The sequence below is a fragment of the Salarias fasciatus genome, chromosome 9 (assembly GCF_902148845.1).
Source record: "Salarias fasciatus chromosome 9, fSalaFa1.1, whole genome shotgun sequence".
NCBI classification, from domain to species: domain Eukaryota; kingdom Metazoa; phylum Chordata; class Actinopteri; order Blenniiformes; family Blenniidae; genus Salarias; species Salarias fasciatus.
The window spans coordinates 18,724,577-18,990,207 of record NC_043753.1 but is presented as its reverse complement, the minus strand read 5'-3'; the positions used below and the strand labels follow the sequence as shown (position 1 = coordinate 18,990,207).

The 265,631-nt window shown below is 46.2% G+C and overlaps 9 protein-coding genes and 1 long non-coding RNA gene across 20 annotated transcripts; 5 read left to right on the top strand and 5 right to left on the bottom strand.

Moving 5' to 3' along the window:
- Positions 1-10,196: 10,196 nt before the first annotated feature.
- On the bottom strand, positions 10,197-33,604 carry slc4a2b (solute carrier family 4 member 2b). Of its 2 annotated transcripts, XM_030099684.1 has the most exons (24): positions 33,265-33,604; positions 28,176-28,352; positions 20,934-21,102; positions 20,630-20,856; positions 20,034-20,158; positions 19,077-19,282; positions 17,704-17,840; positions 16,655-16,744; positions 16,081-16,261; positions 15,845-15,980; positions 15,269-15,470; positions 15,073-15,181; positions 14,793-14,977; positions 14,490-14,706; positions 14,202-14,405; positions 13,981-14,129; positions 13,674-13,868; positions 13,088-13,324; positions 12,870-12,959; positions 12,624-12,790; positions 12,260-12,513; positions 12,009-12,178; positions 11,744-11,917; positions 10,197-11,147 (listed from the first exon to the last, which is right to left on the bottom strand). In XM_030099684.1, exons 2-24 carry the CDS (start codon positions 28,233-28,235, stop codon positions 11,067-11,069), a joined length of 3,765 nt encoding a protein of 1,254 aa, XP_029955544.1. In that variant the 5' UTR covers positions 28,236-28,352; positions 33,265-33,604; the 3' UTR covers positions 10,197-11,066. The 2 variants fall into 2 exon arrangements, with proteins under 2 accessions (XP_029955544.1, XP_029955545.1); XM_030099685.1 differs by lacking the exons at positions 20,630-20,856; positions 20,934-21,102; positions 28,176-28,352; positions 33,265-33,604 and having other exon boundaries at positions 14,202-14,706; positions 19,077-19,254; positions 20,034-20,115.
- Positions 33,605-45,250: 11,646 nt separating this feature from the next.
- LOC115394255 (uncharacterized) lies at positions 45,251-53,665 on the top strand. Its single transcript, XM_030099522.1, has 17 exons — positions 45,251-45,458; positions 46,347-46,453; positions 46,587-46,726; positions 46,841-47,001; positions 47,088-47,246; positions 47,332-47,776; positions 48,590-48,676; positions 49,324-49,414; positions 49,652-49,875; positions 49,974-50,216; positions 50,295-50,393; positions 50,541-50,734; positions 50,820-50,994; positions 51,114-51,270; positions 51,362-51,515; positions 51,619-51,730; positions 51,858-53,665. The coding sequence occupies exons 1-17, from the start codon at positions 45,438-45,440 to the stop codon at positions 52,031-52,033; spliced, it is 2,745 nt and encodes a 914-aa protein (XP_029955382.1). The 5' UTR covers positions 45,251-45,437; the 3' UTR covers positions 52,034-53,665.
- A 4-nt stretch (positions 53,666-53,669) lies between these two features.
- Positions 53,670-58,298, bottom strand: abcf2b (ATP-binding cassette, sub-family F (GCN20), member 2b). Of its 2 annotated transcripts, none has more exons than XM_030099524.1 (15): positions 58,203-58,298; positions 57,284-57,434; positions 56,921-57,133; positions 56,605-56,787; positions 56,318-56,489; positions 56,133-56,228; positions 55,950-56,052; positions 55,696-55,791; positions 55,473-55,592; positions 55,243-55,332; positions 55,048-55,158; positions 54,906-54,968; positions 54,671-54,799; positions 54,380-54,583; positions 53,670-54,298 (listed from the first exon to the last, which is right to left on the bottom strand). In XM_030099524.1, exons 2-15 carry the CDS (start codon positions 57,420-57,422, stop codon positions 54,179-54,181), a joined length of 1,839 nt encoding a protein of 612 aa, XP_029955384.1. In that variant the 5' UTR covers positions 57,423-57,434; positions 58,203-58,298; the 3' UTR covers positions 53,670-54,178. The 2 variants fall into 2 exon arrangements, with proteins under 2 accessions (XP_029955384.1, XP_029955385.1); XM_030099525.1 differs by having other exon boundaries at positions 57,284-57,437; positions 58,203-58,283.
- Positions 58,299-58,380: 82 nt separating this feature from the next.
- On the top strand, positions 58,381-59,535 carry LOC115394262 (uncharacterized). The gene is made up of 3 exons (XR_003932051.1): positions 58,381-58,435; positions 58,967-59,050; positions 59,234-59,535. It is a non-coding gene; the product is annotated as an uncharacterized LOC115394262 (long non-coding RNA).
- Positions 59,536-60,891: 1,356 nt separating this feature from the next.
- chpf2 (chondroitin polymerizing factor 2) lies at positions 60,892-65,109 on the top strand. Its single transcript, XM_030099523.1, has 4 exons — positions 60,892-61,968; positions 62,739-63,303; positions 63,402-63,584; positions 63,813-65,109. The coding sequence occupies exons 1-4, from the start codon at positions 61,697-61,699 to the stop codon at positions 65,085-65,087; spliced, it is 2,295 nt and encodes a 764-aa protein (XP_029955383.1). The 5' UTR covers positions 60,892-61,696; the 3' UTR covers positions 65,088-65,109.
- A 4,538-nt stretch (positions 65,110-69,647) lies between these two features.
- smarcd3b (SWI/SNF related BAF chromatin remodeling complex subunit D3b) lies at positions 69,648-106,122 on the bottom strand. 5 transcript variants are annotated; one of them, XM_030099528.1, is made up of 14 exons: positions 105,847-106,122; positions 86,329-86,549; positions 82,493-82,582; positions 79,428-79,470; positions 77,739-77,861; positions 77,490-77,615; positions 76,242-76,337; positions 72,872-72,973; positions 72,440-72,601; positions 72,167-72,264; positions 71,258-71,393; positions 70,157-70,279; positions 69,810-69,911; positions 69,648-69,712 (listed from the first exon to the last, which is right to left on the bottom strand). In XM_030099528.1, the coding sequence occupies exons 1-14, from the start codon at positions 105,856-105,858 to the stop codon at positions 69,659-69,661; spliced, it is 1,488 nt and encodes a 495-aa protein (XP_029955388.1). In that variant the 5' UTR covers positions 105,859-106,122; the 3' UTR covers positions 69,648-69,658. The 5 variants fall into 5 exon arrangements, with proteins under 5 accessions (XP_029955388.1, XP_029955387.1, XP_029955386.1 ...); XM_030099527.1 differs by lacking the exon at positions 105,847-106,122 and adding an exon at positions 94,183-94,580 and having other exon boundaries at positions 77,490-77,612; XM_030099526.1 differs by lacking the exon at positions 105,847-106,122 and adding an exon at positions 94,183-94,579.
- A 2,231-nt stretch (positions 106,123-108,353) lies between these two features.
- On the bottom strand, positions 108,354-117,289 carry nfx1 (nuclear transcription factor, X-box binding 1). The gene is made up of 23 exons (XM_030099521.1): positions 117,061-117,289; positions 115,518-116,429; positions 114,715-114,876; positions 114,427-114,504; positions 114,197-114,302; positions 113,994-114,065; positions 113,783-113,922; positions 113,596-113,695; positions 113,293-113,510; positions 113,073-113,170; positions 112,957-112,987; positions 112,787-112,869; positions 112,396-112,504; positions 112,108-112,227; positions 111,946-112,025; positions 111,627-111,857; positions 111,238-111,311; positions 111,057-111,158; positions 110,773-110,910; positions 110,619-110,685; positions 108,994-109,139; positions 108,806-108,910; positions 108,354-108,567 (listed from the first exon to the last, which is right to left on the bottom strand). The coding sequence occupies exons 1-23, from the start codon at positions 117,077-117,079 to the stop codon at positions 108,492-108,494; spliced, it is 3,267 nt and encodes a 1,088-aa protein (XP_029955381.1). The 5' UTR covers positions 117,080-117,289; the 3' UTR covers positions 108,354-108,491.
- Positions 117,290-121,057: 3,768 nt separating this feature from the next.
- Positions 121,058-167,202, top strand: asap1b (ArfGAP with SH3 domain, ankyrin repeat and PH domain 1b). Of its 5 annotated transcripts, none has more exons than XM_030099515.1 (29): positions 121,058-121,287; positions 137,155-137,227; positions 140,345-140,490; positions 142,207-142,281; positions 142,488-142,537; positions 142,711-142,840; positions 146,112-146,197; positions 146,796-146,871; positions 147,355-147,441; positions 148,079-148,087; positions 148,353-148,453; positions 148,587-148,656; positions 151,449-151,536; positions 151,701-151,749; positions 153,889-154,055; positions 155,807-155,940; positions 156,095-156,186; positions 156,267-156,453; positions 158,809-158,894; positions 159,546-159,661; positions 159,759-159,826; positions 160,399-160,506; positions 160,893-161,121; positions 163,198-163,368; positions 164,671-164,749; positions 164,874-164,938; positions 165,026-165,585; positions 165,719-165,841; positions 165,942-167,202. In XM_030099515.1, the coding sequence occupies exons 1-29, from the start codon at positions 121,162-121,164 to the stop codon at positions 166,014-166,016; spliced, it is 3,426 nt and encodes a 1,141-aa protein (XP_029955375.1). In that variant the 5' UTR covers positions 121,058-121,161; the 3' UTR covers positions 166,017-167,202. The 5 variants fall into 5 exon arrangements, with proteins under 5 accessions (XP_029955375.1, XP_029955376.1, XP_029955378.1 ...); XM_030099517.1 differs by lacking the exon at positions 163,198-163,368 and adding an exon at positions 162,576-162,644 and having other exon boundaries at positions 121,059-121,287; XM_030099516.1 differs by lacking the exon at positions 148,079-148,087.
- A 674-nt stretch (positions 167,203-167,876) lies between these two features.
- On the bottom strand, positions 167,877-169,814 carry eef1a1l3 (eukaryotic translation elongation factor 1 alpha 1, like 3). The gene is made up of 7 exons (XM_030099531.1): positions 169,671-169,814; positions 169,415-169,594; positions 169,048-169,344; positions 168,833-168,983; positions 168,487-168,743; positions 168,178-168,412; positions 167,877-168,106 (listed from the first exon to the last, which is right to left on the bottom strand). Exons 1-7 carry the CDS (start codon positions 169,812-169,814, stop codon positions 167,997-167,999), a joined length of 1,374 nt encoding a protein of 457 aa, XP_029955391.1. The 3' UTR covers positions 167,877-167,996.
- Positions 169,815-170,785: 971 nt separating this feature from the next.
- fam49bb (family with sequence similarity 49 member Bb) lies at positions 170,786-198,076 on the top strand. The gene is made up of 12 exons (XM_030099532.1): positions 170,786-170,956; positions 179,011-179,102; positions 187,253-187,335; positions 188,406-188,527; positions 189,015-189,120; positions 192,358-192,497; positions 193,559-193,636; positions 195,348-195,464; positions 195,540-195,619; positions 195,704-195,830; positions 195,910-195,980; positions 196,797-198,076. Exons 3-12 carry the CDS (start codon positions 187,263-187,265, stop codon positions 196,858-196,860), a joined length of 978 nt encoding a protein of 325 aa, XP_029955392.1. The 5' UTR covers positions 170,786-170,956; positions 179,011-179,102; positions 187,253-187,262; the 3' UTR covers positions 196,861-198,076.
- Positions 198,077-265,631: the final 67,555 nt, after the last annotated feature.

Below are 265,631 nucleotides of genomic sequence, written 5' to 3'. Positions count from 1 at the left end.
ACGTTATAATCCGCACATTCACTACGCTGTGAAATATTAATGCAAAATTACCAGATTGAGTTGTTTGTGCGAAGATTCGTAAAACGGAACTACTTACTAAACATGGCGTCTGGGCGTAGTGATTTCAAAAGAAAAAGTAGTTCCCAGTATTTGCTTAGGTGTCGTAACGCTACAATATTATTTGTTGGTGTTCCACAGCGTAGTGAATGTGCGGATTATAACGTGTCCACCAAAGTGTTTTGGGGTTGTTGGATTTTGTATTTCATGAGTTTGACGAGGGGGAACAAAAATACCATCCACTTCCATTGTGTCCGTCCCAAAAACCTTCCCCGACTCGCCTCTGAATAAACAATAGCTCGCCCTCACAAAAAAAGTAAGCATGCTGTTTATAATGACTAAGGAATTGCGCTAAATGGGCCAATTTGCCAAAATGTTGAAGTATCCCTTTAAGCTTTCCCAGTGTTTCTGCTGCTCAGAGAGGCAGCCCCTCCCGCACTGTGAAAACGCTCTGTTTTCTCACGTTCACGTCACATGGAGAAGATGGCTCCCCTGAGCCCCCCTCCCACAGGCCCTCAGCAATCAGCGTTGCCGCTTTTTTCTAACTCTGATTACGGAGATAAACTTTAACCATCGTCTGAAAGCAACAGTCAAGCAAGAGCAAGAGTCTGAAGGGTCTGAAGGGTCTGCGCTTGGTGAGTTTCTCACAGGAAAAGACGTTTTCACATGTATTTCCGTGTAGAGAAGCTTGAGCTAAAGAGCTAACGCTAACCCTTAGAGACGCTAACGAAGCGCTGATTGGTTGAAGTACGCTGTCAGTCAAAGTCCACAGGGGGAGAGGCGGGATTTTCAGTGAAACAGAGCGTTTTCTCTACCGGGTTTCAGAATTAGCCCCAGAAAATCTTTTATTTCACACAAAATTACTTTTCCTTTGCGCCAAAAATAAACTATTACCATGTTAATGCCATTTCTAGGGTTTGGACTAGCTAAAAAAGCATGACACAGCCCCTTTAATACCAAGCAATCAAAAAATATCAATTATAAAAATAACTTTTCCCTAATCTTCTCCAGACTCCAAAATCTCTGAAATTTGTTTGTATTTTTTCTTTAATTGACAAAAAAATCACTTCTAATGGGAAGCATACAAGACTTTTCCAACTGAAGGCCACATCCGGAAGCACACGTCTCAACATCATCTGACTCCAGAACCTCTGCTCTGCCGTTTTTGAGTTGCATCTTGATTCAGATGAACAAAGGATGTTACATAAGCTGGATGCAGTAACATCTGTGATAACAACCGGCTTCCTCTGCTTCTCCGTGACGAGTTTCATCATCTGTGAGTCGCTCGCCAACATCCACACCCATTTAACCCCGGGGAAACATAAGGAATGGAGGAAGGTTCATGTCGAAGCAGAAGCCTTCCTCCAAATCAGTGTCTCTGAAGCAAAGGAGGTTTGATTTCAGACGCTGATCCTCAGTTGCATTGAGTAACATTGAGTAATCAGTTAAAATGTGCCTGGACTGTGAGATGCTCTGTGAAAACGGCCAGCGACGCCTGTTCTGTCTGAGGAAGCTCGCCAGGCTCCAGGCAGGAGCCTGATGAAAATGTTCAGTATTCCCTTCCTTGAATCCGTTCTTTCTTTCTTTCTTCCCCTGCCTTTTGTTGGTATGGTAACCTCGCCAACGAAAACAAGAATTCCCTCGGGAGAACCATTCGGACAGCATCTAAAGTAGCTGGACCGAAATTCAGCAGTCTGGCACGAGAACTTTACAATTCAGTTCATTTGTATGGATAAATCACATCCCCTTAACCTAGGATATAAGATATTTCTTTACGTATTTTTTATTGAGCATATATTCCGGCCAGCTTCCTGTTTCCCCTGACGTTGCACCATGTTTATTGTGCACATTTTGTACTTGAACTAATTTACTGTTCACACTATGGTTCTTTGTCTTTGAATGTGACCTTTTATATGTTGTTTGCTGCAAACCAAGTTGTCCTGCAAGGGACAAATTGAGAAACTGAAGTGAAACAAAGGCATCCATGAAAAGAAATTTATTCTTTAAATTTATTCTTTAACAATCCTGCATGCAACACAGTTACTTATGCTTACTTGTGGAAATGTTGATTTAAAAAAAAAAGTGCTTCAGAAATGAAGTTGAATTGGAAGTGAATTGAACAGAATAATGGTCACATCATCACCAACATTTGATAAATCCACACTGCAGCAACTGAAGCTCACGTGAGAAAACAGGAAACATTACAGCAGAGAGAGGCTGAAAGGAGGACTGAATCAGGTTTTAACTGATGATTCTTGAACATTTTTCTGTATTCGTGAAGCTATAAAGCATAATGTCTTCTGGACTGTATTTCTATCCTGATCCAGTGGACACAGCCAGCAGCGTCGGCGCTCCACTGTTGTAACTCATTTTTCTGCAGTGCTCCAACCTCGTTGTGCTCATTTCCTGAAAATGAAATTTTTTTTAAAAAAAGAAGAAAGAACATAAGAACATACATCAAAATGTGCAGGAAGCCACATAAATATTGTGTTATTTTTGACTTTGGCATCATGCAAAGAATCCATTTTAAATCTTTTGCTTTAATTCAAAACAGATCATTTGATATAATTTGATGAACTTCCTGCATTCTCCACACTTGATGGTACCTGAGTGAGCCGGGGCTTCTGGATGCAGTGCACGTACGGCCTGGGGTTGGCTTCTATCTGGTCCGAGGACATTTTGTAGCAAACTGCACAATCCATCAGCGGCTGTGAGGAGATTCGGACAGAGAGAGGAAGCTGCTGATTGTGAGGGACGGACAGATGTGGGACGTCTCTGTGTGGACTCTGTGTGTTCTCACTCGGTCGTTCCTGAAGGGACAGCTCTGAGGGCTGGACGCCGTGGTTCCCTTCGCACACCTGGTGGGTTTCAGGTAGAAGTGGTGGTAGAGGTACCGAACACCGAAGCCGGACTGACGAGGGGCAGAGGGACAGAAAGGGTCGGTGTCAAACTCCAAGAAAAAACAACATGAGGACAAGAAACAAAAAAATAAATGCAGAACTCTGTTGTTCTTTAGTGGCAGAGTCGAGTTATCTGGCTTTTGTTTGGGTGAATTAGTTCTGGATGAATGTTGAAGCCCTGTCCTTCACAGTGCATCACAGTAATAGTGTCTAATCACTCTGCAGCAGTAGGTGGCGCTAAAGGCTTGTGATGGGCGTTGACAGCCACCTTTTTTCACACCGCAGAAGAAGAATCGGTTTGCTTGGAGAAATACAGGTAAGAGAAAAAGAGACATCATTTTTCACCTTAGAAATAAATGTAAACAAACATTTATAACCTCATCTCAGCAGAGATAAATTTAACTCTGAGTCTGTTTAAAAAAGACTTAAGTTACTGAAGTGAAGGGTTTCGATAAAAATGCAAGTAATTAACTTTAAAAGAAAATATTACTTCCTCGTTGCTAGTCATTTTTTCAATTATCACATCTTTAAAATTGTTTTACTTTGCATTTCCATTCATTGTCTTCACTGAAATCAGTTTCAGACATGACGTTATTATAATTGTGTGGCTTTTAGTTGTTAAAGATTTTTCTTGATCTGCATTGCAGCTGAAGTTGGACCCCTCGAGCTGAAAAGTTTCCTCAATACACCATCTTGTGGTGCAAACTGGTACTGCAAGACTAAAGAACCTGGGGTAAGTTAGAAAACCTGCAGACTTTTACAAGCAGCACGTCACCAAGCATTCGTGAGGACAGCATCCATCCTGGCGTTTTGTCTTTTTTCACTGATTGTTTGCAGTCGGTTCAGTGGTTGCTCAGAGGTTAAGGAAGCCAGTATGTAACCAGAGGTTTGAATCCCTCTAATGACACCTCACCCCCCTGAGCAAGGCTCTTCATCTGTAAATTAGAAGTTATGCTGATAAGCAGAAACTGAAATACTACATACTCTACCTTTAGAAGTCATATCAGAAAAAGCTTATCTGCAGTTACAGGATAGTGAGATACTGTCCATGGTTTGCACATTCCCAGCAAAGACACACCTTATAAGGGCTTTTTTTCCCCCAGCTAAACCAGCCCTCTAAAAGCATGTTCGTATTTGAGGATTCAAAGTGCATTTGATCCAAAGCAGATGGGAAAACAGATGTGAAGCAGAATGTCCTGAAGGGAAAAAGGAAGAAGAGAGCCAAGCTATTAATGTAAACAAAAAGAATCAATATGAACCAGAACTTCAATTTTTTTTTTCTTTGACTGTTTTATGTTAAAGAAAAGCTTTTTTTCCTTAAAGAACAAATCCAGGGGACTTTTTCTACTGCGTCATGCCGTCTCACGACTGCATGTAGAAGCTACCACATGTTTTAAATGTATCAATCTGATCATGTTTTCCCTTGCATCAAACAAACACCCACAGATTAGATCTTCACTCATCAGCTGAAAACCTTTACCTCGATCTCTGACTTCTCCAGACTCCTCAGGTAGCGGAAGTGGTGGGAGACTCCAGCGTGGGAGCTGAGCTGCTCTAACACCAGGTCCACTCCCTTCTTGTAGCTGTCGGGCAGCTCATCGGCAGTGTCCTGCGTCTGGACGAGGCAAAGCGCGGCGGCGGCACACACCAGAAACAGCGATCCGGCAGCCATCTTTCCTCCAAATGTGTGAGAAGAGCTGAGCTCAAAGGGTGAACTCTCCCCTCCTCCTCCTCTTCCTCCTCCTCACCGGATCAATACTCACTTCCAAAACAAGTCCTATTATGGGTGTACCACTCACAGCGAAACTAAACACACGCCGTCGTGGGCTGTTTTCTCTGTAGTGACCGGTTTCCAGTAAAACCCCCAGGAGCACAGATCACAACACGTCTTGAGAGAACATGTTTTTAAACCTGCGTGCCAAATGTGGATTTAAACTTATATCTCTACATCTTTTCTCAGTGGAGCGTCGGCTTAGTAATCCGAGTCCTGGAAGTGAGCCCGACGTGAGGAGCCGTCGGGCCCGGGATAAATATGAAGGTCAGAGGTGATGAGCGGGTGAATGAGCACTTTCTGCTCTGCTTCATCTCCTTTCTTGTTGGGGCAAGTACGGGAAGTGGGTCACTTATTGAAAATGTGGTTTTTTTCCCCCTCAGATGTAGTGAATGGGGAGTTAATGAAGCGTTGATGAAACAGTCTCTAAGCCGTGAGCACTCATGAGTCAGAGAAGTGAACCGCAGCAGCTCATGGGAGAGCTGAATGAAAAGCCATAAAAGTAGCAGAATGACAATAAAAATCTTAAATTGGAAGAAGTTTTACTTACATTGCAGTTTAGTTTTATGACAAAGGGCTAGGAATTTTTTGTCTGTTTGTTTTTTTCACTTTTGTGATGTATAATTTTATTCCAACATATGCATGAAATACAATATAGACTCCGAGCAACTGGATTCTTTATCAAACACCTTTGATTGAAATACAAATGCAGTCAGATAAAGAAAACGTGAACTTCTGCTTTGTTTTTAATGATAATTTCTTGCCACTGTAAGTCTTACGTCGTGTTTAATCCTGCTGATTTAATATCTTTTATGAATTTATAGGATGAATCATTCAATACAGAGAAGATTTCTACAAAATCTCACTTATAAACCTTCAGAGCAGGTAAATCCTCAGGCCCATCTATGACCTCTGACCCCTGACAGGGGTCCAAAACCTCAGATTGAGAACCGATCCTCTACAGCTGCTGATTTGAATTTGCCCTACAATCCAAATTCAGGATTATTTGACTCCTGTTGCACTGAGATTTGACCCAAAACACAAAATTGCCGTAAAACTGTCATTATTCAGGATTTTAGAAGTGAAACACGTAGCTTCAAGAAAATAAGGAGTTTAAATCAAACTAATTAAATAGAAGTGACGACTTACAGATTTAACAGACAAAATCGTGTGTTAAAAAATGTGCTTTATTTATGTTAGACAAATTTAAAGTAAGCGGCCCTTTTTTTCCTCTAGATGTGACACATACACCTTATTCAAAATGATACGACATTACGAACGAGACGTGATCGAACATTAACATTGTTTCATATCGTCTTACTGATGTGAGTCTAAAACCAGCTGGTTTTTCCAACAGCAAAGACTGAAAGACAAATGTTTCTTCAAAGTTTCACACGTCAGAGTTTCCTGTTGAGGCGAGAAGAGTTGGAGATCCGCTGCTGTATCCCAGAGTGTTGCAGTGGTTCACTCTGGTGGTCTTCATCTCCTGCCATTCACGAGAAAAACAAGTGAAGTCAGAAACGAAGCGTCTTCTGCGCAGATGAATTTATGATCTGGATAAAAGTGTCAGACTGACCTCTGTGAGAGCCGGCTTGTGCACGCAGTGGACGTACGGTTTGGGCTCTTGCTCGATTCCCCCTCCGAATGTCTTGTAACAGACTGCGCAGTCGATCATGGGCTGCAGGAGTTCAGACAAACAGCACAGCGGGGGACGTGTCAAGGCACGCAGTCGTCCTCGCATTCCACACCTCTGAGGGTCCTCCCTGAACTCACCCTGTCGTTCCTCAGCTGGCAGCCGGAGGGGTCGGCCGTCCCTTTTGGGCACTTGGTGGGTTTCAGGTAGAAGTGATGGTAGATGAAGACCACACCGAAACCGGCCTGCGGACAGAGAGGACGGTCGGAACAACCCGGGACCTGCGTCTAAATCTGATTAGTGAGTCCAGCCGTGCTGCACGGTACCTCGATGTCCGACTGAGTGACGCTCCTGGAGAAGACGAAGTGATGCTGGATGCCGGCGTGGGAGTCGAGCTTCTCCAGGGCCAGGTCCACCCCTCTCCTGAAGGTCTCCGGAAGGCTGTCGTAAGCCTCCTGAGCCTCGGAGGGGAGCAGCAGCGCTCCGAGGCCGAGCAGCCACAGCAGTGAGGCAGCCATCGTGTCTGGAGCAGTCAGAGTGAAGGGGGGGAGTGGAGAGCACCACCCACCCTGTGCTGTGAAGAGAGAAAGAACATCCAGCCCACTTTTTTTTCTTTCTAGATAAGATAAAGAAAAATATCCGTATTTATCCCATAACTTTATTTTCATGGCCACAGTGCAGCCAAGTGTGTTTAAAAACAAAAAGAAAGAAAATAAAAAGCCAATCTGGATGAATCTTCAACAACAGCAGCTCTATCTCATTTTGCAACAGATAAATAATGGAGAGATGTTTGATTCTTGAGTGTCCCAAAAAGTGCAAACAGCATGTGTCACCCCTACCAAGACAGGACGTGTGGAGATAACCACGTCATGGTCCCACAGGCACTTGAGATTCCGTGCAACTTTGTGACACCAAGCAGGCGTGGGTAGCATCATTTTAGTCCAGACCTGTTTCTCCCATCAATCTATTTATTAAACTTTTTACATTTTAGCAAACACGGGCTTCATATACGATACCACATGTGTAGAATATCGAAAGGAAAGTAGCGCTGCCCACAGAAAAAAAGAAAAAAGCCAGACAAGATCAAACAAAACCAGAACACCAAAATTATCCACATATACACCCGTAGATGCATATACCAAGTATGTATAAACGTATATATATATGTATTTCAACAAAACAAAACCAAAAACACACACAAAAACAAACAAAAAAAAGCGTTGGGAAAAACAAAAGCTGCAAGTGAGGTGATACAGGATCAGGAAGTTGTATCCTTAGTCAGGGTCAATAAGGAAGTTTAACTTCTTGGTATAACGAAAGAAGGGATCCCAAATCAAAGAGAACTTTTCACTAGGAGCCTTTAACAAATACCTGATCCTTTCCAGTTTGGCATAATGTATAACGTCTCTGACCCAATGAAGATGACTAGGTGGTGTAGCTGATTTCCATCCCAGGAGGATCAAGCGTCTGGCTAGTAGGCTAGTAAAAGCTATAAATGACCTTTCTGCAGGAGACAATGAAGGAGACACTCCGAATCCAGGCCTGTTTCATGAGTTTTTTTTTTTTTTTTTTAAATAACTCTTTTGAAGCATGGCTGAAAAGCAATGTCTGACTTTCATTGGTTAAATTTCATAGAGTTTTTATTTATTACTACTTTTGTCAGATTCTGACCACTAAACAAAGGGTACCAACAATTTTGTCCACGTCTGTACTTGGGCTGCAAATTTCTTCTTGCCCGCCATCTCTGAGGGCGGCAGCACGATGCCGCAGTCCAGGAAGCTGCTGATGGCGTTCAGCAGGTCCTGCCTGTCGTCTGCCAGGTAGGCTGCCTCGTGGAATTGCTGGATGTGAATTTGTAACGACTGGGTAGGTCCCTACGCCATGAGATCAGCGATAAAGGAGTGGCAAGTAATCCAGCCAAGGTGGCCGCCGTCAAAGACTGGTCACCTCCCGCCAATGTCAGCGAGCTGCAGAGCCTCCTGGGGCTGGCCTCATATTTCTGCCGCTTTATTAAAGGTTTCACCGTGCACCATCATCAGCTCGCTCCACCGTCTGACCGACAAGGGCCAGCAGTACCAGTGGGACAACATCTGCGCTGCTGCATTCAACCAGCTCAGAGCCCCAGTCCTGGCTTTTCTAGACCCGCACCGCCTCTTTATTGTGGACACGGCTGCCAACAACACCGGGGTCGGGGCAGTGTCGTCGCAGCAGGGAGAGGAAGGTGAGCGCGCAGTAGCCTACTTCAGTCGTGCCCTCAGCAGAGCCGCAAAGAATTACTGTGTAACACGGAGAGAGCTGTTGACCGTGGTTTCGGCTGTGCAGAATTTCCACCCGTTACCTGCAGGGCAGCCGCTTCACTCTCCGCGCTGATCACGCCTCATTTACCTGGCTGCTGAGTTTCAAACAGCCAGAGGGACAGGTGGCGCGGTGGCCGGAGACTCTGCAGAGCTACGACTTCAACCTCCGTCACCGGGCTGGGCTTCACTACGGCAACGCTGACGCCCTCGCCAGACGCTCCTGTGTCACTGCAGAGTGTCGCTACTGCCACCGCTTCACAGCTCACACACAGCTGTATGAACCACAGGACGAAAAGATAGATAGAAAATAACTTTATTTGTCATCAATATTTGAACCAATAATGTACAAGGGAACATCAGCAACACCCTCTCCGGGTTTTTTTTTTTATTTTATTGCTCTTGAAATGGATCCACATTAATATATATATATATATATATATATATATATATATCAGTATTTCATGACATTGACAGTTACTTTGACAAACAGACGGCGACCTTGTCTCCAATCACAGGCACAGGAAGCAGACGCTGGAACACTTCATATAAACATCGACTTCATTTTCACGGCCACAGTGCAGCCAAGTGTGTTTAAAAACAAAAAAGAAAGAAAGAAAGAAAAAGCCACTCTGGATGAATCTTCAACAACAGCAGTCCTATCTCATATTGCAACAGATAAATAATAGAGAGATGTTTGATTCTTGAGTGTCCCAAAAAGTGCAAACAGCATGTGTCACCCCTACCAAGACAGGACGTGTGGAGATAACCACGTCATGGTCCCACAGGCACTTGAGATTCCGTGCAGCTTTGTGACACCAAGCAGGCGCAAGATCGCAACTTAAGTCGGGCTTAAAAAAAAACAAAAAAAAAACAGGGGAACCCGGTAGTCTCAGACATAAACACTCCAGATTAACAGACCCAAAACCATTTGACACGGCAAAGCCACGTCACCCTGATGCAACAGAGCCGGCGTGACGCTTAAATACGAGTTTAGAGTTTTAAAAGCGTGAACATGTAGATTGTCTGCACAGCTCGGGTGAAGTTTGGTCAACCAAGTTTATGTGAGCGCAAAATAAATGTCACAGCAATGATTGAATGATGACAAAAAGAAAAAAGAACGAGATAATGAAAGAAGGAATGTGGCCTCATCCAGATGTGAGATGAAAAAAAACTGCAGCTTATCTTTTCAAACACAAAATTGTTTCCACAAGACATTTGGCACCTGGACAAACAGATCAAGAAAGTCAAAGTGGGGCTTTGTTAAGAGCCTCAAACAGGAGCCAGTCTGGGTTTGACTGTATTCATTCAATCACAGTTTCATGTTCTTTTGAATTAAAAAAAAAAAAAACAAAGTTATAATGGCATTAGTGTGATGAAAAATTGCATCATCAGGACTTGTTTTTTTTTGGTTGATTATTGTGAAGACAGTAGAGGCCGACCGCCCTCTGCTGGTGCACCTGATTTACTGCATGTAGAATGAAAATCTATAAACCCAGAGGTTCCCAAACCCCATTCAGCAGCGGACCCCCGAACCCCCCACCCCCTCGGATGAACACAGACGTTACAGTTTCTCTCAGGAGCATGACAAAAAAAAAATTAAAAAACAGCAGAATCCTTCAGGTCATTCTTGGGAAACTGTCTTAAAATGTGCTTCCAACATGCACAAACCTAAGGGTCAAGGGGTCAAGGAGTCCGGGGCCCAAGGTTGGGAACCACTGATCTAAACTTCTGCGTCAGAACATAAACAACAACAACAACAACAAATAAGGAAAAACGTGATAAAAACTACAATGAATCACAGATCACTTAGAGTTCACTACAGCAACATGAAACAGTGACGGGGTTTAATTTAAGGACACTACAGGGATAAGATGATTTCATAAAATACAGTCATTGTTCTGATTTGGTATCTTTAAAAAAGTGCTACGAGCTTCACGCTTCGGGTAAAGTGATCGGCTGTCTCCAACACAGACAGAATGAGAAACAAAAAACAAAAAACGCTGCGTACACCTCCTTATCTCATCGTAAGGCGCTTGGTGAGCTTAAAACGCGATTAAAGCGACAAATCTGTATAGCAACAACTCAGCAGGTTAATATAAAGGAATGTATCCTATATATCCTCCACATATTCAATGTGAATCAAAGCAACATTTCAGGGCTAAAATTAAATCAGTTGCACGTCTATCTACGGTTATCGAATTACACCGAGAGCTCGAGATCACGTCGTTTGATAAGGAGTCTCTTGTCCCCTGAAATACACGGTTTAGAACAAAAACTACATGAAAAGCTAACAAAGGGCCGATTACCACCAGTTCCTCTTCCTCCCAAAACACTGCTGTCGACGGGCACAACGGCTACTGACAGTGAAAGCTTTTGCCGGGGTAACGGGGTAACGGGGTAGTGGTGGTTTACACGGGCATGTGCATCTCCGAGTACTCGTCGTGACACTCGCGCTCGTCAAACTTGGGCTCTGCATCGTCTGCGTCAAGCTGGAGAGGAGAAAGAGAGAGAAAGATGCTGATCATCAACAATATTAGAAACACAAGATGTGTGCTGTTATAATACTGTAGCGGCGGCCTGGGGTGAGCGGCTGAAAGGCATTGTGGGACATGTTCTGTGGGGGGTGGGGGGTTGTTCTCTGATCATTACATCACCTGCACCAATATTACAATATTTAGATTAATCACCAGAGGTCCCAAAATGCTTTATATAACAACAAATTAAAGGCAAAGTTGTATGAATTTGATTCTTGAATTCAAAACCAAACTGACTGCAGTGAAAAAACCTCTGACAAACCAAACCTCAGGGTTTGATGCTTAAAAATAAAAACATCTGAAGTGAATTGGTGAGTCTGAAACCATCCCTCAGTGTGTTTGACTGCTGACCTTTCCAGGGAGGACTCCACTGCTCCTGGCTTGTGTCATTAAAGTTAAATATAACCAGGAAAGGTTGACTTACTGTCAAATCTCGAACCAAGAAATTCCAACAAACTTATCTCAACTTTGTTCAACAGAGTCAAGCATAAGTAATGTGAAGAAACAATCGATCCCCAGATCCACACAGCGCCCCCCGGTGGCGGACTTACACATGCCATCTCTCTGGCGTTGAAGATGCGCCGCAGCACGAACATCTTGACGGGGATGGTGAGGATGAGGACGAAGGGGAAGGCCAGAGACGCCTGTGTGGACATGACGGCCCACAGAGTGGCCAGACACACCACCTGGATGCAGGTGAAGAGATGCATCCGCAGCGTCCGGACCTGCGGGGAGGCGGAGCGCCGTCAGGGAGGGCGGGGTTTAGAAGATCCACGGATTTGTTGGTACAAAATCTCTTGACCGCTCTCCTCTCACCTTGCGGACGTAGGTGTGGTCAGGGTGGTACTTCGGAGGCATGAGAAGCAGCATCATCCGCTCCGTCAGCTGGATGCCATTAAGGGACATCACACCCATGTAGAGGAAGATGCCGAAGAGCACGGCGAGGGGGATCTGCCGCAGCAGGTCACCGATCACGATGGAGAGGCCTGAAGGGGAAGAGGAGCAGGTTCAAAAGGTCAAATAAAATTAACAAACAGAAAGGAAAACATTGAGCGTCTGACACTCACCAACCATGACGGCGACCAGCAGCCCGGTGACCCTCTGCTCCTTCACCTCCTGGATGCGAGGCTTGTCTCCGGGGGCGACCGCCTTGCTCATGACGGTGAGGGCGTTGACGTGGGTCACCGAGCGCACGGTGGCGGCCGCCATCCACGGCAGTCCGAACAGGGCCGAGGTGCCGCCCAGGACCACGATCAGCAGCAGGTCCAGGTGGAAACCGGAGCCTTTCACCAGCATGCGCTCCTTCTTACTGACGATCAGGCTGCAGAGAGTTGACAAACACACACACACACACACACACAGGATCTGTTCATCATCATTCACACTCTGTGGCTTTCTGTTCTTCAGACGTCTGCATCCAGCACAACCTACGTGGTGATCTGAGTTTCCATGAAGATGAGGATGAAAACCAGCAGAGCGGGCAGACAGCAGGCGAACATCATCCAGATGGGGAACTGGCCGTCTGAGCCCAGAGGGTTGATGATCCAGCCACGTTTGTCCGGCCTGGTCACAGAGAAGCCTCGGGGGACGCTCAGTTTCTGGACGGAGGACAGAGACAGCACTCAAAGTCTGAAGCAGATAGAAATGAAGAGGGGAAAAAAATGTAGAAATGCCCACCTGTGTGTAAGTGTCTTCAATGCCATAATCCACCAGGACCATGATGAGGATGGCAATGGGAACCCCGAAGTCTCCAATAACCCTGCGGAACTGGACAAGACAGGGAAAGACAATGAGGGCGGCCAGTTGATACAGTCACACACCAGTGGTGGGCTTTTTTAATATTCCCAGGGGAGTGAACGTTTCTCAGTGTTTTCGCTGTGACTTTCGCCGCTCACCCGTCCGGGGAAGAACGCGCTGTTCTTAAACTTCCGCAGGTAGAAAGCAATGAAGAAGGTTCCCGCCATGAGGACCAGAGACAGCAGCGCGGTGTTGGGCTCCCCCTGGACCTTCTCCACGGCGGGCGCCGTGCTGTTGCTCAGCGTGAGCGCCGTGCCGTTACTCAGCGCCAGCGTGACGTTCTCGTCCGTCCCGTTGCTGAGGTGGCAGCGTTTCAGCGGGTGCTCCTTGAAGATCTGCGGGGTAAAGCACTCCGGTGAGCGGCGCAGCTGAATTACACTCACAATTATCAGAACCCAACTGCGAAGAGATTACCGCAGGGCCAAAAGCCTTTCAAGTCGTATCCAGAATAAATGAACAAACAGCAAATCCTTCCAAATCATCATCATCATCAGGTCAGAGATGAAGTTTAAATCCATTCAACTTTCAGGGAAAATCAATCACTGCAGATTTCACTTTCTCTTCTTAGAAAAACATGCTGACTTTTGAATATGGGCCAAAGATCAGTCGGTTCAGGTTAGAGCTGCTCTGACTAATCCGCAGCAGTCTAACAAAAACTGTGTGGCAATCAGGAACGGTTCCTACCTTGACAAGCTTGATGAGGGTCTCGCAGATGAAGATGAGGGAGATGAGGAAGGAGAAGATCTCCTGGGTGAAGCGGGAGACAAAGCGCACCAGGAAGCTGCCTTCAAAGGCCACCGTCAGAATCACGATGATGATGAGCCAAAACCCGATCCAGACGCGCCCCGTCAGGTACTCAATGCCTTTCGCCTGGCAGAACTAAGGATGGAGGAATCTCAGGGTCACGTCAAGGAAGGCATGACTGTAGGTCAGAGGCCCAGGTTTAAAAGATATCAATCACAGAGAAAGATTTATCTGATCATGAACTCACAGTGTAAAAGGCTTCTTCAAAAACCAGCAGGGGTCCGGAGAATCCCACGACCAGCAGCGGCTGAGCCCCGAGCAGGCAGAAGATCACGCCCTGCACCGCCGTGGACACGATCAGCTCGGAAACGCCAATCAGACCATCCGTTTTCTCACCTACAAGCACAGTCGATTAACCCCCGCGGTGAACAGCGATTACGGATAAGCGTGGCTCCGGCACGCACTCACCCAGCAGACCGCCGAACGTGATGGCCGGAGAGAGCGCGGCGAAGTAGATGAAGATGACGGCCGCCATGCACTGGCTGTTCAGGGCGTCCTTGAAGTCGCTGATGTACCTGGGGTAGCGGCGCTGCACGTCTCGTATCAGTCCGCCGAAGGGCCGTCCGGTGCGCTCCAGCGGGTCGTCCGACTTCTTCAAAGTCGGGAGGGTCTCTGGGTGACGAGGGGTGAAGCAGGGCATGAATTGCGGTGACCAAACATCAAAGTGACGTCGCAGGTTAAGAAGGAAGCTCTTACCTTTCTCTTCGAAGCTCTTGGGCTCTTTGGCCAGCAGTTTGATGCCCTGCTCCTGCCTCTTACGCAGCATCTCCCTCTGGAAACGGGCCACGGAGCGCAGCAGCTCGTCGCCCGCCATCTCTGAGGGCGGCAGCACGATGCTGCAGTCCAGGAAGCTGTTGATGGCGTTCAGCAGGTCCTGCCTGTCGTCTGCCAGGTAGGCTGCCTCGTGGAATTGCTAGATGTGAATTCAGATAAAAAACCTCATTCAGCCAATGATTCTTCAAACAACGGGACAAACGGCTGCTGGTCTCGGCCGCTCACCTTGTCGGACATGAGGGTGGAGATGGAGCGTCCGATCTGGTGGTAGTCCATGCTTGTCGTTGGCGGTCCCAGCAAAACAAAGAGGAACCTGACGGGTACAGGGACCTCCAGGACGGACTCCAGCTCCACCGCCTCCTGGAGACGCACAAACGCCATGGTGGGCTGCTCCAGGAAATCCACGCAACCTGGCAGGACACCAGACCGGACGATTCAGCTCATTATTTTATGCGATTCCAGGCGTCCGGTCGAGAGTGGATCAGACGTTTCACCAGCGACTCACCAACAAGAACCACGGTGGCCTCGGCGTTCTCCGGAATCTTCTCCAGCAGTTTGAGCTCGTGTTTGGATTTGGACCGGTGCATGCCGAGCCCGGGGGTCGGCTCTTTCTGCTGGAAGCAGCAAACCACAGAGACACACACACATGAGCGAAATGAAGAGGAAAACTGTGTTTGGAAAGACTGTGGACCGCGGCTGACCTGGACGTCATTCTTCTCCAGGTCGATGCGGGTGTCTGCGTCCCCCGTGGAGAGCACCGTGCCCATGAGCGGGTCGGTCACCGACGGCTCCGGCTGGTGGGTGTGGTTGGCGTTGTGATGGTGTGAGATCAGGCTCCCGAGGCTGGCGGCGGAGATGTTCCTGGGGAAATGGCTAGTGTGCTCCTTCTCATCGCTCGGGTGACTAGGGGAGGTGGGGTGAGGCAGAGAGAGGGTGAGCAGGAGGAGGAGAGGCAGCGACCAAGCATGAAGCATTCTAACAGCGGCGACGGGAAACGAAAGACTTGAAACAGCTTCTGCCAGAAAAACCAAATGTGACTGTTCAGTCTGTTATGATGAGGTTTAATAACTTTTACAGTCATGACAGAACAGTATTGTTTACTTTCACGATGTGAAGTTCTCCATTAACTATATTTTTACATTATATTCTATTTTTTTTCCTGAGTCTATTCCATTATAAATATAGCTATATATGCTCAAAAATAATAATCCGCTCTCTGCTGTAGTGGATGGATGGATGGATGGATGGATGGATGGATGGATGGACGTTCCCGTCACCTGTGCTTCAGCAGCAGCGCCCTCAGGACGTTGGCTCGGTCCTCAGCTTTGATCTGGTCGGAGATGATCATCTTCTCCACCACCTGGTGGGCGATGCCTGGAAGAGTCTTCTGGTCCAGGTCCAGCAGCACCGCACCTACACACACACACACACACACATACACACACAAGCAGGAGTTCAGTCTTCTGTAGCACGAAAGCTGCACATACACGGATGTTCTTCATCCTCTCCTCACCGTGGGAGATGGTCCTCCGGAGCTCCAGCAGGCTGCGGAAGGACAGCGAGGCCACGTGAGGTTTGCCCCAGCGGTCCGTCTCCTCCTCCACGTCCTCTTCGAACTTGATCCAGCGAGCCGTCTCCTTCCACTGCATCTCCTGGTTCTTGTCCATGGTCAGCTCATTCAGCTCCACGAACACCTGGAGAGCGGCGTGCAGCGGGTGGAGGTGAGACACATCCGGAGAGGCTCCACTCGCCGGCATGCACGTTCAGTAAAAACACTCCGATCCAACCAAACTTCGTTAAGTAACTTAGTGAAGTTTTTACCCGTCAAATTCATGTTGACCAGAATATCAAGCACTATCTCACAACTCAATCTAGTTTTTCACTCCCTTCATCGTCCGGTGTCTGTTATAAGGAGATTAATTGAACACCATGCTGGTCAGTCGAGGTCCAAGTCGCCTATCTTGAAGAGACAAACCAGGCGGTTAAACGTCCCGTCCACTCTACCGTGTGGCGCCGCCGTACCGCATGCCCGTGAAAACACGCTTCACACAGGTCAAACCTGACGCCGGCTGGTCGCCCAGCCTCACCTTCTGGTACCGAGCCAAGCGACCCGAGTCCATGTCCAGCAGGAGGCCGTCCGGCCGCGAGGCGGAGCGGTACAGAACCACCGGTAACGGCTGCAGGAGCGAGACGGTGCAGGAGAGGACTCAAAACGCCAGTGGCAACAAAGAACGGGACCCTCACACACACCCTCAGGTGACTCGCCCACATCTACACACACACACACACACACACATCTGACAGGGACCTGTTGTTTACCGGGACTGCCGGGGACTCGGAGCCGCGTATCAGAATGTGTATGTGTGCTGATAAAACAAAGCTCCCCCTCTCTCTGGATCTCCCAGTGTTTGGTTACCTCGCCTCCCCTCTTTTTTCCTATCCGCGTGTGAAAGGAAAGAAGTCATTCATTCATTTTTAATCGTCTCCTTTCCTCCCTGGCCCATCCACAATAGAGACGGGGCAGGGCTGAATTCGAGAGGAAATAAGGGGGAATTATCTTGAATTTGCCAGAAGATACGGTAGAACGGAGAGAACCACACTGGAGAAAGAAAAAAAAAACTCAGGACTGAAAATAAAGATAGAAGATGAAATTTTATACTAGTCTAAATGATGAATTTATTGATTAAAATTATATTCTGGTTTCCAAAAATCTCTTTTACATTTTACTTCATCAGATATTCCAAAGGTGCATGGATCCACCTCAATTAATTTTAATGAACAGATTCCAATACTTGTTCAAATATTGTGATCAAATAGTATAGAGTATGTTTTTAATATTAATCAAAGCAAGCAAGCAATACATTTTCAAGATTTTTTTGGAAAATTGACAAATTTGTTTTATATCATTCATTGTATATTTATTAGAGTTACTACAAACTGAAAGATATATGAGGTCCAGTGGTTTTAAATAATAACTTTGGAAATGATTAATTAGCAGTGAAAATTTAAAATTAAGCTTGGTTTGTAAAAAACATCTTGTATTTTTTCTTTCTTTTTAAGGTCTTGATATTTTGCGGCCGACATAACGGCGACCGTCATGAAGCTACAGCTGCTGGTCGGTCCCGGCGTGCCTCACCTCATGCGGGGTGCGGTCCTGCTTCCGGGTGCGGGTGGTGGGCTCCTTGTGGTCCTTCCCAGTGTGGACCACCTGTCCCTTGGTGCTCTTCCTGACCAGGTGTCTGCGCATGCCGGGGACATCTTCAAATCGGTGGCCTGGGGAGGAAAAAGGGGGAAAAAAAGGCAGAATATGTCATGACGCTTTTAAATCTCATTGTTAGTTGTGCTTTTAGCAGTGAGGGGATTTTGACCTTTCACCCTGAGATCAAACCCCCCCCCCCAGTCACAGGCCTCTAATGTTTTTGTTGTGTTCGTTCGGTCCCAGAGCAGAGTAGAGTTACTTGAGGCTGGCAGAACACCAGGCACTGAAAAGGCTGTGGAGAAAGATACCCCGTGGCACAGGCTCAACACAGAGTGGAAACGGTCTGGATGCTGCAGATCAAAGATCGGGAAACCTGCTGCACCTTCCGACCCCTCCTCCAGCCAGGAGACCTTCAGTCTAACAGACCAGCCCGACCATTACCAGAGCTTGTGAGTGTTACAAACTGTGAAGCTTCTGAAGTTCTTCATCAAGGTTTCAGCCTGACTGGCGTTTTAAAGGAAGAGGAGGGTTTGTGGTGAACGAGACCAGAGGCTGTGTGAGCCTCCGTTCACCGCCGAAAACCGAGAGCGCGACTTTTCTTTCTGACAAATTGGACAAAGCTGTTGTCTCCTGGCCGGCGCCTGACCCCGCCGGGGCCGAAACCATCAGAATGCATCAGTGAGCGGAGGCGCCGTTTCCTTCAGGTCGAACTAAAGGGGAGGTGGAGTGATCTAATAATTCCGATTGTTGAATGGCAGCCAGATATCGAGACACTTTCCCAGGATGATTTACGGTGGCGGGAAGAAAATAACTGGTGGTGTGTGTGCGATCGTGGGCTTTTACGAAGTATCTGGGGAAAAAACAAGCCCACACGTCCATCCTCAGCCTCTGCATTCGGCCTTCAGGTCTACTTAATTCCTTCAGTCTCACTCTCCGGATGATTAAAGGCTGGAAACTGACGTGCGGGTTTAACAATTATCCACCGCGTCGGCTGGGGCCGGAGTCCAGGGGCCCCGGCTGACAGCGGGAACGGCTAATTTAATAACGCGGGCCTGTCTGCCACGCCGTCTGATAAGCTGCCGCTCTCGGCCGAGGGGTCAGCTCCCTGACGTAAATCACTTTGGCCCACGCTGGGCCCTGGAGTCCGGGGACGTCACATGGCGGCGGGGCGCTCGCTGCAGCCCCCGCGGTCGAGCAATCTTAACCGCCGCAACACCAAGACTGCTGCTGTCCGTTGAATTGTAGAAATTTTGGGGTGAAAGTGAGGAGGAAGCCTTTCTTGACAATCTCCCTGTCTGGTCTGCACTCACTCTTGATGCCGTCCAGGTCGGCGGAGGCCAGCGTCTGGGCCTCGCTCTCGTCGGTGGGGATGCGCTGGTACTTGGCCTGCTCCGCGCCCGTCATGTTGCCGGTGCGTCGGCGCTCCTGCAGGTCGTAGCTGCGGCTGGAGACCCGGGACAGGGGCGGGTGTTCGGGCGAGGCCGCTGCCTGGAGAGGGTCGGATGAGGCCGGTTTACTGGAGAGAGCCCGAAAAACGAGATAGAAGTGGGGCTTAAAAACAAACAACAGAGGAAAACATGTTTGTTCAAGAGACGATTTAAGATTTTACAACTGAAAAATCCAAGTATGGAAGCATTTATCTTCTTCTGTTCCCTCTTTCTGGTTATTTTAACTACAGAAGTAACATATAAGCACTTTATCCGGACATGAATCATAACTTAAAGTCATCTAAAACAAGACAAATCTTTCCAAAAACTAAATAACTTACCGTCAGTTACCGGCAATATTTCAAAACTCCGACTGGACTCAACTACCTTCCCCTCGTTAAAAGACGCTTCATTCAAACAAATCTGGGACTCTTCGGCGCCGCGTTCTACTGGAAGTCGGCTGCGCAGCCTTTATCCCGGCTCAGAATAAAAGCTCATCAAGGGGAAAAAGCAAATGTCATAGGTGGAGCCTGAGGCCGCGGAGGTGTGTTGTGTCGTCTATAGCGACAGGTGATATATGGGCCTCTGAGGAGAGGATTACTCTGGTCCAGTGGACCGGGCCCAGCAGGCCCACTGGATGCCTGAGACATGGTAACGTACTGTGTGTACCTCACTGTCCAATCAGACCCCAACCCGAGCCGTCCCGCCCAAACGAAACCACTGTGAGAACATCTCAGCATCATGGCAAAAACATGCTTTATGCAATCATCACAGCATGATTATGGAAAAAGAAAAAAAAAAAAAAAGGTCCCTAAAGCCAAATATGCGACCTGCACTCACTCTGTGGAAGTCGAATCCACGGCGTCGGCCCCCAGAGCAGAGTGTGGAACAATATGCAGCTCTCGGGCTGAGTGAGGACTCTCTTTACCGTGTTTACCAACTTGATCTTCATCTGAAACAAAGAACTGTGGAAGGGGTACAGAGGATGAGGACAGAACACACCATAAAAGAAGAGATCAAAAGACATGAACTGAATCAGAGAAAAAGTGAGAAAATGACTCTGCCAGTATTAATGGAGTACAGACAAACTTCAGTGCATATCTGAAATCCAAAAGCTCATTTTCAGTTGAGAATTATCATAAATGTGGTTCCTGTGTCTGTTTGCTTCCTTCCCGCTCAGCTTCAATCAGCGTTTCTTTTCTTTGGGATCATAAAATCAGCCAAACATGAATGATTAAGACCGTGCTGAAATATTCATAGAGGGAAATATGGTAATGCCACAGCAGTGAGTGAGCCGGCTGGAGCTTCAGATCCGTCCTCATCACATGAAAACAAGGACGCACGTGAAAAAGTCTCATTTAACCAGAACCTTTTTTAAAACCACAGATATCGCATAAATACTACAAAATGTGAATTCATGTAAAAATGAAATTAACCTCCACATCTTTGACCCTCTCCGAGTCAGATGGAGCAGAAGTGGCTTCGGTGCCCTCGTCCTCCTCCTCCTCTTCATCCTCTCCCTCCTCGATGGGCCCGCTGCTGGGAGCGGGGGCGCTCTTGTGATCTTTGTCCTTCTTCTTTTTCTTGCCGCTCTTCTTCCTGCGCCCCTCGGAGGGCAGCTTGGACAGAGGCCGGTGGATGTGGTGGGAGGAGTGACGGTGGTCTGCGGAGGAGACGGAAACGCCGATAAATCAGGGCTGCCGCGTTGAAATTCCCGCCCGGTATTCACGCCGCGCTTACACTCGATGTCCTCCTCATGGTAGATGTGGTGCTGGTCGTCAGGCACTGCGGCGGCGGGGCTGAGGATCTGCTGGAAGCGCTGGACACCCAAGGCTTTGTTCAGGTCCCCATCATCTTCCTCCTCTGGGCGAGAAGCCCCATGTAGCGACGGAGGAGAGGGAGCATCTGGCTACAGAAGCAAACAAAAATAAAACAAATAATGTGAGTAAAATGAATAATAACGCAAAGATATAATACAAATCTATGAAGATGTTCTCTGAGAAACCGTTTTTACATTTTCCAAACTGACTAGAGTGCACACTGGTTAACGTGTGTCTGCCGTTCACTGACTCCAACACTAGAGGGAGCTGCAATCCATGAATGCTCCACAGTCTGGCTGTCATATGAGGAGTCCCTCCACTAAATCACCCTTTAAATTGGAAACAATGGCCATGTGCTTTGATCAGTTCCACGTTTTCCAGGCTGCGGTGTGACACTGATCACATGTGTGAGAAAAGATCTGTTTTCATGCGGCGGGATGCGGCGGCCTGCTGCGCCCTGCGCCGCCCGTGAGATGTTGTGATAAGGATTGGGCTGCAGTGGAACAGCGGGAGGATGGACTCCGGCTAATGGGACAGGGGAGTCAATGTTGCAAGGGCTACTGCACAGGTGCACCCTGGTCCTGCAGTGCACCCTTCGCGTGGTGAAAGTCGGGGGCCAGAAGTCATCCGACGCTCCGATAAATGTTTCTCAGGACGCCCGACATGTCAGTCATGCATTAAGCTTCGGGTTTGTTGTGCAGGGAGCAACAGGAAGCACGTGAGGAGAAGCGATGGCTCCTCTATACCTGCTGCTCCTCCTTGTTTTTGTTTTCATACTGAGGTCTGTTTCCATTTTGCAGCATTATTAACAAAATAAATAAGAAGTAATTCATTGAGCTTTTTCCCTAATCTGGAGCATTTTGGCCTAGTTGAACCTGCTTTTTCACTTTCAGAGCTGAAACAGCGTTCAGACCCCGGACAGGTCGCCGCTTTATCACAAGACAAACACAGCACGTAAAGCACAATCAGCATGTAAACACACGCCACTATTTTAAAGTCGACGGTTAACCTGTCAAGTTTGGACTGTTGGGGGAAGACGGTGATTACCGTATCTCTGCACGCACAGGAAAACATGCAGATTCAAACCTAATAGAAAAACACCTCCAGCGTTGAATACAATAGACAAATAATGGAAGTGGAATTGAAAAAACAGCTGCATGAATCAAATTGATTGCTTCCATCCAGTCAAATTGCCGTCTATCGTGAGTATTTCAAAAACACACATTGCCTGAGTGACGCTCAAATGAGCTTGGATACACATTAGGCTCAACAAATCCACCGAGACTAGAAAACATGAGCAGGAAGCTGTAAAGTTCGCCGTGCACTCATGATGCTCTCAGCTCAGCAGATGGTCATAAATGCAGGCATGTGCACAAAAGTGTGAAAATCTGATTCCCATGAGCCATAAAGCTGCCCCGAGTGTCCCTGTGACCTGTTTTCAGCATGCCACACTGAGGTGACAGAAACAGAAAGCCCTGCCATGAACTGTGGACCAGCTGAGACATGAGGCCTTTTAGGCACACATTCAATATTGACCCAAGGTTCAATTCCCTATACAGTCTTTTCCTTTTTTTTGCCGACAAGGAGCTTAAAGGGGGCATGAACAATCTCTCCATTCACCTCCAAGACCTCCAGAACAAATCTCAAGGCAGTTCAGCACCTGTGATCAATAGGAATTATTCCTAAAATAGCAGCAAAGAGGTCTGTGGCTGTGTCCTTACAGAAGGAAACCCATCAATTTCTAATGAGAAATGCAAAAAATATCGAGTCGATTTCCATGCAAAACGTGCCAAAACATGTAAGACTGCAGATATGCTTCATCATGCACCACATCACCCGATAAATGGCTTCAAAATCAATTGAATGACTCGTCCAAAAATGTGGAGAACAGTGTATCCTGTAGGGATGACAGAGAGACTCCCGGCGCTGATACGCGATCCGGCAGTTTATTTTTACAGAGCCCTCATTCATATCATGGTTTCACAGTGAATCCCGAGAGGTGGGAGAGATGTGCGAGGGATTCTCAGAGAGGTGAGAGAATTTTCCACAACCAGCGCCGTGCAGCGAAAACAAGGCGCTGAGGGGAGCCCGGTAAAAACACAAAAGCCAAACCAGACAATAAAGACGACCTTCTCTGCTCGTGGTGAACGTGAGCTCAATCGATAGCTCTGATCTCAACGATCACGATCATCTGTGCTCTGGAGTCCTGACGCCCGACGCCACAAATCCCTCCACTCGTTCTTCGGTCAGGATGAACAAGACTCTCGTTTGAGTTCTGAGGACAAACGCAGCCCGGAGGGAGAAGCTGATCAGCCAAGGACAAAACGCCACGCTGACATTCACCTCCATAGTCTACCTCTGCTAAATGGAGCAGAAATATTGACCAAAGTGCTTTGAGCCAATGTGTCTCGAAAGGTCAAACTGGGACTAAACGTCTCATTCTTTTCTAAAGACGCCCCTTTTAAAGGGCGCGCGGTATTAAGTAACCGACTGGAATAAAAGTAGTGTTGGCAAAAAAAACCACAGGTGACCTGAATACATATCTGAAGCTGATTTTTTTCTTTTTTTTTTTTTTTTGATCCATGAGAAAAACCAAACTGGAGAAACCCAATGGGAGAGCTGTGTTTGGAAGAAGATTTAAAAATTACCCTCAAGCTCATGCAAACGTCTCATTTCATTCAGGCTGACTTTGTGATAACAGTAGTGTTTATTTTATGACCACTAATCTTTCAATATTGCAATAAATCTTTTAATTATGGCCACTTTTGAGCACTGGAAGCTAATCTAAATCTCCAATCCAACAGGCCCAGACAGTGAAAAGTGCGTTAGAAATCTGGATCTTTTCACCTAAAGATTTTTTTTTCTACTTTAAATTTCTGTTTCTGTCACAACCTGCGCCCAGAGAAAACCCATGCATGCACAGGGAGAACATGGCAGAACGTCTTCCCTGTTCAAGGATCTCCTTTAATTATCTTGGACAGCTGTAATCTGCAATAAAAAAAAAAAAAGCACCTTGCCAATTAAGTTTAACAGTCTGATAACCGGAGTGGAACAGTAACAAAACATCACACTGAAAACCTAATCCAAGTTTTCCATTTGGCAAGAAACGAGGTCGATCTTCGTGGCAACGGGGTCAAGTTCTATAAAGTGGCGTGCGCTGTGAGCCGGACACTCGACAGCGAGTGGAGGCTGCAGGGGATTATCTGTGTCGTGAGGTAGTCTCAAATCCCACACGGTCAGCACTTGGAGGGAAAAGAGGGGGATAGGCTGCGGATTTCCATGACTCTGCAAGGAAATCCCAGTGTACAGTATGCTCGGGGTTTCTCAGTATTCCAGGAGGGCGCTGAAGTTGTAACCCAGTTTTTGTTCCGGCCAATTCTGAATCCTGTATTATGCAAGCAGAGGTTTTCAAAAGCTTCCTAAATTAAACTGGCCAGGATTCAAGCGTTAAAATATGCCCAGATGCCTTATTAGCCTTTCATTTGTTCATTTTATAATAAAAAAGGCTGTCTGGGAGAGATAGTGTCTTCACTGTTTAAGTTGAAGGTGTCAGGTGTAATGAGTTCAGCCCATAGTGAAAGGTGGGGATTTCTGTGGTAGTGCAGTAAATGAACTTCACAGGAAAAATGGGGTAAGAAAGATAAAAAGTGATTGGAGCAGGTGTGGGCCGCGCAGCGCTGATCCTCGGATGTGTAATCGTTTACTATCGCAGACTGTCTCACTGACTGTCTCAGTCACCGGGAGCAATTTCAAAGGTCAAAACCGCGGCACACACTGATACATGGTGACACAGTTCGAGAGCAAAGTGTGCTCCGAGGCAGCAGCTCCTAACCTGGAGCGCCAAGACCCCCCCCTCCCCACGTTAGTCCAGCTTCAAAAGACTCTGAAAGTCATCCAACTTCAAACAAGAGGTTATTTTTTGGTTCAATGCTCAATATTGAAGTTTAATTTGGCCTCTATGGTGACAAAACAACAGAAGCAGTTTAGATATTAAGCCCCAATCAAGTTGTATTTCATTTGTTGTAACTGAGGACTTGTTGGGTTGTAGATTCATCATGTTTTATGCGATGCTAAAGCTAACTGGCTAATTTATCATTGAAAATGTGATATCAACAAAAAAAAAAAACTATCAAAACATTTCCTTAAAGTAGACCAATAACACTTTAGACTGTGTTTGATAAGAAATTGGGTCATAAGGATAAAGAGCCAAAAAATAATTCCGCTAACCAATTTTATTTTATTTTAAAAGAAAAGCTTAAGACTGAACCTTAATTTGAACCGTTTTACATGGTAATCTGTCCCAGACAGCATCAGAAGCCAAACCTCAAGGATCCTGGAGTCAAATTACAACCTCTAATTGCTGCAAGCCACCTGGTGGAGCACCGTGGTAAGGGACACTTCCCCTGATGATTCAATGGCCAATGCCAAACAACTCTTCCATGATAAATAAATGACAGTTTTTAAGTTTAACACCAAAAGTGGCGAGTCGTCTCTCTTCCTACAAGACCTACCTTTAATCTGTGACGTTTCATAAGTCTAATATCAATAGGCTGAATCACCTGCTGATATTAGAAGGGTGACTGTCTGGAACCAGTGATGTATTAAGCTAACATTAGGAAGTAATTATTACCTGAGATCTGCAACGCTTGAAGGAAGAAAATACAAAAGGTCTTTGAGCTGCTGACAGAGAGAAAGGTACGGGAACTAGACTGAACATTAACCAGCTTCAGAGATCGCGTTGGAGTTAAACACATCGCAGAGCGAATTGAGGCCACACACATGGAAATCAAACGTTTAAGCGACAGTGTGTGATCTCCGTGAGATGGTTAAAGCAAATATCGGACACTTTAAATAAAAAGAAAGCTTGTTTTGGACTCACATGCCACCTTGACTTTCGATGTTCAACAAACTCACCATATATGAATACAGATAGTCCATAAAATCACATGCACGTGTGTTATGGCCGCATAAACTGAAAGTAGACGGCTGAAAGCTCGACGCGCCGGCCACTTTTATGGGAGACCAGCCGTTTCCCTTTTCAGTTTGCCCCTGTCACATGACCAGGGGCAGCTCTTCGGGGCAGGAAGAAGACATTAGTCAAACGCTGGTTTCACAACGTTGGCCCTTAAAATCCAAACAGAATTATGTGAACGCTCGCTGACCACACATACACACATTGTTAAAAAGATAATAATTAACCCGGCCGGGTCGGAGCCAAGAGCACAGCCAATAACTGCAAAGGCACTGCCGAAGCGCAAACAGTTTTATCTGTGGAGAGCTTCTTGACGGCCAGAATACTTGACTGAAATTCTTATCGCCAAGACTGATTCTGATTTGGCTTTGTAGAAGCTGGCGGTCTTGAAAATGACACAGCGAGGAAGACGTGTTGATTCCTTTGAACTTTCTTTATCGTTTCTGTGTGTCAGCAGTTAAGATGTTTTCGTTTTGATTGTCACAATTTGGAGGAGAAAGTTTGTATTTCATGTAAAATCCTGAAATTGAGATGTACATCATGTCAAAAAAAGATTGATGCCGGGTCTGAACATTTTTAGGTGTCATGGATCCCCGCCTCCTGAATACCCTGAAGTGAAAGCCATGCCAGCCAATTCGGAGCATGTAAACAACACTAAAGTTATTTACACGTGAACAGGAGGTCCCCCGCTTGGGTTTCATACAGGTGATTGAAGCGGCTGTCAGCACAGTCGCAGTGTTGTGCAACTTTTGACAGGAAGCTGCTGAGGAAAAAAAAAAAATGCTAAGTAAGGGAAAGCAGGCATTTCCTAGATCTGTGCTGCTGTGACGGGCAGTTTACAGGATGAAGGCTGAGTTTAAATGGTAATAATCACTGTCAGGAATTTCATAACAAGAAAACCTTGACAGAAATCTGTCATAAGTAGCTTCTGCAGGTTCTCAGGGGGTGAAAACATCTGTTTTTATTTACTGCCGTTGTGTTAAACGTTATGATTTCTACCTAAGTAAGCAGTGGGCTTTTAGAAATATGAGTTACCCCTCAGGGGTTTAACTGAACCGAAGCTGCTGGGATAGGCAGGTAACTCAGTTCATAAAGGCACAATCCTTATAATTCCCGGGCATTTAATTGAAAATATTAATTCCTAGAAGTCACTGTCCATCTGAAAATCTAGCGAAATGAGACGATTCAGGAGTGGATTACTTCTTTAGGCCTGTGAAACCACCTTCAACATGCTGAGATGCTCTGGAGTTAAAGAAAACTGCTTTCTCTGGATAGTGACTTCCTGCCTTCGGGGCTTTGCCAGTCATACTTTATAATTCATTTTTTTCATTATGTTCCAATATGAATTTATTGTTTCTAACAGTGGCCGAAAAAAGGGAAGGAAACCCTTTCATTTGTGGAACTGTTGACATTTTCCAGTAGTTTAATAAGCAGCTCTGTGCGCAGATCTGTAAATCTTTGGAGTTATTCTGAACATTTCTACTGCGAGAGGACGAACTGCTGTATGTTTAAAGGCAACTGGTCATAACTACATACGAACGGCCGCAGCAGTGGACCGTCCAAAACACACACCGCAATGCCACGGAGGAGAGAGGAAGCTGATGCAGCAGAAATCCTGCACAGAGGGAATGCGAAGTGAAACAAGGGCAAGTGTTGAACTCCGGCTTCACACGCGGAGCCTCGTCTCCAACAAAGCGACCGCAGAGTTTCCTTTTTATCCACTCATTCAATTTTGAAGTATTTCTCTATCTGACTATGAGCGACTTCCACATAGTTTTGATAAAACGCCCGTTTACAAACGTCTGAGCGGAGGTTACAGCGACTTGTCCTGCATCGCCGATCAAGAACGGGCACCTTAACCTTCCAGCGCCGGAACAAAAAGAGCTGTACGCTTCTCAGAAATTCCTTCCTTTTGCACATCAAGATAGGACAGAACTGCAAGGAGAGCCTGCGCGTTCGCTTTGCTCAGATTTAAATCAGACGCTGATAGAACTGCACCAGAGCTGCATCACTCCAATGTGTCTGATTATTTCTGTCGAACGGAGATTTGTGACAAGCGAGTCCTTCTCACTGTGTGGAATGTTATTTAATATGATTTGCCACCAGGAGCCCCGACGGCCTCGTGTGTTTGATCATGCGGTTGACGACCTGACGCTGAAGACTGGAGGCCTTTATCTTGTGTGGACTTACGCTGTGGATAACCGATGCCACGGCATCCGTGACCTGGCTGGGTGCGCTGGGGTTGCTCATGGCTCTGCAGTGGAGTCGCTGCTGCTGTGGAGGCACTGGGGAAAACTGCTTTGCGCTCTGGTGGCTTTAGCCCTTCTCTTTCTCGCTGGGACTCAGACAGCTTTTGGGCAGCATAACCTGCAGACGAGAGAGAAATCCGGGGGTTAGTTTGGACCCAGTATGACAGCTGACTGCCAGCAGGAGTGAAGCTGGTGTGGGTGAATAATCAGGAGGGATGAGGACGGCGTCAGCACATCTAAGATCTGGAATTAAACACCTGGTCGATTTTTACATTAAACCTCGTAGTCCTTGAAGCCTAAACCTTTAGATTCAAGATCAGCGAAGAAGAAAGTAATACACAGACTTTGAAGGTCAGATCGCAAACAGTCAAATCACATGACTACAGTTCAAAGAATCATGTGATTTATTTTCTGAAGACGAGTCTAAAGGCAGACAGTGCTACAAACTGGATACATTCTGAGCCCGTTCGCTCCAAGGAATCGGAACAGAAAACATCAAAAAACGTTTATACAAATTTCAAGTTGTGTTACTTTCAGTGTTGTTGTTGCTGCTTATGCATCCTGTAAAGATTCAAGCTCTCTTTTGAGAAGCACTTGGCCCACAGACGGTGAAACACAACGGCCCGAGCCAAATGATACATCATACAAAATAACAAAACGAGAGAAACAATGGCAGAAATGGCACACAAAATAAACAACATTCTTTAAAACATTTTTCTATTTTAGTAAATGTTGATTTTAGGTCCCGCAGCTCTTCCCATCCAAGGTCATTAACCATAAGAGCCAGATAAGCGCTAGATAACAATGCTTCTGTGCAGAGGACCCTTTGATAAGCGGCGACATGTGCCCCAGTCGACCCCGAGTCTCCGCTATAGCGCATCCAGGAGGAAAGAAAGCGAGTCAACCCCTTTATTCATGAATTCATAAGCTATGACTGGATGTGACTCTTTAGCCACAAGTACAGAAACACAATGAAGTTCAGCCTGAAGTTCAATCGATAACGGGATCGGCACATTTTTCATTGGGTTTATTTTAGTGGCTTCACTGCAGATCAGATCACACTTTGTGACTCGTTCATGTGGAAAAATATTAAATAGGAATTCTGAGTTAGGAGGAGGGACTCGAAAACCTTTGGCCAGAGTGTAAAAGATAAACAAAGGCAGCATGAAATACTACAGCACACACGTACGCACGTATATGCACACACGTAGACACACACACGTCCTGAAACTTTTTATCTAATGATTGATCTGCCGACTGAGACAAAGTCATTCTCTCAGGATTGTTGAAATTTGTTACTGTAACTATTTGGAAGAGACAAAAACAACAGCTTCTGATTTCTTCTTTTTCTCTCTCATGATTGGTTTTGGCTTTCAAACAGGTTTAAAGAAAACCTTTTGGCATCAAATGGAGACAAGTTTGTAATTCTAAAACATTTTGATTAAAGCAAACAAACTTGGTTTTTTTTTTGTTTTTTTTTTTTTTTTTGGGGGGGGGGGGGGGGGGGGGGGGGGTGAGTAAATATCCTGAAATCCTGAAACATCTCAATAGCAATGACCAAACAGACGCTTGTTTTCAGCCAGAAACACATAAAGAGCGTCTCTTGGTTTATTCTCACTGTCACGGCTTGAAATCCTGTCGCGCCCGAGTCGTGCTGGCTTTCTGAAAACCGATATCAAAGAAACGATAAGGCTTCCCAAAGATCGGCCCAATCGTATCACTGACCTTGCTGCCAAACGGGGCTTTCATAGAGACTGGCAGAAACACAACCAACGACAGCAGATGAAACAAAAAGCAACTTTAGGGCTGGACGGCGAGGGCTCGTGTTCGGATGTGGATCAAATCCAGACTAAAAGGCCTGAAACCGAGACACCGAGCAGACAGCACGCCCATAAATTACCACAAAGGTAATCACCAGACTGAGCGGTAAATAAATACAAAGTTTGGGACATTTCAGTCCACGGAGTAACGGTAATTTTTTTTTTTCTTTTTAAATCTGAGGTAAGCTTAGGTGTGCTTAAAGATTACTTTCACAGGAAACTCAAACCCCACCTCTGTGGCAGGGACAGCTACACAGGGATAAAGTTACAGAACCCTGGGATCCCGGGCCAAAACGATGGGAACCGGCTTATCTACCTCAGGGCAAGTCTGTAATAATACCGCTAGGATAACAATAATGATCAGGAAAAGAAAACAATAACACTCACTTCAATTGTCTTTCTATACGAGGATGGAAAAAGAGACTTGGTCGTCAATGACTTGAAGGTTTTCAGTCTGACTGCAGGTTGAGTCGGTCGGTCTGAGCGCCGAATAAAAAGGAACTGCTCGTTCCTTGTGTAATAGCTAAAGTGACTAAGAAGGAGACTGATAAGTGCTGAGCGTGCACAAAAAAAAAAAAGCAGGGACAAGATACTCCATGTGTCTCCTGGAAGAAATTCATCACGTCTTTCCAGAGAGCCACTCACACACACTGCAACGAGTTCCTCAAATACAGTGATGGTGGGGTTTTTTTTCTTCTTTTTTTAACCAAACTCCACGACTTTTCCATGCTGGATTTAGTCAGAAATGTGGAACACACAAGACACTGGGAAAACTAGCCGTGGGGGAGGAAGTCAGCAAGTAAAACAGGAAGGTCAGTGCGGCATAGAAATGCCTCTGAGGAGGAGCTGAAAACTTATTACTTCGCACTGGATTTCATTTATTACTTCAAATCAGGAAGAACTGAGAGCGAGAGATGCAAACGCGCGACATCCAACACACACACATTCGTCTAAAAGAACCTGGTACGCATCTATTGAGAGAGTGGAAAGAACTCACACACGCCCACCGAGTCCAGAAGCAACCCTGGAACAATCTTACTGCGATCTTAAAACACCACTATCGAACCAGCAGTATACAAATGCTTTATTATTGTCTTTTAGATGAGTTTTTATGTATTTAAAGACGTCCGGGAAATAGAAAATGAAAAAAAAAAAAAAACAAACCTAAAAGAAACAAAGAAAACCAGAGTAAAAATTGAGATACACGCAGGAAGTTAACAAAACATCCCGTGTTTGTTTCCTTTTTAAATGCATTGTTTTTGTTGGCGACTGAGGGAATATAACATTGGTATGATGTGTTTGTGTGATTGGTGTGTAGTTAAATAGACATTTAAAAGAACAGAAATGTGTATATAAATGAAACAGAACCCGGAACAGAAACTAAAGGCGAGGTGAAACGACGCAAGATAAATAAACAGCTAAAACTATGATTCTTATGAATCCTATCTGGATGCTTTGAGTAGATTTTACAGCATTTCCTTTTCTATACTAGGATAAAGAAATTGCTTTTACTTTCCGTCCTCTACCGAGGACAGGAATTTACTTTTACCACTGATTTATTTCATTTTGGCTGTCTCTCTGCTGTTTACAGCTAAAATACTCTTAACAGACCAACATAAACCTCCTTTATTTACAGGCCCCATAACTTGCTTCATATTTGATGTTTCAGATGTAAAAAACTATTTCAAAAATGCAACTTTTTAGAGGAATTATTGCCTCTTTAAGCTTATCTCAAGCCCAGCCATAACTGGATTAGGTGGATCGATTAAATCTTATATTTGTCTGAGGTCATGTCTGTGGAAGAAGGTAAGTGCTTCCCCACATGACTGCAGTTAGTCTTAATGAAAAAGAGTAATGGTATCCATTCGGTGGTCATTTTTATCTCCAAAAGAGCACAAACACACCAGATGAAGTCTTCTCTGTGGTGGAGAGAGCCCTGCTCATGTCTAAAACTAATCTTTTTGCAGTGGGACATCTCACACAAACATTATTTGTGCAATTCAGCTTCACGTGTCTCTTTCTTGAAGATAACCACGATGACAGTGAAGGTTTTTTACAGCTTTACCGAGAGGTGATGACTGAATGCAGTGACTCCCACAAACATCAAGCAACCTCCAAAATAAGAGTCTCCCAAACCTCAAACATCCAGCTCTATGCTTGAACATCATTTAGTGTGATCTCCTATCAAAGGCTAAACATCAATAACATGTTTTCTCAGGACATAAAGGTGAAGCAGCGAGCGGGACAGGAGGCCACGAGCCGGACTTGAACTCATGACCCCGAGTCGACATACTTCAGCAACCCTTCAAGATGCTCCCATCATGCCCAGTCTCAAACCGGCTGCAGTGTTGACCGCAGGCGGCACGCTCATCTACAAATTTCTATCAGAAACGCATAATTAAAGACAGATTTGATCAAAAATGCAAAACCTGCCAAAATAAATGCTTCAGACCAGAAATAGAAGCTTGATCACAGCGTCTAAACCCCAGGAATCGAACCGGCCTGTACTTACATGTGCAGGACAATAACAGGGAAGAAGGATTAAGGCTTCAATAAAGAACAGAGTTTACCAAAAAAGACATGAAGAAGGGATCGTTTTCACTGACTGTGTTGCTGTCGCACATCCAAGTGATACAGAAATGATCAGCAGACTTAAAGATTTAAGAAAAAAAAATCCAAATAATCTTGACAACAGACAAAAGTTGGAGGAATTGCATAACTGTCACCTATTTAACAGATGAAGAAGAATGACTTCAAGAAAATCAGTCGACAAAGACACTGGTTAAAAGGGATACATTCAATAAAATGAAATTTGCTCTAATTTGACAAATAAAAAGGTCAATTCTGAAACAGCTGCAGCATTAAGAGTATTTAAAGCATCCAAATTTAGAATAAGAAAACAAGAAAAGTATATCATGCGATGGAAATAAACACAAATGGAAAGAAAGTATCTTTGAGATGAGAATTTGTACACGTGTACACTCTAACGTCAAATCAGCTGGAATACGATAAACAGGAGAATTAAAGCAAAGTATAAACAAAAGACACATCGAATGCAGCATCTCTCATCATCTGATTTACAGAGAGCGAATTGAAAAGATGGGAAAATTAATGGAAAAAAAAATCAATAGGCAAAAAAAAAAAAAAAAAAGTCAACTTCAAAGCGGAGCAGCAGGTCAAAGAGCACAAAAAGAGATCCATGTACTGTACCTTTGTGTGCTTACTGCAGAGAAGCCACCGCAGACATGGTAGTGCAATTCTGAACTCTGCCGTGAAGAGAGACCCGGAGCTGGTCAGAGTGCAGGGAGAGAGCAAACACAGAGGAGAAGGAAGAGGGAGACAGGGGGGACAAAAGCAGCCAGGGTTAGAGATGTGGAGCGTCTCGTTCTGGCCACTCGTCGAGGCCGAGTGCGCTCTCAGGCCAACGCCAGCAGCTGATAACAGCAGCCTTCCTCCGCCGGATTATGTTTCCTCCTCCTGCCTGCTGACAAGTGGCCATGTGACTCCAGGGCCCATTCAACACTGAGTCAGAGGCTGCTGCTGCTCACACACACACACACATGTTTATCTAGATCTGACACCCATGCCCACACACAAACCTCACCGTTAGAGTCTAAATTCAAACCTGCAGATCCATATCTGTCTTTACAAACCAACCACAGGGGGATGTACGCGAAATTGTCTTGGGGATTCTTGCAGATTTGACCTTTTCAGCTTAATTTAGAACTTTATCGTGATACTTCTGAGAGGTGTTCATCACCTCTACATCCACTACAGGGTTTCAGTCTGTCGGGAGCGTGCACACTTTCATTTTTGCGGTTAACACAGCCTACACTGTGCGTCAGTAATGTAGGAAAACACTAATAATGACATAAAGTGATGTGATGGCATCACTTCACATTACTATGAATAGATTTCCAGGTAAGAAGCGTTGGAAGTGTAGATAACACAGCTGGATTGATTCATAACGAAACGCGCAAACGGGAAAATTAATGAGTCAAGATAGGTAGAAATGGACGTTTACATGGGTTTTTCAATCACATGCAGTTTACACACAGCATTCCTCATGAGGAATCACTGGATCTGTTCTCAGAATATCTATGACGGTCTGCGGGGGTGACATGAAGTCATGTGGCTATACAAAGCCGAGAGGTGAGCAGCTGGGAGGAAAAAAAAAATAAGAGCTTCAGCAACTGAAGTCAAGGGCAACATGAAAGCAAAAACAACAACGGCGTGTAGAAGCCCAGCGTAGCATACAGGTGTAACATGAAGGGAAGTGAATTCAGAGCTGCTAGACAGGTGTTGAGTGTATCACTTTATTCTTGCTCTTCATCAGGTATGAATTTAAATAATGTGGAGTGTTAACTTGGTATTTTAGAGTGCTGTTTGGACCCTGTGGTTAGTTGGTTGTTCTGTGACTACTCCATAGTGACATTGATTTACCGAGTCGTATGTGACTGGACTTCTTTTTGGCCTGATTACACTGTAAATGTACATATTACACTGTGAAATATCTTTTTGTCATCTTGATGTGACTTCGGGAATACCGCCTGCCGACCCCTGAGCTGACAGCCTTACTGCTCTGTCACCAACTATATGTTAACCTGCAACTATCGCGTCACGATCAGTGCGTTATCCCAGCGTAACATGAAACTTCTGCATCATGACCCTTCAATCATTCATCATTGATCCACTTTCTCCGTGTTGTGTGGGGCTGGACTCGACCCCACTCATCTTTCCCCTTTAAATATGACATTCTTACTGCATACCTACCCACTAGTGTTAACTTTAACTTCTCAGTAACTACCCTTCACTTCCCCGCTATGAACCTGTTGTAAACCTATAATTACAGTCTAGCAGCCCAAATGGTCCCCAGTTGTTTTACAGCCTCGCTGTGACCTTTTCATTGCTCTGCTCTGGCCCAGATGTCACCCTAAAACTACTCTGTCTGACCTCCGTGTCACCCTGCAACCATTCAGCCACTGTTGTTTTAAGGCCCAGAGGTCGACCTGAGGGTATTTCATCATAACTACCCCGTTGTCATCAAGTTTATCCTTTGTAGCAAAATTACAACATTGCCGTGATCTTGTAACTACACTGCTGTAACTACCTCCTTCCTTTCATACATGTCAAATATTACCCTGCAACTGGATTTAATCACTTTTCAGGAGGTTCAGCACATCTGTATCCAGGTTAAAAAGTAAAATACTCAATATCAACAGAAGCTGCATACACTGCATGTCAACATGGCCTGTTTATGGAGCACATTTAAGCATTTTTATTGGGCTTTTATTAATTTATTAGTGTTAAGTGTTTTGAAATGACTGATAAAGAAACTGATAACGACAGTTTATTTTTTTTATTTTTTTTAAATCAAGTTTTATCCACTAATGGAGCTTTTTTTTTTCACATTTAGGATTAATTTTGGTGTGTTTGGCCGTCAACAGATACAAACTTGCCGTGTCACAAACGGATCAACACTATTACACAATTTATCCGAGCTAAAGTCATAAAAGCCGGCGGATTATTTGTGTTTTGCAGCTAACAAAGAACAATCCTGTGATCTAAACAAGTTGCTTTCCCATTCGCCAAATAATCAAGCACTGCATTCCACATCAGCTTATACGAGCCTAAGGGCTAAAGAAATACCCAACCCCAGGAGGAGTGAGTGTGTGTGCATGCATGCGTGTATGTGTGTGTGTGTGTATGAGATATAAATGTTTGTCTCCAGGGAGGTAGGTTCTCTGCAAAGTCACATGCATGTCTTGCATGGAAAAAAAAAAAAAAAAGAAAAAAAAACAACACATTTAAAGCCACAAGCGGCTCAAACTGAAGTCCACTTCAAAGTGTCGGGCTCTCTCCAAGCCCCACAGTGTGCTGATAATAGCATTAACCCGCCGCGGTCAGACACAGTGTACAAAGAAAAAGTGTGACTTCATACATGCAAGAACAATTAGCAACCTCTTTCTAACCACGACCACGAAATGATGTGCCGTTTCACCCTCCATTCACTCCAACCTGAGAGCTCAGTGGAATAGAAATGCTCAGTTTCTGCTTTAAAAGTTGACATGCTGACCCAGATTGAAGGTTTTCAGCTTAAATGTTTGTGTCTGACTTTTTCGGCCCATCTTGAGCAAACTTCCAAACATTTTTTTGAACATTCAGTAATATTCTTGATCCGCACCTGCTCTCTGTTTATTCGGCTTGTGTCGGAAGAGATCACACATTTTGCTCATTCTTCTTCCAACTTTCAATCATTCCATCAATTTCGAGACTGCCGGAGCATCATCCGAGGCATGAGAACAGCTTTAAAGTGGCACGGCTGAGGACTAATGCTCACTTGTGAGGGGCATGCCACAGCTGCCCATTAGCAGTAAAAACCAAGTGTGCAGCCTGAAATCAAGCCTCCGAGGCCACGCAAACAAGTCCGCCCGAACTGAGCCACACTCACCAGAACCCCGCTCGGTGCGCCCACTCGCTCAAATCTCCGTGGGATCTCGCAAACGCGAGAGACGGGAGGTCGACGTAGCCGTACGCCTCTTGACAGCTGCCCCGTCTCCGGATCTCTGAAGAGATTTGGCGTTATGTTGATAGCCGCGTCTCTGTTCCCTCTGAGCGTTTTGGCCTGAAATAGCTCGGCAGTTTAGAAGTCACCCAGTCGCCTCCGGAGCCGTTCCACACGCAGAGGTCCCTACCTTCTAATGCCACTCTTCACAGGCCAGTGGCCACGCTAACGTCGCTCAGGATTTGGCAGCACGCGGCGCTTTGGCATGACGCTGCTTTTTATGTGGACACAGTGGCTGGAAGAGGTCCAGTCTCACAGCCAACAGCTGCGCTCCGTCGGGCCGTGTCCATCTTTATCTCGCCCTTTGTCCCATCAGAGACTTCATGGAGCAGGAGGCTAAAGGCAGCACCTGTCTCTGGGGTGCAGAGGGATTTTCGGGGCACCCACCAGTGATATAACGCCTGCTTGCTTTCAGAGCGTTCGCCGCTCAGACATTTTCACACTTTGAAACGCTTCACGGAGAATGCGGACATTCTGTAACACCCTGAACTGGAAACGCACATTTTTCGAGGGCGATATAAAAGTGGCAAAGTGACACAGAGTAGTTAAAAAAGATGACACAATATTTCAGTTCAAAAGAGACGCTCGGCTTGTTTCATGTGTCAGCGGGAAATAATGAAACAATGTACAGTCAGTTGTCCTCTGTTGACTCCGGTAACTTTATCAGAGCTGTTTTTGCTGTTTTTGAAGGCAAAACAGATGAGTTGCAATGTGTCAACCAGAACAGGACAAACTGTAAAAAATAAGGACAGTCGCTGTGTGTTTACACAGACACAGATAATAATCTATCTTAATCACAATAAAAAAAATGCTTCAACACATCAATCAAACAAATTGTGATTAGATAGGGTCAAGTTGTAAAGTAACACTGAACAGGTTTACGTTTGAGGGTTGAACAGCCTCGCTCCGTTTTTGGTGGAATCGTCCCTGTGGTGCATGTCTGTTACTCAGCGTCAACACGTGGCGCTTCACACATGCTGTTTTGAGAAAAACGGTGATGGTAAAGCACATCTGGTCAATTCAGAAGAGAAGAAATGCATCCCAAACCGACAGCAGGACTGCAGTGGACAGAAGCAACGTAGGGAAGTGGCCGAAATAAAATCAATTTCCTGTTGCTATGCCTGAATGTTGGTATTGCACATTTTTCTCCTTTCCTTTTAATATTGTGACGTTTTCTCACCGCATTTATGGAATAATATTTCACCACTGTGTGTTGCCTTCATTTCAAATTGTCTCTTGTATGAAAAGTGCTACAAGTGCTTTTTAATGATCACATTTCAACTTTCCATAAAATTGCAGTCTCTGAGATTTGTTTTCTAAAATGATCAAGTTCTAAAGTTGATACGTATTAAACGCCCTGAACCGGCACTGAGACTACACTAATTTCACAGTAGTGTGAAATTACCATGACACCATGACACCGAAGGCATCATTTCGACGGAAAAGAGTACACAACAGTGCAGCATTACGAAACAGGAAGCGTTAGTCATTCATTATTCCATTTCCACTGCACAATCACACCTTTTCATGAGCATCAGACGCTGGTCCTCGTCCAGGTCCGGGCAGCGTGAGGGTGGGGCTGCTCTTGTGAAAACTGCATCCAGCTCTGCTCGGGTTGCACCAGCTGCACAAAAGGTGAAGCCATGTTCTCACAGGAAAAAAAAAAAGTGTAATTGCAAAGCTCTGACCACTTACAATAACTGTATTTACTTTCTAGAGACTTAGACGGGGGCAGGAAAAAAATATCCCCTGGCTCCCAGAACCAAAACAAAAGCTGAAAATCTCACACTACAGTAAAGTACAAATCAGCTATTTATTCATTTCCTGGGAAATGCTGTGGTGTGACACTCTGCCAGCAAAGAAAAGGGATAAAATCTAATTTTACATCTTGATGGAATTGGAATTATAAACAGCAGAGATTGCTCCAAAAGTTAGCAGAGAGGATGGCAAACCAGATCTCACACACTTCAGTGTATAATTAGATTATTCAGAGGTCTACAAACGGGAGACAGTGCACAAGGATGGCAGCACAAATGTACATTCCATGGTGCACTGCCAAAGCCTTTAATAGCAATTAAATTTAACTTAGTGGGATAGAGAATAAGAACAACATGGTCACAGATAGTAAACAAGGCTAAAATAATCATGTCAAGGTTAAGATGGAGGGTTTTCTTTAATGCTGTATGTGTTTATAGACAAAATAGCAACTCTGTTTATCTGCACAAGGGAAGGTAAAATCAACACAAAGAGCTTCCCCCAAAAAATGCTTATTATCTGCCTCTTTTCCTTCCTTCTCTTCTGCATGACCAAGCAATTCACTACAGGAATGTGGAGACTCTCTCTTCGACTGTTTGGGCTTTTTTTTTTTTTTTTTTTTTTTTGCCTGCAAAGCAAAACCAACTGCTCTTGTCACAAATCAGTTCACAATAAGTCTGTTTGACATATTTCACTGAGGCGAACGAAAACAAATAACAGCTGAGACCGTGATTACACAGATAAGACGGGGCTATCTGATGCATTCACGCGGAATTATACAACGAGAGGAAGGCGCACTGCTCTGGAAATCACAGACGTGTGAGATTTTTCTGCCCCAGCTCGGTGATTTTGCAGGGTAAAGAGACTTCACCAGGATTCAATCAGATCAAGAAAACGAAAATCATTCCATTCAGACTCTCAGGTTTACATCAAAGGCAGCTATCGCCTTCGAAACCTTGGAGATGATACTGGTGAGTCAGCAGACGAGACACATCCTTCCTGTACCCCGCCTCAAGGTCGTACCCTGACATCCATCGGCTATGTAAACTACAGTGGGTCTCAAACTAGGGGCTGGAGACCTGTGGAAGCATCACAGAGGGGCTTTCAAATCGTCCAGGGTAAAAACAATCTCTACTTATTTATATAAAACGCAGACAGTGATGTTCCATTTTCAAGCGCATTTTAGATATTTCAGATTTCCAATATTCTATTATAATTCACATTCAGGCTTTGCTGTAAGGAAAGCAGTCTGTTTCTGTTCGTCATCCTCAAATTACACTCATATTTAAACCGTGTGACAGTTTTAGAACGTGCGACAGTTTTAGAACGTCAGTCTATTTAGCAGCAGGTAATTTGATTTGACACTGCAGGAAATTTATCATAGGAACCAATGTAATTACCAATGCCACCATTGCAGTAATCAGCTGCATTTCAAGGCAGCAATCATGACATCATGTGACGAAAAAAGCTCCACTCAACACGATCATAGTTTTTTTCCCCCTGGTCATGTGAGCTCACCGCATCACACCGAAAACCTGAAATTGCAAAACACTGGCTGAATGCATTGCTGAATGCAATGTGGGAAGTTAAGATGAGGGATAAAAAAACAGTAATTGACAACAGCTGCTTTGGGTTGTTGCAACATATGTCATTTAAAAAAGAAAAAAACCTGCAAAATAGTATAATCTCTCATATCAATATAAGCATGCTGACTGTTTTATGTAAGAATAACATGAGGATTCATTATGTGGTGATGGAGAGCTCAAACATAAATGACTTAAGAAATTAACCACCTTTTGAGGTTTGGTAAAATTTCTGTTACTTATAATACAACATGTCTCCATTTCTCTTCATTAAAATAAATAGTTTCAAAGGCTGTCTTTCCTGTTCTAGGACCATGGGATGTAAACAAATATCCCTTTTTAAAAAAATAAAAAATAAATAAGGCATCCATCACAAATGGAGCAGAATTTTAAATTGATGTTGAAGTAAACAAACAATCCTGGCTGTCTCTTTTCATGTGGTGGCTATGAGAAAATGCTGGTCATGTTCTTGCTGAACTAATGAACTTACACACAGATCTGTGTAACCAAGTCACCCAATGACCCGAGGAACAAAAGACTCAATGCTGCTGTTGTATCCTGCCAGAGAGGAATGAATGATGAATGGATGAGTAAATGTGACCACATCCCCCTGCGCCTTCTACACTGTCTAACTCGGAGCCTCAAGAGGAAACCACCAGAAAAAAAGGAAATAAAAACAGAGACGTGGGCATCAAGAGGACCACCGTGGCTGCTGGCAGGAGGAGGAGGACCCGCTACAAATCCCACAATATCACTCCTGAATTCTGCATTTTCAATAAATGGGTTCAATTAATTGTTTAGAAACCAAATTAGACGGCTTTCCAGTGATTTTTCTCTTGTTTTAAAGTCACCTTGTGGAGGAGCGGAGGAACAAAGCCGGGTCATCCAGCGGCGGCGGCGGCAGCAGCGGCGGTCACTTGCATGCGTGTGCGGCAGTCCAGTGTGAGGACGCCGCCGCCGCGCCTCCTCCGAGGGGAGTCAACAGTCAGGTGCCGCCGGTCACCTTCAGAACGACGCCGCTACACAGCGACGGACGCCTTTTTCATACACACAAGCCCGTGTGAGGCTTACAGTCACACACAGATTAGGGCTTAATTACTCACCGGTGCCTGGTACTCGACTCAAAACTCTCTCTGAATGACTCGCGACCGCCGGCATCAAGCTCGCGACATTGAAATGACAGCAACATCCGGTGAGAAGGTTCACAATAAAACAGCAGCAGGCAAAATCAGCACCTGTAGCGAAAGCACACAACTCAAATAACTTGTTGTGAGAGTTTTTGAGATCAATAAATTACTGAAACATCCGGTTAATGCACGTAAGAAGTCAAAATATTCGCAAATCTTTGTAAGGCTCTTGTTTTGAAGTGAAATGTTGCGTTTCCATAAATAGTTTCCGGCAGCTTGTTGCAGCAGAAGTTTCTGCGCATGCGCATATTAATAACCATATTTCTAAAGGCCTGATGGTGTCGTACCGTTATGATGCACATGACCTCCCTGATTAGTGGGAAAACATACATAATCATTCTACTTCTGTTTTTTTTTTCTTTTCATCTACCATCACGTGACTTGCACATGAAAAAAACCTTCAAAAATGAAACAAAAACACCAACACATTATCATTTAATGTGTCAATTATTTACTCTTCAGTTTCATTGGATGTCAAATAATTGCCTACCAGACAATCCAAACACGTCCGTGGGATATTTTTGCAAGAAATAAAACTTTTAAAGAAGGCATTGACAGGAATTTTCCATAAAAGTAACAGTAATTAATAACTTATTTACCGGGGAATGAATTGTTTCAGTGGACAAAACACAAGACCCGAGCATAATACCACTGATTTTCCTGTATTTTGGACAAGTATTTTAGACAAGCAGTTTTTAAAATATACATATTTTTCTTTGTAATATTCACCTTGTTCTGCTTTTTAAATTATAAGTCAAATGAGAGCTTTAAATAATGCAATAACATCTTTACTCTAGCACAAAGGAAAATTTTGGAGTTGTCCAAAAATGTTTAAGTATTTGGTAAATCAGGAAAAGGTATTTAAATTGATGTGAACCTGAATTATTTGTATTTGTTGATGAGTTCTTTTATAAGTTATTTAATCAAAGCTGAATTCACATTTCTAAAAATAAAAATAAAAAAGCTTCCCTGGAAAGACACAGGTAGCTTTGTGTTCATTCAACTTTGTGTTCATTTGTTTTGTTTTTCCAAATTCCTACAGAGGCTGAGTTACATCCAAACCAAAGACACCATGGAAAAGGAAATAAAGTACACTGAAATTTTTGCAAAGTCAATTTTAAAAATCTGTATATATCATCCAAAGACTTTATGTGGTCTTATTTTTCTGCACAAGTCTTTATTCAAAAAGGCTTGATATGAGTTTATGTTAGTGTCCAAAATTGTGCGACATACATTCCCCATGGTTGTGTGAGATATTATTCAGTGGTTTTCTAGGTTTCAGTTTGACTATATTACCACAGCAGTCGGGTTTGGCCTTCACACACTGAGCAATAAAGTTTGATCTCTTTACATAAGTGCATTTGAATTTGAACTTTCGTGTAATCATAAATGATTTTTAATCTTTTACTCAGGTACTACTCCAATATTCATGCAGTGTTGTTGCTTCTGCCTTGGCCAGGCCTCCAGTGAACAAAAATCCTTGATCTCAGTGATGCTTAATTCACTGAACAAAATCTTGACAGAAAAATACTGTGCAATAAATTGACATTATGGTACACACTTCACAATCATTTGTGTAATATAAGTTTGCATGTGCTCATCAAACCATGTGACTCCAGTACAAGCCCTGGTGCAATAAAGAAACTACAGCACATGCATAAGACCTCTGAAGTTGAAAAATATCACAGTGCAACTACATTCTTGATTGTAAATTCACACAGCACAAGGGAGGTCGAACTAAACTTGTAAAATACACAGAAAGTACACACACACTGATGACAGAACCCCATAAATCTTCATCCTTTACATAATAGTAAAAAATAGCACTTTAAATTGACGAACGTACTGGTTTATGTAGCTATTCTGACGCGTTCCCCACTTTTATGCTTGTGATTGTGTCCATGTGTCCTTGTCTTGATCAGCAGCAAGTTTATGAAGATGTTATCGCACTTAATGGCATTTTTATCTTTCATTCTGTCATCTGCCTTCAGTGAGATAACTATGACTATTTTAACTGCATGTCTGCCAAAGCAACAAAAATATTTTACTTAAAATGATGTCACACCTTCAACAACTCCTACAACTTAAAAATAAAATCTTTGTGTGTGTCACAACAGTCACAAAAGCACAAAAGAACCATGATATTCTCTTTGTTTCTCCCTGTATAAAGTTGGATAAACAATCTAGCTAAACCCCTGAATATAATTTTCTGGAGTTGGCTTTGCTCATAAACATGGATTTATAGCATATAATTATCACCAAGCAGGCTGGAAATGCCACATTAACATAAGGTGTACGAGTGACCTCTACTGGTGATGATCTGCTACTACAAGGAGAGCAGTCCACTAACTATGACAAGCACCAACTCCCATGGTTATTGTTCTCAGCTAAATAATAATAATAATAATAATAATAATAATAATAATAATAATAATAATAATAATAATGTATTTAAAAAAACATTACTGAAACACAAAAAGGGTCCTGAAAGTGGTGTACATGCTGTTTACATTTCAGCTTCCTACCTAAATAAATGCTTTTGTAGTCTGTACATTACATGTTGCCCAAGATGCATTAATAGTGCTACCTGACAGTGTATTTTCCTCACTTTTCATTTAAAATAAAGTGTGTTGTGCAGCGATAAATCTACTACCCTTATGAAACAAAAACATGTTGCAGCAAATTGGAAAATACCATGCAATATTTTAGGTTGAGTATGAAGTGAAACACTACTATAACTGTAAGCGACCATGAGTTCTCTGAAAAAAACACAATATAGTAAACCCAATGCATTATTTGTATTATTATTAGGCATATTTATGAGATTTGACATTTATATTTTACAATATTTTACAATATACTGAAATTTGCAATTATTTGTCTACTTTGCAATGTAATGCAATGTTTTCCTTTCGTTTGAGTAACTAAACCTGTTGCATGATTAGAAATATCTGCAGAATAAACTGTGTCAGCACCTGAAAATAGGTAGAAATGTCACCCATATACAGGCAATCAAAGTATGACCATAAAAATCCACATTTTTTTATAATCTGAGCTGATATTGAAACAAGGACCAGTAGCTCTCCTCCACTTCCCCCACAAACACTTCTGTTTCGCTCTCTGTTCAATTATCAGTGTCTTCTCTGCCACGATTGATCGTAAAAGTCCATTGATCTGCAGGCAAAATATTCAGGACGTACTTTGTAGTTACTTTGGAGGTACTTAGGTAGAGAGTGGGCATGTCCAGGGCATGACATTAGGAGAATCCACCTGTGCAGGTGACCAAGCCAACTGTGATTTATAAAGGGAAAAGTGACCTTTTTTGGCTTTTTGGCTTTTGGACACAAGTACACTTGTAGTATGTATCCTATGCAGGGACAGTTTTTGCTCTGTGCAATGGGGCCAAGTGTTCAGGGCGCAATCGCTGAAGGGGTTGAACCCTCATACCAGTCATGGTATGTATATTGGGCCCCTTTCTATGAGGAGTTTGCATGTTCTCCCTGGGCTTCCTGAAACAGTCCAAAGACAATAACTTTATTTTTTTGGTGACAAAATTGCTCGTAAGTCTGTCAGTTTGTGGCTCGGGTGAGGTTACTTTTTTTTTTTTTTTTTTTTTTTATTTGACAGAAAACAGGATGGCACTAGATTAAAAACAGCCTGGGAATCAGTCATGCAAAATACTGAAATCCTATGTTTCACTTGAAAAAGAAAGCCTCTTAGGCCAAAAAGCAGGTTCCTCTTCACACACTTGACTCCACTCCAGCCAGAGGCCCAGGCCTACAAGGGGCCCTAAGAAAAAACATGACTTTTGGGGCCCTCCATTAAAGTTGATCATACTAATCAATAATCATTCACGTACCTGTTATCAACTTATTTTATTTTCTAGTTTGTTATTCAGAATACACTCTTAAAACTCCACGTGACACTTATTGTAGTTACACTAATCCACAGTGATGAAGGTCGAGGAAGAAGATTTTTAAACTAGCAGAAACAGTCCTCTCAGAAACATGGCGGCGGTTATCGATCAGGCAGCGGGGGATTGGGGTTTGCTGCTGTCAGTCACGGAGAACCAGCCGGGGTTAAAATCTGGGCTGTGAGCGCTGCTGATAGGCCGCTGCTGTGTGCTTGATGTCCCGTCCGTCTGCGGTCTGCAGGGGGAGAACTGAGCAGAGCTCACTCACTGGAGCTAGCTTTAGCAGGCTGCTGGCTACACGCGAGCAGGAAGTCAGTAAAGTTGCAGAATCATAGCGGGTTTCGCTTTGCTTTCTCTCACAGCGATCGTGAAGAGGGAGCATGAGCTCTGCCGCCTCTCCGGTAAGCTCCACGGCTTCTTTCAGAGTCGTTTTCTTCAGCCTCGGCAGCTCCTCGTTAGCTGTTATGCTAACGCCGTTTGTTGACAATCCTCCCTGTAATAACATTAGCATTAGCAGCATTAGCTTGGTCTGTTGTAGTCTTTATTCTGAGCCGCAACTCGGTGCGTTTGCTGCGAAAGAAGCTGAATAACTACCTAAACTTTCACTCATATTTAGAGAGTCTAACTATGAATGGAATTAAATAGATAAACGTGTCGAGATCCAGTTCAGACATTATGACAATAAGTCTGATAACACCATAGTCTCAAATTTAACTTGTCATTTTCCTTTGTACCCAGATTAATCCGTGGAAATTCCTTTGTAAATGTCTCTATTTGTTTCCTTCGCTGCTTATAAAAGCAGCAGTTGTGTTTGACACCAGTGAACAACACCAAAACAAAACATTATCCCTAAATCAGCTGAGTGAACCAGTAATGTGGGGAAATTTTAATGTGTGATGGGGTTATGTTAGGTAATGGCAAATGTGTTGGAAAAATTAACATTGCTATGTGTTTTATTTGTATTAATGATTCACTACAAGTTTGTTTTTCAACTTAGGCAGTTTTCTCTCACTCTTAATGCTTTTTGACTGTGATTGTGTGTATGCGATAGTGTATTGGATCATTTTTTTTAAACTTACATTAAAATTTTGAATTCCTTTCACTCCAATTATTGGATTTTGGTAGCAACACAAACAGAAAACAAACACAGGTATAACAAGTTATTATTAGACAGTCAGTGTGTGCGCGTGCGGCAGTTGTCTGTGTTATCAGTGATATGGGGAAGCACGGTCAGGATTTTTTGGCCTGTCATCAAAGCTGCTCTGTGACCTTTGGGTGTTGTTCTCCAGACTATCGGGGAGTTGTTCCTCATCCTCAGTGAGATGGGTTTCACAGAGGAGCAGATTCAGGCAGCTATGCAGGCTGGCCACTTTTCAGTGCCAGAGGCAGCTGAGTGGTGAGTTAGTCGCTCTTCTCTTCTGTCCATTTGATTAACATTCAGATTATCTCAGGTCTCGTTTTATTCACTGCTTAAAAAAACAAAGACGTCTCTCTCTAAACTGCTGTTGTCATCTGCTCCACTTTGACAGGCTCTTACAGGGTCAATATCCTCGGCACAAGCTGGTCAAGCAGCCGTCACAGCCAGCTGAGACGGCGTTTTCTGCTTTCAACCCTCCCAAAGAGACGGCAAACACGTCAGAGGCTCATACATCTCCTGCTGACAGCAGAGGTAAGTATGAAGAACTCTTCTCTTACGTCTCCCCTATCATTTGACCGCCTGCAAAATGCACCAATTTACATGCAAAATGATCTGATTATTAGATGTGTTTTCTGTCTTTACCAGCAAGTCCTTCATTGGTTCTGAGACCGTCTCAGTCCTGCTCCTTGTCCCCGGATCCCACACCAGTTGAATCCCGAATCAAACAAGACAAGAGCGACTTTGAAGAGAAGGAAAGACAGCGCGTTGCTCAAGAAGCTCGAGCGGAGAGGAGACAAAAGAAGCAGGTCAGCATAAATTATAACACCGTCAATTGTGATTCATTATTTAGTCAAGTGTCTGATTTGTGGTCTTGTGTGTTTGGCGCTGCTAGGAGCGGGAGTTGGTGTTGAAACGGATCGCCGAGGATCGGAGGAGCTTGCAGGAGAAGAGCCAGACTAGTGCTGCTCCTGAGTCGTCTCCTCCGAGCGGTCAAGGCCAGAAGCTCGGAGGAAAGGTTCAGACAAATGTGGACAACAACTGCATCCTTATGGTCAGCCATTAAAAAAAAATGAAAGATATTATCAGCCGACACCATCACGGATGTACCAGTGCGTAACGTTCGTGTTGTTTTCTAGATCCGACTGCCGTCTGGTGAGTCCATGCGTGAGCGCTTCTCGGCCGACGCCCCACTGCGGAGCGTCGTGGAGCACATCACCGGGCGTCACCCGTCCCTGCCCTCGTTCTCTCTCCTCCAGGGTTTCCCACGGAAACGCTTCGGGGAGGCGGAGCTCGCCTGCTCGCTGCGCTCTCTCGGCCTCACCCCTAATGCCGCTCTGTGTATTCAGACCACTCCCCCAGAGACCCCTCAGGACCCCCCAAGTCCTGCAGAATCGCCGTCAGCAGGCCAGGTCGAGCCCTCGCCGTGTGCCGTGCCTCCTCAGCCAGAAATCCCTGACCAGGACAATGCAGGAGAGCACATCATCCCTCCTCCGCTCCCGAACCAGCTGTGGGAGGAGGCGGTGAATTACGCTGGGATACCCGGAGCGGCTCCTGCTCTGTCCAGGCCGTCTCACTTCTGGGGTGAGCATGCTTTGTTTTTTTTTAGTTTTTACAGAAATGAAATGACTATGAAAAATGGATAAAGTAACAGAACCATACAGTGAAAAGAAAGGATCTGCTTGTTTAAGTTGTTTTTTTGTTGTTGTTTTTCACACAGGCCCCACATCACAGACATTTTCTTAGTGTTTACACAGAAGCACGATGAGCCATGTAGACGTCACGTCAATGTTAACCTGTAATCAGTCAATACTTTTTCTCATCTTCAAAGTAAAGTTCCATTTGCTGTAAATGTAACTAAACAATTTACCAGAAGCGCTGAAAACAGTGTATACCCACCTCAATAGAGTAGTATGGCACCTTAGGCAATCTCAGCTGATACAAACTATGCAGTAAGACCTTCTAGCTTGGAGAGAAATTCAGTTTTGAAGAGTGTCAAGGAATAGGCAGGTTCTCTGTAGAAAAAATCACATGTGAAAATGAGTGTGTGTGCAACAACTAGAACTTTTAGTGATTTAATGGTTGAGCCCAAACAACCACCAGATCAAAGGGAAATGTTCGGCTTTTTGTTTTGTGCAGCTCAACACTCACACCGGATTTAAGTAAATAATTGAAGGGGTGGATTACGATTTTTATTTAGTTTCTTCAAGGCTCATATTTAATTCAAAACACTCCAGACAAATGCCAGTCAGTTTTACATAGACAGAGTATATTTCACCGCACCATTCTCCACCAGCCACTTTAAATTCTATCATTCGGGAGTGTGGAATTTTCTATTAAATAAGAACGTTGTACTCAACAAAAGGTCTCTAAATGCCGGCGTCTTGTGTTTAACAGGGCGAGGCCAGAGGTTGGTGCCCGGGGAGGAGGCTGCCGTGGAGGCCGATGAGGAACGAGAAGAAGACCCAGCTGACGTGCTCAACGGTACCTCAGACGCTTCATTTCTACTTTGACCTACATTTTCTCCTCTTCTCTCCTCCCCTTTTTTCCCTTTCTTCCTGATTCCACGTCTCCCATGTTCATCCATGGAAAACTTTTTTTTTTTTTCCCCCCCGACACACACTGTGAGCTCATGGGAACGGTTTTTACTCGTCACAGTTCACACCGCACGTTGCATAAGCTCATTGTGTGCCAGAATGTTCGACCGCCTGCCCTTGTTTAGCGGCTGTCACATTTAAGGTAGATTAGGATTAGGAAATATGGAGGTGAATGGCCTGTTTCTGTCAGGCTTACGGGACACGGGGTCACTGATATACGGCCCCACCAGTGAGAACCGCGCTCAGTAAGTGCTTACAGATGGCGAGCCAATCGCATTCAGCATCTGAGAACATGTGGTTGTGATACAGAATTCTAAATGTATGTCAGCCCAGAGAAAAGAGCTGATTCACACTCCAGGCCGGTTCAAGGAGGAGCAGAGAGTGAGAAGCTGCGATGTTGATTCGAGGTGTGTGTTAGGAAGTAAAAATTCTAGATTGGAAGTTATTTGAAAACAACCTGTAAATGCTAGTGAAAAGTTTTTCTCAGAGTTTCAGACCCATGGATTACAGCTGCCTCCTGTGTGTTCTCTGCAGGAATGCCCCAGCTGCCTTTCTTCCCGGAGAACAGGATCCGTGGAGGATTTGAGCCCAGGCACCACTGGCCGGAGCAAGGCAATAGACTCAGGTAGGCGTCGGTATCAGAACTCTGTGTGGCAGCCTAATGTTAGAAATTGCTACCATGAACCTGCCTGTGGTTTTTTTTGGGGTTTTTTTTTGGAACATGTTAAGTCTGAACTTTTCACACAATGTTTTTTAGACTCTTTCTCTTTTACACATTATGCATGTAGACGTCTGCTTTCTGAAGGTTTGATTCATGTCTAAAAGCAGTATGAGTGAGTTAAAGTGTGTGTGTGTGCTGCAGAGAGGCCCCTGAGGAGGCCGCGGCGGACCCCGAGGATGCCGGAGGTCCGGTGGCCCCTGTGGCCGCCGGTCTGGCTGCAGTCGAGCGTCTCCAAAGAGCCGCGCAGCAGGACGAACCCCACTCCTCCCAGGGTCAACCGTCGCCGCCCAAAAGACCCTTCAGGACACCGAACGTGCCGTCTCTCTGTGCCTTGGCCACTCGAGCAGCTGTCCACCTCATGACCGGTGAGAGCCGTCTCCGCTCTCGGGTTGAGTTTTTCCTTCACGGCGTGTCCTGCTGTCTCACTGCGGCGATTTCTCCCGTCGCCTCTGAACCCCCGCAGCTCCCAGCATGCAGTACAGCAGCAGTCTGGCGGGCCTGACCGCCGAGCTGGCAGAGCTCCTCCTCAACCACATGTCTCGAGAGCGGCTGCTCCGTCCACGCACCCTGGAGCTCTTCTTCGGCTGCCCGATGCAGAAGTTCGTCCTCAACAACTACCCCTATTCTACCAATGAGCTCCTGCGGCAGTTACGGGCCTTCACGGCTCTGAAGCACCTCAGTCTGGTCAACTCGCCTCTCATAACAGGTATTCGGGCTGCAGATTTTTGTCGGTTTATTTACTTTTTTCGGCAGTCGTGATAATCCTTTTCTTTGTTTCGCCCAGACTCCGGCCTCTCCATCCTGTCCAGCTTGGTCAAGCTTCAGTACCTCAACCTGGCATCCTGTAGCAAACTGACAGACTCCTGCTTGCAGCACATCACAGGTGGGAATCCTGAGTCTTTTCAAAGAGGGTCAGTCTGTTATTAGAGGGGATAAGATTACATAACAACACTGAACATTCGGTTTAAGTTACTTTCAGAAACGCCAGATCTCAAAATAAGCTGCAGTTTGTTTCCCCCTTTCGTTTCAGGATTGAAAAGCTTGTGCTTCCTCTCGCTGGATCAGACCAAAGTGACGGACGCCGGGATGGTGAAGTATCTGCAGTCGGCCCCGTCCTGCCTCTCCCAGCTCAGCCTGAACCAGACGGCCGTGACCGAAGACACGCTGGCGGTTCTGCCGAGCTGCGTGCCGCAGCTGCGACTTCTCAGCATCAAGCAGACGAAGGTAGCTGAGCTCAACCAGCAGAGATCCAGAACAGGTTTTACAGTTGCATCGATATTTACCTTCCTCTGCTGTGGCGTTTTACCAGGTTAAGGACGTGACAGCCCTGGCGGAGATGTCCAATCTTCAGACTCTGAACTTGGATGGGACGGGTGTGACGGAGAGCTCACTGGAGCACATCGCCACCCTCCCCGCCCTGTCGTCTCTCAGCCTGGGAGGAATCGCTGTGCTCGATGGCAATCATACCCTCCAGATTATCTCAGGTCTGGAAACCCAAATGAGTTTAACAAGAAAAAAGGAAGTCTTGAAACACACTGCTAGGACCTGTTAGCCTTTAATTACAGCTATCATTGAATCAGTGAGGTTTTTCTGTGTTCTTCAGGTCTAAAGTTGACTCATCTCACCCTCCCTGGACGCCACTGCGTGACCGACGGCGGGCTTTCATTCCTCTCCAGCCTCTCACACCTCTTAGAGCTGGACCTGACGGACTACACCCAGGTTACAGACCGGGGCGTAAGCCAGCTCTCCACCCTGACCAGGTCACACACACACACACTTCATCAGGTTGTTGAGCTATAGTTTCAGCCTGACTCCCTCTAACGGCGGGGGCATCGTGTGTTCTCGGTGCAGGTTGAAAAAGCTGTCTCTCAGTAACACCCAGGTGACAGACGCGGGGCTTCCTTCCCTGCGGGGGCTGCAGGACCTACAGGAGCTGTGTCTGGACCGGACGGCGGTCACCAGCCGGGGGGTGTCTGAACTCATCACCTGCCTGCCGCACCTTCAGGTCTGTGGACCAGAGAGCGTTTTGCTCTTCTTTTTTTTTTTTAACATTGCATGTTGTTCTGTATTTAAAGAGTTTTATTTGGATTGTGTTTTACCGTGTGCAGGTGTTGGGCTTGGCCAGCACTCAGGTGGGAGACACGGTGGTGACAAGAGGCCTGATCCGCTGCAATCAGCTGGTTAAGCTGAACCTGAGCCGCACGCGGATCACAGATCGCAGTGAGTTTAAAAAACACACATGCAGGGGGGGGTGGGGTGGGGGGGGGGGGGGGGGGGGTGATGAGAGTCGTCAGCAGCACTGGCTTTAATAAGCGATGCTTTCGCGTTTTCATTCTCTCCCTCTCAGATCTGAAGTTCCTGAAACAGATGCACCTGACTCAGGTGAACCTGGACGGCACCGGCGTCAGCCTGATGGGGATCGTCAACCTCCTGTCTTTCACCAACATCAGCAGCATCCGGGCCAGCAACACCCGCACCATCCCCCGCGAGGACGTCTCCGACGAGGAGTGGGAGGCCGAGTGAGCTCCCCCCCCTTTCCCCAGCCGCTAGGCGTACCCGAAGCACTCCTATTGCACTGTTTCAACAGCAGCTAGTGCCACTAATCTGTCAATCGCGCACGCTAGGTTGGAACCTCAGATGGGAGCCTTGTGTCTGACAGGTGCTCCACGAGGAACGTTTACACACATAAATAAATATAAACGTAGTGAATCGAGTAGACTGCAGCCCCCCCTCTACCTGATGGACTTTAAAGCTTTACGTGCACTTCTGGAGCCTGCTGGCAGACGAGTCGGGAAAGTATAACACAGCATGTAGTTTCTATTAACAGTTCGGGCATATCTCGAAAGGAATTGAAAACCCTGGCATTTGCAGCCTGATTTATTTTCTCTTTTTTTTTTTTTTTCTGAAGGGATGTTTAGGTTAGAAAAACGTCTTCCATCCATTTCCTCATTTAATTCCAGATCTTGTTTTCATGCCATGTTGGATTTGTCAGATCACACTAAAAAAAAATCTCAACTTTTCTCTGTTCCTGGGTTGAAAGTGTTTTTTCCTGGTAGCCTGTACTAAAAGTGCAAAAAACAAACAAAAAAAGAAAAAAAAAACTGGTTTTGCCCTTTAAAGTTTGCTTTTAAGACCAGGGCCTTGAAACCTTTGATTTTTCCCATTTTCCACAGTATTTCATGTGGAATTGGACAGGCAAGAATGGTCTGCCTCTGATCCAACCTCACTAGAATTAAAACGCCTCGTGACGCCATGAGTCAGTTCTGTGCTTTGGGTTTGGAGCGATTGGTTTAGGTGTTAGAAATTAAAGCAAAATTTCTGTCATTAGTTTGCTTTATTCGTCTAATCAGTAGACCAAAAGCTGCCAAAATGGTGAGTTTTTCTTAAAACTCAGTTATTCCATGAAGTTTGGACATCATAAGGACCGTGTCTTTGGTCTGTCCCGGTCTGGAACTGAGGAAAATGTGCTTTCAACCAAGCAACAAAACGGTGTCATTGAGCACAGTTAAACAGAGCCTCTTGGATACATTTTAGTTTTCTTTCTCAGTTTTGTACTTAAAAGATTCAAATTTAAATTTTCAAAAACAGTAGCAGCCATTTCCCCCACCTTGCTTGAGTAGTATTCAAAGCGAACATTGAACGTGTATCTTCGTTTCTGTGTGTGTGGCCCCGTCACTCCATGAAGTCTTTTGTTTCCTCAGCCGTATTCGGGGCCCAGCTTCGTGTTAATCATACCGTTGTACAGCCACTGAATGTGACACTACAGCCTGACGCACACTTGATTTTTTTTGCCTGTTCCGAGTTAAACATGTTCAGTGTTTTAGATTCACATTCGAAGTTTCGGTGCACCTGATCGCAGCTTTTCCATGAAGTCTCAGATGAATTTTACTTTCAAACTGCATCCTGGCGATGCGTTGTCCTTACCGTTATGGAAGAATCCAGAATGTGGAGAGCCAGCGTTGTGTGCGGCGGCTCTGGTGTAATGTAGGATCTATGCAGCCGCAGGGCTCAGAAGGCAGAACCCAAAGCAGATTCAACCTTTATTTCCTTCTTTGTTTACAGAGATGTAAAATAGTTTATTTTCCCTAAAGCTTTTGATTTTTGGATACAAGCATTGTATTCATGGTGATTAACAATAAACTTCTCTGGAATCCCGCCGTGCTGTTTTTATGTGGAGTTTATTTCAGACAACCCTTTATTGCATTACATTGTTAAATAAGGCAGAACTGCTCTTTAACACAGAAAACAACTTTTAAATATCATAAAATATGACCTAAAAGCTGCTGCATACATGTTGGAGGAGGGGGGGGGAGTTAAAACAGAACATTGGGGGGGAAAAAAATAAAACTTATCTATGAAGACAGCACAATGGAATGCAATCCAAAATGCACCGAGATGCTTCAGGTGAATCAGCCAATCAGAGTGCAGCCTGAGGTGAGGGGGGGCGGGGGGCGAGCGGGGGTGGGGTGGGGTGCAGCACTGCCAAATCGAGATCGGAAATACAGTACAACATGTACAAGAGACGTGTCCAGTAAGATGCATAAGTTTGAGTTCTGGTTTCGAACATTTCCTGGTCTTCCCTTTGGGAGCTTGCAGGTCTGATGCATGATGGGAGTTTGCAGGTCTGATCCGTGATGCATGAAGGAGTGGCTTCGCTGCGGCGCAGCGTTAGATGTCATGCGCTTGCTGCTTTTCAATCTTTGACTTCAAATGCTCCTTGTACGCCAGGATGTCCCGGTTCCACTTGGTGATGGTTTGATTCTCACACACCCAGATCTCCTGGGCCACCTGGGAGACAGAACGATTATATCAAATTCTCAGATTTGTGACAGAATCTTGAAGAAACCCGTGAAAGCGTCGGTCACCAACCTGCTGGATGAGCCTGAAGTCGTGGCTGACGAGCATCATCCCGCCCTCGAACTCGTTGACCGCCTCCGCCAGCGCGTCGATGGTCTCGATGTCGAGGTGATTGGTGGGCTCGTCCAGGAACAGCATGTGAGGGTTCTGCCAGGCCAACCAAGCGAAGCACACCCGGCACTTCTGACCGTCGGACAAGTTCCTGATCGGACTGACCTGGAACAGGATTCAGGTGTGGAGTTAGAAGCAAACCCACTCATTTAAGCTGAAAAAGCGGTTCCAGAAGAAGAACGCGGCTCCTACCTGTTGTTTTCCTGTCAGGCCATAGCGACCGATGATCTTCCTCATCTCCTCCTTTTCTTTGATTTCAGGGAAACACTTCATCATGTACTCCAAAGGAGACAAGTCGAGCTCCAGCTGCTCAGTCAGATGCTGGAAGAGAAAGAAATTAAAGAGCTTAACCAAATGTCTTCAGATGGAGAATTTAGAAATAAGCTCATAAGACTAAACTCCTGTAGAGGAAGGGTTTGACTCTCACCTGGTGATATCTGCCGATCTTAACATGAGAATGTTTGCGGATCATGCCGTCGGTGGGGAGGAGCTGCAGAGAGAGAAAACATTAGTGAGCATGGATCCGTCTGGAAGCCGTCGATGGTTCTTGGGCGAGTGAATAAACTCACCTCGCCCATGAGCAGCTTCAGCAGCGTGGATTTTCCAGCTCCGTTGGGGCCCACCAGAGCCACGCGGGTATCCAGGTCGATACCAAACTCCAGGTTTTTGTATATGTGTGGCTGCAGGAAACAAAAGGGTCACTGAGAAACACGTTTCCTCCCCCTTCGTTTTAAAGACAAATCGTCCCGGTTGGCTGTACTCACTGTGTTGTCACTGTACTTGAAGCTCACATTCTGAACCATGATAACAGGAGGAGGAATCTTCCCACAGGGAGGAAAATAAAATGACAGAGTCTGTGGGGAACAGCAAAGGTGTTGAAACAATGGCAGAAAAGGCTCAAAATTCTTCACTATTCTCTTGTTTCAATTGCCTTTTGTCTTCTGTAAGACAAAGAAAAGCAACTACTCCAGTAATATCTTTAATGCTGCCGTACCTTGTCATTCACAACTTTTTCGGTCAGGCCAGACGCTACCATCTTCTGCAGAGTCTTCTCTTTGCTCTGGGCCTGTCGTGCCAGCTTCGCCGAGCCGTGGCCAAACCTGGCAATGTAATTCTGCAGGGACGAGACATTTCAAGTATGAGAGTGCACAAACGGGTGGATGTGAGGAACTATAACTGAAGTACAGTCGAAAGCTGCGCCAGATCGGATCGCTTACCTTCATGTGTGCGATCTGGTCCTGTTCCCAGTTGAAGCGCTTCATCTGGTTTTCTTCCAGCTCCTCTCTGGTTTTCACATACTGGTCGTAGTTACCCTGGGAACAGAAATAGATTCGCGCCGTCATCCAACAGGGTGGCAAAACATAATTAGCAACAGCCAACCTGAGCTTTCCTTATTTAGCTTTATGAAACGGCATACAGCCGAGTCCATTCATGATACCTGGAGACTCTCCAGACCGGGCTCTCTACTCACCGTGTAGTATTTGAGCTTTCGCTGGTGCAGGTGAATGATGTTGGTGCACACACCGTTCAGAAAGTCTTGAGAGTGAGAGATGAGCACGAGGATTCGCTTGAACCTAACGAGAAAAAGTTGATTAATGCACATTTCTGTGGCCCCATGACAGGAACGTAGCAGTTTTAACCCTTTGAAACTTACGACTTCAGCTCTTCCTCCAGCCACACGCAAGCATCCAGATCCAGATGGTTAGTGGGCTCATCCAACAACAGCATGAAGGGCTTAATGAACAGAGCTCTGCAAAAACAATTCAAGCACAGGAAATTCTCATTGTGAAACTCGGTGCGATAAAAATGAAGGAAACCAGATACTGGACAGAATATTACCTGGCCAGAGCAACGCGCATCCTCCAACCTCCACTGAAGTCCTTGAGTTTCTTCTGCTGCATGGCAGCGCTGAAGCCCAGGCCGTGGAGGATCCGAGATGCTCGCACCTCGGCTTTGTCGGCATCCAGCTCCTCCAGACGCTCGTACAGCTCCATCAGCTTCTCACATTCAGCTAGCCAGGAACAAATTAAAAACAGCAGTTATTATGTGCCAGCAAACAAAAACGGCAACAGCCGAGGTTCAGTTTGAGGCAGAGCTATTTTGGTTCAGTTGATAATATAACTTACAGTCTTCATGGGCCAGTCTCTCTGCCTCCTTCTCCAGCATTATCCTCTGCTCGTCCACCTCCATAACGCACTGCAGAGCAGACTTCTCGCTGGGGGCCATCTCCCGGGTCAAGTGGTAGATATCTATGTGCTCTGGAATGGGAATCTCACGATGCCCAATGGCTGACAACAGCATGGATTTTCCTGGTAGATAAAAGTAAACATCATAAAGTACATGACAAGAAAGAGTCGCTTACACATGAGAAATCAATACAAGAATAGATCAAAACGGATTGTGCGAATGAGGGCATAGACAGGGATTGCCAGAACCACTTACCTGTCCCGTTAAGCCCGATGAGGCCGTAGCGTCTGCCTGAGTTGAGCTCCAGACTGGTGTCAGCGAGCAATTCTTGACCATGAAAGGTCAGAGACAGGCTGCTAATGTGGACATCGGTGCTGTTGGGATGAGAGGCGAGAACGCCAGTCACTGCCCGTGCCTCGGTCTTTCGCAGTTCAAACTCATCCAGCTCTTTTGTCAAGCTGGCAATGCCTTAAAAATAAAAAGTTAAACAAAATAAAAAAGGCGAGTTATTACTTCACTCCCATCAAGCCATTTACAAACTGTCAGAACAGTACGGTAAACATTGCTAACAAAGGGTTTTACATAAGAACAATCAGTAGAAACCAATGTTCCTCTCACCATTACTCTCCGCTCCATTAGTTTGGGCCTCTGGTTGTTCGCCTTCACCATTGAGTTCGTCAGTTTTCTTGGTGCGCTGGCGCGCTTTGGCAGCCTCCTTCTTTTTGGCTGCCTTCTTCTTTGCCAAATCAGAGGGCATGGTTGATTACAGCTGTTTTAAGAAAAGAAAAAAAACAGGTTAGTCACGTCAAGGTCAATAAAACTAAATTATTTTAATTATTTCATAACATCGGGATGGGCCGAAGTACACTACACAAACATGTTGGCATGAATCAGAGTACAGTGGGTGACTGGGTTCATGAAGTGTCAGGAGAAGCCTTCCTGTACTTGCCGGGTTACTATTGTTAAGAATTTGCCGGCTCTTAACCTCACGATGTTTTGAATTACGTCCATTTAAAAGGAAACATTCGTGCTAACAGTACAGGCCCATAATAGTGAATGATCTGACCCCGAATCTAGTAGTTAAAGCAGTAAAGATCGCCACCAGGACCGTGCTTTAGGTCCTTATGTCCAATCCGCCGGCACGTTGGGCTCTGTACCGGAATATGCTAAGCTACCTTAATTGCTGGCTGCTAACTGTGAGACCTCCATCACCAACAGTAGACTTTGTCACTTCACTGTGAACTGCCGTAAAGGCAGCTCTCAGAGTGGAGTTTCAAAACACATTCCTTAGATGTCACAGTTAGGAAACAAATCGGAACAATTTTAGTCGTGGAGGCGCCTAGCCCGCCAGCCTTCAAGCTAAGCTAACAACTACCGGGCCTACGAGGCTAATGCTAACGTGACGCAAGGCCCGAAACGCTCCGGTACAGCGTGACGGCGGCTGGCAGCTCTCCGCTCCGGACATTGATTTAATATAACTCCATGTAATGTACTGATTAAAAAGACGACTGTCAGATATCGCTGGTGTCGACCTTACCTGAATTAGGAAATGTTGGTCTCCGGAGCACACCGACGTCTCGTGTCCACTTTTCGCCGGGTGGATGTACCGCTCGCCAAAGCCGCCAGACAAGCCATATATGGTCAAACGGGGCGGGGAGAGGAGAAAGCTCCTCCTCCTCCTTCTATCCCCTTCCTCTTCCTCTCCTCCTCCTCTCCTCCTTTCATGGGACTGCAGTAAAGAAGAGGAAGTAAAAAATAAGCAATAAAGAGGTAAACCTACAGAAGAACGAAGGAAGAAGTTGTTCTTGTAATTACGCTTTTGTCCAGCAGGTGGCAGTTGTCAACCATAGGCGTAACATACTTTATACTTTTTAATTTTTTTGAATTAAACATAAAACAAAAGCTTAACGTCACATAGAACGAACAATACACCACTTGTTAGTTTGTCTTCCTGTTAAAGGGACATAGATTCCACAAAACGGGTCATTTTTTTAATTTTTCCATTCTGACTGACGGATTTACTAATCCATTTCATTTTTTACTTATGGGCGGGGCTTAACACGACTCGCTTCTTAGTGGCTCCTCTTTACATCTGATTCATCAAAGTTCAGATTCATCAAATCTATCAAATCTAAGCTCAACAGAGTGGCACACATGCAGGGTTAAAAATTGGGAGACTCCTGCATCAGTCAGGAGTGTTTGCAGGTATGCAGTAATCTGTGAATACACAGATCATGCACTTTCATTACATTAATAATTTTCCCCTTTTGGTTTTTCATGTTTAACTGCTGCTCATCAAAGGGTGGATAATGTTCTCTTCTTGAGGGAAATATTGGTCAATCTGATAGTGATGGAATCAGTACCTATAACCCTGTTCCTCACCAGGTATGTTGTTACAATTCCATTCTGTATACTATGCAGTTTTGTTTTGCATTTATTGATGCACTGGGAAGTTGTGTCATTGTCTGTTAATATGGTTTGGGTATTTGTAACCTGGTTTGATTTTAAAAGGTTGCAAAGGTTGCACTCTAACCACTGGTTTTTTTTTCTTTTTTGAAAATTATACAGGTGGCAAAACCATCATAAGGCGAAGCTCAATGTGTCATCTGGTGGAGCACTACACAACAGATTGATTTGAGGAGTGTAGATTTAGAGGAATATTAATAACAAAGAGAGAGAAGGCTGGGAAAACGTCATGCTCACCTTTCAAAGAGAAAACACTGAGTAGTTAGTTATTCGGTATGGAAAAATAATAAAATGAGCTGAATTTCCATTTTTTTGTTCTTGGGCAAAAATAAAAATGACAAAAGGACTCATTTCTGGAATCTGATTATTTTAATATCAACAGAGAAACAAACTAACAAAACGTACCTTGTCCCACACTAACATCCAAATAGTTTAACAGTTCGCTGTGGTCTTCAGTGCTGTTCCATCTGATGTCTCCATGCTATTTATGACTGTATGTCTGCTTCTGTACTGATGCTTCTGAGTCACCAGTAGATAAAGCCTGCTTCAACTCGTCTGACTGTAAGAACAATAGCAGGATTTTTTTTCCCACCATACTGTAGTTTCTATTGCACATATGATATCTTTGAACTTACACTGTGAAATCTACTTTTTGACTTTGTGAAATGTGACACTTCAGTTGAAAAATAATGTACAAAATAATAATCATCATCATCCACCATGTAGTAAAGCCACCATTTTGATTGGTTCGTCTCACTCAGCTGCACAAGAACCAACCGGAGTCACAGATATTATATTCTTCAGAAAATGTGTTTTTAGTTAAAGAGCACATCGGAGAAACTTCATTTAAATTGAGACCCATCATGTCATATATTTCTCCTATATTATTTCTATGGGAGGGATGGACTTTGTTTCCAGAGGAAAATATTAGTTTGTATTTATAAATTGCATTAATGCACTACAAATTCACAATGGTTTTATTGAGCTATGGTCAAAATTTGTGGATTGAGTAGTCTTTGTTTTCATGAAGGTTTTTATGCAGATTCACACAGTAACAGTACTGTTGTGGGTTGGGACACATTTGGAACATTAGGGAGAGAGGAGCCTTGTCCGACTCCATATCTGGGTAGATTCCCTCGTTTGACCTGGAGATCCATGCACTATATACCCTTTATATACCTGTTTTTACTGGTTAATCAATAAATCCCAATGCTGAGCCTGAATGAGTGAGGAGGGTTTTCTGATACATCTCATTTTCTTGTGGCACAGCTTGAGTGCAGTTTCTGATTATTTCAGCTGGCGGGGTTCCAGCAGGCCACCTGCAGCTGCCTTCACCATAAAGGACCAAAATCCCCAAACTCAATTAATCACCGGTTTTCTCAGGTCGCTGTCACACTCCTACTTATACCCCCTCTATTACAAATTCTGTTATCACCGGGTTCCTCAGTAATAATCAGCACTTTATCAATTCTGTTTCTGAATTTATTCATCCTATTTGGACAGTTATTTGGTGCCCTGTGGAGATGATAGGGGTCAAAGGTCATGCTTTAATCAGTTTTTTTTTCCTCTATAAAATAACTCCATTTTGAGTCAGAGTCTTAAATCCGATGAAGACAGATTTGTTTTGTTTGTTTTTCTTCCTTATCGCGTCAGTCGTGTCAGAGTGTTCTGCTGCTCGTGCTTGTCCGCCGCCGCTGAGCTCTCGAGCTCTGCCGGCTGATGCTGCGGGGAGCAAACTCGCGCGCGCGCGCGCACACACACACACACACACACACACACACACACTGATGACCAGACTGGAAACCAGCTGCATCTGCTCTCCCTCTCACCGTGGCACGCGCATTCTCGAGGAAGTAGGCAAAGCGAGCGAACATGGAGGACTGGCGTTTCTTATTTTTCGCCGCGCTGGGCTGTTTTTCGCCGGAGAGGCGGGTGTCTGCGGAGGAGGGTCGTCGCTCGTCGGCTCCGCTCTGAGCCAGCGGACGGCCGTTAGCCTGCTAGCTTGCTCTTTGATGTTCATTCCTCCGTCCGACACGTAGCGTTTATGTCTCCGCTATTTAAGCCTAATTAAAGCTTCCAGGATGATACCGACCGACTAGATTAACGCGAGCGACGAACTTTACCTGTCGACGTTTCGCGCTCGGCTGTGTGAGTTAGCTGATTTTGGGAATAGCTGTTAGCGCTAAGCTAGGAAGGAAGAAAAAAAACAACAACTATTAATGCGATTTAAGGAAACATCCGAACTACAGCGGTGATGAAGATAACCAGCTGGAGCGGTTTGTGTCAATGACTGAGGAGCTGTTGTTTCTAGAGGACAAAGAGGCTGCACTCTGACAATGAGTGCACGATCTGTCGTGCTGGTAATTTATAAAACTATTTATTATGATTAACACGCACTTGCTGGGTAGATCATCAGACACTTCATAGGCTGGGACTCATGGCTTCTGTTATGATCATCGGTTACATTTTCTCCAATCCGTGCTGCTCGTTTCGTGGTTAAAAAGTGATCTGGAGTGTTGGCATGTCAAACGGCGTGTAGAGTGGCTCGGATCGGAACTACCAACCATGCGCGTGTCTTCGCTGTTGGCCCTGTTCAGGCCTGCTCTGCCCCTGATCCTCGGACTGTCTCTGGGCTGCAGTCTGAGCCTTTTGATGGTGTCCTGGACGCAGGGGGACACTGACGACCCCTGCAGAGACGAGCTGAGCAATGGCCGGCTCTTCATGGGGATAGGAGACACCCAGAGGGACCCCCGGGATGCAGCAGGGGAGGAAGACTTTGAGCCACGTATCGTGCCCTACCATAAAGACCCCAACAAGCCACACAAGAAAGTCCTCAGGTGAGACCAGTGCTGCAGATCTTCTACAAGCTCCCAAACTAACCTGCTGTCTGATCTGTCAAAACCAGGTTTTGTTTATATGTAGATTAAAATTAGTTTAGTTAATGAAGATAGTTGAATAGAAAAAAGAATCAACTGAAAAAATAGGACGATTTCACAAAGCTGCGAACTTCCTCATCTCTGGTGTGTTTCCTTTTTGTCTTTTTTGTACCACAGGGAGGCAATAAGTCTCACTGAGCATCGCTGAGCATTAAACACACCCTGAAGAAAACATCACACATACATATCTTATTCAATCAGTAGTTGCCGTTCTTTAAACCCTGACCTGACTGCACTTTGAATGCTTTGAATGTAACCAGATTTGCTTTAAGAAGCTACGCACAATTTGAACACACTGTATTTAGGCTTCCAGCATCCCTGTTTAATAGGATTACATGTAAGTCTCTTCTACGATAATCTAAACAAACTGAGTTGTGTAAAGAGAGTAGGTGGTCGGCTCCTCTCATTAGAGATGATAACAGACAAATCTGTTAATTAGCTCTGATGAGATTTATTCAGTGTTATCTGTTTCACTGTCTCATTGTTGACTGTGAAAATGTTATCGTTTGGATATTTACATGCTTCTTACATAGTGTAAGTTTCCACAAGAGTCGATTAGATATGTAATTTTCCGTCAAGGAAGCAGATTAATTCTCAAGGTAGTCTGCCGCGTTCATCCTGCCTGTGCTTCATTGTTTTACATAGTTTTCCGTTTCTGTCCTTCACTCCAGAACGCGATACATTCACACTGAGCTGGGCATCAGAGAGCGGCTGCTGGTGGGCGTGCTGACCTCCAGGGCCACCCTCAACACCCTGGCCGTGGCGGTCAACCGCACAGTCGCCCACCACTTCCATCGCACCTTTTTCTTCACGGGCCTGCGCAGCCCCAAGGTGCCTCACGGCATGACGGTGGTCGCCCATGGCGACGACCGGCCCGTGTGGCTGATGTACGAGACGGTGCGCCACCTCCACCAGCACTACGGCTCGGAGTACGACTGGTTCCTGTTGGCCCAGGACGACACCTACATGCAGGCGGACCGCCTGTCCGAGCTGGTGGGCCACCTGAGCGCCGGTCAGGACCTGTACATGGGCCGGGCGGAGGAGTTCATCGGCGGGGAGGAGAAGGCGCGCTACTGCCACGGCGGGTACGGCTACCTGCTGTCACGCAGCCTCCTGGCCCGCCTGCAGCCCCACCTGGACACCTGCCGCAACGACATCCTCAGTGTGAGGCCCGACGAGTGGCTGGGCCGCTGCATCATCGACTACCTGGGTCTCAGCTGTGTGGAGGTGCACCAGGTACGGGAATGAGCACTTTGTGACAAACCTGTTAAAGATAAAAGTCAAAACTGTGTGATATATTTGTTTCTTATGTCAACGTTGGTGTTGCCTCACAGGAGATGACTTATCGCTACTTCGAACTCGGGAAAAACGCAGACCCGGAGCGCGAAGACAGCGCTCAGTTTAAAAACGCCTTCACCGTCCACCCCGTGTCCGAACCCAACGTCATGTACCGCCTCCACAAGCGCTTCAGCCAGATCGAGCTGGACTGGACCTACACGCAGATCCAGCAGCTGCAGGTTTGTGCTTCTGAGCATCTGCACACAGCAGAACGGCTCATTCCGTCCCAGTGGGTGGTTTTCCTCCTCACTGCACCCAGTTTTCAAGTCTGAGCAGAAATGTGATTAGTCTGAGATGTTTCAGCAAGTTCCTGAGAAGAACCTGAAGAACTGGTTTTGACTTATTGGAATATCACTTCGTCCAGGCAGCAGTTTGTTCCTGACTTTGATTTTCGTTCCACTCATCAGATGCAGATCAACAACCTGAGCGACCTGACGCCGGAGGGGAAGGCCGGAGTCACCTGGCCGATTGGGATCAACCCTCCCTTCAAGCCCAGGACGCGATTCGAGGTGATAAACTGGGAGTACTTCACCGAGGAGCACATCTACTCCTGCGTGGACAGCTCCCCCAAGTGCGAGATGAGAGGAGCCGACCGCGCCGACGTGAGCGCCGTCCTGGAGATCGCGGTGGAGCGGCTGAACGAGCGCTACCAGCCGCAGCTGCGCTTCCGCAAGCGGCGGCTCCTCAACGGCTACCGCCGCTTCGACCCCACGCGCGGGATGGAGTACATGCTGGACCTCGCCCTGGAGGCCTACACCCAGAAAGGTCACAGCCAGGTCATCGCCAAGCGGGTCAACCTGCTGCGGCCCCTGAGCGCGGTGGAAATCATCCCCATGCCGTACGTGACGGAGGCGACGCGGGTGCAGGTCATCCTCCCCGTCACCGCCCAGGACCAGGACTTCGTGGGGAACTTCCTGGACATGTACGTGATGAACACCCTGGACACCCACGACAACGTCCTGCTGACCTTCCTGTTCATCTACGACCCGTTCGACGCGCAGCGGGTCAGCCAGACCGACGTGTTCGCCGGCATCAAGGCCATGATCGGCGAGGTGGAGAAGCGCTACGGCGACGTGAAGATCCCCTGGATCAGCGTGAAGACCGAGGTCCCCTCGCAGGTCAAGCTGATGGACATCATCTCCAAGAAGCACCCGGTGGACACGCTGTTCTTCCTGGCCAGCGTTTGGACCGAGGTCAACGCCGACTTCCTGAACCGCTGCCGCATGAACGCCATCAGCAACTGGCAGGTGTTCTTCCCCATCCACTTCCAGGAGTTCAACCCGGCCGTCATGTACCGCGACCAGCAGCCCTCCGCCGCCTCCTCCTCCTTCGCCTCCGACTCGCTGCGGGACGGGCACTTCGACCGCCACGTCTTCGACGAGGCCTGCTTCTACAACGCCGACTACATGACGGCCCGCACCAAGATGGCGGCCGACATCCTGGACAACGAGGAGCTGCTAGAGAGCATGGACGTGTACGACATCTTCGTGCGCTACTCGGGCCTGCACGTGTTCCGGGCCGTGGAGCCCGCGCTCATCCAGAAGTACGTGCGGCGGGCGTGCAACCCGCGCTTCAGCGAGGACATCTACCACCGCTGCGTCCTCAGCAACCTGGAGGGGCTGGGCTCGCGCTCGCATCTGGCCATGGCGCTGTTCGAGCAGGAGCAGGCCAACAGCACGTAGAGGCAGGAGGTGGAGGACGCTCGCCAAAACGCAACACGTCCGCCGCCATCCTCACTGCTGCACAGGGTCGAGACAGGTCGGGCCGGCCGGAGAGCGCCACGGTCTCACATCAGATGAGCTGCGCGCCCGGCTCGGAACCCAGACTCTAAAATGCGTCACGAATCGAGTCGGGGAGGCGTCGGTTCAGCTCCCTGAACAGACTGACGCTGGAGCTCTCACCTCGATTCATTCTGTTCACTCATTCGTACAGGAGACGAAGATCCATATTTATATCTATTTTCTCGTGTGGAGATGTGATGGAGTCATGATCAACATAAAGCCTTCACTGTTAATAAATGAGAAAGATAAACTTGAGCCGTAAGTCTTCATGAAGATGTCTGAAATGACGATGGAGACATGCTGGAGTTGTTGGCTGCCTTGAAAATATTATTTTTGTTTTTGTTTTTATAAGTATTAAAGAGTGATATTTGCACACTGAGTGGCTGTCTTCATTCCGGGTGTGTGAACCTGCTCATTTCAGTCTCATTAGAAGGTAAAGGCAGTGTGTGGAGGTTGTGTGTGTGTGTGTGTGTGTGTGTGTGGAGCTGGATCCGTCACCGACGTGTTGGTTTTCTGCTCGGCGGAGCCGAAAGGAAAACCGAGCGGCTCTTATTCAGGGTGATGTGTCTTGTAGACGGCAAGGCCTTGCTGCAGGGCCCGCAGGCAGCGAACAGTTTGTTCTGGAGCAGTCCGCCCCGCCTCGTCTCCCCGCATTAAGCCAGTAAATCTCCACCCCTGCCCCGGGGGCCTCCCTGGGTTTTGGGCGAGAATTCTGGATGAATGTGTGTTTTAGGGAGAGCCGTGTCTACCGGCGGTTAGCCCTCCTGAATGGCTCGCTTCTTGCGGCCTCCTCCTCCTCCTCCTCCTCCTCCTCTTCCTCCACCCACGAGGCGAAAGGGGCTCATTCTCAGTCGGCTCGCCAAGGGAAAGACCTCCACCTGCTTCCAGCGAACAATACAATGTCTGTCTGCCACCTCTGAAGAAACGCTCCCGAGTGGAAAGTCAACGCTGGAGCGCAGAAATGAGAGCAGCCATCTCTTCATGTGATCAGAAAGTTACTATTGATTCGCGCGACTGATGCAGAATAAAGTTTGACTCCTGCAGTTCACCGCTGTGACCTTATTCAAGACAATCTGAAGTCTGGTAAGGACTTAGCGGCAGGCCATATACCGGAGCAATGTGGCATATCGCATTACATTAAAGCGCTAAACACAGTTTTTTTATGGCTGGATGAGTGAGAAGAGGGCGGCTCTGCCTTTTCTCATTTTCATAATGATCTCGAGACCGCGGGTTTGACCCTCAGCCATCGGATCCGACTCACTGGCTCTGGGCCAGCCGATACATGATGACGACCATAAAGCTGTTTAACTGTGACTCAGGTGTCTGAAGGTGAATGGAAAAAACAAAAAAAAAAGAGCAAGACGTGGAGAAAGAGAGTAAAACATGAGATGAAATAAGTAGCAGTTGGTAAAGTCAAAGCTATTACCTCAATTATTAAAATTAATGAATGCATCTAACTTCACATTGACGCTATCAAGAGTGAATTTGTACAGAAAAACAGGAAATGTTTAAAAAGTTGCTTTTCATGATTGCAGGGCAGCATGGTTCCATGGTGGTTTGCACGCTCACTTCCTGGTAAAAAAAAGAGCCAAGTTCAGCTTTCTGCTGGTGCTGTAAAACCATCACAACCCTCTGAAATGTGATTTTCATAGTTTGTAACCTAAAATGATGAAGAATAATAAAGAATGAACATATTCCCTGTGATATGTAATATTAACAAAAAGAAAGAATTCCGGTAGAAATCTTACTTTTCCAAACTAGTATAACTTTTTCATATCTATAAGTAGAAATTCAGATATATATGTTAAAAGAAGCAGGTTATCTTGAATTTTAGTGCATGAACCTGTGATGCTGTTGAGTTTTAGCCCTTCTGCCCTGACTCATTTCCTCTGAACCTCCTAAAGATGTGAAAAAATAAAGCAAGACACTTGAGATATCATGGCATTTACAAACTTTGGCAAGCGCTTCTTTATTTACATCCAGGCTGTCTCGCAGTGTCATCGCTGTTTTCCCTTTTTCTTCTTCTTCTTCTTCTTCTTCTCCTTCTTTGTGTCTTGTAGAATGAAATCACCAAACGAGTGTTGCTGTTTACAGATATACAGAACGGTATCTGCTATGGTTCTTCCTGCAGGCGGCCCTCTGGCAGCGGCGGCGTGAGCCGAGGGGAAGAGCGGCTCCCAACTCTTCACAAACACATGCAGGGATTGAGACAAACATGGCAGCAGTCTGCCAGAGGGTCGGCCAACAGGACACAGTAGTTTGTTCAAACATTGTCACACACACATGACTCATAAAAAGTGAGGAATATTTGGCTTTTGGGTGAAATTTCACCAGAAAGCCAGATATACCCGACTCTTGTCGAGAAGTGCATTCCGAGGAGCCGCAGCTTGTAGTTTCCTCCACTAGAGAGCGCTAGTGAATCAGTGACAACCATGTGAATGCCCTGCTCGTACAGAGAGAGAGAGAAAAAAAAAACATCACTCCAGGTCAGACTCAGGACCAAGATCTCTACCTACGACTACCTCTACAGAGTGCAGTTAATATAACTTAGTCCTAGTAACAAAAACACAACTCAGGAAAGCAAAACAAAACAAAATCAAACCACACCTACAGTTAGTTGCTGGTAGGGCATGTCATTTTTGGCAAAAAAGTTTCCAGAAGGCATTTCGTCGAATGCGGCGAGCGTCCCCGGCTCATCTCGTCACACTGGGCCGCTTAATGCCAGCGTCTCGTATTTACACATCCCGTCCCATCAGATGAATGGATTAATGTCCGTGGAGCATGCATAGGTCGTCGTGAAATCATCCAATCACTTAGTTTTTTTTGTTTGTTTTTGTTTTCTCTCAGTATGCTGGGATAGTACAGGAGGGGCGTCACCCTTGACCCAGAGAGTCCCGACGAAAGAGTCGCAGCACAGTGCAAAAGAAACCTCCCAGAGAAAAGGCTTCGTCCAGATGGAAGCAACAAAAAGAGCCTCCATCTGACATGACAACATATACATACAGTCAAATTCTGCTAAAAAAAAAAACATTTTCAGAACTGAGACCGGGGTGGATTATACTGTGTTGAAGCTACTGAGACTCAGAAGTGAGAGAGTTCCGTCTTCCAGCTCCCACGATACGACACGGCGTGAACCCAAAATAAACCCCCCCTCCCCGCCTCCCACCCAAGACAGTCCGCAGAGGAACGCTAACATTCCTGCCCCACTAATCCAGAACTCATGGAGCCCCCCCCTCTCCCCTCCCCCCACCAAAACAAACACACACAGATAGTCTGTCATATACTGTACAGCTGGCCCTCTCCAGGGGAAGAACGTATTTACATTCACATCTCTAGAAATAAAACAAAATCATTTTTTTCTTCTTTTTTTAACATAAAACAAATCAGAAGTGGACAAAAACTCTTGGACCTGGGTTTAAATCAGGGGGGAGGCTTTTTAATTTTTTTAAAAAAAGCTCATCTGAAGACTTGAATTTGTTGAAATTGACAAATCAAAATCAAAAAAGCTCTAGTGCAAAAACCATGAGTGACAATAGTAACGATCTTTACATAAAGAACACAGAGTTCATCAGCTTCACGTTGCCAGTGCATCTTAACAGCTTCAAAGTTTTTGGTTTAAGTTCGTTTTCGGCTTCAGGAGGGAATTTATTGACCCATCTGAACAAATGACGCTCCTCTCATCGCCCTCAAACCCAGGTCTGGACTTCTGCCCACTTCTATTTCAGTCTTCATGTTCTCTTCTTCTCGTTGCAGCCTTTGGTAACACTTTCAGAACATTAAACTGGAAAAAACACAACATGAAAAACAGGCAGCGAGCCGACGGGGATTGGGATTATTTGTGGTTTTGCTATGACTGAGGATCAATACTTGTTTTTCTCCTTCATTGAAACACTTAGTATGAACAGACGGAGCTAATAATACTTCAGTTCTGGAAACACTTTTTTTTTTTTCCTTCGCTCCTTCGCTCCAACCTGAAAGTGAATGAAATCCACACCTCAGGGTTTAAAGATAGCGCGTCGTCTCCACTTTGCTGGTGTAATTAATTAACCCTACAAAAAAGCTCTCTCCTAGTGAGAACAAATGGAAACACACACAGTCACACTTAAAAAAAACAAAAACAAAAAAAAAAACACCCAATTTCACGTCTTTATAAAAAAATTAAAAAAGATTAGGACAACGTAAAATTAAAAAAAAAGCTCTTCCAGAGTGCGGCGAGGAGTCGCACCATGAGCTCCCTCCGCCTTTGAGATGAGAGTCCAAAAAACACAGTGGTGGTTTCGTCGCGAGCAGCCGGCCGAGAGAGTCTGACGTGTGGAGGAGTTTCCTGGTGACTTATTTACAGAGCAGGAGTCGGGGTTGACCTCCGGGCGGCGGGTCTCCATCCTGCACTCGTCGCTGACATCCTCAGAGGTTGTACCAGACTCCAGCGACGGCCTCATCCCAACCAGAAACTCCAGAAACCTTTTTCTTTTTTAAGTGTTGCGGACTGCTAAGGCCTGTTCCAGCTCCTGCCTCCTCTGCTGGATCTGTCGAAACGCGGGGAAGAGGAGGAGAACGGCTGTGAGCGTGAGGAAGTGTGAAAGCGAGCGCGAGAGACGCCGAGGCGGCGCTCCGGCTCCTCACCTTGCAGTAGAAATAGCGGCTGACGGCCTCCTGGGACCAGGGCTCGTGGTAGAACGCGGCCCTCCTCTCCTCCTCGGGGTTACCGACCACGTCTGTCATTAGCTGCAGCCGCAACAACGAGGAAACGTGTAATTATAGAGGCAGACTGCTTTACAGGCATTTCTAACATCATTATGTAATAAACATAATGCAGCGTCAATTAGGAGGTAATTACACGGTAATAACAACAGTCATGTTACGCTGCTCTACACGTTCGTGAATGAAGCTGTTTCCGCCATCCTGAGGACGTCAGCTCGACGTCAGAGGACGTAACGGGAAAGGTCTGAATATAAATAGCGGTACGGAACCTTGAGGTCCCGGCTCTGGGACTTCAGCCAGTCCTGGATGTAGCCCTTAGGATCTCTGGAGAAGCTGAGCATGAAGTCCCTCTGGATCTTCAGCTGGTTGATGGACTCGATGGTCTCGTGGATCTGGAGAAGCAGAAGCACACGGAACGTCAATAAGCAGAGCTCGCGCTGCGTTTCGTTTCATTTTGTGTGTCGTTTTAGGACTGAAAAGTCCCAACAGACTAACAAAAGGCTTGGTGACTAACTCTAAAATCTATCCTAAAGTCCCTTTTTTTCATCACAATTCCTTTTCAGCTTGATGCACGCTAAATAATGCTCATAGATCTGCTTTTTTTGTTGTACTTCTACATAAAATTCCTCGCCGTTGTGACAAAAAAAATTGGGCCGATGAGTCATCCTGCTCTCGGCGAGGTTCTCCAATTTTCCATCCATTGGGCTCGTTTCAGTCTGACGGGGAAAGACACGGCGAGGATGAAGGCTCGTTGTGAGCAGCAGATGTGGCTCAGTGGGCGGAATCGAACCTACAAAGTCACCAGATGTGGAAGAAGGGCAGGAAAGGTGAACATGACGGCACCCATTCCTCCGGTGTCTCATGAAAATAACAGCAAAAAAAAAAAAAAAAAAAAAGCCACACAATGCCTGAAAGTGTGTGGCTGCGGTGGAAAATATTCAATAACATGGAGTTTAATAAAAGTAAAGGACTTGTCATCAGATAATTTATTTGCCACCTTGTGAAGAGAGATTTAACGCTGGATGTCTGCGCGTCTTAAAAGCCTTGAAATAAACACAGAGCTCTCATAAAAAGCATTAGCAAGGTACTCAAAAATGTTACGTTTAATGTCAAGGTCCTGATTTTTCTTCCCGTCCCTCGTGAGGAACGTTAGATCATTTTCTGAAGCGTCTGGCTCCGGGTCAAGCTGCTGGGTGATTTATGGGGAGACGTGACGAGATGTTTGAAGATCCAGTGAATGATCAACACATTTTTGTCTAAGATAGTGGAAACCCTGTACACAGCGGTGTAGGTGATAGTTTTATTGATTTATTTCTTAAGGTTAAATGTGGAATGGAAGAAGGCGGATCGCTGAAGAAGCCAGCGCTCACCTTGTTGTCCAGCGAGGCGATTTCCTGCTGGTTGGCGGTGGAGAGGAGGAAGCTGCTCATCTGGCTCTTCAGGGGATCCTCCACCTCCACGTCGATGTCGTAGCAGGCCGTCTTCTTCTGGTCGTTGGGGTCCACGCTGCCGGGGAGGCGAATACAGAGAAATGGTCCATTTGTCTCACAGGGTTTGAGAACGAGACGGTTTCAATAAATCGCTACAGGAAAGTCTTTTCTCAGTGTCTGCGATGAAGTTGGCATAATACGAGTTATTAATTGTTCAGGTGCTAAAGTGAAGACTTCTGTTTAAAAGAGGATCATTTGCTGTAACTGTTGATTAACTAAAGGGGTTACAGGACGTTACAGGACATTTGAATGAAAAACGCACAATGCAGTGTGCATAACAATGAGATTAAGCACTAAAAATAACATGATTACTCAAATACAAAAGCTTAAATTGTTGTTCAGCACTCAAACACAGTTCTGCAATAGAGAGGAAGTCTTGCAATTTCTTTCTTCAAGAGCACGGCCAGAGGTCTAAAACCTTTTGAAGCAGTGGAAATACATATTTCAGTTGACAAACTACGGAATAATTCTCCTGCTCAGGAAAAAAAGAGGAGACAGGAGGTGAAAGCAACATTAAAGCGTCAGATAAAAACAGTTAAAGCTGCGGGGAGTCACTCAAGAGCTGCATGTGGCTTCAGAGCAGTGGATTTTAGACCCTCAGAAAGTAAAAGCTTCATGCAGACACTTTAAATAACATTAACATGTACAGTAAATGTTTTTTTTTTGAGTGAAACTGCACAATTTTGCTAATATGATCTGATACTAACAAAGTCTTTCGGTGGAGCTAAAAGCAACTTTAACATTCAGACGCACAGACAGTCTAATAATCAAAGAACAGAGATTCTCCACCTGATGACGTGATTGATGACGATGGGGTCGGGGGGCAGCAGCAGGTTGGTAAGGCGCTGAGGGATCTCAGAGAACTTCAGTCGAGGGCAGTCGAAAATCTGCGGCACAGGGATTCAAAATAAAAACATTGAATATAGCGATGCCACAACAGAGCAACATGATTACAAAACCACTGCTCTCACAGTGGAACTGGGATTATTTTAATCTGGCTGCCACGGTCTGGATGCATTCTGAATAAATACATATATATATGGGAGAGAAAGAAAGACGCACCTGCTGGAAGTACTTGTCACAGTTGATGTACTCTTTGTCGTGCGAGTCCTGCAGCTTGTTGGTTTTCACGTACTGCCACAGGGCCTGGATGATGCAGGAGCGCGTCTGCGTGTGAATGCCGAGCAGGCGGGCCAGGCGGGGGTCCAGCTTGAACTGGGGAGGCTGCGAACGCCACATAACAGCGTTACGCCACTTTCCGCTGCCGCCCACGCCGCGGCCCTTTTACATCATCCCCATCAACATCTCGCATCCTTATCGCGTTTCCCCGGCTTTGAAACGGGAGTCCTAAATGCGCCGCGGAGCGGTTATCAGTCTGACGGGAGGCCTGCAGGTTGTCGCCACGGGCGCGGATTTCACGGCGCGCATCGGTCACGCCGCGCCGACAGAGGGGGGGGGTATTTCGGGACGGTCGCCTGAGTGCGGCGCCCTCACCTGGTAGTCCAGCATCAGCAGCAGGGTGCAGCGCACGCTCACGTCTCCCGGCCGCTTCACCTGGAAGCCGTCCGTCTCCTGGGTGGTGGGCGTGCGGTGCCACTGAACAGGGGGGGGGGGAGAAACAGCACAGGTTCAGGATGAAATCAGGCCAATATATCTCTCCCTGGACTGTTTGTTCTGGCAGGACTCACTGTTACCTTCTGAGACATCCCCTGATTATTTATCTTTCATCATTGAGTTGTTTTTTTTTTGTCCCCTGAATGAGTTCAGAAACTGCACAAACCCAAACCTAAAAATTATAAAACTAAAGCCGGCTTGGTAAATGTTTTAACTTACAGTGTTTTCCAACAAAAACCAACACGGAAAAAGGTTAACCATGTGGTTTAATCTTATCACACTCAGGACAATCAGTACAGAGGAAAAGGTGAAAAAAAACCCTGTAAATCCAATATTATCTGTCCAAATACAAGTATTTCCAAAAAAAAATGATGCGCTTCAGTCTTTGGGTTTACATATTTGAACAACTCTTCAACGTCTACCCGCAGATGTTATTTACATCTCCATTTATTCTTAACTACTCTCCAGCTGAAAAGAAAAGCACTTTAAAGCATCTTCAGCACAGCGGATTGCAGTAACTTGGAAAGCAATTCAGAGTAATGCTTTTCCTTCAGCCAATGGCTGACTCAGAACAAATTAAGTACTGATTGTACCTCAAGGTAGAAATAAAATTCTTTTGATGGAGAATCATTCAAAGAGAAGCATCTGAGTGCCCGGCTAAAATACCCTCTTAAAAAGAGGAACCTTGAGAAATCATAATTTTCACTCTGAAACTCCTGAAGTGGGTTTTTTAGAGCCAGTGCATTTTGTGAAGATACAAAGTGAAGGGCACCTAATGCTTTTTTTCTCTCTCTCTTTTTTTTTTAATAAGTAAGCAGTTGTTTTTTTTTTCCATCTGCATATTTAAACAACCTTGCGTGGTGAAAATTTTTAAAAACTTTGCTTTCTGCTTCTTTAGAAAACCGGAGAAAAAGAGGGCAGCCTGCGCTATTGCAGGGCTTTGTTTTGCATTTATCTGATGGGGATCTGAAAAAGAGTGGCTTAGCCGGGGTGATGCCACTTTGACATTTCGCCAGACAAATGCAGATTTAAAGATTAAACAAAAAAAAAAAAAAAAAAAAAAGGTTTTGCTAAGCGTTGCAGCGAACAAGAGGCCATCGCTGACCTTGACTGCATGGCTCAACAGTCCAATTAACTGATTTGTACGGCACACAAAAAAACCCGTTATTAAAATGGATGAGATCTGAAATGAAAACGCTGACCTGCAGAGACCGACAGGACTGCTGTTCAGGGTCTCTGAGTGTTCCCCAGAGGAAGACGGATCTGTGAAGAGGAGCTGTTGTGCTTTACTGTCACTGTCCTGGATGTTTGTATCAAACGCAGAAAATTTAAACTCCGGAATTCTTCAGGCTTATTTAACTATTAACCCAATTCCTGATCAATAGTTTAGCATATTTTGAGATTGGTATAAATGCCCTAGAGGTCATAGGATGCTATTTCTGATTATTATTATAGATAAACTACCTGCCCAGAAACTGGATTTCTGACATTAAAAAGTGAACAGTTCTCAGTCAGACAGGAAAACGAACTAATCTGGTGTTAGACCTCCAGACTGACTGACGGCCAGATGTTGCTTGTTTACTAATGAAGCTGAAAAAAAAAAAAAAAAAAAAACAATAAGTGGTGGCTTTCACTGTGGGCTGAATTATTTCTTGACTTCCTGGAGATTCATGGTGACGAACTCGCCGCGTCCTCTCTCTGTACTTCCTCGTTTAAAAAGGACAGACGTGAGAGCGGTATCAATTCTCTCATTACATTCTTGGCAATGACATGTCGCTTTTCCACAAACGTATTCTGAAAGTGACACAGTTTTGTGTGTGTGCTGTGTGTGTGCTGCTGTTGTTGTATCTCTTCGGAAACAAAGAGGCGTACTGTTTCACAGCAGATATTCGGACTGAGCAGAGCCCAGACATAAATATTAACAGTGTATCCGTAAAGCTTCTCCTGCACAAGCAGCATGAGGAGGAACCACAGCTCCTGTTTGCGTTTACATCTCTGATTTTCCTCTGATGGAGCTCCGGAAACAACATCTTCTCAGGTCAAACATTAAATTTCTTCAAATTGTTCTTTTCGAGACGCTGAGGGGGACACTCCACTGCTCCACCGCGGCGAGTTCAAGGACGGAGGCTGAACACGACGCCATTAAAATGTTTAATTCGATAATCTTTATTTTCTTTCTAATTGCGGTTGCTCGCCTGCCAGTCGGCTCGAGCTCCGAAGTGTTTCACGCGAGTCTGAATGCGGGAAGACAAAAGCCACGCACTGCGTGAGTCACTTCTCAAGTCTCTCAGTGTCGCTTTAAAGGTGAACATCTGCGTCTGACACTTAAAACGTTCACTTCAAATGAAACAGCAAGGTTCATCAAAACACTTAGAGACTGATGCACAGCACACTAAGGCTGAATCCCATTTCACCCCTTAGCCCTTCCCCTTGGCCCTACCCCTCGTTTTGCGCGTTCCCGTGGAGGGGTAGGAGTGTCCCAATTGTCATTATGACGGAGGGGTAGGGCCAAGAAAGAGGGCCAGTCACCCCTCCAAAAGGAGATTCTCGAGAGGCACACTCCAAACGGAGGGGTATCGGCCGATGGCGAGGGGCGCTTGTTCTTTCAGCCTAGGTCATGCCTGGCGGGCGGGGTGAATTCACTTCCGCATTGACGGGAGTGATCGTTTCCACACCCGCGCATTCCAGGCGCATTCCAAACACAACAGATAGACGATTATTTTAAATAAACTGGTTTCTTCAACACGGCCCGCCTGGAATGCGCGGGTGGGAAACGAGCGCCCCCGCCAATGCGGAAGTGAACTAACCCCACCCGCCACTGACGGTCCAGGCGAACAAAACAAGCGCCCCTCGCCACCGGCGCCACTGGATGACAGATTTCTCAGAAAGCCTTCCAAGATCGGCAAGATGGCGGCGTCCGCAACGAAAGACGTTCATAAATGTCAGTATTTTGTCAATTAATAAAGTTTTAAAATGTAAGAAAAACATTCTTCTTCGGCAGATAATTGTCGCATCTGCCTACGTCATCGGCAGCGGCGACTACTGATGACGTACGCGATTGTCGGAGGGGTGTCCCAATTCGGAGGGGTTGACTTTCTCCCCTACCCCTTAGCACTCCGTTTCATAGGCGGAGGGCTAAGGGGTAGGGCCAAGGGGAAGGGCTAAGGGGTGAAATGGGATTCAGCCTAAATCATGAATTTACATACGAGACACGGAGAACGGATTAAATCTGTGGCGTGTGTGAGCTGACCTCCACCAGGTGGTTGTCCGGACCGTACAGGTCTTTGTCCAGTTCGATCACCAGGCTCTTGAAAAACGAGGAGAACTTCTTCTTCTGCTTCCCCGGCTGCGGGACAGACACAAACAGTTTGGGGAACACTGTCAAACAGGAGAGGAAGATAAGCTCACAGTTCAGTCAACAAGCTGCAGATATCAGGTAACGCACGAAGAAATCCCTCAAAGACGAACCAGCTGCAAAAAAAAAAAAAAAGAAAAAAAAAGTTGATTCAAGGCAGAAGATTTTATAAAAATAAGTTTGCAAAACTTTCACAACTACTGACTCCCTATGACCAAAACTCCTCGACCAATCACAATGCTTAGAAAATTCTAAAAGTAGAGACAGAAAACAGTGTAAAAATAAAGATTGCTTCCTTTAATTTCTGAGTATGACTGTCCAATCACAGAGAAGATGGACAATTCTACTTTCATACAATCAAAAATAAGTCGTTAAAATATTTTAGCATTTAGCACGTCCATTATACATTGACTATATTCATGCATAACCTGTTGCTTATTTGCTTTGCAATGTCAGAAAATTACATGTGTGTGTTTTCAGCTTTATCAGTTAGGGTGAAATTAACAGCGTGTTATTCCTTTACTCAATGGACTTGAGTCAATAAATCCCTGCGTCAGTCATGAGAGGGTTATTATTCAGACTATTGTATCTCCTTCATCTGTGTCAGACAAGCTGAAGCTAAGTTGAAGGATTCCAAACGACGGAAGCGTCTAACCTCTGAAGACCTCATCTGAAGGCAACAGTTTTAGTTTGAATCATCTCTTGCATTTTAATCGCGCGCTGAAACACTCATAAGTCGACTCGGGGCTGCAGACAGCCCTCTTTGCTTATAGCAACATTACTCATTACTCACGAAGCCACAAGAGGCCGAGTGAGATCAGAAAGAGAGCGAGACGGCAGGCGTTCTCAGGGTCCACTTCCTGCGAGCCGGACCAGAAATACGTGTGGTTAGTGAAACCTAAGAGCTTCATATCGCAGCGAAGCGGTGCACTGCTGCGAACGGCCGGCAAAAACTAAACCTAAGATCACTCCGCAGCATCGTCGCCGCCTCTAAACACTCCTCTCAACATCAATCGTTCGTTTTACGTCCAGGGTCGGCTGCTGCTTTCCTGGTTGAATCGATTATCTGTATTTGTCTTGTAAAAGAGAAGCAGTACAGTACACATAGAGATATGAAAACAACAAAAACAAACTACGACTTACGTCATCCAGCAGCTTCCCCTCCACTCGCAGCTCCCATGATGCAATGCTGCCGTCGGAGTCGTCGGCGTCCGGTCTGGCGGGGTTGAAGGTGTTGGAAATGTAAAGCCTCAGTTTACGCTTTTGCTGCTGACACAAGGGCACGACGAAGAGCACCGCTTAAAGGCACGTTCCGCACAGTGGCAGGCCTCACAGAGCCGGGCCGGGCCGAGAGCGCGCCTCCAACCGCGAGACTCGGCCGTCTGTCCTTACCTTCATGGGTCTCTTCAGCGCCTCCTGGATGTCCACGCGCTTACGCATGATGGTCTGGTCCAGTTTACGCTCGAAAGCCAGCAGATCCATGTAGGCCTGAGACTCCGGGACCAGCTCACGGATCTGAACACACACACACACACACACACACACACACACACACACACAGGTCCTGAGGGCTTGAAAAGGCTTTCTTATTGCTGTGATTTTTTTTTCTTGCACATTTTTAATCAGAGAATGTGTTAATTGTAAATTAACACATTGATTATTTACACTGAAATAAAGGAGAAGTGGCGTCACACTCGCCCAGAGCCACAACAACAGTCTAACGACGAATTCAAATATTGTCACACTTGGAAAGTTCATCAAATCAAATAAATCAAATTTTAACCAAAACAAAGCGCTTTGACGTGTGTCCCATGTGTGTCACAGTACTTTCAATCTGTTTCACTGCCAATTATAGGAAAACCACACTGCAGAAGCGCCCCTCCGCTCGCAGCGGCGGCGGCGGCGGCGCTCGCATGCAGCGGGCTCGTCCTTCACCGGGAGCCCCGCAGGGTTTAATGTCCTGCTCAGAGACTCTTCATGGCATGAAGAGGAGTCGGGGATCCAATTACTGAGGCTGTGACTGGAGGATAGCCCACTGAGTCAACCCTCAAATTATTACTTATTTCACACAATAAAGTCATCGAAATTCATATTTCTCACCCAGCGAGGTCTGATCGGGCACATTTGTTGTACATTTTGACTGAGAGAACAGAAACGAGGCGGGACAGACGGTGAACTGCAACGATTCGTCCTAAATAAAATGCACAAAAGGGCATGAGATAAAACGCTGGAGTACGGCTACCTGAGTCAAGTAGTGGAGTAAATATACTCCCCGGCTGCCGCCTGGTTCATCATTAAAGCAGTCGTCCGCCCAGGGATCAAAATGAGATGCAGACTGTGCAGCCAAGCAGCCAGGACTCAGACATTACCATACCGATGAAAGTCCTCAGAGCATCAAGGGCTGCTGCTTACCAAACTGTGCACACACACACACGCACTCTCACACACACACCCCCCCCCCCCCCTCCGCCTCCCTTTCATGTTTCTCCTCCAAAAGGCTGCCTTCATTGTCCCTTCCCGTTCCCCGTCTATCTCCGCCGGGCCGAGGTGCCGGGCTGATGGCGGACACTCCCGCTCCCTGACTCATTCGCGTGTGAGCGGCGCCCCGGCCGAGCCCGCCGCTATCTGCCCGTCTGGGCTGCGTCCGAGGAGAGGGGATGAAAGGCGAGCCCAGACCAGACGCCGCTCGCAGCCCTCAAGACCTCCGGCCGGGACGCGACGGGGAACCACAAGCCTCGGCCGGCACGGACTCACCTGTGGCAACGTGGTGATTGTCTTCTCGTGGTTTCTGCATCCCGCTCACTGTTTCCACTTAAATCAATGCGCCGCCGTATAAACAACAGAGTGAAACCCCACAAAGAAAAAAAAAAAAAAAGCCCTCGAACCTTCTGATGGCTGCCCTCATCCTTCTCCCTTCTCATTTGGAAATAACAAATAATCATCTGGCCCTCTGCGGCTTCCAGCAGCCCCAGACATCAAAAACCAACCCGGAATTTTATGCTCTGCGCACAAAAGACAAACACACACAGGGAAAAAAAAGAAGAAGCACAGAGCAACAAAGGTAGAAATATGCAGCCTCACCCTTTGCGGAAGAATCTTGTCTGCCATTTTCCTTCTCTTAGCACTGGAGAGAGGGAGAGAAAGACAGAGAGAAAGAGGAAAAAGAGAGCATGTTACTATGGTGACTGATAGCGTAGCACCCAGGCCATCTGCTAAAATGCTGGGCCACATCCAGCACCCCAGCGTCCCAGCTGTGTGTGTGTGTGCGTGTGCGTGTGTGTGTGTGTGTGTGTGTGTGTGCACATTCGTGTCCCGGCGTTTGTGTGTTCTCCGAGATGCAGCGGTCCACCTGGAGAGAGGGAGCCGCTAACAGCCAAAAAAGTGTCACATCACTCATCTCCTGGCTTGACATACATTCACTCCACACACACACACACACACACACGCACGCACACACACTCTACAGAATCACCGGGATGTGTGTTAAGGAGGTTTTAGCAATGCAGACTTGTTTTTTTTCCAGCTTTAAGCTTCATGCAAACTTCAGCTGATCGGTGAGTTTCGCTGATTTGCACACAAAGCTGTGTCGTCGTCTCATACTTACCGCGGAGGGACTAACAAGAAAAACACAATCTGTGCCAGGTTCGGAGTGTTTTGTCAGAACTTTTTTTGGTCCAGGTGATCACAGAAACCACACGGCAAGCTTCCTCCTCTATTCAAATTCCCTTCAATATTTAACCGGCATCCGCGTGGATCCATGCAGGTTGTTGATGTCTGCAGAGGGACACTTCCTGAGAACCGCCACGGCAGAACTACGCTGCAAAGCGAGCAGGAAAGAAGCAACCCCGGCAAGATTTAGACTTATTTTTCTCGTCTTTGGCTGTGGACCCTCCGGGCGAGGCTCTGGGGGAAACACAGATTAGCTGCGGTCTTGTTTTTAGGATTTTAACGAGCAAACCGAGATGAATTAAGGAGATAAAGGATGCGTTCGCACATGTGGTGCCCTCCTCCGGTCGACATCAAAGCACATTAACCGAGTTCACTTCGTGCTCACGCTGTGTTCGTTAACAGTGAGCCAAAAAGATGCAATCAGACTATTTATCCCAGGCTTTTAAGACGTAGACAAAACTTTAAGGAGCCCATGAAACGAGGAATATATTCTCCAAGATGGTATCTGGAGTCTCGCCGCTAATCGTTCCCGCAGCTCTTGATGAACAATAAATGTGAAGAAAGTGTGCTTCTTTTCAACCGAGCCAAACGTGACAAGTGTGAACACATCCGGACCTCAAGCGCCTTCGTTTGAAGCACCTAATCAGTTTTAATGGCCGCGTCAATATTCCGGGAGATAATCTGATTTCCTCTCTTGAAAAGAAGCCAGATGAAAAGATAAGATTCTCTTATTAAAAAGCAGGAGATGGGTTTTTCCGAAGCACAATGGCCGGCTGCGTGCGCACGTCTCAGTCGTTTAACCGGCGCAAAGATTAAAATGTAAAAATGACACTTTGTGGGATTACAGGAGTTATGTGTCAGTCTTGTTCAGAGCAACGTCAACTCTGAAACCTTTTTCCCTTTTTTTTATTTTCCTACCCGCCTTCATCCCTCCACTCATGCGGAACGTAATCCTCACGTTCTGAACCTGCATGAAGCGTTTCCTCTGGTCCAGGCTGCTCTTGCTCCAGAGCCAGAAGCAAAGTTAATCTCTCTCACACCTTTCTGTCTCCTCGCTGCAGCTTAATCTTTATTTTAGAGGTATTGATTTACTCGTCTGACCCTCCACAAGAAAGCAAAGCGAGGATCCTTCCCCGAAAGTCTTCACTTCACGTTGGTCTGAATTTTTTTCTTTCCACTGTTTTTAAAATTGATGCGTGTGTTCGTTACCTCATTATTTTAAATTCCTGAAAAATACATGCAGGAGCACCTCACAGAGCAACCACAGCTTTGATTACTGATGCAAGAAGTTCATCTATTTTTACTTGTCTATAGACTGATCATGCAACGGCAACAAAAAAAAGGATGCGAAGCGTTTGAAATTTACTTTTCTTTTTACCTGCAGGACCTGCTAAAAGGCCTGATCTGCACCTTGATCTCAAACACACAGACAAACACGCTGTGCTTAACTTAATGCCACAGAGCAAAACAAATAATAGCGAACCACGTCTTCGTTAACCCTTTTAGGAGCCCGGATTTATCTCTGCATTATTGATCATTAGAAATATTTCTATGCCATTCTGAGATGGAAAAAACCTGATTGTGCAGGAAAATAATTAAAACATGTACACATTTGTTTAACTCTATGACTTACTGAGCTGGAGCTATTCACCATTTTTCCAAAACATACAGTGACTGGATGTATAGTGCAGGATTTCAGCACCACTGCAGACTTCTTTCTCCATTCCTCTGCTTTTTTGCTATTTTTTTAAATCTCTAGATACCATAGACAGTCGGTAGAATAAAAGAGCTTCAGGAAAGAGCATATTTTATGCAGAACTCAAGGAAAATTTTTAAGGATTCACATACTTTTCCTTGCCAGTGCATTTTTTTTTAAAAGATCTATTTGATTAAAAAGAAGAAAAAGAAAACAATCTCGTATTCCTGTAGCCTGTGCCTGTTTGCTAGAGCAGGATTTCTTTTCTGTTTTTGCAGTGCAGAGACGTTTTCTGTCGCCGAGCACTGCATCGGTCTGTGAAGCAGTATGTTACATCAGCATGCCAAATACTGAAACAAGCCTGCTGCAAGGAGAATTGAAGGATCCGGGAGTGCATTGAAAAGGGAAGGGGAGGAAAAAAAACAAAACAAAAAAAAACAAACCAAACCAAACAATCCGCCATTTTACACTCGATTAAAATGGTTTAAGGCCTGGATTCTGATTAACGGTTTCTGCACTAGCTGCACAAAACTGATCCCATCATGCCATGCTCCAGCCCAAAGCATGCACCGCTAAGATTTATTTCAAATTTTCTAAAGGAGTCAGATTTCAGGCCTGCATGTTGAGTTTTGGTCAGATGACATAAAAACAAACCAAAACAAACAAAACAAAATAAAATAAAAAACCTCATTCAGGGGAGTGCTGGGCTCAGGTGAAAGGCTACAGAGGCCAGAGCCATCAAAGGAAAGAGAAGGGGACATGCAGCAGAATGAACTCCTACTTTGATCCGAGCGTGGGATCTGATTGGGGCTCTCGCATGTCCATCTGCCTCGCTGGCATCTCATTGGCTCCGGGGAATCCGACCGGCTTCCTAAGGGTTGGTGAGGATCCGAAGGTTGTCCGATTAGAGACACACACCCAAGCGGCAGCAAGTCAAGAGGGGCAACACCCGCTGGCCCTGGTGTGTGTGTGTGAATGTGTGTGTGTACATGTTGGATGTGTGATCGGTTCAAGGGACTGTTAGTAGATGCAGACTCTGGGAGTGGGACGGGGGGCAGGCACCGGGGTGTGTGTGTGTGTGTGTGTGTGTGTGTGTGTGTGTGTCCATGCACGCACAGAGCGCAGCGCAGGAGGGCCTGGGGAGGCGTCCCGCTCGTCTGAGGGACACACTCATTCAACAGAGTGTCTCGGTGAACCAAAACAATCATGCTTCACACACAGAGACAGACAACACACTGATAATGGACACACTGTGGAGTGTGTGTGTGTGTGTGTGTGTGTGTGTGTGTGAATACAAACGAAGAGACACCATGTCAGCTCAAACAAAATCATGAACTTGTTCTCCATATTCGCCCAACACCCCCCCCCCCCCCCCCCCCCCCACGCTAGGAGAGGTCTGAATCAGCGACCTGACACCGAAGACATTTTACTATCGCACAATGTTCTGAGCAACCTGAGGCGTTCAAGGCAAAGCGTGTGTGTTTGGAGCGGCGGCGGACGCTTTGAGGCTTTTCTTCAGGGGTGAAGGACAAAATTAAAAGCAAAAACTAAGGTCCAGAGGTCCAGGAGTAATGCAGTACTCCAGGGGAAAAGAAGAAGAAAACTGAAAGGGAACAAAAAAATAAATAAATAAAAAATAAAGACATCCCAGCGATGAAGTGAGGAAATAAGAGTTTGGGTTTTAAATGTGGCGAGTGTCAGCTGCAACTCATTTACAATCATCTTAAAACACAGAGGAGACAATGTTTCATGTGCTTCAAGTGGTTTTTCCCATAATAAGCTGAAATATCTGCTTGCAGAACCGATAATGATCCTGTTTTCTGGCATTAAACCTTTAATTTGAATATTATCATCTCTTGCAACTATTTTTTCAAATTAACAACATTAATTCCATGAAAGTTACAAGATCCAAGCTAATATGATTAATAAATGGTAAACATGATATAATAAAATATTAAATATTGAGCTTTGATTATTGTATATCCTACTGTCGTTCATGGCCGTCTATATTTCAGCACTGAGGTATCAGACGGAGCGAGCGCCATCAGGCCGGACCTTTTCATTACGCACCAGTCGGCGTCTTTTCTTGAAAAGATTTTTTTAACCGATTTGTCAGCTACTCCATCCTTGAACGCTTTCTACATTATACAATGTGCCACAGCGGAAGAAAAGGGAAAGTACTGAAACTGGAGGTCAGTGGAGAAAAACGTAAAATACGAGCGTTTAGTGTTTATATTGGGAAAAAAAAAAAGTCTGACAGATTTGATGCTGTGATGAACTTCTCACGGACGGACGAAGAAATAGTTCATCAGTGACAAGAAGACCACAGTAATAAGTAATAAATTACCTGGAAGATAACCGCTTTGTTTAAAACGTAATGAGAGCAGGCCGAGATGCTGCAGGAGGGGATTTGTTAAACATTTTCATGATACCAGCTGCGAAAAATAGCAGCTCTGTGCCACTTCTGAAACCTGCAGAAACACACATTTCTCCTTTTAGAACATGTGGCATCCAGTACATTTTCCACGTTTCTGTCTGAAAATACACTGAAACGCTACAAATTTGAGACCGCCTGTAAAGATCGATGTGAATGATACAAAAAAGCCAAACGTAAATATCTCCGGAGCGCTCCTGGACACGTCCGCCATCAGGGTGAGACTCAATCCGGGAAGATTATACCGCTTCTTACAAAACAAACAGCTATGTTTCTCTTCAAAAAAAAACCACAGAGGTGAAGATAAATTAGCACTTTCTGGGACACGAGGATAAGTATTTAAGCCACTTTATGCAAACAAACTGGAATTAAGTCCTATTTTTAGCAGTGGAAGACGACATCGGGCCTGCAGAGGGACCGAAGCGGCGACCAGAAGGTCTCAATGACACCGCGAGCACAGGTGGGCCTGAGACAAAGACACCTGGACGGGTCACCTCTGGACGCATCGATTGGATCCGGGAGGGCCGGGCCCCCGACGCCGGACAACACTTCCCCCGACCTGTTCGACAAGCCCGTTTAATTGTGAGCGGATCAATCGGGCCGCGGATAGCGAGACGGTGAAACAGAGAGGTCCACCGAGCGTGCATATCGATCGACTTTCTAATGACCATACCTGCCACACACTCAAACACTTCAGCGTGTGTGTATATGTATGTGTGTGTGTGTGTGTGAGCGCATCTGGCATATTGATGTTCTGTGCAAATCAGTCAAACAGCTGACAAAAGACAGAAAGACGGTGCGACAATCGGCCGAGGCGTGAAACTGAAGGGCCTCGGAGTGAAGGTGACGGTGAGAAACTGGACGACGGACGCAGACAGACAAAGGTCACATTCAGGCGTGGCAGCGGCAGGGACGCCAGGGTCGGACGCACAGAAAAAAGCAAGGGAGCGAGGCAGAGGATGCAAGAGGCAGAGCGGAGGGAGCAGAGGCAGCGTGCGAGCCGAGAGGCTGAGCGCAGAAATCGAAATGAAAGCCGAAAAAGAGATACACAAAGGTCATGGTTTCACTTTTCGTTCTGATGATTTCTGAAATTTGAAAGCTTTTGCCGCATCGCAGTATGAAAATACATAAAATGGAAAATAGTTCTGTTGCTTTTTTGGCCCTGTTAGGGATTCACAACACTATAGAGACGGCTGTGTCTTCCCCAGAGGAGAGAGATTGTTGATTTCTTTCATTCAAGTAAACAAACTCCACACGATCTGTCAAACAGGAGAAACCAACGATGAATCAGACTAATAAAAACCAAAATATGTCAACTATAAAAAGGTTTTTCGCATCAAAATTTCTCCCACATTGTTTCCACTGCAGCGGTCGGGTCGCGGTTCTGTGCACGAGTCTAGAAAACTGATCATAGGTCTGAGCAGTGATTTAATGAGTCGCACGCTGGAATGAAGTGATGATTAATTATTCAAAGAGGCAAATTTGTGTCAAATCATCCCCTCTGCCTGGAATGTGCCTGCTTCTTTCTAATCTACCGCATTACAAAATTCATGTTATTTAGGCTACTTAGAGACATTACTTTTTATTTATGTGAGATTTTAATAGCGGGCAGCTGCTCCTGAATACAAATTACACGTAGAAGATGTAAAACAGAGAACTTGTGGTTTAAAGTCAAACAATTTGGCTTTATTGCAAAACAGATCCGAGTGTATTATGATTTTCTGACGATTTAAAGACAGTAATAACTGTTTATGAGAGACAGTAATTCAATGGTAATGCATAATCATTAAATGCAGTTATAATGTCAACACAAACTGGTAATGTGTGTTTATATTTTATAATCAGACTAACTGGATTTATTTTGATTCTATTGTTGATCGCTCCAGAAAAAAAATACCCAATCTATTATATATTTTCCTAAGATTTAATTTGTGCTTTCTATATCAGGCAGTAAAACTCGTGTCAGAGTTAATGTGATGCAGAGAGTCATTGATGAATTTTGGCTTCCAGTTCATCTTTTAAGGTTGTTTTTTGTAAATCTATTCTTTTTAAACGAGATGAAGCAGCAGTGAAATGACAGTGAACCACACCTGTTGTGCTCTCACAGCTCACACACAAGACAGAACGCCATGCGGTGCGGTGGGCGGAGCTGTAATGGGGGGGGGGGGCGGGGTCAGACTCACTTCCTGGCGCGGTTCTGGACGGCCTGCTGCTGCTGCTGCTGCTGCTGCTGCTGCTGCTGCGCCTGCACCTGCTGGGAGGGGGCGGGCCTCTTCCGGCTGGGCTCCATCACCGGGGAGGGCAGGCCGGGCCGCACCGCCGGGCTGCCGCCGTACGGCGGGCCGGGGGGCCCCATGGGGGCGCCCTGGTGGGGCATCCTCGCTCCGGACGGCATACCAGGACGCTGGGAGGCAAGAAGAGAGAGGACGGTCAGGCACGCAGAAGGAAAAAAAAAAAAAAAGTTCTTATTGTTTTACCACAATTTACAAATTTCTAAAAATACAGCAGAGGAAGCGTCAGATCGTCTGTGACCCTGTCTGACAAAATCTGCAACAGAGCAGCTTCTGATGCAGGATGACCTCTCAAAACGCCGACTGCAGACTCACACCGCTCCAGATTCTACCTCTGGGAGCACAAATGAAGTTTCTATTGAGGAAATACGCAGCGTGTCATTCAGGAAACTTTAAATCATTCTCAAGCAATCTGCTCCAAAATCTGCTCTTTTTTGTCTCTTGTTTAACAACACTGGCGCTAATTTCCATTAAATACCAGAAACAAGAGCAGCTGAACTGAGAACAATCACAAATTATCTTTTTTTTTTCTGACTTGTTTTCCTTTTTTTTTAATTTTTTGTTTTCTTGTCATCTTGAAACAAAAAAATCCGCTTTGGCAGCTGAAAAATAGACTAAATTGAGATGCTTCTCAGCAGGCAAACACACACTGTCTCACACACACACACACACACACACACACACACACACACACACACACACACACACACACACACAAATGAATAATGAAGGAAAAAAAAGGAAAGAAGCCTCCCGAACAATGCAAACAGTGTCAGAGGCGGCGGTCTCGCCCTCCCGTCCTGACGCATGGGAACAACTGGGGAAGGCTCACCTGTGCCTGTCACTCCCATGACAACAGCTGCCTCCCGCCTCGCTTTATTGTCTGAAACGGAGCGGGAGGGAAAGAAGGAAAAAAAACAAAAAAAAAAAAACGAATAAAGCGCCTGCCTTCATCCGGAGTCCAGACCTCCCAGCGTTTGTAACAGTCTCCAGCAGAAACACAGAGAATAACCAGACCTCTGATTAAAATTAAAACACTTTTTACTCTTCAGTGCGCCGCTCCAGCACCTCAAAATATATGGAAGTATTCAAACTCTAATCATACGCCGATTCATTGACAGCGGCTGTAAACACCCAAACAAACAGCGCCTCTCACACTCCAAGGTCCCGGGTGGAAATCATTTCTCGTATATGTGGAGAAAACACTTCACAAACTGTATTGAATTTCAAAACCGTTCTCAATTAAATACAGAAAACTGAGTGAAGCGTGAAGCCATGCTGGGAGGAACTGAGTGGAGTTTGCATGTTCTCCCTGGGTGTGAGAGGGTTTTGACAAACTCTTCCCTTCAGCACGTGCTCATCGGCAGGCGATGGAGACGCTGACCCCGCCACTAGAGGACAGACCGCTCTGCGCCGCCTTAATCAACCCGACTGACAAACTCCACCTGTAAAGGACGAGGGCTGCTCCGACCGGAAATTAAAAGACACCAATTAGCCTGAAAAGCACTGAATATCCAGACATCCTTTCAAGTTTTTTGAAGACGCCGTGCTGTTTTCTCCAGGATTAGACGGGAAACTTGATACGTGAAACAGACGGACCGCTTCAGCGGATCTCACTTTGGAAAACGAGCTGAAACCTCAAATCCTGCAGGAGAAGGCTGATCGCACTGCTTCCTGCGAACAGGGTCACTTTTGGGCAGTTTGATCGATACGGCGCATCGTGTTCAATCCTTACATTTAAAACAGCTTACACACAGATAAATGACTTTCCAATTAAATGAGATGAAAAGGTCTGTTTCTTTTCAAGATGCAGAGTTAGAAATATATGTTGGAATAAATTATGACAGTGCGCTCAGAATATGCACTTATGCTTTAATGTCGTATTTGAAATGGATGGAAAGGCGGTGTGTAAATACAGCTGTTTCACCTTGGGTGAAGCCGCTCGCAATCCCAGAACAAATGAATGTGTAAATATGAAAATCCTTGTGACATAAAGTACGCGATTCCTCTCTGTCTTCTAATTATTCAAAGCAGGGCGTGTATGGAGTCAGATATGTGTCTTCTAATGGTCTTGTTTTGTGTAAAGTGGAGACTTTTTTTATTATTGCTGCAAAAAATGTAAATCCATTTATGAGGCACTAAGTGGATTTCTCTTTGAGTCTGGTAAATTATTCACATAAATCACACAGAGGTTTGTTTTTAAATGTGTTTTCACCAAAGTAAAGCCTTCTTTTGTGGAAAAAGTGTAGTTCTGGTGAGTTCAGGTCAGCCTGAAGCCTTTTCTAGTGAAGCTGCTCTGGGTTTATCCTGCCTGGAGGTCTTATTTTACGGTCCGGACTTCACCCGTTTTCCACTTTCAATACATTCAGAGGTCAGTAGGTAGGTTTTTTTCTCTGCCCTGCAGTCTGTTCTCTCTCCTCTCCGTCCACTCTCTGGATCGCTGTGAAGCTTGTGATCTGCAGAATATGGATGAGCTGATATATCAGCCGCTTTGGATCCGCAGACATTTCATTCCTTGTTTGTTTAGGACATGTTGTAATTGCTGCTATACAAACAAAAAAGGAAACGAACCGAATTTTAATCAAACCTGCAAAATTCCAAAACACTGCTAATAATGGCTGAATGACGGAGAACTCGAACGCCTGGGAGGCTGCTTCTAATCTCACCTGTGCCTCCATTCTTCGACCAACCGCCACGTTCACAAAGTGAATTCGCGAACACGTCTGAGCTGATCTTTAGACCGTCCACAAACAGGCTGCAGACAAACAAAGCGCCGGCCGATAATCAGCAGGGAGAAGGGGCACAATAGCGGAACCAGATATTGAAGTTGCGCCGAAATGCAAATGCGTGTGTTCACAAGCAGATTTAATAACCCCCAAACAGATTATTGCCGCGTACGACAGGCCGGGGGGCTGACGTATTATGTGCCCTTTGAAACGGACCAGGCAGAGATCCAGCGATAAGAGGCTGGAGCAGACGCGGCTGTCACTCCGGCGGGGAGCCGGCCGGCGGAGGGGGGAGGGGACGCCGGGGGTCGCAGCCACTGAGGGGTCTGCGAGCAGGAGAGGATAAAACAGCATATGGCCGGGGCCTCCTGCTCCTGTGTTGTCACCTTGTGGAGTCTTAAGAGGCTCCTTCCTTTACTGTCTGCTTCCTGGACAATAACAGGCTTCAGACAGCACACACACACACACACACACACATACACACACACTATCAGCTCCGCTGTCTGGAGAATTCCAGCCTCCCAAATAACAGATACAGAAAACCATAGATGGATAATGTAAATCCACACACACACACACGCGCACACACACACGAGCGGCACTCTATAATCTGACCTGCTGAACCGACTCCAACACTCTGCCCGGAGCTCTGCCAGCCAGCCAGCAATCGAATCTGCCATGTGGATGGATATCTGAGAAGTGTGTTGGCATCCCTGGGAAGGCTGGAGGGATTTGAAGAGGCCAAACTTAACCCACACCGAACTAAACATATGAATCTGTGGGCTGCTACATGAATGGCCCCTCAAAAAGCTTCGATCGCAGCCCTGAAAGCTAATAAAAACCGAGGATGAGGTTCCTTCGGCGGGATGCATTTTATATCCACTTCACTGTCACAAAATCAATGCCTACTTTTTGTTACTGCGCTGCCAAATCATCCGCTTTTGATGCGACACTGAAAGCTCTGAGTGCAGCAACAATAATAAATCAACATACAAAATTGGGATTTTTTTTTTTATTTTTTTTTTTACTAAAATGTTGCTTTCAAATGTTTATTTCGAGCCCGTAATCACGGAAATGAATTAGAATGTGTTTGTTGGCTTTCAGTACAATGTTGCGTGTGTTTTATCTAATAAAGCTTCTTCACTCTGAACACCGCTTTGATTCTTACCTCTGGAGTGGAGGTCTGCCGCTGGTTCGTGATCAAAGAGGAAATAATCAACAAGATTTCTATTAAAATAGATGAAATACGCATCTTGACCCTCAAACAGAACCCGGAGAATCTGGATCGCGGACCCGGTGAGCTTGATTTATTTAGCATCTCCGTTAACTACACTGAAGTTTAGCTGTGATGGAACTCAGGCGGCTGAAGAGACGAAATGACTCCGAACAGAGCTGGATTTTTCAGGAGTTTTTCAGTGGAGTCTTTGCTTTTTGCTCAGATTTATTTGCTTCTTGAGAGTTTCAGTGTGTGTAAATTCAATGGCAACACTTACAGGAGACACAACTCCATGAACTTTTGATGAATCAATCCTCTGAAAATGTGAGACGAATTAAATTTTAACCCCTTAATTACAAGCTAAACCCCATTTTTAGCATCTTCGCGATGTGTCTTATTGTTTGATTCACATCTGAATCTGGCCGGCATATTCATCGAAAGCAGAAATGAAACTTATTCCCAGTGTTTTATTTAAATGTATTAGCAGAAAGTTATGTCTATAAGCTGACAGCAAACTCCAGAAAAATGCCAAGGCGACGTCCTCGAATGTTTTGTTTTGTCTGACCAAAAACCTCAACAAGCTGAAAGAAAAGCTGCAAATCTTCACGCTTCACAAGCTAGAGAGTATCAAATAAAAATCAGAAATTTGTGCACATTTGATCTAGATAAATCGTAAACTTGAGAACAGTATTCTGCAGCTGACGCTCGCTCTGTATCCTCCAAACGGCAAACTGCAGACAGTTTTCGTGTTGACGAACTCTTTGGCGGCGAGTCGCTTCAATGATCGTGGCAACAAGGTCTATGGCTCATCCAGGGGAAGCGGGGCTTTGTGTTTGGAGAGTCAAGTGGCCGCAGAGGTGGTTTTTGTCCAACGCTGTGATGGCAAAGCCTGAACTTCTCTCACCTCTTCAGCCTCGACGCAGAGGCCAAAATCTGAAAAAGTGATTTCTCACAGCTGAAACTATTCGCATGACTCGGCATCAACCGAGACACATTGTTTTGTTTTTTTTTTGACTATCCTTCTGTAGCTCGTGTTATTATCTATTTGAAGAGTTGATGAAACGTCCAGATGAGTTCATTCCTCTCCTGCCTGTCAGTTCAGTCCTCCAACTGAAACTGGAGTGGCCAGAACGCGGCGACCTCCAGGAGCGACTTCGCTTTCTGCACTACGTCTCGGGCGCGTGAATACATCTGCGGCCGTTTGTTTTCGCGCGTGCACCGAGAGGAAGGAAGACGTCACGGCTCGCCACGGGCGAACAATACTCGCCTTCATATCCCCCGAGTGTAAATATTTCTCCGTTCTTGCAGAACGCACGGCGAGAAAACGTGCCGCAAACTATTACCGACCAGATTTTTTTCCATCTTAAAACGTGTGGGGAGACAAAGAGGGGGGTGAAGAAAAAAAAAAAAAAGCAGGAGAGAAAATAAGCGGGGGGAAATATTTGGCTTGGAGCGGGCCGAGCCTCATCAAGGTTAATTGGTCTGTTGAGAGGACACGCTCATCTGGCTCATCAATCACCTGCTCCATTGTTTCCTAAAGTCTGTCTCGGTGCGCCGGAGCCCCTGTAATGACCGCTCCTGTCACAGAGACAATACCTCATCTCGTTACAGTGTATAAATCTCGCCGGTGTCGCCGCGCCCGACGTCAGCGCTGATTAAAATGGAGTTAGGTCCGAAACCTCAACTCCATCAAACAAAGTTGTGGGACTTTGAGGCATAAAAAAAAAAAAAAAAATCTTTGACAAACACCCGCTGTCAGTCTCCCCGACCTTCTGGGCGTACTTGAGGAGGTGAGGAGGAGACGCCAAGTTTGAGGATCAGAGAGAGAGAGTTCAGCAGAGGGCAGGGACGACGGTGTCTATTTATGAGAGCAGCAAGGCCGCCATTGATCACTTCCTTCATTAATCCTTTGGAAATCAGCCCAAAACTGAATGAAAATGTTTAAATGTTCACACAGAAAAACGGCTGCCAGACGCTTCTTTGTTGCAACTCATTGATTCCGAGATTTGACTTTAATGTTGCTACAATAAACATTTAATCAGCTTCGGTTTGATTAATCGTTTGAGCTCCAGCTTCGATCCCGGGCAGCACGAGACGAGCTGAAGGTGGTTCAAGTAGATTTTAGATGAAATAATAAACACAATTGGATTTTCCTTGTAAAATACTGTATATTTTCACCTCTTCTGTCTTCAACTATTGATTAAGGAACCTACCAAGCCAAAGCCTGAGATGAAAATATTCCATATATGACTGTTTTTGATATCAATCATGTGGCAAATTCAAGTAAATCGTGAATAAATGAACTAATAGATAATAAAGCCTCAGAGGAGGAACTAATATTCTGTTTCTGGATTGTGAAACTTGGCTTTGTCAAGATGTTGAAACCTGAATTAGCACAATTTACTTCTTTTTTTCCTTCATTTTCAAGCATCATCGTCTGTCCCAGACTGCAGGGTTTCCTTCAACAGGATGGTTACTAAATATCTTTCATTCCAAAAGAGTCCATGTATCAAACACGATGTCTGAACTCTGCTTTTCCCTTCACGTCTTGTCGTTTCCGGTATTAGAGTGAGAAAACAGCCCAGTCTAGACCGTTAGCAGACCGGACAATGGAGATAACAAGAACAAATATTTGTGGAATTTTGGAAACAAAAATCTCTGTTTCCAACATTGCTGCTTCGGAGATCTGCTGTCATTTGAAGGTACAACCTCAAGTTTGCATGGGCGGTAAAGACGAAGCTAAATCGGAATGAAAATAATCGCCAAGCAGGAATAAATATTTGAAATATAAAAGGGAAACGGGACTTCTAAAGAGACAGAAGCACATGGCGTCATGCTGAGGGTCATGGGTCTTTTTTAGCCAAATGTGCGAAAAGTTCCAACATGATGGAGAATTTCACTTCGCCCTTGAAATCCATTCTTCACTCGTCACCAAAACAAACCACTCGTGAGCCCGGTGCGCCGTTTATTAAAGCGCACGGTAACAGTTGCCTAACCTCTAACCGGCAGCCACACTTCACTTGACATTTCGCGCTCGCTCCACATGAATGGGCCGATTGTTCTGAGTGACTTCCAGGATTCTGGCCGCCTGCCTCTCCTCCATCCACCACACTACGTCCTCTCTCTTTTTTCAAAATCGCCTCGTGACCTTACAGGTTCAAATGCTTCCACCGAACGACGCGCCAGCAGCCAGGAAAGGCTGCTGGGACCGTGTTGTTTTGAGTGGACTCGTCATTTCCCCCCTCTGTCTGTGACTCCCAGAGAAGCATGCTCAGTCTGCTCCTCTCTTAGCCAAAGGGGGAGCTGGCTGCTTTTTTTTTTTCCTCCTCCTGCTGCTGCTGTTGCTGCTCAGCTTCTATTTCTACAGATTTCCTTTTTTTTAATATATAAATATCTATGTGAGCGCATGTTAGAAATCCTCTGCTCCTCAACCATGCCCCATCCATCCATCCATGCATCCATCCATCCATCCATCCACGCTGCTCCACTTCTCAAGCCGTCTCCTAACAGGCTGGGATCCAGCGAGCGGCGGGGAGGGAGGAGGAGGAGGAGGAAGAGGAGGAGGAGGAGGAGGGGGGGGGGGGGCTGGAAATAACCTTCACATGGCCAGCTTTTACCCAGCTATCTCTCACACACAGACCGCCACTGCTGCTGCTGCTGCTGCTGCTGCTGAGGCTGCGCCGACTCATGCACACACACACACATACACACACACATACACACACACACGTACACACAGACGCACACACGGATGCATGCCAGAGCCCAGCTCCCTTCACGGGAAAGACGGACAGCGCCACTCACCACTCCATGGACCAGGAACTCAAACAGTTTGCTCTTGGTGGCTTTCCTGGCTCCCCCCGCCGTCTCCTCCGTAGCCATTTGCTCAGTCCCCTCCGCTCACCCTGCTACGTCTCCCCTCTCCTTCTTTTGTCTTTCCCTCTCCCTTCTCCCAGCCTCCGGTTCCCCTCCCCTGCTCCACTTTCCTTCTCTTTGTGCTCTCCTTTTCAGCACTGCCTGTCCCTGACTCTCCTTCTCTCTCTCTCTCTCTCTCTCTCTCTCACCCTCTCTCTTCCCTCCCTCTCCCTCTGTTTTGAATGTGCAGCAGGGCCGTGTCTCTCACTGTGTCTCGCTCACTTTTTAGTTGAGCTGCCTTTCAGGAGCCCTGCACGTCGCTTGGAGGTGGGGGTGGTGGTGTAGAGAGGGGAGGGAGAGAGAGAGAGAGAGAGAGAGAGGCAGAGAGAGAGAGAGAGAGAAGCCATGCGGGGGTCTGGCAGGGGGGTTTCAGCCAGCCCACCATGCCGCTCCCCTGCACAGCTGTTGCATTCCTTTGGTAGATAAGGGCATGCAGCTCAGTGAGGCTGCCATTTGGTCTGAGCCGAGAGGGGGGCTGGGGAGCTTCCAGCGGGTTAGCCATTCCTCCAGCACCCCCCCCCCCCCCCCCCCCCCCCCCTCGCCTGTAGTGACCAAGAGGAGGCAACAGCCGGCTCACACACTGCTCAGTCTGGACTCATTCTCAAAAAAAAAAAGGAACACTGGGCTCTTAAAGGAGCCACGCCGCATATCATTAACGCACGTGTAAACTGCCAGACATGACAGTAACGGAGGGCAAGTCAAAGCCCGGCCACTTCCGAGGGTTTCTAACACGCCTGTGCACTCCGAAACCTCTTCACAGAAAGCGAAAGGCCAAAGTCAAGAGCACCTTCACTTCCTGCGCCTCTGCCAAGGCGCACTCGCGGCGGGCTACAGCCGTTTCCTCCGGCTGCCTCATTAGCTTTTACCTTTCACCCAGTGGTCGTCTCCGGCAGGCCGCGCTCCGGCCGCCGCTACACTGTCATGGCAAACAAACAGGCGGCCTGGACGGCCAGGTGACTGCATGTGTCACTTGGCACGTGTCATTAGGCTGGGCTGTGATTTCTCTCAGTCCGACTTCAGTAACCATCACCACAAAATTCAGAAAGATATGAGAACTCAAAAAATAAAAACAAACAGAGGAATATAAGAGTTACAGAGGAGCGGTAAATCGAGTTGTTTCTGTTTCCCCGTGTTGTCTCACAGTCTAATTACACACAGGCGTGATCCCTTGCCCATCGGCACGCAGGTCATCATTACTCCGACTAACACCAGGCCAGAAGATTACGACTCTCCAGCCGGCTCCTCATCCTCCCCCGTCTCCTCCTTCCTCCTCCAGTCAGACCAGAGGAGTGAAATATTCATGAGGTTATTTGAATGACAAAGGAGGTGAAGTGGGGCACATTCAAAAAGGGGGGCTTGGCTTCGCGGCACGTGAAGGCAAATTGTCACAGTTATTGTTTCGTGTGGTGCGGGTGCAAGAAAAGGGTGGAACAGTGTCGACGCACGTGTCAAAGTATGAAAAAAAAAAAACAATCTTCAGAGAGTTTGAACAGTCAATTAACGCCGGATCTGTTCTTCACTCCTCGCCCTCACGGAGCAAGTTTGAGGTTATCAAACCAGCCGGAATGACAAGACCGACCGTAACGCCGCGCAATCATCATGTGGACAGCTGCTCACCGGGTCTGTGACCTCTAGTTCAGAGGTCATGACCTTCTGGAGGATGAACTGCGCCTCAGAGTGGGACACACGCTCGTCTTACACACACGAGGGAGGAGAGGGGAAAAGCAGCAGCGGTACGAAAAAACTCCCAGACTCCCCTCACAGTTCTTATAATGAAGATATTGATCATAAAATATGGACCCTGCCGCTCTCCTGACAGGCCACGGCGTTAGTCTGCTTACTGGTGACACCTGCTGGTCACATGAGGGTACTGCCGCTTTCAGTCGGCAGCGTTTTAAAGGCGCCTGAAGCTTCGCCGCCTTCCCGCTCCCTCGATCCATCTTCCCCGCAGTCAAAAGCAGCGGCGGAGTCAGTCCTTGCTCCGACAGGAGGTCAGCCTTGCTCTACACAGCACGTTATGTAAAATGTGTTAATCACACACGCACTCAAAGGCGCGCGCGTCTTCACTCCTCTTTGCAAGGTTAAAAAGCTCGGCTCGGAGGAGCGCGAGCTCGCCCGCACTGATCGGGAGGCTTGTGCCAATCTCCCGTTCCTCCAGCAACGACACGTGGGCGTTCAAGGATAACAAAGAGAGCTCCGGCAGCCCGGGCGGCCATGCTGGAGAGCAGGCGGGAGTGCAGGAGTACCCCCTGCTGGAGCCCCACCGGCTCCCTCACCAAAGCCAGTCAGGCTCACCAAATGGCCATGTCCAGCGTGTAGCCGGCAGGGGGGGCAGAGGGGGGCTGAGGGGGGCAGAGGGGGGCTGGCAGGGGGTAAGGGAGCTGCAGCAGTGTTATTAATGACCAAGAGGGGGAGCAAACAAGCATTCTGAGGTGGCCAGAGTGCCTGAAAATAATAAATCCCTATCAGGACACAGTGAAAATATCAAACCACAGCAGCACGTGAGGTACAGAGAAATACTGTTTAACAGCTGAGTTATTTTTTAAATTCTCTAAGCGGGTTTATTTCCTCAGATTCTTGCAAATATTTTTTTTGGTAAAAAGCTACACTTCCATATTTGGCCACAGGAGGGAGACAGAGAGCTCCCGACACATGCAACACAAGGCAGGAACCAAAAATCAGACTGCTGTCTGCTGTGCAATAAATAGCAGCTGCTCCATCAACCCCTCAACAAAGGAGAGATCCCAGCAAATACTACCAGCATTCATTCATTCATTGATTCACGTAAGCCTCGATAAAACCTAAACAATGATAATATCATGTCTCAGAGTGAAGAATAATAGTTTTAATACAACCAAAATAATTTAGTCCCCTCGTCCACAACACACACCTCTGTGTTCATAGAAGCAGTAAACGCTTTCACACAAATCAGTATCAATAAAAACACACAAAACACAGAACTATACTTCTGCTAGTTTCATTTAATCTAAAATATTGAATAAGTATATATAGTCTGAAACTGTCATCAGCCGAGTTCATACATTTCATTTATATTTAGGACATTCAGAATAAATTCAGTCCTAGAAACTACATGCTTGAAAAGAATAATTTCCCAGCCTTGGCCTCCATTCGTCTCATTTTGTCAAGATTTCTGCTCAAGAATCAAATGTAAAGTATAAAACTGGGAAAGGAGTAACCCTGACGCTCAGATCATCTCTGTTAACACCCCTCCTCTGTCATGGCCACACAGGAGCACAGCCCCTCTGAAAACTAATAACGTGCACGTTTTGGCTCAATATAAGTCATATTAATATTTGTGTTGGCAGTTACTGTATAAATATTTCCTGTGAGATATAGGGAGTTAAAGCTCAGTAACATTATGCCTGCTTTTAAATAGTCAAACTTTGACTTCATTTTTTTTATTTAAATCAAGCTGTTTGTTGACCTGATCAGATTTAGACATTCAAAAGCTGAAAGATGACTTTTTTCCAGATGTGCAAAGGCAAAAGAAAGTTGAAAAAAATAAAACCCTACTTGAAATGTTCAAAAAAAGCTTTGTGTTGATATGAGAAGGAAAGGAAACTATTTGTGAATTGGAGCCGGAATCGTTGAATTCTTTCAAAGAATCCTCATGAAGAGGGTCAAATACGAGGAAAGCCGAGAGAAAATCTTTTTCTTTGATTCAAGACGCAGTGACTTTCCTGGCATATGAGTTCATATCCAAACAAAACTGACCAATAACCTCTTCAATACAATCTAACATTAAGAAATTAAGTAATGTGAATGTCGTCCTTTTCTCTCAGATCTCTGCATTGACTATTCACCTCACTCAGCTTCTAAACGTGATGTGCAGCCTTTTGATTTTCATCGCGGCCTCGCAGACGTCACCGTTTACACGAAGCCGAAATAAAGGAACGAAAGAGGAAATCCTCAGCGGAGTGGTTTTGGCCTTGAATTCTACAACCGCCTCACAGAAAGAGAAAAAGGGAATGTTGTCAAGAGAAAAAAACTCCACTCCGAAGTCTCTCCTTGGGCTCCCAGCGGCGGCGTTTACATACCAGAAATCATGAACCTGCCCTCGTCAACATTATTGTCGCAGACAGATGGGGCGCACAAGGGGGAATACAGACTGTACCGAGGGCACGAGGGGAAGTCTGATTCCCTCCCACCGCTGGGCCCCTCGACTCCCTTTCTTCACTTTAAGAGCTGCAGACAAAACCCAGCTCAAGCTGCTTAAAGGCCAGAGCTCTCGGAAAGCTACTCAATGGCCGTCAGCCGGCATCAAAGAGATTGTACAAAGCACGCGGGCCCGCACCTTCGCCGAGCGCGGATTAGGGAGCAGGGAAGTACATTTCGGCAGTGATTTCTTGCGGCTAGGCATATGTAATGAGGAGGAACCTGCAGAGAAAGAGAGAGAAGTCTCCCCCGACAGAGCATCTGTTGATATTTGGTGATCAAAGTGATTCTGTACAATGCGGTGCGAGGCGGCGAAGGCTCGCACAAAGACGCACTCTTCCTGCGGATATTTCTGTTGTTGTTAAGCACCTCACCTAAGAAGGCGCAGATAAGGAGTTTAGACTCGACCTTGGCTTTCAGGGGTCTGTTTGGGACAAAGCATCTCTATCCGGGCGCCGCTTCACGCTTGGGCTCCCGCCGCTCAGAAAGAGGCAGGCATTGTGGGAGCAGATGGAAAGACGACGCAGCCGTAATGAGCCAAGTTTCCCTCCCGCGAGCGGCAACGCGAGATCGCCGGGACCAGCCCGGAGCGCTACCTGCTCCCGGGCATTTCCTGTTTGCTGTAGCCATGACGACGGGATAATCTGCCCCCGCGCCGGGGCCCGGCGACCAATCAGGGCAGAGCGACGCCGACTTCGGCGACTTCAAAACTGGAGCAGCAGCTGGTGAGCTGAGAAGGGGAACTATTTCAGAGACGAACTGTAAAGAGCGAGAAAGCAGGGAGCGAGAAAAGGCTTGGGCTGGCTGGGTTAGTCACGGCTGAGGTCGACGGGGTCAACGCTGACACAAACACGGCGAGAGAGAGAGAGAGAGAAGAAAAAACGAGCTCTCACATAAAACTCCACCGGATGAAATATAAAAACTGGCAGGACAGTCTGAGTAATTCCTCCAGCTCCAGCTCCCTCGCTCCTCTCTACCCTCGTCTTTCCTACACCGCATCCAAAAGCTGCGCCGGCCTCCATCCTTCAGCACCACTCTGCCCGCTCAGGATGGGAGACGGAGGCGACAGATCCAGGGCAGAACCGATACGAGACGGAGCGGCACGCCGCCATGTCTGCTCTTCGGTCAGGAGATGAGATGAAGAGGCGATTATTCAGCGAAATGCAGCAAGGTTTCCAAAAACCTTCACCGAACCGTTCATTCACGCAGCTGCAGCACAAACAAAAACATTCACCTATTTGAATAAAACTTAATAAATACATGTTTTGTGCAGCATACGTAGACTTTACTTATCGTTCTTTGAACATTTGTTTTCATGGAGGAGCCAGATGAGGATTCTGGGAAAACCTTATGTTGAAAGTAACCTTCTCTTTCTTGTGTGTGTGTGTTTTTTTTAAAGATTGGCAGGTTCTTATTTTTAGAAAAATCGATGCTGCTCTCTGCGACTCCGCTGTACCAGTGAAACACGAGACCCAAAGACTGGGATCTCACATCGTACAATACGATCACATAAACGCACGATTTAACAGTTTGTGTGGCGTCTTTGGGAGCAATGCTGCATTCAGGGACCATTAACATGTCGATGCAACAGTGTGTGGTGCCTTCAAAGTCCAGAGAGGATTTCATCGCTGAACACTACAAGCTTCAAATCAGTTAAAACACCAAATGTGGTTTTCCCCAAATTCGTTTCAGCAAGACGATGATCTTCGTCGTACAAAAAGGAAAAACAAACATCAGAAACGATGTAGTTTCACTGACAGGCCCCAAAGAAGCAACGAGTAGGAACAAGCAAACGAAAACACACTGCGGAGGTGTCGCAATCCTTAAAATGAGGACAACACAAATCATTAAGTTGATATTTAGTCCTAAATAAAGTATATAGTGCAAAAACCAGAGCTTAAATTGATTCAATGACTAATTGAAAATGGGAGACGACTGATTGTATTTTCAGCTCACAAGCTTCAGACAGAAATGGAGCGATTTGGAAACGTTGCAAGACGACGTCGTGGGAACTAAACGCAAAGAACAGCTTCCATTAGAGATGAGGACGTGTTATAATCTGGCCTGAACAGCTACTTTAAAGCCCAATAAGAATTCAATTTGATGTCAGGAGACACGGAAAACATGTTTTCAGACCATAATTTGGTTCAGATCAGAAGACGGAATACATTTCTATTTCATTTGAATGAGTTTTTTAAGTTTTAGTCGGAAGACTTTATGCATGAGTTAGCTCACAAACGGCTTGAGAAAAACATTTGCATCGCAAGTTATTATGAAAAGCTACAAATACACACTTGTTCATAAAGATGTGCTGTAGATAAAGCCCACACTGCGGCTCGGTCTACCACTTCCTGAAAATCACTTCGCTGCCTCCCCCAACTATAAATAATTAAGAACTTTTGCAGCCAAAATGGCACATTGACATTTATTCACATTTATAAGTGTGAACAGCAGCTCTGCTATCCACACACACACACACACACACACACACACACACACACACACTGCAGCTCGTGTATGTTCGACTGCACCAAACTCCACACACAGCACGGCGCGGTATCGAGCGCCAGCGTCTAATTGGGTCAAACCAGCCGCTCGGTGAACTGCAGCACCGTCAGGACCCAGACGGTTTGTCTTCCAGCCCTGAGCACAATCTCATTACCTGCATTACAAATGGGAGTAATAAACGTCTGAAAAAGCAATATACAAGAATCCAAAACACACACACACACACACACACACACACACACACACACACACACACACACACACATACATCAAGTGAGGGCTTCAGGTAAGATAACAGTGATGAAAAAAAAAAAAAGAAAGAGAGAAAAGGTTGATAATCTGTTGGTGGCCAGAGAGGGCCACATGTGAAATTAGGTTACAAAGCGCTCTACTTAAAATCTATAATCTGGCAGTGGAGATGATGCAGGTCCACAGAGCTGAGTGAAAATGCAGTTTGGAGGGAAATTAATCTTTATTTCTGGTGTTTGAGAGAACTGTGTGCCGCATAAAACATGCATGAAAGCTTTAATTTATTTCCTCTGAGGGGATAACCAGCTTTGCATTTATTGTTTCTAATTGCAAAAACTGAGAGTATTCAGCTTAAAAAAAAAAAAAAAAGAAATAATGCAAAATACAGAAAAATAGCAAATCTTCACATTTCAGCTCAAGTGATTTTCTCCCATTAATCCTGATAATAAATAACTTAATGATGGAAATCACACTTTGTTCCAGCTCCGCTGGACAATAAAATCATTAATTTCTCCAAGTTTAACAGGAAGCTCGTTTGTTTCCGGGGTAACAAACAGAAATCGAGCCAACACATTCCTCATCAGCCACCACCCCCCTCCAAAAAAAAAAAAAAAAAAAAAAAAGAAAGGAAAAAGAAAAGGAAAGGAAGTGCTCCATTGTCCATTTATCCCTGCAAATAACACAAAACACAAAGCCAGCGAGCATTTAATTGGGCGACCTACTATTTAGGAAACAGAGCCAGTGTGTGTGTGTGTGTGTGTGTGTGTGTGTGTGTGTGTGTGTGTGTGTGTGTGCTTCCAGTCCAATGAATCGGTCTCACTGCAGGAGGTGTGAGAAACAGTGCGAAAAAGAAGTTTGACAAACTCAGGAGAAGCTCTGATGGACCTTGATGCGTGTCCCAATGTGAATTTCAGACATGAGTGAACAGGGAGACTGAGGTGTGTGTGTGTGTGTGTGTGTGTGTGTGTGTGTGTGTGTGTGTGTGTGTGTGTGTGCCAGGTCCAGCATTCAGAGGGCTGTATAAAGGAGCTGGTCCTCTCTGATCCCCGATCAGACCTCAGAAGCTGGGATGGCACCGTGCATACTAATGGCTCACTTCTTTATCCTGAGGGAGGATCTGTGCCAGGAGCTCGTTCAGGGAAGACTGCAGTTTAAACTGGGCTATTCTGGTTCCGGGGACCTATTTTTTTTTTTTTCCTTTTAACAGAAAATGTGAGCTTCTAAAGGCCTCCTTCTACTCACAGTCAGTGAAAGTCAAAAAAATGGAGAAGCTCCTGTGAAATGTGTGTATCTTACATGGAAAAAGTCAGTGGAAATATGAAGGAAATCACTTCTGAGGGATGGAATCCATGGAAAAACTAACACGTGCACGCAACCATTTTTCCTAAATACCACAGTTATGCAATGCTGTGCGGAGACGGTTTGCACCCAAGCGCCTGAATACGACTTTTGAGCGCCGTCAAAATGAAGAACATCTGATAGCGCCGGAGAATCGGCAAGGAGCTGAGTCACCAAGTCCTCCATAAGTCAACACAAGACATAAAAGTCAGAGCGGGAAGGAAACGGAGAGTGGAGGAGGGGGTGGAGGGGGGTGTGGAGAGGCTTCGACGAGCACATTTACAGTTATTATATAAACACCTCGGTAAAGAGAAGCCCGGATCCAGCACGGTGACACAGCCAGATGACGGCAGCATAATTAAACAGTTTATTAACGTTTTAACATGACGATGAATTAAATTAAAGGCCGCAACGCTGTGTGTACGTGAGATCTAATTAGTACAAGGTTTAATGAAAACGGGAAATTATTTAATTTTCACCCAGGGTGCCTATTAGACGCAGCGTCTGCCTCAGCTTTCTGCCGGAGATCCGGCTGTTCTCACGGCGTTTCCGATTCAGTCTGTTTACTGACTGATAAAAACGAAGCTTTGGCTAAAACTGGTTACCTTTAATAGGTTGGCTACTTGTTAACTGGAGATGTTAATATCTCTCCAGTTCCCAGAGGGAAACTCAGGGCTTTGGATTGCTGCTGCAGAGGGACTGACGTTACTCAACATGACAGCAGTTTAATGTAAAAGTTAGGAGATGCTCTCAATCCATGCATAAATAAGTCATTTTCATCTTATTTTTGCTCTTACTCCTCGACATAAATGACTACTTTCTCTCTCAACATTTCAGTGAACCAGACTGAATTTCCTCCTGGGCGATGTGTGATGATGACCGGATCACTTCTCTGGACTCTCATTTCAGCAATAAAGCAGGGTTTCTCATTTCATAACACTTCAATTTTACTTTTTGCTAAAGTAATCACGACTCATGTGAGCGCTGTTTACTCATTTATTATCACTGCTAATCAGAAAAGTGAGGTTTGAAGCCCCACAGCAGCCAAAATCACCACAAACAGCTAAAGGCCGGACCGGGCCAAACGGCCCTTTCAGTCGTGAAGGCTTCAGATCTGAGGTCTATACAACGATCGCATTTCCACCTGCAGCAGCTCGGCTTTCACTCCGCGGACAATACGTCAATTATTCACACAGAGCAGATCGAACCACACAGGAAGCTGCCACACAGAACGCCTCGCGAATCGGGCCGTTTTCAAAAAAATGACATCTGGGATCGTGTTTCGCGTCAGCACTGCGAGGTTATTTCATACCTGGAGACTACGGGGTACGAGTTAGAAACACAAACAAGAAGGAAGAACGACTGAAAACAACTCACATGCTGCGAAAAAACCCTCCTAGAGCAAACTCACAGCTGGCATGAAGAGAAAGAGCACTGCTAAGAATCAGAGTACATAAGAATGATTTCAAATCACCAACATTCAGACGATATGAATCGACATGCTGGGAAAATAGTCCAGCTTACCTCTAAAATCCACACATCACATCCCGATAAAGTCACATATAGCCTTTAATCATGAAAATGTATTTGCTTGTCTAATTTCTGAAGCTTACAACCAAATAATCTAACAACTGATTCAGTTAAAAATGCATCACAGTATAACCAGATGGATGGATGGATGGATGGATGGATGGATGGATGAACGGATGGATGGATGCTGTAGGCCTTCCTGGATGGACAACAGAAAGCTTTTGAGGCCTAAAGAAAATATCTGGAGTTCTGAGGAATACTGATAAGAAGAAGCAATGAGTGATGTTGAAATAGTGAAATAAAACAGTTTTACAATCAAATACTTTTATAAATCTAAAGGAGACCAATTGAAATGATTGAAAAAGTTTCAGTGACAGACCATAAAGCTGTAACAACATGACAGTGGCAGACTAGCTACAGATACTTGTCAGATATGTCGGTCTTGGTGTTACAGTGTAAATAAAACATCAGGAAGTCCAGAATCCAACTAAAAGTTACTACCTGTGAGACGAAGCATGTGTGGCACGAGGGAGGCCCAAAGCGGTCCCTGTAACAACTCCTGTAAAAGTTGATGAGGGTGTGTGCAGATAATGGGAATATTTACCATGCTGTGTGCAGAGTTACGGTTACTTTTCATTCAGTGCCTCTCCAAAAAGGAAACTATTCCTTTAACAAAGACGATAATGGCTCCTTTGTGAGGGCAGGCCGCAGTCAGAGACGAGACTCAGTTCCAGCCGTAGTGAATATGTTGCTGACTCCAGCTTTACTACAAAAATTAGATTTTCCTTGGGATCAGCAGAAGCAGATCTGGCTTCAGCTGAGCCCCCCCCCCTCCCCCTCCCCTCCACCCCCCCTGCTGCTGCTGCTGCCCCACCTCCCGCCAGCAGATTAACACACTGAAATTGAAACTTTTCCTGCAACATCTAACACAGGCTGGCACACTTGTGGTGATGGAGGTGGGTGGGGGGAATTTGAACGTGTGCAACGTTTTCGTGTCTGTGTGTGTCAAAGCGGGGGAGGCATCTAAAAAAAAAAAAAAAAAAAAAAAAAAAAAAAAAGGAGGGGAGGGGAGAAGAAGAGGGGTAATGGATTAAAGGCATGCGTTAAAAAAAAAAAAGGATGGATGGTCCGCACTGCACTCTGTCTGCGTGCATCTCCTCTGCTCTCCGCTCCTCAAGTGTCTGTTTCCCACACCAGTCAAGGTTAACAAGCCGCGCTGGCTGGTGTCTGCGTCGGCTGCAAAACGGGGAGGGGTGGGGTGGGGGGGGGGGGGGGGGGGGGGGGGGGGGTGGAGGTGGAGGAGGGAATGGGGGGGGGGGGGGGCGCGGAGGGGTGAGGTGGTGCTGCAACTATACACTGGCTGAGCCGCCGTGTGATGATGCAGACGGGCGACTGGAGCCTGAAATTGTTCCCAAAAACCGAACCACATCATCCCCACCGAGCAGCGCCTGAGCGCCGCGCCGCGCGCCTCCGAACCAGCCCCGGGAAAAAAATTAAAAAAAAATAATAACCACGAGGTGCAAATGTGGAAATTCAGCCAGCAGAAAAGAATAGGGAAAAAAACGCACAATAAATTAGAGGCAAAAAAAAAAAAACTCCGGTGCGCACTGATCCGGCGGCACATCAAAGGAAATGTAGAAAGGATAGTTGTAATGGTGGATGAGGACACACGCACACACACACGCACGGGCAAAGTGATGAGGAATAAAACAAACGCGCTCATGTAACACAAGGTAGCAGAAGCGTCCATACCTTTCTCTCCATCACTATGCGCTTTTTTTTTTATTATTTTTTTTTTTTTAGGGCTACTCAACAACAGCAACTGTCGGAGGTGTCTCTGAGGAGCTGTCCGGTCGGTCCGGCGCGGCGTGCGGCTTCCCCCCTCAACTTCCTCACGGCGTTCACACAGCGGCGTCTATCCCTCTCACTTCCCCATTACTGGACAGCTAAGGCGACTTATTAGCGCTGGCCTGTGGGACGCCGAGCCGGGGATGGAGCCAGAGCCCGGATTGGCGAAGCCTTGTTCGGAAGGCAGCAGGAGCGCAGGCGCGGTCTCTGCTGGAGAGTCGATATAATGAAAAATCACCAGCGGCAGGGAGTGTCAGCAAATTATCCCCAACACACACTCCATTTCCCTTCTTATTTTTCTCTTTTTTTGGGGGGGGGAGGAAAAGCAGTGTTTGTTGAAATGAAAAGACAGAAATGTGAGATTCGCCTCATCCTGCGCGCAGTAAATGTTGATTTTATTGTAATATTTGGGAGCAGCGGAGGAACAAAGAGACGCAGGTTCAAACCTGTTCACAGCAACAAAGGAGCAGGAGCAGCTCCCTAAACACAAAAACAGAGCTGGACCACTTTCTGAGCAACATCACATCATGGCTCACTGGAACACACAAACAAACAAACAGAAAGAAACCGTGAACCATTTTCTCTGATTTTTGATGTTTGGAAAAATTTCTTCACCTTATATTTTGAATTTCACCTTTTCATATAATTTTTTATAAATATTATTTGTGTATGTGTGTGGTTTTAAAGAAACGATGGCACTGGAGAACCTCCCAGGTAGTTTTTCAAAAAACATGCATGTGATGTAACTGGTGACCCTAAATGTCCCATCAGGACACTTTCACTGTTGCCTTTGTACCTGGAAGATAACGCTGTCACCTCCTTTTTCCAAAAACACATCAGAGAGAGGACTTCATATTCTGCTCAGGTTTCTATGAACCTGTTTTGAGCATCTTCCCCTCTCATCGTGATGAGCAAGACCACCGCCACACACAGCATCCCTCCTCAAATGTATCACATTTTCATGTTGACTCAGGTGTTTCTCACACAGCAGTCTACCACCAGGTTACCACAGCGATGACCCCGGGCTGCCGGCGGTCTGCAGTGACCCAGACAGGAGCCCAAGGACACGGTGTAAAAATAGTGGCGAGTCCAGGCGTGATTTAAAACGAGAGGCTTCCTGAAGAAAACACGTCGCCAGACCGTCGCTGCACTTTGAGTGTGACGAATGCTGCATAAATAAGACTACTAAGAGGTTATTGGTAGATTTGGTGACAAACAAACATGGCGGCAAAACACTTTCCATGATTTGAAACTGATTTCTAAAGCACAGAACGAAATTTTATTGTTTCCTGAAATTTGGCACCGAAGCTGCAGCTGCATGCAGATCATAAAGATTAATTCACAAAGAGATTTAGTCATGAAAGTCTCATCATAGTGCTTGAGGCAAAAGTATAAAACATGTAACATGGCTTCACTTTCCTTTTTTTAAGTATGAAGCAGTTGTTTTTGCATTTTTTTCTATTTTATCTTTAAATAAAATTTCATCTGATGAATTTTTCATTGTTTTTTTTTTCCAATATAAAAGAACAGGATTCTATTGGTTTGTCACTGTTGTGTCTCTTAAATGCCCTTTTACCCATAAATAAATCAATGACTATTTTATTAATGCTTGAAAAGACAAATACAAACCACCTAATGTTTGATTTGTAATGTGAAACCAGCACATATCTGTTGTTTCCCTGCTCGGACACATCAATCCGTCTCTGTTAATGAGGAATTATTCATCTGACTCAGGTGTGTCGAAGCAGAAAAACATGTAAATGATGCAGAGCAGTAAGCAGAAGCTCATCTTTTATTTAATGGGGGGATTTAAGATGAAATGCGCTTTGTGCCGTCTGAATAAAAACCTCCAGTGTCCACCGAGCGGCTGGTTTCTCTCACATCAGCACATTAGTCACTTCTGAGTCAGCGCCTGAACCCTCTCCACCTGAGCGGCTGCAGCAGCAGCAGCGAGCATCAAACGGCCCATTAGGTTGGAGAGCAGGATCCCGGGGCCGGAACCAGTCCAGACCGGGTCAGGTCTGACCTGGAAACACCGTCCGGGCTCCCGCCGAACGAAGAGCGAAGGCAGCACATCTGGGTCAGAGTCGTGCTTCAGACGGAGCTCTCTCTTTCTCTCTCTCTCTCCGCAGTGCAGCCCACTCACACCCACCCTCCACCCACCACCTCCAGCCGCACAGGTTTACTGCCGGAGCTCCGGCTCAACACCAGCACAGAGAACAAAAGGTTCCTGAAGGCTGAACAGCGGCGGCGTCACTGTTGACACCTGAGCAGCTTTTATGAGCCTCTCCGAGCAGAATACTGAATTCATATTTAAATAAAATGGACTTTTTATTAAACTGCAGACGGAGGAGTTGATCGCCCCGACACACTTTCAGTCTCACTTATAAAAGCAGAACATCACACCTTTGAAATATTCGCAAATGTATCTTTATTAGTTTGTGAGACCAGAGGAAATATTGACTGATCTTGGATTAAAACCAAACGAGCCTTTTTGGCAACTGCAGATTTAATGTTTCAAGTTGAACCTGAGGATTTTCTTCTTCGTGTCAGTCCTGGACGTCAAAATAATCGATAACAGGCTCTTCCTTCACGGCCTTGGACCAGGTACTCTCACCGGTGACCCTGTGTTGGGGACAGCGGAGCATCAGACACACAAACATACACTTGTTAAACTACATCGCTCACAACTGATGGAACATCAGACGAGACCAGTTCTGTAAACTCTACTGGTTTCTGAAGTGATCATAAAAGACAGTATTCACAGCGCTCCACTTCTTCCAAACTTGTGAGGTTACATTTGTTTAAATTCATTTTAAAATAATAATAAATAAGTCTCTTCAGAGCAGAAACAAAGACGTACTTGCTGCTGTGCTGTTTGATATGAGCGATGGGGGGAGGGGCCCTCGCCGCCGTCTCCCGCTCTATCAGGGACGCCAGCGTCGCGTTTGGACAGGCCGACTTCCCCCTGAGAGCGGAGCAGAGATACACAGGCACATCCTCAAGCGTCCCAATCAGCCGTTTCACTGGAGCGCCGGCGGACAGTCCTACTTGTTGGCTGTGATGACCACGTTTCTCTTGGGCTCGCTGTCGTAGCTCACGCTCTCCACGCCGTACACCTCGGCCAGCTCGTGGATGATCTTCCGGTGCTCTCTGTTCATCGGCGGGAAGCAGTGGCTCTTCTTCGGCTGTTTCCCCTGCAGGCGTCGGCAACAGGCGTCCGTCAGTCGGTTCACATTTTCACATTCAGAAGCAAAGCGTTAATGTCTTTCTTCTTTCAGAGTGAAGCTGGATGTGGGATCGCTGTGTGCGTTTGACAAACGGCCAACAGAGCAGTGTCAGGCATTGTGGGATTGATTAGGATCAGACTTTATAGTCCACATCAATCTGATCGTGTTATTCAGTGTTTATTTAAAAGGAACAATCCGAGCTTACAACTGGAAAGAATTCAATCAGACTGACGAAACAGGCGGTTTCATAAAGTGGTATCCTACAGCGGTGATTCGTGTGTGTGTGTGTGTATGGCATTTGGCTTGCATTAAAAGAAAAAGATCTAATGAAACAAACAGCACTGCTGCAGCTAATGCAGGACATGAGGACAAAAGAAAACTTCACAGAAAAACCCAGGTTTCCATCTGGAAGAACTGTTTTTCTGGCTGCTTTTTGATAAGAAAACCATTTCATTCAGGGGAAGAGAGTCATGAACGACACTTCTTTATCCTTCTGACATCTTCAAAATCCACAGCTGGTTCTTTATGGAACGTGTGACAGAGGATTCACTAAGCAAGATCAAAAATAGCAGAATATACAGCAACTGAATCAGAAAATAACATGAAAACATATGAAGATTGTGAAACAGGTTGTTGTCTCACATTTGGATTAATATTACAAATTTGCCGTAAATTCTGTTTTTCTATGACAGGATAAACCTGTTGCTCTCACTAAACGTGCAGCTGTGCTGAAAACACATGCCAACTGACTGAAGAAAAAGCAAAGGTCCAACAATACTGATGCAGAAATACCGACTCAAAGGCTCCTATATGAAATTCCTAAGCAGCCATTTTCAAGGTCAAATCTAACAGCTTCTGTCGTTCAGGCTACAAAACTCCAGAGGTTTTTCTGAAATAGGGACACAGATGGAGACTGCTGCCAGAAATCTGCACCATCATTTTCTGACAAGCTGCTACGAACTCTTTAAATGTCACAGATGTTACAGCGCTCCGTTTATCTGAAACTACTCTTCTTGTGAAGGCAAAAAAAAAATAAAAAAAAATTAATCATGTCTTTGTGAAAACCAAAATTTAATTAACTGATGTGTTTTTGTCATATATAAGGAATGAGTCATTGGAAGAATGAATCAGTAACAATAAAAAGGGAGATCTACTTGAGTATCCACTAAGGGAACAATAAGAATCCACTTTAACACTCCCGCTAAAATCATCCAAGTCTTTGATCCCGTTTCAAAATGACCTGAAGAACATAACAGATCTTTTTACATGATTGTTTGTTCTCAAAATGTTTCAAAATGCTCACAAGTGAAAGATCAACGTGAAGCCTTCTTCAGTGGAACATTTTCCAGAGCCACCAGCAGAGGGCGTCTCATATTCACATTCATTCTAAGTTCATGTTAGAAGCATTTGGTTTTTATAAAAAGGGATTTTAAATGATTGCCATACCTTATTTGCAAGCTCAACAAGATTTTTTATCTTCTCTTCGACTTCAGTGACAAATCTGAGGTCTTTCCTAGAAGACAGAAAGGAAGAAGCGGCATGAATATCAAGGATTGGTTCCATTATGCGGTCTGCTGTGGCGGCGGCGCGGAGCTCGGACCTGGCGTCGTCTTTGAGGCTGTCGCTGTACACGGAGGTGGAGCGAACGCTGAAGGGGTCGGACGACGGCTCGATCTGCAGCGCCTCGGCCAGGCGCCTGTTCCGCTCCAGCGTGGCACACTCCTGATCACATTCCAGCCTGACGGACATTTTTAAAAGATCGCATTTTTAGAGGAGAATACTCGCACACCATTTATTGTAACTTCCACTAAAATGTAAATGAAAAATGTATAATCTATATAGTGTAAAGTCCTGAGTTTGACGTAATTTCCTGCTTGATCCTACCTCGTCTGTTTTAGCTCCTTCTTGGAGAGAAGCGGCCCGATGTCCATGGAGTTGCCGAGCTGCATGTCGGACAGTTTACTGGCCACAGCGATCGCTGCGTACCTGCAGCGTAACAGCAGCAGTGGGTTTAGCAAGGTGAACCTAAAAACAAAAAGCTGCACGTAATGAAAGCGACACCGACTTCTGGTAGGAACTGGTTGCTTCAGTGCAGGCCACGGTTTCCTTCCTTCGACCACAGGCGCACTGCAGAGCAACCTGCGGAGAACACTGAGCTTTAGACTCTTTTAAAGGTTAATTACACACGTGAGAAATTCTGCCTTTGTGAATGGTCTAATTGTTAAATTAATCATTCGCTGCAGATGAATCATTTCCTCCATGGTAGACGTTTATGACAGTCGCACAGTTTTAGAGCAGATGTCAACAACTGCAGGCAGCCTGCAGGAGCGGAGACACACACACAGCTGGCCCGCAGAGCGACTGGACGAGAATTCATCCGGGAGAGTAAAAGGCGATCAGGAAACAGCGAGGTTACAGGTGGGAGGAGGAGCGTTTGACGAGCTCCAGCTGTACCTTCGCCGTGCAGGTGGTGCGTGGGCAGCTGCTGCCCTTGTGGCAGGGGGCGGAGCAGGGGTGGCTGCAGTCTGGACGGGGGAGCGCGCAGGGCTGCTGGCAGCCGCCGTCCGCCAGGCACTCCCCCCGGTGGCAGGTGCGCTTGCAGCGGTGCATGTCGCAGGGCAGCGTCTTGCTGCAGGTCAGCCCGCAGGAGATGTCTTGGAGGTGACAGGGGATGTTGCTGCGTTGCTGCGAGTCAGAGGAAAAGAGCCTCGCTGTATTTCCAGGGATCGGAATAAGACATGGTGGAGGTTTGCGAGCGGCGGGGGGGCTTTACCTCGTGGTTCCCCATGCACCATTTCTGAGTGAGGTAGGTGCAGGGGGGACATTTCTCTTCACTGTGGCAGTTGTGAAACACTACGTGAGAAGCAGACTTTAGGAGAGCGCTCGCACTCGGTCAGGGTGCAGCTCCGCAGAGCGAGCAGGAGGCTCCTCTCACCTGGATGGTCACACTCGTGTCTTCTGGTACAGAGGTTTTTGCACTCTGGAGGCTTGGTACCGCAGGGGATGGGTGGGTAGAGCACAGAGAGCCCACAGTGGCACGTCAGCTCGTCAAAACCTGCATTAAAGACCGAAAAATGACACATCAGATACACCAACACTGAGGGAGAGACTACAGCAAAGGATAATGCTCAAACCAAAACCCTGTTCTCTTTTCATGGACAGAGTAACTAATGTTTTTCAACTTCTCATGAAGAAACCGGGAGTAAGTGACTGCGGGACTCACTGGATTGCCAGCAGGGTTCACAGTTTCCACGGTGACAGGGCTCCTGGCAGCGATGGAGGCCACAGTTCAGCTTGTAGCCGCAGATCAGGGGGCACTTGTGCTCCGCGCTCTGAACAGAGCCAGACAGGGAAACGGTAAGGTTCACCTCAACTCATACACGAAATGCTTTCTGCTCTTTCTTTAATGTGCTGCAGTTTGAAATGTGGCGCCCTTTACAGAGAGCGTACACCGCACTATAGCAAAGCTGGAGCATAAAACTAGATTCTCCAGTATAAACACATCAGAAAGAGTTCTCTTAAAAGGGTTACGTTACATTCAGGTATAATATTCAGCACAAATACACTTTCTATATTCTTCTTCAATAATTTATTTTGCAAAAGAGAATACTCACCACACAGCAGAGCTCGCCACATTTGTGTCGACCGCAGGAGCGTTTCTTGTTGCAGCGCCGCTCACAAGTGAAAACAAGTTCGTCTGAAGCAAACGAACAGTCAGAAATGAAACTTAAGGCAGGAGAGGAGACGTTTGACACACCTCCATCTACTGTTCTTAAAATCTCACCTTCTTTTTGGATTTGTTCACACGGGACCTCCTGAAAAACAACAACAACAAAAAAAAGGTTAAAAAAAATGAAGCAGTGATGCAAGAAAAGGTTCTGCTGGTATTTTTCAACACACCTTCATCTTGGAGCCACAGCGGCACCTGACAGTGGAGGTCAGAGAGCAGGGCCCACAGTCGCCCTCGTGGCACAGCTTCTCACACAGATGGATGGTGTCTGAAACACGACGACGGAACAACACAAACACAGAGAAGACATTAACAGTCATATTTCCCTCTGAAAATCAAAATTCAACCACACCCTTCACATGATCAGATGTCGGCGTTTGTTCTTCTCACCGCTTGAGCCGCACGGCAGGGGTTTGCTGCAGGTCCTTCCACAGGAGGGGATGGGATCGGAGCAGCTTCGCCGCTCGGAGTAGCCCAGCTCCAGCAGCTTGGTCAGCGGCGTCTGGCCGCACGGGCACGTCTTCACCAGGGACGGGGAGCGAGGGCACGGCTGGCACGGCCCCCGGTGGCACACCTGCTCGCACCGGTGAGCTTCACAACTCAACTGCCTGAAAGGAACCAAAAAACACAACGAATGATGAAAAGAAATGTGCATCAAGCATCTTACCATGAGTGCTGCAGAGTCAAACTTACTTTCCACATAGTTTCTGACAGGAGAAATGTCCCGAACCGTCAAATCCTTCTTGGTCTGTGCCACACAGGACATCTCGAGTGGCAACACCGCAGTAGCAAACTACACAAAAACACACAAAACAAACTCATTACAACCTGCGTAGATTGTGATGCATCTCCAGTGCGCCCCCGCCAGAGGGAGACTCACCCTGCTGAACCGGCAGCTGGCAGGGCTGGCACGCCCCGCTGTGGCACACCTGCACGCAGGTGTGTTTGACACAGTTGAGCGCAGCGCCGCACACTTGGTCGCACTGCAGCACGGCGGCCTGGCCGCATCTCATCGGCTGACTACAGGGAGACGACTTGTTCAGCATTGAGCAGCAACAGAAGATCGAGCTCAAATTTAAAAGATCCAGTACCTCGTTTTCCCACAGACGCAGGATTTTGTTACGAAGGCGGGACACTGAGGACAAGGTCCGGGGTGACACAAGCTGAGGGAAAACACAGAAGGTGTTTTAATGAACAAGTTTACACCTTTCATGAGCAAACTGATTGAAAAAGATTTAAGTGAATAAGGTTTTTTTTTTTTTTTTTCCCATTTCATTTTATTTGGAAGGCTCACATGTTGCAGGGATGGTGGCAGTCCACTCCACTCCTCTTTTTGCCACACATGTCACCACAGCTGTGGGGGATCTCATTTCGCTGAAACTCTGGGTTCGTCACTTTACCTGCCAATCAAATACAGAGGAAATCGTGACGATGTGATTTCTCTTTCTGAGTATCAGGACGTCTTTATGCTGCTGTAGAAAAACACAGCAGGTCTGGTGGAGCATGCAGGAGACAGATACACACCACAGAAGCAGGAGTAGGAGGTCGGGTGCTTTGTTGCGACGTTCTGGCAGGCTGGACAGCGCCACCCTTCAGCTGAATCTGCAAAACAGCATTTTTAGCATGTGAGCACCATTGTTTTGTTTTTTTTAACTAAACAGAACGCTCTGCGCAATGTGATGACAACACAAAAACTCCATTCGGCCTCAATGTTTTCAAACAGCGGTAGGAAACAATGGAATGTTCACTGCATGAGCCACATCGACCACCAGCCGGTTATGCAGCGACCACACAGACAGTCACGAGCCGTACCGTCCGCCTGCGAGGCCGGGGATCGGGCCCATTTCTTGATGCAGTTCAGGTGGAAGACGTGGTAGCAGCTCTGGCAGCTCCACACCGGCGCCATGACCCGGATGATGTCGCAGCAAACCATGCACTCGTACTTCTCCTCAGAGAGCTGCTCGATCAGGCAGCCTGTGGAGACAGAAGGTCTGAGCTTTAGGAGACAGCAGCCCAGGCTGAAGCAAATGTAAATCTAATCAGAAAGATGTGAAATCTCTTGAAAGGAGAATTTGTGATTTCTAGAATCTTCTCCATCACACTCATGCTGGCTTAAACCCTGTTGTGTAAAGCCGTCAGTGTATTTTCATCAACTTACAGTCATAGTGTGACTTTCATGGTAATTTTATGTCACTTCGGGTAGCTAGCTTTCACTGATGAATGACAAGAGGCATTTCTACCATCTGCTGTTGAGTTTTGGCTTTCAGTGTTGCGTTATGTCTACCATTACTAAAGCAGCTCTCCTTCAGGAGGTCATCTAACGGGCCAGACAAGACAACTGACAGGCTAGTTGTGGCTTGCGGATGACACCTCTGATTTAAGCGATTCCTGTCTCGCTAGTTTGGAATCAAGCCACAAAAAAAATAAGTACAAGGACAGAATAGGAGTATGTGGGGATAAGTGCTATCCTCAGCGCGGCTGCATGCTGCGTCATGATACTGGCATCAGCAGGCACGATGAGTTTCATTAGTGACTCGTGAATAAAACTCAATTAGATCAAAAGGGAAATTTTTTAGATACCTGTGGAAGGTAGTTTTCAGAAGTTTGAGACAAACCTGTTTGCGTCTCTTTGCTCTTGGGCACCTTGTCCCAGCTCCTCTGGTTGTCTTTGTGATAGTTCTGTTGGTGTGGTCGTCGGCCCCCTCTGGCCTGAGGAGCTGTCAGTCGTCCTGACGCTCTTCCTGCTGACTTGTGAGATGATGTGCCGTGGTCGGAGTCGTCCTGGCCGCTGGCGCCCCTTTCTGAGCCTTCCTCCTCGTGGGCTGGTGGCTTTGGAGGTTTGATTGGCCCCTGGCGTCTCTTCAGATAATTAGGGTTCTTCTGATGACTATTTTGTTGATACTCTGAGCTTGTAGTGTTTGGCTGAACTCGTGCATTTTTTTCAGAAGAAGTGTGTGAGCTCTGATTCTCAACTGCCATGTTGTCTTCCTTTAAATGAACTCTCCTCTGGTGCTGCTCTTCTCTCCTCTGCTCATGGCCAAACTTCCGCGGTTTCTTCGATCTGGCATCTTGATTTTCATTTGTTTGATCCAAATTCCGGTTCACATATCCGCTCCGCCAGTTGGGTCCATCGGGTCCATCCATGGGACGAGCACCTGAGTGGTAAGCTCCTGCATATCTGTTAGTGTCACTGTGCGGGACAAAGTCACTTCCTCCTTGCCATGAAGGACCTGAACTACCAAAGTTCCCATTGAATCCTCGGTTACCTTCTCTTCTCCCTCTTCCTCTGCCTCGTCTTCTGGCTGCGTCCTCTGCAGGGTAGGGAGGACGGTAATACTCAGCAGAATTGGAAGAGTTCTGGGGGGAATACGGGGTATAGTTCTGATAAAAGTGTCCATAATGTTGTGGAAAATCATGACTATCACTGCTCAGGTTTCTGTCGCTGTTGTTTCTGGGTCGACCTCGTCGAGACTTGGGCTGATGTGGCTTTTGATGCGACGATCCATCTGGATTGAGGTTAGGTGGGTCTGCAAATAAAAGAAATTGGAAGTGTTAGAAGCCTGAAACTGTCTACACTAAAATTAGTAAAATCAGTAAACCAATAACTCTTAGGTCGAAACAAAAAGAAAGCCCAGTTATTTAAATTACAACATGAGCCACAAATTATTCCTAAAGACACTCATAACTACCAAAGGGGTATCTAATACATCCTAAGGAGACAGTGTATGTCAAAAATAAACACAAAATCTACACACAGGCATCTGAACAGGTGTTTCCTGAGGAAGCTACTGCACGCCAGAGCTCAGACATCCATCACCTTTCAATCAGTCATCAATGAATTTAAGTTAAAATAAAAACCTGAGTCACCGGTGACTGCTGAGCTACGCAGTTACAGATTAATAACCCCAAATTAAAGTGTGCAACATCTCAAAGGTCACTGACTTTCTGTCACGTCAGTTCCGACGCGTTCAGGCGCTAAGCTAACATTAGCATCAGAGAAAGCTAACAGACGTCAGCTCCAAGTTTGAGTTAACAAACAACCGCTGGCTGACAAAACCACCTTTACCAGGCTAGATAAAGCCAAGCTGTTTTCACACGATAAGTATGACTGTCCTCTTCACGACACAGCTGAACAGAGACATGAATCATGTGAGGTACCTGAGGAGCTCTCGGCCATTCAGTTCCAACTTCTCGTTTCTGCCACAAGTTTGTCGACGGGCAGCTTTGAGAGCGATGACAGGCGGCTTCAGACGCGGAGCGACAAAATACAACTTCCCTCCTTGTTCTCGGGCTGCCGAAGCCGTGGAAGACCCCTCTGAAGCGGCAGATTACCCGGACCAGGCGGCACGCAGGGTCCGGAGACAGGCGAGCTAACAGCGCGCGCTGGATCAAGTCAGCCAGAAGACGAACGGGAACTTCCGGTTCGCCTTTTATGTAAGAATAAAGCAGGCGTCCTGAATTACACAACAATATCGTTGCTATTATAAAGATTGTATTGCATAAAAATTATAACAGTAAATAAAAGTCGTATGTTTTAAGGGAAATTGTTTTTGTTTTGTTTCTCCCTCCCAAAGTCTATTAAATGCGCCGTACAAATAAAATGACCGGAAATCAGAAAGTATCACTTTTGCAATGAAAAAAATCACAATAAAGAAAATTTATCATTAATTTTGTTGAAAAAAAAACTACCATTTGAATTATTTTTTTTTAACTTAGTAAAACACCTAACACGTGATGTTTAATTAGACCAAGGATGCCAAAAACATATAAATTTAGAAATTAAATACAGTATAGTTTCATCATGCCACAATAACATTTAAATTTGACATTTAATGTTTTTATTTATTGTGGTGCAGAACATAGATGATGAAAATTAATATTTTCACAAAACCAAACAATAAATACCGAAATTTATACAGTCTCAACATAAAGTGAATTTCAATTACACTTATTGGAGCAGATCATCCCCCCAACCCCCACCCCACCTAAAAAAAAGAGGGAAAAAAAAGAAGAAGAAGGGAAAAACTTCTGTTTTCGCAGTTGCATTATGCATGGATTTGAGGTGAATAGTTTTCTGTCTTTCATGGAAGCATCACTAATGTTTCAGGGTTTCAGGATGGGTCTCAGTGTCATCTGTCTCCACTACTCTAAAGAAAGTTGTTTAAAAAACAGTTTCTTTCTTTTTAAAATAATAAGGATTTAATTGGAGGTTTGGAAGGCTGGATAGGAGCGTATTGCTGGTCACTTCTGGTCCATGGATCTCACTTTTGATGTCCTTAAACTGGAGCGTAATATACAATAGGTGTTCATGTTTATAGCTGCAGGAGCATCTGAAGAAAAAACGGCGAATTGACAAGGATAAATATTGCTAAAACAACACTTATTCTGATTGTAATATTGTTAATTTTTTAATGAAAGGACAAACCTTTCAAAAATAATTAATATTTTGAGAACCTTTGCGCTTGAGAAAAAACCCATCAATGCCCACATGGTGGCGCTTCATGTTTGGTTTTCTGGTTTTCTACCACTAAACAGTGGATTATTCCAGATGGATTAAAATTACAATGACATAAATTCCTGCGCATTTCTGCTGATGTTTCCCTGAATTACACAAATAACACTTTGTCTGCAGACTGCATTCATGGAGCTTTATAAAGGAAGAGAAAGTGAATTTGAATTAATGAAAACTTTGACTAGTTCAATGTGAATTGACGAAGCTGGAATAAACTTTGAGGATACTTGTGATTAAACATCAAGCCTGAGTTGTGTCCACACACTTACACACTATACATTAGATCACTGAGTTTGGAAATGGCAGATAATCCTGGCAAAATATCAACAGGTGTCCTTCAAAGCCTGATAAGCTGTCTCACAAGTAGTGCTAACTAGTTAAAAGAGTCAACGTTGTGTTTCTTGACTACATCAACTGAGGAAAAAAAATAATGGGAGCTGATGGTCATATGAGAGTGTTATATGGTGGTAACTGTATCAAAAAGTTAGAAACTGAGAAACTATTGCGTCTGTTAGACAGAATTGAACTTTTTTGAGTCCTAATGTTTAAAAAGATACAGTCGAACAAAGATTATTTTCTTTAGTTATCATACAAAAAAAAAAATGACTGATGTTCCCTGAAAGTAAAATGATGAACAGACAGTCCGAATATAGATTTATACCTTTCAAGTATCACGCAAACTAGATAATACTGTGAAAAATACCCCCCAAACTAATATGATCAATCATTATAGTTGTGATATGTGTGTCTACTGTTGCAGATCTCACCAACATCTCAGCTCACTCTGCAGTAGCTCAGCGCAGCGCGCATGCGCAGAGCGGCTCGGCGCCCCGTTAGGCAGGCGCGGTGGGTGGGAGAGAGAAGTCCGTGAAGCGCGCAGGAATGGACACACGCCACCAGAGCAGACAGGCCGTGGTAGCAAAATAAGATTCACTGGCGACATTTTTCATTTCAAAGAATGTATGTTTTTTTTATGTTTTATGTGCACTTCAGTTTCTGTACATGGATTGTGTTTTTTTTCTATTATTGCAATGTAATATTCATGTATCAAATGCACAACATTTTGATGTTTTCTTGTTGTGCTAATCTCAGTATGGCTGGATTGGAGCGATGTACAGAGATGTACAGGATATATGTCTCATAAACAAGATAATATTTATGTCTGGAGATGGGTTCAATGTTCATGTGTCATTTTGTTCCATTTATTAAAACAGGCTAAGCAAAGTTTCACTCTGACCTCAAAAAGCAAGCAAACGAAACATAGACTCATCCATCTTTGCTATTCATAGTAATTTTCTGTGTTTGTGTTCATATGAGCTGTAAGGGGTTGATAGCCTTGATCAGAGACCCACAGGAACCTGCCAGCAATGAGATCTCTAATCCCAAGTCCACTTCTTTAACCTCTTGGCCTCCACTCCAGTCAGAAAGTCCTAACATAAGGAATAAAAGTCCATGAATGATAAACCCAGATTTCAACATTCAATTTTGTTAAACAAACATAAAAGATGTATACAAACCTACAGTCTGAAACAAAAATTGCAAATTCAAATTAGGTATTTTCAAAGTTAAAATACTAAATATCTGAAAAAAAGACATTTCAATATGCATTACATATGGATGGAACATATGGATGATTGCACACATACTATTGTTAAAGGAAAACACTGAAGCAACAGTGAAGTGCATCAATAAATTCAGACTTTTAAGCTATGAAAATGCAGGTTAAAAGATCAGAATATAAATTCAAATCATATGACGTGATTTTCAAAGTGATTTTTTTGGAGTAGATTGCACTTGAGTATTTGAACATGCGCATAAAAGTACCACAAAGCGTGTTATTGTGCGTATCTGTAATTCATTATGTTCACTTCTCCTGAAAGCTGGACCAACATTTGCCGAATTTATTCTTTCTTTTTTGCATCCTAATGACTTTTTATGTCTTAAAAATGCGCAGAGAAAGTGGAGGACGCGCGCGCGCGGCGCGCGGTGTTTTTACGCTGAAACTCCGGGTCGGACATGGCGCCTCCTCCCGCGCGGAACTTCACTCCTCCTTTCCTCCTCCTCCTCCTCCTCCTCCGCCTCCACTCCTCCTCTGAGCAGCTCTGAGCGCGGCCGAGCAGCGGAGTAGAGCCCCGGACCGTGTCTGCGCCAGCCTTTAGCTTCAGAAAAACCCCCGCAAACCGCGGCCGGAGACGACCGGAGCGAGCCCCCGCCGCGCTTCCACACCTCCCGGGCGCACCGTGGACTATGGTGGACGGCACCCAGCGGCTGGCCACGGAGGACGGCTTGGACGACGGGCGCCTTATTGCACATCTGTAGAGCATAATGAGGGCATCCGCTATTCTTCGCGGCGGCTTTTCCTCCGAGCTTTAGTTACAGACGCGCGGTGACACCGGTTCTGAATGTGTCGCGTTTAGGCATCATCCTCTCGAGGAGCAGACACGCGCCGAGGGGACGCAGCCCACAGACACTGAGTGAAATTCCTCCTCCCCTGGCCCCCGGGGACCGTCAAGTCATCTGAGAAGTCATTTGAGAAGAAGACACGTCTTAATCATCTCGATACTCAGGCGCAGTTTTGAGGGAAAATCGTGGGGTTTTTTTTTTCGCTTTCGTTCGCTTTCTTTGTTTCTTTTTTTTTTCTCTCTCTCTCTTTTTAAATCTCCCATGTTTTTGTCTTTCTGAACAATCATCGCCAACCCTCCCGTAGGCATTTTTTTTTTTCTTTTTCCACCCCCTCCAGTTAAAGGATGCCGGATCAAATATCGGTGTCCGAGTTTCTCTCGGAGACGACAGAGGATTACAATTCCCCGACGACGTCCAGCTTCACCACCCGCCTGCAGAGCTGCAGGAACACCGTCAGCGTGCTGGAGGAGGTAAGGCCACGGAGGATGGATGGATGGACGTGATGGAGGGAGAAGCCTCGTGAAACACTGCAGCCACTCTCACTTTCAAACCTCCTCGCTGAGAGAAGCGTCTCTGAACGCGATCCGCCAGAAATTCAACTGTTGACAGCGAGAGATGTTTTAAAGCTGCACATCAGAAACCCAGAAACCAAAATAACTGCACCTGTTGCCCTTTTGAGGGCATTTTTTATGATATCTGACCAACAATCTGAACCAGAAATATCTCCATGCACAGTGTGTGTGTGTGTGTGTGTGTGTGTGTGCGCGCGCGCGCGTGCACGAAGGTGAACTCTCATCTCTGTGTTTCATCTGAGTGATTCTTACTCCTCTTTCTCTCCTGATATCTGGAGTAATAGCAGGGGGGTGGGGGTGGCTTTGTGTTGGTGAGAGTGCAGGGAATAGAAGGATGTGCACTCAGGCCTGCAGCTCACTGTGCTCACTATTACATAACTCACAGCTTCAGAGCATGCTGCCAGGATGTGTGTGAGTGAGTGTGTGTGTGACACACAGAGAAAGACCTGTTCTGGTCAGATCTGGATTGAACCGTCTCAGAATGATCACTCCTTTCACACACACGTACCCCAGTGCATTGAACATTTCCTATATTGTGTTTAAGAAAGAGTGAGCTCCTGATTGCGCCTTTACGATGCTGTGTCACGTTTGATCACGTGTGAATCCCGTAATCAGGTCTGGCAGGTGGGCTCGCTCGGGAGCGTGGTGCCTGTGTTTTCCCCATCTCCTCCATCTCTTCCCGTCTCCGCCACCCATTGCCCTCTGCTGGCATCCTTCCTGCTCTGATTAAATGGAGCATCAGACCGGGGGGAGCCCACACCTTCGCCGTCGTCTGTTCAAGCTAAAGCATGACCTCATTTTCTGCGCTATCTGCAGACGTGAATGACTTCAGGCCCGCAGGATGAAGTCAGGTAAAGCAGGGGGGGGGGGGGGGGGGGGGGGGGGGGGGGGGGTGTTGACTGTGATCCTGAGCCGCTCATCTGTGTTGGTGTAGCTCGGCTAAATGGAGGTTATTTTGGAATCACGGCGACTTACTGTTACCGTCTCATCCTTTGTGAACCATTCGTCAAAATCAAGATGCTCAAACTGCCGGTGTTTCCATACGGCAGTTGGAACTAACCGGACTGGAAGAGGCCTGCAGCACCGGCTTGTTTGAGGTCTTTTTTTTTTTGGGTTTACTTAGGTAAAGAAGTCGACAGATCACATGTCAGCGGTGAAAGCAGCCTGACGATAACCAGACATGGCGTGTTAAAAGGAGAAAACGCAGGCCCCGTCCTTCCCTCGGCTTACTAACAGACAGTAAATCTCACACTCGTTGCCATCCATCACTTTACAGCTTCAGTCTTTTGTGACTTTATTATATTATAACATTGGAGAATCCACCAAAACAGAGCCGGGGCCTGTGTTTATCCCAAACCTGGAGCGCTCCTTCAGTCTGCTGACTCTAACAGGGAAAAAGCTTGCATCATGAATCACCTCTCTGGCTCCGAGCCTCCGGACCCAGAGACTGCAGCAGCCCAAACGAAAAACATCTGTTGGAAAGGGCCGCCATGTGCGCTTGGCTTCGGTAGCCGCTCTGGAATTTTCGCGGAGATCACATGACAAGGAAGACCATTATGCTGGCACCGAAGGGAGAGCAACATGCTCCTCGGCGTTCAGACAAAGACGAGATGCGCCCGAGAGCTCTCCCTGGAGGAAGTCGGCCTGCCGGGTCGCCTGAATCCGTCGGACGACCGGCCTCGAGCCACGAACGCCCCCCAGACGAGCGTCTCTCTTCTGAAATTATCGGTCCCGTTTGATCCCTTCTGAGACTCGCTTGCATCATATTCAGAGCGAAGCCGCTGCAGAGAAGCAAACCGCCGGCGGCGGCGCCCGAAGGAGAGTTTGTTCAAACCGTTTCCGGGTTTCTGCTGAGCTCCAAAGTTCTTCTCCCCAAACTCAGAGCAGTCAACACTTTTTTCACCCCCCCACTCCCTCCCAGTCGTTTCCTCGGTATGTTGACAAGGTAAATTATGCAGCGGTATGGTGTGAATATTTAATAGTGTAACCCGAGGGGGAGAGTTGACCCGTCAGTCTGTGCACACCTCCACTGAGTCATCCTGGATCTGCAAAGAAAGGAAGAAAACCAGCCGCTGCGGCGACGCGTCGTCTTCATTTCGCCACCATGTGTCAATTATTGATCGCCGGGTAATGACACTGAGGCGTCCGTGACTCACCGGCCTCCACCCGAGAGGGTTCTCCACCCCAACGCTCCAAGATGTTGACTGTTTACCGTTGGATCGGTGCAGAGATGTGGAAAACAATGAGCAGCGAGATGGAGAGTTAAAGTTGTTAAAAATAACCTTCCCGGCTGTGCTGTGTGGAGACGCAGGAGATGGGGGCATTGTGTGTGTATGTGTGTTTGTGTGTGTGTGTGTGTGTGTGTGTGTGTTTGGTGTGTGGGTGGTAGACCGGAAAGTGGCTGATGTGTCTGGGTTTTATTTTTGCTGTCATGCTTGGTGCAAAGCGGTTCTTGTTTTGTCGCTGTGGTGTCCACTTCATTTCCTCAGAAGCACTTAGACGTAAACACCGGGTGTCGAGACGACGTTCTCTCGTTTCTAATTTCCTCTATTAATCCATGAACCCGACCGGAGACGCGCCGCATGGAGTAACTGTGACCAGCTTCAACATGTTGATCCGTTTCATGGAACCGGTTTCGATTCAAAGCTGATGTGAGAAGTCATCCTGAGTTCACTGACTTGCACTTTCTGCTCGACTTTGGTTCTCCAGTATGCGAGAGGAGAATAAATGCTGCTATTTCAAGGCCGCTTGACCTCTGATATTCTGCTGACTGTCCTTCCATGAGCATCTATTTACATCCACAATATAGCTTTAGCTGCCAAGATCGTCGCCATTGAAGCAGTTCGAAGGACACGGTCTGCAGAAAGCTCTCCTCTCCAGTTCTTCACTGTACGGCTCTTTTCATGAGAGATCACGACGTTTCAGGATTCAAGGCAGAGTTTGTTGATTTGAAACAATAGTGACATTTACGGCTGAGTTTTCTGTCGTGCGACTCAATAATGTGATTGAAACTCTTCCCTTCCGGTCCTGATGTGAAGCCGGATTTACTGAAGACGAGTCGTTACCGAACTCGGTGGTGGTTTCAAGACCTTGAGGCCATCTCACGGTGAAAGTTCGTGGTGTTTACAGGATTGTGGGTTATTTGGTCCCTGTCCAACATGGAAATGGATTGTCAGTAAAAACAGTCATTAGATTCAGCTCTGCAGTCCCGAGGATCTCCTGCTTTGTGCTAAATGTTGATATCTGTAATTAGTCCGGCATAAACTGCCTCTTGCAGCTCGGGAATGTCATAATTACCTGGATGTTTCCTTCCAACATACAAAACTAGCAAAAATAATAACTAGGCCCTTTTTTTCTTTATATTTATGTGCTTCCTCTGAGCCGCTCCTGCTCTCTGCTTCTCTGGGTGATGCGAGTTAATATTAGCAGCAGCGGCTTGTTATTCCCCCCGAGGGGGGATGTATTGTCTCTCCCTCTTACCCCACAGATGGCACTTTGCGTCACACGGGTTTCTGCTCTCCTAAACCGCAGAGAGCCGCCGCCGCCGCCGCCGCCGCCGTCGCTGCGGCACAAGGGAAGCCCTCTCTGCGCCGGCATTCCTTTGAGCGTGCCTCTCGCGCCACATCACATGGGCCGGGGCAGAGAAATGTTGACTTTTCACCATCGCTCCGCTGAAGCGTGGCTTCGGCCCGACCTAATAGGCAGAGAGGCCCTTTTATATTTTTCTGCTTTTATGTAACGGGTCTTTTCACCGGCTGTATTTTAAGCTGCAGATGCAGCTTTTCCCCCCCCGTCTGTGTAAATAAATAAATAAATAAATGAATAAGGGAAAGCGGTGAATGAGGAGCTTTATTCCGAACCGCTGCGTGTTCATGCTGGAATGAAAAGTATGGCCTGAAGTCGTCACTCGGGATGAAAAAGCTCCATGTTTTCTTTAGTTTTGTTTCTTTTGTGTTGCCAGGGACAGGCTTAACATTCCTCTCATTCTTTCAGGAGCTCCAGCATTTGTTTATGTCATTTTGTTTAAGTCGGTGTCACTTTAATCAGGAGCTGGATTTCTTTCTTTCTTTCTTTCTTTCTTTCTTTTTTAAAGCGTTTTCTTGCATAGTTTTCTGATAATCTTGAGTGACACATTTTTTGAGCAATGTTTTCTCAAAAAAAGGGGAAAAACAACAGGTTTAAGTGTGGATACACTGAAAACTGTTTGAGTTGTATCTTTATTAAACATGTAGCCAAGATGATGTTAATGCTAACTGTACATTTTTTAATATAAGATACTGTTTCTGTGTTTTCTGTTGAGGGCTTTGTGTAAAATTAGTGAGAAATCACTGATGCAGCAGTGAAATGTGATAATATTGTTACAGATGTAGCATTAGCATCAAAATAAAACTCTTTATGTGAATTTGACAAAACAATCATCATGATTATTCGGCACAATTCTCCCGAAGAAGTGTAGGACCATTTGTTGAATTTTGGAGATAACAAATCTGCAATAAAAATCCAATGTAAAAAATAACAACATAGTTTCCAAAGATTCTACTCCGGTTTTCATCTTAAAGAACTTTAATTAATGAACTTTAAATGAAACAGCAGAGCTGCTTTCTCACTATTCTATAAAAACTAAAAGAACTGGACTGTAGACAGGCTGTATGCAGCTTTAAGGAGCGGTTCTATATTTATATTTCAGCTTGTGACATTAAAAAGCATGAACCACTCAACAAAACATCCCATAAACCAAAGACAACAATGCTTCTTAACCTTATAAAAATGGAAAAATGATGTTTGTTGCACATATTTTCTCATATTCATTTTGGAGTTTGGGTTATCCACCATCTGTTGTTCGGTTTGTGTGGATATAATCACATATTATTGTAACCTGACGGATCATTTCCTGTAATGTCTTCTTTCAAACACATTTAGAGCATCCATTCTACTTGAACAGGCTTGGAAATAATTCATGTATTGTTTTTTTTTTCTCTCATTTCATCTGAGTGATGTGATAATACCGTATACGGCAGCGTTGTGGTTAAAAAAATGGATGCATTTGAGGTTAAATGGTGATTGAATTTGCTCTTAAACGTGGATGTGTGTTTGTGTGTTTATCTGTTTGCCTTCTGATAGACAGCTGACCTGTCCGGGGTGTAAACTGCCTTCACCCATTGTTAGCCAGGATTAACTCTGGTGCCCTTCGACCCCGAACAGGATGAAGGGGTAATGACTATGGATGGATGGATGGATGGATGGATGGATGGATGGATCGGTATTGAAGAAATTAATCCATAGAAACGACTTTCTCTCTTTCAACAAAGCAAACCTAAAAGTCCAGCAGCGTTTTTTTTTTTTTTTTAATCATTGATAATTATCTTTGTGGAAAATAAAAGGAAACGTGAATCTGCTTGGTGTGTGTTTGTGGAAGGGACTCGGAGAGCAGATTGGGGGGTAAAACACACACCGCTTGCCAGTGATAACAGCCCGAGGACGTCTGTCTGAAACGCCGGCGGCACCTGAGGCGCCGATGACGCGCCGTCATGTGAGGCGGCGGCGCCGTCACATGCAGCATCCCGTCCGGCGGCCGCAACAATGGCCGCACAGATAGATGCATAATTCCAGCTTTCTTCTCCTCTTTGGTCATCTGTGCGTCTCAAACAGAAGAGTCGGCTGCTTTCGTTGACCGAACCTCCCCAGCATCACGTGGGAGGATCTTTTTTTTTTTTTTTTTTTTTTTACAGTTCATGTGTTTCGCCTGCTGGGGAGTTTATCCTGATTCTACTGAAAACCAAATGAAATGTGCATTTGTAATTTTAAATACTTTCTTGGTGCTTGATTTGGCTTGATGCGTGATCTCAGTCTCCCCCTCCTCCTCCTCCTCCTCCTCCTCCTCCTCCAGAAACGAGGCGAAAACAATGAATAATTCAACGGTACGAGACCGGTTTTTATCATACTGGTCTTTACATAACCAAACTGAGTGCTGGCTATTTAAGGCTCCTCTCTGCAACACTTGCCAGCGAGGAGCGCAGCTGTGTCAGGTTCAATTATTAATGAAGTTATGGCTTTTTATTCATCATTTGTCCCCGGTGTCGCCGAACCCAGTGAATCATAAAGGGGTGAGAGAACGGCAGCGTTTTCTTTCCTCCCTCGGCACCGTTACTCACATGACATCTTGTTCCAGTTAAACCGCATCATAAAAAAAGGGACATTTCCAAGATTCTCAGTCGTAACTTAAATATATTTAAGACCAGGAAGTCACTGACGCCGTTGTGTTCTGTGTTTTACTGCGGTTCTAAGAAAAAAAAAGGCGAAATTTTGTGAAAGTGGTGAAAATGTTTGCTTTTCTCAACAGTTATGCTTCATGTTTATGTTTGGGCGAAATGTTTAGTTTAATTGATTTTCATGTATTTTAAATGACTGCTGCTCAGTGAAACCTCTCTCCAGAAGTGAAACGAATGTCTCTAGTTTGGTTGGATATTAACTGCGGGCACTTTTGTTAAACAATTATTTGGCTTTTCGCACCATCTGTTTGACACCACGGGATAAAATATGGCTCGGAAAACTGTAGCTTGCCTTTATTTGGGGAAAGCCGAAAGAGGCGAATGTGGAGGATTTCCAGGTATGTAGATAAGTTAGACACATCATCACAAAGCCACTCCAAGAATGTGCTGGAGATCACAGGCCGATGACACAGGGAGTGAAAAGAGCATCGGGAAAGGGGGGAAATGTTTGTGTAAATTTCCCGGCGTAAACCTCGGAGCCCCTCTTTAATTTGTTCTGTCGCAGCGGGAGGCGCGACCGCGTCGTGTTTGTCGGCTTGTTTTTGCCCGTCTGCAGCTGAAATCTGATAATCGGTCCGCGGGCCACAGCTGTTGGCCTACCTTCCTGCCACAGCTGCACTTCGTATATCATCAAGGACTGTTAGCTGGCAGCGGATTAGCCCCGGACCAGATTCTGCTCCGGCACTCTGATCTCCCCCCCCCCACCCACACCCACACCCACACCCTACAGCCATTCGCCCAGATTTAGGCGAAGAAGAAGAGTGGGTCAGCCGCGTTCACATCTGTCTGCAGCCTTCCTCACATGGTGTGAAAGTGCCCTGTGACGAACAGCCATTTTAATCCCTGACGGCGTTCGCGCTGGTTTGGAAGAGGCCGACGGACGATCGGGTGGACGTTATTGACTTTGGAACGGTCACCGTCACTGGCCCGGTCGTAGTGAAGGAAACTACTATCGATTTTATTTTTAATTACTCAGCAAAGTGTTATATCATTGGCGTGGAGCTGCCAGAGCGTTCAGTTCTCACAGACATGCTCCCGGTCTGCTTTCAGCTGCAGCTCGAGTGGCGGCTGTTTGAAATTAGGTTTGACTCTCACCTTTAATCATCAGTGCAGGATTGAAGTGAGTCCAGTTCTTTGATTTTATGAACAAACGGTGCCATTAACTGCCAACTCGTCCAACCTCACTTGATCCCAGTAAATCAGATGGTATCTTACTGTTGGATAATTACGTGTTCCATCAATATTAGACTTTCAGCGTCGTCCCGTGGCTGTTGTGTTGCTCTTCTCTGTTTTTAGTTTTGCGTGGTTGCGTATTTCAGCTCTAACAAAGCACCCACAGATGCTCTTCCTCCTCCTCCTCCTCCTCCTCCTCCTCCTCCTGGCTCTTGGCTTTTTTCTGGGATTACATCAGTAGTAACATTGTTGTCTTGAAGGACCGGCCTGCAGGACCCGGGGACAGCGTTGTCCTGTGACGACTGGCTGTCTCGTCGTGGCCTCAGGGGTAAACACTGCATCTCTGTCTCCCGCTTTGATGGTGTTTGGCCCTGAACTGTGTCTGTGAGTGTGTGTGTGTGTGTGTAGTGCAGCTGAACAACTGATTTTCACTCAGAATACCTCCTTGTCCCTCAACCTGCAAGTAAGGTCGTCCAGGCCTGCAGGAAAGGCGTCGATGGTCCTTTAAGACGAGTTGCTGTTTTCCCCTCATGTCATTTGAGGTTTGTGTGTGTGTGTGTGTGTGTGTGTGTGTGCGTGTGTGTGCGTTCTCGTATTTCTATCCTTGTTGGGGCCAAATGTCCCCACAAGGATAGCAAAACGTGAAACGACGTGCCTTGTGGGGACCTTTTTCCGGTCCTAAGTAGGAGAAACAGTGTTTTCTTGACCATGTTGTTGTTACTGAAAAAAGTAAAAGTGCAAAAACATTTCTTTAGGGTTAGGCTTTGTTGTGGTGTGGGTTAGGGTTAGGGTAAGGGTCAGGGTTAGGGGCTAGACATGAATGGGAGTCAATGGACGGTCCCCACAAGGATAGAAATACAAGACTGAGCGTGTGTGTGCGTGTGTGTGCGTGTGTGTGCGTGTGTGTGCGTGTGTGTGCGTGTGTGTGTGTGTGTGTGTGTGTGTGTGTGATTGCGTTGCGTCACTTCTCGTTCGGCATCACGGCGGCAGCAATCCGAGCCGCCGCGTTTGAAAAGTTGTCAGATTGGAAATGCGCTCAAATCGCAGAGCGAGCTTTTTGTCCACTGGCTTGTCTTGAGAATCCAAATGGCTCGTAGGAGTAGATACACCTGTGGTTTTTTGGAATAGCGGCTCTCTCGCCCGCCAGAGTCTCATAAAGTGTGAAACTCGAGACTCTTCTGCCGAAAAAAAAAAAAAAAAAAAAAAAAACTTCAAGGAATGCTGTAAAACGCTGAGCAGAACGGACGCCTGCGACTCGGGGCCGAGGACTCCTGACTTAGTGCGGCGCAGAAACGTTACTCACGGGCTGGAAGAAAATACTGCCGCTTCAAGTGTTTTTATCAGGGGAGCTTGCACTTCGGCTGCAGACCCGCGGGATTCACAATGCAGGTGGCCGAGCGGCAGGAGGCTCTATCAGCTGATCAATGATAAGTAGACACAAACCTGGGGTAGTTTATTTTAGCTTATCTTTCATTTACATACACGGGGGTCGCCGGGCAGAAAAGATAAACCCTGGTTGGTTTCTTCGTCTTCTTGTGGAGTATTTCTCTTTCGCAGTGCAATAAATGATCAATATTCAGTGTTTCTCAGAGCAGCAGCGGTGTTATCTCTCTGTGGTTTCTTATCTTGACAGTCATCAGGTAGACTCATTTGACATTTTTGAGGTTTGTGGGGAAACACAACTTCTTTTTTTTGCTCTCTGAACTGCACGTGATCTGACAGGAGACGGGTTTGGAGGATTAATTTAGAGGAAGGGATTCAGATTTCCATTAGAAGCTGTCTCTTGTGGTGAAACTGAACAATTTGGGTTCGAAAGGACTGGTGAATGTGTATTTTTCAGCAAAGGAAGATAAAACTTTGGCTTTTTGTGGTTGGTGTTATGTCTGTGAGGTTCACTTTATCCGAGACTCCTAAAAATGGAGAAAGCAAAGAAACAAAGGGAGAACATCCAGATTTCACACAGGAAGGGAAATCAGGGCCAACTGACTGTGAAAACACTATTTCTTATTCTTACATTCCATAAGGTCTCTACTGCTCAAAGCCACGAAGCGGTGTCTGTCTAACATCTGTCATGAAACCATATAGAAACTATTAAATGTTCACTCAGCTGCGAGTTCTTCCTCTTATTGTTGCGCCGGTGGCCAGTAATTGAGTAATCCAGCAGCTGCGTGGTGTGAGTAATGACTTCCTGCGCGGTGAGCTCCGTACAGACCGAAGGTATGCTCGCGCTGCTCGATGCTAAGCGAGCGAAAGCACCAGCGTGTGGGTGTGATTGTGAAAACGAGCGGCGGGTGAGAGCGCGGCGCTTGCGGAGTGAAGCCGCCGAGTCGTGCGTGGCTCGACGTCCCCGCCTCACGCTCTCGGTCGAGGGCCGCCGCTCTGCGGGCTGAACGCGGTGACCCCGGCGAACTCGACACCGACAAACACACAGCTGAGCATTTCCCTCTCCGAGTGTGAAGATTAAGAAGCGGACGGCCAGACTTTGATTCCTATTGGTTCAACCTGGTGTGTGTGTGTGTGTGTTTAGCAGCTATTGTTTTATTCTCCAATGTTTCTCAACAGTTGTGTTTCGACACAGAGCTGGCCGTGCCGCCGGTCAGTTCCAGTCGCGTTGCGCTGCAGTCGAAAGCCCCGACTGTCGAAATCTCGTTGTGGTTTGGACTTCCTTGCGGGACGTTCAAGTGCTAATGGAAGGCTGCCACGAGTGTGAATAGTGCTCCGAGGAGGAAAGGCATCAGTGGGCTTTGTTGCTGGAAAATGAAACCTAAAGGGAAACAGAGAGAGAGTGAGAGAGAGGGCTGAATGCTGCAGGCGAAGCACAGGGGGGCGACCGAACGAGGCCTGGGCGTCTCGCTAAAGGGACAGTTTAGAGGATCTGGTGAAGTCAGTTGAAACACTGCAAACTGAATTAAAATCATGTACAAAGGATAAGGGTTGATCAATGAACAGAAACGGTTTAGAAGCTCTGTTATACTCATTTTGCAGGTTGAACATTTCGGAGGCTCTGCTTCAAGGAGACAGCATGCCTAATCCGTCTCACATTGGGCGCTTCGTGTTTGGTGTTCATGCTTCAGTCGGGTCGCACCTGGTGACCCGATTTCCTGATGGTCTTCGTCTGGACGGCAGCTTTCTTATTTCCACACGTACACTCCACCAACCAAGCAATCGCCCTGTAAAGTTGCCAGTATGATCATGATAAAAACTATACCGCTGATTTAAAGTCGTGAAATTGCAGATGTGTTAAGTATTAGTGCCTCACAAAGCTCCCTGGAAAAGTCATTCCCCCTAAAGATTTGAACATTGACCTTTGTACGCCTGATGTATTGTCCTGCAGCAGGTTCTTTGATTGTGATATTCTCTAAAATTACAGTAAATAAACCCTGTGATTTCAGTTCAGCAGCTTTTGTAGCAGATCCACAAACCATCCCACTGGTGTCTGTTGCCCAATTCATTTGTCATTTCAGAAAAAAAAAGGTCATTGCAAGTCAATTGATATTAAGGATCCTGTGAACATTAATCTCACTTAATCCAGTGGTCGTCCTGATACACACCTTTTTACTGTGCGTGTGTGAGAAATAGGCCATCTGACCTCAGCTGCTTTTGGAAATGTTTCATCCTCTCGTTTTTTTTTTTTTCCCCCATCGCGCCCGGGGAGCTGAGGGCCTGGCCGGCTGCAGACCCAGAGAAAGGGATGTGCATTTGTTTCCTGCCAATGAAAACGGCTCCCCGCCCTTCCTGCCTGAGTCATGCCACATAGACTCAACCAGCAGACACACACACACACACACACACACACACACACACACACACACACACACACACACACACACACACACACACACACACACACACACACACAGACTGACTTATCTTTTATGTGTCTTCACCAGACTGACCCAATAAGAGAAAATTGGTTTATTTATGCGACAGATGGGACTGTATGGCCCTTTTTTTTTCTGTATTGGTATTTTGATTGTTGGATCAGCTTCTATGTTGAATCTGGACACGAAGAATGAAGAAGCTCTCCTGCAGAAGGATGCAGATATTTAATAACTGGCTTGACAGCTGGATTAAGAAAAGGATGGTTGTTTTTGCCTCTAAAAATGGCACAGCGGAAGTGTTCTGGCTTTGTGTCTGAGCTGCGGGGAAGTCCTTTGATAATCGTGCCCCTTCCTGTTTTCTTCTAGGAAGTCATTTGCATTTTAGCATTCCTGAGACGTTTGCTCGTCCGCCGCGCGCTGGGTGAAGGGTACAGTCCGCCACAGAGCAGCTTCCTGTTGTCTTCACACTGAAGAATGTTCAGACCACCAGGTTTGGGTGCAGAGGTCCGCCAAGGTATCGCTGGAGGACGGCTCCAAACGGCGGATGAGGTACCCACCGTGTATCCCCGTCCGGTGGTCAGCGGAGTGTCATCAGACTTGGCGCTGACGGGCTCGGACGCTTCCTGCTTCCTGTCGAAGGGACGGCTGCAGGGGAAGCGGCAGGGCTGCCGGGGGAGGATAAGGCTCCGTGCAGGAAGCGTGAAGCTGAGACGACCTCCACTCAGTCGTACCCGGTTACTCCAGCACCCCCCCCCCCCCCAAGAGGATCTGACCTCCTGTGCTTTTCTCTGTGTTTGTGCGGCGTTTGGGAACCAGGAAGCCTGCGTCATTGACCCGCTTGGCTCACACTTTGGCTTGTTTGTGTGACTGTGTTATTTTTTTTCTTTGCTGCAGTAACCAAGAACTTTGTTGTGATTTTGAGTTTTTGGAATACCAGACACTACAGACCTCAGTGGAAGTAGTCCTTTACAGGTTTTCTTGTTGTTCAAACACGAAGAGGCAGCATGCATGAAGAAAAGTTAATCAGCTTCTGCTGATACCTTTAGAAAAGGAGAGAAATAGTCTTCCTATAAGTGTCTTATAAATTTTGAAGGACGGTCATTTGTGACCTGAAGGCTCCTGCTGGTGACTGACTCTCTTCACGCTGAGACACTGGCGTCCCTCACCTTCACTCCACCTCCGACTCCCCCCCCCATCTCCGCTGCTCACATGTTGCCTTTCAGATTGATGCTCCCGCACTCTTTCTCTCATTTTCTCCCGACAAATCGTCCACATGTGTCGCTCTCTGCATGGGTGGAGTGACGAGCGGACGCAGATGTTTTGGCATTGTTGCACTTTGCTAATCCCCCCCGGGTTGAATGGGAGCTTGCCATTGGTCTCCGGCCGATTTAAAAACAATCCCTTTGACTATATTCAATAGCTGTCAGCTTTTGGAGAGAAGAGTTTGGATGCATTCTTGCGTGTTGCCAAGGGTTTGCAAAGAGTATGTGCCAAGATTTCATTGAAAATTTCATTGATTTCCTCTTTTTTTTTTTTTTTGCCCTAAAAGTGGAGCGAAAACAGCTTGGCAGCTCTGACATCTCTCCAGACTGCAGCACTTAATTTACAATGCAAACAGTTAAATGCCTAGAAAGCCAGTCGATGTTTTGGATGAGTCTTTTCATTAATGGCGCGGACTCGGTGCAGCGTGGGTGACCCTTGGGGTGGCAGTGCCAGCCGCTCTCAACACGAGCGCCACAAAGGTCGGTCGGCCCGCTCGGTCTCTGCCGGGGGCTTTTCATCCCAATCAGCACGAGGAAGGATGTTCGTCGTGTCGTAAAGCGGCTCTCATGGAGGAAACACGGCGCGTTAGTCAATGTATCAGCTGTTAGAGCGATCTAATCTGACTTTTACGCTATGAAACATCCTATCTAATCACTTAAACGGACTCCGCCGCACTGTGTTAGGAGAATTATTGCTTCCTTTTCGACACATCAAAGACAACAAGCTGAATGTCCAAGGTTGATTTTCTTCCTTTTTTTTAATGCAGCAACTTACGATTTTGTACAAGTTACAGTTTTGTTACATCAAGGCAAGAAATACAGCTGGAGTGTCATGCAGATTGGGAATCCCACAGTCTGAGGTCCTCAGATCGCTTCTGTCTCAGCAGATTCAGCTTAAAACTTCTGTAAATGTGTTCAGTTTGTCTTTAGCTTGGATAATGTCCCGTTGTCTCCAGTCTCTGGGTCAGCCTGACCTAACTAGCTGTCGGCTGCAGACTTGATAATGTTGTTTTTAATATATCAGCCTATTTCTCTCTGAATGATGAATATTTACTGTTCTTCCTTTAATGCTGTGGTGGAAACAACTGAACGATCTGATGAGTGGGTCAATCATGTGTTCAGAGAACTGGCCTTATGTATACAGTCTTTCATTATTTTTTTTTTTTTTTAGTTTTCATCATTTCAGCGTTCTTTCATGCTGTTTGAAGATCGCCGTCACAGCAACCGTGTCAGGATAATAACAGCCAGTGTCACTGTTGCCAAAATAAGGCTACTATTACATCTTCAGTTTGGCCTCGGCCTGACCGGCCTCCTGTTCAGTTGAAAAGACGTGAGTCTGGGTAATGAGGTGGTGCAGTGGGGGGCTACGCGACGGCAGAGCCTGTTCCCGTGTGCCGAGGGATCAAAGGACTCGGTCCTGGCTCAAAGGTCCCTGCGGCAGCAAACTGCTGCTGCCATAATGAGGGAAGAGCCATGTAAAGCTGTCCGAGGTCGACCAAGGATGGCTTAATGACAGAATGAAATGTAATTAGCCAATTGTGTGTGTGTGTGTGTGTGTGTGTGTGTGTGTGTGTGTGTGTACTTTTAACCGACTGACCTTGTTATAATGGTGTTTTTGCTTATCATCCATTACGAGTAAAACATGGCGGACTTATGGCTCCATTCCCTGCGGTTAAAACTGGTGGGGGAGAAGTGTCCGTACTGTCGTACTGCGTCCAATTATCTCTTGTTTTTCCACGGCGAATAAGCCGATAATAGACGCAATATAGGCAGATGGCGTTCGGCGTTACAGATGATTTTCATGATGTTTTGCCGCGTCTCTTGGCTGTTAAGCTCACTGCAGGGAGATGCTTGACCTCAGCATCACTATATATCTGCTCTGGACTCTCTTTTTCTCCCATCATATAAAGGTCTGGCCTCGGTTCTATTGAGCAGCTGGGATACTCAGACACCGAGGAAACACAAACTGTAAATAACTGCAGAAATCCTGATGGAGGAGGAGCTGTTTGGATATACTCTCAGACCGATCGCCAGGTCAAACATATATTTGGATTAATGGCGTTGGTGCCAGCCTGTTAAAGCAGCCCATTGATCAGAGTGCTTATTGGGTGTCGGGTCATCGTGGTTTTATATCCGTTGTCCTGCGGGATCATTTATTATAGATGTGGCTGGTTGTGATGCTTCCCATTGAATCTCTGAACAGAACTCATCCTGAAGTGGTTCAGACAAAACCGTCGCTGCAGCAGCAGCAGCAGAACCAGACAGTTAGAAACAAGGTGATGGCGAAACAGTGTAAGAACAACGGCAAATGTTTGGGTGCGTCGGTCTTTGTTTAGAGCGTTCGGCTGGTTTGAACCCATAAATCATCCAAATAACTGGAGGATTTACAGTCTGCAGTCTGTTTTCACCTGCCTGTTGCTCTTACATTTAAACCATCTGCTAGTTTGGTGTATTCGCGATGATGTGAGGCGGAGTCTCGCGTTTGGTTTAATTTGAGATATCTCCACTCAGGCGGCTGGGAGATGAGAGGCCCGAAGTGTCCGTCCTGTGATTTCTATCTGCCAGATGTGAGTTACGGGCCGTGTTTGGATGTGGCAGGGCTTCAGATGTAGTTGTTATTTTCTCTGGCAGGGACGGAGCCGCATCGCGAGTTACGTAGAGTTCCTTCTTGCCTGCGGAAGATGTTTATGATGATGATTTTTCCTGGTGCGAGGAAGGTCTTTGTGATATTTTTTTTTTTTCCACGTTATGTTGCTCAGCGTTTCACTCGCCGCCGCTTCAGTTGCCTGAACTTGCGGCATTAATTTGTGGAATTGAGGCGAAGTGAGACAAATAACCGGCTGAAACAATGGGTCAGCGGCTGTGTTTATACTGCCAGCATTCCCATTGAGTAATTTATAACAATGAAGAGGCTAACAATGACTAAATTGGATACAGTGCCTATTTACTAACTGCAGAGCACAAAGGCTGAGCACCATCAGCCAGCAATGTTGAAATAATGATTTATGCCACATTTAGGTCAAGCGCTGTGTCGTGAGTGTTGTTGCTTCGAATGCCGTGAATTGCTGAAAAAATTCAAGGCATGCAGGGGTTTGTTGTTCCCCCTCCTTAATCTTTTCAGGCCTGATTTACCATTGAAACAAGTGTTTGAATAGTGAAAATATCTTTGTTTACAGGCTCTTTAACTGTTCAAAAGCACTTCAGTTCTTGTAAAATCTTTTTTTTTTTCTTCATTTCCAGGCGTTGGACCAGGACCGAACCTCCCTGCAGAAGGTGAAGAAGTCAGTGAAGGCGATCTACAGTTCAGGTCAAGGTGAGAGAATTTTTCCGTTTCTGAATTTTTCAGGCCTCGCTGAGCTTTGGCTGCAGTTGAGGTACATTCTCGCACAGCTTTAGAAATTCCCCGGGAGTTCCTAAATAAAAAATGCGCCTTGCTTGTTCCTCTTTTTTTACATTTCTATTTGGACAGTTGCCTTCTGTGGGACAGATGGTGTTTTGTGTGTGTGTGTGTGTGTGTGTGTGTGTGTGTAAAACCAGGCCGTCCCAGAAACCAACACCTGAGTTTGTTTTGCTCGTTGCTGCGACGTGGATCCCGCGTAATTTTCCACTGAGTACTTCAGAGAGAGGCCTCCTCCCTGTAAATTGACAGTTGGAGATGCTTGACCCACAAAAAAAGAAAAAAAAGAAAGAAAGAAAGAAAGAAGTTTGTTTGTTCCCCGCTGGAGAACGGAGAAAAGCGAACCTCGGGCTCATTGTGTCGGCCGAGAAAGGTCGGCCGTTTGAACGGTTCGCCGCCAGTTAAAGTTATTCGTGTGGTCGGCCGCGCTCGGTATTGTCTAGTTAAAGTCATGCAAACACTTTAGTTGATCTCAAAATAGATAGGAGAGTGGGAGGTTTGTGCTTTTCGGTATGTAAAAGTGAGACAGATGGAGTTTATGGAGGCAGGAGAGGGACTCACTCCCTCATGGTTCTCGGTTGTAGCGAGGGAAGAATGCTTCTGCTAATACCAATTCGTTGGGGCTGAAACGCTCTAATTGCCTGAGGCGATAAAAATGATTCCTCCTCTTTAAGCGGTCAACGCCGCTTCACCAGCAGGCCTCGCTAAACAAATGTAATGATTGTGTTTTAGAATGGAAGAGATGCGGAGTGGCCATCTGTCATGTGCTGAGAGGGAAACTCACACGATTAGCTCCGAACTCGCACAGCGCATGGTTTGTTTCGCAGCAGGCCGTTAATGAAGGCTGGATTTTTTTTATATTTTCGCCTTGAGAAATGTTGGCATCAGCGGCTGACGTAAAGGGAACGAAAGCAGCACCTGTTACGATCATGATCCAGTGCTATAAGTTGTATTTTCATTTGCCTGCATGACACCTTCTTAGAGGTTTGTTTTGAAATAAATCTATAAATTTAATAAGTTTTCTTAAAGCTGCCATGACAGATCATTCAGTTTCACTGGGATTTTAGTGTTTCATTCTTCTTAAAATGCAGTTTTAACAACATGTTAGTGTAATTATTGATAACATGTTTCACTCTTTTAAATAAGTGCAAAAAATGCAGACCATTTTCTGAAAATTTGGCAGTTCATCCATCCATCCATGTCTCCACAACTTCCTCCAAGACTGAAGAGATATAGTTTAATTAAATTATTGATATTAAAACTTGAGTGATTATAGACTGAGCCTGCTTCTGCGCAGTTAGAAATACTGAGTGTGTTTTCACACCTTTTGGTGTCAAGAAATGAGAACTTTGCAGCAGGGGAGGTGAGAACAGTACCAAACCGCTCTGTAGCGATGCTTTCCTGCAGCAGTGTGAGCGGTGCGTTGTGGGTAGTTCCGTGAGCAATAACACATGATCAAACATGGAGCGAGAAAGAGATTTAATGCCTCATTGATATATTTTGACCCTAAACTATACGAACTGAAATCTATCAGCCTGTTCATACCTGTCCCTACATTCAGGATTTTATTTCCTACATTTCTGGCTTTTATTCGAGCTTCCAGAGCGACGAGCGTTCAAAACAGCTGCGGCAGGAATTATCTCTGCACGGCCTTTGCTTCACCTGACCACCCTCGGGTTTCCTCTTTTCATTTGGCAACCGTCTAAACACCTCCGCCCCCGTCCTCCGCCCTCCGCCCCCTCCGTAACGACGCCGACAGATGGATGCCGCTGTTTGACTGACGGCCCCCCGCCGAGCGCTCGCAGAGCCGCGCGTCTCCTTCAGCTGACTGCAAAGGTGACTTACTATCGCCAAAACACGCGGAACAAGCACCTCTGCAGAACAGCTGGGATGAAACAAAACCGCAGCCCAAGGTCACGTGTGTGTGTGTGTTTGTGTGTGTGTGTGTTATCACGCTACTGATGTTCTGGAGAAACTTTCCATTGCAGGGCCAGCAGAGCGTTTTTGCCACATCTGTGTTATTATTATTATGAAGATCAAAAGGAGACATTACAATTCTGTTTGTTCCAGACGTATCGCGAAAGAAGCTCATTAAACGCAGCGTTTGTGAAGGTATAAACTTAATCAGCACGCTGTTTGTGAGGGAGAGCTCAGTTCTGAGGATATGTTTGGATATTAAGTTCAGCCGCGTCTGGGCTTGAGGAAAAGAAGTTTCCCTGATCAGAGAAATGTGTCGTGTTGACAGGCCGAGGTGTTCAGAGGGCGTGGCACTGTCGGAGTGTTTTGGTCATTTTAGGGAATAGATCGGCGATCAGGACAATCTGCTTGACTGTGGTTTAAAACCTGTTGCCTGACATCGGAAAGCGAGACATAAGACGGATTATTTTCCGTGTTAAATTCAGCTCTATTGCTAATATTATTATTACCATGTGGATTTGAAAGGACAATAAGCAGCATAGTTCCCTCCATCTACCTCCATACTGAGCTTTTTTTCTCACACAGTAAATGCCAGTAGAACAATGGCTCCATTCTTTGTTCGAACTGTCTGTTTTCCCCCCCGAAGGCTCCGGTGGTGTATGGAGACTTACAGGTTAAGCTTGTCGTTCTGACGAGCGGAGCGTGTTTTAGTGTTTGTCTCCTCCGATTTGGGAAATGAAACTCACTCTTCTCAAGTTTCCAAAGTCTGTAGGATCATTAAGACGCGTGACGAGAACAACAACAAGGTACAGAATCCCTGCAGCAAACATACAGTCACTCAGCCATTTCCCCCTCAGATGTTTAATAACTTCACTACTTTATGGCTTAAATATTATATACCAAACTAGTTTCATAGTGTTGAAGTCTTGGAAATGGATTTTGATGTGTTGAATATTTTGAGTGCATCGTCAATATCAAATATGTGGGCAGAAATTCATACCTCAGTAGTTGTTTTAGGAGCAGAGCACCTCCAACCTGTTTCCCGACTGAAACGCCAATCATTTTAACATGCCGGCAGAATTTCTCCTGACGTTTTCATCTCTGTCTTGAACCCAGACCACGTCCAGAATGAAGAGAACTACGCCCAGGCTCTGGACAAATTTGGTAGCAACTTCATCAGCCGGGACAACCCGGACCTGGGGACGGCCTTCGTCAAGTTTTCCTCGCTCACCAAGGAGCTGTCTGCCCTGCTGAAGAACCTGGTGAGTCCAGCCTGTCGGCCCCGGCCCCGCTCCGGCCCCGGCCCCGGCCCCGGCCCCGGCTCCTCACCAGGACAGAGTCCATACAGCTGTCTTCACTGCATAAGTGGTTTAGGATTTGGGTTCGGGGTTAAGATTAGGATTACGGTAGGTTAAGGGTTGTAGTTAGGCACGTAGAGACGGGGACAGTCAGGAGGTGTAACACTAGAAGTGTGTGTGTGTGTGTGTGTGTGTGTGTGTGTGTGTGTGTGTGTGTGTGTGTGTGTGTGTGTGTGTGTGTGTGTGTGTGTGTGTGTGTGTGTGTGTGTGTGTGTGTGTGTGTGTGTGTGTGTGTGTGTGTGTGTGTGTGTGTAAGTGAATGAGTCCGGCTCTCTGCTGGTGCAAAATGTGCCCGTGCAGTGAAAAAGCCATGGCCACGTCCTGACAGTACAGCTGACTGCAGCTCCATCTGCCACCTCCGAGCATTGTATTTTTATTATTTCTTTTTCCAGACGGGCTCTTATCTCCCCGCTGTGGATTTCCCCTGACGTTCCGCGTGAATAATGCGTCCTGTTTGAGTCCTGTGTGACTGATTGTTGTTGGAAGAAGAGGCAGACCCTCTCTCTCTCTCTCTCTCTCTCTCGCTCTCTCTCTCTCTTCCTGTGAGGCTGACGGCGAGATTAGACTCCATAAATACACCAGGAACAACCATGTGTACACTTAAGGGGGTGTGTGTGTGTGTGTGCGTCCATGTAGTAACCCTCCTGGATCTTACTTGTTACAGCGACCTGCAAATAGCAGGACAGTGAAGCTGAATCATTCTCGTCCTCGGAGACCTTTGACCTTCATCTTTTTTCACGTCCAGTGTAACACTGAGTGAGCTGCTCAGACTTCGATACGTGTTTCCCGGGGGCAGCTGGTCGGCGCATGTTCCACAAATTAGTATTGATGAGCAGCGCTTGCTTTGGACGTCCTGCCCGTGTTTTTGTCTTCAGTGTTCGGACTTTACAGCACGTTATCTGTTTATTTTATGTGGATTGAGAAAGTAAAAAGAGTCGATTCCAGTTTTCCTGGACGGGCTCGTCGGAGTGCGCCGGCAGCCGGCCAGTGAGGGATTGATCCTGACGTTATCCACATGCAAGACGGGCACTTAAGAAACACATTAGCGCCCATTAGGCGTTGTTTACCTCCCTGACCGCTGCTGTGTGTCTGCGTGGACCCGGCTAACGACGGGAGGGACTTAAATGCTTAGTGCGGTTGTAAATGACCTTGCTGATCCTGGTGGTTAGAGTTGCTGAGCGGAGCTGGGGCAACCCGAGCTGCTAGAAACCTCACGCTCGCTCCAATTCTGCTGTGAACTGGCTCGCTCTGGTGCTGTCGGATTCAAATATTCTGGCAGGAATTGGCGACTTTGTGTCCGAGATCCTGTAAGAGTGGCACCTGTGGTTGTCGAAATTAAATAAATAAAACTCATAATAACAAGACTTTTTGAAATCTTTTAATTAATCATTTGTGATGGAGGGTGTTTTTGAATTCACTGTAATGTTTGGACCAAACCCTGAGTTTTAAATCCACACTGAAAACACAATCCTTTAGATCTGTCTGACTCAGCAGCTGAATGATGGTTTACTTGTGGTTTTACTGGATGCCTCCTGAAGCTTCAGCCTCTGACAGTCTGTGTTTTTTTTTCCTGATATATTAACTCTGTGGGCCTCCTCTGTCTCTTCTGTCCTCTTTCAGCTCCAGAGCCTCAGCCACAATGTGATCTTCACCCTGGACTCGCTGCTGAAGGGCGACCTGAAAGGAGTGAAGGGGGTAAGATTTACTGGAAGCCGCTTCTTGTTCTGCAGCTCTTTCGTCTCTCTCGCGGTACGCTAGGGGGGCGTAGTCACTCGCTGGGCATCGAGGTCATAAACTCTGAGTGGCGTCAGGCTTTTCCTGGGCCTCGGACTCTGCAGTCGGCCCCGTCCTCGCTGTGACCTCTTTGGAGTTTGCTGATTCTTGCTCTTCTGCCTCTGCAGGACATAAAGAAGCCCTTTGACAAAGCGTGGAAAGACTACGAGGCCAAGTTGTAAGTGAATAATGAAAGCGTGCTTTTGTAATCCTCCATAGTTTCACCATTTAGCTCATTACAAAGTCCTAAATAATAGATCCAATGTTGCTTTGAGCCTTCAGGAGCGCAGACCTGTTAAAAGCTGTCGCGAAGGGCCTCCATGTGGTGATCAGTGCTCTCCTTTGTCTCAGTACGAAGATCGAGAAGGAGAAGCGGGAACACGCCAAGCAGCACGGGATGATCCGCACCGAGATCACCGGGGCCGAGATCGCCGAGGAGATGGAGAAGGAGCGGCGTCTCTTCCAGCTCCAGATGTGCGAGGTAAAACGAGTCCCCCTCCATCCGGCCTCAGTGCTGAGTTTTAATTCATCTTGCGGGTCAGTTAAATGTGTTTTTTTTTTTTTCAAAGTTCAAAAGCAGCTGAGCGTCTGTCGTCTCGGTTCACAGCTCGCTGCACAACGATTGTCGGTTTGCTGTAAATCAGACAAAATGCATACATGCATTTCCCTCTGACGCGTTGCTATTGTTTTCAGGCCGCTTCGCCCACTCACACCACCAGGAGATGAGCGCAAACGTTCACAAAAGGATAGATGCACACGCCGCCCCGGGTCTCAGTGGGTTAAAGTGATGCGCTTTGGCTTTCTCTGCGATCTGAACTCATGCAGAACGAGTGTCTCCGGGACAAAATGCTCCTTCTGAGCTGAAAGTTCACCTCACAGCTTCTCGCTGAGTTAGTTTGAGCCGCCGAGTCAAACACACGGAAGATGTGCACGAACCATGGGTGAAAACAGGGGATCAGATCGTTATTTAGACAAAGCGTCCAGACACGGATATCATGCCAATTATCACATTTCAGTTTCGTCTAAGCATTAAGTGGAGGTCGGAGGTCACTTTGTCTAAAACTGGCTGCCTTGTGCAGGCTTGATCTGCGGAAGCTGCAGCCTCATTATGAGTCACTCCGGATTATAAATAAGTCTGTTTTTGAACCCGCATCCTTCTTGTAAGCAAAAGAGGTGGTTTGTGTGGTTAAAAAATGCTGAATGTCTTACGATGAAGCGTCCTGTTGGTCATTTCAATAAGGAAGTGCAGAGTTTCTTCTTATTAAAGCTCTTCAGTGAGCAATTATTTCTATTTTTCTTTTCCTTTTTATGATTTTTCTTGTCGGCTCTAAAGCTAAAGTGCATGTTGGTGGAAACTATCTGATGAAGCAATTTACATGTTTGTGCATTTCAAGTGTTTTCAGATGTTCAGCCTGTTATGTTAACTAATTCATCTTTCAAACGTAGATTTTTCTTAGTTTTAGCGCACTAACATGCTGAACTTGAAGAAATCTGACGGGCAGGATTGAGTGTAAGACAAATGCGCGCTCTTCCTGTGCCCGTGAGAATCAGAACAAACTTAGAGCTCACTCCGCTTCGCCAGCAAGCCTCTCTGGCGGTGGGCGGCGACGCCTACGCCTCGTTCACTCTTTTATCCGGCGAGGATTTTTAACTCAAATTACATAATGGGCCGATGGCTGTTGCACTGCTGTTGGTTGTGTGAATAATTCACCAGAGAACTCGTTGCTCTCCTTTTGTGCGCCGCCATGATGATCTGCCCTCTTCTCCTCCGTGACTCTCGACTGTTTTCTTGCCCACGTTTTTCCACCTGTGTTCGACGTTGCTCGTCTGTTCAAGAGACCAAGACTCCGCCTCCAGTAATGTCGTCCTGTCATTTTAAAACATTTTGATGATTTTCATCCGCGGATGATTTCAGGAAGCTGTCGGGTTTCTGCATTGTCCCGTTTCGCAGTCCGCCTCCGCTCCATCCAGGATGCCAAAAATGAGTCGCTGCTCTCGCATCACGTTCGCTCTCGCTTCCAGATCTGATTCCACATCTCCGGTTTTTTTTGCGTGTCCTCTAACTAACACGCAGTGCGACGGGGATTTGCTCTGCGTGAGTCCTCTGAGGAGGGTTAAAACAGTCCTCCGTGGCTTCGGCTGCTCGTTTCTGGGCCAGCCTCACTTTAAATGCTAGTTTGATGACTGTGCGGTCGCAAGAATATAGTTGACTGAAAATGAAAACATCAAGCGGCTTTGTAATGAGAGCGTAACCGCCTGTGGTCTGTACTGTTTCAGGCCAACTGCAGGTCAAAGATAATGAGTTTTGAAATGCATTTATCTGTTAACGCATCTACAGAATTGTTAATTCTTAATTCAGAAATGTTTTGCGTAGATACATATGATGTGATAAAGAGGATTTATTTATTTTGTGAATGCATCTCTGTCACCATTCACCTCAAATACATTTTCATTTGTCAGATGAAGTTGTTGCATCTGGCCTGGATTCGTGATGTATTTGAATGTTGCAGCATGTAATCAGGGTAGAAGGTGCTCTGCAAACACAAAGACGAGCCGCGATAATCACAAATATCAGATATGTTCGAAATCAACTGTGTGTGTGTGTGTGTGTGTGTGTGTGTGTGTGTGTAGGGCAGTTGCTGCAGTCAGTGGTACAATCTGTTCATCCCACTTAACCTCATTTCTCTCCGTTGCGTGAGCTCTCACGCCCGCTCGATCGCCCGCCCGCCCGCCCTCCCTCTCTCTCTCTCTCTCTCGCTCGCTCCATGTTACTCAATCACAAGATTGCAGGATGCTCGCACTCTCTCGCCCTTTTCATCCTACGCCGTCAGCGAAGGAGCGAGGAAAGGCCTCGCTCAGCAGGCTGCATTATATTCGGCCCGGACGCGGCGGCGGCGGCGGCGGCGGCGGAAAACGTCGCCGCTCATTCACACAAAAGAGTCGGAGCGCGTCGCGCTGGGCGCTGCGCTGAACCCGCACGAGCTGCAGACAAAATGTGGATAATCTCCTGTCCGGCGAGCGCTGCCAGGCAGACAAAGGGAACGGCACATGCGTGCGTGCACACATGTATGCACACACACGTGCACTCATCCGTACGCTAACACACACATGCGTCCGCACACGATGCGGGGAGCGAGCTGGGAGCGTGTTGGCGTCGGGATCCTCACATTGTGTCGTAGATTAAATTTGACTGTGCAGCTGAAAGTGGTCTTTGGTTGTGACTCTTGGTAAATCTCCGGGGATTGGCACGCTGTGGGATTAGTTCAAGATAAAGATTATCTTTTATACATTTGTTTGGTGGGCGCAGTGTCTGAAGACATTTGTTTTGAGCCCTCAGACAGACTGACTGAAAGCACAGCCTACAAAACACTTCCTCTGGAGGCCGTCCTCCCTCTCTTTATCATGCTAATGTGAAATATTTCTCATCGCCCTTTTGAAACTTTATTTAGATCAAGGCGGAGGGATTGTATTCTCTCGTCCTACAAGGCATTTTCCACAGTGTTTACCGGTCTGCCCCACACTCCCACAGTGCCGAGGCAATCTGGGCTCCGACATCAAAGGCTCCGTGAAGCATATGCGCTCTCAGATGCGATTATCATAATGCAGCGCTCATATTCAAAGTGTCTATTGCGAAGCAGGAGCCCTCACTGTCTGTCGAGCAGCGCTGACGTATTGTACCTCATTAAACCACAAAAAACCGTGCCCTGCATTTCAACTCGCGGCTGAACTCTCCACCTCTCCTCTTCCCGCAGTACCTCATCAAAGTCAATGAGATCAAGACCAAGAAAGGAGTGGACCTCCTCCAGAACCTGATTAAGTATTACCATGCACAGTGCAAGTAAGTACCGCCTTAATCCCGAAACCGAGCCCCTGATCCCCCTTCTTCCACAGTCTTAGGGGACATGTCCAAGGAAAAAAAAAGTCACATAAGATGTAATAAATGAGAGCGGGATCCTCAGCGCTGTCTGGGGAAAAACCAAAAAAATCAAAACAAGCAGCGCAAAGACACGTCAGGGAAAGTAATGAAAGGGGAAGTGGGATGCGAGCTCTAAGAGGAAGAAAGCGTTGAGCGGCGAGCGAGCGAGGAAGCAAGGGGGAGGTCATTAGGGGTGATTTGCAGCTGCAGCGCTGCATGGAGGTGTGTACCGCTGACAGATCTCTAATGGATTTCGGGGCGTGCTAAGCACCTCTGCAAATCTGCCCAGCACTTGGCCAGATAGTGTTTCCGTGCCCCGAGCCAAAAAAAAAAAAAAAAAAAAAAAGGTGCGGGAACGGTGCCGGACGTTAAACTGCCCGTCTCTTTTTGCCGGCGACCTTCAGAAACGGCCGAAAGCGGCGCGCTGCAGCAGATGACATTTGTTAGGAACTAATTCACGTAAATGGCTGAGTGAATGTCATCGTCGGTAAAATTTTAATGCGCGCTCTGTTCTCTCCAGTTTCTTCCAGGATGGCTTGAAGACAGCAGATAAGCTGAAGCAGTACATCGAGAAGCTGGCAGCTGATCTCTACAATGTAAATACTCACATCTCTCATGTCTGTGAAGCTCGGTGTGCAACAGTCTGACAGTGCTGAGGTGTTTTCTGGTATATAAATACACTTTGAGCTGAGTTCTAAACAAGAGTCTTATGGAAGATGGTTGAATAGATGATGTAAAGAGACAGCATGTGCATTCACACGGCAGAAAAAAAAACTGCTTTCAATGCAATCATGGATTATTTTGATGAAAAATAAAAGTTCAAAAGTCTTAAAATGGTTAAAACTTTGTCAGGAATTCCTCCTCCCTTGCATCACCAACAAAGATCTGCTTCAAATCAAAACAAACTGAGGCCTGTCTGAAAAACACTGTCTGGTGATGATCAATGCTCCGCGGACCCGTCGCTGACATAAAACCCAAGATTTTAGCCCGGCATCAAACCAGGGTCCTTCCATGCAAATGAGTTCCTCCTAAAGGAAAAGGCTCCTCTTCCCCTCACCCGCTCCGATTCTTCTCCGCAGATCAAACAAACTCAGGACGAGGAGAAGAAGCAGCTGACCGCTCTGCGGGATCTGATCAAGTCTTCCCTCCAGCTGGACCAGAAGGAGGTATGCAGGTCACACCCATCCACCCGCAGCCAAATTTAAACCAAATCCTTTGCCAGGCCAGCACAAAACTGAGCTAAACTGGGCTTTAGACAGACCTGAATCGGTCCGCCCAGGCGCACCGAACCCCCACTCCTCCCTTTTGTCTTCGCACTGTAGCCACACACGCCCTCTCTCTCTCTCTCTCTCTCTGGCCGCCACCTCGTTTGGAGCTTGTCTCCTGCAGCACAGAGCGAGTGCCCAGTGCTGTACCATGCTGGTAGCCAGTGTGTGGTAGGCTTTGCTGGTGACCAGTGTTGTGCCTCACTGGCTGCTCAGTGGAGAGCCCGACACACACACACACGCGCACACACACACTGAAAAACACTGCCAACCGGTTCTGTGTGTTCCTTTTCCACCCTCTCGGTTCACACGTTCACACTCTCAGTACGCCGATCTGCATGAACATCTATAGTCTTTCACATTTTAATTAACACCGTAGCTTTTCTTCTGAGCACTTTCAGACACTTGGAATTGTGTTTTTTTTAGTTAGACACACGGTCAGGCAGCACTCTTTCACACTCTCTCTCCACCTGAGCCGGATCTTTCACGCCTCTCCCCTGTATCTCCCCTCTCTGCCTTCTGCTTGTCTGGAATCAAGTCTAGAAGAGTAAGTGCTGGTGCACGTTCAGCATGCTGGCTTCTGTCTGTCCTGCTTGACAGTAGAGTGGTTTGGCCCGTAGAGCATGCTTCAGTCTCCTGGTAGCGCGTTCAAGACGAGCGGTCCTGCAGTTTGAAGATGGAGAATCGGCTTTTTGGTGTGGTGGTGGTGGTGGTGGTGTGTGTGTTGCATGTTATTAAGCGGCTTCTCTGTACGACACACAGTGCTTACCTCATTTCTGCGTGTGTGCGTGTGTGTGTGTGGCTTTCCGCAGGACTCGCAGAGTAAGCAGGGCGGCTACAGCATGCACCAGCTGCAGGGGAACAAGGAGTTTGGGAGCGAGAAGAAAGGCTACCTGCTGAAGAAGAGTGACGGGTGAGCTGCCGACACAGCGGTTATTTCAAAAGTGTTGCAGCGCACCGTTTGAAGAAAAGACAGCTAATGTGTGGGGCTGGATCTCCACTTCCCCACCCCCCCCACCGGCCCCTCCCTGTCTGTCTCTCCACAGGCTGAGGAAGGTGTGGCAGAGGAGGCAGTGCTCGGTGAAGGGAGGCATCCTCACCATATCTCATGCCACAGTGAGTACACACAAACACACACACATTGCGAGAAAAAATTACTTCCTGGGTTTTAAATAAAACAACAGACATGCACAGGGAGAACATGCAGACTGGATTTGAACCCTCTGTGCTAACCAGTACAGCCAAGTGTAGACAAACAGCATAATCCTTTATTACATGCAAATCAGCATCGACTCAGGCTTCGGACCTCACTGGCACAATAAAACAAGTACACACACACACACACACACACACACACGTGCACACGCAGGCACACACACGCACGCACGCGTGAACTCCACGACCCTCACAGGCGACAGAGTGGATCAAAGGGAAAACATCATGCGGGGATGTTGTGCTGGGCTTTTTCAATCTGCAGGCTGGCAGAGCAGAATTGACATAGATGGGTTGTCATGGTAACCGTGCCCCTCCATCCCCCAACCCTCCATCCACCCCCTCCTCCCCCTCCTCCTCCTCCTCCTCCTCCTCTCCCCGCTGCCTGCTGTGCCTCGGTGACTCATCTCGGAGCGAGAGCGAGCGTACAGTACGTCTGCGGCGGCGGTGGCGGCGGCGCGGTTCACGTGCGACGTTCCCGTTTCGCACGCAGGAATCTAGAACCCTGAACTCTCATCCGATGAGCTAATGCCGTCACAATGTCGGTCAAGCTCCCGCTGAGCTCCAAACAAAGCAGACCAACTGGACCGAGGGGCTTAGCTGGAATCAGTGAATGCAGCTAATTGCGGCAGAGCTCTGGCAGGTGTCTCATCGGGAAATCCAATTGGTGACTTTGAACGCAGGAGCTTCGGCGTTCGGCTGCTGCATTGTTCTTTATCGTCTTCCCGTCTGCACGCCATCATGTGATCTCGCTCTTATATAATGAAGGTCGTCTGCTGCTCCTGCTACAGCACTATAAATGTCGTTCACCCACTCATTGAAAATTCCCTGGATCGAGCTTTTCTGTAATTTTTAGAAGCACATTTTGATAAAATATTAAAAACGTTGAGTGGACGTACAATCAAATACTATTAATCCATATTTTATATATTAGGGATTAAGTTTCATTAGAAATGAGACAACTGTGAAGGGCAAAGCTGTTGTTTTTAGGTTTTTCTGCTCAATATCACCATCGCTTCTTTGTTCTTGTATTTCTTTATATTTTTTTCACTGACATTGGTGATTCAGCTATGTACACAAACTACAGCTGACATTTCCAAAATAATCATCATCGCAGATGCACTGCATCTCTAATGTAGACTAAATTTAATCTGATGGATGATTTCTCATCGGCCCGTCGTGAGCTGCTCTGCACAGAGTGGCTTTACATTTCTTCAGATTTGGCTCCGGCTCAGTTTGAGCAGGTTTTTCTTTTTCCGTCCAGATATTGAAAGGTTCTTTAGTAAGACATTAATCCCAAGGTGCTTGGATAAGTGTGATGGTTTAAAAAAAAAAAAAAAAAAGCACTTTGAGGAAGCATTGGTAGAATTAAAATCCTCTATTAATTGTTATTCTACTGTTTTATCTTTTGTGAGTGTCGGAAATATGTTGTGGCTTTTTCCAATAATCAGTCTTCTCTGATCCTCCATTATTTCTTGGTTCGGGAGCGTAGAATTCCACTGAGCAGCTGTGGGATTCTTCACGATATACTAACTACAGTACAGATAGTTTTCCGTGCACAGTCTTTCGTAACGGCGAGAAATCCTAACTTGGATGTGGTTTGTTGCCATGGCAACGGCATGATAAATCGGGTCCCATTCATGTGAGACTGAAACTCGTTCTCAGCTCACTCTGTTGAGCTCTGGCTCCCCGTCTGTTGCTGCATAGCTGTGTTAGGATTGCGATAAGAGATGCTTGGAAACCAAACTTTTCCCCCGGTGTTTGTGCAAATGTTTACATTCAAGGATGCTTGCTCTCACTGTCGAGGGCTGGCGTGTCGGCGGCGCCGCGGCGGTGGGAGATCCAGCAGCTTATTTACCGGCAGACACAGTTGTTCCAGCTGTAACGCGGCGGGGAGGGGGAGCTCTGGCAGTGCATAATGATGCGAAGTGACGGTGAGCCGTTGCATTTGCTGCTTTTTTTTTTTTTTTTTTTTTTAGAGAAAGGTGCGAATCTTCATGCAGCCGCTGCCTGAATTATCTCATGGGCCGCCGTTCTCTCAGATATGACGAGGAAAACCTTGCCTTTTGTCCTGCGGAGCATTGGCGTGAGTTAAATCTCTAGAAAGTCTGCGTGCTCAGGACGCTAATCGCGCCGGAGCTCTTAATCACTCCTGGAAGCAGTTTACCGCCGCTCGGCGCTGCTGTCCAGCCCTCACGGCAGCTGAACTCTAGGTGACTCTCGTCGGCGTGGCGGGACGCCAGCAGACCAGCGCCGATCCAAGACTCATCACAGCCTGTTAGCGTTTCATTAGCACGTGTCCCGGCCCCTCCCCTCCCCTCCCCTCCCCTCCCCCGCCCGGGCGCTGGCAGCAGACAAAGCTCACTGTTTGTGCCAACTGGGTCCATTATTACAGTACCGGGGCCAACTAGCACAGTCCACGATCTGAACGGAGGAGCCTTCAGTTCACCTCCAGTCTCTGCCCACATTGATCTGCTGCAACAATCTAACTCATCCCAGCAACTTTGGATTGAAAGTGAACCGAAACCCTTTTGGTTTTGAAAACACTGATGTAGCCCTTGCGATGAGAGTCCATTCCCAGCTCTTGTCCCTTCATCACACATCCCATCCTAGTTTTAGTCTGCGGCGTCGCGATCATCTGCTCCCAGCGTGAAGTCTGGCCTCGTCTGTAACCCTCAGTGTGTTTGAACCTGCAGTCCAACAGGCAGCCGGTCAAACTCAACCTGCTCACCTGCCAGGTGAAGCCCAGCGCCGAGGACAGGAAGTGCTTTGATCTCATTTCACGTAAGTCTTTCACTGCTACACACACACATGCACACGCTGACAGCTTGCAGAGGACGCTGCAGAAACCATAGAAGTGCAACTTACACAGCTTGTATCTCTTCTTCTGTTTTAACTGCATAAATGTGTGTCTGCATGTTCACAGTCCCGGTTTCTCCTTCCCGCAGATAACCGGACATATCATTTCCAAGCTGAAGATGAACAAGAGTTTGTGATGTGAGTACTTTCAGAGTCGCATTGTTTGGGAAAAACACAGGATCCCAGTGAGAGTTGTTCCATCATCTTTTCAGCGCTGAACCAACAGAAGCTAAAAGCAAGTCTTATTATAACCGTCATCTTTCGGCAGAGTCCTCGGCCTGACTCAGGCGCGTGTGTGTGTGTGTGTGTGTGGGCGACCTGATGCTTTGTATTAATGGGCTTGTTTGTCGGTGGCTGCTCTGTTGCTTTGTTGTCATTCTTGAGGACAGGAGGTGTTTAGCTGGGCGAGGAGTGGAGTGACTGCTGAGAGTGGGTGGCAGTGAGGACTGCACAGGGACTTGTGGTCTGGAGTGTTTCATGTCGCTGTAACCTCACACTGTTGTTTCCATTGGCATCACACACACACACACACACACACAAACACACGCACACAGTGACGGTAATCGAGGCTTCTGAATGTCACATTTCCTGTTGTTTCAACATTTTGGCTCTTTAAATCATAATGAATTTGAAATGAAACTTTTTTTTTTAAATTTAATTAAAGGTTGTTTTGTGTTGTAGAGACATTTTATACCATTTCTAAATGCAAGTTTGCAGTTGCTCCCCCTTTGCTGGGATGTTGCAAAAGCCTCAGCAATAAGAAGCAACAATATATAATCAGTAACTAATGAGAAATTACTTTTTACAGGAAAAGATCTGAGTGCAAGTGAAAGGTTGATGGCTGTTGCCAACGTAGCAGACGAGCTCCTGAAACTGTTGCTTAATTATCTAATATATCTTCAGACTGTTCAGATCCAAATCAAGTGAACACTATTTTTCCAAAACATTATGTATGTTCCAGTCAGCTCTTCAGCTGCTTCCTGGTCTTGATTTATTTCTTTTAAAAGGGGCAGACAGAAGGTGTACTGATGTTTCCTGCTTCATACAGAAATCTTGATGTATTTTTTTCATTCTTGACTGACAAAAAGGTGTCAGACGCAAAAGCTTTCTGCGTTCTCAGATAGCGTGTCCTTCCTCCTCATTCTGCTGCTGCACTCCCTGTATCCTCTAGTAGGTGAAGTCCTTTGGGCCTCGGCTTGCGGCTCCTCTCCTCTACTTGTGTCACGCAGCTCCGACCGCTGCCGCAGCTCCTTTCCTGGGATTTCCCGTGAAATATTTAGTATTCCATAGGGCTCCTGCTTTGAGCAGTCACGCTCCCCCATTCAAATCGGCTGCGAGCTCATTATAACACGTATTTAAAGTAAACGCAAAAAACAATTGGCTCCGACACGCCACGATGCATTCAGAATGTCTGGTTTTTCACACACGCTGACAATCTGACACATCAGTTTACAAACCCGCAGCCTGGCTGCTCTCTGCCTTCACAGAGGCCAGATGACTGACAGTGACAGAGGAAGTGCTGACGTCAGCCCCACAAAGCCTCCCACCGTGTGTGTGTGTGTGTGTGTGTGTGTGTCAGCTCATTGTGTAGATTATCGGAGCAGATCGTGCAGCGCGGTGAATGGAAGCAGTCCGTGTTTGAATGCTTCAAAGGCATCTCCAGTGTTTCTTGTCTGTGTGGCTCTTAATGACTGCAGTTCAGCGTGTGTGTGTGTGTGTGTGTGTGTCTCTGTTTGTGCACAAACAGTCAATGAATCCAGTGGAAAAATCAGGATTTGTTTCATTTCTAAAAAAAGATCAGCAACATTTCAAGTTAAAAAGAGGGTTTGATGAATGTGTTTCATCAGTAGGTGAGTTGCGCTGTTCTGACCAGGTCTTTGCTTCTTAATATTCAGCCAGCTGTCTCTACTGCTGCTTCAGATTTTTCCTCTTTATCAGCTGTCATTGCCTCAAAGCGATATTAGCTTTGGTTTAATAAATCTGGTGTTCTGTTACTTACTAACAATAGAAATAAAAAAAACTTTTTTTAGCTTTAATTCATTCATAAAAATGAATATATGCATTTTATCGGCAGTATCCCTCGTCTCAAAGCTGTGAAAACACTGGAGAACAAGATAAGTTACAATATTTTAAATGAAACTGAGACTTAGCATTGAAGATTTTTTCCTCCTGAAACTGTCACTGACTGAACGACCTAAAAGGTTTTTATCAGCGTGTCGTTGGAAAATAGCTGTAAAATCACACAATACTGAATAATGTCCTCCTCCTCTCTTTCAGCTGGATCTCGGTGCTGACCAACAGTAAGGAGGAGGCGCTGAACATGGCGTTTCGTGGGGAGCAGAGCAGCGGCGGCGAGGACGGCCTGGAGGACCTGACCAAAGCCATCATCGAAGACGTCCTCCGCATGCCGGGCAACGAAGTCTGCTGCGACTGCGGCGCCGCGGGTGAGTGTACGGCCGTGAGTCCGCGGCCACTCCTCTCATCTGCCGCTTGTCCCAACAGGCCACCAGGGAAACAGACGCACACATTCGCAGCAAGGGGGCAATTTCCAGCCTCCAATTAGCCTCAAATGCATGTTTTTGACCGGAGTGCTCATAGGAAACCCACGCACGCACAGCGAGAGCCTTCAGACTCCACATGGATAATCTCAGAGCCGGGACTCAAACCCAGGCTCCAGCCGCTGCGCCGCAGCGCCGCCTGCCCCGCAGGGACCCCGCAGGGATATAAATATCCGTTTTTGTTTTTTGCTTAGTCAAGCTTCACCTTGTCTCAGGAAGAACAAACCTCTTCGTTTCAGCACTTTCTGACGATGTTTTATTTAAAGCGGCGCGCCGGTCCGGACAGCTCTGCAGCATCATCACTGCGTTCAAACCCCCCGTCCTTCACTCAGACGGAGCGTCGGGAGGACTTCATGCTCTGAGGCGGTGGGGGGGGGGGAGAGAAAAAAAAAACCATTTCGAGGCTTTGAGAAACACCACCATTACATCATGTTGTTACATAAGTCACACACGCCGTCGACCCCTGCGGTCTGCAGTGGGCGGGGGGGTCGTCCGTCATGTCTATACTCTCGTAGCTGCATTTACTCGAATGCATGATGTTCCAGATGTGGGCTCGGCTCGTCTCAATCCTGTTTCTCCTCTTTACTAAATCTCATCGGGGATGACTCTCGGCTCCTCGTCGGTGCAAGAAATTCTTTTCCGGAAAGGTCATTGTTATTTCAGTGGGTTCTTCTCTGAACACACACAGACGTTCTCCCGGGAATACGCAGATTTGTAGTTTTAGCATCCAGCAGCCTCGGAGGTCGCCGTGCGCTCCCTCATCATGCAGAACATGCACCCCGCGACCCGTCGCCAGCTTTGCATCTGTTCATTGTGTCAAATGAGTGCGGGCCGCTCGTCGCCTGTGCTCCTGCCTGTGACTCATTGGTTTTTCGGGTCCCTGTTTCCACCGGCCCTCGCCTGGTGTTCGCTTGTCAGATCCAGTCAGAACAACATCCCCCCCCCTTGCCCCCCCCTGCACAGCATTACAGCATCGCTGAGGTCACGACCGCCGGCTTTAAAGGCCGGATTAAATCTCCCAGATTGCAGCAGAAAGTCAGGCCGCGATCTCTGCGGTTCAGTGTGTGAAGTCGCCACACGGCTCGGTGAAGTCTCAGCGTGCTTCGTGCCCTTTGCTTGTTATGCAACGGGCTCCGAGCGGCGTCCCGCAGCGCGAGAGGTCTGCGGTCGCCGCCACAGTGCGGTGGATTAATAAGTCAAATCAATACATGTAGCGCAGGAAGAGGCTTACATCGATTGTTTTTGACTGGATTTGAAGTAGTGTTTAAAAAAAATACTCTACAAGATCAGATAATGAACGCTCACATCAGTTCAGATGATTTATTTAAATGACCTTTTCAGTCTATTAGGAGTTTGGGTTGGTTTGACCCTTTAATGCATTTAACAGATGTGCCTATTGACTGATCCACCTAACTTGAAAATAATCTTTTTTTTGGGAAAAAGGAAAATTCGTCTCAAATTTGCACTAAAATCAATGAAATCAAAACAAGCAAAGCTGTTTGTCAGTGTCAGGAGAATAAAAGACAGAACACTAATGAAGTTTTTCCTGCAACTTTGTGAAATCTGCTTTGCTCAGTGCAGCTGTAATGTCGGTGTGGATTTTGACAGTGAACCGTTTTATCGCCGTTCTTTTCTAGACCCGAAGTGGCTGTCGACCAATCTGGGGATCCTCACCTGCATCGAGTGCTCCGGTATCCACCGAGAGATGGGAGTCCACATTTCCCGGATCCAGTCCATGGAGCTGGACAAGTTAGGAACCTCAGAACTCTTGGTGAGTCAGACCAGTAACTCTAAACCTTTTATAAGAGCCTCAACTGTTTTCGTATCCAAAAGCACGGAGAGAGGAGAGAGGAGTGGAAACATGTGAATGTTCTCATTCTGTCTCACATCGCTGTGATCTGCCATTTCGTTCATGTTCTCCTCAGCTGGCCAAGAACGTAGGCAACAGTAGTTTCAATGAGATCATGGAGGGAAACCTCCCTTCCCCGTCTCCAAAGCCCACTCCCTCCAGCGACATGTAAGTTCTCTCTGACTCTCACGCCCTCCCCCCCCCCCCCTTCAGAAAACACAGCATGAACACGGAGCGTTTTCCCACAGGACGGTGAGGAAGGAGTTCATCAACGCTAAGTACGTGGACCACAAGTACGCCAGGAAGACGTGCACGTCCGCCGCGGCCAAAATGATCGAGCTGTTCGAGGCGGTCCAGTCCAGGGACCTGCTGTCTCTCGTTCAGGTTTACGCCGAGGGGGTGGAGCTGATGGAGCCGCTCCCGGAGGCCGGACCGGTGAGCGTTCGCACTCTGATTCAGCGATACAGTCACTCCTGCTTCGACTTCAGTGCTCATGTACACACTTTGATGGATGCTCTCTGCGGAGCTGGTTTAATATCCTGCGCCTCAACACGTCCGCTTTAACCACATTCAAGTCTGGGCGAATGCGATTGTTTACAATCAGTCTTGACGACGACGGAGAGGAAGACGGTATGAATCAATTATGGTGGAGTTGGATGTTTGGAAGCAGCAACTAGAGAGAATGTGATGGGAGCCTTGCTGCTGCTGTGGTTCATCCCAGTCAGGCTGTTCTGTCTCTTCCATTTTATTTCCACAATCTGCTTTTAATTCACCGTTTCACCGTCAATGCCGCCAGTTTCCCCTCTCTACAGAACATCTGCACACAAATCTACACACAAATACACAGCAAATCTGTACACAGCTAAAAAACTAGTGACTAAAACTTCCAAATCTTTCTTAAATGGAGGTCAAACACTTTGTGATTTAAATGAATGTTGCTGCAGATGGACTAAAGATTAATCAGAATTTTCTGATCCAGCTCAACAAACAGGAAGATTTTAAGCTATTTTATATACTTGAAAAAAATCCCTGAGAAATGGAAGTAGATTATCTCAAGAGTGGAAATGCTCTTTTAAAGTAGGATATAACAGTATACTCTTTTTTCCAGCCTGGATTTCTGAACCAGGCTTTAAATCCTGACCGGTGTCAGTCTGATAACATCCGTTTATTCTCTGCTTCATCCTGACCGTCGTATGGCTTTGAGTCTCGACCAGCTACAGCTCCACCACAGATATCGTATATAACATCACCCCACTGGTGCATTTTCAGTGCATTATCCTTTTTTGGATTTTTTGGAGTGTATGTTTTAATGAAATAAATTTTAGTTATAATCTCAACTTATTCATTTATACCTGATTTCTCATTAAATCAGTAGATGTTCTGATCCAGGCTGGGTCCCACATATTCTGTAGTACGCAAATCTGAGGGCACACATTGACTGAAAGCATATTACCGCTGGCCGACCCAGCACTTTGAGTCATCAATACTGTACATCTGATAGCCTTGTACGGTAGTACACGGTGAATCATGGCAGCGCTGAACAGATTAGGACTTACGGGAACGTTCGCATGCAAGTGTGACGAGTAATTTGGCCTTTTCCCACTTGTGCTTCTGCAAATCACAATGAATTTCATTTAACATCAGTCTGTAAGAGTTGTCTTTGATTCCTGGAGATATACTGGAGGTCTTGTTGAATTGAAATGATCACATTTAATCATTAAATTCAAGTTCAAAGTTGCCCAAAACTATCAGCATGTCCTCAAGTCTGGCGGGTGAAGTGTTGAAATTATGCCTGGAATCTGCGCTGCAAGTGAAACTGTTCCCCATAACCTCCGCATGTACGTTTTCACACACGGACCCGATATTTCCATCACACACACCGTGATCTCACACCCGGCTGCAGCTTCTGGGAGCTCTCACTCGCGCTCCTGCAGCGGTTGGCCCTCCCTCTGCGTGAGGCTCGTTCCCGGCGGGGCGACCGAGCGCTGACACATCCCTGCCAGTTCGGCGGCCGCAGAAGGGCGGAACAGTTGGAAAAAGTCTGAGTCATCTGGGCGGCTCGGCCAGCAGGTGGTGGTAGCCAGCAAACCTCCGCCTCAGCATCTGTGTTGGGTCCATATTTACTTCCATGGCGACGTCGGTGGCGTTTCTGTCTTTGGCCCGGTTCACGTTTCGCTTTGTTTCCTCGCCTCCTGCTCCTCCGCTTCAGGCAGGAAGGAAAGTTCAGCAACAAGCAGTCGAGGACGAAGATCTCGCACCGTAAACAACATGCGTGATCAGACCTAATCTGACATAAGTGGGTCAAGGTTTTATAACACAAACATGGGAGCTCTCTCGTGAAAAATGAAGTACAATTTACAATGCTGCAGCGGAATTAAAGAGGATCCTGTTTGGTGACGATGAGGGGGAACTGCTGCTGTCGGCGCGATGAGGCGTGACTCACCGATATCTGATCTGCTGCTGTCAGTGCATCGAAATGACATCCAGTCCTCACCCTCGGGAACACAGCATGACTCTAAACAGCTTGTGCCCAACCCTTCAGAAGCCATGGAAGAGCTGATCTCACCTCCATGTTTGTAATGTTAAGTCAGAAAACATCACCAGCTTAGATGTATGCAGGAGTCTCACAGAAAGGACAGAATTCAAAGGAAATGTTATTTTTAGGAGCCATTTTGTTTACTGCAGCTTGTTTAAATGCTGAAAGAGACTCAGAGAAGGAGAGAATACAGAATGGATGCTGCCCCAAGATTTGCTGAGTGTGTGTGTGCTGTGTTTGATGGCCCCCTGCAGGAAACCGGAGAGACGGCACTGCACTACTCCGTGAGGACTGCCGACCAGACCTCACTGCACCTGGTGGACTTCCTCGTGCAAAACAGGTACGTTTTCAAGTCCGATTTGCTTTAAATAAAAACAATTTGGAGCGTGCATTGATTCTGGGAAAGAGAGAATTGCCAAAATCTCCTAAAATACTTAAAAACATAAAGACTTTAAGGAAACCCCGTGCTCTAAAAAGCACAATTGTGTGGAAACATGCAGCATCACATTGGATCTGTGTCTCTGCTCTGAGTCTTTTCTGTTCTGTGCTCCAGTCTGTAAAGAGAGAGAGAAAAAAAAAGAAAAGCAGTGGAAGTGCAGAGGAGAGCTTAGCACCACAGCTCCGCTCCGCTCTGCTCACATTCCCACAAGGCAAACAGAAATGGGTCAAGCACTTGTTCTCTGCCTTAATTTATTCCTCTCTTTTCAATTGTTTACCCACCACTGCTCCGTCTGCACACGGCCGACGCAGGACCCTCGCTTTAATTAGACCGCTTATTATTCATTATATTTTCCTTCTCTTTTAATGGAAATGTGAGGATTTTTTTTTCTCCCTTTGCTGTAATAGATGTCCTGTTTTACACAAGTTAGAGAGAAACGCCTGTTTTATGAATGATAGTCAGAAGACTTTATTATGTCTGTAGCTCATTTCTGTCACTCTATGTCTTGGATATTATTATCAAATGAACCTGAATCCTGTGTTTCCTCCTCAGCGGTAACCTGGACAAGCAGACGGAGTGGGGAAACACCGCCCTGCACTACTGCTGCATGTACGAGAAGCCCGAGTGCCTCAAGTTGCTCCTGAGGGGCAAGCCGGCCACCGACATCAGTGAGTCACACGTCGGGGCGGGGGGGGTTCGTCCCCCTCGCTCGCGCCGCCCGCACCGGCGCGTCAGACCGTTGACTATCCCTTTCTCGCCCCGCAGCCAATCAGAACGGAGAGACGGCGCTGGATGTTGCCAGGCGACTGAGGAACACTCAGTGCGAGGAGGCGGTAAGCAACAGGACCGCCCCGAAGCGAGCCGGCCCGCCGGACCCTGCAAGCTGATAATTTATTCCACATAAAAGCCACGCACAACTTAAAATAGCCAGTGGGATAAATCAAAAGTAAAGGTCGTGGAGCCGATGCGCGTCACGTCGACCGGTTTATTCAAAACACTAGATGGCAGTCAAAGGTCTGCCTGCAGCCCCGGGCAGCAGGGGCAGCAGAGTGGAAGTAACTGCTGATGCATGTTTGTTATTAATGCTGAAATGAACAGTTGGATAGAAACAAAACACACGCTGGAAAGTCCAATAAATAAGCATTTGTTTTTTTAACTACTGCAGTTTTCTCACTGTGCTTCTGTAAGCTCGACCCGTGTGTGTTTAATCTCACTACTGACCTACTTTATAGATTTCTGCACAATTTTATTAGGTACTTTTATTTGGTCACACTTTAATTTATTTGCCCAGCTTTCTTTTCTTATAAATGGATTGTTTTAGACGTGGATGGCAGAGCTGCAGTTTGCATGTGTTGAAGTGATTTGTGTGTGTGTGTGTGTGTGTGTGTGTGTGTGTGTGTCTCAGCTGGTGCAGGCCGCTGAGGGGAAGTTCAACCCTCACATCCATGTGGAGTACGAGTGGAGCCTCAGGCTGGAGGAGATGGACGAGAGCGACGACGACCTGGACGACAAGGTTTGTCACGTAGATCTTCTGCTGCGAATAAAACAAAAACACCCCGTGAGTTTGTCTGATGGAACGCGTGAAATGATCCTTTGTCAGTCATTCTCGCTCTTTGTCACTCCATGAGCTCCTGATGCACAATTAGACAGATTATATCAAAGCAACCAGGACTTGGATTTTACTTTGATACTGCCAGTAAATATAATTTACAACATTTTTCACCTGAAATAGAGGTGGAAATAATGAAACATGGAAACATTTCCGAGAAAAAACACTGATTTGAATGTTGAAAGACGTCTAGACAGTTCAGGTTAAAAGTGGGTTGAGATCATGGAAGCGTATAAAGCCGTGAAACTGAATATGATGAAGAGTCTCGTCTGTCACGCGTCTCCCTCCAGCCCAGTCCCATCAAGAAGGACCGCTCCCCGAGGCCCCAGAGCTTCTGCCACTCCTCCAGCCTCTCCCCCCACGACAAGCTGTCCCTGCCGGGCTTCATCAGCCAGAGGGACAAGCAGCAGCGGCTCTCCTACAGCGCCTTCACCAACCAGATGTACAGCGTCTCCACCGACCTCAGCTCCTCCCCGGTGGCCGACGGGCCGCCGCTGCCCCCCAGGAACCAGGGCAAAGGTCAGACCTGACTGCTCCGGGCGACCGCTGCGACCCTGAACCGCAACAAAGCTTATTTTTGACACAGGGAAGATAGAGACCACATCATTTCTGCTAAACCTTGAATATATCCAGATCCAGGAACACACACACACACACACACACACACACACACACACACACACCCTGCAGTGGTATGCAATTTGTCAGCACACAGGATCAGGAGGCGGGATGCAGGTGTCATTAAGGCTGCTTACACAGTGACCCTTCAGGAAAGCTCGGCTGCAGCAGCAGGCAGGGCGGCGATCCTTAGTCAGGCGTGAGAAAGGGAAGCCGGCACACACACTTCATCATCGGCCTCGGCGTGGTGTGTACACAGGCCGGGCCGTGGGCGTTGCTGCGTCTGCGGTATTACAATTAAAGATAACATGCCTCCCTCCGCGGATCTGTCATCCCCTCAGCCGCTTGAAAACAGGCTGATGATGGAAAACAAACTCTCAACCTCCATCGTGGCAAGTTCAATTCATCATCAAGCTTTAAAATCTTATTTTTCTTAAAGGAAGGGGTGTGGAACCTTTCACTTGTTTCCAGTGCAAGAGAACGAGTTTCAGTGGATTGTTTTCCTGAAACTTAGTTTGCTGCATAATGAGGATATTTAAAGACAAAAGACGGAGCGTTGCTATTATGTTTGAGTGTGAAGTTCAGGTCTTCAGGAAAAGCCTTTTGACAGTTTTCTTAAAGTTGTATGTTGAATGAAAAGACAAAAACATCCATTTTTTTTCCATCTTTCATCGATCATTTCTGATGTAGATTATTGCAATTTCTACTGCTTGTTATGCTGTTAATCAAATCTAATAATACAGAATGAATCTAAATGACAAATTTAAGGAATCACAAACCTTTTCGTGTCAGTGATACATGATATTTTCAGTATATTTTAAGTTTTGATAGGTTTTACCTTTAGATTGGCCGTTGGTCTGACTCTGAGTGGCTGTTAGTCTTTGCCCTGTGATGGACGGGCGGCCGGTCTGGTGTGTTAACTCACAGCTGAGATCCTCCGGCCTGAGACGGATAAACCAGTCGTGTTCTGTGTGATGAACTTCGCACTCCAGTTTTCTTTCTGAACGGACCGTGGCCTGCAGACCCTGGAAACAAGTCGAAGTTGGATTTATGCAAAAATAAGATGACGAGCCTGATTTAGAGGTCTAACAACACACATGCTTTGTGGATGAACATGCTAACTCCTGGGATGCTCCACCTTAGCGGTTCTCTCTCTCTCAGCAGGTGATGAAGTGCTCGCTTCACACCGTTCCTCCTCCTTTTTGCTTTGCTCGCCTCTGATAAGATTTCATCTTGTTATTTTACAGTGTGTGTGGGAGCAGCTCTTTATAAAGACTGACATACTGTAGATTCTCTCCCACACTCCTCATCTCGCTCTGTTTTCTTTCTCTTTTTTTGTTTCTCTATTCTTTCAGCTCCACACTTGGCATTCCTTGGCTCTCATTCGCACTACGCCACTCTGGCTGGCACTCGACCATACATCAGTGAATATCCTGGTTTTATGTTCTCCCCCCTTACTCGGCTGTGTTGCCCCACATACAGTTATCCCTCAGTTGTTTCTTCCGTTTTTACAGCTCAGATTTTACAAGGTCGTGGTGTGTGTGTGCGTGTTTTTTAAAGAAATGAAGGGGACCGTGTAGGCAAGTCAACGTTAAATTATTGATGCCTACATGATTTCGATTCTGCTCCACCACCTTTGAGCTGTAAACTCTTAACCACAGCTGATTCCTCTCTGGCTGAGCTCTCTATTAGCTTCTTTCATCCTACTTTTGAGTGCTTTAAAGTCCCGGTCGAAGATGCATCAGTTTTAAAACTTGTCTCTCGACACTCCTGTGCCAATCATGTGGTCCATACCGGTTTCTGCGCCACTCTTCACACTCCTCCTCTCCTCTCCATGCTTCATCATCCTCTCCTCTGCCTTCTCTGGGTGTTTTTTTTTTTTTTTGGCGGGGGGTTGACCGAAGGGGTTTTTTTTTTTTTTTTTTTTTTTTCCGGAGGCCTCATCACCTCATGTGTCTTATTGTATCGCTCCTCCAGCTGCCCCCCCATGCGGCCCTTCCTCCACACTCACACCAGGAGGCAGCTCTACCCTGTCCAAGAAGAGACCTCCGCCCCCTCCTCCTGGACACAAACGCACCCTGTCTGACCCACCCAGCCCGCTCTCTCACAGTCCACACAGTAGAGGGGGCTTAACTGGCTTAACTGGGGGTGAGATGCAAGCACACCTTAACCGCACAGGAGATGTGTGAGGGTTATTTCAACTGAAGTTGTGAGGAAACAAAAAAAAAAACAGCATTTATAGAATCCGACTTCATCGTGTCGGAGCTGAGTCCACTTCTGCTTCTTACAGTATGTTAAACAATTCATGTGACCGTTTACTAATGCAGTTCATGGGATTTAGATTACAGCTTCAAAAAGAGCTTGTAAGTGGACCTTGAGTTCAATTTTGAAAATCTGTGAAAATCTCTGAGTTAGTTTTGTTCGGTTTTACTCAGAGCTACAAATACATGTTCTTTTTTTTTTTTCTTGCCCCTGTATGTAGTTCAGCATTTATTGATTGGTGATCTTCAACGAGCATATCTGATGGATTTGTGTAGAACTGCGTCTGATAATATGCTGCAAATAAGATATGAACTCAGTGAAATGCAGTTAATGAATATTTCAATCATTGAACTCTTCAGAAAGGCTGAAAAAAAATTAAATCGGAACTGGACAAAAAAGAAATAAGTAGCAAAAAGATCAAATCTAATGTGTATTTAAAGCTTTAGGATGTAAAACAATCTATTTTGGATAAGTATATTATAAGCATAATTAGTTTTATATGACTATTTTGCCATCTGAAGTTAGAATTGCTGTGTAAAAGTTACACATCGTACTTTCTCAGACATGGTCAGAAGGAGAGGATGATTTGAGGAGAATTAGGTTTGTTAGAGCCTCACTCTTTCCTCCAATCTGGTACTTTTAATATCAAATTATGTCCCGATTAACCTTTTATTGATTAAGTAATATATCAGCTCCACTGTGCATGTTTCAGATTCATCCAGTCTTTGTAGTTTGTAATTTATTCCACCAATATTTATTGTCACCAGTTCAGACTTTTAAACTGTTTCCAGAAACGTTTGTTTTTTTCCCATAAAAACCAATATGTCACAATGAAGCCCCTATCACTCACTTTTGCTTGAAGTCGCATTCTTTATGTGTCTTAATAGGAGTTGATTTGATTTGTCGTCACTTGTCTTCGGCTGTGTTTGTGTCACACACTGTAACACCTCACCACTAATGGAATGACGGCACTTTATTGCACAACAACCTCAGTTTTCCAAAGAGCATGGGCTCATAGAAAGCTCAGCCAGATGATGCATCCCTCATTATTATTATTATTATTATCATTTTTTTTAACCATCACAGCATGTTGATTTACTTTCACACTTAAATCAAATTAATCTCTCAGCCGGCGCTCCTCTGCGGTGTTAAGTAACGTGTTTGTCGTCGTGGATGTTAATGTTTTAGGAAGCGACTCCACTCCTCCTCCGGTCAGTAAGATGTCTCCCGTTTCCAACAAGTTTGAAGGCATTCCTCAGCAGCAAAGGTACCGCATGTCCTGTGTGTTATTGGTGGAGCCTCTTCGATATCAAGAGTCATTTTATGTCTCCATGTGAAAAGATCCAGCTTTCCTAATTTAATTTGACTCTTTTCTAAAAATTTCCTGCCAGCACTACTTCAAGCAACACAAAGTCTACACTTGGTCCAAGGGTTCTTCCCAAACTACCTCAGAAAGGTACCGTCCTCCATCTTTTTTTTTTTTCTGAACACAGAAAGCTGAATATTGAAGTGTGTAACTGACGTTGGTGTGTTGTTTCTCCAGTGGCGTTGCGTAAGATTGATACCATACACCATCCATCGATGGATAAGCCCAGCCTTCCTCCAGAGGTCTTCCAGAAGTCCCCGCCCGCGACCGAGCCCACGCAGAAGGCTCCCCCGGCGGAGAGGCCTCAGCTGGGAGACCTGCCGCCCAAACCGCAGGTTTCCGAACTGCCCCCCAAGCCGGGAGAGCTTCCGCCCAAGCCGCACCTCTCAGATCTTCCTCCGAAGCCTCAGCTGGGAGACCTGCCGCCCAAGCCCCAGCTCAAAGACCTCCCCCCCAAGCCTCACCTCGCAGACATCCCCCCCAAGCCCGGGACCGCCGAGTCCGCTCCCAGGCTGTCTCACGGAGAGCCGACGCAGAGGCCCCAGACACAGCCGCCGCCGCCGCCCCAGACTCAGCCTCAGCCGCAGCCTCAGCCGCAGCCGCAGCTTCAGGACTCGCCCTCACCCAACCAGCAGCCGCCTGCTGTGACCCCGTCTCAGCCGCATGGCGAGGACACCAACGGGACCCCAGCAGGAACCGCAGAGACCCCCGTACCGCTCCCCAGGAAGATCAACACGGTGTGGACCATTTCTTTTCTTGTTTATGAAGCTTGTTTTATCAAGCTGTTGGAGAAGAAGCAACTGGATTTTTCTATTGCTTGTTTTTCTTTTTTTTTAAAATAATGGTTATGATGTTGCGCTTTGTCTGCAGGGGAAGAACAAAGCCCGTCGAGTGAAGACGATCTACGACTGCCAGGCCGACAACGATGATGAACTGACGTTCGTTGAAGGAGAGGTGATCATAGTAACAGGGGAAGAGGACCAGGAGTGGTGGGTGAGTTACCCAAAGAAAAAAAAAACACACACTCACAAAAAAAAACACACACATTATTCTCCTTTTCTTATCATCTTCTCTTTTTTTTTTTACATCCCAGATCGGGCACATTGAAGGAGATCCGGACCGGAAAGGGGTCTTCCCTATGTCTTTCGTGCACATCCTAAGTGACTGACAACCAGACAGACTTGCACTACACCTCTCAGTGAAGTGAGAGATCCTGTAAATAGCTATAATAACACCTCTTGTCATGAGACAAGTGTCCTAAAGAAGAAGAACAAAACAAAACAAAAGAAGCAACAGCAACGAAACGAAGAAAACCAAGAAGGCTCATCTGGCCGTGGATGCTTCATCCATGCTGTACAAAGAATGTGTGTACTCTTCCTCTACCAGTATTATCTTAACCCTATAGCACGGCTGCGACAGAGCCACTCTCAAAACCCTAGCACTTACCTAAAAAGTCTATGTTTATGCTGTTCCTGTGTATATATGTATGTAAATATATATATTTGTGTGTGAGTGTATATACATGTTTTATTGTACAAAACATGTACCATTACTCTCTGCCTGTCAGATTAAGCATCAGGGTGGTAGAGTTTGAATTTTATCTGTATTAAATTTTTTCTGGCCCTCGAGTAATTATCAGCTTATATTTCTGGGAAAAGGACAAATATGAAATGGAATGTGAAATAGGTCATGTCATTATTTGTGTCTTTGCATCCTTGTTTACCATCATAATAGACCGAAGAGGCAGGAATCTCCCACTGATCTTCCCGAGGTGAAAAGAACTTCATTAAATGTACTCCTTGTCCTTTGCTTGCTTTGTGTGTACACGTATTCTGGTTGTTTTACAGTATAGAAACCTGCTGCTACTGTGTGGTGGAATATCAAAGCCTGTGGTTCACTGTAGGTCACTAATTTACTCCTTGTTACACTGTTCACTGTATGTATGCTCTGTGTGTGAACTCGACGCCATCTCCGCAGTCCGTTGGCTTTTTTTTTTTTTCCTTTCTGTGCATGGTGTAACAATGACTGGAAATGAGTGGAGTGCTGCATTCAAAGACGCTCACCTCAGGGTTTGAAAAGCCACTATTGAAACTAAGCAGGACTACACAAAAAGTATCCTGTTGTTGAAGCCACTATTGATAAGTACGGAGGAAAACTTAGGACATCTTAGCAATAACTTGATTTTCTGACAGGCTAGAAGTTTCACAACAACCTGTGTTCACGATTCAGTGTCTTGTAAAACCTCATGAGCTTGAATTTTTTTTTTTTTTTAGTTTGTCATGTAAAATCATTCCATGTTACTGGATTCAGTGTATTTCCAGGTTTGCCTGTGAACCAGAGATGTCTTTTTAGATAAAAAGGGGGTGGACTTTGTTATACAGGCTGGAGAGCCGAAGTATTTTCACCCAGTCCTCACCGACTTGCAGTTCTTCCCATGTTAAGGAACAAACCCATCAAAACCATTGTATCATTAAAAGTGCTGTACTTCAGAGTGTGCTTCTCGTACTTTGTAGCCGTGTGGTTTGCAACTCTACTTGGAATTTGAAAGCTCCAGCATTACGAGACATTCCTCTGCAGCTTACACGCGTCCAAGGTAGCCCAACAGATTGACCAAAAGGTTCATTTTTGACGGTGCTTCATATACAACTAAAGACTGATCAAGACCCATTTCAGGGCAGCCAACTTAAAAATTGCAGAGATGACCTGTATTTTCTTCATTTTCGCAAGTGTTGGAATTACCTTTACTTTAAGTAACCGAACTCCAGCCTCAACAGGAGGATTTTAGTTCCATTACTTTGCATTCAACACAAAATGCCCATGAAGAGCCACAGTCTCAACATTTGAGATTTTTGATGGAAATGTCCGAGAACAGAAACTTTGCAAATATCAAGGTTAAATGCCATACATATTTAACCCCTAACTTTGTGATACTCCAAGAATTAAACGGAACAAAATGGTTTCCAGTACTTTTATTCTCTTAACTTGCATTTCAACAAAAACACAGACTCCATCTTTTCGTTATATCAACACAGGGATACTATAAACCTTGAAGACAACATAAAGACTTCGTGTTACAACACAAAAACTGCATCTGAAACAAAACTGTTCACTCAACATGAAAGGAGCCAAAGACTGGACAAAATTCAACTTATTTGCACACTTGAGCTTTGAGGCCACCTTTTGACCCCTGGTCCTTCACCACCGACTTGATGACCCCAACAGCAACGGTCTGCTTCAGGTCTCTGGCTGCAAAGCGGCCTGTGGAAGCAAATTTTGCATTAGTAAATGTGAATGAGCACAGTGACGCAAACTTAAGGACTATACTGTACCTAATGGTGGGTATGTGAAGAAGCTCTCGACACACATGGGCTTGATGGGAACCAGCTGAACCGTGGCACCGTCTCCAGAAATCAGCGTCTGCGGGTTGTCCTCCAGCTTCCTGCCGGTGCGGCGGTCCAGCTTCTCCTTCAGCTCGGCGAAGCGGCAGGTGACGTGAGCCGTGTGGCAGTCGAGCACTGGAGAGTAGCCGCTTTTGATCTTCCCTGGATGGTTCAGGATGATCAGCTACAAGACAAAATATGAAGTCAAGCAAGCTCATTGCAAATGGATTTTGTTCCATCAGCTACGCCTGAACTAACCTGAGCCTCGAAGCTGCTGACATCCGAGGGAGGATCCTGCTGGGCGTTACCGGCCACGTCGCCACGCCGCAGGTTCTTGACGGACACGTTCTTGATGTTGAAGCCCACGTTGTGTCCCGGCAGAGCCGTCTGCAGCCCCTGGTGGTGCATCTCAATGGACTTGACCTCTGCGGTCAGCTTTGCAGGAGAGAACATCAGAGTCATGCCGGGTTTGAGGATGCCGGTTTCAATCTTGCCGACTGGTACAGTCCCAACTCCTGAAAGAACAAAAAAAAAAAAAAAATGAAGTTAACAGGTTCTGATCTTCACTGAAAACTCAAGAGCTGCAATTAAATTCATGCCAGACCTCCAATTTTGTAGACATCCTGCAGAGGCAACCGCAGTGGCTTGTTGACGGTACGAACAGGCGGCTGAATGGAGTCCAGGACTTCAAGCAGCGTCTTCCCGCTTTCTGTCCCCTCTCGGCGCTTGACCTTCCAGCCTTGGTACCACGGCATCTGTGCAGACGACACTTTAACGTACAGCACATGACACGTTGCCATTCTGAAGCACAAAGCCTACCTTCTGAGTTGAAGTGATCATGTTCTCCCCTGTCCAGCCAGAAATGGGAACGAACGGCACAGATGTGGGGTCGTAGCCGATCTTCCTCAGGAAGCCGCTCACGCCTCGCACCACTTCTTCATAGCGTTTCTGACTGTACGGCGGCTCAGTCAGATCCATCTTGTTCACACAGACGATGACCTGCTTCACACCCAGAGTGTAAGCCAGCAGGGCATGCTCTCGAGTCTGACCGCTTCTGGACACACCGGCCTCATATTCCCCTTTGGCTGCAGAGACCACCAAGAGAGCCACATCCGCCTGAAATGACAAAGACTCGCATTAGTCTGAGGTACAATAGAGGAATAAAAGATTCAGATGCATTTCTTACCTGTGAAGTTCCAGTTATCATGTTCTTTATGAAGTCACGGTGGCCCGGAGCATCGATTATTGTGATTGTAAATTTCTGGGTGCTGAATTTCAGCAGTGAAATATCAATGGTGATCCCGCGCTCCCGCTCAGCTTTCAGCTTGTCCAACACCCAGGCGAACTTGAAGGAAGTCTTCCCCATCTGTAGAGAAAGTAATTACAATGAACATTTAAACATCAGGTTGTACAGTGTAAGAGGATTTTGTTTTCTCCCTCACTTGAGCTGCAGCCTTCTCAAACTTCTCAATTCTCCTCTGATCAATCCCACCGCACTTGTAGACCAGGTGTCCGGTGGTGGTCGACTTTCCACTGTCGACATGGCCGATGATGACAACATTAATATGAGTCTTCTCTTTCGCCATTTCTGCAAAACAAGTTAACTTTAAAGGCTTTAGAAAATCACACATCAAGTTCCTGAATCAAAAGAATGAGCTCAGGCTGTTTGTAGTCTCTTTATAAGCACCGCTGATTGGAAAGTGAACTCAGGTGTGCTGCTTAATCAACCTTAATTAGTATCAACAGGGCTCTAATTTCAAAATGAACACTTCTGTATCACACACCACCAAGAGTGGGGGGAAATATTACTTCTTAATGTATTGTGAACAATGGTGAGCAGAGAGGAACTGAATGAATACTTGGATTAATATTTGATGAGAACCAGCTCTGCCAGTCAGATGTCTGTTCAGGGCTCCACCATGGATCACCTAACGATCTCTAATGACCACAAGCTGTGTCATCTGGAGGGAGAAGCCTTTTCACCCAGCAGCCTCTCCCACTTTATCAAACAAAAGCTCATCAGCCACAATGTATCAAAGGAAAATGATGTCTAAAGATTATTGTTGAATATATTGTTGCTACCTCCATCTGTTTCTTTTTTGGACATCTATATATATATATATATATATATATATATATATATATATATATATATATATATATATAGTTTAAAAAAATAAAGGCATCAGGTTTCTCTCTGTGTGTGTGCTTCATGGAACTCTGGCCCACTTTTAAAAAATGTTATATGGAAATTTTTTTTTTTCCAAATGAGAGAACCAAACAGCGCCCCCTGCAGGCACTCTACCAGCTTCCTGCTCAAGGACACTTGGGTAGAGTGGCTGAAACTTCAGCATTTTGCTCCAGGACGACGTTTGCACAGCTTTAAGCCTTTAAAAAGAGCTAAATGAAGCGGCTGTGCAACTTAATTTTTTTGCTGTACTTCGGGGTGTAATCTGGCAGAAGTGTCTGTTCGAAAGAGCGTACCGGGTGTGTTCTGGGCGGGCGGGTCCCCTCGCTCAGGGTGGGAGCGTGCGTTACTTTACCCCCTCCGCGCGCCGAGGTGACTCAAACCGAGCTCCCCTCCAGTCTGACGGCCGCGGTGACGCCGGAGAAGCAACCCGGAAACAGCCGCGGCAGCGCATCGCTTTTCTTCTCCTTTCAGCCCCGGACCGCCGCTTCTAGCGTGGTTATCCACTCGTCGGCGCCGTGTTTCTCAGCGAGGATCGAGGTAAAACAGAGAAACCTTCCACTTTATCTGAAATCTCCGCGCTTCCTCCGCCCGCCGCCTTCTCTGCCCACCGGTTGCCATTCAGCGGAGCGTGTTTTGAGTGTTAAACACTGTTCATGTGAGGCTTGTTTTAATGAAACACAGACCCGGTGCGTCTTCACGGTGCTGCTGTTATGAAGAAGTGTTAACGGGAGCGTGTTTGTTACATCCTCGCCGTACCGTTAACTTCCCTCTTTCAGGTCACGGCTGCACCGCTACCTTGATTTTTTTTTTTTCCTTTATTTGGCCAGAAGCTTTGACCCAAAACGTGCCTCGTAACGCCGGGCGTTCAGCTGTGACCGGCGTCCCGTGTGCCACACTGATGGATTATGGACACAGTTTTAAAGTAACCGTATGGTTTGGATTAAGACTGCTCGCTTCCAGGCAGCGAAATGATGCCTCGGTAAAGGAAGTGCAGACTCTGACAGAGAGGGCAGGCTGGGATCTGGTCTGTCTTTGGAGGGCTCCTCTCTGATCAGAGCATATTGAAGTATCTAGACCTCACTGGAAGTGGGACTCCAGTTTTGGTAGTTTCGATGAAGTGTTCAGGTCATTTCCTTGAGTAAAATCAGTAATCTGACATCTTTAAAATCTCTTTTGCATGATTTATTAAAACTATATTGCAGTCACCTGTTGTTTGATCACTAAATGATTGAGCCAGTCATGTCCTGTGAGGCTGAAGTTGTGTGTTTGAGGAGAGGTCCATCTTCTAAACTGCTTTATTTTACCTTTAGGATGCAGGATGCTGGACTCCAGCCTGGACAGGCAGCCAAGTCCAGCTCAGTCACACACTCTCACTTTAGAATCGACTGGCCTGAAATGCTACAGTGAAAAACCCTCGCACGCACAGGAAGAACATGTAGACTTCACACAGGAAAAGTCGCCTTGCTGTGTTGTGAGACTGCTAACCACTAGATGCCTGTGTGACTCAGGAGAGGAGATGATAAAGTGTAGTAGATAAAAGAAAGGCCCGGCAGTCTTATCGGCACAAGAGGTTGATAGCTGTTTGGCAGGTGTGTGCTGTGAATATGAATTTATGGTTTTGAGAATAGATAATGAGCTCAACGCATGTCTGATTGTCTGTTTTGAATCATTTACACTTAGTGTTCGTGTGTAATGGGGTTGATATTTATGTGTAGATGGTGATTATTGAGGAATCTTGTAGCACCTTCTCGTGAGCTTAATTCAGTGCAGCATCACCTGAGGGGAGGAGCCGCTCTGACATTTTACACAGTCAAACCCTGTTCTGTTTGCTTTTTATTGTGCAATGCGTCACTAGATTGTATGAGAGAGAGAGAGTAGTGTTTGTATTAGTAAAAGAGGATAGGTGAGTGTATGATTAAAGTAGACCCTTAGGGTGTGTGTTTATCTGTTGTGTTGTGTTGATCTGATATTGTTGTGTCATGCTGTTAGATTGCTTGTTGTAAATGGTTTATATGCAGATTATCGTGGTTTCTTGCTGGCTTCTAAGACCACTTAGTGATAATCCCTCCACCGGGTCCTGGCATTATTATAGACAATCTAACGTCAACATGCATCACTGTGGAGGTTTTTTTGCATCGGTTGTCTGTAAAAACCACAGAAACGCTGCGCGGAAGTGTACATTATTTACTCTCCAACCGAGTCTTTGCATAAGCGCCGAAAGTGGAAGTGAGAAGGCCGAGCAGCCGGATTTGTTGCTGGCGTGCCAGGAAAGTGCAGCGTCTTCATTAAATTAGTCTCGGACGTCTCACGCTCTCCTCTGATGAAGTTGGTTTGAAATATAAAGGAGCATTTCGTGTTTTGCTTTAACCTGATCCCTCCGTGCGCCCCGCCACCTGCAGCAGCACATCCCACAGCTTCACTGCTGGCTTTCTGAGCTTTTGTAGTTTGCCATCTTTCTGTTTTTTATTTCAGAGAAGAGCTCAGACGACAGGAAGCGTAACGTTTGAAGGTTAAATCTGATTTCTTTTAGAAAGTGAAACCTGGTGATGATGATTTCATATCAGGAAGCGGTGTGACTGAGCTTGTGAAATGAAATGAGGATATGGGTCACTTGGCACAGTGTATTCCCTCATAAATCCCAGTGTTCTGCAGGCACAGGCATGCGAGTGTGCTTTGGAATATTGTTTGAAGTTTAGCGTGAATTAGTCACTGTACATCTACTTAGTCATGCAGATACAGATCTGGAGTCTGCATGTCTTGTTATGCAGATAAATGATGTGATGCCTCAAGGGAGGAATGGAGTGGGACAGGGGTACATTATTTGGGGGGCTTGTGGCTCCGGTGGTCCAGCAGGTGTGTTTCCAGTTCAGAAATCCAAAAAGTTGATAGTTCCATCCCTTGTTTTACCCCGATCCCTGTGTAGATTTGTGAAGGCAATGAACTCCAACTTATTCCCAATGGAGTTTGAGCTACTTGCTTGACAGTTGTTGCTGTATATGTGTGTGTGTGTTACTGCTGAAACAGTGAAGATGCACTAAATATACAAATTATGTGTCATTTATTGATAATGTTTCAAGCGGTCTGTCCACGTCTGAGGATCAGAGATGATCCAGTGCAAACACTCCCATGATAACGTTTTATTTGCTGTCGTGCTCGCGTGTTAGTCTGCATTCTGAACTCTACAGGAATGTCAGAAGCATTCTGGGGGCTGTGGACTCCACTGTGCAGCCCACTCCCCTGAACACACCCCGCAGCGCCGCGCTGCCGTCTGCAGGTTAGGTTACTGCAGTTATTCTTGGTATGAGCTTCACTGACTTTATTGCATTCCGTCTTTTCCTCTGAAAAGTGGATCCAAACAGAATTGTGCGCTTTGCTGTTGTGACGTTTCAGGCAGGCAACACACATTCATTATGTAGACTGAAAACTTCATCACTTATTTCCAGTTTCACAGGTAAATGTGATTCCAGTGCTCAGGTAGGTTGTCTCTGTGACCTGAAGTGGATGGCCACAACAACCTGGGCACTTGTAAAACAATATGGTAAATAATACCTTTTCTCACAGAACAACCGCAGACCGTGACCAGCAGCCCTCGCACTCAGTCGCCACCAGAACGGCATCTTATCTCCTGCAGCCGTATCTGTGTTCCTCTTGTTGCGAGCAGCTCCTCTGTTTCACGTGTTAAAGGTACCGCGCCTCAGAAAGGAGCTGTATTGATCCCTTTTCCTGGCATAATGCTGTTTGTGCAGTTATTTGGATTAACTTCCAGCCGGTCTGGCCTGTTCAGCATTCTGCTCTAACACCATTATCATGACCCGGCTTAATCTGGGGGAGCCGTTCACTTTAGCATCAATGAACAGCAGAAACGCTCCTCATATTGATCACCTATGAAGTTTATCCTGGGTTTTTGAAATTGTGGAAATGAGTTGCGAACAGCAGTCCGTTTCTTCTCCTTCCTCTCGCATGGCTGCTCTGAAAGATGATGACACATTTGAGTCATTGAGCAGGAGAAGCTGACTGGAGCCCCCCTGCAGAGGGTTCCTGCTCACAGCTGAATTATTAGACAGTGGCTGGAGAGATCTCAGTCCGTCTTCCTTGAAAGATTGCTTTGATTTGGATTTCGTCAGCTTTACATGCTCTGTCTGATCTCATCTGTTTGACGGTGAAATCTTCTTTTCTCCCGGCTGACTATAGTGTTACAGTATATATTGTCCAAAGTCTGTTTTTGAGACGCTTGTCTGAAACGCTGGACATCAGCTCACAGTGGCGACAGTCAGTAGTTTTTCTGCACATGAGGTAAAACATCGAGAGCAATGGAAATGTGTTGTTCCAGAGTGTTTCCTCCACCGTCAAGTGGATTAATGCTGACGAATTTGTTCATTCATTTGTTTCATCTAAACTAAAAGGGTTCAAGCGTTTAAATCTTTTTTAAAACCAAAAAAATTCTAAATGAGGTAGTTGTGATTTTGGCCTCCATCTACAAAAAAACCCCCAAATGCTGAGCTTAGGAAATAAGGTAATGCTGTATCTCTAATTTTGTGATTTCTAAACTGAAAATATAAGGAATAAACATTAAAAGAAATGACACATTTCAGTGTAAGTGTATTAAACTCTCAATTTGTCAAAGTTTCATTTGGGTTTCGGGAAAATTTTAACTTTTCTTTTGGATGAATTAAGTTTGAGACGCACGTCTTTTTAACCAAATGTTCGCACTGGTTTGTCGTCGAATCTATTGAAATAAAAATAGTTCATCAACTTTTCGTCTTAGTATGTATGATGCTACTGGTACTCACAATTAAACAGTGTTGGTCAATTTTCAAACGTTGTTTTGAACAACCAGTTTCAAAATGATGTTTTAAAAACTCAAACATTGACGAATCAGGTTCCTTACATCCAAATATTTATTAGAAATTCTTTTATTTTGTACTTTTTGGTCCACTACCAGCCGTTGTGGAACGATCATAGAACTATGGCGCACACACACACACACACACACACACACACATTACACTGACTCGCACACGTCGCCAGCTCCTGATCTGCAGCGCTGCCTTTGCTGACGGACTCAAGCGTTCCGTCTCAAGTCTCTCACTTCCGCGCTGTGATGCAGTCTTATCTGAGGCCCCGAGCGTGCACGTAACCAGAGGAGCGAGCGGTTTGACTCTTTTGTTACCCCCCCCCCCCCCCTCCTGCAGGCCCTCAGCAGCACGCTTCCATGTGTTACACACAGCAGCATCTTCAGAGGAGAAAAGGCCAAGTGGACGTTGAACTGAATCCACCACATTAGGGCTAAAAATAACATGGCCTGCTCAAAAGGAAAAAAGAAAAAAACGAAACCTTCCTCTGTGCTCCTACCCCCACACCTTTCACACATGCACTGAAAAGCCCTCCAGGCTCTCGATAGCGTTGAAGATCTCCTCCTCTCGCAGCCACTTGACTCAGTCTGTCGCTGTCCTGCTTGATTACAAGCCGCCGCGAATGAATGAAACTATGAGAAAGCTGAGGGATGGTGGCGTTTTCGCTCTAGCATGTCAGGGCTTGAGGAGCTCGCGCGGCTGCCTCCATGTCGGCGGCGAGCTGCCACAGATGGCAAACCAGCATGCTGGAAATTCAGCTTTAGCATGGAACTGTTGCTACGCTGCCATCCTCCACCCTCGCACGGCGTTGCAGCAGACCGATGAACCTGAGGAGGATTTCGACCCACTTTCAGACCCTGTACATTAAATCCGGGCTGCGTTTTGCAAGCATATTTCAATCCTCTTATGAGACACCGGCCTATTTAATGTACCTGCACATATTATGAAACAGGCTCTTTGACTGAAAACGGCTTTAGTGCAGGATGATCGTCGCAGCATGTTAATTAACATGGCTGTTGGATATTTTTTATTTATATTTATATTATCATGTTTTGTTGGTTATGTAGGCCTGCAGAATATGAAGCACATTTATCATCAGATCAGATATGGACTGTGTGTGTGTCAGACATCTGGTCAGTAATGCCTTGCACATGGACATTTTTTTTTTTTTGGCGGCGTCGTGTCACGTCACGTCCTTGCAGCTTATCTGTGAGAGTTTCTTTCATCAAATCATTTTCCAGAGTCTCTGGTCTGTAGTAACTTCTGCACCCTGCAGTCAAAATATCCCTTTTCCAGCAAAGAGGGGGGGCAGAGGTTGTCATGGTAACCTTATATTTTTTTTTAAATCAAGTTTTATTCAGTGGTGCCAAATAGATTTCTTTTTAAAACTTGCTGTGTGTTTGTCATCACTCTCTCGTTGCATGAACATTGTCCGTCTGCAGTATAAATGACTTTCTGCTCTTAATTCGCGACCAATCATTGTGGCCAAATGTGACGGGAAAAATAAGCCCCGCTAACATAAAAGGCTGCATTTTACAGCAGGGCTCCACAATAAACTGAAAATAAGATAAAATCCCATTATACAGGCGAGCTTTGAGTCATGCAGTTAAATTAGTCGGTGTTAAAAAGGGGCTGCGGCTGGTGAGATTTGAGTTTCTAATCCGGTGAACCGTCTCACCACAAGCTTTTGATTGCTGGTGAAGTAAAGTCGCAGACCTCACCTAAAGGTCACAAGTTTCATTTCATTTTCAAATTTGTGGGGTGAGAACATCTGAAAACTAAAAATATTTACTTCTTGATTCTCTTGTTTTTCTGTGAGGGCGTGGCGTGTTCATGTGATGAAAAGCTCGTGTGCTGTGTTGTAACGGCCTTCCTTTTTCTCGTTGCCTTAATGGCTGAAACATGGCGTCTTTCATTCCGCGTGACGGTGAACTGCGCTCCACATGTCGCTCGGATTGATCCCCTCACGGCCTGCTTCGCAGCCGCATCCTGCACCGGCGCTCTGCAGCAGCGCCACACATGTGGGCCCCTCATCCTTCACGCGGTGGAGCAAATTAAAAGCAAACAAGTGTCCGTGGCCTGTCGGCTCATCGCTCCCATTAACTGAAGATGGAGGCTAATTTGAATTTACTACTCTACGTGAAATATTGAAAATCAACAGCTGGTTCTTTCATTGCCTATCATACTATTGATAAATAAAAAAAAAAAAGTGGTTTCATTTATTCACTGAAGTGTTTGTAAATTTGTGTTTTTATTTCATGTCTCAAGCCCTCGGTTGTCATAACTCGTCTCTGACATTCCTGAGAAGTGTTAATCTGATAATCGGCGCTACCTTGCAGTCGACTGGAACCCCAGACTCTGATTGTAATGGTGCTTGGAAGGATGAGTGAATCTGAATCACTGCTTGAATGGTCCGCGGTGTGAGTGTTTCCCTGCAGCAGCACCGGACTGAATGACGGCAGTCCTACAAACGCAGCATGAACCATGAACCTGAAAACGCACGGTGACTGTTTAAAGTGGGTGATTTCGCTCTGTTCGCCACAGTCTGGGCTTTATTCAGTGATTCATAGTGGATCCTGATAGTTTTTCGATGTGAACGGGGACATGGATGCTTCAGGTTTTTTAAATATCGCCCGTAAAAATAAAGACGTGCTTGTGTTCAGCTGCCGGAATAAACTTATTTCAGATATTTTGAGTTATGTGATGGCTGAATGAAATGTGGTTGAAGTGACTACAAACCTCGCTCTGGGGGTGGGGGCTGTCAGATCTGAGCAGACTGTGGTCCTGTCTCTGACCTCTGTGACCTCGTGCGCTCAGTCGAGCTCTGATTTGGCCGTGCTTTGCGGCCCCCGGCTGTAGGCGTGACGCATAGCTGACTCCCATGATGCCCTGCTGCAGATGTCACCTGTGCCGTCAGCTGTCCTGCACTAGGAGCGCTTGGTTTCCATGTGTCTGACTTATCACTGATCCCATTTCGTGTCTCTCGTCTGTCTACTTCCTTCCACGTCTTGTTCGCCTTCTTGTCTGTATCATGGCCTTCCTCCCTCCAACGTGTTCGCTCGCTCACGCACCTCTCCCACGGCTCTCACCTCGCCTGTGGTTTTTGAAGTTTCAGGGTTTGAAGTCTGATCACAGCCGTGCAGAACCAGCGCCGCCGCTCTCGCTGTGCATTTGTATGCAGGCTGGCAGACAGAGGAGCGCCCTGGTCCTAATGGCCTCACACTCTGCTGGGCCTGTGCTCTCAGTCGGAGCGGCCCGGCTCGTGAAATGAGCTTGCGGCTTGCAGACACCGAGCTGAATCTTAAGAGGGGGATTGCTGAGGCCATTGTTTGGTCTTGACTCACGCGGTTCACAGGCGCCGAATACCTGATTTTGTTTTTATATTGCTCATTTGGTTTTGCGTTTTCCAGTCGGAGACTCAGCCGTGAGCTGAGCTGAGTGAACCGTGTTGCTACAGGAGGAAGCACGGAGCCTTGTAACAAACCTGAAGTGAATCAGAGGAAGTGTTACACAATAGGAAGTGGTGTGCTTTATGTGAGTCGACATGTTCCAGACTTTTTTTTTTTTTTTTTTTTTTTTTGCTAACACAATTAGCCCATTTTTCACATATCAGATATAAACTGGTTCTCTTTGGAGGTTGATGAAGGCTACAGTTGAACAGATGCTATTTTCGGTGTGTGGATTTGCACGGGTAAGGTTTCTGAGTGTAAAGTGTGTTCTTGGTGACCTGTGTTTCAGAGGCTGACCTCTGCTGGAGGACTGAGACCCCGGGCCACCTGCCAGGTCGGTCCTCCCTGCTCCGGACCGCCAGTCGCACCGCTCCACTGCCGGTAAGTGATCACACTGCCGGCCCGGTGTTCTCACACCGCCTCGGCTCGTCTGCCAGCGGGCTGATCGTCTGATGGGCTCACTGGTTAATTCATGCAGCTAATACTTCATTTAGCTTTCTGGAGTGATCACGTCATTCAGAGTTTTGTTTTCATTCAAGCAGTGAAGCTTCCATATATTTTACATTGATTACACACAAACGAAATATCCACAGGCTGAATGTCAGTATTTTATCTGCTCATGCAAATTGAAACCATCAGGCTATTTTTGCAACACAGGATTTAGTTTTACCAGTGGAGATAAACATCTACATATCTGCTGTTACGTATTTGCATGTCTTTTTATATCTCAAAGAGAACATACACATGATTTCTCCTAATTTCATCTCAACACAAAACCTGACTAGAAGGTTGCTTAGACTGTAGAACACACCACTTTGCTCACAACATTTGAATGTTTAATATAATACCTCATATTCACAGCCTAAAATCTTGTTGCTTCAATAACTGAGCTGGCTTTAACATTTTTTGTAGACGTAAAACAGAGGAAAATATTTCAAGGAACCAAAAATAGATGTAACTGTTTAATGCCGGAGTTCCCTCCTGCCTGATATCACTTCCATGCTCGTCGTTTAATCTCCACACGATCACTCGATGGTCGCAGATTTGACGACGTCAGAGACGCGATGTTCAGGAAATCCGATCAGCTCGGTTACACGACAGTCGCGTTGGCACGTATCTGATACAGATCAGATTTATTTCCATGCATGAATGAAGCCGGCTTCTGATCTCAAAATATCAGGATGCATGCGTCTTTTTTTTCTCAGAAAATCAGAATTGGGCCTCATTACACTGGCGGCGTAAATGAAGCTCATGAACGTTAGAGTTCACACACACAGCGCAAAAACCCAAATGTTAAATTTGATAAGATTAAATGAAGCTGTAGCCTCCTTTTCCTGACAATAACCACTTATTTTCTTTTTAACTGAGGTCCAAACATGACCACAGACGCTGTTTGAGGACTGTATCAGGAACTCAGATACTGACATGCCTTTATGTAAGACCTCCTGTGGCGCACCTATGCCTATTATAGTCTTACACACTATGTGTGTGTGCTGGCTCAGGAAATGAAGTGCATTGTGGGCCATAAAAAGGAGTTGAGTAATGTAGGTGCTCCCAGCTTCCTGTTCCCCTTCAAGGCCGGCATGTTTATGTAACTACGGGGCACAAGGTCAGCGCTCACATGGCGAGCAGGAGGCTCGCACGCCGGCGTTCACGTATAATTACATGCGAGAGATTTTCTCTTGTTTTGATGGCGGACTTGTTCCCGGCATTGAGGTCTTTGCTGGGTTTACGCTCGGGGATTACCCATGTGCTCCAGATTTTCAGACCGAGGTATTTCTGTTATGTACGCTCGGTGCTGCTGAGCCCTGCTCAAGTTTCCGCTTCACGTTCCCCTCCTGGGCAGAAAGAACCGTCTCCGAGTCTGGCTCACGCTCTTTTTCCTCACCTCATCCTGTTACTCTTCCCATCATTTCTCCCCCTCGCGCACGTCTGCCCATCCCTGTTGTATTTTCCTCTGTGTCTCCGTGGAGACTGTTACCATGACACACAGGCTTTATGTGATTGGCTGAGCCGTGGTCATGGAATGCCGTGTCTGTTTGACAGCTCAGCCTCAGGTGTGTGTGTGTGTGTGTGTATATATTCCCTACTTCCCCAGAAGAACCCTGTGTATGTTTATATGGCCTGAGAAAGAATTAAATCCGTGCTCTGAGCTGACTGCATGCACACGCCCGTGGCAGTACAAGGGAGGGTACATGTTGCATTATACATGGAAAAAATGAGTGAAAACAGCAAGCAGGACTTCTGTGTGAATAGAAACTGTGGATTAGCTTCTCTAATGAGCCTAAGGAGGGGCGGGACTGCTGCCTGAGGAGGAACTCTCATCAGCGGGTGAACACTGCCCCCTTCTGCTGAATACTGGGCTCCTGGAGGAAAAAAAATAAGAGAAAATTGTCTCAAACTCATTCATTTGTCATATTTAACATATTCCCTCATAGAAATGTGTGATGCTTTGAGTTCCTGGTACATCAGTGGCTCCATTCTTGACTCAGCATGTGGAAGATGTTGTGATCGAGGTCTCCCTCCTCGCCCCCCCTGAACAGGTCATCTGAGACGATACATTTGAGAGAGTGTAATATGTAGAGTGTCTTGTTATGTGAGCTAAAAGCTCCCAGCTCCTCCTTGGGTATCTATTATTTATGCCAGTGGAGGGTTGACACTGTAACTTCCTGCCCCGGTTTCCTCCAGGAGCTTGGAGAAGTAGGGAAATTTGGTCTGGTTAGTGAAAATAAGTAAATAAATGAAAAAGTGAAAATATTTAATCTTTTTCAAATGGAATATCATGCCACGTACCATAAGAACTGCTTTTTCTGAACACTGAATGCTCCTGGGTCTGCCAGCACTTCTGTGGATAACAGAACTCGTTGCTCGAGTCAAATTTTATTGTTTTTGTGTTTTGATTTTAAAGATTTTTGCAGCAAAACTTAATTTTCTTCCAAATCAGTTGTGTGGAAATGCCATATGTCAGAAATAAAAAGGCACGTGCTGGTTCTTGGTTTGGGAGTGGTCTTCCTCGGTTATTTTTCCGCCCTCATGCACGCCCGCTGTCATCCTCCAGATGGCGGTCGTCTCCTGCTGAATGAAAGCGCTGCTGCTCCTCAGTCTGACACTCAGCATCCCCCCCAAAAACCTCCTCCGTGCCCCACCCAAAATCCTGTTATGTTAATGCTGTGCAGGAAAAACAAAACAAAACCAATATTTAGTGTTTTTCTATGCTTCTTCAGTTTATGTTGTGATGCTCAGAAATGTAAATGAGTTTGCTTCCAAACGCTGCTGGATATCAGTGAAACAGAAAGATGCCACGAGGTTCGTGAGTCACATTCTGTCAGAAGGTCACTCAAGTAATGATGGTTTCAGGGCTGCTCCTGCAAAAGAATGGGGTTGAGGTGGGGTTGAAGGTGTGGGGGGGGGGATCCATCTGTGAATGGATTCATGAGCCAGCTGCCCCCGAGGGAGGTGCTGCTCGGGACGACCGTGAGTCAACGCGCCCCTCTTAATGATTTCCAACACATCCCGGGAAGGAGTCAGAGGACTCTCAAGGGCAGGGCGGCTGGGCGGGGAAGGCTTCCTTCTGACTGAAGCAGCTGTTCAGAGGACTGGATGAAGAAATAAAGTGATGAATGAGCGGCAAAGTTCATGCAAACACCAGTGAGCTGCTTGAGCGCGGCTGCAGAGGTGGATCACTCGCGTACTGCTTGATTTTTAACACGCAGCAGCATCTTCTGTTGAGCTGATCACATAATCCCGGGTGGTGTAAGTGTAGAAGTCGACTCGCAGCCCTTTCATCGGTTTATTGCGTTGATCTGAAATTCACCCCGTCATGCTGTCAGCGTCTGTGTGTGTGTGTGTGTGTGTTGTGTTAAAGTGTTGTGTTGGTGTTGCAGAGCAGCAGCGCCTGAAGAACAGCCTCTCCGTCAGCTCGGTTTCAGCCGAGCCGGCGTTTCAGCTGACTCTTGTGTACGTGCCTGTTGCCATGGTTCCCAACTTCCATCAGGTGCCGTCCAGATAGAGGAGCTTAGGCAGGGATGAGGCGCTCCCGCTTTCATCCCTCCTCTCTGATCTGCCGCTCTGGACGAGCCGTCGGCTCCGCGCCTTCGTTTGCTCTCACGCTGATTGGGTTCATGATGGCCGGAGCGACACGAGGCGGGAAGCTTTTAAAGGACTTGTGTTTTTTTATATTTTCAGTGAAACGAGACGGCCGGCGGTGGACGTCATGATTTAGACTCGCTGTAGGTTTGTTTTGATTTTCCCCGAATCTGGGTGAGGGGGGTATTAGCTCATGTTTACCCGGTGTGTGACAACGCAGGGGCGTGGCTTTGAGGTAATCAAGTTCACCCCCATAAACAAACAAATGACAGACCCCCACGGCCAGCTTTTAGTCAGCTGTGCGGGATTGGTGGGGGGAGGATATGGTGGGGGTGGGGGGCACGCATGCCAGCCCCATTTGGGGAAGTGCTCCCCCATTTTCTGCCTGTCGAGTCGGGCCAGCGTCAGCGCGCTCCGGCGGGTCCGGGTCTGGCCGAGTGGGCTAATGCGATGTGGCGTGTCACCCGGGGAATCTAGGTCAAGTTTAAAGCTGCCTGGCTCTGCCCGCCTCTGCCGCAGTGTGACGCTTTAAATCCCTCCCCTTCCACGCACGCAACGCCGCTCAGCCTCCACTCCTCACCTACGCGCCTTTTTATTTTTATTTTTACTTGCTCTGCGCAGCCAAGAATTCAGCAAATAATCCGCCTTTCCGCAAGGCAGTATTTCTAACATAAACACAGACACAGTGCTGCCTCTACCCATCCCTCGCCCCCCGCCGCCCCTTCACTTCCACACCCCAGGCGAGCGCTCAGCCTGTCCACGGCGCAGCCCACGTGACGCCGGGCGCCCAGGCTGGGGAAGGGAGGGCGTTGTTTTTCCTTCCCATAGTAAAGCGGCGGGGCACGTGGATCCTCACGCTGCAGCTGAGTAGTGGAATGTCAGCACTTATCCTCCCCTCGCGCTCGCCAGCCATCAGCCCCCGAGCCGTTTTAGGAGGACGGTGCCGCAGTGCCGGGTTTCAGCTGCTGCCGCTGCTCCCCGGTGCTTATTAAAGGGAGACGTTAAAAGGCAGTGCCATCCAGAGGTCAGGCTGCTGCATGGGCGTGGCACTGTTTTGGCGTCTCCGCCAAATGCGCTTCAACTTCTCTGTAATCTGCACATATTTTGAGGACGTGGTTTTAATTTCTTTTCTATATTCAGCATTTTTTTTTTTTTTAAATTTACTGACAGACGGAGTGATAATGTCCATCCTCATCCTCTGTAATTAAAGTGCAGTTTGCTTTTTACAATCAGCACATGAGTTGATTGGGCGTGTTTTCATTTAAAAAAAAAAAATGTGAATTTGCTGAGCTGCACATAAAAATCAAATCATATAAAAATCTCTTAGTGCTCATAGCGGAATTAAATGTTTCTCAGTCGTCTCCAGTTGACTTAACTCCTCTACTAATCCGCTGTTTTTGGCGCATTACCTCATCTGTATTAATATATTCATGTGCTTTCAAGTCCTACTACTACTGTACTCGCTCCTCACCCGGAGCCGGCGCCTGATTGGCTGCCGCAATGTTTTCAATGGCACCAAATTTTTTTTGACTCCATGGATACAGTGAGCTGTTGGGTAGATCGGCTCAGCCAATGGGAGCGCTGCGCGGGCTCCGGCTTGTCAGATTCTGCCCCTGGCCTTGGAAGCAGCCCTCCCCTCCTCCCTCCCCGAGTGTGTGCACGCGATGGCTCCGTGGGGGGGTTCAAAACAACAACAAGGCGGTGGCGGGGCTGTGTGCGCCGGCCGGGCCGGGCCGTGCCGCCAGCCCGGTCCCACCGCAGCCGCTGAAGGGGGGGCTGGCATCCCCCCCCCGCCTCTTCCTCTCTGATACTGTATCTATACAGCCCTGCCAGCGCTGTCCCCCTCTATCACCAAGAAACCAGTTACACAGTTATACAAATGACCACATTAATGCATTTATCTTCAGAAGACGTGTCTATCAGCCGCAGAGTTGGTTGAAAATTTAAAATTTTTTTTGTGTCTGAATTTTGAGTGTAGCAGCGAAGTGTGTTTGAAAAGCTGTTGACACAAAACTTTAATCTGCTCCGCTTTTCTGTTCCACTTGAAGATTCTTTGGTGGACTTTGAAACGCGGCCACATAAATCCCCGTCCTTAAAATGACCTCGTTTCAAACGGCGCGGAGCGGCAAGGCTGCCAGCGCCCCGGTTGAAGTGCTGCGTGCCCAGGAGAGCCCGCCCGCCCGCCCGCCCGGCCGGCCGGCCGCCGCCCCCCCTCCTCGCTGCAGTCAGGCGGCCGCTGCAAGGTGGCAGCAGAGGACTTGAGGACGGGCGGTGCCGGGATCAGGGCGAGGGCCAGTGGCAGCATCCCAGGCCTTCTGAGGCTGCATCAGGTGCTGCTTCCCGACGGCCAGCGAGGCGCCGGCCGGCGCCGCCACAGCCAGACATTCAGGTCACATTAGAGGAGGGTAATAAGACGAGGCTGGACGTGGCAGGTGGGTCTTTGCAGGTGGTCACTGGATTTGACTGGTGACAAACATGCTTTCAAGGGGCAGGAGAAGCTACAGTTGAAGGAAAAAAAAAAAAAAACAAGATTGTGATTCAGCTCGGTTTATAAAATGAAAAGATTCATACAAAAATGATAAATACACTCCTCGCTTGCTGCTCATGTATCTCTAGATTTTTGACAAATGTCAAAAGTTATTTATGTTCTTTCCGTATCAAATTTCCAGATGTTGCTTTCTCTAAAATAGTGTCCAATGTCTGACTCATCCTGCACTGTCGGGCGGGTCCTGATTCTGCCGCCAATAGGAAAACAGCTTCATCTGCGTCTCCTCTGCACCAGCAGTCACTTCATGTAGCTTCAGGCAGGGCTACCGAAGGGTGGATACCATACATGCTCCTCCAGAGCAGACAAATGATTCTTTCCTCCTAAGAGCAGGAAGAATAAAGTTGTTTCTGACCTTGATATTTCTTCTTAACCCTAACACCCCCCCCCCCCCCCCCCCCCCCCCCCCCCCACTGAAATTCAGTCCCTTTACTTGTGTGGTCTGTAAACTGCAGAAGTGAAGCTGCACAGCAAGCAGCAGTATAAAAAGGTCACTTGCCCTTTAGCGCAAAAGGTTCCTGCATCACTTGCCCTTTAGCGCAAAAACAAATGATACGTTAACCATTGTGAGCTCCTGATGAGTCTCCTCTCCAACTTTCTCCTGCTCCCAGAGTAAAGACTGTTGGCTCATCATAAACATTTGATTTTAAAAAAAAAGCAGAAAAGAGGACACTGTAAGGTTTTCAGGGCTGGAGCATGCATGCCTGCCCCCTCCTCACTCGATGCATCTCATGCATTTTAAAAGCACCCCGTCTAACCCCCCCCCCCCGCCTCCGACTGCTGAGTGTGTGCTTTACCGCGCCGCGGCACCTCCCTGTCTCCCGGCATTACCTGTGCTGTCAGGGCTCGGCCCGTCACCGCCTCCCTTCACTCAGTCGCTCCGGCCCGTCACTCATCTCAGGCGACCTCTGACCTGCCGCAGTTTAACTTCAATCGCCGCCCGGCGGTGACCGTCGCCTCCGTGCCACCGGGGGTTAAACCTGAGAGCTGCAGCAGATCTCCGTCCTGTCATAGATCTGTGGACCTCCGCTCCAGAGAATGATGGATCTGGAGGGTCGACGGGAGAGTGACGCTAACCCTGGACTCCACAGCTCGCAGCAGAGGCGTTCAGTATCGGTGTAAATCAGTTGCTGGACGTTTGTTATAGCTTATCTTCGGTTGTTTTTGCAGTGATGAAGAATGATCTAAGCTCCCAAAATTATTCTACATAACAAGCAACCGATGACTGGATCCGAAAGCAGACTGTGGACACGCATCCAAACATTTAAAAATCCAGAGAGGTTTGGGGATCATCACCAAATCTCATTCGGCTCTGATGACCCATAAAACGCTGTGATTCTTCAGAGTCGATCAAGTAAATTCTAAAGCGTGACACGCTTCTGTAGGTCTGTATCGAACACAAACAACACAACGGGCCCTCTTCGACACGTTTACACGCTAACTTCCTTTTATAAATGTTTAATTGAATGTGTTGTTATGCAGCAAACAGCTGCCTGGTGGATGTACATGCTGCAGATCGTAAGCGATATGTCTGTGGAGGCTGCTGACGTGGATTACTTTGCATGTTCGGGCTTCTCAAATTCCGGGAAGAACCTCAGCAAAGCAGAAAAAAAAACAAAACTGAACTCCAACCGTGTTGTTGTATTTTTGGGACTTTTTGGTTTGACATCTGGTTGTTTGGAGCCGCAGCGCAGGAAACACACTCCGCGGGGGTCCGAGGGGAGGCCGGGGGTCTCCGAGCTGCGGGCACATCTGGGGCACCGCTGAGTTCCTCCATGCAGCGGAGCGGTGAGGCAGAGCAGGAGCCGGGCGCCGCGGATGCACCAGCCCATCAGCACCTGCTCATCTCTCCGCCGCGCTCCTCATTCTTTATTGATTTGCTCTCTCTCTTTCTCAACAGGTATCGTAACATGGGGAACCTACTGAAAGTTTTGACATGCACAGATCTGGAGCAGGAGCCCAATTTTTTCCTCGATTTTGAAAGTGAGTGTCTTTCTCGAGTAATTGCTCCCACCCCCCCCCACCCCCCGATATCGATCACATGCATATCTTACCATAACATTATCAACTCCGAACTCCGGAGCCTTTTTCTCCCCCACCACTTATCTTTTATGCCGAGTTCCTCCCAGCGGCAAAGGAATCAAATCTAGCACCGGCGCTTTCTGCACTTTTCCATCAACCTGTCTTTTCCACGCCGGAGTATGTGCAGAATACCAAGCAGGGCAGAGTTGCAACAAAAGCCCCCTCCTCAGACATGAAGCGCCGAAGTTGCGCGTAGCCCGAGGCCCCTCAACACGGCGTGAACCTGCGCCGCACTATTCTCACACTTGGCAGAGCCGCAGAGTCAGTCATAGCTTGAGAGGAAACATTTTTCATAGAGATCAGACTGTTTCGAGGTGGGTTTTTTTTTTTTATATATATGAAAAGAACTTCAGGTGTGTATGCAGCATTGTGAATTTTTCTTAATTAAACACAGTTACACCTTTTGGTGTTAGATATTCATGATCCTCTCAGTGTGAGATCCGCTGGTCTTATAAGAACTGCTCTCCAAATAGGAATCATTATTTTGAATGAATGGACAGAAATAGAAAAAGCCCAGCATGTGCCTGCTGCAGATGTGAGGTGTTGAGTGTCTTTCTTGTGGAGGGATGCAGGAGAACGCTGCCGTCTTGGCAGGGCGTTTTAGCTTCAGGTGGTTGAAAAGGGTTCGCAGTGTTGATACCATGCATCTCCACGCCTCTCGAGCGGAAACAAAAATCCTCAGTCTGACCAAACTCGGTAACCAGAGCTTGTTTTAACGCTCCAAGAGGGCGCAGAACCTCCTCCATCCGCCTCCTCTCATCTTGCTCCCTGCCCCGTCTCTCAGCCAGAAAAGTGGGCGGCGTCGGAACTTAATGAAAAAGAGATTATTTCTCTGGATCTGCGTCTTAATTTCTCCATGATATCAGATCTGATTTAATAACATTTCTAGAGCTGAGCAGTGGCGTCTGTGTGAATGTGGATTAGCGGCCCGGTGACCTTGTTTGTGTGTCGTCGCTTTTCGGCCCCTGCAGACGCCCAGCCCACGGAGGCGGAGCGGGAGGTCTGGGAGCAGGTGGACGTCGTGCTGAAGGACGCAAAGGGAATCCTGGACGAGCTGCAGGCTTACAAGGGGGCGGGGCAGGAGATCAGAGAGGTACGCCTGCTGCAGCCGCGCACTTTAATTTATAAAAGCTGATTTCAGTCTGATCCCATAGATTTCTCAGAAAAGAGAAATCAAAGATGATTTTTTTTTTCCTTCTTCCTATCAACACCTTATCACAACGTTACCCACAATGCAACACGTTTTCCAATAGTTTGATGTTACAGCAGCTGATGTAGCCTGGAGCCCTTGGCTCAAAGCAGAGAGCAGCGATTGAGGTTCTTCTCTCTGGCTCCTGCGGAAGTGTTTCATCGTCACACTTGTGTTTTTCATCCCCGGTTGACGCCGACGACATTTTATGTCACTTCCTCTCGGAGCAGCTAACGGTTTTTGACATATATGCTTCAGCGTGAGGGCAGACGTAAGCCGAATTCATAAACCGGTGTGAAGATGGCCTTTAGATATCGAACCGTGATCCTCTAAAGACGGCTTATGATCGCTGTTTAACGGGAATAATGTTTTTCTTTCTATTGGATTTCAGGCGATCCAGAATCCAAACGATGACGCGCTGCAGGAGCAGGCCTGGGCCGCCGTGGTTCCCCTGGTTGGGAAACTCAAGAAGTTCTACGAGTTCTCGCAGAGATTAGGTACGAACGGGCCCGCTCCGCCTGCACCGCCCTGTATGGAACACACTCCGCCATCGCGGACGCACTGCGTTATGTAACCTCCATACGTGACCTTAATTGTCTGCGTTTGCAGTATTGACGTCTGAACTGCAACACTCGGCGGCCGTGTGACACACAACATGCACCTCGGCCTTATATAAACACACAAGCACCCCCGCCCCGCCCCCACCCCGCCAGCCGTGCATTTCTCAGCACGCTGCGCGCGCTGACCTCTGTCGGGATGGGGGCTATAGGTTGTTTAATTAGCATAGATACAAGAGGAGGGGGAGGAGCAGGCTTACTGCTCCCTGATCTCCTTATGACCCCGAGGCTGAGGGGGGAGGCGCAGCCCGCCGTGCCCCGACGCCCTCAGCCCAGTAATCCCAGTGGCGCTGGAGAAGGTAGACACTGGGAGCGCTGGGCGGCGATGGCTGTTACGTAACGAAGTAGGTCACCTCGCCGCCGCCGCGGCTGCTGCTCTATTTCACCGCCTTGACTGGAGGCCTCGGGGTCGGCGGCGGCGGCGTCCGCGGCCCGCCGCGCCGCCTGATCCACAGGAGGCCCAAAGTCCTCCGCTACAGGCCGGTGGAGCCAGGAACCAGATGAGAGATGAGCGCACGGCGCTGGCTTTCCAGTGGAAATGAAGAGGCTCCTTTTTCCTGTAATCATACCGATGGAGACATTCAAACTTCAACAGATTCTCCAACTGCAGACACGAGGAAAGTTTCACTGCTTTACTCTCAGCTGGTTTGTATTCAGCCTGCAGTCCAACACTCAAAAAGCTCCGATTTGAGTGTTTGATAGCGGCACGTCTGACATTTCGTTTGATGAACGACAAACCAATAAGTCAGATAAATTTTTGTTTGGTTTGTTAATCAGAGCTGACAGACGTTCCCACTTTAGAGGACGCTAGACTTATTTGAAATGTGAAAACTTTTCACTGAAGCAGAGGAATGAAATGTTCCCAAAGCTTAAATGGTAATTCAGTAAAATGAATAATTCAGAGTTGCACTTACGATAACATCTTAAAAGTTAAATTTTGTAAAATTTAAAATGTTAAAAACCGATCAAAAATTGGCGTCTCTCATGGGAAGATGTGTGATGGAGATCATCTTACAGTTTTATCTCAGCTACATCTAAATAATCTTCTTGCGACAGATTACAGACGGAAATCTGCTCCCTGAATTCACACCAGCTCCTCTGAATGACGGCTCAAACTTTCTGAGTCTGGCTCGTCAAAGATTGAAGAGCGGGACTGAGGCCTCCGCCCCGCCCCTCTGCCCGCAGCCTGCTCGCCTGCTCCGCCGTGACCTGATGAGATCAGACAGCCCCCCCCCCACACCACCACCACCACCACCACCACCACCACCACCACACCCACCAGGCCCCGCCCCGCCCCGACTTCCCCACATACAGGAGCGGCTCATTTCTGAGGGTCTGAAAGCAGCAGCTCCATCTCTACGTCTGTTTTGACTGGGACGCGGCACGGAGGGAGGAGGAAGGAAAAAAAAAAAAAAAAACTGCACGACTAAGGCCATTTTTAATCAGCCTCCTCGCTGCAAATGCTGGCCCAAGCAGATGGGAGTCATTACCGAGAGGCAGACGTGCTCAATTTACCGCACTGCACTGCCAGCGCCCTGTCCATCTTTTTAAAAGTCCTCGGTACGGCCATTCGGAGGAGAGACCCCCCCCCCCCCCCCCAGTCTGAATGCGCCTCTTCTTAGGTCATGTTGACATGTGCGTCGTCATCCGCAATCAGCAGGAACCGTAAACTCCGCTCGGAATCAATCTATTTAAAGTGCCCGTTCTGTGCCACGCAGTTTACTGCCTCAGAAGTGCGGCTCGTCGTCTGGGTTATATCACTGTTGGAGTCTCTGCTCAGCGTCTAGACTCCGTTCTAAGCACAGTCTGTGTGTCTATAAATAAAAACTCCCTCTGGGCTTTAGAGGTTTTTCAGTTTTTTTTCCTCTTTTTTTTTTTTTTTTTTAAAGAAAAAAAGCTAATGTTTGAACATGACATGTTTGTTAATATTACTTGGTTTGGAAGTTGTTCGCCGCATTTCACTTCATCTGTCCTCTCATCGCTGCCGGTGCTCCTCATGCATGCTTAATTACGGGTCTATGGGTATGCGATGTCGAGACGTGGCACAGGCTTTGTGTTTACTTACTGTCAAAACAATGAGCGTAATCCCGCCTGAATGAAATCCTGTTCCCCTGCCCCCTGCCCCACCCCACCCTCATTTCATGCCAATGAGATAATTAGTCCCATGTCTCATCTGCATCTGAGCAGGGAAGCCTCTCGGGGCCCTCCTCAAATAGACCCCCCCCCCACTCCTCCTTCGCTGCGATCGCCCACCATATAGCCCCCCCCCGAGACTGGCACGGGGCCCTGGGCAGTTTGGGCACCACCACTGCCCCATTATCTGTCTGTGTCCTAATCAGGAAGCCTCAGCTGGCTGACACTCTTGACATATCTGGCTGTGATCCACTTTCTGACCTCGTACGGAGGAGGGAGGAGTCACTGCTGCCTCCATCGTTTCTTTTCTCAATTTCATGTTTGTTTTCCTTTTCAGAGTTCTTCTTGAGCGTCTTTTTCTTTTCTGCTTTAGGTGTTCCAGGCGGGGTTTTTTTTTCTTTTTTGCAATATTAAGACAATACGTCCTTCAGAAAAACACGGCAACGATTTTACTATTCTCATGAATTTATTATGGTGTTTACGGCGCCACTGAGCAAGCGTGGGTTTTAGAACCGTGGTCGCTTTCCGCTGAAACAACAGTGACAACCACTAGTACAAGAAAATAGTGTAGATGTAGACGCACAACCACCGCAGACTGTTTGATCGTTTTCCCTCTGTGGGAATCTGTGAAGTGTTGTTTTGGTGTCTTTATTTTTTTTTTTTGAAAAAGCTTTTAACAATAATAACACCTACAAAAATCAAACAGAAGTAAGTACTGGCGGAACGTAATTTATCAGTGATTTCTCTGTTCTGAGCGTTTCATTCTGACCTGTTCGTCTTCGCGTGCTCCTCGCGGCGTGCCGCTGACTTCCTGCCACTGTTGAAACGATCTCCTGGAAGTCGACACCTGTCAGCTGAAGGCCTTTGTCATGATCTTTGTTAAATAAATAAAAGCTGGGTTGAGACATATGTATGAACCAGAGAGGGAGTTGTTTCCCTCCCTGTCCTCTGACCTTCATCACAGACGTCTCTCTTCTCCTACAGAAGCGGCGCTGCACAGCCTCCTGGGAGCTCTGACCAGCGAGACCTACAGCGATCCCACTCAGCACCTGGAGCGGGAGCAGGCGCTGGCCAAGCAGTTTGCAGAGATCCTGCACTTCACGCTGCGTTTCGACGAGCTCAAAGTACGAATTCTACATTTTTTTTTTTTTCTCAATGCACGTCGACGTCCAGTAGCACCACAGAGAATCCCAGCGCGATGGGGCATAGGTGCAGTTTAGAGGCTCGGATGTGGTGAAAGACTCGGTGATGTGTTGAGACAGTGGGTGAACCGACTCCCCCTTCCACCCTCGGCTCCTCAAACCCCCCTGAAAGACCCTCCCTGCCTCCCCCGAGGCAGTTTGTCCCAATTAGTGCCCACTGCCCAGGCTGGCAGCACAAAAAACACCAAGGTAGGAGGTGTGAGGTGGCATGCCAGGCCCATTCATCCATCTTCCACGCCGACGCCCGGGCTTTCTGACCTACTTAAAGTGTGCGAGCGGCGCCGCCGCCGCCCGTCTCCCCTGCCGGACACAGTGGACTCAGACCGAGCACCAGTCCATTGTAGCAGGATTAACATGCTGCCAGTGCAGCTTCGCCTGTGACAGGACGGGTAATTAGCCGCACGATGAGCTCTCGCCGCCGTTTGAAAGCAGCTCCGTGATTGGCCCGTCGGTCAGTTTGGCTCCGTGTCGGAAACAGATGATTCATATTTTTTTTTTTTTTTGGAGGGAAGTTCTCGGCTTTCATCCGAGGTTTTGAGCGTAAATAACGTTGAAGCGTCGACGCTCCTCCTCAGGCTCGCCTCTTCCTAATGAGACCCCCTTTGTGGCTTTTTGTCAGCTGTGTAATTGTTAACCCTCCTGTCAGAAAGTGTGTCGATACTCGGCTCAACTCCCCCGCAGGAAAAATGGCTCCTGACAGGAAGAGCAGGGAGTGCGGACGTAGAAAGGGGAGCAAGTGTCAGACGACTCAAATCCCCGTTCAGGAAGTAAAACTGTAATTGCATCGGTGCTCTTTTCATGTCGCCTTCACCCCAAAGCTACATTTCTGCCTTGTTGGCTAAAGCTTTCTGTCACGGCGGTGGCGCGTTTGATCCAGAACCGAACGCCACGCTGTAGGCCGTGCCACCTACAGACAAGTCTCCCCCTCTCTCTCTATCACTGTAAATAAGATGCCCTTTTTTTATTTATGGTGTGTTTCACAGATGACGAATCCTGCCATTCAGAACGACTTCAGCTACTACAGAAGAACCCTGAGCCGGATGCGGATCAACAACGTTCCAGTGAGCACATCACGGAGTTCTTCTTCATCTCACGGCTCCAAAATGAGTTTTAGGTTTTTGTTTTGGTTCCGCAGCCCGCTGCTTCTTCACGTTTCTTTGTTTTCTCGTCTCTTCAGCCAGATTATTTCTTCCAGCTGCAACAGCGCGTCGCCTCTTGTTAAAAAAAAAAAAAGCTTTAAACACAGCAAATTACCTTCAGTCTTCATTTAACACGCAGTTAGAGACAAGCCGGCGAGCACGGCGGAGCGGTTTATGGCTTTGAAAAAAAAATGGGACGCATCCTTTAACATCTGAAATTGGCCCGAGGCTCATCAGGTGGTCTGAACCGCAGCGACGAATGACTGATGGTGTTTTTCCTCACGCCGTCTTCTAATGTGTCCAACAACCGTTTTGGCAACAACTCCACCAACTTAAAACCGTGGTTTGGAGAACAGCGCTGATGTGCAGCGTCTGGTCTGCGGGAAGTGGACGCTCGGGTATTACACCCGCGTTTGTAAGAGTGTCTGATTACAGGGGAACAAACTGGATGATTTTAATGTTTTTGCTGAACGCCGGGACGACATAAAGGCCGGCGCTCATCTATAACGAGACCCCCGGAAGAGCAGATCGGAGTCCACCTCCAAATGGAGTCAGAAGTGTGAAGAAAGGCCTGAACGCAGGACATGCAAAGCATAGGTGTGGACGGTAAAGAAAGATTTATTTAAGCAAAGGAAGCAGCTTGTTTAATCATATCAAGGCGCTATAGGATATTTCCTATATTGATTTCATGATCTTCCACCCAGCGACCCCTCCACCGGTCTTCAAGGGCGCCGGAGAGACGTCCTGCGCATTAAACTGCTGGATTTCAGGGTTTCTGTGCAGCAGCAGAATAATCCGAGGCTTTTTTTCTCCAGCTCCGACCCGTCTGACAGGAGGTTTTATTCTCCAAACAAGAGTAGGCCATTAGGCAAATGGGCGCAGACAAGTTGTCTTTAGGACCTGTCAGCGCCGCGCGGCGCTCAGACCGCCGTCCCTCCTCGCCGTTTAGTCAGCGCTCAGCCGGCTGAATCATTCAGACACCGCAGATGAAACGCATCTGTCCCGCTCACAGCCGTCTGTGAGCTCGCATGTCGTCGTTTGTTAAAACACGCAGAGGCTTGAAAGTTTGGGGCGATCATTCATTATTCCGGCAGGGTCCCCACAGAGGCAGCAAAGGCTCCCGGAATTTAAATACGCAGACAAATTTAGAACAGGCTGCTGGAGAGACGCCTCCTCTGGTATCAGCCAGGTGTTTCCAGAGTCTCGCTCCATCCGGACCGGTACGGCAGCGGGATTTGGTCGTATGAGGATGAGATGTTTTCCATCTTCAGAGTCTTTAAGTGTAATATTGTAATATCATCGCAGAATAAATCTTTTTTTTTTTAATTCTCTCTCAAGCGCATTAGTCCGCCTGTGAAGTGAATCCCTGAACGTCCCGCTTTCTCTGCAGTCTTCACACAGCCTGAAACTGATTAGACTTTAAGGGTCAAAGGTCATGCTTGCGATTCATCCATTTTCCACACCGCTCTTCAAACATCGATTGCAGGTCCGCCGCAGAGCAAACATGCATTTCAGGCAATTTTTCATCCTGTTTTATAAGTTGGAGCGTTTAGCTGCATGCGATCAGCGAGAAACTGGTTTTGGTTTTCCAGACAGACTGATACTCACTGACCTTCTTTCCTCGTGTTTGCAGGCCGAGGGTGAGAACGAAGTCAACAACGAGCTGGCCAACCGGATATCTCTGTTCTACGCCGACGCCACGCCCATGCTGAAGACGTTAAGCGACGGCACGACCAAGTTCGTGTCGGAGGTCAGGCTCCCGGGTTCTCTCCGGACGGTTCCGCCGGACGTTCTGCTCGTTTCATTTCCTTTTCTGTCGTCGCAGAACAAAAACCTGCCCATCGAGAACACGACGGACTGCCTGAGCACGATGGCGAGCGTGTGTAAAGTCATGCTGGAGACGCCGTGAGTGTCCACCGGCGCCGTTTTCCCTGTTTCCCGCCTTCCTCTGGACTGTGTGTGTGTGAACCGTCCCGTGTGTGTGTTCAGGGAGTATCGCAGCCGCTTCACCAGCGAGGACACAGTGTCCTTCTGCCTCCGGGTGATGGTCGGGGTCATCATCCTCTACGACTACGTCCACCCCGTCGGCGCCTTCGCCAAGTCGTCCAAAATCGACGTGAGTGTCGTCCGTCTTCCCGCCGCCGATCCCGCTCCCCGGCTCGCTCCGGAGCTAACGTGACGCTTCTTCCCCGCAGATGAAAGGCTGCATCAAAGTCCTCAAGGATCAGCCTCCGAACAGCGTGGACGGCCTCCTCAACGCTCTCAGGTCAGCTCACATCGCGTTCTTTTCCCGCCGCGGCGCAGCGTGACGCGGCCGTAGTTCCTCTCAGACGCGGGGGCGGCGCCCTGTCTGCGGGCGCCGTGACTCACGCTCCGCCGCCTCCGCCGGCGACCCAGCCGGCCGCGAGCCCGACCCGGGCCGATTACATCTGACACCTCGTTCCCCCGCGGCCTCCCGGATCTCCCCCGCCCCTCGCCTCACGCTCACATCTGCCCCGGCCGACCTCACATCTGTATCTGGGCCTGAGGCGGGCCGCCGCCGCCGCCGCCGCCGCCCGGCCCCACGAGGTCGCCTCCATGCAAAAATCAGACAGATTTTCTTTTTCCAGACAATTTCTCTGATCCGACAGAGGATGACAAAATAAGTTAGCGGCAGGCAGCAGTGGAAACGATCCAAGCTGCAGGATTTTTTTTTTTTTTTTTTATTATGCTGCATGATCTAAGAGGATGATGCTGGATGATGAGTAAAGTACTGGACTCCACTATTTAATGAACATTTTCTGTCAGCAGATCAAAACTTTGCTCTAAATCTTTGACACAGACACAAACATATTTTAAACTCATGTTTTTCAGTTACATGAAGCGTTGCCAGCAGCTGTAGTTCTTTTATTTTGTAGGTTGAGCTATTTTAGATTTCATTTTTCACCTTTCCAATTATAAATGATCAGACTTTGCTGCAGAATGTTTGTAGAATCACAGTCGGAGGACAGGATTTTGGGGAGTTTGATGTTTGATTTAACGCACTCGGATCTCTTCTAAAAATCAAAATCAACTTTACACTGAAACACTTTTCCCTCCGCAGGTACACAACCAAACATCTGAATGACGACTCAACCAACAAGACAATCAAGAGCATGCTGCAGTGAGACTGCGCCGCTCCGCCTGCTGTGGGGAGACGCCGCTCTCCGGACTCATGTCGCTGCACACAATAGTTTTTCTTTTTTCTTCCAATTTTTTTTTTTTTTGTTGTTTTTTATGGAAAAGAGCTACAGCTCCGCCCTCGTTTTTAATGCAAAATGCTACTGCCATTATTGACGTCTTTTTCGGTGCCAAAAAGATGTTTTGCTGAGCTGTAATGTTTCTGATAAAAGGCCATGAGACGATGGCAGCTAATGAAAGCATCGTGGATCCCCGCTGTCATGTTTTTCCCTGTGTGAGGGACGGAGTGCTTTGACTTGAAAATTTAGTGGAGAGAGAGATAAATATATAGAGAAGTATATATTATTTTTGTTTGATTCGTTATTTAATTACATCCTCTGCATGATGGAAATGATGTCTTTTCCTTCTATTTAAAAAGAAACTAATGGTCTAGTTTAATTTGTCTGCTCTATTGTGCATTATTAATGTTCTATTTGAGTGGTACTTGTCAAAATGAGATTTAAGAGTACTGTTTTTATATTTTTTATAGGTTTTAATTTGTTCATATGTCTTTTTTTTTTTCATAGTTGTGTTGTATTTTTCATTTTGAAAACTTTAAACTGTGATACGTGCTGAATCAAATTAAAAATTGGGAGTGTGTACTGTGAGCGGACGACCACGCCGCGTCTGGAGAGATTAAAAGGAGAACTCTTGTTTTCTACGACCCGCCTCGTCGACTTTCCTTCTCAGGGCAGGAAACTCTGAAAAAGTGAAGTTGTTTCCGGTGGATCTCTCCATCCTCAGGCAGCTCGGCTTTCCACAGGTGTGTGTGTGTGTGTGTGTTTACTGTGCTGAGAAACAGAATCTAAATGTTGAAAGCACAGAGGAAATGTCCAGAATAGTCAAACTGCCAGTAATAAAGCACTTATATTAACTTTATTACTTCAGTTTGGAACCGATAGCGGATTTTCCTGCCATCATTCATACACTAAGGGTGTAAAATAGTGATATTTTTTGTCTTTTCACCTAAACTAAATCTCATGAAATATTCATTTAATCAATCGGTATGTTAAATTTGTCTCCAGCTTGATGGAAGATGAGCCGAAGCAGGTAATGCTCGCTCTGTTTGTCTGATAATGGAAAAACATGTAATTTTCCACTCACAGATTCATTCAATGTGCTTTTATCATTTGTACTATCCTTTTTTTTTATTATTTTTTTGTGGCTTTTATAAGCACTTAAAGTCTGCTATAGTTAATGGCTCATTAAGAGACGTAATTACATGATCTCAGTGACAACTGCTCAGCTCTGTTTCATCAAAAAGCGAGAGAAAAAAATAAAGCTTTTCAGGAGCCGTTATTTGTTCCCACTAAGGGTTTTTTTTTTTTTTTTTTTTATATATATATAAATCCATCCCTCAAAGCACATCCTTTGAGTTCTTTTCTTATTTCCTCGCTCTTGTGTTTTTTTCTTTTTTTGCTGTGAGGGGGAGACGGAGGGCCACTGCAGCACCATCAGCACAACTTCTCAGGGTCAGCGAGAGGCAGGGTGTGTCCACTGCAGCATCGCCGCTCTCACAGGCATGGCAGAGACATGAGGGGGGGGTGAGCAGAGTGGTTTCATCTTGAGTGGGTTTTAAAAGTCCTTGAAGGAGAGTTGTTTAAAAAAAAAAAGACGTGATTTTAGGGGGAAGCTTCTGTTGCATTTTTATTTTTTATTTTTGTAAATCAATGGCTGCAGCTCAGAAGAGGCCGTGCAGAAAGCAGCTTCTTCCTTGCGACTTCTTCTCGGCGGGCAGCGGCGACCTTGCTCTGCTCCCCCGCCGCCGCCGCAGAAGCTCTCAGTCATCCTGCATCAGTGGCAGCTGCAGGCGGAGAGAGACAGCAGCTCCAGATGGACCGGCCCCGCCTGCTGCTGCCGCCGCCGCCGCCGCCGCCTCTAATCTGACACCAGATTCTCTCCAAGGTGTTCAGATTTATCAGGCGACCGCTCAGGTCACAGCCAAAAAAACGAAGGAAAAAAAAACAAACTCACAGATTGATCAAGTCGGGAACAAACTGCATCAAACCTCCAAAGTGAGCAGCAGATCTTATTACAGATTACAGCTGGGAGCAGCAGGATCAGCTGATATTAAAGCTGAAGCTGGTGTTTCGCTCCTCTCAGCTGGTTTCTTCTGTCAAACACACCAGCTGCCATCCTGAATGCAGCGAGAAACCGAAATCTCCTCAAGGTTTTTTAGATTAAAATATAAAAATTTAATGAAGCATTGACTGGCCCTTTGTGTCTTTATTGGGTAAATATTTTATCTTTCCTGACACATTTCCTGATGAACATCTTGACCTCGACTGTTGCGACATTCGCCTCCTTTGTTGAATTTAGGGTCCTGAAAGTGTCACGGTTTCATCTCTTCCCTTTCAGATACAGTAACGGTGAACATTTTCCTCTGGTGTGTGGTCAGTAATTTTTCTTCTTAAATGAAGTTTTATGGTTTTGAGCTGAAGGCAGCAGAAAACAGGAGTAAAACCTTCCAGTTGTAAGGAAGAACCATCTTGTGATCGGTGTAGAAATTGTCATTCTGATTCATTTTCAGCTCTTTTTCCTTATTTTGCATTTGTACATGTGTAAAAAATCTGCATGTTAAACATGTTTTTGAGACTTTTCTGCACTGACCCAGTTGTGACGTTGACTTTTGTGACGTTTCTTTGAGGATTCGTCTGAATTTTAATCAGATCGCAGTTTGTTTTTTTCTTGTACTTGGTGCTTGCTTTTACAGACCACTTCTATTTTTGTCCTCCTTTTACACGCAGTCGAATGACAAATTAAAGGTAAAACATTTTCAGAGCCACGCAGCAGACAGCATGAAGGCAGTTCTTCCCAAAAGATCCTCCTTTGTTTGATGTTCTGATCATGACTGTTTACACTGGATGGTCTGCTAGATATTAAATGGAGCTGCAGATTTCCTCCTTGGAAAAAGAAAAAAGGAACATTAGAAAAGAAGAATACTGGTACTTAATAATAGTTCTCTACAGCTGTATTGTACAGTCACAAAGTACTTTTTTTTAATCTATGCATTCATTTGCATTTTCAGTATCCAGCATTGAAATGTCAAAATGTCTCTGTTTAAAGCAGAATTCTCAGGTAAACTTGTCCTTTTTTGTTTTTGTGGCAAATTATTTATTCAGACTTCTGACATTTTTGACACGTATATAAATTTTTACCGCAAACTTTGTGAAAACAGAATTTGATTTTAGCCTGAATGAACAAAAACAATGAACCATGTAACTATAAAGGCAGTAATCCTCCAAAGTCATGAAGCCTGTAATAGGATAACTTACCAATAGTGTAATAAGATATTCATTCTGTTTTCATAATAACATTTTGCACAAAATGTTATGTCTGAAGTAGTTTAAAAATATATCCTTTCAAAATGTGACAACTAACGAAACTAACGAAATAATACATAAACAGCAATGCATTTCCTGGAAATAAGTCATTTTTCAGGTTTTGTGCAGATTGTTTGTTAGATGTCATCTTCATTCAGTGAGGAAAATCATGTCAGGATAACTTTCTTCGTTGGTGTTTGACGTTTGGTACAAAACTAGAAATGTCCCTCGGATAAACGTTAGAAGAAGTGTTAACACTGGTTTCCTCGATCAGAGGATCGAGCAGACGTCCAGAGGAGGTGTTGGTCACACGTCACTGTAAACATCTCAGCAGCGCTTCTTTTCTTTGGGTTTGGGCAAACCAAAAGTTTATGCACAATTGTGCAGGAAGTGATGTTATAACAAGACAGTTTAAAGAGTGTAAAGAGTAGAAACTGCAGATCAGTAAAAACTACTTAAGTACATTGAAGGTTTTCCTTCATGGTGATTCCAGGCTGAACGTTCAACTCACAGCTATGATCGTGTAATAATATATTGTTTTCTGCTCCGTCGTCGTCGTCGTCACAGTGAACTGGCACAACTGTCACTTTACTTCCAAGTAAAGCGTTTCTTCTTTAATTCCAGTAAAAAGCCCCCCGCCTCGCCAGCCTGAGAACTGGGTCCTGTCCTGAAACCACAAAGCCCTAACACATTGCTCATCTGTCTCTTGGGTGAGACAAGTTCGCTTTTCTGAGAAAGACAACGGCCATCCTCTGAGACCACCCCGCCACCCGCTTTCACACACAAACATGCTGTCACAGATGCAGAGGCCCCCCCTCTCTCCACCCCCCGCCCCCCACTTCCACCCCACCAGGATCCCACTTCCTCCTCTCGTTCGTTGCTTTAATCGGGGGGAGTCTTAGTTAATCAGTCGTGTCAAAACATCAACGGCTCATTGACGATCACGTTGTTCACGCCAGTGGAACTGAACCACGAGTGCCGTAATCTCGGTCCGTTGAGCCGATACGGCTATTTGCTTGGGCAAATCTTTGGCGCTCTGTCAGGAACTAAGAGTCAGTGAAAGTGTTGCCACACTTTACAGAGAGAGAGGGGCGCACGGGCCAAGTTCCTCTAAAACACTTTCAGAGAAACCCAACGCTTTACACCAGCAGGCCCGACACCTAGGAAACACAATTTAGATGTTACACTTTTTATATTTATTCTGGATAGTTTTAAGTTTGTTCAGATTATATACAAAGACCCACCACTTTGTAAATATAAGCCTCTACTTGATTACTGGTTTTATTCGAAACACTGAGTGTGGATACTGCATCAACATCAAAAGAATTAATAAATAATTTAAAAATCTATGGTACATGATCCATGGCAGTGCCCTCATTACTCAACAAGACACAACATAATGTTGTTAATAGATAGAAAACACTTAAATCATGAGATTTTCTTTAAAGTGGAAGAACAAATCCATTATTTATCAGTGCAGAATAATTACTTTAAGCCATCAGTGTGGTTACATGGTGTTTTTAATTCGGAATTAGTTTATTCTGAATTATGTAATTCTGAATTATATTCATGAGTTTCGTGTTTACATGGGAAAAACAAAGGATTAAATCCACTCTCACGCTGGGGTCTGCGGAGCGTTCTGATTGGACAGGGGTCGGCCGTGACGTACTGACGTCTCCCGGAAGTAAACAGCGTTTTTCTCGTCTTTCTTTCTCGATTAACTTTAACGCTACAGCTTTGAAATTCCCGCATTGTTAAGCGCCCGTCGAGCCGCTCGTTTCATTATATGCAGTTCTTCTAAAACTTGTTAAATAAATCGTCTCCATACGAGCCGAAACGCGGACAGTGGGCCGCCATCTTGGAAAATTACATCATCACGACGGAGCATGCGCAGAACGGTCAGAATGAAGTCGCGCCTAATTCTGAATACAGTTTTCAGGCTTTTACATGGTCATTTTAGAGCACAATCAGGCTTTATTGGGATTTATAGAGGAATAAAAAGTCCCAAGTAAATGGATTTAGATGCAGATTTACTATAAAATGAAGATAATCTGATCATTTTCATCAAATGTTTTCCTCAGTCAACAGGACAATTTATGACAAATGTTCAGTGACTGAAAACCAGCAGAAATCTAAAAGTTGGATCAGACAGCAGCTAGGTTCAAGCCCTTCTTTCTGCCTGAGTTTACAAAACTGTCACGTTCACGTTCACGTTCACTTCCATTTAGTCTTAATACTCCCTGACTTTTGCAATTTCCTCAGACGGAGGTCCTGAAGGTAGCCGACCGTTTTCTGTCTCCCCGTCGGACCATAAATCACGACCCCGAGTCCTGATGACTGTGCAACTGTGGTCACGATGTCCGCCGTGGAGTTTTGTCTCCAGCCATCCTGTCACTGAGTAATATCCGACCGGAGGCGCAGGGCTCACGTGAGCGCTGTGTGAAATCTGCTGCGTGTGGTCTCACCAAGTGCCTCTGTTTCAGTGGTTTGGTTAAAATGTTGAAATACTCCAGTTTTTTTTTTTTTTTTTTTGTTGTGGTAACAGGACATTTTAGGTATGACGGTGTGGAAATGTTCTCACAAAGCAGAAGACTGAAGTTAGCTTTCAGTTAAGAATATCTCAACAAAATGCATCTAAAGGGCCAATAATGATTTCATTGTATTCAAAAATGTTGAAAACATTGTATTGTAAGTCAAGTGGCGTAATTTTAGAACTAAATTTAGTTGGTTATATTGAACAAAACCTCAGATTGTCCATTATTTTGACAATATAGACACATTTTTATGTTTATATACCAAAAGACAATGTCTCGTACTGAAGCCTAACATTGAAACAATCTTCATCCAGAGTTAAACAGTTGACCTTTGATCTCCTGATCAGAAGGATGTTGAGACACAGGAGGATCGTCTCTTGTACTGTTGTGTCTGTGGAAAACTGTTTGCTGCAGTAATATTGATGCCACTCAGTTCAATAAACACATTTGCTCCAGCTTTCAGTATTAAATATGTTCACAGCGAACGCCACCGTCTCAGGCCTTTAATCTCAGAGTCAAGAAAGAAGGATTATTGATGAAATGGCTTTGATCATGTCAGATTGTGCTGATAAAGCCTCTCATCTTGTGCAGAAGGCGCTGTGTCTTTGGAGCCTCTGATGGCCGGCGGAGTGTTTTTATATTGAATTAGGAAGCAGGCAGCATGTGCACGTTTTAGGCAGCGAGAGCAGGGAGGGGTGTGTCAGCCGGTGCAGTGCGCCCAAAGCCCCAGCTGCTGCCAGCCGTTCACATTACTGTAATCAAACCCCACTGGCGCTGGTTATCTAGTGTTAGCTTACATTCCTAGAAAGGGGACTGTCAGGTTAAAAAAACAAAAAGAAACAAAAAACAAAAAAAACAAAAACAAAAAAAAAACCAAATTGCATGTATAGATTTACTCTCCAAGATGTTGCATGAGCTTTTTTGTTCAAGCAAATTTTCAATAAATCAATATTTCCCAATTTAAAAGCGTGGAAGTCTGGATTAACTGCTTCTCTTTCAAATAATGACCTTTGAGATTTGGTCAAAAAAAAGACATTCAAAATCATCAATGACAAGTGATTGGCATAGTTTTGATTGGAAGTCAATAGTCATTAGCCGCAGGTCTACTTTCTTGATTTTAAGACTGCGTGTTCTTGCTGATGCATTTTGTTTTTAGCAGTGCGGAGCCTCCAGCAGCCGCTCTCTCATTACTGACCTATTACTCTGCAGGGCGTGTCAGTGGAGGAGTGAATGGACACGAGCGGCCGCAGCTGCAGAGCTCGCTGCATTACAAGAACAAGTACCATCTCCTTAAAAAAAAAAAAAAAAAAAAAAAAACTATAAATAAATAAAGCTTTTGCATAATTTGTGGGAGTAAACTACATCCAGGAATAATGAGATTTTGGTGAATAACATCCATGTTGTTTGTTTAGTATGTGACAGCTTCTCAGTATAGGGAGGACACACACACACACACACACACACATACACATACAAACATGTGCCTCCATGCCTTTTTGGAACATTGCATTCATTTATCCTGAACTCGTCTGTAAGTCCTGCTCTGCTGAGCCTTCCCCTCCCTCCAGCTCTAACCTTATTTAACTCAACACTTTCCTTATGAGGACTTGTTGTGTGTGATCAGATTTTGAATTTCCCTTAACTTTTGATCATTTTCACCAGACTGTCTAAACTTAACCCCAGTAACTTCTTTCCAACCCCTAAAACACCTTCACCTGAAAAATGTATTGATTTCTCTCATGGAGAACTGACTGTGTGAGTTGGTGTGCAATCAGGTGTAGCCCCCTCCACCAGTTTAAAAAAAAAACTGGGACACACACACACACAAAAATACACATTTGCTCACAAACACACTCACAGGAAGCCACTGGATGTGGAGGGAAGCCTGCAGGTGGTGCAGTCGCATCAGCTTTGGCTTGCGGCCGTGTGGCGGAGGCCTCTCCCTGACTGGGAGCCGGAGAGCTGCTGACTGGAACACATTTCCTCTGCTCTCTCCGCTCCGCTCTGCGGAGGGAAAACACTGATTCAGCTCTTATGGGAGAACTCCCCCTGTCTCTGGGGTTGGTGAGGTTGGGATAACACTGCCACAGCTACACACACTCTCATCCCATCCCCATCACTCTTTCACACCATATAGAAAAGACTGAAAGATCTCTTATTAATCGCAAAGCGTGTCTCTTCAACTTCCGCCGGTGAAAACACAGCCTGACCCCTCTGCTCCGCTAATGTGTCAAAACCATAAATCGCTGTTCGCAGTGACTATTTCAGAGGAGGGGGATCGGTTTCAGAATGCGAGTGGCCTCTGTGAGGGGATCGGGGCTCGGTTGCCGGGCGGACGACCTTCTCCGGTCTTTACAGCCTGGCAACACCCTCACACCTTCACATGCTCCTGCTCAGCGCATCATCCCCCACCCTCCTCTTCCTCCTCCTCCTCCTCTCTCACCACACCCACCACCAGCCCCTCATCCTCACCTTCTACTCCACATGAATAATGCAGGGCGCCTCCTCGATGGTCGCCGCCGACATGCCGCGGCATGTTTTATTCACGCCAAAGTCAGACGGATCGCTCCTCATCGCCGGCCGGATCCGCCGGCCGGCCTCAGAGACTCGCCGGTCGCCCGTCTGCGAGCAAGGTCTCCTTGACCTGCGCCTCCCTTTAATGGAAGTGGAGTAATAGAAGTAAATATTTGCATTTAATTCCTGGCTCCACATCACACCCAGCTGAGAATAAGAGCCCCTGGTCCTCCAGATCCCTTTTTCTTTCCCATTGAAATGTGGTTTTGTTGTTGTGTGTGTTGTGTGAACTTCTTCCATGGCTTCCTGTCTGCAGTTAATGAGTCTTTTACCAATTTTATCCAAGCGAAAATGGTGGAAAAAAGCAAAAATAGTCTAATTTCTACCTAGATATAACATCCATCCATTGTTCTTGACTCTGACGTGGAAAAAGTGAATAAAGACAATTTTTTTTTAAGCTGCTTACAATAATATGTCATAAAACCTTTTAATATTCGCAGTAAAATCTGCACTGTGTGAAAACTTTCTGCTCTCTACTGTTTTTATGTGCCGGTTTATGAAGCATGATTCCTTATTAATAATTCATAAATCATTTACCATTGCTTTACACTGTGCTTCTCTGTAAAGGGATGAGTGGATCCGCTTCCACCTCGATTAGATCAGGCCTTTAATCATTCAACACAAAACTCACGAATGAAACCGTGTTTTGAGAAAATGTAAGAGAATATGATCAACTAAACGCATCCAGCCAAGAAAGAAAGCTTCACACAGATTGGCTGTGTAAAGACTCGGCTGGCCTGAGGCACCTGAACTCTTTAACAGCTCGCACTGCACTCACACTTAAAGAGGAAACCATAAAACTGGAGTGACATGCAGACAATATCTGGGCTGCAGTCTTGTGTCTCGCTGCTGGGCTCTGGACAGGTTGTAGTTTCCGAACACTGAGCTCAGACACGGGAAGATTTTGGTCTGCGGGCCACATTTTCCCCGAGTTTCCTGGCTTTAAGGTGACTGGAGGAAGAAAGACCACCGAACCGCAACTGAACCAGATTAGCCTGTGATCATTATATTACAACACTTATTTCGAGCTGGAAAAAAAAAACACATTTTCAGGCCTCTACCATTTAATGAACTCCATTAGGGCCAGAGCAGTTAGTGATCTTCATCCAATCGGGAGCTGCGACTCTCACGTTTGCGTCTCGTTGAGCTGGTTAATGATGATACATTTTTGTGGCCCTCACAAAGATTAGAGCGACACGCCCCTGACTGTGTTTATGTGGACTTCCTGGGAGAGGATCAGCACACGCATGTGTGAAATAGCATGTAAAACTAGAGGACACACTAACGCATCGGCATTTTGTTTGAATCATTTCTCATGAAATCAACTGATTCTGACAGAATAACTGAGTGAAGTCAAGCAGCGTGTGTGTGTGTGTGTGTGTGTGTGTGTGTGCGCAGCGTCACTGTTTTTGCTCTGACGTTTGTTCCACTCCAGACGTACGCCGCTCTGCAGGCCCTCCAGTGTTTACCTCCACGTGTCTTTCAGACCAGACGTTGGGATGAACTGTTTTGTGGACATTCAGACACAAGTAACCACCTGTGCACCTGTTGTGAAAACACTACGCTCCCCCCACCCCAACACAAGCTGTTGCCATATCAATAGACTTTTTCTTTTTTTTTTTCTTTCTTTCCAGCTTTATCTTGCTTCTTATCTGGAGGTATGGCTCCGGCCGCGCCTCGCCTGAACGACGGCTCTGTGATGAGCCATTTGTTGCCCCGTGGGATTCATTCCTTCTCCGCTATCTGAAGTGCTTGATTTATTATTCATTTACGATCCCTGCGGTGCTGAGCGGTCATTAGCAGGAGAAGGTTCAGCCCCAACATTTTTCTGAACAGGTTTGATCCCATTTCGTCCGAAGACCCGCTTTGCATCTCGAGCAGAAGCAGGAAAGTTCCTCCTCCTCCTCCTCCTCCTCCTCCTCCTCCTCCACTGCTGCTGCTGCGCCGGGTTAAAGTGCCAAACAGCTTTTTGTCTTTTGGACGCCTTCTTGCATCATCCTGCCGCTCCTCCTCAGTATGCAGCTGACCAGGAGTGATCCCTCACCCCTGATGGCGAGCCGTCCAGCAGCCAGATGGCCGTCAGTGGCAGCACCTTCATCCTTCCCTGCATCATTTAACACCAGACCGCCTCAAACTCGCCGAAAACACTCCGAAATTCTCATCTCCTCCGATAACGCACTTTTATTACGGATAATCTTATTATCAGAATAATCTTTTAATTTTCAGCGGGGTTCATTCATTATTGCTACACAGCCTGCAGGAATTTGGCCAAATCAACTTTTTCAGGAATTAATTTCAACTTGATGTGTATTTATGTTTTACAGGTAATATAACATATACCGTAATATCAATATATTGTACTCTGGCCTCTGAGTAGAATTTAATACATGAAAACTTTAGGGAAAAAATCTTCACAGAAAGCAAAAATATAAAACATTTTTTTTCTGCCATTTCATGTTTGTGGTATTTTTTCTTCTGCTATAAACACTCGGACAGTGACGCTACATGATATACATGTGGGTCATTTAGAGGCATTTTAAACTATGTCTGATGTCTGAAGTTTGAATTTTAGCGATCACTTTAAAATGCGTCAAAGTGTCTTTCTAATGATGAGGTTATTAAAATTGTTTTGTGATTCTCATTTAATTTTTACTACACTAGTTACACTAAAATTCATATTCCTCCCCTGTTGTTAATGGAACATGTTTATGTTTCCTTCTTTAAACCTGTCTTTTGAGGACAATCCCTCCGCCCCACATGCACGTAATACTTTGTTTTGTTTTGCAACAAATACATCCATCACATTTTCTTTTTCTTTTTTTTTTTACGATATGTGAGTTGCTCTTGATAACAAAGTGATTCAGGCGGAACTGTTTTCTTGTATTTGTGCCAAAGGATATAAAACAGCATGTTTTGATTCAGTGATCACTGTCAGTTTAGTCTGAAATGAAGCTTTTTAATTCGTTTTTTTCTGTTTAATTCTCATTGACTCTGAATGAAACTTGAACACATCATAAGACAGAATCATTAAAAGCACAGTGAAGGTCTCAATTATGTCTGCAATGCCTGGTTTTATGGCTTGTGGATGCTGAAATGCCCTTCGACCCTCACAGGGAGCCTCCCGGGATCCTGTGGATCTGCTTCTGTCTCAGTTTAGTAAATACAGCCTGGAAACAGATGTCGGTCCTCAGATCGCTATCAGATGAGGGACAGCGGGCCCAGCGGAGCGATCAGGTCCTCACCGGAGGTCAGGTCCAGAGGTGGGAAAGTAACTGAGCGCATCATTGAGCTCTCGACCCGACCCTCGGTGAGTTATCGTGTTGAGGCGGTCCGGTCTGCAGGGAGATCACCTCAGTCCCACAGTACCTGCGGAGCAAAGACGCCGACCTGAGAGGGTCGTTACTGTTTGTAGGCGAAGCATCCGGTGTTAATATCGGCCGCTGGAATGTATTTTTGCCGCAGCCGAGGTCTGACCTGGGACCTGGGGTTTTTAGTCCTGCTAAATTCATGAAAAATAGAGCCGCTGTCTGCGGCTCCCCGGTGCAAAGTGTTCCCATCATTCACTCAAGACTTACTTAACCAGCAGAGTGGAGATGAAAGCCTGATCACTGGAGGACCCCCAAGATCCTTTGATGCCCAACCATGAAGTATGTCTCAGAGCTTTCAGCATTCCTGACTCGGGAAATTTTTTTCTTTTTCTTTTTCCAGTCTCTGGGTGCAGGAGATCCTCACGGTGAGCGCTTCTGAACGTGCGCCGCTCGACTGTTGAACGGAAGTGCGCGGCCCCGTCTAATCTCGACCAGCATGTTTCTGCAGATAGCACAACTGCTGCTCAACCGCTGGAAGATGCGGCCGCGCAACTGTAAACCGTTCTGCGGAATTTACGAGTGAAATTGATGCGGAGCCGGTTGTTTGTGATAACAGTCGTGCATTGTTTTCTCCAGATACAACCGAGCGACTTCTATCTTCTGCCCTGAGTGCAGCTGTCTGTTAGCCGAGTGCCTGTAAGCCCGTTTCTCTCTCTCTCTCTCTCTCTCTGTCAGCGTTTTGTCAATTCTGCAGAGGTTTTGGGGTAATGGCTTCCGCTCGGCTTAAGGAGCGGCTCTAAGTGTGCGGACAGACCTCATCTCCCAATCCTCGGCGGGCTTCCCTCATCAAAACGCCGCGGTCCCAGAGGCCGCTCCGCGCCGCCTCGGCCGGCCCGGCTCTCAGCTGTTCGGGCTCCGGAGAACATCGGGGCCCACTCAGCTGTCCGCTTCCATCCTTAACCCCTCACCCATCTGCAGACCACAGGCACTATAACCCTGCGAGGATTGATGGCATCTGTCAGCGTCACTCATCCAGCAGCGTTTTGATGTTTGACCTTTGGAGATGTGAATGTGCTGGAGCTGTAAACGCTCTTTGTTTTATCATTATTCTCCGCTGCATGGGAATATTGCACCTTGGCAGGGCTGTAAATATTATTTTACAGCTCTTCCTGTACGACGTGTAATCAAACTAAATGAGTGCGAGAGTGTCGGAGCACTTAAACTACCTGCAGCCGCACTTTTCATTGACCTTTCCTTTTCAGATTGGAAAGCAGGAACAGACACGGGCAAGCTCGCGCTCCCGTAACGCTGTTTTTTTCGGGAGCGCCGGTTGTTCGGCGGGCGCCCTCCCCTCGTTGGGGGAAGTCGTTTGTCAAAGGCGGATCCCCTCAGGAGCGCCGCTGGATTTAGGGGTTCCCTCCAGTGTTCACAGGGCACGTTTCCCAGAACTACACTCATTCATGACGACTGAAAGCATCCAGAGAGAGAGAGAGAGAAAAAAAAAAAACAGAAGACGCTGCCTCTCGCCTCCATTCAGCTGCTCAAGGCCCTCCTAATCTCCGCTGGGACGGCCCACAATGAGGAGCGAAGGGCTGGCACTCACATCAAGCACTCGCCTCGCAGATAAAGGCGCGGTGACAATGGATAACATTTCACGGCGTAACGTGGGCGGCTCGGTCCGCCGTTCACAACTCCAGGCACTTCACATGCCTGAGATGTCCTGAAAACACATTCCTTTGTGGCTCCGTTGTAATTGCTGTGTTGTAACAATCACTGCAGTGACCTTGTGTGTCACCAAATTTATGAGTTGGAATGGGAATAATTTATGTTACCTTCTGTAGAAACTAAATGCAGGGCTGTGCATTTTTTTATTTAGGAGATGCTTCGAATGTTTACTCTTTATGTTTCACTACAGCAGATGTCTGTCTGTTTCGAGACGAGACACGCAGACACATACTGACAATGGACCTAAATCAGTGCTAATTTTAAACCTTCTTTCTGATTCATCAGCTCACTGTGAGACAGAATATGAAGTTATTTATTTATTTATTTATTTAGGTTAATCCATTTGAGTTCTGACTGCCTGAAAAAGAAAATTTAATTTTGGATTATTTCTTTTTGAAGAATTCTGTTGGCAATCTAAACTCCTCTGAAAACAACACTATTTTTAATTCCACATTTTTTTTACAGACTTCTCACTTCTCTCCCATGTCTGTTTCTCCTCCCAAAATCTCCCATGTTTCCATGTTTTGGGCAATGATTAAAATACATTTGGCTTTACAGAACTGAAAGTCTTATTTGGATAAGTCGTCTATTTTCCTGTTTTAAGATATTTTTAGGAACTCACTGATGAAATCCGGTGTTACTGCTCAGCATAAAGAGGGTTTACTTGAAGTGACTGAGAAAAAAAAAACACCGTATAGAGAGTGATAAAAGCTCTATAGAAAATGTATTCTAAATGATTTTTGCAGTCTCGAGTCAAACGGATCCAGCATTCATGAAGCGGGGAGCGGGCAGCCTCCTGAGCAGGACTCACCACCTGGATGATCCTGCAGCAGCGTGCTCTCATTGCATAATGAGCTGCATGAACAGACCTGCTGTGAGGAGGAGGACTGCCTGCAGGACATTTGGCCTGCAAAAAAACCCCAAAAAAACCTGATGAATGTCTGCAAACTCGCTGCAAAACGTAAAGTTTATTCTAATTTTGTCTTTGAATCAGTTCAGCTGAGTGCACAAGAACTGGTGGCCTACTTTCTTTCTTTTTCTTTTTTTTTTTTTTGGTTTTGTTTTCACCAAAAGAGAGCCAAACAGTGCCAGAGGACGGTTTGGTAAATAGCAGTCGCCCTCGGAGCCGGTGGCGCTCTGCTCTTCTGGTGTTGTTGCTAGGAGACGGTGGGTCTAAAATCTGGCTTGGATGAGGCGCACCTGCTTCTCGGGCTCTGGCACGTTCACCGTCTGCACAATCAACACATGGCGGGCAAAACCCATCCCGCGCCCAGCCGCCCGGATCCCGGCGCAGGCCCCCTCTGCTTTCTGCCCGGCTCCTTGTGATTAGATAATTGAGGCGAGCGGAATCCTCCGGGACTGATGTGCGTGAGTGCAGGTGTTTTCTGCTCTTGTGCCCGCCGCTGCCGCTCTCAGACAGCTGTCCCAAAACACCAAAAACGTCCTTCCTCTGTCTTTTGCGTGTGAGTAAACACAGCACGAGCTCCAGAGTCAATAAAGGACAAGAGGATTTAACATCACGCAGCTTCTGTGACTTTGAAGCGGAGTACAGTGTCCTCTACCCCCCCAAAAAAAGTCACTGACAGTAAACAGCTCTCCTCCATCAGGCCTCTGAAGATGGAGAAGACTCCAGAGGAGGAGAGAGGAAGTAAAATTCACTCATACGAGATGTGAGTCGAGGTGGTGAGAGTACAGAATGTGCCATTATGTAACCAGAGGTCGGGCTTTAGGGTAATCTCCACTTGATTCAGTCAGCTGGGATCCAACAGCAGCTCTGCTCTGAATCCAGGAGGATCCACTGTTCAAGACTTCCTCAAGCAGAACTTCTATCGGCGTCCGCAACTTCGCCGTGCTATTTATAGCTTCATATTATCCCAGGTGCTGTCTGAGATGACACTCCTTCAATAGAGAAGAGTGTGAAAGTGAAACAAAGCGTCATGTGAGGATGAAAATAGCTCCTCAGCGTCGCTCCGCCGCCGCCGCCGTCCTGTTCTGCTATGTGTGTCAGCCTCCCTGTGTGTGGCTGCCGGGCTGCACTGCGCCGCGCATGTGTCAGACTGGAGCGCCTCCAGCTCCAGTCTGGAAGATGATCAGCTGGGCGCGACAGGGTCCACCGGGGAAGCAGAGCCAACAGCCAATAAACACCTCCGTATCCGCACGCTGACCCGCTGCGCCGCAGAGTGTTAATTGTGCCGTGGGTCATTAGGCTGAACACAGGCATATTTCAGACCTGGCCTCTTCGCTGGCTTTGACCTTCTGCTGGGCACTCTGGGTAATCCTGTATGAGGGCGCCAGCACCACGCTGACGGGTGTCAGCTGCCAAGCGCAGTTATTATCATTATTATTATTATTTATCATTAATCATGAGAGCAATTGACCCAGTGGCCACGTTACCAAGATTTATCCTGATTTCTTTTTTTGATACGACCTTACATTTATTTACAGTTCCTACTGGCTTTACGTTAGATTATGATGCCTGTAATTATTTCACAGTGAGACTGTTATAGGTTCAAGTCCCAGCCTGCCCCCTGCATGAGTGGGTTTTCTCCCTGGTGCTCCAGTCTCGGCTGGGATTGTCCTCCGTGACCCTGAACAGGTGAGAGCAGTATAGAATAGCAAATACAGAAACATTAAGTATGATTTAGGATTTCTTTAATCAAAATGTTTCTGATGTTTGTAATGCATCTGATCTTAAGTCAAATGTACTTCCAGAGACAAATGAAGGGAAGAAGAAATAACACAACCTAAGAGCCTAGAAGGTGTCTCAACCTTAAAAAGAAAATCTTCAGAGGCAGTGTTATTCTCTCTAAATGGAACTGGGAGCTGGTTCCACGAGAGAAAAGCCTGATAGCTGAAAACTCCAGGAAGCTCCAGTAATCCGGCAATCTGAGAACGAAGTGTTCAGATGGGCCGATATGAGACCAACAGCTGGAGCCCGGTGGTTGATTTTGCAGAAAACCAATAAGAAAAAGCCAATACGGGAAGAAACTGACCCCTCCTGTTCATTGTGTCAGTCCTCTCACTTCTGTATCTCAATCAGTTGAAGACAACTTAAAACGTTAATTGGATGCTGATAAAATGGAATTACAGAACTCCATTCTCAAAGCAATAAGTGCATGGATTAATGAACTCTGAGTCAACATGACTGATCACAGATCTGTTGGGTTTTCTCTGTGTGGAGTTTGCATGTTCTCCCTGTGCATGTATTGATTTCCTTAGTGTGAATCATTTCATATGCCTGGCCACGTACATGGCCACGGGGACGTCTGAGCTCCTCTGCTCTACCAGGGCCTTCTGTGGACTGAGTGGGAAATAAGAAGGATGAATGGATTATTCTGGAGAAATGTTCCTGAAAACACATGTGAATCAAAGCCTCCTCTCATCCAAGAGATAATAAATTTATTCAACTACTTTAAGTCTGACTTATTGTGGTTTGCGAAGCAATCTCACCTTGTCTGTTTTGTGGAAATTACATTACGACAAGATGAAGAGAAGCACTTTGTTCCAAATGTAATAACAATCATGCGATCACTTTTTTTTTTCCCTTTCTCCAGGTGGAAAACACAATTTCATAGAAAACAAATTAAATGCAGTGAATTGCATTTGCAAAATTCAGCTCCCTTTGGCTGTGCCTTGGAGCAGCAGAGTCGGGATTCATTCTGTATTTACAGCTTGTTGTCTGCATGCGGTTCAGCCTGTATGGTGACTGATGTAGACATTGTTATTCATTTGCAGAGGACTCCGCTCAGCTGGTCTGAGATCAGCTGGTTTCTGCAGCGCAGAGGCATCTGGCTTGTGCTTGTAGCTCATTTGTTTCTCGGCATTAAATCATACTGAAACAAACATCACTTTTTATCGTAAGGCTGTCTTGTTTAACAGCGAACTGGAAACGAGGAGTGGAAAAAAAGCGAGTCTACTTCCCGAGCCTTTTACCTTGCAGAGAACAGCTCTTGGAAGCCGTCCCGCTGATGTGCGAGCCTCCTCAGGTCAGCGAGCAGCTCCATTTACGATGCTCAGCCAGGCAGACGGGCAGAAAGTACAGTAAGACTTGAGGGAGGCCGGGAATCATCTGCTCTGCTTGTCTGATGTGGAAGTCTGCATGGAGGCGGGTGGCGGTGTCCGCTGGGGATTTTCTCCCTCCACTTTTTGGGCGCCCCGTTGGGAGTCTTTTATTTGTTAATGCCTGTGTGCTCAGTGGGGCTAAATGGGTGCAGGTGAAAGTGAGCGCCGGAGCTGCAGGCCTATTTTAACCCATATTTACACTTCCATGGAGTATTTCTTTTCTGTGTAGTGGGTAAAAATGGACAGCCCTCAAAATTTATGTTTGACTTAGTTTCTTTAATGTTTTCTTTGATTTTAAGGGCTCAGCGCGCATGAAGAGACAGACAAGAACACACACTTGCGCCGTGTCTGAGGCCAGGTTTCCACCCCAGCCCAGTGCCCATTTTAACCAAATTTCCCATAAAAATCCACAACTTACTTTGCCAGTATAACGAGTTGGAGCTTCGCAAAATAAACAGCTGGTCTCGCTAATTCTCCAGTCTGGTGCCACTGAACCGCCACAGCAGAAGAGGGATCGGTGAGATGATGAGATTAAACCGGTGCCAGGCGAAACCTCGGCGAACAAAAGCAACGGGGGGAAAAATGTGATGAAATCAGAGTTTGAATCGTGTTTTAATTCGAGGAAAGTTACAGTCTCCTTGTGGCTCTGCACAAATCTGATGTTTTCATCTGAAATTACTCAGCCAAAGAGCTTTTCTCGTGCTTTGCGTTCACTTTGGTGTATAAATCTGACTTTTCCTCTTCGGACAAAGCTGAAAACTCTTGAGTGCAGAAACAGTTTGACGCAGCTGTCTGATCTGATCTGATCATGAATGTTGAATAAAAAGTAGAAATCGGTCAGTTAGGAGATGTTTGGACTCTAATAAACATGTAGTCAGGGAAATACTGCTGAAGCCTTCAGTAATTTAGCTGATTTCCTCACAGATTCTTCTTGACATTTCCATCCGTCCCTCCAGTCCCTGCTAAATGACAGATCAGCAGAGTCAAAAGACTGCGTCTGAGTGTCTTTGTTGTCTGAGAGACTCTCGGAGCCACTCCCTCGCACTCTGCTCCCACCGCGGCATAAAGTCTTTTAACCTTGACTCCTTCTTCCACGCTGAACGGCGTTTGCACAGTGGTTTGCACAGCTGATATGTTGGAGTTGCAGCTGCCAGGCGGAGGGTGAAGATTCATGGACGTAGTGACGGAGGACGTGGAGGAGGTGGCTGCTGAAACAGGAGAGCAGGACAGGATGGAGGCAGACGATCTGCTCCGACGACACCTGAGAAACCAAAAGATGTCAACAAAGCTGACGTCGCCTAAAAACAGCCCTAAAATAACTTTGGTTTCACTCAGAAATCAAACACAATGCTCTTCTACGTGGAGGTCTGAACCTTTGTCCCGCACTTTGACCTCGATCCCTTCCTGTAAATACATTTTTTCAAGCGCTGAAATGTCATTCTAGTGAATAAAACAAAATTATTATTACTGTTACTTGAGGATTCTCTCTCGGAACGAGGGCTTTCATCACACTTTGAAATGAATTTGCCATTAATCCCATATGGAAACCATTTCTGTAGTGTTGGATGTGACTGTTTCCTTTGGCCGCCTCCTCCTCTTGATCCAGCCGCTGGACCTCTTCCCAGACGCTGCTGTACCCGCCTCTGATCCGGTGTTCCTACACGGCTGGCATTGTCTGCTTTCAATCCTCCTCATGTAATAATATGCTACGAATGATCCCAAGATGGAATGAAAAACTTGTGTGAATTAAGGCGACGAGCCGCAGCGCTTCGGCTGCACATTCACGTCTTTATTCCTTTTGTCATAATTAACTGACGTTTATCCAGGAACATCCCGCTAAGCGGCGATGAGCTGTGCACCAATACGTCCCTGGAGCTGTGCGTCAGGTTAGAAAAAAGTCTCTCCTGGATCAGATCTCACTGCTCAGCATTGCCATTTCCAGCTCAGATGAATAGATGCTGTATATAAATACAGTAGAGGCGGGTCTATAGGGCGTGCTTCAGGTTACTACTCTGCAGGGGGGGGCGTGTTATGATTGCACATTCCTCCCCGAGGTTTGGGCCGACTGCCACAGGAGCCCGGCGCTCATGTGCTCATCTCCTCACCTGCCAAACGGCCCCTCATTCCTGGGCTTCCAGCGGGGTCAGCGCCGGTATCCGGTGGAGGTCTCCCGTTCACAAAGTCAATAAGAGCGACCCGCAGCGGGGAGCGCGGCTTCCTTCAGGCCCGTGACCTTTGTCCGGACCCGAACAGGATGACCCAAAACAACAGTCAGGCTGATGCGGCGGGCGTCACCAAGCAACAGATTCAGTGTCGGAGTGGATGTGAAGCAGCTGAAAAGGCTCTCCAAGAGAAAACACTTAAGGTAAAGACAAAAGCCAAAAGGAAAAAAAGGTTTGAAGTGAGTTAGTGGGCTGTCGATCCATTAGCTGTAGCAATTAGTTAGCTAATTATAAAGTCTCATTCAGCAAATCAACCAGTGTCGGGACATTATTTGTTTGCTTCTTTTAAGTACAGTGTGTAAATTAAGAGTTGAGATGGAGGCGATGTTGTGTCGCTGAGCACCAAATGGACCAGACTGAGTTCACTATCAATTACGCCGCGGCGTTAATTAACTCGGCTCAGACGTGACTCGGGTTTATCTGGATCCACAGATGCGGCGTTGAGCGAGACATCGGCCCAACACAGCTTGATCCATAACCTTTATGGTCCCACTTCTCCTTTATTGCACAAAGGAGCATAAATCTGAGCGCAGTGGAAACTCGCCAGATGTTTGGATGATGTTTGAATTTGAACTCCCACTTTTTATGACCGCTGAGACATGCAGAAGGGTCACTGAATGTGGAAGGCAATAAAATATAAGGACCATAAAGGACGAGAGGAGTGTTTCATCGTTCGGAGCAGAACTGACATTCTAACTAATTTTATTCAGCACTTTACAAGCTTTGATTTGGAGTTAAACATAACTTTTGGCCGTCTTTGTTCGATTTAACTTGACACTGGACATTGTAAATATGGTTTTTATGATGTCTAATGTAGGCTTCAGACTTGCTAGGCTTTTCTTTTCCAGTAATTTTGGTCAGTTCTACTTGAGTCCTTGAACGCACCGTCATGTCAAGATTAGCAGCAGATTTAAATAAAAAAAAAAAAAAAGGTTCATACTGCAATAAAATATCTATAATATTGTGAAAAAAACACAAAAATGTACTGAAAGCACCTTAAGAACAGAGAAAGTGTGTATTTATATCTCAGGAGCAGTGATCTGTCTCCTCCTGTCAATCTCAGAAGCGATGCCAGAATGAATTTACAGCCATCTGCAGACTCGGGCCGCACCACCAGCCGCACGCAGACGTCTCACGGCTCCTCCGATAATAGGAGTTAATAAGCACAACAGCCTAATTACACTTCATAATGGAGATGACTAGCATGTCTCAATAACACAGAGGGGGGTCTTCCATGAAAATGGGGTCCATCGCCAGCGGGGCGGAGACCTCCTGACTGTGACCCTGACACATTCACCCACATCAAACCGCACTGCAGACAAACACATGGCCGTTGCTATACAGAAGGAAGTTTTTTTTTTTGTTTTTTTTTTCCAGCGAGAGGCCGCTTCACGTGATAGTTTGTCTTTATTGACACTGAGAAAAGACCGCAGGCCTCACGGAACAAAGGGCGGCGCTGCACAGTACGCTGACCTCCGCCTGCTCGTCTGACTGAAAAGAGGACGGGTTTACGGAGACGCTGTTGGTAAACACCACCGCGTGTCAGAATAACAGCCGCCACACACACTTCTGTAGATTTATAGTCAGAATCATATATTATAGTCTGGAGGGAGATTTACATTACTCACCTTACTTGGTGATCGATTCATTTATTGATTGATATCAGTTTTAAATGCTAAACCACACTTGGTAATGAGTCATATGTCAATATACATGTGTTCACACATAAATACATACATAGTTCATCCTTTATTATGCAAATTTTAATGCAAATGACTTAGTAGAAAATTTTCAACCCTGGAAAATTTCAGTTTTTGTCCTCTTTAGTGCTGATTTTGCTCATTCTGGAGGTGGAATAATCCCAAAAAAATCCCAAAAATGTAATATAAACTAAATGTTCATAATTATTTACACTCCTGAAAGTATTTTGGCAAATATCAGAAGTTATTCTTTACATTCATCTATCATTAGTCAGTTATTACTTAAACAATAATAACAAAATTTTTTGTTTATTACCTGGTTTAACAACCTCTCTATCAGTACAGCGGTTTTATCAATTTAGAAAACACAGAAATATAAAACCTGTGTTTTACGTAACGCCACAAATATTTCATATCGGACAGGACAAAACCATTACAGCGATGATAAACTCTGTGCCGGTCTGGCTCCAGCAGGCATATTCTCACACAAACCACAGGCTGGTCTTCAGCTTACTGCAATGTGGAAAACAGAACTCAGACATCCAGGACTTTTACACACACCAGAGGACATCCCACCCTCCTGGCAACATATGGATATTATTGCACCTCATCTGTTGCGGAGAACAATTTCCGGTCCAAAAAGCGCATATTGGTGGAGCTAATAATCCTCCTGCTCCTAAATGTTATCTATTATGAGCAAACTACAGCGACAATGAGCTCCTGATCTAACCTGCCGCAGTGCTCTCTGGCCACCGTGCCTGCGGGCCACGGTTAACAATGTGCCGTTTCATGTGAGGAACAAAAGAGCCCAGCTAAATCCTCCTCATATGCTGGGGTTGTGGGAATTCCAAGCCCTTAACCTGGTCATTAAAGCTGTCTCGTAATGAAACCTGAGCTTCACCTTGACTCAGGAATAGTAGCAGTAAAACGCTTTGCAGGATGTGCTTGGAAAGCATTTGCACATGTCTGCACGCAGTATTTTTATCTCAGGTAGAAATATTTCAGGATTGCACACTTGCAGTGTAATGTTTACTCCGGGCCGGCGTGACGTCCGCTCGTGTGCGTTTCGGGATATCTGAGAATTTCTCAGCTACCGTGTGTGTACAGAAAACTTCCTAACAAGCTGATTTATTGGGCTGCACAAGCATCACACAAACCCAAACCTCATGTGAGCCGTTCCCCCTCTCGGGGCTGCTGGTTCTCGGCCTCCCATGCCCCTTATGGAAGGAGAAAAAAAAAAAAAAAGGCGCAGGGTTGTGGGGTCAGCAAATTCATTGCAGTGAAGGTGCGACGTGGGAGCGCGACTCGTTTGATCTCAGCGCGGCGCTTGTCACCAATAAATTAACCGGCAATCGAGGCCGTTTAATTTGGCTGGGGGCCAGTCGTGCAGGCATCATTAACCGGCCAAATTCAGGTATTTATGGGGAACCGAGCGCTTTGTCTTCACTGGGTCTCTTTGTAGAGGCCCGGCGCAGCGCAGGGGTCCCGGTGACTCGGTACCCCGATGATGAACTTTCAGAGGGAAAAAGCACAATAACTTTTTTAATGAACGCACCGCAGAGGTTGTGTTTTTTCCCCCGACTTCAAACGCTCCTCGTTCCTCATATAAATGAAAGGAGCTTATTGCAAACAGGAGCGTCTGCATTAAGCTTGTCTCAATACATCAGTCACATCGCAGCCAATAAAGGCCTTGAGTTGAAACGCTACGTCATCATTCACTCCAGATGCCAAAACAGAGATTTTTTCTCCCTCAACTTTTATTATCAAAAAGCACAATACAGCGCCTGGATAACAGTTTTAAAGCAGTAAAGTGCAGCTTGTACACCTCCAGATTAAAGCTTGGGTTCTGTGAAAACACCCGCCACTTATGCTGAACCTGAGACGAAGCTTCCTCTCGGCTCCCGGCTGCAGTAATGATCAGAATGAGGCGGCTCAGCAGCGCTCCGGCTCCCACACTCCTCTCTTACTTCTAAGTTTCAGGATGGGCCCTTTTCAGCCGTCGATGAGTTTCACATGTAGAGCCGCAGTGAAGTCATCATCCCGCTCTCAGCTGCAGCTTCGGGTTCGTGCAGACTAGAGAGGAATTATGGACAATTTGAAGTAGTTAATTACAAGAGTGTACTTGATCTTTTGGATGGAAGCTGGGATTCCCAAGAGCCCCTGCAGATTGGCCGGAATTTGATAAGTCTAGATTATTTTTAATGCAGTTTAATAGATCCTTTAAATACTTGCTCAGTAATTGGAAATGTTTCAGTCTTTTTTTCTTGATATGGCATCACTGCAAAACACTGCCACGTTTATGCCAACATAAACTGTAAAGTGGCTTGAAAAAATTACTTAAAACTAATAAATTCAAAGTATTGGATTAGAAGATGAGCCACATCCAGCCAATCGCGGTTTAAGGACGAGCGCTAACTGGTTTGTTTTTGTCTGACATAATAAAATCAATGCAAAATTAAATCTGAGTCAGCAGTGAGGAACCTCAGTCAACAATAACCCGACGACGCTAAACCGTGTGTACAAACAAACACCAGCTCCATTCAGAGCTGCGGCCGCAGGAGCTGCTTGTCTTCCAGTCGTCAAACGTCATATTTTCACAGGACCGGCTGCTCGTCCTTTTCTGCATAAACAGTCTGCGCTCAGCGGGGACGGACCTGCTGATGTTGTGGTGCGAAATGATTTACAGTAGCAGGGAAAAGGCCGGGACTCAAACAGGACACCACGGGGTCTGACACGTTTCGGGGGGAGGAGGATGTGTGACGGACGGGTGGGAACATACATGACTCATGTCCATAAATACCCATTAACACTCCGATCTGCGAGCTCCATCTAAAACCAGGTGTAAGATGTCCGCTTGTAGGCGACATAGGCTTATATGTTTGCCACTCTCTGTGGCCGTGTGTGTGTGTGTGTGTGTGTGTGTGTGTGTGTGTGTGATATGTACTGTAACATAAGCCAACGATGCATCTTGAGATCGGTGCTCTCTAAATGGGGGTAACTCTGTGATGTACAGTTTCTTGGAAGCAGGACTTGCTGTTCACTGTATTTTGCTAAGTTGGGACACATCTGCCTGTGTCCATACACTGCTGGTGCACACACACACGCACACACACACACACACACACACACACACACACACACACACGCACACATAGCTGAGATTTATGAAGCTGTTTTGGGGGAATGTAAAGCTTGCTCAAAAGTTCCACTCGCAACTCATGTTACAAGTTAAAAAAGACACAAAAGTGCCAACAAGCCAACACTCAATCTGTGTCATTTACTCAGTGTGAGGTTACCTTAGGTCAAAGTTCATTAAAGGGTAAAAAGTGTTGTAAACACGCGGAGCAGAATGAGAAACGCTCTGTAGCTGCTGACACTTACAAACATGTTTGGATTAAAGCAGCGAGCTGATCCACGGGGGGGTTCGTTTCGTGTACAATTGGCTGCTTGGCTGCTGATACAGGCACAATTACACAACTCGAGTATCCCTCAGCGTGTGTCACATGCGGCCGGCCGGTCAGCTGCGCGCGGATAAGACTCTTGCGCCGATAAATATAGGAGTTCGAGGAACACGTCCAAACGGGCAGCTGCAGTCCGATGACACTGACGGGAATCGAATCCGACGGGAAGTTCCGCCGGAGTGACGCGCGTCATAAGAAACGTGACATAAATCCGCCGTTTGCGGGGGTCTGAGTCGCCGAGGGGCAGATTTGGGTCGATTTGAGTTGTGAATTTGTCAGATTTCGCTCTTGAACTTGGCAGCAGGTTTGGATTTGCAGCAGGTCGGGGTGAGACGGCGGTGGCGGCACGGCCCGCCCCGGCCCCTCTCCCCCACCCCCCTCCTCTGCCGACGGCCCGCATGCTGACAGTGGAATGACATCACCGGGGGGGCCCTTTGTCCCCCCGCGTTTTTTTTGGGAGCGTTGAAATTTTGCACACAAAGGCCGCGCGGCGCTCCTATCTCCACATCTGAGTGGACGCAGCACTTTTGAAAATCCCTAACAAGATTAAACCATAGCGCAATCAGCTGTCAGCCCGCAACACACTAGCTGCTTCTCAGAACTCACACAGTATTTAAGCCCCGCTGTTCAAACTGAAACATGCAAACGCCACAAGCAGAGCCGTGGAGGGGAGGAGCAACCGGCGCGTAGAGGAGGAGGAAAACCAGAGGGGGAAAACAGCCCAGAGTTCAGAACCTTTTGCAGAATTATTTTTTTCGGCAGTCTTCAATCGGAGATCAGTTGCAGAAAAAAACCACAAATCTGCTGAATTTATTGAGCATTTTTAAAACTGAGTTCTCAACTGAGCGCTCAAACTACCCACTCTGCCTTCACAGCCCACCACGCACCTGGACCCTAACCCCTGACCTCTGACCCCCGGCGCTTAACCCACATCTTGCTGTAACTCTCAGATACATGTGAACCTACGAGGCCCTGCAGTGGGATCCTTCATCCTCTTTAATTTTAAAGAAAAGCCTTGACTGTGCCCGCACACCGAGCCCGTCCGTTAATCTGCAGAATGAGTGTCAGTCCTCGCCGCCCTTTTTCCAGATGCTCCGCAGAATCTCTGCTTTTTCTCAGGGAAACTATTGTAACTCAAGAATGTCGCTGTGTGTTTGGATGGCTGTGCAGCAGCAGTTGTCTCCGTTGCCGCCTCTCCTCCAGGGCTGCAACAAGCAGTTCATAACTGTGAGGCCTCACAGTCGACCACGTGTCAGGAGGATATAGATAGAGCTCAGTGCAAAATATACATTCCACAAATTTTAAGGAGCAGATTGTAAAGCATGCATCCGTCACTTCAATGCAAATATCGAGTGAGTGTTTCTGTGTATATGTTGATTAAATCTCTGTTTCTGAGTCTCTCACAAGCTCGGAAACCTCCTCGGGCGTTTTGTAATTAAAATCATCGTCCACAAAATGCGTTTTCAACAGACGCCTCCGACAATCTGCGTCAAGGGGCGAGGCTGATTACCTCGATTGCCGTTCAATGCTCATTTTCTTCCAGACGGCTGGCTGCGTGTGTTTGTGTGCTCTGACCGTAAACACTGAACATCTGATGACATGCGTGTGCACGACCGTCTGCGTTTCCATTAGACCGAGAAGCTTTTGACTTCTTACCGACGCGAGAGGACGCCTTTTGGAAATCAGGGTGATTTCCTGTTAAATAAAAACAAGTGTGATCATTCAAGAGGTGAATGGTGTGACGTTAGATCCACGTTATCCCCAGCGAGCCTTCCGTTTTATTTGCTCTTCCTCCTAATTGTTGGATGAGTTGGAGGAGGCAAAAACCGAGAGTGACTTTTCGATCTCTCCTTTCATCGGCTCCTTTCAGACCAGAGACAATGGTGGCAGACGAACTGACATGAAGACCTTAATGAGGCGACCGAAGCAAATAGGTCATGTTTCCTTGATGAAGACGGGTCTTTATTAGCAGGGGCGTTTTTATTGCCAACAGAAGTAGAGTTGGCGGATGTTTGATTTACCTCCTATATGTTAACGCTATGTGTCCGAGAGGCCCCATGACTGATGCTCATTCAACGAGCAGCTTAAATAAAACCCGCGTCTCTAATGCCTGAAATAATTTACTGCGTCCACCGAGCGGGAGTTTAACCTCTGCCGTCTGGAGGTTAACGCCACAGACAGCGGCGGGATCTAATCCTGGCATTTGCATAATTAAAGAAATGTGTAAAAATTCCTCGTTAAAGTCTCCCTCAGTTACACACTGTTCCACAGGAATTTCACACAACTTGTTTTCAAGCCTTAAACAGAGAAATTTGCTGTAAATTGGTTGATAATATGTGTTTCGCAGCTTCGAACATGTGACCGATGCTACATAACTCAACATTTCATACATCAACAAACCCAGTTAACGTGAATCTGTCAAATCACAGCAAACAAGTGTTTGAGTAGTCAAAGGCCCGTGGAGGTATGGGTGACCTCCCCACCCGGCCGACCCCGACACGGCCGTCTATAGATTCAGCCCGGCAGGTCAGACTGGTGTCAAGCCGCAGAGTTCAAAGGTGACAGTAAGACCAGCGCTGCCCTGGAAATTAGACCAAACTAATTGTCCATTAGTCCACTTTAATTACAGCGGAATCAAAAGAAAGTGGCGTTCACCCGTTCCAGGGCCATGACACCAGTCGGGGCCGGGAGGGCGGGGGTTATTATAGATGGAAAATTAAATTATGCATGCAGCAGTGCACCGGACACAAAAGCAAATTCCCAATTTAATTACCAAACAAAGACCCTTAAACAAGGAGCATCCACTGGAGATGGCCGCAGCACCTTGAAAACTCATTTATTTTCTGTCTGTCACATTTTTCTCCAAAACTGGACATTGAACGAAATTATAATAATGATAAAGAACTACTGAAGCATACTTTAAGGTACTTTTTCAGAAAATTGAATGTTGCTTACATTAAAATACCTCAAAGGGATTCACAGTGGTTTGAAACTGTTTTATAAAAGTAGATGAAGGAAGAATTTGAAACAGAAAAGAAGAAGAAACTGTTCGTGCTGATTTTAAATGATTTTACCCTGCAGAAAAATAACATCAACCACTGATGTTCAGTAGAACAGAAGTCGTATCACAACAACAATGAAGGATATTTTCATGACTTGGAGCTTCTTCTCTCCTTTTTTAATTTTCAGTTTTGATTTCATGCTGTCAAAGTGGAGCCAATGTTGGAGTTCAATCATCTCTAAGAGGGCAAAAAAAAAAACAACAAAAAAAACAACCCAAATATCATCTGCTGCTTTCCGTCTGTTTCGCAGTGCTGAAAACACTCGACATCAGCAGGATGGTATCTGTACACACCTCAGAGCTTCTGTCAATCAGCGCCCTCCTGTTTATCATTCATGTGTGTCCCAGAGGTGGAAGCTGACCCTTGTTAAACCGCTCGTTACTTGTGCTAAATCCCTGAGCCGATGCAAGGTTTGCGATTAGCATACGGACATTAGCATTTTTAGCTTGCCGAGAGCTAGTTAACAGTCCGGCGGAGTTCCCCTGCCAGTCCCTCTGCAGTCTGTTTAACTCTGTCAGCAGTGGAGATCTGTGTCTGCAGACAGCCAAAGCTCCCCTGGTGAAAGGTTTAGTGCTCATGCTTTGATCAGATAAAGCCTCATGTGAGTGGATGCACTGCACCCGCCTCTTCTTCTGCTACTGTTTGAACAAATGCTGAAGCACAAAGCTGCCGGTATAGACTCCGGCTCACCCCGGCTTTAGGGCCGGGGATGCTCTGGATTCGCAGCATCTCAATTCTCTGCAGAAACACGCAGAGCACTTAACCTCAAAGATGTTGTGAGTGCACTTCAGTCTGTAGAGCACTTTCTCCTCGGAGTGCCATCAGAAGGAGGAGCAAAAGAGTGCGCACAAGTGACTCTGGCATGCACGAGACTTGTGCTTGGCTGTTTCGTTGACCCTGATCTGTGCTTGTGTCCGTGGCGTGCTTTAGATGTGCGGCGCTGGCAGCCAACGCGCCGCATTCCTTATCTCTGCTCAAAGTTGGCCGCCCGAGGTCTGAGCCACGTGTGGCTCTGGAGAGCTGCTATAGAATATCATCCAGCCAGCAGTTCCTCTCACTGTGGAATGCCTATTTCTGGCCCGATTGGTGCATTTTTTTTTCTTTTTCCTCCATGAAAAATAACGTCGACCTCTCCTGACAGCCCGGCTGAGAACTCACAGCCAGCTGTGAAGTGTTGATCTGAAGGACTCCTGACTGTAAAACATCTGGCTCGCTCCCTTAAATCAGGCTATTTGTGGCTGTACGTAATTGCAGTCTAGACGTGTTTCTGTTTTTTAACATGAATCTGGAGTTACATCTGAATGTACAGATTGCACAGACGCCGCCGAGCAAAAACACTGAGCCTGGTGCCTTGTCAGTCAGATCAGGGGAAAACCCAGCTGCAGCGAGTGGAAAAGCTCACCCAGACTTCAGCGTCTGCTTGTCAGTGTCGCCGGCATCGTCTCGGAGAAATCCACTGAAAGTGTTTGGGTCAATATATATATTTCTGTGCCTTGGTAAACCTGTATAAAATATCTATTTTATATTATTTCTAGATTAATGTGCATCACTCAGAAGCATCACAAGCTCATTTATCTGGAAAATCACAAGATCTTTCCTGTCACCACTTTATTAAATCAAACCTCAAACAAAGCTGCCGAGGAGCCGCCAAAGCTTCGGACGTCATCGTCACCGTCTCGTCCTCGCAGCTCAGCAAACCTGAAGTGATTCCTCCTCAGTGGCCCCAGACGACTCTTCATCGGAATGAAGATGAACACCGAAGGTCAACAGACTGTTGTGCAGCATGTAAACGAGGCAGGAGGAGTTTTTCTTTTTCAACTAACTTATTATGCAGATGAATTGACGAACTCATGTGAAACTCCAGCTGTAGTGCAGAACAGGAGTTAATGTGACGGCGTTAACACGCCGCTTTGCGCAGGGTGTGAGAGCGATGTCCGGGGCATCGGCGTCAAACAGCGGATTAAAGGAAACTGGATCAGAAGGTACCGACCATGTATTCGGTGGGAGAACATGCAAACTTCCTCATATCCTTATGAGTAGGTTTGAACATGAATGTTTCTGCTGTCTGTCAGCAGTGTTTACCACTGCACCACTGTCTGTGACCTCTGATGAACACTTCATGCTGACAGTCCCTGCGGTCCAGAGGCTCTTGTATAAAAATGTAAATCACTACGATGGAGGCAGTAAAAAAAAAACAGAAAGAAAACAGACCCGGGCAGAAAAAAACTTTTGTTTTTGACAACACAGCTGCAGGAGCGGGCCCAAGTTAAGGACGTGGAACACGAAGGGAGCGAGAAGAGGTCAGTGTTTCAGCAAGAAAACGTTTTTAATTTACAAAGAGGAACGTCAGGTTCAGGATCTCCATCTGTCCATAGCCTCATACAAAAATAATCCTATTCTTCTGTAGACATCACACAAAACATGTCACCAGGTTGGAGATTCAGCCTCTGTACGTTGTATTTATCATAAACACTCATGGGGACATTTAATGGCGAGCAATCATATCTGAGGAATAATAAATCAGCCTCTATAAGCGGGACTGAACGCACACCCCCGAGAGAACAAGTGGACAGTAAGTACACTTAACGCCAAGGATAAATGAGCAGCATATGCCGGCGATATAATCTTAATGCAGACACCTAAATAAATCTCCCTCGGTGGGGATTACTTTAATTTATGGAGATATGGCGAACAACGCGCTCTGCCGCCTCGTCCTTAGCTGTCCGCGTCGTCTCCCGATTCGCCTTTACATCAGTGTTGACAGAGAGTAATGAACGTATCATCATTTACATCGCCGGCCCGTCTTAGTCTTTAGAAAAGTTAGACGGCGCTGAATAGCTCCCAATCAGAAGCGGATCCATTATCTTGCAGCCTTTGATGCCGTGAACTGTATGACCGCATCCTCTGGTACGCTCGGTGTAAAAGGGAAAGTCCATCAATCAAAGTGTCCTTTGGGGGGGGGGGGACGGGACGGGACTGTGAAAGGCTTGACGTTACACAAACAGTAATTTGACTCGTCCTACCTCTGGAGGGGCCCGGGCGGTGTCACGTTGTCCCCCAGCGCCGAGGTTCGCGGCGGGGGGCTATACAGGCCCGACCGGGATTCCAGCATCAATCTGGAATTGTCTCTCCGTTCGGAGAAGAGAGGCCTAATGGGAAAAAATGTACCACCTCATCACCACCTCCCAGGGCCGCCATAATGGAGCATCCATGGTCATTAATGGAGCGTACCTCCCACCTCAAGAGTCTCTATTCAGTCTCTGTCATCATTCACGGCCATCACTTCCTCAGAATTTAATGGTTTTGGAGGTTCCTTTTATCCCATTGTCTCTCCGCCTCTGTGTCTCTTCCCCATTTAGGAGCCCAAACTAGAGAACGGGCCTGTTAGCTGGGCGTCGGGGCTGACCTCTGAACCCCTTCACTGGAGACTCCTTCAGTTTTGTTTTGGGCCTCTGTCCCCCTTGCCAAGGCAAATCAGACCCCGGGCGGGTCACAGAGAGAGGGAGCCACTGGGGGTCTCATTGTCTTCCCATTCACATCATAGACAAGTGGCCCGGAGTGGACATCAGACGCTGCCTATAGCCACACACACTGAGGGGACAATGTCCACACAAAGTGACAGCTCCTATTGCGAGAGGAATGCATGTGAATCGAGAGGGTTCAAAGAAGCATGCCAGCAAACCAACGACATGGGAATATTTGATTGCCAAGCGCTATTTCTCCCTCTTTTATCATCTCCTGGCATTTACGCAACAATGAGAGAGATTACAGTCAAACAAGTCATTGTGATGTAAAGTTCATTATGCGGCGTAGTTAATGCATTAGGAAAGTGTCCATATGAAGCTGTACATTGAGATCCCCACCTGCTTCGCTCGCAAAATCCCCCAGAGAAGCCGTGAGCGATTCCCCGTCGCTGACCATTAGCGGGGCCGATTCTGCCGTTTGTGCTTTAGGGGGCAGGAGAGAACCGGAGGAGCAGATTGGCTGGACCGCACAGGCGGGGCCACGGGGTCGCCGAGAGCCCGAGGCTGGGGGTAAGATTAGGAGGCAGCTGAGATGGGGCACGTGGCCGCGCTCCAGTACATATTCCCGCCATGGCTCCGGGCCAAGAGATGGGGATTAATTCAGACTGTACAAGAGGCCCCACTTTGGAAAGTCGACGCGAGTTTCTACATCCGGAGGTTTTTTTATAGTCGCATTTATGAATACATGAAAAATATAGGCAGAGGTGACAGGTGCTTCGCTCACGTCTCACTCATTCACTTATCGTCTGTGACAGTCTGGATGTTCTGTACTTCTGCCTCGGTTGGTGAAGCGTATCATCTTCCCGTCATAAGGTTGAAGGTTCGATCCTGAGGCAGGACACCTGAACCCGTTCAGTCGCTACTGACCGATCGTGATAACTCCGCTGAGAAAGACGGCGATAAATGAAGACGGACTTTTTTAAAACATTCTGTACGAAACCGTCACAGCAGTCTGCTCCACTCCCTTATCACTCATTTTATCATCTATTCTCCCGGCGGTAATGTGGCGAGATTAGAGCCCCAAAGCCTCCCGTAGATCCATCGACCACCTTTTCATCAGCTCATCACAGGACATATTGCTGTTTTGTTAGCCCCGTGAAAAGCAGCTTAAAAGGTTCATCCTCAGCTAAAAACCTGCTGAGAGTCAGATCTGGACCTGAATGGCAGACAGCAATTTGCAGTCCTTCCACTGTCTGAGGAGGTTTCTACCCTCTGAGGTGTAATCACATCCAGAGGGAAAGAAACTGGAAATCTGCGTTGGAGTGTCCGGTAAAGAGAGTTGGTTCTTTTTTCTTCAGGTAGATTTATCCGGATCTCTTTAACAAGATAGAGGCAGGTGATGGAGAAGAGGCTGAGGGGTTTAAAGGCTTAAAGTGAAGAAGACTGGCATGAATCATCTCACAGTTTTATTTCTTCATGTACAGAGATGCTCAGCTGAAACGATCGCTGAGGCGATAAGAATGAAAAAATAAGAGCATCAAAGTTTATATTTCTGAGACGAAACTATGTCTTTGATTGATTTTGGATATTTCCATATTTCCATGGCAAGACCAAACTAGAACTGTATCACCGATATTCAAAGGTTCAAGAATTCAGGAACAATGAAGACAGGTGAATCAGGTCTGTTCATTGCTGAGTGAAGTGAAATTCATGAAAATTATGAAAATTAAATGCATTTTTAAAACTTTTTTTCAGTGCGATGTGGATTTGATGAGTACAAGACGTTCTGCAGGACTTTATGAGAGCTTCTTCTTCCTGACAATGCTGACAGGATTCTTCAATATTCAACATTTCTGGCTCTTTTTTTCTTCTTTTTACCTGATTCCCGATCATTGAACTGTGTGGACAGTGTTGTAACATTTTAAAATGAGGTTATACAATAATATTTCACTTCCATCAATGAGTTGCAGTGTTAATTTTTTTTTTAAATGAACGAAAAACAAAGGTGTATCACTCCAAAAAATGTTAGTAATACAGAAAAGGCAAATTATCTTTCCTTAAATTTCAGTCACAACTTAGTTTTTTACTGCAGAGTCATGAGCCATGTGAAATATTCATGGATTTAATGCAACGTTGTCCTCTTTAGGGAAAAATATATAAAACATTTCTGTGGCTTTGCTCACTGGCACGAGCGGTGGAGCGGTGCAGCGGTGGAGAACAGATGCAGGGAAGCGCAGCCGAGACCAGCGGCTGAACGCTGAGGTGTCCCACCTCGCCCCCTCACCTCTCTGCTGCAACACTGACGTCATGGAAGGTGTGACGCCACTGGCAGAGCACACACACACACACACACACACACACACACACACACTCTCACCTGGTTTACACAGCAACGAAACCACAGCTTCCTCCAAGGAGCACGGTGTTCACCGAGAGGCCGCATGCATACCTAGAAAACGAAGCAGAATCAAATGAGCAGCACACGGGTGACGAGCCATCCGCCCTGCGATGGACAACAATAGCGTTCTGGTTTTTGTCTCAAACCAGAGAGTCGTGTTTCCTGCCTTTATGACTCACATCAACTCACTGAGGTTTTAAGTCTCGACAAGACTTTCACTGACAGCTTTGAAGCAACTCAAAATTTGACACTTTTTTGGTTGCAAACTGCAAAAGCTGTGACTTTGCTGCAACAGAAAAACAAAACGGTAACGCTTTACTCGAAGCATACCTGTATAACACATTCTAAGTACATTTATAAAGATTATAATACCATTATAGCACTGGATAACAATAGTTATAAACACTCATAAATGATCACAATGCTTTATAACATCAGGACCTATCCCTAACCCTAACCCTGACCTGTTCTTCCTGATAATAGGTGGAATATATCAACAGCAAGCAAACCAAAGGCGATCGAGCATCTTGAAGTTCTGAAACATCACAAAAATAAACACCACAAAACTTACTAAAGTAAACCTTTTATCAGGTAAACTTCAGATGAAGTCGTTTCTGTTTGCTGATGAAGCTCCAGGCGACCTTTTTGTTCTGTAAAGACCGAGCGCTCCGTGCTCGGTGTTGTTGTTTTCGAGCTGCAGGCTTTCTGTTGCATGATGAAACAATCTGACAAAACAAAAAGAAAAAAAGAAAAAGGCAACGTTTAACTGATCGCGGCCAACTCTGTCCCGCACACCGTGTACAGAAAGGAAAAGTGGACAGTGTCAAACCACTTGACTGGCTCAGACTGACAAACAGCTGGTGATGGCAGTTAATCAAGGCCCTTTTCTTCTCCGGCGGTTGACACGCTGCACGGTTTGACTTCTAATAACACAGAGACACATTAACCAGGCACGCTCTGCACGCGCACGTGCACGCGCACGCTCCCCACGCTCGGCCCGCTCGGCGCCGCGCCAGGCCTTATGGGTAACTGGCACGGCTGGTTATCGCCATGGCAACGGGAATGTTGGCCCTGGCAAGTGCCAAGAGAGCAGCTGGTAGGTAGTGGCAGATTAGTCTCCGAACAGATTTACAGCCAGTCAAGTACTGCGTGCCCTTTGAACAGAGGAAGAAATTATAAAGAAGCCATTAGTGGAGGAAAACAAAGGAGGGATTGTAGAACAACCGAGTGGGTCCAGCGACCGCGAGGTGGAGAAAACCTCTCCCAGCTCGCCGGAGGTGTGGAGAGCGAGCGAGCGAGCGAGCGAGGGGAGCCGGCGGCCCCGGAGCGAAGGATCAGAACGACGCCCGGGTTTTTCTGAGAAAATAAAACAGGACTGTTTGCTCAGCCCCCCGCCGTGATTGCGTTTGTTGAGGTCTGATAAGGAGAGGAGTGAATTTCAAAACCAGTTTATGGCCCCGGACTATTACTCAATTACCCAGCCTGTCGCGCAGAATTAGCTTTAAATATCGACCACTTTGGCCATAAAGTTATGATCATTTGCAGAGTCAAGAATATAAAAGCATAAATGACCCAAAACTGAGCAATAAAACACTGACAGTCATTTATTATGACATCTCTCCTAAGGGTCTTTAAGGGTCACCTGTTAACCTCGTATGCATGTTTTTCACTGGAGCACCTGGAATAAAACTCGTGCACACACAGGGAGAACATGCAAACCCTTTCAAACTGTGTTAAAAAAGTGGGTGAATTAAACCGAGAGGCTGATTCATATCATTAGACCACATGAATTCGCCGAATGTAAATTTGCATGATTGAAAACACACACGAGTTTCACGGCCTGCGATGCGAGCCCTCCTGGCTTTGTGCAGTTTTGCATATGAAATTGTTTTTATGACTTTCAAGAAAATGCCAAAGCACATTTCTCATTCTGGCTCGGAGTGATTTAAATTCAGTGAGAGTCTGTTCCCAAAGTGTTGATATCCATTAGAGTGTTTTATGTCTGCGGCTGTCGCCGTTTACTGACTTTTATTGCTCCCTGACAAAAAAAAATATTAGCGTATGAGCAACAACGACCTCGCTGTAGTGAGAGCTGATGAGTACAGACGTTTTAAAGCGATTATGAGAGCAACAGTTACACAGACAGTAGCAGATGGTTTTGGTTTTATTTGATCGCCACACTTCCATCGGCTCACGTAGAAAAAAAAAAAGACCGAAATGGCCGCAGACTGGAACCCCACAATGTAAACACAAAAAAGCACACTGTAATCTGAGGGTTGTTTTACCAGACACAGGAAAATAAATGAAAAACACACAAAATAAAGACCCTGAAGGTGTATTTTTGCATGCTATTCTACATGCATGCACATTTTGCAGGAATTTGGTTGGAGTTAGACTTAAAATGCAGAGTTTTGGACTGTGGAAGAAAGTCCACATGAAAGGAAAACATGTTTATTCCCAACAGAAAGGGTCCAGATTGGACTCAAACTGATTATTCTCGCTGTGAGTCCACAGTCCAAACACCCTAGACGCTGTGTGGCTTCATTTTGTCAGGTTTTGCGCAACTTTATGATGCGAATAAATGAACAGAATTGAAATAAGGAATTATTTATAGTACTCATATAAGCTGAAAAACTATAGAACTACTGTAAAACTGGACTGAACTTGGTTTTTATTAAGAAATATGCATTGTTAGCTTCAGCTCTTGTACAGATAAATTTATGTAGAAGTTTCCTTTGCTGAATACACCTGCAATATGAAACATGTAAAACTCCAAATAATTAACCAACTTACATTAAATATGTCAAAAATAACAAATGGAAGCTATTTTTTTTCAGTTCAATATGACTGATCCCTCCAGTAGCAGCCAGCGCAGCAGACACTGATTCAGTGTTATTATTATTTTCCCAGAATTCCTCTGACTCAGGCAGATCCGTCTCTGCTAACAAGCGTCCCTTTTCTGCAGAGCTCATCGTGTTAGCGCTTTGCTCCAGCGGCTCCACGACCGCCGAGCAGATAAACGGCAGCATAAACCGACAATCAGCACAGCAATTAGCACACCATGCCAGTCCATATTCAACAGTCGGGGCTTCTTTGTGTTTTTTGGGGGGTTTTTTTTGTTAATGGTTGTGTTGTAAATAAAGACTGGGGATGTTTGCCAGTGGCTGCTTGTTGGCAAGCGGTCAGGAAAGATTTGCTTTTAGCTGCTCTGCACTTGACATTACTTCCATTATCTTGGTGTCAACATGACATTGCGGCCCGGGCTTATCAAAGATAATCACCTTTCTGCCTCCAAGCAGCGTGTGCTCACAATGAAAAATAGATACGGATTAGGCAGGATTTGAGCCCCCAAATGAACAATTAGGAACAAGCCGGGGCATGTCCCGGCGAGAGCGCCCCTCCGCCACCCCGTCCGTCAGCGGGCGAGCATCAAGTGCAGCGTGAATCCACAGCCTGCCGGGAGATCGAACCGGCAGCTGCCTGCTGCAGCTGTCCAGGGATGCAGCTATGGATAAATGCCACAGAAGTGGCCAAAACGCACCACGAAATCACAACAGGTGAACAGAATAGGGGAAAAAAGGTTCCTTCAATTGGTCTTTATTTGTCCCAATTTTTTTTTCTTAGGGTGAAAACACTATTTTACACTACAGAGTTACAAGAAGACAAGCGGTCAAATCATACCGTAATTTACATAATGACCATAAAAGATCCGGAGCAACAACACAGTGACTCAAAACTACTGCAAAGCCATGAGATGAAGACAGAAAATAAACAAAATGATGCACAAACTGACTGTAAGGACTCAAAATAACAACAGAGTGATTCTAAGAGAAAGATCGCTGAGGCATAATAAAAAAAAGTTAAAAAAAAAAAAAAAAAAGACAAAGTCACAAGTCATCCAGCAAAAGACAGGAGGCCAGGGCCAAAACAAAACTGACAGCACAGAAATAGAAGAAGCAGCTGTGAAGAGACAAATTGGCAGCACGAGTCATAAAGCTCCGAAAATGTCGAAAACAACTGCAAAACCGCACAAACGCAGTTCGCATGTTCTTGGATTTCCGAGAGGTTCTGCTCGTACGTAGGGGACGTCGGGGCTCTTTTGTCGGCCGGTGCTCGGGGGCCCGTTGTCTCCTAATCCATCCATGACAGGACGGACAATGAAAACATTCATATCTGAAGGCCGGGGCTCAATGCTGCACTGTACAGTACTCATCATGTATCAATCAGCGCTGCAAAATAAAACTTTTTACGACATGGAAACACAGCGGCCAGCGCTGCCCGTGTCTCTTAAAAGCCTCTCTTATGTAATTCTGTAGCTTGTAAGTTGGCCCGGCGCCTCAGGAAACCTAATGAAAGAGCTCACAGAGAGGTCCGGTTTGATTTAAAAACATGTTCACTCCACACACTCGGACCGGCGGCGCGTCCAGAAACCCAGCGGAGCGGCGGCGGCGGCGGTGGCGGCGGCGGCGGCGGCGTGGAGGGAGTGTGAGCTAAAGCGAGGAGCTTTCTGTACCATCTCCCAAAACGGGCCGTACACGAGGAGGCCTGGCGCCCGCTCAAATCCCAGCTGAAAAAGGAAAGAGCGTAGCTTGACCCTCATGCGGAGTTCGCCCGACGCCCGTGTGCCCGCTCTGAGAGGAGAAAGTCCAGAGCGACGGCCTTCATTATTCGACGCCACAAGTCGAATTCCACATTATCGCTTTCGGGTAAAAACAAAGCGAGGAGAAGGAAAGCAGGGGGAAATCAGATCCATATTTTCTGTGGCGCTATTGTCTGAACACATGTTTGCTGGAAATGGGAAAAGTGAATAAAGCGCGTTTTTGCTTCAGGAGGCAAACTTTCCATACTGTGCGGCGTTATTCTCAGCAGCGGCGGTGGTTAATAGACAAACAATAGGCTGCATTCTCCTCTCCCCTCTTTTCCTCCTTCCTTGTCTTTTTATAGACGCGTTTCTCTCTTTTCTAACGTCTCCTGCCGTCTCCTTTGACTGGGGTTTAAACCGAGCCGTATCATTAGGGAGTCAAGAGCATCTCTGTTGTGCCTGTGAGGTTTCCCCTCTCGGTTATATAATGATCTTCCCGTAGGCCTCTCCTGGCGTTGGCGGCGCTCCCTGCCTACTAACCCGGCTCGGCTTTGGCTGGACTCCAGTCCAAACAGAACCCACTTTGTCCTCCGCTCTGTTTTTGGCACCAGCTGTTCGTGCACGACTCCAGCAGCTGACTCCTTTGTTTAACTTACAGCCGGCTTTTTCTTCTTACATCACCTTCTTTTCTCCTCCCTCTGTCTCTCTCTCTCTCTCTCTCTCCGGTTTGATCTGTTTTTCAGGCCTCGGTGTTCCCTCTCTGTCTGTTTTTCTCCTTCTTCCTCTTTGTCTCGTACCTATTGACATTTTTTTCTTTCTTTCCCGTTCTCGCCCGGAGCCCTTTTCTTTCCCCCCGCTGTCTGCAGAAGAGGCTGTTAGTGTTGTGATGTATGAGGGCAGCTGACGCCCACCTGCTTCCCAGCAGTCAGTCCGGAGGGTGTTTCTGAGCCTCACCGTCGGCCATTGGCCCTTCGCTGGGCTCCGTGGATGAATCAATACCAACTGTCACACAGCTCCCGATAAACACCGGCCGCTGTAAACCATTAGTAAAACCGTCCAATTAAGGGACCATTATATTCCTTCACGCGCTGCCAGAAATGTGTCATGATTGGTTTTGTCTTTTTACAACTTCATGATATCCTCCTGAAGCCGGATTAGGCCGTATTTCACCGGGGAAGGACGGCGGGGTCGTTAGCCGTGATTTAGAGCCTTGCTAAGTGCTTTTATCGCACTTAATTGGAAATGGTAAAATTCATAACGGGAGGAAATTGGCTTAATAATTGAAAGCCACCAAGAGGCGATTCCGCAATAATTGTTCCGGTGTTGGAAGGCAGAACAACGGAGAGTCTATCTCCGCTCTGCACAGGTAGAAGAACGGCTGGTGACCTTCTCCTCAGCAGGAATAAATGCTTCCGATAATACTCTGATCACATTGTTTTTCACTCCACAGTCTCTTCCTCTCATGCATTAAAGGTGGGAAGATTTTGATTAAGATAAGTGTGTATCAATACATATATGAGAGAAACAGAAATGAAAAATGTGGCAAAAATAGGAAACAAAATTGAAATATATGTCCATTTTTTTAATTGAAATATGTCATATGTTCATCTTTTGCACCATAATACAGACTTTAAAGCAGAGGTCTTTCTTCTCAGTGGGTTAAACAGGCAAGGAAGTTTCCTATTATCTACAGGAGACTCAGAAAAGAATCCATTAAAACGCTGAAGCCCACTTTTGCAGAGAACAATGTCGGCGCTCATTTACATTTTTGCACAGACGGAAGAAGAAAAGGAAGCGGAAAAGAGAGGATGGAGAGGGGCCACATCAGGCCTGAGATCAGATGTCACTCCCAACATGACTTTATTATTTCCTCCATATGTGTTTGAGTGTTAGGAGCCGGGTAATTGAGCAGAAGGGTATTGATTTGATGTCCAGGCTAATTGTGAGTCGGCGCTGAACGGCCGTGTAACGGACCGACGTGACAGCTTTATGGCCCGCCCGTGTATAAACTTTGTTTTTTGTTTTTTTTTTTATGTGGTACATCTGTCAGATGTGGATGTGAGGAGACTGCTGCCTTCCTTTTTGTTAACAGCTCAATATGTTCAATTGATTTGTGCTGCGGGCGCCGCTCCTCGGCCTCGCACGCCGTCTCTCCTGATTGATGCGCCCGTCATGCAAGTTTTATGACGACAACACTGTTATTTACTGTTGCAAAAGCTCACTGATAGCTCCAGTTTAAATATGGCACCAAGGGGGGGAAAAAATCCTTGCTTCTGAATGGCTGAAGGAAGGAATTCCCTCAACTAAACAAAGGATTTTTCCTTCTTTCCTCCACTATGCTGAAAGCCCTCGTCCTATTCAGCAAAAATGAACAAGAAACTCTGCATTCAGTTTGCCCTCCTCCATGCTTTTGTTTAAGAGGTCTTTTCATCAGTTGCTCTGTTTGTGCAGGTTAAACTGTGAAATGACCAAAGTGCAAAAACAAAGCCAGGCTGGAACCATTTCATCTGTGCAGGAGGAATGGATGTCACTTATCAGGCGAGCGGCGATTAGAGTGAAAAGGAAACTCAAACACCGACGCCCTCCGCTTTGTGGAGACTCACTTATTCCCAAGATGTTCCGCTAATGGCCGCCTCTGCCCCTCTCTGTCTGTTTGAGCGTCTCCGCCTCCGCCTCCCCTCGTCTCACTCAGCAGCACTACTCAGAGCGACGGGGAAATGGCCTCTTCCTGACGCACCTTGACAGGATGAGGGAAAGTGTGCCAACGTGTGGTTAGTGTATACGTGTGTGTGTGTGTGTGTGTGTGTGTGTGTGTGTGTTGAGTGAGAACATCCACACTCAGCTGCCTGTGGGGAGAATCTGCTGTGTAATTACAGAGGAGGGAAAATGAGGGAGACGGCGAGAGATAGGGACAAAATAGAAAGCTAAGAGGAATGTGCTGATTAACGGGCGATCGAAGGCGGCGTCCCTAAGCAGCGCGCCTCATTAAAGTTCAGTCTGACCCGACACTCCCTTCATTAGGCCTTAAAACAGCCTGTTAAAGCGCTGCCCGCGTGTGGTATCCTCATTAAAGCTACAGATGATAACCAAACAAAGGCCAGATTTGGTTTTGTCAGTTCAGAGCAGCGTTCTGCGTAGGGCTGTAAAAATGTTTTGTCTTCAGCTCTCTTCATTAGAAAATAGTTTCATATCTGTGTAATAGCTGAACATAACTCAGAAAGCAGCTGGATCACCACAATTACATAGAAACTTTTTTTGTTTTGTTTTCTCTTGAACAACTCCTGGCCAAATGCAATCGATATTTTCACATTAAGAAAGAATTACATGTCTGTGCGCATGTGAGCGAGGTCGTCTGTATTGATGAGTCCAGAAAGTTACTGCCTGAATCTGCAATTTCCCTCAGCTCCACGGGGCCTTTTTAGTGCCTTTCAGCTTATTTATTTGACCCTGTAGTTTGAAACTTTACGGTGTCTGTTCTCTTTGGTTGCTGCAGAAAGTAGCAGGTGCCTGACCCACACACACACACACACACACATACACACACACACAACACACACAAGCAGAGCCAAAAGGAAGTGAGAACTTAGTAGAAACGTAAACTCAGATTATTGCTCAGATTATTGCTTACTGCCTGGTGAAAGTCGTCTCTACAAGAAAACTGAATTTTCATCAATGAAACGAGGCCACAGCCTCCTGCGCTCCACGTTTGAGATGTTTTAACACATAATAACAAACCTCGTTCTGGTCAGGCACCGCCACAGATTTCTCAATGATGGTGTTAAATGGTTGCACCAAGAAATGGGACGCGCAGGTGTTCTCTCAAGAGTGAACCACAAAAAATTAAGCCTCATGTTTTTCTACCTTTAATTTGAGTCTTTCAACACCACTCACACACACTCACACACGCAGTTTAGTGCATTCAAACATGGGATGTTAATGAAATGTGGGCCAGATGTGGAAGTGATGGTTCAGTTTATGTATGGCGAGCCGCATGTGGACATGTGGTCGACCTGATGCTGCCCATATCAGGCACACAGGTGTTCTCTTCAGTGTGAACCACAAACCGTGTCGGTCAAGTTGCTTGGAAGTAGCAGTTGGTTGCTGATTACTTCTCTAAGAAAGTAATCTTAAAGTAAAAGTTTCAGAGTCTAGAGTGGAAGTGGGAAACATGTCCTCAGCAGTAAAGACAGTGAAGATCTTCTTCAGTTCAGCACAAAAGATGACTGGAGCTTTTATTGAGCTGCAGCCATTTGTTTGTTTTGGTGAAGTTTAATTCCAACACAGTTGAGTAGAAATAAATACACCGGGGGTCTATGGGCGCATGGGGGACACATTCAAGATGGCCGCCGCAGCCGTGCGTCAACGTGAGCGTTTCATCAACCTTCACAGAAATATGGAAAGGATGTAAAACTGTTGGAGTCCACTTTCAGATGTCAGAATTACACTCATCCCTGTCAATAAGTAATCATTTTCTCACACATTCAATGTATTTAGAGGCAAATTATTCACTTCAACGTTTATGATTCAGAATAACTGCAAAGATGTGTAATCAAAGTTATGAAGAGTGTGCTTTGATAAACGTTATCCCTGCTGTGTTTTGTGAATAATTCATACATGCATTAATGAAAATGTAACCTGGCAATATGTGCCTGTGTTATTTAAAGTATCTAACCGTTCAGAAGAAGACTCACGGGAAACATTGACTGCAGCTGATGTGAAAACCAAACTGATTTATGGTAATACTTTCAGACGATTACACAGAGATCAAATCCACATCATGGTTTTCTCAGATGATTGAACAACACTGTCGCAGCACTTACGTGCTTTGCTTAGTCATGACTCCCTTCCTGCCGTCAGAGACACTGAATTTATTTACCGAATTCAGGGAGAAAACAGAAAAGCTTAAATTTTAATTTGTGGCCGGAACTGATTCCAGGTACAAGTGTGGAAGGTTCCTGTTGAGCTGTGTTTGATGGTTGAGTTGAATTTGGTGCACAGAAGGGGAGAAAAGGAGGTCAGGCGCAGGTCAGTATCTCTGAGAAAAGGTCAGCTGAAGAGGAAATGACTGAAATGTTTTTATTGTGGGTTTTCTAATCGAGAGCTGCTCCACTTATCACCCAAATCTGCGAAGGTAGAATTCTTTAAAGTGTGCGCCGTCCTGCGCGCCGCCGGCAGGTCACATCGACTGTTTGATCAATGGTGCTGCGGGCGCTGTCTGGAGGATAAATCGCCGTGGTAACAGAGTCCGACGTGCCGGACAGTCGGAGGGAAAGACTGACTCATCACGCTCAATAAAACAAAGAGCAAACAACAAGTGCGTCAGGGACGGATGTGCCGCAGCTATAAATGTCAAAAGCATCATTTCCCAGGGAGCGAGGCAGCCGAATCACAACAGAGCGCTCCGGGCGGGATGTTATGACAGAAAATATGTTTCAGCCCACTGACCTCATGATCATTTTCATACCTGAAAACACGGTTAACAATGGAGCTTTTGTTGCCGCAAGCTTGTTTTCATTTCTGATGTGCGGAGATGTTTTCTCAGGTACTCTCAAGTCCAGTTCACGCACAGCTGATGGAGTTTGTCCAGTTTTTTTTTTTTTGTGAAAAATGAAGGGAACAGCAGACATCATGGCCTATTTAGGGATACTGGAGTGAAGCACTGCTGGTATGTTTGGGCTGTGGCTAAAGAGAGGGAGCCGCAGAAAATAAATGCTGAAACAAAAAGGCAAGTTATCATCATCACCTCCCGTTTCCTCCTGCCTCAAAGAAACTTTTTTTCCTCCACGGTTCAGTTTGCTTGAGACTTTTTTCCATGGCGGCTTCCAAGATGGCCCCCTGTGGACCCCCGGTTCGATCTCTGATTTACCCAAACATGACGGTCCAGTCAGAAGCTGGTGGACACGCCCCTGTCTCACCGTCAAACAAAAGCAGGAACTTGCAAAGGAAAAGCAGTGGGCAGGTTTCAGGTCTGCTCCAAGTTGTTAAAAGTATTCTTTTGTGTTTTTGTTTGACATGTGCAAATGTAATTTCCAAAACACCGCGATGGGAGAAGTTTCCAACCTCCTCTTGCAATCTCTGGCACAGCCCGAAAGGGGTCCCGAACCCCAGCTTGGAAACCACCGGTTTGAATAATTGAAATAAAGTCAAAAGCTAAGTTTGAAGCTTTAAGTTTGAAAGGCCGAATTGTGGTTTGAATCCCCCAGATGGAAGTTATACAATGATTTTCTATGCCTGCGAATTTTTCTAGTTAAAACTTTCTAATTTGTGGAGTTTCCTATGACTGACTTGACTGTTGACCTGGAGCAGGTTGACTCAAAGCTTCCAGCATCAATATGTGAGCTGAGGCGGCTTTTTGTTCCACTGCTTTAAGCCTTATTATGGAATATGTGACTTTTACTGAAAATGTCACTTGACTGGTTGTTGCAGGGTTTCAGTAAAGTGTTAACCATAATGGAGTCTGGATGTCTGCAGCAGCTTGAAGTAATCTATCATATCTTTTCTAAATCTTATTCCATTCTTACAATTGCACCTGCTAAAAACATCAAGGAAATATTAACATAAGTTCAAGTTTTTCTCTCTGGAGTTTGTTTGGGTGAGTGTACCTGACTTACTAACACCCCCCAAAAAACCCTTCATTAGTAGTTAATTGGGTGACCTTAACTTGCCCCCAGATGTGTGTGTGTGTGTGTGTGTGTGTGTGTGTGTGTGTGTGTGTGTGTGTGTGTGTGTGTGTGTGTGTCCGTGTCTGTCCTGTGGTGGATCTTGCCTTTACCTTGTGACCCTGAACTAGATGAAGTGGTGTAGAGGACGGCTGGATGGAAATGACTTTCCCCGTGCAAGAAAGAGACATGCTTTAAGAAAAATGTTTAATTTGAGGATGTCGTATTTGGAAAGAAAAAAAAAATCCCCATGTTTAATCACAGGTATCTTGTAATTAGTGAAAACAGCTGAAAGTGAAACACTCGGAAGCCTTTTTTACTAACTTAATTGCATCTTTTAGCCTCCTTGCAGTGACTCACATTCAAACTCACAACGCGAACACACACACACACACACATTTGTAGAGTATTTCTGAAGGTGTGTGTTTGTTTCCGCTAGATTTCTTGCAGTCCAGACACCCCCGGTGGGTGAGTGAGCTGCTCTTCGTGGTCAGATTTCCTTTAATAGGAAAGGACTTTTCCTCATATCATCGCTTCCTGCTGTTGCTACAAACCAGAAAGTATCCAGAGCATAAGAGATGACACAACTTGCTGAAACACTCTGTGTTTCTCTTTTGGGTTCGGTAGATAGAGGGAGCTCCTCTCCTGTTGGTGACCTGCTTCTGATTGTGTGACTCAGTGCAGCGGCTCTGATGACTCTTCATAAAGCCTCTCGTCTTTTTGCTGCGTCCCAGTCACACACTTCCCCCCAGCTGTGGACTTTCATTCACTGATTCTCAGTTGCACGAGTGGATAACTCTCTTCCAAAGCCATTCATCTGAAGATGAATCATTTCATCCCCGTTCTTGACCTTCCCCCTGTTTTCATTTTTAATGAGAGGAGATTGGACGGCGGCGCTCGGCACATCCCCTCTTCTTTCTACAAGTGGCGGTATTGACTTTATTTGATTTGGGGACAGTTCAAATGAATGTGTCGTGCACTGAGCGGCCATCTGCTCCAACCTTGTTTCATCGACCATAAACAGGCCGGCTCCATCAGTGAAAAAAAAAGAAAAAAAGAAAAGAGTCTTGGCCAAATATTTGCTGCTCTTCGACCCCATTTGGTTTAGTGTGTTCTCTGTTTGCATTTCAATGACCCACGGTCAGTGTCAGAACGATGGCACGTGTGTCCCTGACGAGCCGTCCTCTGATAAGACACAAGACTGAGAGAGGAAAAAAAAAAAAAAAAAACGCGCCGGGGCCTTGAGGAGCGGCAGCAGGGTGAAGGATGGAGCAAACGCAGACAGACTGCCGGTTCACACACACACACACACACGTAAAGGCTCTGGTATCAGTCTCCTCGCTCACATCACGGCCGCGGCGCCCCGACGGCCGCCGAACCCTCGCTTTCCTTTTGTCTTCCGCTCGCCACCTTTAACGGCCTGTATAATATCCTCGCCGAAGTGACAGCAAAATGCATCGGGGAGCAATTGTTATTCATTGCTTTATTATCTGAATGGCACTTGTCGATTAAGTTACACCTCCCACTGTGTGCCGCCTCAGTCAAGCATACTGCCGTGCCTCTAATCCCCAAGCCTCCTAATTACTGCTCATGCAAATCACAGATCAGCGTTTACTGAATATTTGGTGGAAGAGAAAGAGGGGTGGGGGGGGGGGGGGGGGGGGGGGGGGGTGGGGGGGGGGGGGGGGGGGGGGTGAGAGGATCAGGGAATGCAGGATTGCGTCCGTGCGTGCTTGGGGTGTGTAGCACTTTTTTGAATTGCTGCAGATATGGAATTAGCTGAGGAGGACGGGATTGTGCGGATTAGGCGGAGAGATTTTACCAAACGCGGACTCCCAATGTGTAATTCATTTTGGCGTCCTTGAAATTGCTACTGTGAGAAATTCAGCAGCTGCAGCAGCAGCGGCAGCGAGCGGCACTGAGAGTCCTCAGATAGGCAGAATCCAGCCCCCCCCCCCCTCCTACACCCACCTACAGCACCCACACCATCACCACTCCCACGTTTCTCTTGAAGCACGATTGCATGAAAGCCGTTGTGAGTGTGAAAGCCACGGCTTTGGACTTTTTTTTTTCTTTTTTTTTTTTTTTTTTTGTGAAATTTGCTGCTCCTAAAAATATTTAGGTCTTTGTGGGGGATTGGTGACATATCTCGCAGTGTGTTGCCTCTCAACGTGCCCCTCTAATTCTTCACCAGCACGTTTCGGCGTCAGCTCGCCCAAATGGCAGGAGCTACCCTGTGTATTCTCCTCCCAGTTGTGCTCTGCCTCGGAGCTGCTTCAGCTTTCCGACCCCTGCTGCCGCGTCAAGTTGGGAAAAGTAAATGGAAAAATTCTTTTTTTGGAGCTCTCAACTTAAAGAAACGGGAGGTGCGGAACGGCCGGCTGACCGGCCGTGAACTGGAACAAAACGGCCAGCAGCCTCCAGCCGGGGACCTCTGTCGGACGTTTCGTTTTCTGACATCTTCCACTGTCGCTGCCAAAAAAGAAGAATTAGATGCTTAAAAATGAAGAAATAAGAAATAGACCTGGGAACTGTAAAGCTTGACAACAATATAGCCCTGATTAAGCACAAAGCTTGTCTGTGTACGGCGTTAATCTGAACTCTTTTCCACCAGCAGTGCAGTTCTCCTCGTACCGGCCTGATTATTCCCACTAACTGCAGGACGGTGTGTGTGGAAAGATGCGTCTCTGTCGAGATCTTATCTTTATTTTCAGGGAAGCAGCCCCCATAAACAAAATCAAATTCACTTTCACTGCATTATAGCAGCTGCCAGATTCCAAACAAAGTGAAGACCATGAAGTTCGGCTTAAATCTGCAGCATCAGACTTTTTTTTTTTTCTTCCTCCTGCCTCTTGGTAGGTAGCAGCAGAATGACATGCATGAATATCACATGACCACATGAGCCCCGGGACATATTCAGCATGTTGAGCAAGTCAAGCAGGTCAGCGGAGGACTGTGGAGTTTTCATCCGAAAGATTTCCTAATGAGTTTCTCCTTTGCATTGTGACTCATTACAAGTAATGTTTTCTAGAGCGAGAGCTTTATCCTTCATTTTATTGTTACACCTGAACAATCCAACTTCATTTTCAAATCTTGGGTTATTTAAAGTCGGTATATGGTTAAATATAAAAATCAAGACACAATTAGTTATCATTTTATGTCCAAAAAAGCTGGTTCAGAGGGAAATAGGCTATAAAAACAGGGCATCAGCAGAGAGAATAAAGAAGCAGGAAAAAACACATAATAGCAGGTGAATTATTGAAGGCGGTGTGAAACATAAAGGTTAGCGGAACGGGCAGCGCTGATACGCCGCTCAGGGAGTCAGGCGTTCATGAAACTCCTACATGCTCTCATAAAACATCATTGCGCCGCGGCTGCAGGATAAACGCCGTTATGCCGCCTCCCAGGGCCTACTTGGAGAAAAGTTACAGCCCTTTTCCCGTCCTGCACCGGTGCCAGCGATGGCATTAATAGACGCTCGCTCCACAAGTCGCAGCTTTAAAAATATGTAGATGTATCATGAAGAGCTGCATTTCATCGAGCGTAACTCATCTCTAACACGGGCCTCAAACCGCAGCACCTGTGAAGGGGGTCATAAAGTCTGCAGCTGCTACCATCCGTTCAATAAAAATAAAGCTGAGAACAAAGTGTTTCAGCCTTTTGTCGTGTGTAAATTCAAAGCGGTCTCTATCATCTCTCCCGGGCGAGCCCTCGGTGGTCTGTGTGACGTTTACCCGACTGGCTATAGCATACAGTAAGAGGATTAAGTTACTGTAAAGCCACGCCGACCCCAAACCCCCCAACTTTCAGCCCCTGAACGCCCCCGTCCCCGGGGCTGCAGCCCGTCAGGATCCAGTCTGCAGGTTCGGGACAGGTTCCCCTCGGGCCGGCCGTGACAGGAGCGTCTGTCTGCGCTCCGAGGCTCGGTCCATCGAAACGCGGAACGTCGGACGGACCGTCTAAAAAAGCCATATGGCGGGAGCAGAGGTGAAGCGAAAAGCCATTAAGCCACTTGTTCTTTGACATAGAGGTGTTGCTACTTGGAATTAAGCAGGATTTCACCTGAAACCAGACATTTTGTCAAGTTCAGCGCTGTCTTAAAAGGGCATTGTGGGCCTTAGGTTGATGAAGTCAATCAAAACAAGTAGTAATCCTTAAACTGTTGGAGTAAAGGTACGTGTGTCTCTGACCTTAAAGAAAATCAAATCAAATCAAAGTCATTTGTATTAAAACTATTAACTCATTTAAACACTTTTTTCCCTTTTCTAGAATTCCCTAAAAGAACCTATGACTTATCATCTGAAAACCTGTTCAGGCTCAGGGAGAACATGCAAGCTTCACAGACAAAGACTTCCTGGTCTGAAAGCGAACGCAGTTCGAATCACTTAGTCTCTCCGAGTTTGTTTCATTACCAGAAAAAATGGAAACACGTCATCATGGAGGGTCTTCCTGAAGCAGAAATGTGTCTCCAGTTGTTGGTTCTTGCCCCGCTGCAGCTGAAATCATGCTTTCCCAGCAGGATTTAACAACGTGTGAGTAAAGATCCATCCGAAGGGTCAAACCGTGAGTGAAGAGTGATTAAAAGGAATAGAAAAATTATGAAGTCAGGGAGGCCACAGACGTGATATCGTGGCTTCAGGTGAAGATTGAAGTATGAAAGCTGCACAGTCTGCAGTCACTGTTAATGTCAAAGATGTAGCATCAACGTTAATCAAGAAAGGAAGAAAAAAATGTAAAATACGTCACTTCCTTCCCAACTCCCAGAGTTAAAGGGGAATTAAGTGATTAAGTGGAAGCAAATTCCCATAAGGCGAAGGAGAATGCTTTAATTCTAGATGACTTCATTCAGAATAAACTAACTGAATTAAAAAGCCACACTGTAACCGTAGCCAGTCACCTTGGCCGGTTTCAGCTGTTTGCCGTCATCTTTCAGAACAGGTGGACTTTTCATTGCGACCTTCTTTCAGCGCAGATGGCCCTTAAAACTGACACCCGTCAGGCGATTGTGACTTTCGGGTTTTTTTTGCAATCTCAGCGTTTTTCGGTTCGAGGTTAAATAAAGGCTTTTTATTGTCATTCAAGGACAGCGTCTGACTCTTACTTGGGATTACGTCCGTCCATTAGTTAATCACCCTGGCACTAAACCTCCTAAGCCAGCCGCCCGAACAATAGAAAACATCTCACACAATCAATCAGCGTTTTACTGCGGCGCTGGGAGAGATCGCCGCGCCGCGGCTCGTATTATTCATACGGGCGATAAATTGGTCGTCTCTGCTGCGACATCTGCTGAGTTTTATCTGGGAGAGCCAAGTCTGGCATCCGCATGGCGGACATTTTAAGTAAATTATCAAACGCATTCCCACTGCCGGCGCAATCACTTTATTGTCATTAAAAAGGTTTTTTTTTTTTTTTTTTTGCTTTGATGTCTGCGGCTGTTCAACACTCAGCGGGCCGTAAATGTCGGTGCGGGGAAACTGGATTGCGTCGCTCTGGAAGCGTCTGTTAGATAACAGCCCGGTATCTCCAGTATCTCTCACCCCTGCTCGACCCGTTGCTTCATTCGGCCCCGGTTCAAAGCAGTGGGTCAGTCTGACCACGTCGAGCGGACGCATGAAATCGAAAAAACCAGGACGAGAAGTGAAATCCCCGAAGACCCGCATGAGCTCATCGTATCTGGCAATGATTAACGCGATTTCCTGATATTACGCTCGCAGGTTTACTTCATTGTTTGCTCACTTTCGCCACAGAAAGCTGAAATTTCAGTTGTCGACGTCATTGTTTTCCGACGTCCGTACGTTCAAACAACAGCGGCGTAATAAAGTCAGTGAGCTGACAGTGAGCTTTAAAGTTTAACGGCCCGCCACGCTCGGCTTTATTCCCCCCCACCCCCCCACCCCCCCTTCCAGCGTGACAGGGAGAGGAGGAAGACGAGGGACGGCACAGGAAAGTGTTAACTGCCTTCTGCGGAGCCATTCACGCTCCCTCTGCCGCTGGAAACGCCGGCGAGGAATTCAGGGAATGCAACTTCTCGGCAGAGATCAAACGGATTGAACATTAACTGCGCTGAACTCTCCAGCCCCGCGGTGCTGCTCCCAGGGACTGCCTCTCAAGTTCAAGGGTCCCGCAGGAGCCCCGTTGGAAAGCTCGGCGTCAATAACAGGTTCATCACATGGAGCGGCTACACGTGAAGCCGGGGGTCATCCCGCCCCTCGCTCCGGCCCCCGAGCTCCGCCGGCCCGGCCGCCGAGGTGATGGGAAACACGCAGGCGATTAAGAGCCTGTTCACACCTGGGGCCCCGGGTGAGGCCACCGGCTCAGACACACCGACGATTCCCAAAGAAATGGCTTTCAGTTCGATGGAGTTCCTACTGAGCAGTTTTCACATACATCCATCTTTTTTTTCATTTCCAGTTGTTGTTTTTGCAGGAGCTGCCAAAACCTCACCTGAGGTGACAACTGTTCTGAGAAGAATGTTTGACACTGATGAACCGCTTGCAGTAATACTACTAACAATTACAATATTGTTTTTTTTTTTGCAGTGCATTTGTATTCGTGTATTCAAATCCTGCAGCTGTTTGTCGTGGTCAAAAACGTAATAATCCCAACTTGGTGCCTCTCATATCAGAGCAGCCTCCAGATGAGGGGGCCCTCAGATAAACATCCCAGATTAGTGACCATAAATGAGCGATCTTTGCACCGAGATGCTTTAAAGTCCACCTGTAGATGTCTGGCGAGGGCAGTCACTCATTCTTTCTTGGCTAATGAGATAATCCACATCAAGTTGGTTACATTTGCTGTGCTTTGGGGCCAATTCAGGCAAAGACCGGAGGACAATGGAAAGTTTCTGCGGTTGATCGGTCCTCGCAGATGTGTTATGAGTGCTGCAGGAGCACATTCATAATACAGCTGAGGAGGGATTAGTGTCCAACGCTACAACTATCGTACATCCAGTATCTTTTTGCAGGATCCTTGGCAGCTTTCCCAGGTAGTAAGCAGCTACTACTGAACAGGACTTTGGGCGGGTGCCATGTTTTGACAGTGAGGGATGGGGACATCCAGGCAGCAGCTGTGGGTCTCTGTCACCGGGTAGGAATGGGAGGTAAGAGGGTTCACCGGGTGACGCTGCGGCGGAGGCGCCTTCGCTTGTGAGAGGCCCGGGCAGCTCCCCGCTGGGGTCCCGGACAGATTTATGAACCGGCAAATGACATGTTTAAAAGCAGGATCCTGCTCCGGAGCCGGAACCTCGGCCCTGGATCTATCTGTTTGCGTATTATGTTTGAACTTTTAATCAAAGTTCATACATATGTTGCTCTCTGAAATCTGAAAAATGGCAGTGACTATCGTGACTGTAGCTTCTTTCTGCTGCAGCTTCATGCTTGGGGTCACTGGCCATTTATAAGTCCCCGTACCCCCTGATGGTAACCCTCCTGAGAGGTCACGCCACTGACACCGCTCATTTTCTGCACCAGTTCTCCGTCCAGCATGACGATGCCTCCGCTGTGCTTCACAGTTAGGATAGTAATGGAGCACATGACGGTTCCTTTCCTTCACAACACTGGAACTTATTTTACCCAGAATGCATTTGAAAACAGTATTTATCATCCATTCAACCATCCAGCTTCTTTCCCATTCCCGTCACTGCAACATGCATTAAGTGTTTCCAAAATGAAAGCTTTTCTTCTGTGTTTCCACAGATCTGATGTAAAAAATAGTCATGTTTAAAGTGCTTTCTACCAGTTATTTAAACCTCAGTGACAAGTCGAGACATTATCTGATATCAATGAGACGTTTTATTCTCGACATACTGCTGTCGCACACGATCACTGGATTTATTTTCATTGCATTTTTCAGTCAAAATGCACTCAATCATCACTGGGTTTGTTGCTTTGTGGTCTGTCTGATATATTGTTAGTCCATTGGACATAATCAAAAAGCTCCAGCGTCCCGAGAGAGCGGCAGTCACATTTACATGAATATTTGACAAGCCGTCAGAAACACGGACAGAGGCTGAAATGCAAACGAGCTGCTCATCATTATCAAGGAGCCTTTTTTCTCCCTCATTTTACAGACTTTTCCTGAACCGTTGATGGCTCTCTTGCCCCAAGCGGTTGTCAATTACTGACCCTATGCATGTGTATGTGTGCGTGTGTGTGTGTGTGTGTGTGTCTGCTCGTGTGTTTATTGCAGTCATTTTGTCTGATTCCTCCACTTGTGTTGCTGTGGGGTTGTTACACCTAAAGGCCCGTGATCTCTGGAGCAGCAGAAGATCGCGCAGCTGGAGGACACATTCTGCTGATGTGGACATGTTTTCCCCTCAGGTGTGTACTTTGATCTGTTTTACGCTCAGGTGAGCGTGGGTGGCTCTACAGACTTTGACTGGGGCTTTGTTTTAAAGAACGGAAGGTTATAGATATTCAAAGTATTGATCCTGAACAGACAAAAACTCCATTCCATTTCAGTCTGTAAAAGAAACTATTTGTTATGATTCCTCCCAAAAAAAAAATGAAAGTTCAATTATCTGGATGGCTTGGCTGTGAACGTGGCACCGACACCTCCTTCATTAAAAAACTCCCGCACCTATAAATATGCAAATAGTTTTCATTCCAATAGTTTAATTACTTCTCAGTGCTACCTCACTGCTTTGTGCTCTGCAGGCATCAAATTTCCTCATTTGGCTCATTTATGTGCAAATCCTGATTATATGTAGAACAATATCATCTCCACAGTTTCAGTGAGCTCGAGTGAAAGCGATGCATCTTTTAGTTGTTTTACGTCTGTAGATGATTGTTGAGTCACTCTGTAGTTTTGTTGGTCACTTCACAAGACGTGATCCATCCCTCCATCCATCCATCCGGTGGGAAATGCCTGGTAAACCTTATTCTTCCCTCTTCCTTAGAGGATACTTAGCTGTTATTTTTCATTGATTTCTGTCTCTTTGTAACTGTTTTGTGTTGTATTGTAGAAGATTAATGTTTTGGGTCTCCTTGGTCTGTTTTGAGTTTTTCTACAAGTCGTTTTGGTGCCGGCTGCTTCCACACATCACATCATACTCGGATATTTTTTTTGTTTTTATAGTGTTTGTGTCTCTGCGCAGTGTTAATCTTTGTGATTATTGTTGGTCATTGTGTTTGTTGATCATTTTTGTCTCTTTTTAGCTGTTTTACTATAGTTTAACTCATTCTGTGTCGTCTTTGTGTCGCTGTGTTGTTTTCTTTGTTGATTTTTTTTTTTTTGTCTCTGTCTCGTCTGGTTGTTTTTGTGTAGAGGAAACTGTGACTGAAGCGGCTGCGTCACGTCAGCGGTCAGCTGATATCTGTGACTTTCTGAAGCCTCCAAAAGAAAAACAGCAACACAAACCGGGCTGAAGGTCAAGTTTGCGGACGCTGCGGGTCAGGGCTCAGCTGACGATGGCCTTCGGCGCAAACCCCCCAAGTTTTACAGCTATTTCGGTCCAAAGTTAGTAATGAGATGCATGTTTGTGTGCAGGCCGGAGATACAGAGGGGCCTTCATGTACACAGCATCCCCGAGCCTCCCTCTCTGTGAGCCAACACAGCCGGCCTTTCACTGTCCGTCACACTGCAGCACATGATCCTCACACCCACAGCCGGCCTCATTTATGTGTGGTGGCACATTAAAAAAAAAAAAAAAAAGGAGCCGTTTCGTCCCGTGGGTGTGAGTGCACACAAAGACCATAATTGATTTATTTAGTTTGAATGATATTTGGCTCTTCTTGAGGTCAACAGCGTTATTCCCCCAGACCGGAGGGACCCAGTCCCCCGACGTCAAGACGTCTTTGTTGCTGTTTCGTCTGATCGTTTGATAGTAAAGGAAAAAAAAAACCAAAAAAACAGAGGAACAGTGAATGAAATTCAGGTGCCGTGAAGCTGCACTCGCTGAACTCTGCGTCTCCCCGGCTCCGAGCTGTTATTTGTGGACGCTCATGATTCTATGCTGCTCGTCCAGGTCTATACTCTTTCTGAACAACAGGCGCTACATTAGACTGGGGATGCCTAAACACCACTCTGCCGAAAATTACAAGCTTTCATCCAATTGTGGTTTGTGTGTGTGTGTGTGTGTGTGTGAGTGTGTGTGTGTGAGTGTGTGCGAGGAGGGAGTTTGGGCTTTTTTCTCGTTCCAGCATCACAAGGCCTCTGTCAGATCTGGAAACCTCACAGTGCAGCTGTTTCTCCAGATTCTCATTGTCCCCACAAAGCCTCTGCGAGCGGAGGGAACATTCCTCATTAGGAAGATCAGCGTCGCCGTACACATGATTAAATCAGGAAGTCCTCGGATGTCATGATTTACTGTTCTGAAATCCGTGTTATCAGCCATGTCCGTCTGTACATTTCATGAGTCTCAATCGAGTCAAATGTTTGTGAATTACAGCGAAACAGCTTGACCTGGAAATCCTCATGTGCCCTCATGTCCCTGAAAAGCTTTTGTAGAAGTTCAGGTCTTTTCTGTTTGGATTTTCATGTTCTCCCTGAGCCTGCACAGATTTCTAGGATTTATTTCTTTTTTTTATTCCTGTAAATGTTGAGATTAGAAGTGTTACCAGATATGCTGCCAAACCCACAGGACTGCACACAGCAGCGCTCATCTGCGAGGTGAATCCTGCACCACTGAACTTCAAACGGCTCGGCCATTAATAATTCGGATTTAGGAGGTAGTCCGCCGCGAATTTGCAATTCTGATGGCTGGCGCTCCGACTGCAGGCGGGGGCAGGAGGTGGAGACATGGAGATGGGTCGGGGGAGGACAATTTGGGGGAGGTGAGAGGTGTTTACTGCTGCGGCATTCCTAAATTATACCTCAAACTGCTGACAACCTCGCGAAGAACCGCAGACACCAGGGAGCTTATCCCGACAAATACCCCTAAATTATTCTCACACAAATTGATCTATGTTTTACTGTTGCATAATTTATGCAGTTTTCTTTCTTTATTTGGGTCAAGCCTCCGTATTAACCTCTGCCTTTTTGCATTAGCGAGTTAATCAGGTTTTGTAAAGAATATTAAAGCTGTTGCAAATCTCCAGAATGTGTGTTCAGAAAACGGAACAACTGCTTCTTTTTATTCTAGTCTGTATTCTGTGAAAAAAAAAAAAAAAAAAAAAAAAAAAAAAAGTCAACCATCATTCCTAGAAGTGTGACCCTAAGGTCTTTGACAAAGTCAAACGCTCGTGTACGCTGTGGCCTCCATTCAAGATATGGTATTCAGAGCTGCAGAGAGAAGCGGTTTACCACACTGAATTGAAAATATGCACACTGAGTTCCTCCTGAAAAGCTTATGATGCAATTTCCTATAAGCTTGTGCAATTCAGATGTTAACTTCGAATCTTTTAGGTGATTCTGTGAAAACAGACGCGAAGCAGTTGGACCGTTTGAAGCACAGAAAACTAAATGTGAAGAAGTGAGCGGGGGATTGTTGTCTCATCCGTTTCCAGATCCCATCAGCTGGTGTCAGGAAGCCGCCCTGAGTGATGCTTAGTTTGCTTAACCAACATTCACACACTCCTACCGACTGACCCACTCCCTGGGAGAACTCTGGGAGGGGGCAAAGAGCGGCGGCGACCCCCCTCCAGCACGGCCTCGGCCGGTAAACAGACCGGCGGTTCCTCCCATCCTCCTATAGGCTGACTAACCTGAAACGGCGCGCTCGTCTGTAAACAGACAGCTTCAGGGAAATAAAATGATTCACGGTCTGAAACCCGATCACTCTGACTTTCCCCCGGCTCTGCCCAACAGTCAGCATCTGTGCAAACGCTAAGAGCAATTCACCGAGCGACCGTCTGTGGCGAGAGCAGCGGATGAGCGAGTCACTTTCAGCCGCACACATCCTCCGGAATCAGCTGCTCCCGCCTCTGATGTTAATGACTGCTCCTTCTCAATGACACCTGCCAAAATGGAATATTCTTAGGTGTTTTTTTGCAGAGATATCAGGTGGTGTTCGGAGGCGCACAGTACAGAGAACTGTGTCGAAGTTTCTCTCTCTCTCTCTCTCTCTCTCTCTCTCTCTCTCTCTCAGTTCAACTCACAAGTTCATTGAGGTTAATGATGCACTACCGCGAGTGGACACACACACACACTGCTGAGCTGCGAGCAGAACTGAGAGCCCACACGACCCGGGGAGGCCCCCACGCTGCACGCATTGAAGAGGATGCCTTAATAAAAGCGATACTCGCTCTCACAGCCAGCGCACATGCATAAAGATAGCGACCAACTTCCCCTAAACCGTGACTCAGAGCGAAGATGTCGGACAAAGGCAAAAAGCTGAGTTTTTCAGTACCCATATGGCTGTGCAGGTTCCACACTCACCAACGATTACTTTATGAAGAGATTGAGTTTTTGAGTCACTTGTTTTGTCTGGGAGCTTGAAGTGACTGTCTTTATGATGCTGAACTCATTTCAGAGGAAAATAGTCTTTCCAGCAAAACCATGTGTGAAAGCGTAGTGACTCAGCTTAAAAGCAGCGGCTCTGAAATTTGCTGTTAAAACGTGAAAAATTTATGTCATTAAAATGTTCACACTTTGGTCTGGAACCACTGATTCCTGCAGAACTGTCCGTTCCGGCCGGCGTGTTTCCTCTGAGCGGTGCAGGCAGTCGTTCAGTCCTCAAGCCGTCCTCAGCTTCTGACTCCATCTCTGGACGCAAGGCTGTCAATCACTGTGCACCGTCAGAAGTCAATATGTCAAAACTGAGAAAGCTGTGAGTATATACTGAGTTTTTTTCGATACACTGAAAATGTATAAGAAAAGAAAATATTTGAAAAGCTTACTTCACTTTGTTGCCTCCCAACTCTGCAAAGTTATCATTCATGAGTGTGTTACAGCTGCTTTAGTGAGCCAGTATTTACATTAATACACAGCATAGGAGCCGGGTTTGTTTTCCTGTTACTAAAACATGTGCAGAGGGGGATACGTTCCATCATACCTCCGCATTGAAATGCGGGCTAAGTGGAAAGCTCGGCAGTCGCGCCGGTGACAGAACCTATATTTCAATTCCCGGGACCGGGCCGGGCGCTCACTGAGCCTTTTGATGCGGCGATGCTAGAGTCTACACAAGATGACAGCTCTGTATACTGCGGCCGGCTCGGCGGGGAGCGCCGCACGCCCGCCGCTTTCAGATCACTTTCAGTCGTATCGTCGTTATTTCGTGACTCCGAGCCAAAGCTTTGATTAAAGGCTGCTGTTTAGGTGGAAGCTGGAACTTTATAGCCTTTTACTCTGCCGTACGGGACGCGGTGTTATTTTGAGGAATCTCTTTAACCCAAACAGAGTGACGGGGTTAAATGAAATGGAAGCGGCTGGCAGGCAGGCAGGCAGGGCACGGCGAGCGACGGAGCATGATTCCTGGAAAGTGCTTTCCCATGTGCAGGCGGAGCGGATCGGTTGGACGGGAGCAAGTAGCGGCCTGCGCCGCCGCTCGGCTCCACAGAGGGCATACTTTTGAAGACACTCTTGCCAAGTCGGAGACCTCCCACAGCTGTCTGACTGAGCCTGGGAACGATGGGCGGACGCTCACCTGCAGCAAGCCTGGACACTTTTTAATCTACAGATTCTGTGCTCCAGGGGGTTATGGGAAGTATTGTGCCTGTAAGATCTGTGGAAAAACGATGAGATCGACGAGATAATCTGGAGTGAGGGCTGCCGTATAATATTACTTGATGGGAAGATTTAAAAAAAGAGGGAAAAAAAGCAGTGGCATAGGAGTATGAGGGAGCACGTGTAGCTACATGTACACACACATGTGCACATGACCAGATCCTCCAGATAAAGGGATTAAATGACTGGCGGTCTGAGCGGTTACTTTAATTGAAGATTTGCTGATGAAGACATCCTGATGCTTAATAGGTCTTTTCTATTTTTATCTGGCAGCACCCTCACTGACCTTTAGTAGTAAAAATACCACGCAATGAAGTCAGAGCCAGATATATCGCTGATATTAATACCATTAAATAACTCATTTTTATCCTCTGACATCTCGCCACTGGAGGCACGTGAGGTGGGAAGCGCCGCACGGGGATGAAAGCCAAAAGGTTGCAGCTCGGGGGGCATTTTTTTAATCACGAAAAAGTATCAGAAGAATTCAAAACTTCACGCACGTATTCTGCCAGCGTGAGTGTGTCATCCAGGAATCCTGCCAAAAGCCAAAGCCACGCGGTGCCGTGTTTTCGCTCAGGCATGTGCCGGGACGTTCCTCGGTGTCGGAGGGGCGCTCGCTGCTGCAGAGGGTTCACAGAGTGCAGAGAGGAGCCCGACATGATATCACACTTTGCACTTTCCACTTTCAACTTTTGCCTTTTCTCGCCAGTTTATTGTAAAAGCCGCCGCCGCCTTGAGTCCTCCTCCACGCTGACTTTGCTGTCGCTGTGACTCAGCACCTATAAATGTTCAAATGTGTAAATATTGCTTCATTTCTTCCTGAGAAGCTTTCTTTGCGGCATGGAATGCAAAGCAATGAATAACCAGATCTTTTTCCATGTAAACTCTTTTATCTTCAGCAGTTCCCGCTTTTAATGAATCCTGGCTCCCGGCACAGATTCCTTCACTCTCACTGTTTCCTGCTGTGACCGAGCAAACCTCGAGTCCTGTCAACAAACCTGTCATGACAGTTTTTTTCAACGTTTCTGAAGAAATTTCGGGACTGGGAGTGTGCCCCAGCAGCGACTGAGTCACAGTTTCAGGTATTTGTCGTGTGTTCACTATTACATATCACAGTTTGTGCATTCAAAGCCTGAGTCAGACTGCAACTTTCCCTCTTCACCCACACTAAACTGAAAAACCATGTCAGGCTGTTTGACACCTGAGAATATATCTACATGAGAAAGTTCTTCAGTTCTACAGAAAACTTTTTTAAGCTCTGGCTGTTTCCATAACTTGTTTTGGTCAACAATAATTAATTTCATATAAAATGATAACTGAACTCCTGTTGACATTTACTGAATCTAAAGTTGATAAAATCTCAAAATTGTGCAATTAACAAAACAGTGGAAGTGGATGGATCAAGCTATGAAACGACCAAGTCTTCATATTGTGGGCAACACAAAAACTGCATGTAATTTGCACCCTGAGGCTCGTGGTCACATGAGCAGCAGAAGAGGCTCATTGCTGCTCGGCGTAGCTCAAAAATAGATACTTGAATTTCAAACTGTGTAAACATCCCTGCATTTATTAGAAAAACCAGATATCAATAAGAAGAGTGAAGGACTGATTGACTGATTGTTATTGAGCCTGATGGCCATCGCATCAGGAGTGACGTTGGAAATGATTGAGAAAAAGAAAGAAATCCAAACGTGATGAATGCAGAGTAGAGATGACTCTGTGCTGGTCTATTATAGAATTTTAGAATTTAAATAAGTGTTAACAGCACCATTAGCCCCGTGAGAGATCAAAGTTTCACCACTTCTCAGGCATATTTAAGACCTTTTCATTTATATTTCAAAATATGTATTTATGGCAAGATGACTTTCCACTAATTAACCTACTGAAGATCTCTTGTTTTAGCAGCATACAAAAAATATATATTTCATTTTCTGTTCTCTTACAAGCAAAAACATGAGAAAAGTTTTAAGGATTCCTTTCAGGTGTATTTCATCATATAGAGAATAGACTGTGATGACTAATTTAGCTACACACAATAAGACATTAAAAAAAAAAAAAAAAAAAGAAACACTTTTTTTCCTCCTGGCAGGGCCCGGGTAATAAACTGAATCAGGTCTGTATGATGTCAAACTGAAATGTTCCCGCCTTTAGAGGCTGAGCGGGTTTCACATCACTTTGACGGAAGCGGCTGCTTCAAAACAGTCAGAACAAAACCACAAAGGTCTACAACCTGGGTACAAGTTGTTGTGGGTTTTTTTTGTGCATCAATGACAATAGTGGCGTTCCCTAATGGATATGCTGTGCATTTGAATACAGGTGAGAAGTCACATCTTATCTGCGGATGCGCCCTGCGGCTGTGAGGTGTGAACAAGACCGCATGTTTCTCACCTCCTGCTGTAAAAAGCAAACAATGCCTGGCCGGAGTGAGGGATTTAGCAAGTGGCAGATTGTTGAATGGGAGAGAGCAGACCGCTGGCGCTGGTGAACAAACAGAGCAGCCACATCAAAAGGGCCCGGGCGGGAACGCTGACGGAGGTCAGACTGGCGGACATTTTCCCCAACTCAAGCTCTCTGGACGGCGGTGAAAACCAGTCACTTTGTCCTCAGGCAGCACATCAGCTCGCACTAAATTAAGAGTTTTCCTGTAAGAAGTTGAATTTTATTCATTTCTTTAGTGAAAGAATATTTTTTTTTTTATCTAAAAATGAATTTTGAATCAATTTGAAATCATTAAACAGGAGAACTGCCTGAAGACATTTTACTACTACAGTGACAAACCACATTTTTCTCTGCTTGATCCGGAACAAAAGTCTGCATTTGAAGTTGCCTGCAAACTGGTGTGAATGTGAGTGTTTGACCTGCGGTGGAGGGCATCCAGGCTTTGAATAAAGCAGCACTGAAGATAAAGTCAGTCTCGTTATGGGTCAAAGGTTAAATAAAGATCAGAAAGGAGACAAAAAGCATCGAATGAAGGGACTTTTTCACTTCTCGTCGAGAAGCCCCCAAACATACAGCAGGGACATCAGTGAAACTGAAAGAAAAGAAAGACCTGATATGATCAACTCATGTATAGAGCACAGCAAAACTCCTTGCCAGAACACTTTCAAAAGCACTTTCATCATCCATATAATGTTTATCATCTCAGAGACATTGGTCGCAAATTTCTTATTCCCAAACACAGATCAACAATGAAAAGCTTTTGTGTCTCCGTTTCAGGTGTAAAACTTTGGAACAACTTAAGTCCAGATCTGAAAAAATGTTCAAGCATGAGGATATTTAAGAAAAAAATAAAAGAATCGATACTAAAGAATTACGATCTTAATGAAATCAACTAATTTGAAGATGTTTTCTTTGTCTTTGGAATTTATGATATGTTACTGATCTGACACAGGAAACTGATAATGATAAGTTTCAATTGGGAGAGGGGGTGGGATTAAATAAGCTCTGCTTCTTCCCACTCCTTTTCAGACATGTGGGATGGCATCTATGTTCTCTATGTTTGGTATATTTTGTTTGGATTGATGTCTGTTTTGATTGATGTCTGCTTTACAAAGTCGCTATTTAGATGACTTTTCAATTTTGAATTATGGTTTGCATGTTTGAAACAAATAAATTCATTCATTCATTCATTCATTCATTCATTCATTCATCGCACTGCAAAATTCACGCAGTTTGGTTTTTTACATTGAGGAATATCACCGTTTTTCTGTTTATGTTTCCAGTCCTCACGCTCAACTAAAACCTAAAATAACCAGCTATAGTTTTCCATTCATTGAACGTCCAGAGTTCAGCACATCGAGCTTTTAGAAACTGTTCTCATACAATGATACACTAAACTGAACTGAATCGAATTGAATCGAATTGAATTGATTTAGTAAAGGATGATGCTGTGGCCGCATTACTTGTTGACTTTAATTGTTTGCATCAAGAATTTTCCTTTGTAAATCCTGTTCTATCTCTGAGAATTGAACACTCGGATGACGGAGGCTGCATGGGGCTCTCGACCGACCAATAAAAGGAAAGGTTAACACAGCGGTTTACAAAAACGACCACTCAAGAATAGTGTGTGTAGCTTTTTTTTCCCGGGTGATGTAGAGAAAGCAGAGCCTTTGTGTTCAGGAAAGCTCTCTGTGGATAAATGTACCGCGCGGTGGAAACGAGGCTGAAGGGTCTCAGAAAAGGAAAGTGTCCTCGTCGGAAAGGAGGGAAGAAAGGCTTCGGGTGGAAATGGTGCAAAGCGTCACAATAGTGCAAAGGATGGGCTTGAAACTGGAGTCTCTCAAAGTGATGCTGAGCTTGTGTAAATACGCCACGACTTAAACATGCTGAAGGTGTTTTATCTTTAATTCTAACTATTAGAAAGACACCGAGGCATAAAGTATTCTTCCTTTTTTTTATTGTCTTCAAACAGAACTGAAGTGGTGGATTCATGTCTATTTAATAACTTCATTCTGCCTGCAAATATAAATATATGCATCCATCAGCAATCTGCTAAAAGAGCTAAAAAACATCAGATCATTAAATATTGGCACAATGTGTTGAATGTGTGACCAGCTGTGGGGAAAACCCTCATCCTAAGTACAACTTGAAATAGTTTTCATTTCTATCACTGAGTTTATCATTTAATTAGAAATAATCTGCTTCGTATCTCTCTTGATTTTGAAAACTAATCACTGTCATGTGAATTCTATAAGCCGGATTGTTCACACTGATGTTTTCTATCTTAGATTGGATCTAATGTCTGAAATTGATAACACTTCAACATGTTCTGATAAAATATCTGTAACTTTGAGTCGTTTATGTCAACAACTTGCTAAACTGATAGTTTCATGTCTTATTCTGTAATGTTTCTTATTCTATCATTTATGTTTGACATGACAATACTGAACATTTTGCAGACTTTTGTTCAGGAATGAAGAACAGCTCCTGGATAATTCGGAGCCTCAAGCAACCGAGTTGAGTTATTCTTCATCAGAACTTGATTTTTCCTGATTAAAGCATCTTTTCAGTGAAAATCTGAACCACTTACAGTCTCAGTTTCATTTGATGCAAACTTCACTACAGGTATGTTTGTTTTTCTGTCCTGATCGTTTAGGGTAAACTAAGGAGGAGAATACTTGAGAAACTCTTTGTTGGATCAGGTCTTTCATGTCAGTCTGAGGAAATGTCATCTTTTCACAGCTTCGACTGCTCTGAAGTGGCTGCATTAAAGAAGAAACATCAGAAGCTTACAGAAAAATGAGTCTGATTTTTGGATTTTGAACAGTTTATTCTACTGTTAGGAAAGAAAATATTTTCAGAATAAGACAGAAAATATATTTTTCCTCTTCTACCTGAACCCGTGCAGAAGTGGTGGAGCTTTTTAAATATGCTGCATCTGAATTATTTCATCTATAAATTCAGAATTCTTGGTTGATTATCATAACTGAGCTCAATCATGCTTTCAGAATTTTTTATAAAGAAGTTGATAGCATTGAAAGTAACATCTGGAAACGTGAGATGGAAGCTGCGAAGACACGCTCGGAGCGGGCTGAAGAGGGAATCCTGCGGACAGCAGGTCAACGTCATCCGAATGAACTGGAGAAATTCCCCGAGCAGAGCTGGGATCGTGAATTCCTCAGAACCAAGGCGATCGAAAAGGCTGCAGCGTCAGTGCTCATGACACAGGTCAGGGTTTCATAACCATAACCAGCATCGTGGTTCATGCCTGGAATGAAACAATCATTTACTCCTCTGACGCTCTGCTTCACAAAAGTGATTTGTTGACTATTTTACGGCCTTTATGTGGCAGATTGTTTCTGTCTTCAATCTAAATAATTGCCGAGTTCCATTTGGGATCTATAAAGCAGATTAATCCGAACATTGGTTGTGTTTTGTTTCACAAAATAAAGTTATTCTGAGCTGTGAAAGTAGCTTATTAAAAGCTTTTGGGAAGTGATTGCCTCTTCTCAAGTCACTACAGCCGTAAATGTGTCCTAGAGACAATAAAACTGAAGACACACACATCTCTAATCGCCCGGGCTTTGCGTAAACATGACACAATGTGCAAAGTATGTGTTGCAGCGGTTTGTGGGATGAGGTGGTGCGGTGGCGGTCCAGGAGAGTGTGTGTGTGTGTCTGTGTGTGTGTGTTTCCCGGTCGCTGTGTGGGCATCCTCACTTCACCACCTGAGCTCCGGCACAAGGTTCCGCATGCCAGGTGAACCGCGACAACGCATTCCTGCACCTCAGGAAGGAAGGAAGAAAAGAGAAGGGAGTGGGAGTCGACAGAGGTTTATTTTAATGAGCTTTGTGTTTGCTTAACCTCCTCTCCGCTCGTCCAGATCTAACCCCCGGCCCCACATGAAAGCCGGCGGCGCGGCGGGCCAGGCGGCCTGACCTGGCAGCGCTCGTGTTTGAGTTTGTTTGCGGCGGCCGTCCCGGAGCAACGGAACCCGCTCGGACCGGACGTTTGAAGTGAGAGACGAGGAGAGGAGTTAAGTTACAAGAAAGGAAAAAAAAAAGTAAGTGTGGCAAAAGGATGTCCAGTCTAGCGAGCGTGACTAACGGCTCGGCTGACCACGTCCGAAGACAGAAGAGAAAATGGCGTCGGGTGAACCGGCGCCTTATCGAACCCAGGGAACGAAGCGGAGGCGACAAAACTGCGAGCGCTTTTGAGGAGAGGCGAGTTATATGGCTCGTTCAACGCAGCCTGCTCTCTCGGTTTTAGATAGAAGGATCAAAAACAAACAGTGGTGTTTGCTCAGTAAACACACAGCAGGTTGTTAGCCGAGCGTAAAACGTGGGAGCAGAGGAAATAACTCGGAATCTGTGATCCCCGGAGAGACGGGAAGACAACCACTGGAGACTTCTGAAACGACAAAAACCCTCCAGAAAGGGTTAAGTTTAACTTGATCCTATCATAATTAGGTTTTCTTCCCAGTGAATTACACTAGATATAATCAGTTTGGGAGCCTGGGATGCTTCCAGGTGTTAGCAGGTGTTTTTTTTTTTTTTTCACTCTCTGCTGAAACAGCAGAGAGGAAGGAGGGAGAAGTTTCCCTCAATTTCAGTCTCAGTCTGAAATTATTAGTAGAAAAACTTGGTTCCAAGTGACTGATATATAAATAAATCTGTCAGAACACTCGTGCGAGTATAAACTCATTATTAAAGCAGCTTCGGAGGAACACTGCTTCCATTCCTTTCCCACTTTATTCTTCCTCATCGCGACCAACCCATCCATCCATTCATTCATCCACCCACCTCTGTATCCACGCATTCATATCATCTGTCCACCTCCACATCCATCGATCCGTTCATCCACTCATCCATCCGTCCTCCCATTAATCCATCCACCCGCCCACATCCATCCGTCAGTGAAACATCCGTCCACAGCGTGTTCCTGAATCGCTCATTGTTTGTTTTTCACTCCGTGGGACTTTTCCTCGCAGCTTTCTTTCCAAACTGTCTTCAGAAATATTTCCAGTGATCTGGGAGTTGCTCAAGTGAAAACCGGAGTCCGATCAGCTGTGAGTCAAAGTGGAAAAATGCAGAATATGCTGAAAAGCTGTGGCGGCGGGAAAGTCCTAAATCATGAAACGGATCCTTCAGTGTTTTGGTCGGGACTTCGCATGAGGTGCAGACACAGCGTGGAGGATCCTCGTGAAAAGGGCAGAAGATTAAACACTTTCACTGTCTGCAGCTGTAAACAGGAGGAAGCGATGCAGAACACTCAGGACCGGCTTCGGCGTAATGAACACACAACTTGGCGCGCTTTGCCGGACTCAAAGAAAAACACACTCCAAACAGGCTGCCAGATGAGGAGATTTATTCAGACGGGAACACAGTGCCAGAAATGACTTGCAATAAGTAAGCAAAGAAATGTAAGTGGTTTGGAAAAAATGAAGGCGAAGCAAATTCCTTTCCTTTTTTTCACCGAGTGTCGCTGAAACGAAGACATTACAACTTTATTCAGAGAACGCTTTATTATATTACATCTCATCTTGTTCTTCAACCTTGCAGATAAATTTCAGTCTCACTGTTACAGCAACATGTGGAAAACCCAGATAACCCCTGGGTGAGGTGACAGCAGAGCGGGGAGAGGCTGCTGACAACACTGATCAGCGCTGTCCCTTTAAGACCAGTGTGACAGTTGTAATACTAGGTACTTCCCAACCACTGCGGCGAGCCCCACAGGGGCCTCATCAGGGTACGTCCGCTCTCTCTCCAAAGAAAGAGGGAAGTTGATATGACCAAAAGCCATTCAGAAAGTGTGCTCTTCATTAAGATGCAGTAGAGCTAAATCCGCCATCGATTGCTTCCACCTTTGCATCCTTCCTATTAAGATCCATATCTTCATTCGTCTATTAGAGCAGCAGCTGTGGCGAAGATGTGTGTGTGTGTGTGTGAGAGAGGGTCTGCATCACAGCCTGTGGCGGCGGCGGCAGCAGCAGCAGCCTGCAAAAACACAAATGAACAAATCAGAGTCCCGATATGACTGTTGAACACAATTTGGTTTCATCAGGCAGGTTCCCATAAAACGCTCTCAGCACTGTAAATGCGCCCCTCCTTTCAGAAGAGAGAGAGAGAGAAACATTAGTGGTTAAAATTTCACAGTAAATTTCAGATGACAGTGTAAAAACTCCACACCTGCAGAACGAACACATGAGCTGGGACGATGGTATGACAGAGCAAGGGTTAAAACACTTTCAGTGACAAATACAGGTTGTTGTTTTTTTTTTCTCTCTCTCTCCAGAAGCAACACTGTAAATCATGAATTACGGTGAACATCAGTCCCCACAGGCTCGACGACGCCTGCAGGGACAGGAGGTCCAACGAGACGCACGAGCTGAATCTTTACACTGGCTCTGACAGAAGAAGCGTCGCACAAAGTTTTAAGTTGTGCGGTCGACTTTCGAGTTCTTTAGCAATCCTGGATAAAGTCAGACAAAAACATGGTCAAATGAAGGAGTTAAATTCTTTTGCGAGTGTGTTTCATACAAAATTTCCGGAAAGTGTACCTCCTTACGCTTAATCAGTAGACCGACTAACACAAAGTCAAGAGCTCAACAAATGTGTCAGAGTACAACGATGTGCGCAGTAACACCCTAAATGTTACTTCTAACTCCACTTCAGTTCAGTCCATATCAAGTACTAATATTCAATGTTTTCCACAACAGTTTTTCATATCAACCTGTATATTATAGCATCAGATTATTTTGTCCACTGAAATGTTTGAGTTTCTTCTCAACCGGACACTTGTAATACTTTCTGCTTCACACCTGCATGACTGCGGCAAACAGGAAATTTGACACTTTTCCTTTCAAAATCAAATATTCTGTGACTTTAAGAGTACAAAAGACACTTGACCTTTTTTTTTTTTTTTTTTCAAGGTTTGGCGTATAAAGATATAAAGCTGTAAACACTGATGAACCTAAGTGCTCATTTTAGTGGGCACTCAGGCTGTAAAGCCACATGACGGCTCAGCGCAGCTCCTGACTGTAAAACTTAAGTGCGACAATTCAGAGAAGCGACAGTGACGTCGTTACAGAAAAGTCTGCTTTCAACTGGAGTTTCTGCTGCGATCCTCCTCCACTTCCTGCCATCTTGCTGTGTGTGTGTGTGTGTGTGTGTGTGTGTGTGTGTGTGTGTGTGTGTGTGTGTGTGTCTGTGTGTGTGTATAAGCCTGCTGTGGAAAGTCGCTCGGGAATGCATGTATGTAAAACACGTCAAACGACGAAGGTGTTGAGTGGCGTCACGTTCAAGCCGGCAGTTAAAAGAAAAAGCTCGAGCAGTGGCGACGACCACAGTCGGGGACATCACCGTGTTTGCATGGAAAATCTGCACTGATGACTTGTATAGCGTCTCTACAGAGGAGCGCAGCGGCTGAAATATGACTCACATTATGAGACTTTCAAAGTAAACCGCCGCAGAGAAGCTTTGGACAGCAATACAGGCGGTTTGGAGGCTGCTGTCAGACGTAAACACACTGATGTCACGGCTATGGAAACATCTGCTGATAAAGGGGAAAAAAACATTTATTCTTTATCATTTAAGGGAGAAATG

Coding starts and splice junctions, on each gene's coding strand:
- slc4a2b (XM_030099684.1), bottom strand. CDS start 28,235: ATGAGCAACCCCAGCGCACCCAGCCAGGTCACGGATGCCGTGGCATCG. Junction 14,707..14,792: donor CCACCCTCATGTCCGACAAG/GTGAGCGGCCGA, acceptor ATTCACATCTAG/CAATTCCACGAGGCAGCCTA. Junction 12,791..12,869: donor TTGAAGACACTTACACACAG/GTGGGCATTTCT, acceptor TCCTCCGTCCAG/AAACTGAGCGTCCCCCGAGG.
- LOC115394255 (XM_030099522.1), top strand. CDS start 45,438: ATGAGCTCTGCCGCCTCTCCG. Junction 46,727..46,840: donor ATCTCCTGCTGACAGCAGAG/GTAAGTATGAAG, acceptor TGTCTTTACCAG/CAAGTCCTTCATTGGTTCTG. Junction 50,217..50,294: donor CAACTCGCCTCTCATAACAG/GTATTCGGGCTG, acceptor TGTTTCGCCCAG/ACTCCGGCCTCTCCATCCTG.
- abcf2b (XM_030099524.1), bottom strand. CDS start 57,422: ATGCCCTCTGATTTGGCAAAGAAGAAGGCAGCCAAAAAGAAGGAGGCT. Junction 56,788..56,920: donor CATCGGGCTTAACGGGACAG/GTAAGTGGTTCT, acceptor TTTATCTACCAG/GAAAATCCATGCTGTTGTCA. Junction 54,584..54,670: donor GCCTGACAGGAAAACAACAG/GTAGGAGCCGCG, acceptor ATCCTGTTCCAG/GTCAGTCCGATCAGGAACTT.
- chpf2 (XM_030099523.1), top strand. CDS start 61,697: ATGCGCGTGTCTTCGCTGTTGGCCCTGTTCAGGCCTGCTCTGCCCCTG. Junction 61,969..62,738: donor CCACACAAGAAAGTCCTCAG/GTGAGACCAGTG, acceptor CCTTCACTCCAG/AACGCGATACATTCACACTG. Junction 63,585..63,812: donor CGCAGATCCAGCAGCTGCAG/GTTTGTGCTTCT, acceptor TCCACTCATCAG/ATGCAGATCAACAACCTGAG.
- smarcd3b (XM_030099526.1), bottom strand. CDS start 94,260: ATGGCTACGGAGGAGACGGCGGGGGGAGCCAGGAAAGCCACCAAGAGC. Junction 79,471..82,492: donor GATCCCACGCTCGGATCAAA/GTAGGAGTTCAT, acceptor CCCTCTCTCCAG/TGCTAAGAGAAGGAAAATGG. Junction 70,280..71,257: donor TCGCCTCGCTGGACAACAAG/GTGAGCGCTGGC, acceptor CTGCTTCTCCAG/ATCCACGAGACCATCGAGTC.
- nfx1 (XM_030099521.1), bottom strand. Junction 113,171..113,292: donor CCTGCCGTGCGGCTCAAGCG/GTGAGAAGAACA, acceptor GTCGTGTTTCAG/ACACCATCCATCTGTGTGAG. Junction 111,858..111,945: donor GGTGCATGGGGAACCACGAG/GTAAAGCCCCCC, acceptor TCTGACTCGCAG/CAACGCAGCAACATCCCCTG.
- asap1b (XM_030099515.1), top strand. CDS start 121,162: ATGCCGGATCAAATATCGGTGTCCGAGTTTCTCTCGGAGACGACAGAG. Junction 151,537..151,700: donor GTGCTTTGATCTCATTTCAC/GTAAGTCTTTCA, acceptor TCCTTCCCGCAG/ATAACCGGACATATCATTTC. Junction 159,662..159,758: donor CAAGCCGGCCACCGACATCA/GTGAGTCACACG, acceptor CTCGCCCCGCAG/CCAATCAGAACGGAGAGACG.
- eef1a1l3 (XM_030099531.1), bottom strand. CDS start 169,814: ATGGCGAAAGAGAAGACTCATATTAATGTTGTCATCATCGGCCATGTC. Junction 168,984..169,047: donor TGATCACTTCAACTCAGAAG/GTAGGCTTTGTG, acceptor TCGTCTGCACAG/ATGCCGTGGTACCAAGGCTG. Junction 168,107..168,177: donor CTTCACATACCCACCATTAG/GTACAGTATAGT, acceptor TTGCTTCCACAG/GCCGCTTTGCAGCCAGAGAC.
- fam49bb (XM_030099532.1), top strand. CDS start 187,263: ATGGGGAACCTACTGAAAGTTTTGACATGCACAGATCTGGAGCAGGAG. Junction 187,336..188,405: donor TTTTTTCCTCGATTTTGAAA/GTGAGTGTCTTT, acceptor CGGCCCCTGCAG/ACGCCCAGCCCACGGAGGCG. Junction 195,831..195,909: donor CCAAGTCGTCCAAAATCGAC/GTGAGTGTCGTC, acceptor TCTTCCCCGCAG/ATGAAAGGCTGCATCAAAGT.